This window comes from Rhamphochromis sp. 'chilingali' (assembly GCF_963969265.1).
Source record: "Rhamphochromis sp. 'chilingali' genome assembly, chromosome: 7".
In the NCBI taxonomy this organism is placed as follows: Eukaryota; Metazoa; Chordata; class Actinopteri; order Cichliformes; family Cichlidae; genus Rhamphochromis; species Rhamphochromis sp. 'chilingali'.
In genome coordinates, this window is record NC_137934.1 from 8,032,263 (window position 1) to 8,320,620 (window position 288,358).

At 39.9% G+C, this 288,358-nt stretch overlaps 10 protein-coding genes across 51 annotated transcripts in view; 7 read left to right on the plus strand and 3 right to left on the minus strand.

Moving 5' to 3' along the window:
• Positions 1-3,421, plus strand: part of LOC308399736 (uncharacterized protein) — a 14,173-nt gene extending 10,752 nt beyond the window's left edge. For 23 of the 31 annotated variants that reach the window (XM_080887139.1, XM_080887167.1, XM_080887166.1 and 20 more), the window contains 5 exons: positions 1-45; positions 841-885; positions 1,818-1,947; positions 2,147-2,241; positions 2,444-3,421. In XM_080887139.1, the coding sequence (XP_080743265.1) occupies positions 1-45; positions 841-885; positions 1,818-1,947; positions 2,147-2,241; positions 2,444-2,455 (327 nt within the window). In that variant the 3' untranslated portion in view covers positions 2,456-3,421. The remainder of the gene's footprint in view (positions 46-840; positions 886-1,817; positions 1,948-2,146; positions 2,242-2,443) is intronic. The other 8 variants (XM_080887169.1, XM_080887149.1, XM_080887159.1 and 5 more) reach the window with 4 other exon arrangements.
• A 13,972-nt stretch (positions 3,422-17,393) lies between these two features.
• tfec (transcription factor EC) lies at positions 17,394-28,979 on the minus strand. 4 transcript variants are annotated; one of them, XM_080886423.1, is made up of 8 exons: positions 28,842-28,979; positions 24,905-25,159; positions 24,049-24,150; positions 21,908-22,028; positions 20,977-21,033; positions 20,770-20,845; positions 19,707-19,854; positions 17,394-18,609 (listed from the first exon to the last, which is right to left on the minus strand). In XM_080886423.1, the coding sequence occupies exons 1-8, from the start codon at positions 28,896-28,898 to the stop codon at positions 18,124-18,126; spliced, it is 1,302 nt and encodes a 433-aa protein (XP_080742549.1). In that variant the 5' UTR covers positions 28,899-28,979; the 3' UTR covers positions 17,394-18,123. The 4 variants fall into 4 exon arrangements, with proteins under 4 accessions (XP_080742549.1, XP_080742551.1, XP_080742548.1 ...); XM_080886425.1 differs by lacking the exon at positions 28,842-28,979 and adding an exon at positions 28,207-28,256; XM_080886422.1 differs by lacking the exon at positions 28,842-28,979 and adding an exon at positions 25,734-26,353.
• Positions 28,980-66,392: 37,413 nt separating this feature from the next.
• Positions 66,393-71,934, plus strand: LOC308400305 (aldo-keto reductase family 1 member B1-like). 3 transcript variants are annotated; one of them, XM_080887938.1, is made up of 10 exons: positions 66,393-66,553; positions 67,556-67,723; positions 67,831-67,947; positions 68,040-68,117; positions 68,986-69,108; positions 69,828-69,934; positions 70,244-70,325; positions 70,494-70,577; positions 70,671-70,753; positions 70,862-71,934. In XM_080887938.1, exons 1-10 carry the CDS (start codon positions 66,488-66,490, stop codon positions 70,902-70,904), a joined length of 951 nt encoding a protein of 316 aa, XP_080744064.1. In that variant the 5' UTR covers positions 66,393-66,487; the 3' UTR covers positions 70,905-71,934. The 3 variants fall into 3 exon arrangements, with proteins under 3 accessions (XP_080744064.1, XP_080744065.1, XP_080744066.1); XM_080887939.1 differs by lacking the exon at positions 67,556-67,723; XM_080887940.1 differs by lacking the exon at positions 66,393-66,553 and having other exon boundaries at positions 67,585-67,723; positions 67,805-67,947.
• A 1,606-nt stretch (positions 71,935-73,540) lies between these two features.
• On the minus strand, positions 73,541-77,820 carry LOC308399902 (aldo-keto reductase family 1 member B1-like). The gene is made up of 10 exons (XM_080887318.1): positions 77,708-77,820; positions 77,071-77,238; positions 76,543-76,659; positions 75,473-75,550; positions 75,250-75,372; positions 75,028-75,134; positions 74,833-74,914; positions 74,371-74,454; positions 74,023-74,105; positions 73,541-73,903 (listed from the first exon to the last, which is right to left on the minus strand). The coding sequence occupies exons 1-10, from the start codon at positions 77,771-77,773 to the stop codon at positions 73,861-73,863; spliced, it is 951 nt and encodes a 316-aa protein (XP_080743444.1). The 5' UTR covers positions 77,774-77,820; the 3' UTR covers positions 73,541-73,860.
• A 6,151-nt stretch (positions 77,821-83,971) lies between these two features.
• Positions 83,972-86,483, minus strand: LOC308399900 (dnaJ homolog subfamily B member 9-like). The gene is made up of 3 exons (XM_080887317.1): positions 86,358-86,483; positions 85,827-86,068; positions 83,972-85,534 (listed from the first exon to the last, which is right to left on the minus strand). Exons 2-3 carry the CDS (start codon positions 86,041-86,043, stop codon positions 85,065-85,067), a joined length of 687 nt encoding a protein of 228 aa, XP_080743443.1. The 5' UTR covers positions 86,044-86,068; positions 86,358-86,483; the 3' UTR covers positions 83,972-85,064.
• Positions 86,484-86,621: 138 nt separating this feature from the next.
• On the plus strand, positions 86,622-89,681 carry LOC308399875 (THAP domain-containing protein 5-like). The gene is made up of 3 exons (XM_080887284.1): positions 86,622-87,217; positions 87,423-87,609; positions 87,958-89,681. Exons 1-3 carry the CDS (start codon positions 87,132-87,134, stop codon positions 88,660-88,662), a joined length of 978 nt encoding a protein of 325 aa, XP_080743410.1. The 5' UTR covers positions 86,622-87,131; the 3' UTR covers positions 88,663-89,681.
• Positions 89,682-92,625: 2,944 nt separating this feature from the next.
• pnpla8 (patatin-like phospholipase domain containing 8) lies at positions 92,626-103,265 on the plus strand. Of its 2 annotated transcripts, none has more exons than XM_080886674.1 (10): positions 92,626-93,712; positions 94,998-96,021; positions 97,050-97,199; positions 97,297-97,448; positions 97,630-97,724; positions 97,838-98,009; positions 98,186-98,243; positions 98,414-98,608; positions 101,701-101,896; positions 102,033-103,265. In XM_080886674.1, exons 2-10 carry the CDS (start codon positions 95,140-95,142, stop codon positions 102,305-102,307), a joined length of 2,175 nt encoding a protein of 724 aa, XP_080742800.1. In that variant the 5' UTR covers positions 92,626-93,712; positions 94,998-95,139; the 3' UTR covers positions 102,308-103,265. The 2 variants fall into 2 exon arrangements, with proteins under 2 accessions (XP_080742800.1, XP_080742801.1); XM_080886675.1 differs by having other exon boundaries at positions 92,626-93,664.
• A 6,656-nt stretch (positions 103,266-109,921) lies between these two features.
• nrcama (neuronal cell adhesion molecule a) lies at positions 109,922-175,151 on the plus strand. 4 transcript variants are annotated; one of them, XM_080886762.1, is made up of 32 exons: positions 109,922-110,127; positions 138,752-138,801; positions 155,164-155,349; positions 155,813-155,830; positions 156,107-156,212; positions 156,355-156,548; positions 156,680-156,802; positions 156,988-157,158; positions 158,750-158,861; positions 158,993-159,177; positions 159,433-159,564; positions 159,698-159,841; positions 159,965-160,076; positions 160,169-160,335; positions 160,444-160,591; positions 160,672-160,796; positions 162,759-162,788; positions 164,301-164,402; positions 164,552-164,749; positions 164,836-164,906; positions 165,003-165,228; positions 165,524-165,639; positions 166,770-166,977; positions 167,341-167,463; positions 167,588-167,764; positions 167,955-167,987; positions 168,513-168,578; positions 169,794-169,916; positions 170,057-170,212; positions 171,741-171,872; positions 171,964-172,042; positions 173,397-175,151. In XM_080886762.1, the coding sequence occupies exons 3-32, from the start codon at positions 155,256-155,258 to the stop codon at positions 173,629-173,631; spliced, it is 3,906 nt and encodes a 1,301-aa protein (XP_080742888.1). In that variant the 5' UTR covers positions 109,922-110,127; positions 138,752-138,801; positions 155,164-155,255; the 3' UTR covers positions 173,632-175,151. The 4 variants fall into 4 exon arrangements, with proteins under 4 accessions (XP_080742888.1, XP_080742889.1, XP_080742891.1 ...); XM_080886763.1 differs by lacking the exon at positions 162,759-162,788; XM_080886765.1 differs by lacking the exons at positions 155,813-155,830; positions 162,759-162,788.
• A 6,824-nt stretch (positions 175,152-181,975) lies between these two features.
• On the plus strand, positions 181,976-195,834 carry cntn1b (contactin 1b). Its single transcript, XM_080886837.1, has 24 exons — positions 181,976-182,095; positions 186,793-186,925; positions 187,037-187,072; positions 187,171-187,297; positions 187,382-187,563; positions 188,656-188,751; positions 188,872-189,084; positions 189,168-189,267; positions 190,820-191,004; positions 191,086-191,210; positions 191,331-191,448; positions 191,555-191,705; positions 191,791-191,918; positions 192,011-192,183; positions 192,338-192,461; positions 192,877-193,044; positions 193,239-193,388; positions 193,475-193,545; positions 193,634-193,886; positions 193,984-194,105; positions 194,195-194,384; positions 194,467-194,588; positions 194,698-194,854; positions 194,961-195,834. The coding sequence occupies exons 2-24, from the start codon at positions 186,871-186,873 to the stop codon at positions 195,041-195,043; spliced, it is 3,129 nt and encodes a 1,042-aa protein (XP_080742963.1). The 5' UTR covers positions 181,976-182,095; positions 186,793-186,870; the 3' UTR covers positions 195,044-195,834.
• A 42,042-nt stretch (positions 195,835-237,876) lies between these two features.
• pdzrn4 (PDZ domain containing ring finger 4) lies at positions 237,877-281,991 on the plus strand. Of its 3 annotated transcripts, XM_080886953.1 has the most exons (10): positions 237,890-238,020; positions 238,159-238,388; positions 264,647-264,912; positions 265,696-265,798; positions 272,754-272,852; positions 274,383-274,445; positions 277,232-277,333; positions 277,521-277,628; positions 279,142-280,200; positions 280,292-281,991. In XM_080886953.1, the coding sequence occupies exons 2-10, from the start codon at positions 238,320-238,322 to the stop codon at positions 280,862-280,864; spliced, it is 2,442 nt and encodes an 813-aa protein (XP_080743079.1). In that variant the 5' UTR covers positions 237,890-238,020; positions 238,159-238,319; the 3' UTR covers positions 280,865-281,991. The 3 variants fall into 3 exon arrangements, with proteins under 3 accessions (XP_080743077.1, XP_080743078.1, XP_080743079.1); XM_080886951.1 differs by lacking the exon at positions 238,159-238,388 and having other exon boundaries at positions 237,877-238,020; XM_080886952.1 differs by having other exon boundaries at positions 237,879-238,388.
• Positions 281,992-288,358: the final 6,367 nt, after the last annotated feature.

Below are 288,358 nucleotides of genomic sequence, written 5' to 3' on the forward strand. Positions count from 1 at the left end.
ACACCAGGTGCCGAGGTCCTGCCTCAACCTCCTTCAGACCAATTGGTGAGTGACACACCCACTTCATTCTTCCAACAGGTTACACATTATTTTTTTGTATTTGGCATCAAGTATATGTGTCAGTTGGGCCTAGTGCATAAATGAAATGCACTTTAATTGTACTAAAACAATCAGTTTTAGTCGAAGTTAACCAAAACCAACATTAGCATTAGGATAAAGTAATTGTCTATACCATTTGTTAGTCCAAACTTTCCCTTAAAGCATCAGCTTGATCTTTATTCTGACAAAATTTGATATTTTTGTCGTTTTACACATGTTTTTGTCAAAATAAGCTCCCGCTGATCAGTTTACATGATTTAATTTCTGGGGAAATAGATGGCTGTACATCAGTGTTGGGTTTAGAGCTTTTATTGACAACAGCAGGAGAAGTTAGAAGTCAGGAATGTGAACTCTACATGTGTTCAGTCGTCATGTCCTCATATTGTTTTAAGCTGTGAAGGACAGGAGTGTGTTTAAGTAGAAGTCCTCATATGGTAGGACCAGTGATTGTAGTGTGTGTGTTACACTGTCCTCATATTGTTTTAAGCTGTGAAGGACAGGAGTGTGTTTCAGTTGCCTTCCTCATGTGGTAGGACCAACAACTCTAGTGTGTGTTACACTGTCCTCATATCGTTGGGTAGCAGAACCGTACAGTGTTAAGTTTCTATAGAATCTGGTATAAGGAAGTCAGATCCTTCTGTAATAATATTCACTGATACAAATATGATCTGTAGTTAATTAAATAGTCGGGATTTATACTAGAGAATGTTTCTGACGTTATATTGTTGTCTTTTGTTGCAGACACCAGGTGCCGAGGTCCTGTCTCAACCTCCTTCAGACCAATTGGTGAGTGACACACCCACTTCATTCTTCCAACAGGTTACACATTATTTTTTTGTATTTGGCATCAAGTATATGTGTCAGTTGGGCCTAGTGCATAAATTAAGTGCCCTTTGATTATATTAAAATAATCAGTTTGATTGAAAGTTTCCCATATTCAACATTAGCATTACTTGTTTGTGAACATCTTAGGAGAAAGAAATTGGCATATCATTTGTTAGTCCTAACTTTCCCTTTAAAGCATCAGCTTGATCTTTATTCCTACTAAATTTGATATTTCTGTGTTACATTGTCCTCAGATTGTTTTAAGCTGTGAAGGACATGAATTTGGTTTTTTTTTAGCCTTTCTCAATTGGTAGAACCAACAACTCTAGTTTGTGTTACATTGAAACTGAACAGCAGGGATGTTTGTCATGAAGATAATAACACTCTATCCGATTTCAAACAATCACACTGTGATGAGTATTATTAGTAGATTATGTTCACATGTAAAATATTCATATCAAATGGTAAATATCCTATATTTATATAGCGCTTTACTAGTCCCTAAGGACCCCAAAGCGCTTTACACATCCAGTCATCCACCCATTCACACAGACATTCACACACTGGTGATGGCAGCTACATTGTAGCCACAGCCACCCTGGGGCGCACTGACAGAGGCGAGGCTGCCGGACACTTGCGCCACCGGGCCCTCTGACCACCACCAGTAGGCAACAGGTGAAGTGTCTTTCCCAAGGACACAACGACCGAGACTGTCGGAGCTGGGGCTCGAACCGGCAACCTTCTGATTACAACTCTTGAGCCACGACCGCCCCTTAGCCCCTTAATGTAGAATTACACACTGCCCAACGCTGACTTTGCCTACAATGCAGAGAAAAAAGCAAACAGACCTATTGCATGCATTGATTCTCATATTTCACTGTTACTTTTCAAAGGCTCAAGGACCAAGTATTCCGGGGGTTCCAAGCCACACGCTTTACTCAGCTGCCCTGGACAACATGAAGGGCACCTCTGCCTCAATCACCCTGGACAACAAAAACATTAGCAACACTTCACCAAGAAGGGGTAAAGGCACCAAAATACAAAATGTTTTAGGTTAATATACTTGTGATCAAAGAACAAGTTTGTTTTCAGACATGACACTATTCAGAGCTTTTATCATAAATCATTTCATCTTATTTAATTCCCAGCAGAACACAGCACTTCAAATGGTTCATTCCAAGCATCCTTAAAGGAGCAATAAGCAATATCTTTTCACTGCTAGGTGTGCTGTTTTGCACTGCCTGTGAACCAAACCAAAGTCTATGGCTGGAGATCAACACAGAGAGAGGGATTGTGACTTCATGCTGTACTCCAGATGTAATTACACCTCTAGTTCTTCACATAGTCATTTTTAATTCCTTCAACCTAAGTATGATGAATTGTGCTTATTGCTCCTTTAAAGTGCTCCAGTAGAAAGCAAGGTTTAAGAACATTTTGTATTCACATTATAAACTAGAATATTTTCTATCTTTTCTTGCATTCACATTAAGATATTTTCTTTTGTTTCCATTTATGACAGCTGGGACGGTGAGAAGCAAGTGGACAAATGATGAAGTGAAGGTTGCTGAGCGGCATGTTTCACTTCATAAAAAGCTGCAAAGTACCAGGTAAAAAGGAATGTGACTGCTGCCTCCAAGCAGAGCCGGCAGCTCTGAAAGGCAGAGACTGGGTTGTCATAAGGTACTACAGCCACAACAGGATCATAGCATTAAAAGAAAGATGCAAGAAAAAAAGAAACAAGCAAGAGAGATACTTTGTTACTTCCACAGTTATGTCAGTATTGCAGTTTTCTGTATTGCATTGTTCTTACTCATAAATCTGTGGTTTATGCTGGGTGCTTTTTGCAATTAAATGATAAAAAAGGCAGATAATGTTCCACGTTTTTATTCACATGAACATTCACTACAAAATGAATTAATGCATTACAATATCAAGACTTAAAAAGTAGACTGACCACATTTGACCCATGTCTTTTTTTTTTTTTAAAGTCTTTACACAGCTCAGATTTACTGTTTTATTAACACATAAATGTCTGATATTTCTGTCAGAAGTTACCCAACTGATGAGCATTACTATTGTGCATCCATGTCTATTATATTGTAATCTCAAAAGGAGCCAAGCTAAAAATGCAGAACCTACCGTTACCTGGTCCTTATAAGTCATGTATACTTGAAAATTATGTGTTTCCATGGGCTTCACAATTCACCTAAACATGAAATATCTGTGTGTGACCTTATGGTACTCATAAGTCACATAAACCTGACAGTGTCCTCACAAGTAGCATTAAATTCAGGTTTGACCAAAATTTAGCCCTAGCCAAAATCTCAACAGATGGGTGTGTTCCTGGAAGCATGGGTCAAATTTTTTGAGATTCCCATGCCTCTAGGACCTTCGGAAAGGCACGTTCCCATTTGTCACATTTTTGTCATACGTACTGATATATCACGAAAACACGTATGTGTGTGTGTGTGTGTGTGTGTGTGTGTGTGTGTGTGTGTGTGTGCCAAGCCTGACTAAAGGTTAGGAGGGCATGTAAATAAAAGAGCAGTACATGGCAGGCTCTGATAGTTTGCTTATGTATCTGTGCATTCTCACTTGCCTGTTAAAGCACCCCGTTGTGTTTGATTAGTCTGAGGTAAGGCAGGTTATTTCTTCACACACACACACACACACACACTGCACTTTCTTTCTTTTTTACTCTGTCGCTCTCCACGTCCCTTCCTGACGTTCCTTCGCTCCCTCCAACTCTATCCCTCGTTTGTTTTCATTAGTGTGATTGCCTCAATGTCTTCCTGACCTTCAGCCATCTTCAGGTCTCTCTCATTTGCTCTCTCTCTTTTGCTCTCACACACACACACCCACCCACGCACACACACACACACACACACACACACACACACACACACACACACACACACACACACACACACACACACACACACACACACATATATAAACATTCCTCTGGATGATCACTTCTGATTTTAGGCCTCATATCTTCATCCTATCGCTCATTTGGCTCTGTCGCTCTCTTTTTTCCCTCTTTCCCAGACCTGCTGGTAATAGCAACACTGTAAATGTTTCCAAGCTGATAACTGATAACTTTTCCTTTTGAACGAAGGTCTTTGTTACATTTTGACTCCCATTTTTCTTTCTTTCTTTCTTTCTTTTGAAGATCTCTAATGGACTATTGGTTCAAGTGGCAGCTGCTGTTGGAAAAAAAGGGGGGAGGGGGCTGGAAAAAAAGAAAAGAGGAGAAGGACAGGTCAGAGGAAGGGAGATGTGTTGCTGAGTAGCCATGACCTTCAGCGGTGATTAGGGACAATTATGTCTTCAACAGCAGCTTGAACCATAAAGCTACTCAGACAGAAAGATAAAGGGGGAACAGACATGAGGATTTACCAAGGTGTGGTCATTAGCAGATGTCCATAAAATGACTGTAAACGCTTTATTTGATGCCTTTTTCACCCCCACATCTGTATTTAACACAGCAGCAACGAGATGGAGGGCTTGTTGTGTGTGGGGGGTGGGGGGGTGGAGAAATGATTAATATTAATTCAAGGGCTGATTGAAGGCAACACTCGAGTGAAGTGGCTCATGATGATGTCTCCTGAGCAACTCCCACGCACTGCTCCCGCCATGAGTGGAAAGAGGAGAGAGGAGAAGAGAGGAAAGGCGACAGGAAAGGCAGGAAAGAGATGATGCCAGATGTGACAGCGAGAGGAAGATGTTAGATGAGCCACCATCCAACATCTCCCCACCCACTCTTCCATCACCATGTTATGGATTTTAAAAAAATCCACAAGCAAAACAGAGTTCACACAAAGAACTTTCGGGCGGGTTAGTTCAAGTTTTTTTTAATTAGCATGTGCTAGAAAATTAAGTAGTTGCTTTCATTGCCTTGGCATTTAGGGATTGGCATTAGCATTAGCAGACAAAACCAAAGACTAAATATTAACTTTTATTTTGTTTTGTTTTTAAATAATATATTCTCTGTGGTAGAAGCAGTCTTTGTATGTTTAATTAGCACATTCAGAAGTATGGAAGCTTTTTTAGAGGTCCAAACAAGTAGTGTGTGGTACAGTAACACACAGTTTCCAAACTTTGGAAGCTCACAATAGTAATCTTTCAAAATAAATGACCAGAACTCTGTGTATGTGTATCTGACTGGCCAGTGCAGTGTGTTGGCAGCAATGTTGTGTTGTGCTGCGCCAGAACTTTTTCTTTTTCTTGATCGCTCCGCATGTTTTTGTCAGATCTTTTTGGATCTGGATCCTATAAAAACAGAAAAATGTTTGCTAAGACCTTCCTTTTTTCTGCAGTCTTTATTTCTTGCTTTCTGTTGGAAGGCTGTTTTTGGCCTCAGTGCCTCATCGATCTAAGGCTAGTGAAGGTGGTGAAATGTGAAGTTTAGCTTAGTGTTTAGGCTGTATACGCCCTTGGCCTCAGATTCTATTCCCCTTGTGTCTTCCTCAATTTCCTGCTTTCATCCGCGGTCAAAAAAGGCTTAAAATGCTAAAAGTAAATAAAATTGTTTTCCTTTATTTGCAGATCTCTCTCAAGTGTGACTATTTAGAAGAGTGCGCCAGATTCTTCCAAATGTCTAAGCTTTCTCTCTCTCTCTCTCTCTCTCTCTGTACTAACCCATATAGGTTGACCAGAGGTGCCGGGTTAAGTTATGTTAATGTTACAGGGATCATCAGAGTGTAAAAGGAGATAACAACATGTTTTAAAGTCCACATTGCTGGGAGGTTGAATGGTGTTGAGGCTTGGGTTTGGATTGGCACTGGCGGCCTTTCGAAGTGTGTATGTGTGTGTGGAGCTAAGGCATAATGACTTGGGCCAAGGGAGGGGAGGCCAGAGGGGCTGGATTGGTGAAAGCAGAGGCAAGGCAGGGCACCCTTAGGTGCCATGTGAAATTAGGAATGATTAAGAAGTAAGAAAGACCAGGAGCAGCGCTTTGCAGTAAGGCGTACTTAATGAATAATGCAGTAAAAAGTCACATGCATGTACCCGGACGGACACATTGAAAGAAAGACGGACAAAAATATACTGAACTAGGTCCTTCGAGCTTTCTGCTTTACAAAGAGGCACAAAATAACTTTCATGCAAACATGCCCGGTTTGAGACACAAGTGCCTATACGTATTTCTGTGAGTCGACAGATACTACATCGACGTGAATCGAGGTCATTTGTGCTCAAATATCTAACTCAAAGCAGGTGGAGTGCCTGCTGAGAGGCAAACAAGAGTCGAGGAGGTGTTGCAGCGTCCATCAGGGGCTGACATTTATTTTGGCTCGAACAACTGATGTAATTAACTTTTAGACCTTCCTGTTCATGGCTGCTTCTCCGGGCAGGTGCGCCAAGGAAAACATGCCAAAATTACCCACCCTCCCGTTCTCCCTTTCAAACACATCCACATTAATTTGCGCGCACACACTTCTTCCCTCGTTCCATCTCTTCTCTAACGGTACGTCTCTTCCAACCCCTCTTTTTCTCCCACCCCCGTTCTTTACCTTACAATCTGCCCTCACTCTTGTTTTCTTGCTCTCTTTCTTCCCGTCTCCTCCTGGCAGTACAGCGAGGTCTCTTCAAGCTTCGAGTTTTCGTAACCAACCGCAGCGGCGTTCAGTTTCCCCTCCATCGACGTGAAAAAGAGAAAAAAAAGCCACTTCCTTACTTTGTAACAATTTTGTACTCCGGGGAGAAGTACTCAGTAGGCCTACGAGTTAACTTCAACCGCCGTGACACTCCACAGTTGCTTAACGCAGCACTTTTTTTTTTTTCATCAGCCTGGCAGTTTTGTATTGGAATGACTGACAACATACAGCCATCAGCTTCATGTTTGTACCTTGTATGTGTCTGGAAGACTACAAGAGTTTCCCATAAGTTGGAGTTTTCACAGGTTTTTTTGCTCGTCTTAGACTGACTTTCAGTTAGGCTTTTGCGTTTGATGACAAGATGAATAAATGAATAAAAATGAATGAATTCTATATGAGGTAATAGCATATCCTAAAGACATGACTCCTAACCTCCTTGTCAGTTAGCATGAATAACCCATATCACCTGTGAGGAGCATTTGGCATCTCCCTTGGGTCACTTTAGAATTCTGTGGGTGGTGCAGGTGTACTTTGTACACTGCCCCCAACTCTGCCGTATCATCTTTAATAAAGAATAATGATGCCTGTGGTCTTGTCGGGTTTATTTGTCGGACTGGAAGCAGAATCTGGATTATTTTGCGAGACGAGTGATATGAGGCAGATATGAGGTTATAATGGCTGGCAGATGCGCTGGCCTGCACCGGGCCCGCAGAGCAAGCAAGGTGTTTGTTTGTACAAGCTGATTTCCCAGACTAAACGGGCTCTGTGTCCTACCAGCTGCTTTGGATCTAGACAGTCAGTTTGGAGCGGGAAGGAAAGGGCCCTCAGATTCACCTGGCAAAACAAGATGGGACCTCAGCATGACAGAGAGGATAACATCTCTGCTAGCAAAGCGAGCTGCTTACTGAGATGACACATCTGAACGGCCCGCACGTACGCCTGCTCTGTCTTCAGACTGGGCTCAGACAGAAATACAGGATCTTACAAAGTCATAGGTTGTTCTTATGCACAGATCAGGTGGTCGCAATGATAGCACTCTGGCCTCACAAATCCCACCTCAATCTGCATCAGTACTCATGTAGGCATTTGGTTTACATTAAACCGGGCCCCAATGCGTCGCTGTTTTTGCTGTCATGCGCTGTTGGCCACAGCCAGACGCCATCAATTCAGCGTCTTTGGGTCTGAAAGAAACTGTAAATCACATTAGTTACTCAGGTAAACAACCTCAGCAACTACACCCCAGAGAACATTTGATTTCACGAGCAAAGGCGCGCCGCTGAAGAAAAAAAATAAAACACAGGAAAAAGTGTTCAGATGTAAATTTTAATGACCGGTTGAGTAGCGGCACAGGTGCGTCGAAGCAGAGGTCGCCTGCAAAGGAGAAAGAGGACGGGGAGACGAGTGTTTGAATGAGTTCTGTGTGTTCTAACAGGTTTCTGCATCTCCGGGAAACCTTGCTGGTCTTGTTGGCCAGCAGGCTGCTGCCTTCTGGGAATACTGAGGAAATGTCCTCATTTTCTGTTTTTAGAGGCCCAATTCTGTTCATGTGCAGGTGCAGGTCAAGAAAATAATTCTCTCTCTTAAAAAAAGGAATACAATTTGTGTCTTTTTCAAGCCTGTTGAGTTGTTTTGTGCTAATAAGAGCTAAATGTTTTTAGGAATTTTAGGGATTTTGTGTTCTGGTTTCTGGTGAAAACAGTGCTTTTATAGTGTGGATTAAAGGTTGAGACATTATGGACTTAGCATGCATTTATTACAGCAATAAGACAGACTTGCAGTCTTTGGCTTAGAGCCTGTATTTATAGAAAAACAGTAGGCAAAAATCCTTTGCAAAAATCCATCATATGAAAATTGGGCCATTGCATTATGTTGCAAAAGAGCAGAATGAGTCGGTTTAGAGAGGGTAATTGAAGTAATGAGCCATTCTGGCTTCTTCCCTTTGATTTCCAGATATAGATGATTCACAGCAGTCGAGGTAAACTTCCCTCAGTTAGAGAATTATTGCCTCCTTGTCGTTCCTTAAAAGCCATGGGGATAACATGGCTGCAGATCGTGGTATCTCCTTTATCACCTGCCTGTTACAGCTGAAGCCACTTCATAAATAAAGCCATTGCACTTCAGATCCAGGGTGGGAGGAATTGGGGGGGCACATACACACATAAACAGGCTGACATTCACACTGCGGGCAGGTACTCAGGCTGCTGTCGCTGGGGAGCTTTAACCCTGAAACCCTGACCAGCTTAGTTCAGAGGCGAGAGGCTTTATGGGACATCGGGGAGCTGCTTGCAAGGAGTAAATAGAATCTCCAACAGTATCTGTCCCAATCTCAGATTAAGCCACCAAATCTCAGCAGTTTTTCTCTCTGACAGAGATGTGTACATATGTTTCTACAACATGCTTTCAACACGCACGTGAAAATCAGCCCATACAGAAAACAGTGTCTACGAGTGGGTCCCAGTGCAGCTAGGGGTTTATGCTGACACTAAAGAATGTGTTCATCTATGAGTGAAGGGCCTCTCTCTGCCTGTCTGTTACCTGCTTCCCTGCTTTACCGACAGACCGACTTACTGACTGATTGACTGACTGAATGAAGTGCAGTGCAGCGGAGATCTGACAGGGATCTCGACGTCATCCGATGCAGCTCCCAAAGGACCCCGAGCTAAAGCTTTCCCTGAGCGTGCTGGCAAAACAGTGCTCCATCTGAGCAGAGCCAACTTGCAGGGTGGCCCAGCTTTTTAGTCAAGCTTTCGCTGAAAAACTCCCAAGAACTGATGTCTTTTGTCAAAATGTACTCCCAAAAACAGAATCTCTATTATTTTGTGGGGCTTCTGGGGTCACCGGAGGTTTTTCTGGGTAAGTTAACTAAATGTTGCCAGGAGCCAGGAGGCTAATGGTTCAAAGGTGAGCAAAAGTTAGCAAGCTGTTTGGAGTGGATGGCCTTTTCTTCGAATCTGTGGAAAGTGTGAGGTTAAATCTGTGCCACTCTCTCCTTGTTTTCTGGTACCCTGTCCTGGAGACCGTGTGGTAGAACGTTAAAGATGGAGGAACATAATTTATAAGGCAAGCAAAAGGAGTTCATGAGCTGATGTTGCTTGGGAAAGAAAAAGCATGATAGGGAGTAACAAATCACCACAGGAGGGAAAAAAGAGTTCAGAAAAGAGTGGAAATTTAGCTAGTGGGGGGAGGTTAAAGTAGGGTATGTGTAAGCTTGAAAAATAAGAAATTTAATTTGAAGAAAATATGATTTTGAATGAAAAGTGTGAGATCTAAATATTTACGTCTCTGCCTCCCTGTTAGCTCAGACGGTATACTTGAACCGGTCATTGATGGTGTTCATAATTTTTACATATGTGTTTGTAACACATCCAGGAGCAGCTGAGGTTTCTCCACGACGTGGCTTTCACACAGCGCGGGCTTGATTGAATTCCAGTCTGCACGTAAGTGTTTTTTGATCTAGCAGGCTTGATCCTTGTGCACCAAAGCAGCGCCACACACACGCACGCACTCACACGTGCAGACGCGAGCACACGCATCCCATTATACGACATCAGGCGGGCTCAAAGTGGATCATTATTTACTAAACAGGTTGCCTAACAAGAAAAGACGGATTCCCCTGCAGGCTTGTATAAAAACCCTGGAAGCATGGCGGTGGAGCAATATCCATCATAATTGATGTGTTGCAAAGCAGATTACACACATTAGCGCACACTGTTCTAGCTATGACAGCTCCAACTGAACATGACAAATTCCATAATATGGAAAAGAAAGGTAAAAAAGCTTCTTTTTTTTTTACTCTCTCTGGGTATTAAAAAAAACCGGCACAGCAACTAACAAAGAACCATTTGCATGTGGCAGGAGTAAATGTGTGTTTGTGCGCTCAAATGTTAGCGCGTGAGCATCCGTGTCTAACTGCACCTCCTCCGTGCTCTCATCTCTCCTTAACTACATTCTATTTGTTCCACTTGGGGCGGAGGGGTCCTGTAAACTGTTTGGCACAGCTCTCCCCCTGCTCTGACACAAGACTTCATTCAGCACAGCTAATCCCAGCGTAGCACTAGCTACATGGGATGATGCGTTTGAGGCCAGCTGACAGCTGCAGCATTATTTACAGCACGCGGTACAACAGATAAGCCCATTGAAACGGCAGCCGGCAGTTCATTGTGGGGAAGTGTTAAATGCGTATGTGGCCGGCTAATCAGTGGGCCGGATGCTAGAGGAATAAATAAACCTCAGAGGGGAAAGAGGGGCGGCTCGGCACGCTCACTCCCTCCTCTCTTCTTACTTGCCCGCTCGCTCTCCGTCATTCGCCTCTCACACTTCTAATCAACTCAACAGCATTAGGGCAAATCTGCCAGCAGAATTCCTATTTCTGTACGAGTGCTATTAAATTAGAAAAAGGCTGCAAATAACGTGTCACTGATTTGCACTTATCAATGTTATTATTATTATTATTATTATTATTTGATTCTGTTTATGGTTCATTCGCTTGAAAACCTGCATATTTTCTCCTCTTTTTTTCATCATCTTTCCCAGCAATTTAATGAAAATATTCTCACCATGATAATTTTATTAGAAATTATCATTTTTATTAAGTAAGAGGCTAAAAAGTCATATCACAGTCATACCTTCTGTTCTGCTGTAGATGCTAAGTAATTGGATGTAATTAAAAGAGAGCCTGGAATGACTTACAGTTGTTTTTATACATTAATAATAAAAAAAGGGTTTTATTTAGAATTTATTTTCCTTACACATCCTAAAGATATCCTTTCATTTTGTTTGATGGCATAAAAAATATAATTTTATTTCCCTTTGATTAAAGCTAACATATTAAAGTATTTTGCTCAGCACTAATTGTCAAATTCATTTTAATTGTAAAAGAAGGCCGAAGCTCAACACTGTGTGTGTGTGTGTGTGTGTGTGTGTGTGTGTGTGTGTGTGTGTGTGTGTGTGTGTGTGTGTGTGTGTGTGTGTGTGTGTGAGTGAGACCGAGCTGTTTCGGAGCCGTGTCGTTAGCCGCACACTCACTCCTGACGACCCACTAATTAACACCCCATGTTAATCACTCTCAACCCAGCCAATAACCAGTGACATGCCATCATGCAGATCACTTTATCATACCGCAGCACAGCAGCACATCCGAGCTGGGCGATATCCCCCCCAACCCCACCCCTCGATCCTCGCTGTTTTTGTTGTACGAAACTCTCCGTCGGTATTTTGACTTCTTTCACAGGACGAGAGAAAAATATTTCATCTGTGTTACCAAACCAGTGAGTTGCCATTTAACGTGGGAAGTGAAACTGATATATTATAAACACTTCAACAGTGACAAAGAAACATGTCGTCCCCACCTTTCAATCAATCCTTTTTGTTTCCGCACATTCATTTATGTCACCATACCGAGTGCCACATGCATTAGATCTGATCCATTAGCTTGATCCCACTTCACATAGACTGGTTTAAGTGCATGCTGGCTAAAATATCTTCTCAGTGAATCTGCCATTCTGGATGAAATAATAATTTTGATATAAGTTAAGCTGATTTGCCTAAGCTACCGAGTAATTAACTGGACTTAATCATTTCATTTCAATTCATTTCCATTACCTGAATTATTTTTCCCAGTCTCTCCTGTCTTTTGTAATGTCTGCTTTAAGCGTGCTGTTGTTTGCTACCGAAGACCGGTGTCCGAACTCTGTTACAACACTGACCTCTAGTGTCGGTTCGCCCCAGCTGTGGCTCGCTGTGTGAGGGTTTTCTTTTTCTTTTTTTAAATGTGACATTTTAGCAGGCACATTGGTAGTCCTATCTAAGGTAATGAATCCGCTTTGGCCAAACTGCCTCGAAGCTTTAGCCTCCAAACGCCTGCAGCGGGGATTGCCCACGATAGGGTAAAGGTAGATTAGGAGCCAGTGTAATGAGAGGCAAAGCATCTCTTTAGCTTACCCTTTGTCTTTGCCTCCATCCACCGAGCCTTCGAGGAGAAGGAGAGACTTACTTCTTTAGCCAGTGGCATCCACACAAGCTTTAGCTTTATTTTTCATCATCCTTTGCTCCTCTCCTCCCTGCCAACTTCCTCCTATTTTCCCATCTCTACCTACTTTTTTTTCTCCTGTATTTTCTACATCCTGAGCTGTGCTGACACTTACTCATGCCAAAGCAGTCTCACGTCCTTGAAAGGGGATTGTCAGATCTTCTAGAATATGGAAAAAACACAGTCGCTTGCCAGCCACACTGGTGTGCGGCACTTGGGTAATAGGCATAATAGGGTCATGCCTGCATTTAATAAACAATTACCCATCTATAATAGATGAGTCCAGCTCCTAAGGCCCAGTGCCTGGCCTGGGTTGGAGAGAGGGAAGAGAGAGAGCGGGAAGGTGAATGAATAATGCAGCGGAGTTGCCCATCAGAGCGCCCAAAACGCAGTGCCAATTATCTTCGACTGCTAATGATGATCATCTTGATGCTCTCCCCTTTTACACCCCCTAACACTGCCATGCCTAAATCTGACATTTACCCAGCTGCTCCCACACCTCACCTCACCTCACCCAACTTGCACAACACGAGCCAGGAGGCGCGTTAACCAGCATTTATTTTATTTTGGAGGGGCATCCAAAATGTATTTATTTTTCTTCCTGTTGGTGGTCAGTGGTCATACCTGCTCTTTGTGAATTTCAAATCAATCAGGGACTTCTCTTCAGCTGCTTCGCATTCAGTCCAAGGTCACCCAGATTACACAAGGTTAAAGTGTGCACGTGCAGGAAGACTTAGGGTGGTGGTGGTGTAGAGAGGAGGGGGGCTTGCAAGTTGGATTAGCATACAGCACTGGCAGAGCAAGGGAATTAAAGGCAGCACAGAGGTACGATGGCCAAGCAAAATGGTCCCCGCTCGCTGCTGTATTTGAATAGAAAGCCTAAGATACGTGAAAACAGAGTGAGGAAGCGAGGAGAAGCTCCGTGGCCCCGAGGATCAGAGGGGGGAGGACCTGTGGTGCTCAACTCAGACTGCTAGTGAAGTCGATAGGGCCCCAGCAGACAGCTCCACTGTGGGCTCTGGGAAAAATACATAGCCATTTTGGCTCCCTCGGGGCCCCGAGTCTGTGGTAATAATGGGATCAGAGCCATGACCCTCCCAGGACACCGTACCGCTGTTGGATATTCTATTAGTTTTCTCTGCAGTGAAAAGAACTCCGTGCTCAGCTACTTTCCTCACTCCGGATCACATTTGTTTTACTTTTATGTCGGTTTTAACAGCGACTAATCGAATTACTTCAAGTTTCCAGGAAGAGACTTTATTAACAACAGAGCAGAGTGCAGCGTTTCTTATGGCTGCCGTAAAACCCTCCTAGTATATAAACTGTGGATATCTTCTAATCATATCTAATGTTCTTTATGTATGCAAGGATATTGTAAGCTATTAACATATGCGGCAAAAAAAAAGAAAGAAAAAAGAAAGAAAGCCCCATAATTGTTCCTTTTTACCATTTAATCCCAGGCACTGGAAGATACAGCAGAGATCACATTAACATTTACATTTCTGAATCCCTCCACCTCCTTGATACAGTTCCAGCTTTCAGCCCCGGCATCTCATCTGCCTTTACATAATATCAGGGCGTATTAATGCTACATATGGCACTGTCTGTGCTGTGCCGATTTACATTTTTCCTAATGATGTGCTTTCATTTTTCCTCCTCTTATCCCCCGTGTCCTTCCCTTCACCTCCAGCCCACAGCCCACTGTGATTTAAAATGCATACAACTGTGCCGCTGTTTTTTACTGCGGAATAACAAAAAAAACACACACACAAAAAAAAGAGCGGGCCGAGACACCTTCGGTTGCCCCGGCTCCATCTGTTGCACATCTGGAAGTGGAGTGCGGCACCAATAATTGGAAGTCAATTTGTTTGAAGTTATGTATTTGGCATCTGGTGCGATTCATAAAAACTCTGGAAATCGCATTAATTTTATAGCATCTTGAGAAGGGCCTTTTTAAAAAAAATTCAATTCTCTGTCTCTCGTGTTCCTTTGTTAATGCACGTGGGGGCCTCGGCGGTCCATTGACGTGGGAGTTTGTCGAGCGTTGGTCAGGGTGTGGTCCCTAATAAAATCAGCCCTTAGAGAATCATGGGAAGTATTACTCTGGTGCAATGGAAGAACACAGTCAATGGTATGAGCATTAAAATGTGATGCTCAGACTTTGGCGAAGTTTTATATATTTTTTTTCACCTTTAACTTTGACCTTAGCTTCAGATCGCTTCTTATTTTCCTGAAGGGGGGAAAAAAACTCATGGGGAGGGGGGGGCGGGGTAGTTTGCCACATTTCCAGTAGATGGGTTGACTGATTGAGAAGCAGCATGGTGTTGTTTGTCACACAGCTCTGAGTCATGGCTGAAAATAGATATGACACTTGATGTTTGGTTCCTCACTGCCGGCTGTCATATTGTTATTCCCACTCAAATTTCACCTAATTTGTGCACAAGTCTTGTCACAGTCCAGATCCTGATGAGGGCTTTTACGTGGATTTCTCTCTCTCTGTCTCTCTCTCTCTCTCTTTTTTCACCTTCTCTTCCACCTATGTGTGGCAACGAAGCTCAGTGATACACACACCTGCGCGTGCATTTGTGCGGCGAGTGTGTGTTTGTGTTTACACACGAGCACATTTGATTAGGCTTGTTTGTGTGCACGAGCGAGCGCGCGGCCCCCCGTGCATATGTCTCCGAGCTTGCCATGCCTCCAAAGTGAGTCACCTCAGCGGGAGGTGATTAAGAGTTGCCAATGGCAGGCTCGACAGGTGAGCGCATTGTAGCATGCTGGCAGCTCTGGCATCTGTGCAGGTGACAGCTTCTCCTGCTCGGCGGTGGCGTCAGTGTTGGTGGGTGGCAGGAGGTCTGACAACGTTGTTTTGGTGACAGAACGACTGCGCTGTGAGGTTCACGACATCACTTGCCTTCTTTAGATTTGTCAGTTTATGCTGGGAAGTATATGGAGTACCCTGGACTTTAGCATATACTGCCAAGGCACAGTTCCATATGGGAAAGTAGTGTTTTCCAGCCATTGTTACACAGTAAAGGTTTTTTTTATTCTTCTTTTATTGGCTTTTCTTAAATAATCCACCACAAACGTTCCCTATTGGCACCACAGTCCTGCATTGAGTTTCTTTTCATTACTGCACAGTGTGATAACAACACACAGCCAGCTGCTGCCACCTGCTGTTGCAATCAGGATACAGCAGCAGCCTTTTCTTTTCTTTCCTCCTTTTTTTTGCAGTCGTGGAAGTGAGGTGATTCACCGAAGGGGACCATGTTCCTGTGGGTGCTTGTAGTATAACAGAAGGGAGGTGAAGTATTATTTTACTAGGTGCACTTTTTTTTTCTTTGCAGATTCTGTAAGAAGCTAGAATCCCATCTGTTTCTCTACGACGGAAATTAGGCAAGGACTATAGCGAGTGAGACAAAGATTGAGAGAGTTGCGCAATTGGAAATATACCCAAATTTGTTTTACATGTTCAAGTTTAACTCCTTACACATGCAGCTAATGCCTCTAACATGCAGGCAGACATGTTTTCTCCATCCAGCACAGACACAAACCCTCCGAGTTTTTCAAACCTGGGCTTGATGAGCTGTGATATTCCTAATAAAAAGTCACTTGTTCTGATGTCACTGTTGCCTCATCCGACCACATTTCCTTTTGAAGCATGTGCACAACGGACCTTGAACTTTGCCTGTGATAGCTTTTTGATATGGAGGAAATGAATTAGTTAGGAAGTGTGTTTTGTCTATAGAGTGTGAATGTTTTGGTTTTCTTTTTAATTAACACCTTTTTAAAATGTTCTTGCTTCATATCCTTCCAATACTTTAACTACAACAGAGAGTGCTGCTTTGTTTTGTTTAGCATAACAGAAATCTGTATTTGCCTTCTATAACTGATTTGGAAAGTTACTCGTAAACATCACTAATCACTTTGTAGTTTGAAGTGGCTCTGCTCCAAACCAATTGATTGGATCTTCTCTTTATTTGCAGCTGAAGAGGAGATGCGAGTGGGATACGTTTCGATTTCAGTACACACTAATAAGACTCTGAAACATTAATTTGAAGAGGCTTTGATGAGAAATCCATTTGGGAAGTATTGGCGTGTTTGTTGTATTATTAATGCATGACCTCATGATTAGAAAACCGCTTGTTGATGTATGATTTTTGTCAATGACACAGCTACTTTTTTTTTTGTCAATATGAGATCAAAGAGTTTTTATTTCTGTGTCACACAGAAAGTTTCTGCGGCTAACTTGGATACAGATTGTTTATAATCGTATTCCGAAAAGGACACCATCTCCACAACCTCTTACCTCAAAGGAAACTTTCTCGGCTCTCGGCTAACAGCTCTCAGAGCAACTCTTTATCCGTCGCCATTATTCATCCTCAAGGGCTCATCAGCTCACAGTGGGCTCATCAGAATTATTACTCCTCCTCCACTTGTCTTTATTATCTAATTTCCCTCCTCTCTCTTCCTTTCGGCCTCTCGTTGCCAATCAGCCACCTTGTAAGGCTCCTCGCCTTTCACTATGAATCTTTCCAGGCTTTTTTATTCACTCCTGTTGTCATCCAGAATGTGCTTTTCTTTTCTTTTTCTTCTTTTTTATTGCCCCCAGTTTACAACTAGTCACTTTGTATCAAGTTTTTACCTGCAGGTTTGTGGGTGTTGAGTTAGAAGTAAAAGTTTTTGTAGCAAAGTGAGAAATGTGTTGCTTGGATGTGACAGATTGCTAACTGAAATTCCTGACGGTGGCTACAACAGGTGTGACACTCAGGAACAACTGTTTGAGGAAGGGTGCACCAATGAATCCAGCATGACAAGAAATAAGAAATACAAAAAAAGGGGTTTATTACGTCGTTCCCACCCCTACAAAGAAGTTTTTAAAAAAGGTGTTAGATAATAATATATATACTTTTTATGAATAAATGGAATAAAACATATAAATACACCAACATTTCAAACAAAAACATTTCAAAGACACTGATGAGGACGTGTTAGGCATTGGGGTGAGTACATCAGTACTGGTCAAATAAGGCACATCAAATAATGCAACCATCTGCAACGTATTAACATGATCTTTTGTAAAGAATTAATGCTTTCATGAAAGGAAACACCTTTGGTATGTTTTTAGTGGTTATTTTGCATATGTTACAGTGTGTGGCCACCACAGTGTGTTTAAAAAACAGTAGTCATTAACATTATGTACTTATAATTGTCTCCCTTTTTCTTATAAGTCTTTTTCAGCTGTGTCTGGGAGGCAGAGAATAGTTGAAACTGTCTGTAGTAAAGTTAAAAAGAGCAGCCGGTCCGTGGTGTGCTCACAGGATGTTTCTGTTCCCGCTCAGCTTTGGCGAACGTCAGTGTTCTGTAGCTTCAACACTCAACTGATCGACAAGAACTACACGCTTAATGCACAGGTGGCACTTTAAAGGAGTGCTGTCAGCTGTCGTTTAAATTACTTGCAACCCTAGTAGGAGTCTTAAATGTATACTCGGAGCCATCACTCAGTCATTTAAAGGCCACGTGGATGCCCTTTACCGACAGGGATTATAGGTGATAACGAGACTGAGGGCACCCTTATAGGTCATCACCCTCGGCAGAGCTGAAGCTGCTCCTGCGGCTGCTGTCCTTGGATGCAGCTCCGGGGGAGCCGGCCGAGAGGAGCGGATCGGTGCCAAACGGCGACAGTGGGTCATCCATCAGGATCTCATCCAGCTGGTGTTCCTCCTTAAGCGTGGTGGTGAAGAAGTCTGTGAAATGGGACAGCGGGTCGGAGAAGGTGGTGCAGGCGTCAGTGCCACTAATGTGATCCTGCGGCCCGCTGACGGTGGCAGTGGATGGCACGCCAGATGCCGCAGCTATCCTCTGGAGGTAGTCGTTGTTGATGTCCTCTTGGTAGAGAGTTGGCTGCTGAGGTTGCTGGGCCTGGGGAGATGATTGCTGCTGCTGCTGCTGCTGTTGTTGTTGTTGTTGTTGTTTGAGTAGGTGGGAGGAAAGTTCGACCGTCCCCAAGGCTGTGGCCATGTTTGGTAGCCCGTGAGCTCGTGCTTGAATCTCAAGCTCCTGGAAAGCAAAGAAAAGAAACCTTTTAAAAAATAATAGGTTTAGAAAATGTGTGCATGGCGAGAGCAGGCATAGGTTCAAAGGTGCTGGGGCTGGGTTGCAAAGCAGTTTGCAGCTGTAGGTGAAGCTGCCAACTGGATGCACAGATGGATGTAAGCTGAGACGTCAACTTTTTTTTGAAAAAAAAAAGCTATGTGTAGTATCTGAATAACTATCTAAAACTGTGTGAAATTCATCAGTTATGAGCTGACGTCTTTAACTAATATGGGAGTAGCTCTGACACAATCACAGTCACACCCTGGCTCCTCCACATTCTGAGGTTGGATTGGGAGGTTCACTGCGTAATCTTCTCACACTTTTACAGAGTACATTATCTGCGCTTATCACCCATCACTGACACCACAAAGCCCTGCTGTTGCATTAAGCCCTTTGTTTGCTGCCCTTTTGTCGGGGTTGGTTATTGTTTCACACATACTTTTATCATCATTTCTGATTACACATACTTTTCTTTTCTTTTTTTTAGCATTCCCATCATTGATATCTACTCTGGTTAACCACAGTGAATGAGTGTGAAAGTCTGCATGTGCATAGTGCAATCCTATCAGCACACATTTATCAGTAAGCATCTCTTCTATTAGTGCTCTTCATCTATTTATGCCCCTGCTGCATTCCCTGAGGTCGCAGAGCTGAGGTCATTGTGTTTATTTATCAAGTAATTAGCACTGACCTCTATAAGAAAAGATTATGGGATGTGAGGGATCTTTTGTAAAAGAGAGTGGTGGTGAAGGTGGCGGGGACTGTGGGAGTCCCTAAGTTTGCGTTGTGGTGTCGTAAAGCATTCAGGTGGAAATTAGCGTGAAGTACCTGGGGATGATGGATGTGGGACTGGCAGTTACCAGCTGATCTTTGGCAGGAAGAACTCAGTATTGTAAAATAGAATTAAAATATTATGCTGTGTGCTGATTGGCTTGTAAAAATGTATATGAAATATAAGTTCCTTCTTTTTCTCTCTGTGTTTATCAAATGTGTCAAGCACTTTATCTGCATTTATACCACAGATATAAAGTAAACCCACTGAGACATTCACATCTTATTACCTGGATCCTCAGGAGCAGCCTCCTATTGGCTTGCTCCAGCTTCTTCTGACGGCTTTCCAGCTCCCGGGCGTGCTGCTGCTCCTTCTGCAGCCATCTTATGTACTCCACCGAGGCCTTGAGGATGGTGCCTTTGTTCCACCGCATGTCGCTGCAGAAAGGAGAAACGTAAAAGATAACCTTTTACACAGAACCCCCTTATGTCGGCAGAATATCCTTTGCAATAAAAAAAAAATGCAGGGAAAAGTTTTAACAGAGGTTTTTTTTCTCCCCCTTTTTTATGATATGAATAAGAAATGGTGATTTACACGGGGCAATTATTCATCCTTGGACATTACATGGGGACACTGAATGGGAATTTTAATAGAATAGTTAAGTAGGTATGTGGAAAGTCCATTCTTGTACCTCCTTGTACGGTAAAATTAATCCTCGAATAAAAATAGGTGAAGGGAAAATGAGCTAAGCAGGAAGGCAAGGAGAAAAATGGAGAAATGGACTTAAGGTGCTAGAGTGCAAGTCATTCTTTTGGAGATATTATTACTTTTTTAAAAGAGGACAGGGAAGCTGTAGTAAAATTGTCCTTTTCCACACGAGTGAGACGTTGGCCTGATCAGCGCTAATAATCTCTTTTATCCCGCGTTAATGGCACGACGACAACGCTAACCTTCCATTTAAATTTGAAGCAAAGTTCAACTGCGAAAGATGGCCGCGGGATTTCAATTCAGTTCCACGCTCCGTCTCGGTGTTCCAATTGTGCTTCAAACTTTGATTCAAATGCCGTGGCCCGCTTCTTTGCATTTGACCCTTTCCTCATCATTCATGCTTTGAGCTGAACTGCCGGGACCCGGCGAGGAGACGTACAGCTCGGAGAGCGTCGACTACAATGAGAGTTCAAGTGCACCCTTGAAATATGACTGAAATGTGCTCGAGCACTCATTTGAATTCAATGAACGACTTTTCGAGTGTCTTTGTGCTGTGAATTTAATACCCAACACACAGGTTCTTGCAGTTGTTTCAGTGGCGTGAAGTGAAGCGAAGTAAATATATTTAGGATTTTGCAACTTACGGATCATTCGACTTTGGTATGAGTGTTCCAAGCTCCTTAATCCTGTAGTTAATGTTGTATCGTCGCCTTCTTTCAACTGTGCAAGCAGAAAGAAAAAAAAGGGAGCAAAAGTTGATGAGAGCAGTGTCAGATGCTGCACCAAAGGTTATCCCAGATGTTAAGGTATTATGGAGCTGAACGGCGTGGGTTGGAGGGGGTGACACTTACTCAAATTATGGTTGTCTTTTTTCTGCCTCTCTTTGGCCATCACCCTTGTGTCGTGTTCTGTCCAAAAAAAAGCAAAAAAACCATAAAAATACACGAATAAATAAATCACGCAGGAGAACGAATGGATTAGCAATGCACACAGATTTAGAAACTGAAAGACAACAAATACAAAAAGCCACAGAAGGTCCAGTCAGGAGACGCACAATCAGCCGTTTTGAGGGGAGTTCAGCGCCGGGGTCAGAATGAGGAGTGTCTGTGCAGCGAGTCTACACTACGGACATAAATTTGACCTCCTTACACACACGCTGACCCCGGTTCATCCCCCTTCAGCATGTATGAAGCTCATTGTAAAGAAAAAGAAAAATGGTAACCCCATTTTTTTTTTTTACCGCAAAACATTCTATAATTAAGAAGATTTAGCGAATTGACTCATCCGTCCGAGAAGGACAAAAATTCCAGTGTATCCATATTTGTAGTCACGTTCTCCTAAATTACATAATTGGGGACCTGAGATTGGATTTCCCAATTTGTCTCTTGTTGATTTAATCAGGACAATTTGAACTCTGTGCAACAGCCCATTGTCCCCTCTGCCTACTCTCAAATGAAACAGATGGCAATGTTCTTAGTTGCCCATTGAGACTGAAGGATTTCATTTATTTATTTATTTTTGGTCAGGCATCCTTTCTGTTTCCTAATCAGCTTTCGTCTGGGTGTTTGTAATTAATATGAACAAAAAAACCTAAAAGGATCTCTTTTTTGTTGTTGTTGTTGTTGTTGTTGTTGTTGTTGTTGTTGTTGCCTTGAGATGAAAAGTCTCCACTAGTGTCTAACAAAGGGAACTTTGTTTTAGCTTCTATTTTTTTAGGTTTCACAATGTGAGCAACTCTTTAATGGTTTAGCTGTTTGGTCAGATTATGGTATGAGTTCATACCTGTGTATTCCCTTTTTACAGTGAGCTTTGTAGGGTTAGATGTAGGACTCAGTCCACCATTAGGGGCGTTCATACCTTGTTCACCCCCATAGACGTCCAACATGCTGCTGCTGAGAGACACCTAGGCAGGAGAGAGGGGAGATGCAGAGGAAGAAAGGGGAGTGAGTTAAGTGAATGGGAAGTGCATTTACATTTCACACATTCACACGCACATAAACAAACAGGGCTTTCACACTTTGACACAAAAGCCGCCAAACAAACAGTTGTTTTTAACTGCTGTGTGGCTTTGTTTGGCAAAACTGACAAGAGACATGTGGAGTGATCAGAGCGTTGAAGAAAAGATTGTTAGCATCTCCTCCACTCTACCCGGGAATGTGGCAATGGAGTAAAAACAACTTAACAGAAACGCAACCTAATTGTAAGACGTTTTACCCCTGACCTCGAACCCAGGCTTGCTGCTCGCCAAGGGGGCGATTTGACCAAACATAGCGCCTTGATTTGCTAATGGTACCATTTTCAGAACCCCTCCAGATGAAAGTGCTCCTAACACTGATTCGCTCTGTGTTGAAAATAGCATCCCATTAGATGAAAAGGCTAGCTAGGTCAACTGCATGAACAGAGGCAAAACTGTTTTCCTACGGGTGTCTTCTTGTCTGAGAACACATGTATCCCCCTCTGCAATAATACGGCCTTTTCATGGAGTGGAGGGACAGAGATGTCTGGATCTTTAGCATGATGGCACACGTGTGTGTCTAATTCGCATTTGTGTATTTATGTCGAAAAAAAAGCATGCCAGAAGCCACCACGGATTCCAACTAATTTTATCTCCAACGTGTGTTAGATTTAACAACCACGCTCTTATATGTGGAAAAAGGAAGTCAAGAGAAAATGAGTGTTAGCTGGTTTTAAAAACATGTACGTGTGTATATATATATATATATATATATATATATATATATATATATATATATATATATATAGGAGGAGGGGACAAAATTGCATATCAAAATAAAAGATAGGAACAATTCCCCTACTACTAAAATTGTAATCACTTCAATTCCTCTCCCGTCTGCGTTCCTGAGTGTGTTGACACAGCAAAACGATGTGATGCATCGTACTGTATGACTAATTAGGATGAATTGATCCATTTAAGCACGGTATCATTTCTGAACAAGCCCATGGGGACTATGTGCATTAGGCCAATCCACTGGCTCAGTAACTCTCTCTGGCAAAATCTCTCACTCTTCGCTCCTGGCTGTTGCATTCCTGTCTACATTTGAAACCCACTGACTCGCCCTCATTCTTCCTCCTCCATTACAATGTCTGTTGTGTTTTACTCTGTTTTGCTTTATCTGTGTGTGTGCCTCTTTTTATTTATGGAGTTAGGCCTGATTCCCATTGTGTAGCTATGTTCTCTGGCCAAACTGACCTCTTGTCCCAGAGTTTTTGAATTCTTCCCTGTCTGTGAATCCTACTGGTGCATCAGTGCATCCACTTCATTTTTGCTAAAGAGTTAAAAAGTGTGCATTTTATGTGTTTTTTTTAGACTGATTTAAAGTTTTCCTTTATGTTACTAAATGCTTTAATGCACTAATCTAAATGTCAGGTTTAGATTTGATTACTTTGAGAGCATTTATTTGATTTTTTTTGTTATGCGCACATCATTACAGACTAGTATAAAAAGACCTTTCTCACATGTGATTTTCCTATGAATTTATGAATTTACTATACATTTAGCTTTAGTTGTTAAACGCATGTCATCACTTTTCCTTTAAAAAAAAAGTTCTTAATCTGCTTTGTTAAACTTCTTTAGTAATGTTGCTAATCTCAAGTGAACTTTGACTCGTTTCTAGACTTAAGCTGACCTCAAACTGAGTCGGGTCCCCTTTTTCCCAAGCGAGTCAAACCAGCACCTAAGGGTTTGGGTAAAGAAACCTCACTTTCAAGTCCCCATTCAACTTTAAAAACAGAGAAGTGATTAGTTAAGGGGACTGTCACAAATCTAGGCTCACCTAGTCTAACCCACAGAGGCAGCCATGCAGAAATGCAGAAATCAGCACAAAGCATTATTTAAAAAAAAAAAAGGGGGGGGGGGGGTAATGAGTAGCTATTAGAGCAAAGTTGATGTGATTCATACTTACATTGTTTTGCATTATGATGTTAGGCTCCATGCAATCCAAGCCTCCATCATTGAAACCGGATTCAAGACTAATTAGGTCATCAATAACTTCATCCATTGGAAACTAAAAGAAAACAGTGATTTCAGTGTACTCAAGGACAGACTGATGATGTTTGTACCAGAATTTCAATGCTGTCCAATTCGTTTGAAATCTCAACATTCAAACCAGAATAGACAAGGGAAAAAGAGGGAGGAACTGTGGAGAGATTAATTCAATAACAGACGAGCTCTTCGCCGCCATGTTCTCAGATTTGTTAGTGGTGCTGGCGGGAAAAAACAGGCATCTGTTACCAACCTAGTTTCCTCCTTTGAAAGGGGTTCTCTCATCAGAGACTGCATGTCTGAAGTTATTGATGAGCACATCAGAGAGAGAGGGCGATCAATAATGGCATCACTTTGTTTAGATGATTAGTTGGACCTGCTCCCTGCATTAAGATTCAGACCCAATCCAGATAGTACATTTAGTCATAATTGATGCTTCTGAAGTATGCACCGTGTCAGCTATCCATCTCAACAAAGTGTCAGCCATTATTTATCACCCTTAGAAAGAAATTAGAGGGGCAGCAACAAATCTTTCACAAGTGCTTATTAAAAATCAACAGAGAAGAAAAGCTTTGCTTTAAAGTAATAGGCTGTGCTGAAAGGAAAACCTTGTAAGGATGTTGTGTAATCTACAAAAACCATGAACCACAGTTCATCCGTAAGTGACCCAGTCTGTGGTTCAAAACTTCTGTTTCAATTTCACGGTCGGAGTTCTCTGAATTTCAGTTCCACAAAGTCATGACTGAGATTCTTTCCTTTTCCATGCGTCCACTCACCTCACTGTCATGATTGGCCATCGTAAGCAGGGTAACAGGGCTGTTGGGGTTACTGCTGTCACTGACAGGGGGCATGTGTCCGTTCCTCATGATCGGCACGGTGGCGAGTGCCTGGCCAGGGGTGTGCGGATGTGTCACGGCGTGGCCTGATGCGGCCGAGGAGGCCAGCTTGGAGCCCAGCGTCAGGTACTGCTTCACGGGCTGATTCTGGCTCTGGTGGAGATGGAACTTGGAGTTCTCCAGGTGGCTCTGTACCTGTAGCAGAACAGATCATTCAACAGTTCAGCAAGCTGACTAAGTTAGTCCAGGAAGCGCAAGGTTGGGCACTGTTTCCCATACCGCTGAAACAGCGCTGACTCAGAGTATTTGCACAGGGGTTGTCCAAAACAGCTGTTGACTTTATGAAAAGAATATCTAAAGTAACACACATAACTAGTTTGCCGTGATTAGTCACTTATGCGCAGTAAATTTACAGACTTGCAAACTGTAAGTTAGAACTCATAATAAAGTGAATCATGTACAGAAATAAAAATGTTGAAAGTGTCTTTATGGGAATTTGATCTCATTCTCTGAACTCATTTTCACAGTCTAAAAGTTAAAAAAACAAACCTAAAAGCAAAAAGCTTTTCTTCCCCCCTGAGACTTCAGCTGAATTTAACCAACTAAGCTGACTATTTTTACAATCAATCTTAATATTTAATCTTCAGTTGATCTTGAATTACATGTCAGTACAGCAATAGTCAAGATAACCTTAAAAAACATTATGAAAGCAGTGTTAAATAAACTTTACCAAGCCGCTCACAATGTTTCTAAAAGTTGGTATTCTTACATTTGAAGCTCTGGTTGCATCCCGCATTGTGTAGTAACTGCAGTCACTTAAGTGTGGCATTCTCAGAAAAGCAGATAATCTTCAAATTGATTTGTTCTGGTGTGGCAGCAGGTCAACTTTAGGGATCCACGGCTGCTGCTGCTGCTGCTGCTGCTGCTGCTATCCTGTTGATCTGGTGACTTCTCAGTGAGTGTCTGTCCCTTCCAGTCTCCCTACCAGCTCTTTATAAAGGGCCCTAAGTGAACTAATTAGGCCCAAAGCTGGGTGTAAGCCTTTATGTTGCGTAGCAATGATAATCACTTCAAACACTGGACTGTTAGATCATCCAAGGTTTGATCACTGCAGGGTATCTGCCTTTAGCATCTATCACTAACTCCCTCAGACCGCCCTTTTCTTTCTGGTTGACCAATCAGTGGTGATCTCCCAAAGTCCTCTGCAACCCTCTGTAGGGGTTGTGGCAGCACAATTGACCCTTGTTCCCCAGTGAAGTTTTTAAATAACTCCTCCAATGCCATTTTTAACCAAGCCTTTCAATTCATTCAAGGCTTTTAAAGTAAATAGTTTAGTATTATGCGTTCCCCATACAATAACTGCAGTAAATCTGTTTTGAAGTCTCCTTTGGTGTAAGTTGAGGGCAAATTTAGGAAAGAACATCCCTCCTAAAATATCAAATTTTCATGCTTGTTGGTGCTCACAAAGACGGTTGCTGTCGTGACTTGCTTTATTAGTTTAGGGGCTGCAGAGTATTTAGGGGAGTACATGAAGTGCTATGATTTAAGAATGGTAGTCTTGTTGACTGTAATAGGTTGGTCAGTTTGCCTGTGTCTCACGTACTTCCTCCCAAATCTGTTTTATGTACTGGTCAAAACAGCAAGCTCTCAGTTATTTTAAACCATGGAATAGATGCTCTTTCAGGGACTGACGGAATCAGGACCCACCAAAAACTGAGCAACAACAAGCTCAAGAAGCTTCGATTGGCCAGACCAGTATTACTCGAACATGATTTGAAAATGCCGATATTTAATGTGTTCCTAATTTCATGGTAACACATTTAGATCACAGTACTCAGCCTTAAAAACAGGCGACAGGTGTCGTTTATGTGAGATGAGGAAAGCAGCTAGCTTATTTAAAATGCCAAAAAAAAAAGTATCATCAGCTGTTGGTTAGAACAGTCCAAGTGTTACTTCTTCTTTTACGCTGCCTCAGAAAAAAAAAATAGTCAGAACTGATTTGTTATGCAGCTATCCTTTATATCGTCATGCTTTCAGACCAAACTTCTTATTCTTCAAATGCTGTCTGGCACAAAGCTGCTGAACTGTAGGGAGTTTTTAGCTTTGACAGCTTTAGAATTGGTCTTTATGCTAAAAGTCAGCATTAAATTCCCCCTTGTCAGCTAGACTAGCTGACCTTATTCACAACTCAGCCACCTAACTAAGACCAGGCTCATCACAATACTCATCTTGTCAGTAGTGACTAAGAGTTGTTATCTGAGTTCTCCAGGCTAAACAAGATGCCAGTTGTTAGCCAATCAACATTTTTTTCCACTTTGGATAGCAGGAGGGATGCCAGGACCGCTGCACACCACATCTGCTTTGTGTGACAGCGGATTGTCCTGGTTTCACTTCAGCTTTCTCACTACTGTAAATGCCGGAGACACGCTTGTTATCCACTTAAGGAAATCTGATTAGATTTGAGGAGTAATGGTGCTTCAGTCACCAAGGCCAGCCTCGACAATGGCAGGCCTGTGCATGTGTGAAGCGGGCATGCAGGAAAATTATCAGTGCCCGCCATACACATGGGTCAGGAGAGAATATAAGAATGTAATCAATCAGGAGTTTGGGCATGTTGTAGCTATTCAGATGCTTCAGTTTTGTTTTGTTTTGGTTGTTTTCCTCTTTTTCGGCACGGCTACCAGCACCTGCTACAACAATCGAGGCAGTGTTTGAGATTATTGGCACAGAGGAGGTCATGGGTTCAGTTTTCTATTTACACACATTTGTACAGTTATTCCTAACATGCAAACCTACATTAAACTATGAAAGCTTTTTGCCTTTTGACTTAATGCACATAGTTTAACTTTAGAACACACCTTCTTGTCAGCATATTTCAGAGTGTTTGAATAAAATAATATATATCTGTATCTTCCTCACTTTTCGTCATTAGAGATATTAGACCACTAAAATAAAAATGCCAAAACCCAGAACATGCCTTTGTCCCTACATATGTCCTAATCAAATCTAAAGCACTCTACAGTACACGCCCAAGAAATCCCATCACAAGTGAATACAACTGCAGCTCTTCAACATATCAATTCAAAGCTCTGTCAGGCTTAAAATAAAGCAACATCCCAAACCTCAGCTTCTACTTACAGATAGCAGCAGGCCCGAAATTACAGTAACACCTTCACAGCTAAACGTAAGCCCAGTTCTTTAGCCTCTATTTGTGAGATCCATTTAACAGTGGTGTCATTTACCTCGCAGTTAAGAGGCGTATTTCTTTAGTGGCCCTCTCCCCCCGAAATGCTGCACTCACAAAGCCATTGTACTAGACAACCTTGCAGGTTTTACATTGAAATGCACAAAGCTCTTGCCTAATCCAGTTTCAGTCTTGCCCAAGTTCTCCTTTCACTTCAGAAAAATCCAACAACTTATGAAACACTGGGTGATGGTGACATTAGCTAGCTGTACAAATTATGGGCAAAACCTACTAGGAGTTTTGGATTCATTTCTGCAAAATGCCGCACTTTGCGACATATTGATGCAGATTATTAACATCTAACATCTTGTTTTCCCATCTCAAATGGATGGAGATGAGTTGAAAGTGGAACAAAACTCTTCCTCGGTCATGCTTACTGTATTTTGCTGAGCCTGCTAACCAGTAAATAGCTGTAACCACCCACTAGATTGTGCAATGTGAGGAAAGATAAGACTGGGATAGCGAACTGATAGCAAAAGTCCCATTCCACGGTGCCTCCATGGTTAGTCTGGCTGTAACTGCAAATGTGTCTTGCGTGCAAACAAATGCACACATAGAATTTAACACAATGTTTTCTTCAGTGTGTGTCATTGCCTCAAAATTCCTGGGCTGTAAATAAGTCATTTCCCCTACCTGTAAAAGTTGGATCTCTGTCAAGGTGATTACTTTGACCACACAACAGCGGCTCATGGCTCTCCAGAGTGGCAGCGTCTCCCACCACAGGAGCTGCAAATCCTTACAGAAGAAGAACAACTGTCACAGCCACAGCTTCGTCTCACACCGTGACAGGAGGAGAAGAAGAGGAAGAAAAAGAGAGGTGCTGCAGCCTCCTTCCTGAATTTTTTTTTTTTTTTCAGAAATATCAGAAAGGAAGCCATGACACATCAGCTTATTTGGGAGCAGCACGAGCCGTTTCCCCTCTGTAGCTGTGTGTCTGTGTGTGTGTTTGGTCAAGGAAAAGGCCTGACAGAGGCAGAAATACAGATGGCATTTACAGTAGGGGGTTGAAGTAAGTGTGTGAATGTGTGTGTGCGAAGCCATAATAAGTTGACAGAATGTGAATTCCTGCTTGCTTGTGGATCACTACACTTTCCTGCTTTTCCCACATAACATCCAGCCTAGCTCAGCGCAGTTTCCTGTCTTCATGACACCAACTTCCCAGTGGAAGTCATTTTATCCACAAAACTGTAGTCACTTTTCCAACACAGGGAAACAGGAATCTTGAGAATGTGTGCAAACATGCTAAAACACACATTTTTATTATGTTCTAGTTATTATTAGGCCAAAAATCCCTGAAAAGTCCTCCCTTTAATCCCAAGATTTACAAGTTTTTATATTAGCAGGTGAATAAATCTGAATCAGAGTTGCTCCGATACATGTTCTGGGGTGAACTCCACACTGGTCCTGACAATTTAAGAACTCAAATTTCATATAGTAATTATTTTTGATTCACTGTAATAAACACATCAGGATTAATTTGAGGACATTGAACATAATGGCTTAAACTGAATCAATTAAATCAATCCTGTGCAGACTTTGGGTTTTAAAAGTCTTCTTTCAGCAGTTTAAATGCAGCCTGCCCCACACGTGTCTATGGTCAATGTTTTCATTACGCAAAGAATGCCCTTCTTGATGCTACTGTGCACAGTAATCTTCTGTGTATATAGCGGATCTAGATCATTAGGTAATATTTATGCTGCACTATCTGGATTCTGTTGCTGCTGTTTGACCATCAACACGAGGCATGCCCATCTCTCCAGCTTATCTGTTGCTGTGTTTTCCTGCACTCGTTTTTGTACTGTTCTAACCATTACCCATGTGTATATTTGTCCACTATTTTGTTTATTTGATGTCTGCTGTATGTACGCTCCATCAGATCTAGGCAAAAATTCCTGGCTGGCCATTTTTGGCTCATCTTGGGGCAAGCCACAAGTGCTCACCTTTGTTAGTCCCCCGTCATAGCATGTTTTAAACATCAGGGACTTCCTGTAAGAGTTGGCCTGCTTCTGAGACAACACTTCAAAGTGCAGCGCCCACATCTGAGGACTGTTTTATCCTGCTAGAAAAGGAATGCATAATGGACACAGCACCACTGCACTTTTAATGATTCTCATATGAATTAAATATTACAGCTATTTTAACTGGATTACACATGAAACTGTGTGCGAGAGCATGCGCTTGTTACCTTGATGAAATATTGAATTTAAGAAAATGGTTCACCTCAGCAGTGCTGCGAAAATAATTAAAATTCATACTTAAAGTAAAGACATCTCACTGTAAAATGATTTAAAGGTGCCCTGTGGAGGTTTGATTGTAAACAAACTTCTTTTCTTTTTTTTAAATGCCATCATTAATTACAAAAACACGGGTAATATTTTGAAGCCTGAGAGAAAATGAAATGTAAATTCGTACAGCGCCATTAGCGGTACATAACTACAGCTGTGGTTAAAAAAGAAAAACTGATTCCTGTAAGTACACAAACAAAACCTATTTAACTATATTTGACTGATATAGCAAGCAGAGGACTTAGTTGTGAAACTATTTTCTCTGGTTTTAACACCAAGTCATATATAGAAAAATATTTTCATAATCATTTTACTTAACAGTTCACTTTCCACTGAATTTTGGTTTAAAAATGTAGTGAACTAAAAATGTGAGCTACTGTAGCAAAGTGCAAATACCTGACATAACACACTAATAGACTAACAAAGTATACATTTGTGGCTGACTCATTTACCTTTAATTTTACAAATGAGTATTACATAAATAGCTACAGTCAGCTGAAGGTCTTCAGAAAGCTGAGAGAGGAGTAGGAGAAAGAGCGACGCAGTGCAGCCTGTCCTCTCTGTCAGTACAGGGTAGATGTAATTAGTCAAAATGCAATAATACAATTTTTGCTGCTAAATCAGTTAGAGCGCATTATTCTTTCTGTGAGCAGTGAAAAAGGAGCCTGTTCACAGGAACACCTGAGAGGTCGCAGACCCTCATGCACACATGCATGCACACTACTTCACAGACACGCGCTAGTTAAGAACATGAAGAAATAGCACAGAATAAATCCAGGTTTGTAGACTATGTTTTTTGGTTTATATATTTTTTTTTACTTCACAAGTGGTCTACACAAACTGTATATTTGTGAATAAAACCTTTTGCTGTTAATGACACTGTATTGTTTACATTGGTTGGTTTTAGTTTTTTAATGATAAGACTATAAGACATATAATAACTAAACATTATTTAAAAAAATGTTAAAGTGCACTGTCCTGTTGTTGTTAAGCCACCTAACACTGACCTGTATATTTTTCACACATAAAATGGCCATTTAACTCAGGGGATTAACCAATGATGCGTTTACACAGAACTCATTTTAAATTGTATTTTTAGCCACTTTGTTACTAGCAGCCTGCTGCAAATACATTTCATTTGTTCTAATTTCTTTAGTCAAATATAAGTAAAATGGTAACAGAATAACATAAAATTTGACATAAGTTGGTGCTATTGCACCAACAGGGTGATTCCCAAAGAGCTAGTAACTGAAATATTGGCATATTGCGATATAATGTGCAGTCTGTCCGTAAAAAATTGTGGGAATGGAACCCATGGAGGATAAAAGAAGAAGTTGTAGGCCTAAAATATATAACAGCAGATGAACCGTTTCTAAAAGTCCTTAAGAAATAGGGGAAAAAATCCAGCAAAGACCTGACACAGGACCTGACTGTTGCATATGGCCCTACAGTTGAGCCCTATACTGTTCACTGAAACCTCATCAGAAATGGTCTAATAAAAGGAACCAGGAAGAAATGACTGAAATATGCCACATTACACAAGAACCTGACAATCAGTCATTTGTACAACATAGGCTCTGTCTGCGACTGCATGCATTTCAGCCAGTAGCGTTGTGCAATCTTGTCAAACCTGATGGAAATATTGTATGGAAAAGTATGATCAGGTTTTAATACCATCTCAAACGTATCGAATTGTCAACTGCTTCATTTCTCATCATGACAGTGATGAAAAATTCAACTTCCAATGCAGTAAAAGCATACCCGGGCAGAAAAACACATTTCTATGACACACTGTCAGTCATGGATTGGCCTCCCCAGAACCTCTCAAAATTATTGAAGCAGTGTGGGATCATCTCGACAAAGAACAGAAAAAAATGCAGCATAAGAGGAGCTTTGAATGTTCTTCAAGAAGGTTGGAGAATCTTTCCTTAAGAAAACATGAGAAAGTTTTTCTAAGAGAGTTCGGACTGTATTAAAGGATAACAGTAGTCATACCAAATATTGACTCTAAAGCTTGTTACAATGATCCAAACTTTGATTTTGTTATTATATACTACATTTTTAGGCATGTTTGCATATAATTAAATTAGTGCAGTCAGCATTAATCTCCTTAAAATGACATTAACACCACAACTGCATTAATCTGGCAAATCTCTGTTAGTGAGTTAGCACGGATCGCCCGATGCGTGCGTGGGGCTGCATGGCATCAACGTGTTAGCGAGGTTAGCTCGTTAACATGTTAGCGCCATCCAATGCGGTTATGGTGTTAACGTCAATTTAACGAGATTAACACTGACCGCACTAATTTACCGCACCAGGCCACCTGGTGGATTTGAGCAAGAAACACAGGACAAGTTTTCCTCAAAAGAAGTTTAAACAGAAGCTGTTGAGCAGTACAGAACAGGATTATGGGTAAACTACTGTGTAGTAGTTCTGAAAGGGGAATCTCAGCCTTGACCCTCACTGTCCAGTGAGCTAGAACAGGATAGAGCGATGTTTAGTATTGCTTCTTTGGATGATGTCAGAAAGCTGCACCATAGACAAACTTTAATCTCTCGCTTTGGCAGACGGTGAAAAGAAGCCCCAGTGAGCCCCAGCTATAACTATTAAGATGAAGTCTTATTAAAATTATGCACATGATTGATTGCAAGACAATCCCAGCTTACCAAACTAAAGACTTTTCAAGACTGGATAAAGGATTATAGACAAAATAGTTACAATACAGACAATGAATTAGATTTCCTTAAAAGAAAGATGCGGTTAAGTACGACTGTGCTACCCTACTTTTTTGTAAAGGACAGATATATTTATCTATTTATCTCAAAAGATTTGACTCACTGTGCCTTTTGTACAAATGCTGCATGTCAAACTGAGTCTAAATACACTTAGTCTAATCGATTAGGAATCTATTCTCTCTCACTAATTCAATCTGTTCTGAAGTTATACATCCTGGTGGGAAACCACAGTAAGAGACATGAGTGTAAGTAGGATTTTATTGAAGCGTTTGATCTGTTCAGTTCACAGAGACTCTGACCTCTCAGTCCTCAGTACCAGCTGTCTGCGTGTCTACACCAGGCTGACTGACAGCTTAAATTTGCTACTGGTTTTATTATAGGCATAGATTTTTATGTATCAATTCACCAATTTCAGTCATTTCTATCTGATTTGTTTAGCAGACAAGCTGAAAATAAAATCAGAAACTACAATGGTTGTCAATAATCGGTGATTGGTAATCCTGCTTTGAAGACTTGTCATTTCATAGCATGGAGGCTGGTCTTTTACCCACCTCCAACAAAACTTATACTGAAATAACACTTACAGACATAAAACTAGAACCTTTTACATCTGCACTGATGGGAGTTTAAGTTTTAATCTGGATTCTTTGACATTTCTAGCTAGATAGTTGCAATTAGTATTAATATTTAGAACAGCAAAAATAACACTCAAAGATCATCTACTGGAATATGTTTAAATCCATTATTTAATTACTTAAACACAGCCCAGCTCATATCTATATATCCGCAGTCCACTCACAATGAGTCTGCATCTATCAGTTACTAAGAAAACATAACAATTTTTAAGAATTCAATGAAACTGTCTACTGGCAATTCTTGTAAAATTACACTCTTAGATAAACACCCTGAATGAAACTATTCATATGACATGAAGGTATAGTCATGGATGAAGCACAGACTATTGAATTTAATAGTCAGGAAAGAATCGGTAGAGCTGGCCAAAAAAGATTTAATAATCTAACAGCATCAAGACTTGTAATTAAGTCTTGGGTAACCTATTACAGAATGATCAACTTAGTCTGTAGTATTCTGAATCAATATAAAAACATTAGACAACATGATGTAACATATAAGTGGAACATTAGACGTGCTTTTTGTGTCTGAAGATAATGGAAAATACAAAAACTAGATTGTAACTTTTTCCAACAAGGGTGCACAACATTACTTTGAATGATGCAAGCCAAATCTCTGAAGTCACATGCATAGTGTTTGGCGGTTTGTATTTCCTGTCTGGATTTAGCTGTTCGGGGAGTTGCACCTTGTCGGCCCTTTGTCATTTCATCTGGTAATAAAAAAAAACGTATTAGCTGAGATGCTACTGTGAACAGAACATGATGATTTTCCACTTATCAATCCACCTACGTTCTTCCACTTATTCAATTCGGGGTCGTGAGGGGGCTGGAGCCTATCTAGTCGGTCATGAGGCAAGAGGCAGGTTATACCTTGGACAAGCTGCCAGTCTGTTGTAGGGGTAATGGAGAGGATCAATTAATCTGACGTGCATGTCTTTGGACACTATTGGATCTATGTAAACCAGTCTAGTGGCCAAGATCCGCTGTTTGATCCTGGGAGGAGACACAAATCCCTTTGGTGTTGCGTCACAAAGTCCACCCGGTTTTAAAAGACACTTTAAAATCAAATATGTGGGCCTACCAAATGTGGTGACTCCTTGTAAATAAGGGAGCAGCTGGAAGAAGCATCTTTGTGGGAGTAAGCTGGAGTACCTGGATAGAACCCATACAGGCTTGGGGAGAACATGCCACACAGAAAGGCCCTAACCAGGTGGTGGATTCAAATCCAGGACCTTCTTACTGTGAGGTAACAGCGCTGACCACTGTCCCCTCTGATATATTGTTTTTTTTTGGGGCAAAATCATGGATTCAATTGGACCAGTTACCTGCACCCCACATTTAGCAATTTGTTTAAACACTCTTTCAAGCGTTTAATTTATTCTGTGAGCTACTTTTCATTTCAGCTTACTATTTCAGACATCTATCTATTAGTTTTTATATAGTAGTGCGCTTCAGGTGGACTGTAGTGCATTGGTTGCAGACTTCAGCATGCATTACAGAATTGTTCGTTAATTTAGCAAGCTGTTTATCCCATTTATCTGTTATTTTAAGTTATTTCATCTGTGTTTTTAACTTATCATCAATCAGTGTTTTTAACCAGTTATCTAACTAGCTGTCGCAGGAGTATGGAGTCTTTCCAAGTCTTTCCACCTTGGAAAGATCCCTTTTAACTTACTCTGTTTATTTAAGTATTTAAACCATTTCTCCAGTGCTTCTCTGTTCATTCATTCTCATGAGCAATTTATAGTTCATGTTTATATTTGCCACATTTTTTTAATTAGTTGGGATACTCAAAAATCTTTACATATATCACTTAGTAACTTCCACTGTATCCCACAGGGTAAACAGGACAGGCCATCAGGGTTTGATGAGTGTTTATTCTAAGTCCTCATAAACATTCAAAAACTTTTGATGAACTAAAGTCTTTGGCCAGAAAATCAGAATCGGAAATATTTCAATATTTCAATATAGTGCTGACCTTTAAAGCTTAATATGGCATCAAAAAGAGGATCGTACTGTTCCTAACTAGTATAAAGCTTTGTGGGCTAAATTTGTAATCTACTGTTCAAAAGCTTTTGGTGGACATATATTGATTAGTCAACCCCTACTCTTCTTCCTTAACTTGATTGTGGGAAATTAAATAATGCAATAGCTGTTTAATGAGAACTAAGCAGAAAATTAAATCAGCTTTGACCTTACCCGAACTAATAATATATAGTGGAGCTGTGGACAAAGAGCTGTTTGTTTGCTCCGTCTGGCTATCTTTGTGCTTTTGCTGTTTGAACGAGCGAGCTGCTGTGAAGTGAAAAGCAATCACAAGCAGGATGCAGCTCTGATCAGACGCTGATCTGCATTTAGATCGTATCACATCACCTTCCTACATAACATAATGTGTTTCCATATATGCGCACTGACCAAAATGAAAGTATTTTTTTCTCAAGACTTCAAAAGCAGGCTTTCTCTTTTCTTTTCTTTTTAAATATCCTTCTTGCGTAGATACTACTGGATCATGCTACACTGCGAGCCACACTCTCCCACCACTCCAACTCCTAGTCTGGGGTAAATTGTGTAATTAGCTTTGCCTGAGTTCAATTTATTATTATTTATTTCATCATTTGGGTACTGCCAGTTCCAAGTGTGTTACAGAATTTCTGCCAGTGCCAACTTTTTCATTGTAGGCTACGATGCACTCCCCTGCCGCTCAAAATAAAGTTCAAATCAACTACAGGTTCACCAGTTTTAAACCTTAAATTTAACATGAATGTTTTGATTTCTGTTACCAACAAAATGAGCTGCTGCACATCACATCGATGTTCATAATGGCATTTGTTAATCTTTCTTGCGTCTTCGCCATATTTTAAAAGTAAACTGGCGCTTTTATTTGTTTTTCTATAACAGACTAGAATACCAAAGGGTTACCAGAATACCAAAGATTGTCTGCTTGCAATTGACATCCATTTTCAACATTTAGTGCCAGGAGTAGAGGGAATCTGCACCACACATTAAGGTTTGGGGGTGAAGTTTGGGGTGTTAGTGCAGTAGTGTCAGGGATATGAGTTACATGTAGAAGACCAGATTTTGGTCCAAGCCTTAACCAAGTGTTATAGCTGCCAAAGATGTCTTTCAAAGGGAAATGCAACAATTCCCTATTGACCAATCCTGTGCTTTATATTCCCAAATATCTTCCCAAAGCTCCCACCTCAATATCAGGAAGCCTTCATTTATTATTAATTGTAGAATGCAGTTAGAGCGTGTTGTTTTACTCTTAAAGATCCTTCTCAGACATTTTTACAGAATTTTTATATTTAAAAAAATCCAAATACAAAGTTAAAAATGCTTAAAACCAAACTTTCTTGTCATTGAAATGAATATTAACTTGCTGTATTTTATTTTAACTGTTGGATGTCCAACACCAGTTCTTATACTTACATTCAGTAACTAAGCATAAACACATTTTCACTCATTTTTGTAATTATAATGTTGTAAGGGATGGGCGGTTTATTTATTTCTTCCTCAAAACCCTGCTGACACTCCCTGAATACTACTTGCTCATTTCTGCATGCTTCCATTGTCTGTGTTCAAGCATGTGTTGTTGCATTTACTCTACTCCATGGTATTACTCTGTGTGTGAACCAAAATGATTGGTGCTTTACAATTTTCTGCTTCTGTGTGTGAAACGTTTGCGATGTCAGTGAACCAGAAATGACCATGAACCGTTGCTGTTTTACATAATTTATAATCATATATAATCCTTTTCATATCTTTATATACAGTATGAGCAACATAATTCAAACTGGTCATGTAGAAAGGTGCACAGTACAAAGAAATGATGGATTAAAGGATCTTGCTGGTGGTTATGCATGTTTTAACGTGTGAAATAAAAACTTTGTATACGTATAATTATAGCTAAACATTTTCTGGAGCATTTTAGCTTCATCTTTGTCTGTTTAAACAGCCATATGCCTCATATTATCCCAGAATGTTTTAGAAAATATAACTTTCTTCCACAAATCTTTGGCTATTTTATATTTTATAGGACCCTGAAAGTATGTTTCTCTTTCCATCTCAACTTATGGTAATTATCAGATGTGCTGGCGGAGAATGCGCTTGTGCGAGGATAACAAGACACGACACCAGTCTTTTCACAATTGGGAGGTCCACAGACCAAAAGACTCACTTAAAAGGCGTTTTTCAGGGTATTAATTGCTTGACATGGCTTACCCAGGTATGGTAAATCTTTGGTTTCACAGTTAAAAGACTAAAAGAGGGGAAAAGACCGTTCTGCAATAGCTAAGAGGATGGCAGAAGTATTTCACGGTGTGTAACACGCAGCTATGTTTTCCAACAAAATCACGTGTTGTGAACAGACAAAGTTCTGGCAATTGAAGTAACTCTCCTGTTATCCTTTGCTCCTTCACATCTCCTTTGGTTATGTATGCAAGCACAAGCATTTCAAGAAGGGTTTTTCAGCCCAAAGCCACACTAGCTGGTTTTGACATGTGTAAATAAAATGAAGTTTGTCAGAAAAAAAATGACAAAGATACATTTTTTAAAAACCCAGGAAATTCTCTCATTTAATGATTAACAATATCAATTAATGATATTCATTAAACACATCAGAAAATCTGTGAAGTACAATTACGTTGTTTAGTACTATGATGAAAATACTTACACTGACTTAACAGATAACGAAGTGTGCTAAACAGTTCCTGTGACATTATGACATAGAACAGCATGTAACTACTAAAGAAACAAATTGAATTACTTATTGTCAACATGCTTTATTGTCCAAAACCTATTTACTGTGTTTTTTACTATAACGTAATTCTACCTTGCACGTGTTTACATCACTTCAAAGAAAGCTAGTCGGGATTTGTGAATATTAGCGACCACTAAAGCCAGGGGCAACACTACCGTAGCCCTCATAGTTGCTGTGACAACAAATAGTGTTCATAACAAGTGAATGAAACAGAAGTAAAGTTAAGCTCCTTTAAGGAGATTATCTTTTAATGAGTCTGCAGTGTTTTGCTATGTCACTGATGAGGTAATACTGTCGGCCTTGTTAATTTAAACAGAATTTGACGGAGTCTGATGCCATTTAAATGCACATTATTTACTCTAACTATGCCCTGTACAAACTTCATTTTATTTAACATTTAATAGAGTCATCAAGTTCTTTTTTTGTGCTATGTGAAACCAGGCTGTTCTTTATGCTAAGCATTTAAGCAGTCACACAATACAATTATATTATTTTAAAGTTAGTGATATGAAGTTATGTAAATGTATAGAGTAAGAGTCCAAATAATTGCTTTGATTTTATTGAGCATGTAGTATAGAACGAGGGTAGACTTGGTCTGATTGTCTACAGTCTGAATGTTAAACAATAAATGGCGTTTAACATTGTTAAACAATGTAAGCAGTCAATGCACAGCAGTATAGTAATTCAACATTAGCAATTCTGAAAGCTTTGCAGACTCACGCAGATACATCAGCAGAGGTTTACATCAGTATACTTTTGAAAGCATCAATGCAGGGATTGGTGCGTCAGCTTCACTTACCTGTCCGTACCAGTTATATTCCAGCATCGCTACAGGACTTGTAGGACTCACAAACATAAACAGTAAAAGTTGTATGTCTACGTTCTTGCACAACTATTTAAAAATAAAAAAATTAAGTTAAAAAGTGCAGTCTATTGCTCTTTGCTCTCAACCTGCCTGTACAACTCTTAGTTTTCCTGTGTGGAATTGATGTTGTCAAGACTTGGAGGGGGGGCAGGCAAAAATCTAAGCCATTACACACGTTTTTGTACACATGGACTGGCAAGCATATGCACGCTCACTCACACACCCCTGACTCTCCAGTTGAATTTTGGCACTCCCAGGGCTTACAACCTGTTGATAATGAACCTGAACCCATTATTTTGAGTCAATGAATTGAAAGAAATAGGGCAAAGAATGAAAGCCACAGGGCCAATTAACGGCATTCTTTGATGTATTACCCTCGCTCACCACTCAACCAGACCGCTCTGCGCCTTTTGTCTTTATCCTCTCTGTTATTCATTAATTATTCTGAGCGGGGTCAGAGTTCGACTGGCTAATTGTGCAGACTGTCTCTCTTTGAGGATGGCAAAAGATTCGCCCAACACTGACACTCCCCCTGACTGTGCCCAGCCACCTTGAATTATGCCAATTATTCCAATTCTTTGATTTTTTTTCCCTCCTACTCTCTGTTCCATCATTGTACTCAGCTATATTACTCTTTCTCCCTCCCTCCTGCCTTTTCGTAGTTTAGTCTACATCACTGGACTCTTATCTCTCTCTCTCACACACACATACACGTACACACACACTCAAACCAGTACATAATATTTTGGCAATGATGGCATTTGAGCTGGACAATTAGGGTCTTCTAAGGATAAAATCTGACTCATAATTGAATTATACACTCAGCAGATCTACACTACAAAATGTGTCACACAATCTACTCACAAGAAGAGCACCATTCTGATGTATTAACCCATTATAACACATAAAAGGAAAAGTTTTGTGCTCTTTTAAGTGCACATTTGTTAAGTGTAGATCTAGTGTTCTTGCCAAGAATGAGATGACATGATTAATAATGCCACTTTCATAACTGAATCACCAGATTAATAGTAGATAAACACGCAATCTTCCATAACAACAATAGAATTAGTAAGCTTAAAAAAAAATAGCTGTATTCTAAAGAAAACAAGGCTCATTTTCCCCCATGTTTCTATTTTTTAGGCTAAGCTAAGCTTACTAGCTGACCACTGAACTAATATGGAACTATAATATTGAGCAAATCACAGGAATAGGTCTTGTTGGTTTATACACAATTTATAAAATATAATTACTTGTTTTTCCCCCCCAAGCTTCTTAGACTACCTTCACCTGGAAGACTGAGAACCTACATAGACTTAATTTATAACAGTATGTAGAGACTCTACAGACCCCATTTAGCATGAAAGCTCATAACAGTGCAATCAGAAACAGTGTCTACAACACAGGTGGAGATGTTTGGTCATAATGCACAGGGCCACATTCAGAGAAATCCAGACACAGCATATCAACCAAAAGCAGCCACGGGACCTGGGCACCTAGTATTCAATGAGTTGAAAATGCACTCCTCTGTATTCAAAGTATTCTAGAGTCCTATATTGGGCCATTTATCTGACAACTAAAGTTTGGCTGAAATTGCATCATGCAACAGAATGGCTGAAATGAACAAAGACTCAAGGTGTTTAAACTTATTTGCAGTCATTGCTACACCCAATCCCAGACTTCATTCTGATTAAAATGCTGTGCCAGGACCTGAAGACAACTGTTATAAATGAAAATCTGCAAAACCTAATGAACTGAAACAACTTGTAAAGAATAGTGAACCAAAATAATGTGAAGCACTTCAAAGTGTTGCTGCTAAAAGTGGTTCTACAAACTACTGAAATGTGCCCTTCACAGGATTGCATACAGTCCTGTAGAAATATCACTCTATTCTCTTGTGTTACCCTTGTTTCTGTATTTTCATTATATGGATGGAAGCATCCCGAAAATAAAGACTTTTTGACAACTAAGGATAAAAAACGGTAACAAAGGTAAAGCAAATGAAGAAGCAAAGGAAAGATGTAATCAGGTTAGGTAACATGGCCCCTCTTTAACACCATTATAAGAATAGACAGCATATAATGGTTTAATTATCTGTCTGGCAAGTTCTACTTCTATTCATCTGAACTGAGGATGCAGTGTTTTTGTATCACAAATTTATATATATGTCCCAGATTCACAAATCATTGTATTCCATTTTTGACTGACATTTTAAACAGCATTCAACGTTTTGGGGGAAACAGGGTTGTAATAATAAAACAGTTATTATTCTATTAACTCAGTGCTATTACTTTAAAAGCCTACGTTAAATAAGCTTTAGTACTTGCAGTTAATGTCAAGTATCTCTTCAGAGTCTTTGTTCCTTGTTTGTTTTTCAAGACATGAGACTATGTAAGATGAATGAAATCCTGTGCTAACCTTTTGTCTCTCAAGTCCTTTTGGATTTGTTTTCTTCAAAGGGAATCCCATTTAGCACCTCTGGCTATGGTCCGTCCTGAAAGGATAAATCCTCAGGGTATATCTGTGTCACTGATACCATTGGCTAAACACTGTGTCCTCTTCTGACCTCCTTAATTTGGTGTGCGTGAGTATGTGCTGCTTTGCCTATCACAAGTGCTCATCTTGTCTTTTGGCAGGCACAAAAGGACAGAGGGGGCGGTTAACAAAGGGTCTTGATAATATGTTGTAGCTACAAACCCAAAATAGAAAGGAATCAATGAGGTGACAAAGTTTTTGATTGTTTAAGGCCAAGAGTGGTGTTTCCTACTGTCTTTTGACTCGAGGACCCCTCAATTTAGATTGCATCTTGGGATTTCATTCTTACCAGGAAGTTTTTGGTACAAGTGAAATTCTAATTGTGATGCTAAACGCAATTTTTTGGTTTATTTTATTTTATTTTATATGAATGTTATGTACCCTTTTGTCTTGTTTGTTGTCTGCATCTGTGTCCCTTATATTACAGTGATTTATTTGTTGAAAAGAAAATAACATGGCCCTTGTGACATGCATTATGACACATAATGTAATATGTCTCACTACAAAATCCACTTCATGTGCTGACATTCAGATGAATGTTTGAAAGATTAAGATAAATTTATCACATTCTCTAAACCACATATTTTGTCTTCATTTCCCTTTTCACTTGGCAGAACATTGATCTATTACAGCTTGCAGCAATGAGCAGCAAGTAGTTAAATCATGTATGTATATATACAGATCACATACATGCAGATAAATGTGATAATCTTCCTCCAATCATCTTTCATCAATTAAACTGTTCACTTATAAATCACACCATTTATTATCCATGGAGCGCATACATACACAAACATGCAAGAGAGAGACGCCAGCTGTTCTTGCTTGTCCACCTTGAGGGAGACCTCTGGCTTGTTTCCTCGCTCCCACATATCCCCAAACTCAGCAGGAAGCCCCTACTGGTCCCAATACTGTCCACTTCCCCAGCCACACACTAACACTGCTGCTCTCTTCGTTGTACCTTTTTTGCCCCCTTTTGAATCCTATTAGTGCATGAACTTAGTTTAACTGAAAAAGACTGTGGACTTCACTCAATTGGGCCTAATAGGATTAGGCTGTGGGTATGGGCTGGAAGGTTTAAATGGGAATGGAATTTTGGCAGACACCTGCTCAATCCATTGCATTAATCTTATAAAGGTTATAGACTATGTGGGGGCCCCACTGATGCCCAGAGTTGAATGGTTGGATGAATGGCTGTATTAGGTACGTAGGTTTCAACTAGGATGGCATCAGTATTAGAGGAAGTGCAGCCCAGTGATAAAAGAGGGCATACGTGGACCCAGTGGTTGCAGGTATAGAGATCATTATTCATGTAACAGTTATGATTCCATTAATTTAAATGAGATCATAAGAATTAAGAACTGTACTTTTATATACCAAATATACCATTAAGTCTTTCTGTTTATACTTAAAAAAAGTTATTTGAAATTGTTTTCCAGTTTTTATGAAAGCCTATAGAGTCATCTGAATTCCTAGAAACAAGAAGAAAGCACATGGATCCAAGGAAATGATGACTGAAGCTTGGGAACATTCTTTATTGTAAGATGTAAACATTGATCAATAATGTAAAACTGACTAAAGCTCAGAAGAAACGTCACAAGTAAATTTTAAATTTCACATGTCCAATGGTTTCCTACTGAATTTTCTCACCGCAGATACATTTTTTGAGGTTATTTTAGTATGTTGCAGTTCAATCCTGTTGGATGCTGCTATGATAACCTTTATGTTTTGAAAGCTTGAAATATGAAGTAATGTTATAGATATGATTACAAAAATAGTTTCTTGAGAGTTCCAATTCTACATCAGAAGTAGCCAATAATAGATTAAGCATTAAGCATTACTCTGTTTAAATCTTTTACACTGAACATTACATTACTGAATGTAATTACGTTGCAGAATGATTTAGAACTTTGATCATTTTAAAAATATGCTGAGAAGTCTTATTCTATTATAAACCCAGACATTCCCTATTTTATTTTTAGATCTGATTAAAGATTACATGTTAATGTTTTCAGTTATGTTGAACATCCATCCATCCATCCATCCATCCATCTATCCATCTATCTATCCTTCCTTCCTTCCTTCCCTGGACTTTCCAGTATCACACCAGGAATGTCCAGACCTGCCACTCATTTACAACATTTTAAAATGCTTTTAAAGAGCTCAAACTCATATCAACAAATAATGCTAAACATCTTGGGTGTTCAAAATTACATAAATAAGTCTCTTCATATCCCAAATAATTACAGAGTGTTAGCCAAAGTACTCAGCCCTATCAAAAGGGACTTTTTCACTTTATGACAATATTGGTATCATATTATTCTAATGGAACAACAATTACAATTAGTTGTTAGAAAGTTATATGAACATATACTAATCAAAAAAAAATCTAGCTTAGGCTTCAATTCACAAATTCACTTCATTAGGTCAGAAATGCCTGAAGGACTGCAGTCACAGAGACTGCCAGAGGACATGAACCCACTCATTGTCACGGGAAACAACACCATAAAAGTAAAGAAATGGAGATAGATAAGAGTGGCACAGGGGAGAAAATGGCTTGATGTGGTTCATGCTCTTAAGATAATTACTAGCAGTTACTGTCTCTTAATACACTGAAAACAGTGGCTTTTTACCATGTCACTGATCACTTTACTGCTTGATTCACACAATACCTAATCACTTCAACACAAACCGTTCAAATATGTGAGGCTTAAAGAAAAAATTTTGAATTAAATTATATTTTTTAATCTTTGTGTGAAACAGATATGTAAATCAATATGATTATGCATGCAGACTCAATGGGTTTGATTAATGAAATAAATTAGTGAGTAACTCACAGCACTTCAAAACCTACAATCAAACTAAAACCACTAGATAAAGATCAAGATTGCTAAAGTAAATTCACAATTTAAAACTTTAAAATTGAAAAAAGTTGTGAACAAAACAAATAATTTTCAAAAATGTTGAATTTTTCTTGAAGCTCTTGTCATTCTGCCCTTTGAACTTTGGGTTGTCGACACTGGAATGCTTACAGGTTTGCTGGCACAGATTTACAGGGAGCACAAGACATTTCTCCTCAAGTGCAACATCTTCACGTACTTGCTAGTATTCTTGCAGCATCATTAACACATTAGTCGGTATTTTAACACCTAATAACAGGTTGTAAAAGTCTTAGAGTGCAGTTGATCCTCTTCATTTTTAATCACCATTCTTCCCAGGGGTGTCATACCAAGTCTCAACCAACACCTCATAATGTCTTTCCCGGAGGTCTCTACATGTTTCTGGATGCTATGAATAGCTTTCTTGGTGGCCTTAAAACTCCCCTCCCACCCCACCTAGAGGGATTATGATATGTTTTAACCAGAAGTGGTCTGTGCTTTCTTCTTTGTGTCAATTATTGGGACAGTCTAATGAATGGCTTGATCTGTGGTGTTGTAAGAACAGTTGGTGCAGGAGGAGATCAGGGGCAAGCTGGACAGGTGGTGGTGGTGGTGGTGGTGGTGGTGGTGGTGGTGTGTGTGTGTGTGTGTGTGTGTGTGTGTGTGTGTGTGTGTGTGTGTGTGTGTGTGTGTGTGTGTTGCACAAGCTGGAGTTAGTTAGTTATTTTCAGTGTGAAACACTGAAGAAATGAATGTGAAGCATTTAGAGGGTCATTCTTGTCTAATCCTATTAGTGTCTTAGAGCTCTTTTATATCAGAAAGGGTCAGGGAAAATACCTCTGTGGGAAAAATATCACAAAGATAGCAATTTCATCACTAAATAATGCAGAAAAAAGAAGAAGAAAAAATACTTTTACTCATAAGCAATTTGAAAGAAACAACAACTATATTCTATTTTGGTTTATAAAAATAATTATATGTCAATTTGAGCTCATCTGTATCTGTGAGTATGCATTAAACCAGGTTTGTAATTACAAGGAAACTTTTAATATTGACTCTGTGCTAGCGTTGTAATAGCATCACTGTTACATATTTAAAATTTTGACAGTTTTTTTTCATTGTCATTAAACTGTGTGTCTCAGTTTGGGTGTAAGGAGAACTTCTCCCTTTCACTCATAGCTTTGTTAGTGAGTAGAAAATCCAATTTCAGTTTAGTATTTGCGGTCATGAAATGTACAAAAAAAAGATAAAATTACAGTACTTTACCTGTGTGTAGTCCTGCTTTGGACGGACTGATTTAAATATGAGAGACAAGGAAACTGTTGTCTCTGTGAGGATAACTGTCTTAGAGAAAACAGGATTTAAAACCGAGGCTTTATTTGATTAGCTAATTTTATTTACAGTATACTGTGTAAATCTGACTCTGTTGAGCATAATGAAGAAGCCAAAAAGCTGCACAATTGGTCTGGCCATAAAAAAGCCTGAATTAGTTGATATTTGATAATTAGAATTTTTATGCACAGATCTAATCAGGAAATGCACATATAAAACTTTAGTCTTTACCCTCAGCCTGTGTTTGACTCAACGTAACAACTTTTAAATGATGAATTCGAAGTCTATACTCACATCATAAACAGAAAATGTGTTCTAATTATGTACATGACTCTTTAATGAACCATTTTATGGTGTACAAAAATGACAGAAATGGTAAAATAAACTGTTACTTTTCTTTCCCCCAGTGCAAAAAATACACAATTTTTTCTTTCTTTTATGCCTGCTAACTGAAAGATGATTCAACTACATGCTTACTATTATTTTATTTCATAGTTGTGAAGTTTAATTCTAGTTTAAGGGACTCTCGGTTATTCCAGGTTCACAGAGTCAATGCAGGAAATATGTCTGTTTTCATTTATATGTTTAATATTTCCGATGCCTTGATTCATCTCTTTGAATTATTGCATAGGACCTCTGTTTCTTCACTCATGCATACATCCAGTCCTGTGGGCTAACCCGGGCCAGCCCAGGCGCTGAGCCAGTCCAGATGGGTGGTCTACACCCATCACTGCTGCTCTCTCATGCTTTGGCCTGTTAATGTCCTTGTTGCCCTGATACATTTTTTCTATCTTTCTTCTTCTGATTCTTCTCCTTTCAGCCCTCACTTCAATCTTAACTAAGTCCTTATTTCTTTTCTACCTTAAATGCTTTGTTAGTTCGTTTCATTTCATTCAGTCACAAAGACAGCGTTGCACTAAAAACCTCCTTGTGATTGCTTCGGTCACAAGCAGATTGCCACATTCTGCCTTTGTTTTGCATGGAAGAAAGTGAATTGTCTGTATATACTCACGAAGGAATCATGGAGCGGTAGTGAAACTTATAAAAGTGCAGCACAAACCAGAAATGAAGAACATTCACCTTCAAAGGAAACGTTACCTTAAAACCAACACATTTCAAAAGGTGCAACTTATGCATTGAAGGCAAAGGGTCTCTACTTCCAGTTTGTGTCACACATTTCAGTTTCACTACTGCTAAGCCAGTTTTAGGCCAATGTTTGCAAATAAGTCTTTGTCCTTTATACAAACTAGGAGCAACTGCTAGGGACCAAAGCAATCACAAGGAGGTTTTGTTGCAGCGCTGTATGTCAACCTCCAGCAACCACTCACCAACCAGTTGGAGGATACACATTTTTCCATATTAACTCTTTTTTAGCAATGGTTTACTGACCGGTTTCTAGACATGGCTGAGGCAGCTGGCAGTAACCTTCAGTAACCACTTACCACTGGTCAAAGAATAACACTTTTTCCATACCTACACTTCACCTATATTTTCATTATATTTTCTGGTTACCAAATAATCTCTCAGCCTGTGTGACTGGGATTTAGAGCCGATAATCACTGATGGTCTGCTAGGTGTAGTGGAGTTGTAGCTGACCTTCTAGGTGGAACAAGAAATACTTTTCCAGTGTGGAATCGATCTGATTTAGAAATCTGCAACGTTTGCAAATTGAGGAGTCTTCATTTAATTTTATCCATTAATTCAGTGGTCCCCAACCTTTTTTGCGCCACAGACCGGTTTATGCCCAACAATATTTTCACGGACCGGCCTTTAAGGTGTCGCGGATAAATACAACAAAATAAAACCAGTACGGGTACCGAAAAAAAGAAGATTTATTCATAACACACGTGAAAAGACCAAGGAAAACCGAGTTAACGATAAAAACGATAACAAAATAACGCTGAAAACCCTGAAAACCATACATTTCACACCCGAGCCTCAACTCTCGCGGCCCGGTACCAAACGACTCACGGACCGATACTGGTCCGAGGCCCCGGGGTTGGGGACTGCTGCATTAAATCATTACACACCCAGCAACACACTGAAGGTTTTTTTGTGTTTCCTCACTGACTCAAATGCCCTGCTGTGAATATTAGACAAACAATGTTTGTGTTGTTGGTTGTATAGTGAGATTCACTTGCAGTAGACAATATGGGCTAGCTATTTGACTGAAATTATATAGAGTTTTAATGCCAATATAATTAGTGTAGAGAGAAATTCAGTGTGTAAGTAAAAAACATTAATTCAGTTTGGTATTTGCCTAATTAACAATATACATTTATATAGATAGATAGATAGATAGATAGCTAGATAGATAGATAGATAGATAGATAGATAGATAGATAGATAGATAGATAGATAGATAGATAGATAGACTCAACTAAGTAGTTCTTTTAATTAGGAGAAGGAAGTTACCTGACTCTACCTAGCCACTAGTGAAAGGGCTAGCTTTTACCTTGAGGCAGACATCAACTCACAAACACCCGCAAGTATTTGTGCATGTACACAAACACACACATCACACATCAGAGAAACTTTAGCACATGAAAGGCCTCCCACTGAAGTGAAAAACATGCTCCAACAATGCTTTGAAGTCTACTAGTCATCCATCTGATGTTTTCCGTTCCTCCTCCTCTAAAAGTCTGATTCATGCATCCCTTGCAGAACTTACCTCCCCAAAGCCAAGAGACGACTCCAGCCGATCTGGGAGTCATTTGACTCTTTTCACAATACCCCCCTAACACATCCCAAACATCCAAAATTCAGCCTTACTTTTTGCATCAAAGCAAAGCAGGAAAATAAATGGTCCTAGACGACGCATGCAATCTTTGTGCAATCTAAGAAAATACACACATATGCAACAGTACATGATATGAATACCCAAATTATGCATACTTTCAGTGGCATACAGTAATTGCAGAAGCCAGTTATGGCTCAGTGAGCTGTCAGCACATTGTGTGTGTGGTTTTTGGAGTTCCTTGGACAATCTGGCAACAATATCCAGAGACAAAATATCAAGGAAGTGACCCCTAAAACTTGGATCATTCAAATGGTTCTTGCCATGTGTGAACAACAGCCACAAATAGGCTAGTATATATTATATATTATATATATATATATATATATATATATATATATATATATATATATATATATATATATTAGATCTTATTAGCAAATACTAAGAAAAGATTATTAACAGTAAAAAAAAATATCCAACAAATGAGCATTTCTTCCACAGTCACCTTTACTGTGAGACACAGTTTTGTTGACCTTTTCAAAGGCCTCTAAATAGCTTTGATGAAAAGAGAGTAACGTTTCATTGGTATTTACATGTGGCAGGCAAGAGGAGGTTCACCAGGAGAGTCCCCTCTGTGTTTACGACCTGATTGCATGCTATATTTATGTCAGTTGATGCATTACATAGAGCTTCGTAATTATACATGTGACAACATTTTTTTTAACCTGACAGTTCAGTAATTAAATACCTGTGGTGATATATGGGCTATTAGCACAGTGTGTGAATAAGAAAAAACACACATTGTTAGTCTTTTTAGCTACAGGTGTTAATTGTTTATGCTCAGGTCACAGTTTTATTTCCTCACCATTAGTGTAATGTAATGTAAAGTGACAGAGAAAAACAAAGGGAGAGGAATGCACCAAAAAACCCCAAAACAAACAAGGATATGGCAGATACCATAGATAGATAGATAAATTTAATTAATTTAATTAATTTTGAATTTGATGGTAGCATCACATCTTTAAAAGTTGGGACAGGGCCTCTTGAGTCCAGAGGACATGGTAGCCATGATTTCCAAAAACAAATTCCAAAAACTGATTTGTCTGAACACAAAGCATTTAAGCCATTTACCTCCATCCATTTGAAATGAGCTTTGGCCCAGAGAAGATAAGGAATGCCACTAATGCATTTCAGTGGGCACAGAAATGCCACTAAAACTCTGTCATACGTCTTCTCTGCATGGTAAAGCTTTAACCTTTATTTCTGGATGTCACGGGGAACTGAGTTCACGCAGTGATTTCCGTGATAGAATCATGCCTGTTTTTAATGAAGTGCTGCTTGAGGGCCCAAAGATCATGAAGCATCTTATTTTGATTTTATTTACCAATTGTCTGCACACAGAGATTTCTCCAGATTCTCAGAATCTTTTGACAATATTAGGTATGTTATATGATGAGATCATCAAAGTCTTTAAATTCTAAGTTAAGAAAATTCATCTTAAATTATTCGACAAATTGTAGACACAGTTTTTTACAAATTAGTGAACCTACTAAGACGCTCGCATCAACCTAATGAGTTCCAAAATGTTCTTTTGGCTTTTCTAACTGTGTATTTACTCCATCCCGACTTTTTTTAGAGATGATTTTTGACATCAAATTCAAAATAAATTTTTATGGGACATTCCTAAGTTTAAACATTTGAGATTAATGTTCTATTGTGAATATAATTGTGATTTTTTTTCATTGATTGTACTCATTTGTATTTTTGTATTTCCTTCTGATATCTGTACCTAAACCCCATATAACGGGATTCTGATTGCTAACAGATACCGATCATGCCTATCATTGGTTGCTAGTGTACATTGTAGGTTCTGGTCATGAAGGTAAACCTCCGCCATATTACAATCAATAACATTCACTCTCATTAGCAAGTCGTTTCAGTGGCACAGCACTGAGTTGAAATTAATTAAACTCTGCCACATCACCTTTTTCAAATAATTCTCTGTATTTTATTGACAGTCCTTGATATCTGTTCAGCAAAGCGCCACAAATCTCTTCTTTCAGTCAGTTGTATTTATCATATTTAATAATGTTTCAGTGGTATTTGATGATCTCATAACCTCATAACTCATAACCTACCTTCCACATGTTTTTGGACTGCCTCCAAAATGGAGCTGGTGGCCTGGTGTAGACTTCACCATAGGGACACTGGGAGCGAGCATTACGGATGGCGCCACTGGGATGAGAGGGGCAGAACTGAGGCCAATGTGGATGTGGCTCAGAATCATATAAACCCTGTCCATTAATCATGCACTGGTTGTCTGGACTGGAGCCCGACTGGAACATTTTCGAACAACCCAAAACTGGATCTAAGGAAAAAAAGGAAATAACAATTAGTCAGCAAATTAACCAATTCTTGTAATGAAATTGTTACATTATCCTTATTAAATCATGATTTATACTTTAATTTCTCAGCAAATATCTTGTTAAAGAAAGGGAAGCAAGAGGGCAGAAAGTGGCTGCACTGTTGGATTTGGGGCCTGTGTTTGCATGAGTTTATATTCGTTACTAAATCAGCAGGGTTTTTTTAGACAGCTATAGACTCCAGCTGATTAGTTACCAAAGTCTAACATGCTGTTAATCTTGAAAGTAGGGCGTTTTCCCTAAAGACATTAGAGGAATAATTTCCAACTACATTAGCACACATCAGTCACAGTGGGATGTATCTATCACGTGGAAACAACTTGTAGGAGACTTTAGGCATTTAGCAGAACAGCTGTCCTTCACAATTCACTTGCCTCATTCACATAAGTGGTTATGCAAAAAGGTCACTAACTTTACTACTACAACTGCTAATACTACTACTTCCTTAGTGTCTTTTTTTGTTTGTTTCTGTCTGGGAGCCTTGCTGTCTCCCATCAGATTTGAGAACTTGATTGCATCCACTTACAGGATTCCCTCAAATGTATTGAGTTCAGGAACAATAGTAACTTACTTGAGTTTATTTGTGAAATGACTAAATGGCTCAACATTTGATTTACTAAAGGTTTAATTCCATAAAACGTTTAGTATTTCCATTAACGAGTGAATAGACGAGCAAACGTGATTACTTGTACGACTGAAATAACAACAAGCAGCATGCCCCAGATGAAAGCATCTCTGAGGCTGTGGCCTAAGCAGAATCAGTTGATGTATAAAATCAAAAGCAAGTTTGATTGGAATAAAACATTTATGTCAACCAGCCTTTTATATTTAATTGTTAATATTATCAGCCATTGAAATGGCAAGGGCCTATTAGGCAAATAGCAGGCCTATTGTATTTTCTTTTATTATTATATTTATTATTTTACTTGCTGGAAACCAAGACATTAAAGATCTATTAGCAGTGCCAGACAGGGGCAAACACATTTGATTTTTCTAACTTAACTCTATTTATCACTTAATACATTACTGTGCACCTCTTCATTTCTTTATATTTTGCTAGGAAGATGGAAACACATGTAGCAGTTTATCAAAACACGCAAACGTATATGCAAATACAGTATACAAGACAAAAACAGTTTTACACGTCAATATTTGCTGTGACCACATTTATTCTTCAACACAGCCTGAACTCTCTTAGGCACTTTAACTTTCTTCTCATTTCTTTACGGAGTGTTCAGGAATGCTTCTCCAGGCTTCTTGAAGGACATTTAAAGACCTTCTTACCTTTTGGTCTCTTCGCTGCTAAGAAGTTCCACACACAGCTTCAATAATGCTGAGGTCTGGGTTTTAGGGAGGCCAATCCACGACTGATAGTCAATTTCTATCCAGGTATGCTTTTACTGGATTGGCAGTAAAAAAAAAATGCTGAAAAATGAAGTTTTTGCCAATCAAATCCTTTCCAGACTGTATTGCACTGTGGATCAAAATCTAATGCTGATGAGTTCGTGATTCCATCAGTTTTGACAAGATCTCCAATGCTGCAGGCTGAAATGCAGTCCCAAACCATGAGAGAGTCTCCAGTGTGTTTTACAGATAGCCCTCTTGCCACAAGTGTCCAGTGCAGTTCTTGTTTAATTTGGAAAACCTAAGAATTTTCTCCTTAAGAATGTCTTCTTCACAGCCACCTTTCCACAGGGACCACTTCTAATGAAGCTTCAGTTAACAATAGTTGGACAAACAGAAAGCCAGATGCATCTCTTGGGACCTGTGTCAGGTCTTTATTGGATTTTTTTCCCCCCAATTTCTTAAAGACATGACTTTCAGATTTAGTTCATCAGCTGTCAGTTGTTTTATGGGACTGACACTTCATCTTTTGTCCTCCACTTGTTCAATTTCCTCAGATTTTTTAAAGACACATTTCCCACCATGCTGAGATATGCCAAGTTCTCAGCTAATAGCTGTTTGTGAATTACCTTGTTGGTGCAAAAATGCTGTTTTATGCCTGTCAACTGTGTAATCCTTGGCATTTCAACTAAAGAAATTGGAAGAAATTATGTGTTTTTGAGACAGGCTGCTGGTAACAAAATGAATAAAGATACAGTGTGATACAGTTCTTTGCTAAGTTGTCTGTTTTGTGTTGACACAACACTGGCTCATCACTTGAGTGAGCGGCCTTTTTATGCTTGAATGATTCACGGGACAGTGCTAAGTGGCTTGACCATTCCCCTAAAAATGGTCGGACTGGAAATGAACTATTTCTCAAAACCACTTTAAAATTATTATAAGAAAGTCTGACTCCTAGAAAGTAAAATATAGATGAAAAGAGGGGTTATTCAAGACTTTTACAGAGTGCTGTGCTTAAAAAGTCTGAAACTATGTTTTAACTGGTTGGGAAAAGAAATCTCACTTTCTTGGAGTTATTTTTATTTTTTGCCTTCAAAAGATTCAAGAAGATGTCTAACATGGAGAATCACTGGTGACATGAAAGGAATTAAAATGTTCCACTCTAAAATAAAGGTGATTGGTCCTCGCGGAAACAGACTGGGGAGACAAGCCCAGAAGTAGGTTAGATGGGGAGAAGTCGACAATAGCCGATGATCCTGAGGGGGAGCCAAGCAAGGGTGCAAATGTGGAGGTAAGTAAGCACTTCATATCAAAATTACAATATCTGAGTGCAAATTAGCTGTCATAGAGGAGTAGTAACACAGAATACATGCAAAATAAGAGAGCATTTATTACAGCAGAACAGCAAGCAGAACTGATTGAACACAAAGAGGGGGAAGGGTGAGAGACTCGAAGGATGTGCGCGATTATAATCTTGCAGTGTCTTCTTCCTTCCCTCCTTATTATGTGGGAGGTTAATTAGCTAGGCATATGGCTGTCTAAGCACAGTGCAAACAGTGCTTAATTGCCTTTTATTCTGAAGCCAACATCGCAGAATCTGCCAGGCACTTCTATGCACCGTGTAAAACCGTGTAGATGACGTAGGCCTGCCATGAGAAAACAGGTTTTTGTAAATGTAGAGAAAGGGTTTTGTCCACCTAGCTGCATTCCTGCAAAAATGGTCATCTGGAACAAGTGGTTTGTTTGTGTGGGTTTAGTGTGAGTCTTTGTCTGTGGTTTGTGGGCCTCTCTGTTAGGCCATGAGCAAGGCATCTTTCTTAATTAACAATTAACTAAGTGTTTTGTGGGGATGGCAATGCCACTCAACAAACCTTTTGTCACCCAGTTATCCCTACTCCATTACTAATTCATAAAGTGCACATTTAGATCAAATGGATGGCTGGAAGTGAAACACAGTATCACTGCCTGTCTTCTTAAGTGAATGTTTAATGCCAGTTTTCACAGTTTCAAGACATTATAAAACCAAATCCCAAAATATTGGAATGCTGTGTAAAATGTAGATTCAAAAAATGCAACATCTGCAAATCTCATAAATCCATAATTTGCAACAGAACATGTATCAAATGTTTATACTGTGAAATATTACTATTTCTTGAAAAAACAATCTCCAAAAAGCTGTGTCAAATTTTTAAAAATGTGATTCTGCAATCAAATTCAACATGTTTTTCTTTAAGTGATACATTTTCTCAGTTTAAACAGTTTTTCTATGTTATATTGTGAATAAAATCTGGGTATATGAGATTTGCAATCTTGTTTTTATTTATATTTTACACAACAGCCCAACTTTTTCCCAAATGTGTGAAAGCACTGTGTGTGAGAAACTGCAGCTGCCTTTAAATTGCCATACAGTTACTACAGTCATATGTGGCTAGATGCATGTCATATCAACAGGGGTACAGTTTGTGCCTGTAATAACCATTTTATCATTTACTCTAATATTCCCCTTACATTACAATAGAATGAATCAGTTGGAGAAAGGGACGATAATTATTTAATTGATTTCTTTTAAAAATGTATATTTTAAAAGCACAGCCTGAATGTGTTTTTTGTCTTCCTTCCTTTGAATCCAGGTTGCGTCTCATTCTTGCACTATTATAGACCAACATGGATTATTTGAATGAATTTACCTTATTCATTCATTTTCCTTTTTATTCATTTACCTTAATCTGAGATTTCTAAGACAAAACGCAACCACATAGCATCCTGTGTTCGCTCAGTCTCTTTAATTACGTTACCCTAGTTAACATGGCTCATTAAAAGTTACACGTTGAATGACCATGCAACACTCTAAACAGTGTGACTGTGATGTCCCGATCTCATGAGACCACCATCTTATGACCCCTTGCTTGTTTAACAAGTGTTACCCCTAATTGAGCCTTTTGATTTGCTTTTGTTGCAACTGAGAACTAACACCAGTATTAAAGGTCTCCTGCTGCTCTGAAGACACCGACTACAGTTAAACTAAGCCACGGGGGTCACTGAAAAACAACAAGCAGCAGCACTACAGGGGTTACATCTCTTTTCATTAGGTTACAGGCCTGGTGCCATTCTCTGTAGATGATAGATGACCTTTTTATCTGTCATGAGTGACTAGTTTTTATCTTGATCTTGACAAATTTAGTTATGTTTTTGTGCTCTCCTGCTATGCCCTTCCAGTCCATCCACAGATGGCTGCCACTTCCTGAACCTGGGCTGTGTCTGTGGTTGCTTCCTGTCAAAAGGGAGTTTTATCCTTACCACTTTAGCCAAGGCCTTGCTCATAGGGAATTGCTGAATTGTTGGGGTTTTCCCTCCAATATTGAAGGGATTTGTAGTATAAAGCACCTTGACTGTTGATGTGAACTGCACCGTTTGAAAAACTAACTTGAACTGAATTGAACTGCATCAGAGTTTTAGTAATCAAACACAGTCTGTATATAAAAGATGGCCATAGCCATTGTGATGCTATCATTAGTTTGTGGACTCACCCTCAGAGTGAGGAGAGAAACCAAGTACACTCGACATTCTTTCATTTCATTTCATTTCTTTATTTATTTCACACATGGTTCAACAGTGTTTCATTTCCTACATACAGATCCTCCTTCCCATTAACGGCACTGTCTTACCATTCGCAGTGTGTCCAGTTAAGCACTCCTTTACAATCTTTTTTTTCCTAAATTTACAAAACATACATCACACTGTATTGGAGAAAGCTTCTAGTCTATGAGCGAGGTAGTTTCCACAGAGAATTTGATATACTGAAAGTGGACTTGTTTTTTACGCAGGGGAAATTATAAAGAATGCATATTTAATGCATGACCTTTTTCTACAGTCATTCCATCTATCAACCAAACCAAGCTCAACCATCTCCAATTTACATAAAAAATTTTATGTTAGAAAACTTTCATAATGGTTGTTGTGAAATTTTTCCTTCATATATCACATACATTTTGGGGGAAAGGGTCAGTCTGCCCACTTTAAGGCCTTTTTCCACACACTGTGTTAACTATTCTAGTTATAACTGAGAAGATAATTTTGTTAAATATATAATTTTTTTTGTCCTCTCAGTATATTTTACTCTGATTTATCAGACTTTCTCGGGGCAGTTGGTCTCAAGATTATAGGTAGGTAGAGTAGGTCTTAAAAAATAAAGATTCCATAATGTTCTTCTATTTGGGATAGACTATGTTCTGATATTTTCGTTTTTCTGGTACGGCTTCTGATATTTGCACAATCCTATCTAAGCATGAGAATTACATGCAAATAGCATTTTCTTCATTTTTGTGACTAAGAATTTCCGTTAAAAAGTATTCTACATCCTACATTTTTCAGCATTGTGTAATTCAACTACATCCCATTCAGATATCGTCACTAGTCTTTTGCAATTTGACGTTTTTCATTAATGTGTGATCAAATACGGGACTTTGAAGGAATGGGGGACTTTTTTTTTTCATATTTTAACAAGCCAGTAATCTGACATTACATTGATGGCTCGGTCTCAAATGTTAGATCCCGATTAATGGTAAGAAAGACCAGTGAAAGCTTCTGGCTTTTATCTTTAATAGTTTTAAGATGTTTTTCCTGAAGACAATCTGATATTTGAAGCTAATATCAGATTGTTTCCAAGCTAAAATATGACAGCACTCATTATATGTTCAAACTTTGTACCATAAAAAATGATACAACTTGAAGATGCTCAGGTAGGAACTGTTCTAAAAGTTGAAACCCTTGTCCATCTTTTATATTCAGTCTACGTTATTAATTGACTACTTTGATCATGACCCCGATAATCAAATAATCTATTTTAAATCATAACTGTCTCTGTGTCCATGTTGCACACACAAACCTTTACCCACCCATGTTGAGGCAGGAAGTTAGGAGTATCATTGCTGAGGATTTTCTGAGTGTCTGTGTCACAGATGAGAAAACATACACACACATACACACACACGGACGTCTGCCTCATTAAAACCTATCCCATAGATGTACTACTTTGTGCAGCTCTTCACTCATCATCACCTCCAATCCGCTCAAGCCTTGCCTCCCTTTGAGCTTCGCTACTTATTTTCATCAAGGCTTCTCTCCCCACCTTCTGCCTCTCTCTCGCTCGCCGTCTTATCCACAGTGGGCTTTGTCACTGGGCTGCCATGTATTTAGGAACCTATTTACTTGCTTTTTCCACCCCTAATTCTCTCTTATTGTCACTCCCAGCATCCCACTGCGTCAGGAACAAGGCCTCCACAAGAGTTTTGTTCTCTGTGCCCAAGACATGAATCACTGAACCAAGATAATGATGAAGAGCTCAGACACACTGCAGATCAAGCCTCTATCACCGATCGTGCCAGCAAACACACACCGCTCGTAGGAGGTCATTATTACAGAGGGCTTTCAGTTTGTCTGAAGAGCCGAGGTATTACAAACCTGTGCGTTTTAACTGGTCATCAAATTTTGGGTTAGATTGCAGTCACTTAAATAGGGTTTTGAGATCCATGCAACAATATTTATTCCAATGTCACTTTATTATGATTCTGTTTTCATTCCATTAAAGAAAAAAAATTAATAAGCTGCACTGGGTGATGAGGTCCGCCTATAAAACATTAAGCTCCGAGAATTCATTAAACCTCACAGCATGTCTCTCAGATGATGATAATAACATTACATTTAGCTAATCTCATATAATATGATCTTTGAGGCCTAAACAAAATTGTGACTGAAAACTGTTTGCCACATGTTAAGAAGCCCCAGATATGCTTGTCTGTATTAGTCCCACTAGCTGACAACGTGACATATAGAAGCTCAAAAATGATGATAGCGAAATCAATTTAACTAAAATAAACTTAAAACCAGAGGGGTCAATGCAAGGTCAACGGAGAGACTTGACGGTTGTTCTGTGGGTACATTTAATAATAGTTATGAAACAGATTAGGTTTTGTGAAAAAGAAAAAGGGGAATCGGCTTTTATTGTCTAACAAATATGAAACTGCTGGGAATTTTTGTCACATAAATAAACCAAAACAACACTCACCTGGGGCTAACCCTTAACCACAGAATCATGAAGTTGATACTTGTGCAAACTCATCCCTGTGGTTGTTATGTGTCTGCAAAATAACTGCCAGGATGTGCGTTAATTATGAGATCTCCAGTTAAAAGTATACATTTTTAAAACTAAAGCACTTTCTCTTCTCTAACGCTTGCTAAACTGAATGCTAAAAGATGAAAATGATAATTCTGATGAAGGAACAACAACAGAAAAGGGGATGAAACACATGCTAAAGCATGCTCGTGCATTGCCGAAAACAACCCCTCTCCAGAGATGGGAAACAGAGAGGTTCTGTATGTGTCAATCAGATCCATTTAGTGACATCAAAGAGCGGATTCAGGAAGAAGCTGTTGAGAGTGGATGAGCATTCACCTTCCCTTTTCATCGGTCAAGGGCCACAGCTGAGAGGAGGTTGCCACAGGCTCACTTTGAAGTCAGTCCTCAGAGCAGACAATGTTTACATTCTTCCAGCACATTACCCCATTAGCCCATCATTTCTTACATACATCTGTCTACCGCCTGCAGAAATGGCACCTAGAACCTACTACTTGAAGCCACATGATACTGGGCTTGGTCTTCCAGGTTTCTTATTCTTATTTTTGTTGTTTCTCAAAGCCGAGATTATATTTTTTTCACAAAGTCTTAACAACCATGTGTAAACAAATATGTGCTTCTGAGGAGGTGAAACAGACCAAATTGTCATTTTCATATTATCCACAAGGTGGTGCTGTGGTGCTCTCACTTACTCACTTCAGAAGCTTTAAAAAGAAAGAACAAAAAACCCCAACTTTTATTTCCTTCTTGAAACTGTTTTGCCCCCACAAACAGAAGAAACAAATCCTAGAATATTTGAAAGGCAGAATGAGTGTCAGTTTTCAAATGTCATTACTGACAAGTCATGACTCAGAGAAGAATGATTTCTCAAAATTGCAAAACATATGGAGGGCAATGAGTGCAGTCAGTCATGTCAAAGTACCACTTCCACAAAGCTGCACGCTACTCCATATTTGCACTCCACCCTTTGAAGATAGACTGGAATTGCAGCGCTGCACACATCTGTGGTGCTGCACACTGCACCCCTGCACACACCACTGACACAATTTCTTTCACCTTCTCATATTTTTGATTAAAAGCCATACTGAATTCTGTCATTGACCTTTTAATAACAGCTAAAAGCCCCCAAACATAACTGGATGCAATCTCGTAATTATACCTTTTATGATCATTTCTGTTCATCATACTGCTCTACCACTGATCTTCATTGTGACTCACTGTCCCATTAGTCTTTTACACACATCCCCACTCTTTGCCACACCGCTCAGTCTCTCCACGCTTTTTTTTCTCTTCCCCAAGCCCCCACGCTGCACACGCACTCCAAAAACAACATTCCCGTGATGCAAGATTAGAGAAGTTTTTCTTAAAATATTGTAAATAATATCAGATGACTGAAAACGAGGAAGTCCCCCATGAGGAACTTTTCCCGCTGTGTCATTCTGATTTCTAAAAGCGGCACCCAGACAAACATACACAAACAGACCACATGCCCACGCGATAATAACTTGTTGTTAGGTTGCAACTGGAAACAAAGGATGCAGTGGGGCTTGATGCAGCATGGTTATCTTGTCCAAATATTAACTTTACTTTTAAAATATGAATATAAAAATGAATATAATGAAGAATCAAATTATTTTAGTGTATAGCAGCAAACTAAAATATCCTCATTGTGTTACATAACCATCTCTGAGATGTCCCGTCTCAGAAATATGAGAAATGTGAGCCTTGCGTAAGAAAAAGTTGAGCATTCGAGTTATCGTAAAATGATTATGCTGACACCACTCAATAATCTTAAAATATGAGCAACATGTTTATATCTCAATAATGTCTATCCAAATTGCTTACATTTCTCAGCACTATGCTCACACGTGAGCACAAAATCTATTTATTTAAGAACCCAATAAAACATACCTGCCTACCGGGAAGTATCAAACTTCCTGTTAAACAGGATGTTACTTGTGGAGAAGTGAAGGACAATTCTTCCTCTTCATCACACATGACAGCAAGAACAGGTGATACGCATTATACATATAGAAGTAAAATTATAGCCTGCACAATATTAATTGCATTCTAGTGTGTCTGTCAAAGAAAACATTCTCATTTACCTGTTTGTTTGGACTCTTTGTTGAAAGTCTCGTTGGTATATTTTATGTAGCTTTTCTATATCCAAGTGCAGCTTCAGTTTATCCAAGTCAAAGTGCTTGTTGACGTGTGACACATGGAAGCCCGAGCCAGTGAAAGGGCCCCAGATTTAAACCAAATTCTATTTCCTCTTTTCAAGCGGGGTGCAAAGGGAAGCTTTTACGTCAACTGCCCCTCTGCCACTCTAACAGGAAAAAAAAATCACAGATTCTTGCAAGTCATTGTGTGACATAATGATGGTTACTTTAATCTTAGCGTCTTAAAGTTTTATGTGAAAAGTGTAAAGTGGTGAACAGAACTTACTTTATACCTGACTTTGAGGGGTTTTTTACTGGAAATTCTCAACAAAACCACAGTACTTACCAGGTAAATTACACTCCAGCTGATAATGCAGCATGCTGCCTCACTTTGATATTGTTGTCAAGGTCGACACTAAAAATAAAGGCTTGACTTTCAAGTGTAGACAGAATACTGTTAATTTCATATTCTTGAGACAGTTTGTTCATAACTGATCAGGACTACTTGAAATATAAGAACAAAACACACAAGTGTTTTCGGTCAGCTTTATGAAATTGTGGCATTTGGTTCCAGATGGAAAGGGCTTCAACACTGCATTCACGGTCACACTGTAATCTGCATGATAACAATGATGAACAACCCATCAGGGACGATTTAAGAGAAAAAGCCTTCAAATTCCCCTTCAGATGCATGTTGATTGTGTTTATTCATGGCAGTTAGGTTGATGAGGGAGCAATATGGAGGAGGCTGGATGGACACTTGTTACGCGTTACCGTTAAAATAGCAGACATCTCTTGACAAAGAACAAACAGCAAAGGCAGACTGAAATCAAGGCGTCTGTGAAAGCTCTCAGGAATGCAAATTCAAAAGCACTTCATTACTTGCTTTTTCCCTGCAATCTTGTGTCTGAGAGACTGAACTAAGTGATTAATCAAGCCAAAAACCAAACCTCGTCTGAGGGGCCAGAGAGGAGGCACCTCTGCTCGCAGACAAGGCCAAAGCTGTGAGTATGTCAGCACATGTGAAAATACACAACTATGTGTTTTTAGAAACTCATAAGAAAAGGATAACACTCAAAAATAATTATTATGAGATATCTGTGACTTGTTTTTGATTTTGATACTCTGTGGGTAATTTCCTTGTTAGAATTACGGGAAAAGTACTGGCATCTAGATTTACCAGCATTTAACTGTTATTTTGTATTATATCAACAATAACTGTATTTGTTTTTAATAAGTCTCTGTCGAGAGTACAAGCTTTCTAATACTGTCAGCTTGTCATTCTATGGTTATTTCAGTGTTCCTACTGTTCTCCCTATGAACAGTTTAATGTTCTTGCCCATGTACCATGCAGTAAGTATCTTGTCTTCCTCGAACTAGCACATGATGTTAGCTTTTTCGCAACTCCCATAGGTTACAGGAATGTTGCTGTGGTAAATTTTCCAACAAAAACCCCCAAAGATGAAGTGATTAATCACTAAATATGATTAATCACATATGGAGGAGGGTGTATGGACATTAGGAAACTATTAAAAACCTACAAAGTCTTAACGCAACACATCATCTTAAACTACATTGTCCCTATCAAATTAAAAACTGTAAGCGTGTTGTGATAATGGCCCATTATAATGGAACGCACATAGCACATTCACCACAATTAAAGTCAACACACTGATTATTAATTAGAAGGAAAAAGATGCTGAATTATACCATAAGACAGTGGTTTTCTCATCAACATCAGCATTTACAGTATTCAACTGTATTCAAAACACACAAAAAATGGTAGATTACTTTATTATTACTGTATTTTTATTTATTTTACATTTTTAAAGCAATTTGTTACAGTGTACAACTCTTCTACTCTTAGAATGAGTAAGTTGGATTATTTCTATGACATGTACTGTATGACAGAAAAACAAACAAATACTGTAATGAATCCAAAGGGAATTTAGGCATTCAGTCAAAACGTCAGAGATGCTGTTGGGTTATGTTAGTACATAGTCCTTTTCACACACACACATTCCCTAACATTATTTAAGAAAGAAAAATAGTCTGAACTATTCTGGTAGAGATAGATTCTTCTCTTTCTCGCTTAATCAGGGTCTTAACACAATTTTAAGGCTATGTGAGCCTTCACACACCAACAGAGAGGGCACAAGTCCTCTGTTGTCTGAAGTTAGATGCATTAACACGATATCTCAGGATGGAACTGGAGCACTGATGTTCCCCTTCAAACTGTCTTAACTGATTTAGTACCATAAAAGCGTTCGATTCGTTTTTACATATCTCTGTAAAATATGATAGAAAAAACAGTCGTGAATCTGTGACTGCGTGCGTGAAGTGCACGCTCACATTAATATGGTAATTTTATACATACTGTATATCACAAGACATGCCCCTGCATTAGTCAGTAGAAACTATCCAGCAACATCCTGTAGACTAAGTGCCAAAATATGTTCAACTTGCTGCTCTATAATACGGATAAAAGCTAATAAACAGTATTTATTTTTGTAGTTGATTAAAAATTACCAGCAATCGCCAATCAACTAATCAGCCGATTAAGTAAAAGCTTTAGATCTAAATCTATTTAGACTGTCTGCTGAATTTAAATATCAGCTGGATTATTCTAAGTTTATTCTTCCTTGATGTCTGCAGGGCTCGAATCAGCCCAAATTATCTCCCGTGCCTCCAAGAACATGTAATGCACCTGACAAATGACCATGATTTACTTATGACGTAGGGATTTCTCTCCCTGATCTTGTTATTGTTCAACAGGCGGAATGTGCGGAATGCCAGTGTGTGAGTGAACTCAGCGAGAGCCGACACTCGACATTAGATTTATGGGTGAAGATTATGACCCAGGGCGCTCTGGCAGAAACAGAGAAAAAGACAGCAAAGCCAAGGCCAATGGTACAGACGAGAGGAGGAGAGAAAAGGCAGGGAGAACGGAGCAAATGCCAAGAAATGAAATGAGGTGTTTGATCTCTCCAGGACAGGCCAGGTCTTACCCGTGGAGTGTCTGATCTGATGTAGAACCACTGAAAGCACCTCCAGCTGCACAAGGCATTCATTACAGCCACACGTACTGGAAGAGGAGAAATACATTGGAATCTATGTATTTATTTGTGACGCCCCTCTCTGCCCGTTCCACTTCACCATCCTATAAAAATCTATCTGTTCTCTGCAGATTCTTTGAGAATATACTCCTCCAACACAAACCTACCCTCTTTGTCCAAAAGTTTCCTTGAGAGACACTCGGTTTAACTCGAAGCCTCTGTTGTCTCTTCAAATGCCCGCTCGTTTTTCTTTTCTTTTATTCTAATCGATGCACTTGGCAAAGTGAAACGGTGTCTGCCTGCAGACGCAAAATAAGAAGCTCTGAAATGAAAACCTCCCTTTTAGGTGGCAATTGTATGTGGCTGTATCTTCGTCTGGTTTACCTGCGGGTCTTTGATCCTGACAGTGTGCGACTGCGTTTGATTCCTGGGGTACTTTGACAGTTTGCAGGCTGGCAAAAGGCCCTCCAGTGTCTGAAGTTAGATCAGAGGAGAGAGGGCCTGAAAAGCAGGCGTCCAGCTGGGAGAAGATCAGAAGAGACACAAACTTTAGCGAGAGCCATTGTGAGGTACACAGTAGCTGCTGGCTCCCGTAACTTTTCTCTTTGTGTGTGTGTGTTTTTCTTTTTTTCATATGGCTATCTTCTCCCTCTCTTATCTTCGTCGCAGAAGTTGAATGGCTCAGTTAAAGGTCTGCGAGGTTTTATCTGATTTCGCCAAAACAAGTCACCTTGTATTTGTTCCCTCTTTCAACTGTCTCTGAAGGTTTAAGGCCGGTGTGTGCTGAACAATGCTACACATCCTCTTTAAGAATTTAGTGTAAGAATATAATGAAGATCTCCTAAAAAAAATAATCCTAGAAACATAAAACAAAAGTCTTTAAATATCACATCCTATGTCCAGTCAGTGTGCTTAGAATAATTATTGTAAATTGAAATTAAAATGTAAATGTGAGCATGAGTTTTTGGGAGCCTCAAGTTAAAATATCAATCATTTCATTTACTGTAATTACTGCGTACACTGACAAATGTCTAAAATTATGGAACTGTATTTCCTTTGAGCCTCAGTTGGGTGATTTGAGGAGACTGTTTCACAGATTTGTAAAGCGTAACGGTGCCCTCTAGTGGTGCAATGGTAGACTCGAACAAAATTGAAGATAAAAGCAAAGAGGTTTTATTTTGCCAGTTAGTTCTGGAGTTTGGTTAGGTGAAATCATATAAATGCCACACTGCAAGACAGAAAACAAAACTGTGCAGGTATCGTACTATGCAAAGGTCTTGACCTGTCCCTCAATGTCTTTATATTTTTCTTCCAATGAGTCACACTCGGTTGTATTTTTTAGGTGGCCTTGGACAATAGTTCTCCAGATTTTTCTGAATTGTTCCATATTATTTCTTTGGATTTTGGCTCCCTTTTCACTTATTTGTCAGACATGTCCTTTTACCTCATCATAATAATTATTCAAGCATAAAAAAGGCACCTAACTCAAGAGATGAACCAGTATTGTTCCTGCACATAACAGTCAACTTGGCAAAAAAACAAACAAACAAAAAACCTAGCTAAATGTTGTGTTTTTATGCTATTTGTTATTGGCAGCCTGTCAAAAACTTTGTTGCAGATTCTTTAGTTAAATCTATTAAAAAATACCCCAAAAATTAGTTTTATTAGTCCCACCTGTGGGACTAATAAAGGTCATCTTAAAATGTATTTCTGCAGAAACAAGGTGATTCGTGTTACCCAAAAACTCTACATATCTTGGTGTGGTGTGCAGTGTGTCCTTTATTGAGCACAAGTTGCAGGCCTAAAAACTAAATTCTCCGGCTATTGGAGACTAACTGAAATAATTTCTGAAGACTACTTAAAAAAACTACCAGAAACGCTTGCTTGAAAAAGTTCAGTCTGCATTAAAAAAAATAAAGGTGGTGATACCACATGCTGACTGTTAGAATTGTACAAACTGTCTTTTTGTTTCATTTTCATCTATGCTTGTTCCCATTTTCCTAGCAAAATATAAAGAAATGAGGGGTAGTATGAGATTTTTGCACTGTACTACATGTTTTATTGTTTGTTTGTTTTTAGGTCAGTATTTTCTGGAGCATTATCCATAGTCCTTCAGTATTTTATTAATATTTATTTCTAAGTTACTTACGATTGTAAAGGTACTTGAGCTTCCCTTTAAAAAAAATGTCAATCAATGTAAAATGATGCTGCTTATCAGTAAATACACTGGAAGGTGCGTGCGACTGCCGCCTGTAGCACATCCTGCAGAAAAGAATTAAAAGACATCATTAATCGATCGATCGACGATGCTAGCGATCTACTAGCTCTCTGCGGTGCACTTGGCATTTGCTCTCGCTCGTCGTCTGCTTTCAACCACATTCAGGTTCTGCTCGTTCACTACAGAAATGGCAACTTCAGTGAAACTCAACACCGGTGCACAAATGCCCATTTTGGGACTGGGGACGTGGAAGGTGCGTCTGCTTTCATTTATTATGCCGTCCGACTTTGCACAAGTTTGTAGTTAGCCTTTTATGTAGGCTAACATGCCAACAGAAAATATGGTTGGAGGACGAATAATGGCCGTTTAAAACAAGTTTCTATCGTATTATCTTTCGACATTTCGAGGTAAATTGCATATACCGTCTACAGAAATTACTGCTCGACATTATTTTCACTTTAGGACCCCACCTTTGGGAGTGGAGCCAACCTTGGCCGAGTTTCTAGAACCATGACAAAGTCTGTGCGAAGCTGGGGCAGTCCTCTAATGCCCCACGTTTGCTTCACTGTTATTCAGTGCGCAGAATCAAGAGTAGTTTAAGGATTTGTTACAAGTCGTGCTACGTAACTGCTGCTGAAACACAGCTGATACATTTACCCTGCTTGTGTAAACAGTAAGGGCAGCAAGTTTAGTGTACTTGAAAGCTGAGATCGCTGTATTCTCCTTTTAGATATATATATCCATCCATCCATCCATCCATCCATTCGCTACCGCTTCTCCTTTTCAGGGTCGCGGGGGGCGCTGGAGCCTATCCCAGCTGTCATAGGGCGAAAGGCGGGGTACATTTAATGAATATTAAATGTATTGACCTTTCCTTCTTAAATAAAGGATGGAAATTGAATTTGTCCCCCAGATGTTGCTTTTAGCTAAGTGGGTATAATGGAAAAAGTAGCAATTAACATTAGGAAAACAGTTAGACTATAGCATCACTGGACGAAAGGTATATGTGAAGAGGACACGAGACAAGGGCAGTGTAGATGTAACCTATTTAGTGGTCCTTTCCCAACAAGACAAAATCAGGAACTGGAACTCGTGTTTTCTAAGTTACATTTTGTGAAGTGTGCAAAATGTTATCTGCATAGAGACAACAGGTCCATGTATAAGTCTACCATGATGTTTTGGTACAGCAGTCTAAATGATTCTTTTAACTGCCAGGGTGAAGTACCACAACAGCTAACCATCTCTTGTTTGTTAGTCTCCACCTGGCAAAGTTGCCGAGGCAGTGAAAGCAGCCATTTCTGCAGGTTACAGGCACATCGATGGTGCCTACGTCTACCAGAATGAGGTAGAGGTGGGTGAAGGTATCCACACTATAATCAAGGATGGTGTGGTCAAAAGAGAGGATCTTTTTATTGTAAGCAAGGTGAGCTATTGGTGCAAAAAGTACCTTTTTTTGTTTGTTTGTTTGTTTGTTTTTAAGATTTTATACTAAATTGATGAGCAGTGCTTATGTGTGCTTTCATTTCCCAGCTGTGGTGTACTTTTCATGAAAAGTCCTTGGTTCGGAAGGGTTGTGAGAAGACTCTCAGTGATCTTAAACTGGACTACCTAGATCTCTATTTAGTGCACTGGCCCATGGGTTTTAAGGTAGGACCACTTTTGTTTTAAACATAAAAATATTTTAACTCTTTGCTGCCCTCATCTTGTTTAGTGGCATATAATCCTTTGTCATGTTACAGGCAGGTGATGAGCTTTTTCCTTTGGACAGTACAGGACAAAGCATCAGTGATAACACCAGCTTCCTGGAGACATGGGAGGTAAGTTAATAAGACTGTGTGGGATAGATTACACTTTGCCATACTTATAGTGCTGTGCTAATAATTTTGTGTATGGTGTGAGGATTACAGAGGTCAAAGTATATCACTTTAGTGACAATGGCAGACTTCATTTTGTTTTGTGGAGGTAAGAAATTGCGTTGCGTGTCAAACCAGGAAAAACTGCACCGAGAATGTGTGACAGGGTCAGTCATTTTGGATCAGGAAGGATCGTGGTTTAAGGGAAAAGATGGTCATGTTATACAGATACACGGCACTAACATTTATCAGAAATGTCTTCATTGGCACATTATTTCCTCAGTCCCATCTGCTTCCAATCAGTCAGCATTTTTTATGCAAGACAGTTCTCCTTGTCACGCTGCACAATGGGTAAACCACTTCCTTGACGTTGACAAAAATGAAATAATGAAATGACTAGTCCAGAGTCCTGAAATGAACCCAACTGAGAACTTGTGGGATTTTCATTGAGGACAAAGTTATGGCCGAGGAAACCACCACAGTTATCAAACAGTGAAAAAATATGGGAAGAGAGAAAAAAAAACAATTCTGCAGATATACTGAGGTAATTACAAGAAATAGGCCTCCACTACTTCCAACTTTCTTTTTTTTCTGTAGCCATTAATAATTTCATTATTAATGAAAATATCTTTTCTGCTTCAGTGGTTACTTGTCTGTAATTCTGATTAGTTACTTTTATTTATTTTTTTAATCTGTTTTTAATTTTTCAGACAAAATCATCATCTTGAAGGAAAAAAGGGTTTTATATCATTGCATATCATGCGTGCTCACACCAAAAGTCCTTGTGCACCAAAGTCCTTGTGTTTATTTTTTTTATCCCAAATGTTCTCAGGGAATGGAAGAGCTGGTAGATGCTGGTTTGGTCAAAGCTATTGGGATCTCCAATTTCAAAAAGGAGCAGATTGAAGCCATTCTCAACAAGCCGGGCCTCAAATACAAGCCTGCCAACAACCAGGTATGCTAAATGATTTGTATTGTATAAAATAACCGTTTCTGTTTGTTGTTGGAGTTAGCTGTTGTGAAAGTTAAATACTCAGGGCTATGAAGGAACAAGAAAACATTAATGTTTCATGCTTGCTGTTCTTAAAGGGCAAGAGGCCGTAATAGCATTATCTGTCTCCTCCTGTGAGGCCTGAGAAATAAATGTCTTGTTAGTTCATGATGGGCCGCAGCAGTTTCCCCTCAGGCTGGGCCAATTAGTTGAGGTGACCTTATATTTTTGTTTGTTCTCAGAATCATGGTTTACCATCAACGTCACGTTGTGTCTTATATTAGATTAAAGCACAATTCTTTTCCTTTTTGTCATCAGAGCACAGCAGTGCTATAGCTGCTTATCAGGAAATTTATCACTGAAAATGATGCCAAATGGATCCAGCAGACTCTGAAGGCTTATGGTCTTGTATCTTCTTCTAGGCCAGTACTAAAATACTTCATTTAACCATGCTAAGAGTCTTTATATACAAATATTAGTCCTTTGACAAGACATTCAATGCAGAATTTTTAAGTGAAGCTGTTTTTCCTTCTCTTTTCTTCAGTCATTTAATGGAAATACTAAAGTGGTAATAATAATAAATAATAATAATAATAATAATATGTGCCTGTTTTGAAGGGGTTCAGTGAAATGATACATGCATAGATTTATCACTCTTATTTGCTTCTCATTTTTCCCACTAGGTGGAGTGCCACCCATACTTGACCCAGGACAAGCTGATCAACTACTGCCACTCCCAGGGTATCTCTGTGACAGCTTACAGCCCCCTGGGATCCCCTGACAGACCATGGTCAGTAGGCATGGCAAATATGTTTGCCTCAAAATGACTTCAACAGGCCTTGAAAAGTGACCAAATACTCCACACTCACATTGGTTGATTCCCTTTATAATATTTATCAATACTGTTCAGCGTATTATATCCCTTTAGCGAGTTTCAACTCATGACTCTTGTTCCTCTTTCTCTCTGTGGCATATGTTGTCACGAGTTTGATATTAAGTAACAAGCCAATGAGACCAGGGTCTCATTTATTTATTTTTTTACAGAATACACTATTTTGTACACAGAGAAAATCTTATTGAACATGTATTGAAAATGCAGGGCTAAACCAGAAGATCCCTCACTCCTGGAGGATCCCAACATTAAAGTCATTGCTGAGAAACACAAGAAGACACCTGCTCAGGTACAGCTGTCCTTCTGGGCAGAACATGCCACTGATATATTCTATTTTATTTTGAGTAACTTCTATCCAAGAGAAAAAAGTAAAATCAATCTGCCTGTTGTACTCTGGAACATTATATTGAGCGTAATCACCTTATCACGTTAATAGCCTGAATTCTTTTATTTCCAGGTTCTGATCCGCTTCCACGTCCAGAGAAATGTGATTGTGATCCCTAAGTCAATCACACCGCAGCGCATTCAAGAGAATTTCCAGGTCTTTAGCTGGGGAGATTGATTATCCTTCCATTTTGTTACTTAAACTTCTTTTGATTGGGTCATTATTCTTATATTTTATACACATTTGCAGGTGTTTGACTTTGAATTAACTGAGGAGGAAATGAAGACTATACTGGGATTTAATAGGAACTGGAGAGTCTGTCCAATGCAATGGTGAGACAGGATAATTGTGTGCGCTTTAAACAAAGAGTTGTGAGTTGGATAACAGGGAGTCATGACTTGAATTTCATTTTTTTCTTTTCTCCCTCTCTCTCTTTGTAGTGCCACAAAGCACAAGGACTTTCCATTCAACGCTGAATTCTGAGAGGAAAACTGGAAAGTTTCCACATGTTAACGCTGGGTCTTTGTTATTGCTTACTTTCCTCTTCTTTATGTGTTTATGCTGTTGGGTTATTGCATATAAAATCAATCAAATCTGGAAAAAAGTTCCCACTTCACACTCAAGCACGTGAAAGTTATTGTACAAAAGAAGTCAGTTGACATGAGGGGTTAGGTGGAAACACTGATTTTTATTTTTTTTTATTTATTTTATTTTTTTCATGGAATGACCCTGCTGTAGCTTTGACTCCTTTTACATTTCTCAGGTAAAAAAACACCTGCTTCCTGTGTTACCACTAAAGTTTATACACACACTCCAAAGACAACTTGATGCTTAATTTGATCTTTGGGTTATTATAACATATAATTGTGTTTTGGATTTTGCACTCCTGTAGTGGCATATTGGCATTGAGCCTTGGGGTGAAGTAAATGTATTTGTTAAGTTACTGAAGAGAATAAAACATAGACTTTACAATGTCATTTAGTTTGTAGTTTTTCATGTCTAGTAGTGTCACATGCAAGAGCAATCTTAACTACCTTTAAGCTTTCATGTCCAACAATTTTTAAAAATGTATTTCATTTATATAGAAAATTTGATTTAATTTGCATTAAACGTGAAACCTGCAGTCCCTGACAGAGGCAAAAAAATGGCGAATTTATAAACTTATCTCTGTGAAGCACATGTTGCCTTAGAGTCATGCCATACAGTATTTGGTGCTTTGTATTACTGTGTATTACTGTGTTATAATGGTGTGGCTTTTGCTTCTCATGCTCGTTTTATTGTCGAGCAAAGCGAGCGCGTTCACTCCACACTAGGGTCTGCCCATCTATCTGCAGTGAAATCTATTGTCAGATGGAGGCAGTGTACAAGTTATGTGCTACAACCGGTCTGTAGGCCACTCTTTCTTGTGTTGTTGCTGTTCTGCGAGCCGGCCGTAGAAAAGAGCGAAGTTGTAGGATACAAAGAGCTGACGTTAAACTGAGTGTTTAAAAACAATTAAAAGTCTTACTCCTGCCATTGTCTGTGCTTTTCATGCTTTGTTTTATGATCTTTGAAGTTTATTTACTGTTCTCCGTTTCCCATGAACCCCTGTGTTCCGTATTCCGGCGCACTTGTCAACCAGCTGTCAATAGCCAGTCACATAAGTCATCCACTTCCAGCGACATACAGTCAGGATCTTCGAAGACTACCCTGCAGCACGCTTGTTAGAGCTCTTCTCCCCCTGTGTGACTGAAAATTGTACACGGATAGGTACATTTGTGGGACTAGAAATCCTGCTTCAGTTGTTGCTAGTTTAATAAAGTCCCGTGGAAGAGAATAAAATAATTATATTTAAAAATAAGAAGGAAGGACCAGCCCAAGCAGAGATTTATTGTATTCAATTCAGGTTTATTTAACGTTAACGGAGATTTGCCGTGTTAATGCGGTTATGGCGTTAACGTCATGTTAGTGAGATTAACGCTGGCAGCACTAGTATAAATAAAAAGAAGCACAATGAGGAACTGTAAAATGTACAGCTCAAATTGGATCTACAAAAAGAATAAAAACTTCATAAAAGAGTTTATGAAAGTTGGCTACACTATTGTATTTCGTGAATCTGTTCACTCCCATAAAGTGATGCTATCATTGCATCACCACACAGAAGTAGCAGTACCTTTTTGGTCTTTTAAAAAATAGTTTGTCTTATGAATGATTTATGAATTAAACACTCTTGGCCCACAGGCAACATGTTTAACATTCAGGGCATATAGTTGTAGAGGTTTCTGTCATGTCAGCAGGGTGCTGTCATCTTGTTGCTCTTGGGCAGCAAACTGCATATTTTCTTATTACACTGTCTTTTCATTTTTTTTAAATTATGTATTTATTTTAAAATGCAGTAACACAAAAGACATCAATGTCTGATAAAATAAGGAATAGAAGGGGATTTGACCTTTCACCCAAGGGTGAAGCAATCCTTTCAGGAACCAAAGCACCAGCAACTGGTAAAATTAAAACAAGTTTATTTATTCCCTCAGAGCAACGGTATACAGTTAGGATTCTCTTCTTAGGGCACGTGATTTAAATTTTCATCTTATTATCAGGCAACTTCAGCATTTAATGCCAGCTGATCATTTAATCATTAGTGCCTCTAATGTTTCGAGATGACTGAGTTATGGGATATACACGTAGTCAAACTATGCACCACAATGAACTTGTACTAACTTACAGAAAATGGACACTATATATTTTAATGGGAGAAAAGACTGATTGGACAGTTATGATCATCCCTTCTGGCAGTGAGGATGAGTGCACCCCAGGATTAGGTCAGGGGTCAGGCATCCAATGTGATATGTGCTTTTAGATCTTATTAAGGTACCCACATGTAAAAGCCACACCTGCCAGTGGTTTCCTCCCAAAGTCCTACATAAGGTAGTAGTGTCTGACACAATAAGAGATGATGATGATTGATTTACCAACAAAGTCCCCCAAGCTCCCAAAAGTAAGGTGCTTTTTTTCCCCCTTTCTCCTAAGAAAAAAAAATTAATACCATATAGGTATGAAAGGACAAATGTTTGTTGTTGTTTTTTTTTAATCATGTCAACAAGAAGATGCTGGGTTTTTTGTACTGGTAGATCTACAGTTTAATTACTGGCTTATTTTGTGCCTTTTCATCCATAATTTTAATTACATGGATTACAACATGATGCATTTACAAACTGTAAATTAGTTCTGGCAGAACTATTTGACATTTTCACTGAAATGCCTCTCTCATTCCAAAACCCTCACTGTGGCTTAAAAAGCAGCTGAACTCACATTCATCCAATGCAAACACAAATGTCCTAACAGGATTTTTAACAAAGCCACACAAGTTGCATTGTTCATTTTATTGATTTATTTTTAAATTCTGGAGGAAACATTCAAGCAAAACTGATATAAACAAGGCATGGTGAACCATATTAACTTAGTATTCTGCATTAAGGGGAAAGTCTTTGTGTTTTGAAGCCCTGGAAAGAGAAGACAAGAAATAGCCATTAATTGATAGCACAGTTTATTTTAGAATAATGCCACGTCTTTATTTTTTCTGTATCCCCTTTACCCTTAATCTTCCTTTATTTTTACTCACCACTGTAATGTGAAGCCTCTCCAGTCCTTATTCAAGCTGAGGATGTCCTTCATGTCATCTTTGCTCAACTTGAAGTCAAACAGCTGAAAAAGAAAGAACCGAAAATAACTTATAACCTGCACAAACTATATGAGCTGCTCTATGGAACCCAACACGTATAATGAAAATCCAAATGAGAACATAGAAAAACACAAATTTTTGCATAAGTCCATGACCTAAATTCCCCCCAACAATGCAGATTTCTACACAAATAAATCTAAATATGATAACTGCTCAGTGTGAATACACTATATTAGCTAAAAAAGACTAAAAACAAAATCTGCTCATGAATATTTATGATTACTGTACCTGGAAGTTCTCCTTGACACGATGGGGTGTTACTGACTTTGGAATGACAACCACATTTCTTTCGATGTGGAACCTAATCAGAACCTGGGGATATGGTTCAAACGAGCAGTGGTCATTCAGTTCAGTATTATTTAACTTTCCCATGATTTAAATATTTTTTTAATAAGCCTTCTAATCCACCACATGACAGTATTGATTTTCTTCTTGCTGACGTCAGTAATTTAACTTTTGAAATGTTGCATTGCATAACTGTAAGCACACAGGTTTTGGTTTTCCATGGGAGACAACATGCAGCCAATAACTAAGATATTCAATATTAGTTAAATACTGCATCTCGTTGTTCTCTGGTTGTGCTGCACACTCGTGATCCTACTGTCTGATATCTGACCTTTTACCCAACATGAGATGTCTCATTTAGAAAATCAAATTTCAAAATTCCTGACTTGTGTAATTCCTCAGTACCTGTGCTGGAGTTTTCTTGTACTTTTGAGCAATGGCCTTGATCTTAGGTTCCTCCAGCAGCGAGGGTTCATCAGATGAAGCCCTTTAGTAGAAGAGGACAAGAAAAACAATGTGACACTGTTAATATCCTCGAGAAGTAAAGCTGATTATACTCCTACATTAGCTTTGTTTACAATAGATTGTACATCCTCTTACCAGGGTCTGTCAGGGGAGCCTAGAGGACTGTATGCTGTCACTGTGATGCCTTTTGAGTGGCAGTAGTTGATCATCTTCTCTTGAGTCAGATATGGGTGGCACTCAATCTAAGAAAACAACCACATTTCGGGGACTTTGTTTTATTTTTATTTTCATTTCATCTTTTAACAGTGCATGCCTCCAGAATTCAAAATAAATAAAAAACAATTTTGCAAAATCTACCTGGTGGTTGGCAGGCTTGTGCTTGAGGCCAGGCTTGTTAAGTATGGCTTCAATCTGGTCTTTGTTGAAGTTGGAAATGCCGATAGCTTTGACCAAACCAGCATCCACCAGCTTTTCCATGGCCTTTAAGATAAATCATAAACTGGTTTTAGCACAGCATATTTTAATTTGGTTGTCAGCAAGTCCACGGGATTATCACTGTGCAATAAGTCATTTATATTACCTCCCAAGTGTCCAAGAAGTTGCTGTTGTCAGAAATAACCTGCCCATTCTCATCCACAGGAAAAAGATCATCTCCTGGCTGCAGTGGCCAAAAGATGTGTTCAAGACAGTATTAAATTTAGACTGCATAGTTCAGTCTGATAATACAATTCAATTTTATTTTATTTATATAGCGCCAAATCACAACAAAAGTCGCCTCAAGGCGCTTCGTATGAGAAAAACCCAACAATCATATGACCCCCTATGAGCAAGCACTTTGGCGACAGTGGGAAGGAAAAACTCCCTTTTAACAGGAAGAAACCTCCGGCAGAACCAGGCTCAGGGAGGGGCGGCCATCTGCTGCGACCGGTTGGGGTGAGAGAAGGAAGACAGGATAAAAGACATGCTGTGGAAGAGAGACAGAGGTTAACAACAGATATGATTCAATGCAGAGAGGTCTATTAACACATAGTGAGTGAGAAAGGTGACTGGAAAGGAAAAACTCAATGCATCATGGGAATCCCCGGCAGCCTACGTCTATTGCAGCATAACTAAGGGAGGATTCAGGGTCACCTGGTCCAGCCCTAACTATATGCTTTAGCAAAAAGGAAAGTTTTAAGCCTAATCTTGAAAGTAGAGATAGTGTCTGTCTGGAAGCTGGTTCCACAGAAGAGGGGCCTGAAAACTGAAGGCTCTGCCTCCCATTCTACTTTTAAATACTCTAGGAACAACAAGTAGTTCTGCAGAGCGAGAGCAAAGTGCTCTAATAGGGTGATATGGTACTACAAGGTCATTAAGATAAGATGGGGCCTGATTATTTAAGACCTTGTATGTGAGGAGCAGGATTTTGAATTCAATTCTGGATTTAACAGGAAGCCAATGAAGGGAAGCCAAAACAGGAGAAATATGCTCTCTCGTTCTAGTCCCTGTCAGGACTCTTGCGGCAGCATTTTGGATTAGCTGAAGGCTTTTCAGCGAGTGTTTTGGACATCCTGATAATAATGAATTGCAGTTCATTATAAACACTATTATATCACAGAGATTTTAGAGAAAGTTAACTGTATTGTAAGGACTGGACAGAAGTTTCCAGACCTTGGTCCCCATTGGGAAATGCATGAGGTAAAGATCCAGGTAGTCCAGCTTCAGGTCCTTGAGAGTCTTCTCACAAGCTGTTCTCACCAGAGATGGAAGGTGAAAGGTGCACCATAACTAGGAAAAATAAGCAGGAGTTTTACAAACAAGGTGTCTCATTTCCCCCAACGCTGTAAACATGTTATAGTATGACCATTGTACCCTCATTATTTCCTTATGCAACTAACAACATAACTACTATAAAGGTACTGCTGCTTAGCTGCTCCTTTATTTCCAGAGTGGTTGCTTTTGATTCAGCTTAGATACCCTTCCTGACACAACCCTTCCACCGACCCTTGGAACCAGCACTAGGAATTCACTAGCTTGTGTCTTTATCCCATCTCAGCTGGGGATCTTTCATGTAAAGGGATCACCATGGTGTGGAAAGCCACATGCCTCAGGTTGTCTTCCAAAGCCACTGCTTTGGAAGACAACCTGAGATAATAAAATGGTTTATACACATTTTTATTGGCTCTCTCTAAAGCTCACCTTGCTCACAATGAATAGGTCTTCCCTCTTTACCACTCCTTGATCAATCATTGCATGGATTCCAGCTCCAACTTCTTCTTCATTCTGATACACATAAGCGCCATCTATGTGTCTGTAGCCACAACTTATGGCGACTTTCACGGCCTCAGTCACTTTTCCTGGTTCTGACTGCACAGGTAAGGTGATAGAAAAACATGGAATGAATAAAGCAAGTGTGAATCGCAAGAAGGCAAGCAGTTTGTGACCGCTGCGCTGTTATGGTAAAATGATGTTGGAATAAAGACCAAAAAGGACAAGATAAGTACTGCTGGAGTTATTGGACTGTTTAATTCATTCATGCATACCAGTGACATCGCGTCACGTAGGATTAGCCTCTACAATCCAGTTTATTTTACTTTAGTTGCACTATGTAAATAACATGTTACTTTGGTTTCTTTTGTAACCAGACTCTATCAGCAAGATAGGGAATTTGTTATATAAAAACAAATTAAATATAAATAGTACAGATAACATAGACGAGTGAAACCAGTGAAAAATAATGAGAGTAGCAGAAATATTCATTGAAAAGTAGGGTGAGCATGGACAGATTAGCAGTCTCCCACAGAGCTAGTTTAAAACAAAAAAATCTAAGACTTACCCTCCAGGTGCCCAGACCCACTATTGGCATCTTTGCTCCATTGTTAAGTGTAACAGCAGGTATCATCTTAGTAGCTTTGAAGTAACGTTCTCAACCTAGTCGGAACACTCACTGTTTGAATGTGCTGACTCATGCTACTATATACTCTCTCTAGTAGTAGGAGGAGACCGTCTCTTACATAATCATAATATCAGTGAAATAGGAAGGCTTTCAATGGGCCCCGCTTTTCTTACACACAGTGCAGAAATATTCTGTTAGGTGTACATAAAATTTTTTAACGGGTAGTTCTATAATTTCCACAATTTGGATAATGTGGAAAATTTGAAAGTAATGTCTTTATTCAGTCTGAGCATAATTCTGAAAAGCTGCAAACAAAATTATTGTGTTACTGAAACTGACATTTGACTGCATCTCACTTTAAATTGGTAACCTCTTATATGTGTAAACATAAATCCGCAGACAAAGTAAAATGAAATTTTTTAATTGACACTTACCATTGATACCTCTTACAACGATGCAGCAATAGATGACTCCTCTAGAGTTTACAAAAAACATGTCTGTGACATCAATTAGTGTATAGTCACTATAACGTTCACAACCATATACAGTGCTGTAAACTTGTCAGAATCGAGGCAGTAAGCAGTCTCAGTTGTGTCAAGAGTTTACAGGAAAGTGAAAAGTTAGTATACAACCATCACAGGAACGCAAAGTATTGTAAATAAGATTATGCAATTTGATAAAGTTTCTATTAGCACGGCTTGCGATTTTAGGTCAGTCTGAATGAATTAATCCCCCCTCAAAAATAATCTTTGAACACAGGACGCGGAGGAGAAGAGACAGCAACGTGTGTTAATTAAAAAGCTTCAGCGGAAGATTGCTGCAGGGTTTATTCAGCAAACCAAGGTTAGGAAAGCCTTTCAAAATATATGCTCCCAAGACCAAAAATCTGTCAGAACTCACTTACTATAAACTAGTGGGAAACACACACAAAAGAAAAATTTTCTTTTTCTGACTGAGTTGGGTTTACAGCAGTAGGATAGTGAAGCAGTAACTTTTTGTTGACTAAAGGCCTGTTCTGTCAAGGTGAAGACGTTGTAAATATAAGTGCGTTTATTGAGATGTTGGTGCATGTTATCTTCAGAAGGCAAAAGATAACATGTGATTCAGCACTCTGTTCTCAGAACAAAATGCTGAATCATGCAGTGAATATTACTTCAGCAACACACTGAAAACTACAGCTGCAGATTCAATGATATGTTAAACGTGACATGTCAAAATGGAAATATGTCTAAATGCAGATGTTCTCACAAAGATCACAACGTTAATGATAAAAACTTTAAAAACGTTTCTCTGCTCATTAGAGTTAATATAGATATACAGTCCTCCTCTTTGTCAGGAACAGTTTGTTCTTATGCATAAGAACAAACTGTTCCTAATGGGTGCTTGACCCTGTTTAGCTGAATTCCAAAAGAATAACTATGTTATGTAACCGGAAGGTCACCGGTTCGATCCCTGGGCTCTTTGTTCTGGTCGTTGTGTCCTTGGGCAAGACACTTCACCTACCGCCTACTGGTGTTGGCCAGAAGCGCCGATGGCACGATATGGCAGCCTCGCTTCTGTCAGTCTGCTCCAGGGCAGCTGTGGCTACAACTGTAGCTGCCTCCAGCAGTGTGTGAGAGTGAATGAATAGTGGAAGGATATATATAAATGCAATCCATTATTATCCTGATAATATGTATGTTTTTATCAGTTGCGTTAAAAATGTAGACACAATCTATGTATATATATTTTCACAATTTTTTGTTTTCAAACTGATTTTGATTATGACTTCTCTTTTACACCAAACTTCCTTCAAGGAGATAAAAGTTAGGCCCAAGGTTTTCTTTCCAAAGCACCAGATCGAAATCTACTCGATTACCTTTTGAATGTGGTGGAACAAGACAAATCGCACAGACAAATCTGCAGCAATTGTGCGATGATATCATGTCAATATGGACCAAAATTTCTGAGGAATGTTTTCAGGACATTGCTGAAATTGATGCCATAAAGAATACCAGAAAAATATGTGTGTGTCCTCAGCGGCCACACCGAAGATGTGAGCAAGTGGGTGAAAATTTTATCTGACAGACAACTCACCCAAGCAAAGCAAAAGGGTTGAACTTTGCTGTGACACCAAGACAAATCCCGCTAGTGGAACTGATCACAGTCACAGAAACAGCAATTCAAAATAACAACATTGCAGATGTGGAAGCAGAGCAACTACAGATGAAGGTTTCGGCCTGTCCCAGCAATGCAAAGGTTGCGGTGATGATACAGCAATGCAGGAGGAGGAGAAGAAAGCATTCACATCGCTTAATAATGAGAACAGCAATACCATCCGTCCAGCAGACAAGGGTAAGTGCACAGTTTTGCTAAACCAGAAAGATTATTGTGAGAAAATTTTGTCACTGCTCAGTGACCCTTTGCATTAGTACCTACTTGAATTGACTCACCACGGACGGATGGTGAGGCAAGAATATACCTGCTGCTCAGTCTGTGGCTTTTCGTCAGACGCTGGGAGCACGGAGTTTGGTGGGGTTTTTCTCCCGTTTCCGGATTTCAAAAAAGGTGGTTTTGATTTCCATGAACAAGCCGAGTTGGCAAAACTACAGATATTCTGTGCTTATGTAGAAGTACAGATACTACTGTTAAAAACTACTCCAGTAAAAGTTGAAGTACTGAGTCAAATTCTTTACTTAAGTAAAAATAGAACTGTACAAGCTCTGAAATGCACTCAAAGTAAGAAAGTAAAAAGTAGCTCTTTGGAGGATGTTTCTATTTGTGTGCAAAGCTATATGAACCTTGTGTTATATTATTGTGTTATATTAACATAATGATAAAATAATATTAATAGATGGGAATACAAACGTTCAGTCTAACTTTTTTAAAATTCTAATTATACTCAGCTTGAATCTGAAGGGAAAAAAAGGAAAATATATCTATTTTCTGTTGCCTACATTGTAGAGGATGACTTTGCCTCAAAACAGGAAAATGTGTACAGTAAAGTGGGATTCAGCAGGTGGGGGAACCCTAAAATTGGTTGTAATCGCTGAGTGTGGAGGGGGAAAAAAATCATAACTGACAATAATTTCTATTGAGAACTTCAGGAGACTTTCAGACTAGTGTACAGGCTGTGATCAGCTGACCTGCTGCTCTTTGTGGATTTACACAACGTAATTAAACCAGATGTCAGCAGATATTTCATGAGTTGTCCTGCTGATTCCATCCTCCACTGACAGCAAGCATTGTTTCTGCTGCCTTTTTTCTAGATGGTATAAATTTGGTATGAAGGTGCAATTCAGTCAATGAATCTAAGCATCATCAGCTGAGGTTCATATGAATGTCTGCTACACTTGATGCAACCTTACTCTGACCATGAACGACAGTCACTGGGCACCAGTCACACATTGTTCTTTACTTTAGAACCATCACAGTACAGCGAATTAACCTGTTTATCCTGCACTAACCTGTTTATTTTCATGCAGCTTTTAAATAGCAGTTAGTCTACCTCGATTTGTTTTACAGCACATTTCACAATATGAAAAAAACATAATGTTGAATGTACAGACCGAATATCTGATTTAAAAACATGAGGAATTACATGTAAGCTTTACATTTACAGTTTATCAAATACCACTAAACAGTCCTTACATTTAAATCCAATCTCTCTTCTTTCTCTCATGTCTTTCTTATCTTTCTCCATCTCTGAGTAAAGTTAGCCCTCTTTCTTTTCTCTCCTGTGAAATACAGCAACTGGACCTTTAGCTAGCAACACACTGTGTGACAAACTGCCCACAAACAGTTTGTGTTTGCTGATGTTTGTTAGGCTGATAGATACCTTGCATTTGAAACTACCTGCCACTTTTTTTAAGCCACTCCCTTTATGTTTGCTCCTCTTCAGTAAGGCTAGCTAGATCCTGAAGTACCGCAACTTATAGACACCTGCAGTCATTCTGGTGTTGTGTCAAGCAAGCAAGAAAGAAGGAAAGGAAGAAAGAAAGAAAGAAAGAAAGAAAGAAAGAAAGAAAGAAAGAAAGAAAGAAAGAAAGAAAGAAAGAAAGAAAGAAAGAAAGAAAGAAAGAAAGAAAGAAAGAAAGAAAGAAAGAAGATTAATACACGAACAGGACTGCCTTTCATGTTACAGTTTAGTCTCAAATCGCTTTGATGCCTGAAAGCTGGCACTGACAAAACTTCCCTCAAATGCATTAAAGCTAAAGTAATGAGTCTGTTTTGAAAATGTAAGGAGAAGAAAGCACAGATATTTGTTAAAACATGTAGGGAGTAAAAGTGGTCGGGAAAAACAACTACCTTTACCGGAAATTTGTACCTAAGTATAGTAAGGAAGTATTTGTAGGAGTCAAGGAGGCCACTTACATCGAAAGGGAAATACCATCTCTGAAATAGATATTAAACGCTTGAGTATTTTGCATAAAAAAATAATATGTATTTAATGTGAGATGGCTTCATGCCCAACTAGCAGAGCCTGCCCTACAATTTAACCAAACCAGTTACCTCATTTGTATCACAGTGTTATATGTGTGTTGTCATAAAAGACAAGATAACAAATGCTTTATTAGAGCTTTATAAAGAAATCTGCAGTGTCATGCTAGCTCTGTGACGCTGCAGATTTGCAAGACCATGGTGTGCTGGATCTCTAACCTTATTCAAATTTATGAAAAATATGATGGCCATCAGGATTACTTGTTAACCAGTGTTTATTACTTATTAGCCAACCTTATCACCACAGAGCTCTCTGCTAATACACATGCTCACTTCATTCTTTTTTTTCAAATGGAGACGTTAAGGGGATTGCTATGCCACAGTCTTTTTTCTTCTACTTTCTCTCTTGTTGTTTTTAATATTTTATTTTATTATCTTGTGGTTGGATCTCATGAGCATTCGGTTTTAATGCTTTAACCCTCCTGCTATGTTTGTTTCTCAGGTACAGCAATTAAGTTAAGCTTTTGCTTTGTACTTGAGGAAAACCCACTAAATGACATAGAGAAATTGTAGGAAAATGGTTTGCCATTTCATGAAATGAAATAATTATGTTATTTATTGCTGTGCTGGATAAACAGTGGGTAAAAATATGTAATTAAGCCAACTTTAGATTTCAAGATTGAAAGATAAAACAGGGAGGGGATTTAAGGAGAGGAGATGCAGTTAGAGTCATAAGTATTTTGACAACAGCAGATTTTTTTGAAAATATAGTCTCTCAGTGGATTATGAGAGAAATTCAAACTTTGACTTTATTTAAAAGTGTTTAATAAAAGTATTGTATTGAGTGTATAGGTGTTACAGATACCCCTCTGTGAATCGCTGCCTTATCGTGGTGGAGGGGTTTGTGTGTCCCAGAGATCCCAGGAGCTATGCTGTCAGAGAGATTTTGCACCCTGGTAGGGTCTCCCATGGAAAATTAGAACTGGGTGAGGGAGCAGACAAAGAGTGTTTCAAAAGACCCCTATGAGTATACGATCAAAGGAACGGTTCACCCTTCTTGTAATGCATTATAGCCCGAATTTTAATAAAAAGCATTACCTAGGTTTCTAACCCACCATGTTGTTATTTTTGTCAAGGTTGCCTCTGTGTCACCTGATAAGCCAATGAATGTTGCAGATTGCGCTCAAAACACTTTTCCTGCTTTAAGAAAGTATGACCTCTACTGGAAGTAGGCAAGAATTGCTTATCAGGTAAAATGCTGGCAAAACTGAAAGTGGGTTACTTGTGTATTTTGGTAACTGGGTGACCCAAATAAGTAAAATTGGGGGGTGGGTTATGATCCATGCATTTGAACCCTTAAAAAGAGCGTGAAAAACTGTCTTTCAGTCAAATCAACTATTAAGTTTCACATAAGAATCATCCAATGTGCAGTTGTGTTGTGTTATGTAAATATCCTTGAGTGGATCTCTCACTTACTGTACAAAACTGATACAGTCTGTTTATCTGAGACTGTATAACACGTATGCATGTAAAACAGTGTGCAGAAGCCAGTGCAGCAACTTGCACTTTGTGGCTTCACACATCAAGCAGCTTCTCCTTTTAGTTGCATCTCATCTCATGAGACCACATGACACGGAACTTATTCTACATTTGCATTGGTGTGTGCTTCACATGCAAATATAATTCATATTTTATAATCAGAATACAATCATAAACAATAAAGCACATTAATAACAAAGACCAATTACACAAGTGCATTACTGCCTCCCTCCTTTCCCAATTCAGTTAAACACAAGCACAAACTTTCCTCTAATATATATTTTTTTATTCATTCTCCAAACATTTTGCAACCAATTGATATTCAAGACACTCACGCACGCATTCAAAGTGCAGACATTAGACAATGACATTTACACAGCACGGTCTATAGAAGATAGGCAACATGAAGAGCAAAGGTGCTAAATATTGCACATTATGATCAGTTTAGGGAATCTTAACTTGTCAGACCACTCAGTTTGACTGGCAGATGAGCCTGGGTGGTTTTTGTGATAGCTGGTCCAAATGAAAAAACAAAACAACAAACAAACAAAAAACAAACAAACAAACAGCCAAGCAATCACGCATGCAAACACCTCCGCCGACTTTGCCTGTGGCCAAGTCTGCCAGTTTTTGTCATAGGACTGATGTTAATTTCCAACCCTGACTGAGTAAAAGGTAGATGCCACTCTGTTGGAAGAGGAAAAAAAACAACAACAACCAAAAAAAAACCTAAACGAGGTAACAGTTGATAATGGCCAAACTGTACACATTCCAGGTGAATGTAGTGCATCCACAAATGCAGTTAGAAGAATTTATTGTTAATGTATCCTTTCACCAAAATAAAGAAAAAAAAAGGGGGTTGTCAGGAAACCAAATGTGCAAAACCTGCAAGTCTTGGTTTTGGATGAGAAAAAGGTTTCTATTGATGAGATAAAATAAAATATGGCCTATATAGCTGCAGAGTTATGGTTTCCCATTTTCACAAATGTGAATTCTAACGCATCTAATTGCTTCACTGCTCAAGAGAAAAGTACTCTTTTTAAACTAAGCATAGGCCATGCCTGAGAATCAGATTGTAAACATAACGAACCTGGAAAGCGAGGTGATAGGGAGGTATCTGACTGATCTTAAGACTTATTACTATGCTATAATAATAATAATATGAATGAGTTATTGCTTGGAAGCAGCCATTTTTCAGGCTAGCTTAGATATTTGTTCATACAGGAAATTACATGCAATTACAAAAAGCCACACAAAGCCACTCTGTTTCACCAAGTGATAAATTAGCTTTCAATTTCAAAAACCACAAAGAACCCCCCCCCCCACTATCCAGCCTGTCTTAAGAGCAGTCAGTGAAGGTGGTCACCATGTTCCCCCTACGCTGCGTCACTGTCCTGCAGTGTTGCTTCCCTGAGCCCTGAAATCTGTTCTCAGTCCTGGAGCTGTGCGTGTGAAAGGAAAACATCTTCTCCAAGTCCTCAAACATATCATCAAATAGTCCTCCGCCAAAGCTGCCCTGCTGAAACTGCCTCCTGTGCCCATTCATGGCCTCTCGATGAGCCTGGAAGTGGCTGTCAAAGTGTCTCTTGTGGTGGGAATTAGAGTGGGAGTGAAAGTGGTGTTGGTGGTGTTGTTGTTGTTGATGTTGACCAAAAGAGTCAAAGTCTTTGAAAATGTCATCAAAGTTGAATGACTTGAAGTGCTGGTTAAAGTCGTAGTCTCCTCCTCTCTGGCCCTCCCCTGATGAAGCACTATGTCCAAACTGGTCATACTCTTGCCTCTTCTTATCATCCGATAAGGTTTCATATGCTGGAGGACACAAATATATATATAAGATTAAATTCATTAGGAAATAAGTTACAAAAAGCACAGAATGGGGCGTGTAACCCTTTAGCCGTTACCATAGTGTGCAATTACGTCAACAAAAACAAGGAAAGGTGCGACTGCTGGGGCAGATCCTCCCCTTTAAGTCCACTCTAACATCAGAATCCTTAAAAAAAAAAAAAACTTTTAAGTAGCAACTATTTTGCTTTTAGGTCTCTAGATCAACTGTATGAGGACTCTTTCCCAACAATACAGACTGACATAATGTGTAACTTACCCTCTGCTATTTCTCTGAACTTGGCTTCAGCGTCTGGCCCCTTGTTTCGGTCAGGATGGTACTTCAGGGCCAGCTTGTGGAAGGCCTTCTTGATCTGCCGCTCGGTAGCATCTCTCGGCACCCCTAGTATGTCGTAGTAGTCCCTTTTGGCCAGAATGAACTCTGAGATGAGCAGAATATGCACTGCTAGCAGCAACGTCGACTGCGCTGTGGCCATACTGGTGGTTTAGACACCTTTCCGTCTGTGAGAACAGCATTTAGACAACTGTGTTAAAAATGTTTCACACAATTCTGAAACACTTCTGAAGCCTTAAAAGGATAAAATTGTTACCGTTTTGTCAAACGATACAAGCAGTTATTAACTTTCGAGCGAGTCTGAAGGCAGAAGGCGTCGCAAACAAGAAAAATGACAACTTTTACTGGAAAAGAGGAGTAACTAGTTTGACCTTTTAAAAGCTTGTAAATTATACCCTATAAAGAGCCACCGGCGGCAGCTAAGTTAAAGTAGCTAAGTTAAAACTGAGAGCTTACCTGTATACAAGGTAACAAACAACCTGGGGATACTGGTGTTAATCGCCGGAGGTTCCAGCTCAGCTGATGTGAAACGAAAGCTAACAGTTGTTGTCTAGCTGCATTCCTGAGCCGTAACACCACGACTCGCAACGCCATTGGTGGGTTTCCGAACACAGTGATTCAGACCGTTGTGATTGGTGGAAAATATGCGCACGTGGAAGATTTAAGGCCAGGGCGGAACGTAGGTATAGGTAACGCAAGAAAATAATCTGCTTATCTTTTCCGCCTTTGCTTTTCTATTCAATTTTGACGTAATCGATTTAGCAGAATTAGAATACTTAAATAATCCGAGGGTTGGGGAAAACGGAAGCATTGAAAGTCAATAGTAAATTTAAATGAAAGATTTCAAAGATTAAAACGTCGATTGTACTTTATAGACAAATGCCGTAAGACCTATACAGGTTTTGCCATCGGTACATTTTTTATTTAGCGCGTGCGTTATTATTTTGTAGGTTTTTATTTAATACAAATAATGAAAATAATAATTTTATTTAAAAAAGTTATATCCTCATAGGGAATCTTAATTTCGATGCAAATATGTCTAATAAGTGATGACGTGAAAGAGCCAGTAAAAAAGAAAATAAATGCTGTACACGTCACTTCCGTTACGAGGGCCACAAACCGGATATAATCATCTACGAGCTGGTGTGTGGGTTTTTTTTTTTTCTTTTTTTCTAATTGTATCCTCGAACGGGTCTCGCCGATGTGTTTTCATGTAGTCTGTCTACAGATATGCCACGCTACTGCGCTGTGAGAGTTTGCAGAAACCGTGGGGGGACTGCATCAAGACAAGACAGCAAGAGAATCAGCTTCTACCCGTATGTTTTTGTTGTTTTAGTTAATCTGTAACGTGTTGCTTGGCTTAATTGGTGAAAGATGTCACTTGCAGGAGGTGCAAAAAGGATGTCATCTAAGTATATCATAGTGCTTGCTTGTAATGACACGAGGGTAGTGTTGGGCTGATCCAAATCACACTCCAGTGCTTAGAGTTAAAGCTCTCTATTATCGGTCTATCTCTCAAAGGTTTCCTTTGCAAGACAAGTCCAGGCTTCAGAAATGGGTGAGCAACATGAAGAGGGAGCAGTGGACCCCTAGTCGACATCAGTATCTGTGCAGTGAGCACTTTACAGCGGACTGCTTCGATATTCGATGGGGAATCCGGTACCTGAAGAATACAGCCATCCCCACCATTTTTCCTTCTAGTGAAGATGTATGTATCTAGAAAACATCAAGCTCAGAATACAATTTTAGCTTCTTAATAACTTCTTAAACTTTGAGTATAAAGCGTAGTCTTGTGGAGTTAAGCCTGTATTTATATATATATTTGTATATATTAGTACTATGTTATAACAGTGACTGCAAGGAAAAGAGGTAGTGAAGGCAGGTGAGTTTAAATACCTGGGGTCAACCAATCAAAACAAGAGACAGGGTACAAGAGTGGTGACGAAGAGAGTGCAGGCAAGGATTTAAGCAGTTTCTTACCACGCGTTTGTTGCGCCAAAACTTGTTGATTTTCTGTTAATTCCCATTAATGAAGACCTTTTATCTTTTATTCCAGGACGATGAGAAGAAAACGACAAACCTGAAAAGAAGCCTCAAGGCTAAAACCAACATTTCACTCGGTGATCCTGAGCTTGCAACATTCGACTCTCCTGCCAGTAAAAAAAGGCCACTCATTTTGAGCAAAACAGGCAGAAAGTCCCAGTCAGCAGTGATAAACAATATGTCTGGGGAACGCACAGAGATGGTATTTGAACCTGCAGTGTTGGACTCTCATTTAGAACGTTCTGAGATACAGACTGGTGCTTGTGAGAAACCACTTGATGGTGAAACGGCAGCACAGTCTCCAAGCAGGGAACTCTGTTCTGAAGAGCAGGCCGAGTCCACTGTGACTGTATTGTGCTGTGAGCCAGGTTCATTCTCTGATGCAGGGGCAAACATGGATGGAGATGCATTCCAGGCAGTGCTGGGTCAGGCTTTTAGCTTTGTCCCCATGGAACTGGTCAAGGACAAAACCACAGGCTGTTTTTTAGCAGAGAGTGGACTCACTGATGAAGAGAAGGTTTCTGTTTTTGAGCATTCGTACTGCAGACCGGATACTGACAAAGATGAGCTCTGGAGGAAGATCTTGAGTTTGCATGCAAAGATCTTAGAACTGGATCGCAGGGAGGAGAGCACGGTGGCTAAGATCCGTGCCCTGGAGAACGAGGTAGCCCTCCTGAAGAGGGATGGTGCTGTTTTTAAAGAGAAGCAGAAAGTTTAAAAGAGTGTATATCATCTGTGCTGGTCTGAATTTTTACAAGATGGAACGAGATGTTAATATATTCTTACAGTTAATTTGCTTTTGTAGAAATGTTGCAAATGCTTTCATACAAACCTTACACAAAGCACACCAGAAGACGCTGCGCTTCAGTCATATGTCTGCTGGATTCCTTAATGCTGACCTGAATTTATGCGTACACACATAATAAAGTCAGACCAGCCTCAGACCATGCATATCCTCAAAGGATGAAGCCATGGCTGTTTTAGACAATTTAAACACAATTTCTAACAAAATAATATAGCAAATACCTAAAAAAAAAGAAATGACAATAATAACAATGTAATATATATTCATGTATTCATTTACAGTTTTAAAAATGTATAAAACTATAACACAGAAATAAGTGTAATGCATTCTAATGAAGAAAACACAAAATATGTTTTACATAACACAAAAATGGGGATACCTTATCACACCTGTGATCATATCCCAGCTTTAAGTGGTTAAAATGGGGGACAGATAACAATAATAATAATAATAATAGTAAATAAGCATGGCATTGATGTGCTTTCATCATTGGTCCATTTATTGCGTCTTTAACATCAAACCTTTGTACTTCTGTCTGAACAGAAGCTTATATGATGTGGGTTTTTTCTCCTCTTTTTTAACCATTACGACTGCTGTGCAAACACAGAATTCATGTTCAGTAAGCTCACAGCTTTCTCCACCATACACATCACCGTCTCTCCACGCATTCCTATATAGAGAAATGTGGGGTGGAACAATGTGGCACATGCCTGTTGGGTTATTATCAGTATAGTGATGAGGAAAACTGGCTGGTGTCCATGTTTGATTGAATGAATGAAAGAAGGCCATTGTGCCTCATTTTATCCAGCTCAGTGTTCTACAAAACGGTTCCCTGCTTCTGTTATTACACACGTGTATCAGATCATCTTTAAGGTTCCACCTGCTGGAGCTGGATTACAGCTTCTCAGTGCTTTGTTACAGTGCATAATTATTATTATTATTATTACGGGATGCAGTGCAGAAGTTTTAGGAACCTTAGATGTGGTATCTGAACGGACGCAAATTCTGCAACATGACTGCAATCCAGAGACATAAAGAACAAGAGCCCTGCAGCAGATGCGTCTGAGGTGCTGCAAAAGAGCTGGGGCAACTTCTCTGAGATGCTTGGAACGGCCTTTCTGCTGAGAAGCTTGAAAAACTGTGAAAGTTTTCCTGTTCTTGCTGTTTCAAAGTTGGCCACGCCAAAAATGCATTACTGCACTTTATATAAGTTATATTTGCGAGAATGTTTAGTGCCTAAGACTTGTGCACAGTAATTTTCTACTCTATCTTGTGATCAGTTTTAACTTCCTAACTTATTAATGGTTATTTGACTGCTGCCCTGTGCAGCGTTGTTGCATTTCACTGTGTGGTCTGTCGGCAGCTTCCTTTGTTATACTCAGTTTGTTTGCTGCACGATGTCACTGTTATCACTTATGCATTTCATATGTTTTCTTTTAACAAGATTTAAGTGGTTTACATTTAATGTACTGGTGTGCTGCTTAAGTGCTACATGTTATACAATTAGTCATTTAATTGTGTTTTGTTTTAAGACTGAATTAATATAAATAGAACTGGACAAACTGTGATACCTTGATGTGCTGCTGGTAAATTCTCTCCATTTTAACTCTGTTGTATCAGTGCATTCATTCATTTTTTTTTTTTCTTCAAACATTTAGTCTGCAAAAAGAGTATTGAGTGAACATTGATGCAGGTGTATTGTGATGATGGCAAACTAAGCATATGATTCAGTTTTCATGCAGGGGCATTTTTTGTGCAGTGTAGATTCAAGTGACAAGGGTCAGGTGACCACAAGTCTAGATTTTCTGGGTTTGAAATTGAGCTGAAGACTACTGACAATGTGTTCATTTGTTTTTCTCCTCATGCTTTGAAAATGATGGTGAGCTTAAGTATATCTCTTTGTGCTTCAGCTCCACCTGCTGGAGAAAGAAAATCATCATCGCTGTCTTTACACGATGCTTTACACAATAGCTGGCACCTATTTAAGCACAAATTGCTGTTGTTGCCTTTATGCCTCTCAAACTGGAATTGAAATAATGCTGCTGTGCATTTTCAGTATTGGGATACTGCTATATATCTCAGAGATATCTCAGCTTTCTTCTTCTTTGGTGGATCACAGTAAAAAGTGTTTTAAGTCATTCTTACAGCCTGCTTTAGCCTAAACTAGTAAAAGTCTGAAGAGGTACTTCAAGCCAGGTGTTTTACTTTCATCCAGCCATCCATCAATCCATTATTTTAATACCTATCCAGATTCAGGTACCACGGGCAGCAGTCTAAGCAAAGACATTACCACCCAGGCATTCCCAGGTCAGTCTAGAGACACTGACGCATTCCCAAGTCAGTTTAGAGACATTTAGGCGTTTCCAAGTCAGTTTAGAGACACCCAGGCGTTTCCAGTCCAGTCTATAGACAGCTAGGTGTTACCAAGCCAGAAATTCCTCACCTAGGAGTCGTCCAGGAGGCATTCTAGTCAGATGCCTGAATCACCTAAGCTGTCTCCTTTCTATATGGAGGAGTGGCAGCTCTACTCTGAGCCCGTCCCAGGTGACCAAGCTCCTCATGCTGTCTTTAAGTGAGACTCCAGACACCCTTTGGAGGAAGCACATTTCCAACACTCGTGGGCTTTCTCTTTTTTTGAAAAACGAAAAACACTCAAAAAGAAACAAAGGCAGACAGAGAGAGTTGTCTATAACTCTACAAAAGCTGTGCAAAAACAACAGTTACACATCTTTTGAGATATTATATATGTTGTCAATATTCTTTTTTTAAACATCAGGATTATCCACAGCATCATGACAAGTGAACTCTGTCCACGCTGTTCTTTTGAGATTAAAATGATAAAAGATTATAAAAGATATATCTAAAACTTATATCTAAGTTTATTTGAACACTGACTTTTTAAGTGTCAGCGAACCTGTGTGTGAAGTTCTTAAAACTTCTGTTTTAAGATGAAAATAATCATTTAAAAATGTCAGAGTCTCTTTAAAATGTGCAGGTCGATTGTTTTGTGTTTGACCTTGTAATATCTGCTATGACTAGGGAGATTTTAAAGGTTGTGCCCATATCCTTCGCAGACCTTGGAAACTCAGCGTACAGATAAGCGTCTCTCATAGGTCCAGACTTTTTGCATTTGTGATTTAGATGAGCAACAACTAGACAAATAGGATAAGCTATTGCTTTTTGGCTGTCCTGCTACTCAAACGGCATCTTGTAAATTTGTTGTTGCTTAAAACAACCGTTTACTGTATGCCAAAATGACCTTCAAGCTACTGAAAAAAAGTACTAAATACCACGTATCTTTGTCTTAAAAAGGTTAGGTTTTGATGCAGTGACTTGTACTAAGAGCTACTGAAGTAGTCATGCATATGGCTTGGTGGTAGTTTCCCTGGTATAATCAAAAAACAGCTGACATATAGACTGAGGATAATAGAAAAGTGAGATTGAATAAGAATAGCAGTAGATTATTGCCCCAAAATTAATGAATATAGATGCCTTATTGTCAAATAGACCCCCCAAAAAATCCTGCGAACAGAGTTTTTTTCCTGCTTATGTTTTAACAGAAGGGGTTCTTCAGTCTAAAAGTTATAAGTCTAAAAGTGTTTACTGTGAAACCATCCATATTGGAATGAGCAATAGTGCCATGTCGTGACCAGATCAGTAACATTACCTCAATTTGGAAAGATAATTTAAACCAAGCATTAATAAGAGCATGAGATAACACAACCTTAATGACTTAACAGAGATTCATCACATTGACTGAACCAAACATATTAAGTGAAAAAAATATTAACTGTAGAAAAAGAATTAATTGTTAAAGAACACAAAAAACCGTTTATTTGAAATTTCTTGTGAGACATTTAAAGAGACATCACTTATATCTCAGTCAAAGGGCAGGGGGGCTGTCAAGAAGCCATTCTTAATGAAGGGAAACAGAGACATAAGGCTGATGTATGCCAAATTACACAAGAAGCTTCATATGGGGTTGCCACAGCAGATGGATCCATAGATTTTTATACCAGGTGTCTTTAATGATGCAGTCCACCCTGACATTGTGCTCAGTCTTGTACCAAAGTGTTATATGTCATGTGTTAAATATATTTGTTAACTACTAGGCTATTGATCCACTATCCTACACATAAAAAACCCAACAAATGTGACATTTTTGGTTCAAATCTTTGTCTGTATGTACAGAAGAGATGGTGGAGGCTATGTCATAGTTTAGAGACACACGGGTGTTCCATTAGTTTTACCAAAATGAATGAAATAATGGACACAGAAAAGTAAAGATCATCAAAAGATTTTGATCCACCGTGCAATACCACCTGGAAAGTATCTGACTTTTTTCAACAAGACAATGATCCCAAACCTGTTTCCCTGTGCTCTCTTTTTCTTTCCTCTTTTCTTTCTTCTTTTCTCTTTCCCCCACTTCCCAATTGTGCATGACAGACCCTACCTGAGCCTGATTCTGTCAGGAAGACGTCTCTTCTTGTTAAAATGGAGTTCTTCCCTCCACATTCGCAAAGTGCTTGATTATTGGATTTTTTTCTCTAATACTGCAGGGCCTTTACCTTACAATATAAAGAGATGACTCTTGTTGTGTTTTGCCACCATAGCACAGTAAAGAGGGTTTTGTTGAAAAGGAACTTCCCCCTTACTCTTTGTTGTCATTTTAGAAATGAAAACCTGTGGCTCTCAAAGGATTTCAAGATTTTAACTGATGTTGTAACGCTCCTCTTATCTCCTTATTCCTAATGTGTTTTTACTGACCTCTAGTGGCACACCTAAACCACTGCAGGGGAAACGGTCCGCTGAACTATGCCCACATGCGTAACTTCCTCTCCTCTTCCTGTTTATTTTTTTCTAAGGTACCATCCTCATACTAATGAAACACTCCAGGAGCTCTGGGTTCCAGAAGGTGAGGAGACGATCTGCTCATGTTGCTATCACCAATAGTGTTAGAAAGGTAGGTGTTTTATGTTCACTAGTATTGCTGTCAGGTACCAGCGAGGTCACATGTTTACGTTTAGACGTCTGTTTAGTAAGCTAGCTTTCAGAAATCATGGGTCAGGTGCTTATTCCTTCACATAAGCGTGTTATATAAAATAAGAAGCTTTCTAGTCACTAATACGTTTGAATTGGTTCTGCTAACGCCTAGCGCCAAAACAAACTGTACAAAGCGGACCCAGAGAACAGATAATGGTCGTTATTTAGCCTTTTTTGTGTTTCGAAGTATGTGTGGTGGGGTGCTAATGAAGTTTAAAAGCACCCTCACAGTGCAGAGCTAACACCCAGGAACTTAAGGAGCGATATTTTTATCTGCTGGGTTTAAAGGTCTACCATTCGTTGGAGCAAAGTCTTGTTCTCTATAACGTCCACCAGCCACTTCTCTCTAAACCTGGTCCTCCCCGGTGTGTGCACCAGTTTGTTTGACTCCACTATGAAGCTGACTTCCACTGGTAGAGTTTGAGGTTTAACCTTCGATACATCCACGACGAAGTAGACGCTAGCTGTCCCCCGAATTGGCTTCCTCGGTGTTGGGGTGCTGAATCGGGCCCGGTAGTGGTGGAAGGTCCGGTGCTCCTCCTCGGTTGAGCAGACAAAGTCCACACTGTACAACCAGCAAGAGGGGAGCTCCCACGTTTTAATGTAAGCCCCAATCTGCTTTTCCCCGACATTCACTGTGAAGTCCTTGCAGGCAGCCCATGGGATATCATCCATCTCAGCCTTCTCAGTGCGGTGGTGTCGGTCCAGCAGGGTTTTTACAAGCTGAGCTGACTCTGTTGTTAGGTTCATTGTTGTCCCCCTTTTTAACAGTATCTTGATGAAAGTTGCGGTCATTTGTATTGTTTGTTGGACTGTTTCTATAGTTACCGGTCAGACGGCGGCCTCTGTTGGCCAAATTTACAATGGCAAGCAAGTTAACCAATATCGCCCTGAGCTTCTGTTTGGGATGTTTTTGTTTGTTTTCTGATTTCACCTAGCTGTTCGGAATTAGTTTGAACTGATAAATAAAAGAAAAGCACTATATCTGAACTGAGAACATTTTTTTAAAGTATTTCCTCATATCCATCCTATAAGGTATATTTTAGCATAAAACAAAGTCACTGATTTACAGTGTTTAAAACACTTTATTAAGTGCAAAAAAGCCCAAATTTAAGGTTTCCATATGAGGACACTGGGTTTCCGGCTGATATACAAGTGTTCCTCTTTATATAATTTCCTTTTTATCTCTGTTTTTATCTTTACAGGTAGTGTGTTGCAAGCAGCGAACAATAAACTCATGGCAGAAAGCCTCCCAGAATGCTGCTGAATTTGCCAGAAGTTATCGCCTCATCTGTTTGCTTGAGGAAAGTATTTCTCTCCTGCCATCCCCAGTGAAACAGGAGACGTATGTCACGGATTAGGATCACACTTGACAGTGTTACCAAGGCAGTAGGTGGCACAGACTTCATCTCCAAGTTCTCCCGGCTCAAGGCGGGGGGCGGCGGTGGCACAGCTGAGAGCACCCACGCAGAAAAGTCTCGGGTAAAAGCCGAGACAGTAGCCTCAAAGGCTTCACTACCTGAAACTACAATGAAAGTAGAAGATGAAGGTGAGGAGACAGATAAGGAGCAGCAGCAGATTACAGAGAAGCCCTTTGTTTCCACAAAGAAGTCCATGTCCACTTTGGATTCAGCAGCAAGTGTTTCTGCCCCGTCCTCTAATGTGGCAAAACAAACTATGCAGCTGCTCCAGCCAGCAGCTCTGTCTACCAACATGGATGAGACCTACAAAACGCTGGCCAACCACATTGACGCTTATTTCGGACCCAGCACAGAAGGAGAGAGCAGGCAGCAGCAGCACATAGAAGGGGGCGATCATGTTGCTGGACCAGTTCCTCAGTTTTCCTCTCAGAAGAAGGGGGACCACATTCCTGTTTTGTCCCCAGTAGGAAAAAGTGTTGAGGCGCCAGCTAAAATTCCTGCCTCTTCCTCTTCGCCTAGTCCTCCAGTAGAGGCTCCTTCTGCCGAAAGCAAAGCTGTGGCGACGGCCTCCCCTAGAAAAGGCTTCACTCATTATCTGTCCTACCCTCGGCCCAGTGTTCAGGCTTTTGTCGGCAGCTACATCGCACCACTGGTCCCCAAATTTAGAAGCGATTCCAAAAAAATGGCAGACACGTCTTCAGATGTTGCCGTGGATGATGCCACTCCAGAGAAGGAAGAAGTAAAGACGGAGAGTGAGGAAGAGAAAGCCGACAAAGCAAAGCAAGAGCTGCTAACTCAAAGGGAAAAGGTGAGGTGTTAAATGTGATGCTAATGACCGATCCATGCTTCAGAGCTTTGATTCGCATTCACAAGCAAAACAGAACAGGAGAGGAGAAGCAGTACAATGAAAAATTTTAATAAAAGCTAATGCCAAAAACATAGATGAAATGTATTTACACTTTCTTCAGTAAATTAAAATAAGATGGAATTATTCTGGAGAGACGAGATCCTGTCAGAACTAAATAAGTCACGTAGAAAAATTAAGTTTGGAAGTGATCCAATCAGAAGGAATCTTCTTACTTTCCTTTGTGCACATTTGATTTGTCCATCGTAATTTTTTTTTGAGAACAGGACAAAACATCAACACTTGTGAGGAAGAGAAGAGCAGGTATATGGTCACATTTCTAATTTTATGTCAAGGGAAATTAAAATGCTTTATGAACTGTGTATGAACTAAAATTAGACTAAATCTAAAAGAATCCCAATGACTAAGCTATGACCTTTTAGACTATGACTAAAAGATTATGACTAAAACTAAATCTATATTAACACTAGTTCTAAGAAATGAAGATTACACCATGTGGGAAATATGCATCGGTGTGTACTGCTCCCTTTACTGTCTAATGAAGCTGGCAGTTAAGGACACGTGAGGCAACTGTTTCTCAAACTAGAGATCTCTCATAGTCACGTGACTGGATCTTCCTCTTCTCCTCCTCCTGTTCTCCTTTCATACCGGTTACAATTAGATCACCTCGTTGTGTGAAGGGAGTAGAATGAACTCATCCTTTCCTGCATGTAATAACCTTTTATTTCAAACCCACAAAGGCTGCCCCTCCACATGTCGAACTACCCATAATTATTGCTTCAGCTCCCAGATATATAAAAATGTATGACGTAGCGCAGCGTGTCTTTGGGCATGGAAGGGATGGTTGATAATCCCCCAAAAATGTTATAAATGATGAGCTCTACTATTTGTCATTGTCATTTAACACATATCCAAACAGTTTCCACATTATTTTTGACCTTTGCTTTATTTTGTCTGCGTTTGTCACCTAGATAATAGCCAGGGTGAGCGTAGACAACAGGACCAGAGCTCTGGTGAAAGGGCTGCAGGCCGTCACCGACGTCAAACTCCTCACTGCTCGAGTGGAGGAGCTTAGCAGACATCTCCTGGAATTCCCAGAGACTCGAGTTGTGGCCATCAAGGTTAGTGCTGTTTGTAATTTCAACTTGTTCTTGTAACATGTGGGTTACATGGTCATTAAAGTCATTCATTTTCTGTGTTTACTATTGTGACTGATAGGAGAAAGTGCTGCCCTGCCTTCTACGACTGAGCCAGGCCAGAGATCTTCCTCTTCAGGCTGCTGTGAGAGAAGCGTTGGCCCTGACTGGCTACACTGAACCAGTCAAAGGCAGAGGAATTAGAGTCCTGTCCATAGATGGAGGGGGAACAAGGTGCGGCTTTTGGAAAAAAAGACAGACACCCAGATTATATTAAACTAGTACAGAGTACAAATCTACTGCACATGAATGTAAATGAAACAAACTTTTTAAACACGGTGATCAGCAGACATCAGTCTGTCTAAAGTAAAAGTGTTGCGGACACAGACTGAAATATATTGTTAAACTGTTCCAGGGGATTGCTGGCCCTGCAGACTCTCCATAAGTTGCAGGACCTCACAGGGAAACCAGTCCACCAGCTCTTTGATTACATCTGCGGGGTCAGCACAGGTATGGTGTTGCCACCTCTCTCTTGTCGGTCTGTTATAAGCTTAATCCATCATTTATCTAATCGATTAAAGGATTTTAGGTGTCAGCTGTCCTCACTTGTTCCTTTCCATTAGGTGCCATTCTGGCTTTCATGCTGGGGATTTTCCAGGTCCCCCTGGAAGAGTGCGAGAAGATGTACCGGGAGCTGGGCTCGGATGTGTTCAAACAGAATGTGATCGTTGGAACAATGAAGATGGGCTGGAGTCATGCTTTCTATGACAGTGAAATGTGGGAGAACATCCTCAAGTTAGTCTGCAACACTCTTTCATTGCTTATTTAAAAAAAAAAAAGGTCTGTTTTTTCTTTCTTTTTCTTCTTTTTTTGTACACTTTTTGCATTCTTTCTTTCCTCTCTTCAGTCCTCAGCTTCAAAGACACCAGGATAGTCTAGAGTATTTGTATGTAATTTTGTGTTTTCTTTAGAGAACGGATGGGTGATGGACGTATGATCGAGAGTGCCAGGGATCCCCACTGCCCAAAAGTAAGTGTTTGAGTGCACACCCATGGGATTTTGTTTAACATCTTAATATTTCTGATGTGCCTGTTTAGTTTCATTTTCTTTTCTCATTGTTTATACCGCAGAGGACTTAGGACTTGAAGGGTTTCATGAAACTGATTTCAAAATTAAAAAGTTCTTTTCATGCCCACTAGGTGTCAGCAGTGAGCACTATTGTGAATAGAGGTCTTCCTCTGAAGGCATATGTGTTCAGGAACTATCGACTCATGCCAGGAGTGAGATCTCACTACCTTGGAGACTGCAAACACAAGATGTGGCAGGCTATCAGGGCCTCGTCTGCCGCTCCGGGCTACTTTCAGGAATTTGTTCTGGGAAAAGACCTTCATCAGGTACAACATGAATGTGAGACAACTGGGAGATGTTTGACTGTTCAGTTTATTCAGTTTATTTATTTTTAACTTAAATTTAAGTCTGAACTGAACTCATCTGTCCATCCACTCATGCTGCTAACTGCTTATCCACTTCACTAACTAAATCGCAATATATTAATTTAGTTATTGTGTCTTGGTTTCAGTTGACCTTCACATTTTCAAAACCATAAAAATAATTATCTGTCACAAATTAAGCCTAGAATTAAGCCAGTGTTATGGAAGTAACAGGGATTGAGATTGGCATGTGAAAGTGCACGTCTCTAAGAGGTTTGCTTTACAGGAAATCTACCAATGCGCTTCTGCCACGATGCTGCTTTTTTAAGGGACCAGTGCCAAGGACACAGGCACTGCGTGCAACAGCAGTGGCAGTTTTATTTATATAGAGCATTTTATTACACATAAACTAAGCTGCAGTGCATCGTGTGTGTTTGTGCATCAAGGATATATGTGCAGATTTGTTCCACTATTTCAAACTCACAACCTTGGAACAGCCCCATAATTGGCTCTTCCTCTTTTCTGGCTGTCAAGAGCCTGAAGGACAGAGGGGAAAGTCAACAGAATGGGGTCGCGGTACAGAGAGAGAGAGAGAGAGTCCTCAGACCTGGTCTGTGACCTTAAACATCAATGGTATCCTCCTTTTTACACCCCGAGAGGCCTTCCTCGAGGGAAATTGCAAAAGTTTCTGATTCCCTATGAAAGAGAATATTTTAAAGGAACCGTGTCTGTGTGGAGCCTATTCCAGTTGTCACAGAGCGAAAGGAAGGGTAACACCCGGGACAACCCGACAAGCATGTGGGAGGCGAACCCATACGAGCAAAGTGAGAACATGCAGACTCTACAGAGATCATCAGTCAGCCCGTAATATTGCCCAATATGTCATTTAGGTTCTAGTTTGGATTCTTGTCAGATGTATTGTTTTTTTTTTCTCATTTTAAAAACTGATTGCTTTTAATGTATTAGGTGGGGCTTAGACGGTGGCCCTGAGAGTTCAAATGTGCTGCAATTTAAGAAAACACACTGGTATTTTGCTGTACTCTAATAAATCTGGAAGTTGCCCAGAAAGACTAATATTAAAGTGTTATTTTGAAGTGGTATTATTAGGGCAGGATATCTTTAGATGATCTTACAGGCAGCAATTCTCCTCAAGGCTTAGCTTCATTTTGATAACCTACTTAAGCAAAATTAGCCTTGTCCCTTCTTCTCTCCCCTGCCATTTTCTAATACAGTAGTCCTTGTAGACCCCCCTTTTGTGTTTCCTTTTTTTTTTTTGCCAATAACAGGTCATAATCTACACCTCTGGTCTACATAAGCCTTGATACTTGTAGACGTTATTGGTTTAGAACCAAAGGCCTGCTCATTCTTTGCCCGGAGAGCTTCTTTTGTGGCACTATCCCAGGAAAAGTGCTCTAATCTTTAGTTAACAAAAGCTAAGCTGTCTGCTGCTTTCTCTCCATTTATTAACAAGGCAAATATGACATGGCTGTAATCTCCCTTTCTATCCAACACAATTACAGTTACATTTCTGTTTGCATGTATAACGTGTGTGTGTGTGTGTGTGTGTGTGTGTGTGTGTGTGTGTGTGTGTGTGTGTGTGTGTGTGTGTGTGTGTGTGTTTCTGCACATTTCTCTCCTCACTTACACCTCTGCAAAAAGTATCTGTTTCCCATGCACTGGGCTGACAGCAGGGATGGAAAGACAGAGACTGAGAGAGTTATGTGCGTTGTTCTCCAAATTCCTCTTGGAGCCAAATAGTGTTTCATCAACATTTTGAGCTACCCTCGCCACCCACTGATCTCACTCCTACTCTAGTTTTCAGCACTTGCAGCGGTATTTCTCAGGAGAGTTCTGCCACTGCAAGGGATTAAAAAAAACACACGAACACATTCAAGTCCATTGTTTTCATCATACAGCATTACTAAGGAGTTTCTTGCAGTCACTGAGATCAGAGGGGTTCTGAATGTCATTTAGTGTCAGAGTCAAGAGGAATCTGTGTGGTTTGTCTCAGCAGTGCAGCTTATAGTATACGAATATATATGAATTGCTTACACCTTTGTCTTAACAGTCACACAATCAGGCTTAAAATGACACTTTTAATGTTTTATTGTACCATAAGAACGCCTTGAGAGCAGAGCAGACCCATTAAGATCAACATTTACTGTGGTCTAATGTAATGTGGGATAAGTGAAGAGCAGAAGAAAAGATTTTTGTTACCAGGAGCTTTCTGCTTTTGTTTGTTGTCCTGGTGCTACTGACCCGTTACAGCCTACGGTCACTGAAGAGTGAAACAGGGAACTCTCATCAGATGACACTTTGAGTCTGATATAAATGTGCATCCTAAAATGATTTCTAAGTCTTTTATGCTGGTTCTGTATCCTTACAAACTAAACTACTGCATTAGTTTCATTGCTTTTCTGTTGCCCCACCACCTGTAGAAGAGTGGAAATAACCTTTTCCCACTTCTCTGTGGGGCAAGATGGAGTGCCACACTCTCACACTATTTAATCTCAGCCAAAAGAACTTCAGTGCTTGGATTAAATTCAGAACTGAACTTGGTGAAAGGCTGACAAAGAGCAGAAGCAGCAAAACGGTTCAGACAGCCATTGAGCTGGATTATTCTTTTTTCTTTTCTTTTTTTTTTCTCTGTTCATGATTCTGTCAAGAATCTGTTAACACTATTTAGTAAAAATGCACACCAAATGGGTAGTGCAAAAGCAATGGGATAATACAAGAAAGTTGTAAGATTAAAATCCTGAAACGCACTGTGATTTACCAGTGAAGCTACATTTGTACTGTAGGTAGTTTCTGTCCAAATGATCCAAATGCAACTTATTTTTGAGGGCAGATAAAACCACTGTTTTCCGGGCTTGTTTACTTCGTTTTCCAGCACAGCACATCTCTCGCCCAAAGCTGTGTAGCTCCAGGACAGCCTGTCCACTTCACCTCATTTGTCCTCAACATGCTGTCACAACAGATATATTTAAGCTAAAGGACACATACCAAAAAATCTTTCTCTGCACAATAAAAACATGGCAGCCTTTCTTCCTCTCTAGGATGGAGGACTCCTAATCAACAACCCCACAGCTCTGGCCATTCATGAGTGTAAGTGTCTGTGGCCAAACACACCCCTGCAGTGCGTGCTGTCTCTGGGCACCGGGCGATACGAGACAGCGGGCAAGAATAGCACAACCTACACAAGCCTCAAGACCAAACTGGCTCACGTCATCAGCAGTGCCACAGATACAGAGGGTAGGACCACACAAAATGTTGTTTATCAGTGTTTGACATCCCACAAGCAGTTATTTCTAAACGAAAGGTTAGAGGTGGTGTGATGAAAACCAGTATTGGACAAAACAAAAAACATGTCCCTCCATCCTTATTTCAGAAGTACACACCATGCTGGATGCTCTCCTGCCCCCGGACACCTACTTCCGTTTCAACGCCTACATGAGTGAGGACATCCAGTTGAATGAGAACCGTGTAGAGAAGCTGAACTTCCTCAAGAGCGAGGGCGAGCGCTACCTCGAGCGCAACGAGGCCAAGCTGAGGAAGGCGGCTAGCATCCTGGGCCAGGAGAAGAGCGCCATGCAGCGACTGGCCGAGTGGGCCAAGCTCAAGGCCGACATGTACGAAGGTTTCCCCTTCGTCTCCAAGCTCTAGCCTGGTAGCAGTGTGACCCTAGGGGTTTGTTTTTTAAGGTACAAAGACACAGAGAGGGAGGCAAATAGACCCCCAATGGAATCAATGTTGTGGAAAAGATGCATACTAGGAGACAGTTTGAAGTTAAATTACAAATGTTTACACTGTTTTACCGCAGCTACCTAACACTAAAAGAAAAGATCCTTTGGTCATATTGATGTTTAATAATTAACAAGTGTAATACAATTTGCTGTTGGTGGGGAAGGATGTGTCTATAGTGGAGACGGAATGTTCTATTAGAACTGAGCAGGTTTTGACATTACAGCGGAAACCTTTACATGACTGAGGGAGGAGGAAAATGTAAGAAAATGCTGGTTTACTGGTTTTTGGGACGCACAAAGATGGGCATGTGATACCTGTTATACACAACAGTTTACCTATGGTTATTGGGTAAAGGAAGTGAGCTTTGTTTTCTTTTTCAGTAACTTGAATACATAAAGATGTAATTAATACATGATTGCACCGTGAGAACATGAGCGTGACTACCTATCTGTAACACTGTACACAAGTTAACACCTCACGCACTTTTTAAAGGGTAATTCTTAGCCTCTCTGTTGAGAATGATGTAAATACATTTTGTGGTAATTATGACATAAGTAATTATGAAGTGTTAGAATTTAACAATTTAAAAAAGTGTGCACATACCGCTACTTTGAAGACTGATACTAAAGTAAAAGAAAATGTTGTAATCTGGTAAAAAGCATGTCTATCCCGCTTTAAGCAGCTAGTTGTGGCCCCATGGTTAATATAAAGCTTTTACCTTGAACCTCAATCAAGCCTGATTTCTGTTTCTGCACAATTTATAAACTAAATAGACTTGACATTGTGAGAATCCTTCCTGCCCCGACCCCTTCCTTCATTACTTAGTGGAATGCCAAAAATGAACAAAATGTAATGATATAATAAAATTATACTGTCAAACCACTCTTCCTTCTTCCTTCTTGCACAAAGTGTTCTTCACTCACTCAGTCTTTGTGTGTTTACACACTACTTTGAATTTAATCCTTAGTTATTATTAAACCTGACCCTGGTTCTGCCAGAAGTTTCTTGTTGTTTAGAGGGGAGTTTTTCCTTCCCACTGTTGCCACTGTGGGCTCATCTGATAGTTTTGATTTTCTGTATTATTTTAGCATCTTTACCTGTCACTCATTTATAACATTTGGGGTGTTAGGAAACAAACCAACAGACAAAGTAACACCCAGTGTATTGAGGATTGCGTTGAAATCCTATACCATCCAAGAATGGAAAATCATTTTGTTTTCAAAACTGCAGAAATGTCTCTCCTTAGTTCCTAAACACCTAAAGAGCAAATAGAAGTGATTTTGTTTCTCTTTGTGTTTGTGTGTGCGTGTGTGATGTATATCTGCTTTCTGCAGTTTCTGCTGCCTCAGTGTCATTTAAAATAAGGACACACACAAATCACAACGCGCCACACAAAAGACATGTCAATGAAGAATGCCAAGTGTCGTCTTATGATGAATTGCTTTTCTTTTTCCAGTTGCGCGCATTAGGTTTTTGCTTTGTTGTTTTGATCTCATTGATTGTCACTTGAAATTCCACGGGATCATTCCTCCCAGTCATGCTGCCGTTACCCCATCAACATAAACGGCATGCCACTAAAAGCTGCACCTGCAAACACTCAAAAGCTACAGATATCAGAGTAGTGCAAGTATTTCCCTGCATTGATGTCTCACTCCTGCATTCAGTGTGTCAACATCACAGTTTGACATGCGGATTGATGGACCTTTTATTTTTTTTCTCTCTTCAGTACCAGCTTGAGATTGACCGTGGCCTCAGCCAAACGTCAGATCCTGATTTACGATCGTGCTGCCTACTCTCGTCCTTGCTCTAGAGTGATTTTTTTCATTAAGTGAACACTGATAACGGGGTGAGAGATCCTGCAGGGGTGTGTACAGCTACCAGTGTGGCTGAAAGTGTCTGTGATAAACATGGCTCAAAATACTCTTCGAGTCAGGAATTCCCTGACTGTTTCAAAGTAAAAGTTCCACCCTTTTCGATATATTAACATGATTGATAGAGCGCTGACTTTTTGTTTTTATGTTATTTGTCCAAAATTTGATAGATGGCAGAGAATTCACTCTTCACTACTGTGGAATACACTCACAGCCCACTTTGTTTGGCATACCGGTTCAACAGCTTGCTAACACAAATAACTAACAGCCAATCACATGGCAGGATCTCAGTACAGTTAGGTTGCATGCTAAAATGTTTGAACTGAGCATTTACCCCTTAGTACCAACTGGCATTATTTAAACACCACAGCCTACCTGTGTATTTTCTAACCGTGTCCACCCCTTAATGACTACAGTGTAATCAATCTTCTGATGGCTGCTTCCAGGAGGATAACACACCTTGTGACAAATCTCAAATCATCTCAAACCGGTTTCTTCAACAGGAAAATGAGTTTACTGTACTCAAATGAACTCCACAGTCACCTGGTCTGAATCCAGTAGAGCACCTTTGTACAGCAGCACTGTGTGCAGGAAATCTGCAGCAACTGTGTGATGCTGTCATGTCAATATGCACCACAATCTCAGAGGAATATTTCCAGCCCCAGTTTGTATAATTAAGGCGCTTTTGAAGGCAAATAAGGGTCCAATGAGTTCCTGGTAAACTGGCCAGTGAGTTTGTATAAGAAGTAAAACTTTCATGCTGAAGGTGCTGCAATTTATATCTCAAGGTTTAAGACAGAGAGTGGGTCAGGGTTGGCTGCATTTCTACGTTTTCTGTTTATGTAGCAAATTAAAAATGTTGAAATAATTGCTGTTGCTCTTTGCTGTTCTTACATATGTTTATTTACAGATAGATAGATGGGGAGATAGAGATGGAGATATAGAGACTTGGGTGTCTTTGACAAGGGTGGTCAAGAGAGACAAATGAGGTGAATGTGACATTAACACTCACACGCAATTTTCATTCTGTTCTCTTCGGTGTTAAAGGCCAAAATGCCAGGGTAGAGTGAAGTCCGCCAAGCACTGTTTACATGAAGCATCTATATAAATAGTTCATACCACCGCACTATAGCAAGAGCTGTCTGTCTCTATGCCTCCTGTTCCTGGTGTTCCCTAGCAACTGCTTTGGTTCCCATTGACAATCTTCTCAATGTATGTGTGCCCACGTTTGCTTAAAATTGCCTCAGATTTTGGCAAAAATGTGTTACACAGCAGACCTGCTTTATTTCACTGCTATAGAAAGTCATTTGGAACTTAATAAATGTGTCTCTTTGTTTTTTGCTCAGTGTTTGAAGCATGTGCCAAGTTTCTCCTCTTGTTTTCAAGTTCACGCTCTTGGCTTATGTGATTATCAGATCAACGTCTGCCAGGATCTGCCATCTTCTTATACAAACAAAAGTGTAGCATGTGACCAGATGTTGTTACAAGGTGACTGACTTCTCTTTTATCGTGGCTCTACTCTGTATTGAGATTCACAGCCGCCACCCCCTAAATGCGAGATTGCAATCTCTCAGTCTAAAGTAGTTCCAATTGTGTGAGTGCACCCACGGGAAAAGGGGTTACAGGTTTCGAATTCCCTCATATGAATATGAATAAGGAAGAAAGGAGAAAAAAAATGGCCCAGCACTCACTCAGTTTTTTTAAGTGTATTTCCTTCTCACGATTCCCTGGGTTGACGCAGTCCGAGTACTCTGAACAAGTTCATATTCATGCTATCCCAAATTACATATGAACTGAACTGAAAAATCCAATATGAAATATTATTTAAATCTTTGTCAGTATATATGGGAGAGGTAAGGAAAGAAGTACAATAGTGAGTATATGCAGCTATTTGTAAAGCACTGTGGAGGCTCTATCATGGTTTGGGGCTGCATTTCAGCCAGTAGTGCTTGGGATCTTGCTAATACAGGCCCAGTATTGCAGATACCAATACCAGCACTGATATGTTTAACTTATGCAGGGCTGAGCAGTCTGAAAAATACTTATGAGATGAATAATCACCAATTTTCACATTCTGAACACATTTTAATGGCCACTATATCACTGTGATATTTTTTTTACTTTCCACTATAATGAGTTAACACAACAAAACAAACAAACATGTATTTCAAAACTGGGTTTTTCAGAGTATCATATAAATGTGCCTGGAATGTAAAGAAGCCTGTCTCCAAACCACTTTAGATCAATTTCTGTTATTAAAGGTATATTTTTTCATTTCCAAAGAAATAATTTATGCAACACAATTCAGTGGGCTACATACTGAACCTAAAGGAAAGAAACAAAGTATCGATCCAATACCAATACCAGCATTAGTATCGATACTATCAATATTTGCCCACCTCTAGCTCATACTGATGAGTGAGAAGAAGACTCTAGCTGCTTCTCTTCAGTGTAAACATTAACAGTGTGGAAATATATATCTGGTGAATGTTAAACATACACTGTCTTGCCATAATATATCCTGTCCTGTATAAACTGTTTTTAAATCATACAGTGGCACAGAGAAGCTCTGGTGTAGACCCCACTCCAAGTCCGACATATTTTGGCCTTAAAAGATGCTTGGTGATAGGAATACGATGGCTTTCCAGGACACAGAGAAAGCCTCTGATGCATGAAAATATGTTAAAGTACTGCTGCAGGAGTGTTTTTCCACTTAGTGGTGTGTCTGCCAGTAATGTCGCACTCTTAAAAAAATTAAATAAATAAATAATCTTGTCTCGCCATGTCTTTCACTGAGCGAAAACTGAGTTTGCACAGTGCCATTGCTCTCTGCAGGTCTCTGTCAGCCAGTTAATATGGAGACACACCTGCGCACACACACACACAAACATCCTACTTGCCCTGTGGAAATGTCAGACATCAGTGCCTGTGCCCACCGTTTCAACGTCTGCACGTCTTTAAAAGGATAATATCAGTCACACCCATGAGCTGGTGCACAACATTCTCTCTGAGGTTTGAACGTACATGTACAGACACAGCAGCATATTTTTCATCTCACATTAAGTTGTGTTTGTTTTGGTGGTGGCCTTCCCTCAGGCCTTGTCACCATTACTGCACGTTACAGCACTCTGCACAGTGGTGAAGGCTAATGTCCCTCGGCCCAGATGAGTGTTACTTCATGCACATATCGTGGACAAACTGTACGTATATCCTTTTTCCCCCTAAACAGTGTTGATGATCTGAGCCTGCCCTGTGGGAAGCTACATATGATTAAGCCACAGCTGCAAACTCCAAGCTCACTGTTTTTCTTTTTGCTGACATATAATGGTGAAAATACACTTCTCAGAATAATTAAAGGAACACTCTAAAAACATCAGATCTTTATGGGAGAAAAACCTCATGCTGGATATTATACTGATATGGACTGGATAATATGTTGGGAACAAAAAGGATGCTACAACATTTGATAGAAATTAAAATGATCAACGTATAGAGGGCTTAATTAAAAGAGACTCCAACCATCAAATTGCAAAGTTGCATTGCAGCAACTCAAAATGGTATTCAGTAGTTTGTTTGGCAATAGATGGTGTCCCAAGGAATCCCCGATCCCAGATATGAACCAGGGCATCACTGAGTTTCTGGTCAGATTGAGGTGCATACTATTGCCACGGCTTCTCCAGACTCTTTCATGTCTGGACATGCTAATTCTGGTATTCTATGGCAAAACACACGGTGCTGGGTAGTGAGCACAGCGTCCTAGAGTAGCGGTCCCCGAGTTGAGGCTCAGGTGTGAAATGTATAGTTTTCACGGTTTTTATCTTTTTTTAAAAAAATAGTTTTTATTGTTAAATGGGTTTCCCTGGGTCTTTTCCCATTTGTTATGAATAAATCTTCTTTTTTGGTACTGGTACAGCTTTTATTTTGTTGTATTTATCCGTGACACCTTAAAGGCCTTGAAAATATCGTTGGACATAAACCGGTCTGTGGCGCAAAAAGGTTGGGGGCTGCTGTCCTAGAGGACGTCGGGCCCCCAAGCCACCCTCAGGAAGTCTGTTTTTGATTCTGACACTGACTCTAGACCAGGGGTGGACAACTCCAGGCCTCAAGGGCCGGTGTCCTGCAGGTTTTAGATCTCACCCTGGGTCAACCCACCTGAATCAAATGATTAGTTCATTACCAGGCCTCTGGAGAACTTCAAGATATGCTGAGGAGGTAATTTAGCCATTTAAATCAGCTGTGTTTGATCAAGGATATATCTAAAACCTGCAGGACACCGGGCCTTGAGGCCTGGAGTTGCCCACCCCTACTCTAGACAAATGCAAAGCTGGTGAAAAAAATAAAAGTGGCATCCACCTGTAGCCTAAAGCTATTTCTGTTATAGGAGTTGTGTCATTGTTGCTCCTTTTTCAGTAACAGCAAAGCAACTGAAACTGATTAGCACCCCCCTGCTACTTAACTGTTCACTTCATTATACCATAAGTTTAACTGCTTACTCTGATTGAAAAGTGTTCCTTTTTTTTAGTAGTGTATGTAGTGATGGTGAGTGAGAGAGAGATAGTGAGTCTGTAGATTACTGGTGTTGATGGCTGCAGTCTATAGAAGACATACTTCCTGTGTCCCTGACATGACACGACCTGAGTTATGTGGGATAGGTGAGGAGTGTTCACGCATACAGCTGTCATGTGAGAAGAAGGATCTGCAGTTTAAAATATGTAGTGGGATGGCGGGCCAGTAATGAAAATGTAATGTGCAGTGGAGTGTTTGACACCAGCAAGGCCTTGTTCATATCTGTATAGGCCATCTGTCCAGTCCAGGCACGTGACATTGGGAAACATCTATTAGCAGCACACTGTGTTAATTTTATACTGAATGGAGACTTTTGAAGGTGCCAGTGAAAAACACTGGCAGCAAAGCCAACGTAAGTGCCAATGACTAAACTGCTCAATGTCTCAACATCTAAATCTTGCAAATGTAAGGTCTTTAAAAACAAGAGCCAAAACTATAAAGCAAACAAAGCTTAATGATGATTTACTAAAGTAATGGTTTCAACGTTTTAGAAATAAAGCCTTTACATCCCGGCAGGACTGTTTGTTTCACGCACCTTCGCCCGCAGGCCCCTCTGCTGCGCTCATTAAAGAGGGGTCGCTGTAGTTGGGTGGTTTTTTTGTTGTTGTTTTTGTTGTTGTTTTTGTTTTTTTTAATCTGCGTCACATTGGTAACGACTGAAAACATTAAAGCAAAGGAGTCTCACTCTGGTTTAAAAGAAAATAGTCTTCTTTTTGTGAGGTTTTAGATTACTACTAGTTTATATTAGACTAAAATCAATAGATTAATAATATTAGTTAAGTACCTGACAGAGTATTTACCTGCCTTAGAAATATAATCATATAGGGAGTCTGTGTTACCTTATTTGACAGAAATCTTAGCTTTTACTGTTGTTTCTCCATTACGATGAAAACATGCTGATGAGCTTCTTTTCCTGCTGGGGTAAATGGCATAAAAGTTTTCATGGCATGTAGGCCTTGTTTATACAATGTTTAAAGCACAAAGTCAAATGTTGGGCTAAAGCTTGGTCCCTTTTTTGTGAGAGGAGTGCGTCATCCTCTCTGAGCGTAGACGATCTCTGTCGCTGCTGGTTTTGACAGCGGTAGGGGAGCTGCTGGGGAGAGCGGAGGACCCGTGTGGACCACAGCTTGCTGTAGCAGCGGCTGAGAGGGGGGGGGGCGGACACGCACCAGCCGGACACAGACTCTGAAACACACACACCTACCCACAGCACACACGCGCGCCTCTCTCAGCCTTTTCAGCAGCATCAACACACATTTCACTGACGGGGTGGAGGAAACAACAGTCGGGTTGTAGAAAACGGTGAGTGTTTCTCATCTCTTTTGGTTCTTTAAAGATGGAGTGGGGGTGTGTGAAGGAGGGGGGTGTCTTTATTCTTTCATCCCCCCCCACGACATAAGGGTTAGGGTAATGGTGCAGCGAGTGTGTCAAGTCTTGTCATCTGCCGCGATGTCCCTGTGATGCTGGCTGGTCCAGGATGCCCAGGTTTGCGGTAACACAGCAATATGGACGCCCGGTATTATTTTGGATGCCGCCGAGTATGAGGCAGACGTTGCAGTGCGTGCACTAGCCGCACTGCATCTTGAGGAGCAGTAGCATCAAAGCCACAGGAGGGGAGGGAAAGCGGTTTGTCGGTGGGCCCTGGCGTTGAATGAAGCTGCTGGTGCAGCAGGGTCGGTGCTGCCGGCCGGTGCGGGCAGGCCCGTGAAAGCGCTGAGCGGATTACTTGATGTCTGCTGGTGATGCTGCCAGCTGTAGCTCAGCTCCCCCCTCCATCCTCCCGGTGTCATTTCAAGTGTTTTGACTTAAAGGGAAGCTTAAGCCGCCCTTGATTTCATATCAGAGATTTTGAGATGTAGGGTAAGAGCTCGACTGATTATAGTCGATAAAACGAAACCATTATACATGAGTTTGGAGGACAAAGGCACAGAGACGAGGACAGCCTTTAATATTTTTCAAGATTTGCTTGAAATATACATCAGCAGTCATATTAAACCCAATCTTATTATTATTACTACATCAGCTAAAAAAATGTTGTTCACCTTGCCATATAATTGTAATAGTAGCATTTAGCAGTCCTTTGTCATTAATGATTAGTGAATATTACTGAGCAAATGTTGGCCATGTTCTAATGAACTTGTGAGTTGGAAGTTTGTTAAAGTGTAGACAGTTTAAGACAAAATGCTGTAAAATGTAGAAATCTATGATTCTCAGTGAGTGCACCTGAATACTGCAAAATGTGCATTTAGAAATAAAGAATACTGCAGTCACCGAAGGATTAGACAGCACTCCAACATCAGTAGGAATGTGAGCGTTTCTGCCATTCATCTAGACGTATTACAATGGTTATGTGAGTGCTTTGTGTGTTTGCACTTTGTTAGAATGGTGTGATGCAGTGTTAAGGGTTAATTAGCGATGGGCCATGATGGTGTAGATGCTGTAGTGATCATCTGCATGGAAGGAAATGTGCAATACAGCATCGAGTTGTGACAAAGCTGATGTCCTGCCGCAGTCCAAGAAAGACAAGAAACTGAGTTTAGGGCACACTGGGGACGACGTGTGATTTTACTGTGGGGATTATGGTGGGCATACTAAAAAAATAGTATAATGCATCCAAACAGCTGTCAGTATTATACATTAAAGCGTAGAATCAATACAGAACATTTCTGCTGTTGTATAGATGTAGGCAGGATGAAAAGTAAATAATTGTTTAAATTCTACTAGTTCTGACTGTAATTTAACAGACAAGTTGCTTACAGTGTGGGATTGCAGATGTGAATGTGCTGGAAACTGTTCTGAAGCTACAGTGTGGTCTGTGTCTGTGGATGAGATGAAGGTGGAGCTGAATAAACAGAACGTATTTGCTATAACAGCACAAGTGTGGGAGAAAAGTTGATATAGCATAGTATCGCAGTATTTTGCATGACGGTGTATCGATACAGGAACACCAAATAGCAGTATTTTTTAAAATAAATTTGATTTCTCTGTGAATATTATGAACAAGAGGGCTCATCTCATGCACCGCTATCCTGGGATAATGTTAGTTGAGCAAATTTACTTTAAATCTGCTCAGCCGAAAAACCGTCCCACTGCTGCCTCCTAATTCAGAGCAAGCTAATAGTTCAGTCACAAGTACCAGTTTTGGTTGTAATTGCACAGGTTGCTTGATAGGAGGCAACATTTCTGCAAACAGATGCAGTTTGACATAATTGTAACAGTTAAATGTGAATATCTGTCTATGTAGATATGATAGACAGAAATGTAGATAAGAAATATATGTAGATAGAAAATATGGGATTTTTTGACAATTTATCACAGTTAATTGTTGTATTATCAGGAAGAAATTGCATGAAATTGCTAACGTGATCCCATTCGATTGCAGACTGATATCTGATTGATATCAGATATCACCAAATGTTGATATTTTATTAAATAAAATATCATATCATATCATGAATGAACTATTGTGATAGTGTTCTGTTGTGGGATTTCCACCGCTACATAATATAGACTCAAATGTAAATGCAATGTAATGTAAATGACTGCAACCCTGATTTGCTTATTCATTGTGATTTCAAGGAACTGAGCCCAGTGTCCCTGTTATGCAGTGAAAAACAAACAAACAAGCACTGCTCTTTGCGTAGTGTTTAATTAAATGCATACATGCTTGTTCTATATGCTGCAGAAAGTCACCAGTGACTTCCACGCCTGGCTGCAAAACAGTCCATGAGTGGGTAGAATCTTTTTGGAGGCAATAAGAATGGCACTGTGTGTCACTGCAGAATTTAAAGTGTGAGTTTTGTGGGGTTTTTTCCTTGGGGTACTAACATTTACAGCGTGATTCAATATGACTTGATGCCGTGCGCCCACTCTGACCCAGGGGCACCACCAAGGGGGGGCCAAGGGGGGCACTGGCCACACCCAAAATTTGCTAGCGCCCCCTGGCATGACTATCCAAAGATGGTAATAATTTTAGTAAACATGAGCACAAGCGAGAGGAAGACAGCCTACAATGAGTTGAAACATTAACTTGTTATTTATTACTACATATGCAGTTTTTGTCATTCGTATTGTGTCACTTTGTACATCCCTCACGATCTTCTGTTTTTGGTGTGCCACCCCAATATTTTTGTAGCCTCCATATGGTCACCCCTATGAAAAAATTCTGAAAAAATTGACCCTGCATAGGAAAGTACTTTAGAGCACAGAAAATATTTGCAGGTTTAATAATTGTTGCAGTGAACAGGAAGCCTATAATTGTGCTGTGCGAGGCGGCACCAGAATGCTAATATCAACCTGCTAACCTACATTTCGAAAGCTCCAGTCAGCATTTAACTCTCTGTTCTTTTATAATCTCCAGGAAAACACAGCGAGAGCTAAGACTGCAAGAAAACATATCTAACTTTAACTGCCTTTAAGGTTTTAATTTCTTCTAAAACGTACGTGACGAAGCTCTCTGCAGTTATACGATCTCCTGCCAAAGCCAGCCCATGTTAGGCCACTGAAAAAAATACACAGCACAGGTGAGAATTAATAGAGAAAAAAAAAAGATTGTACACAGTTGTAACTGACAGGTACCGAATTATATTAAAGCTTTTCACTGAAAACATTTTGACAAGTCACAGCAAGGAAAAGCACAGGTTTGAAAAATGAAATGAAAAGTCTGAACTACATCAAGACACTTGAATATAACAGTACCGCTATTACATATCACCTCAGCTTTTATATGACGAGTCAACAATTCCTTCAGGTCCTTTTCTCTTTATTTAAAAATGTTACCTAAAATAATCTTCTCTTTTAAAAGTAGCGAACACCGGGTTTGTTTAAATGTTCTTGCAGCTGTAAATAGTGTTATAATAGTACCGGTAGTACTATAATTGTTATCCCATGGCATGGCAGGTGTTGCATGTTGGCACTGTGGGCATGACTGCTGTTGGTGAGCTTTTCCCCCATGAGACATCAGACGACATACCTCCAGTCTCCTGTGAAAACTCCCCGGCCTGTCAGAGCAGTGCCAGCACTGAGCCATTACTCATGGCAGATGCACTGTCACCATCACTCTCCTGCTCTCCCATTTATCCACAGCCCATTAGACGAGAAGTCAGGCGATGGAGCTCGAAGTTTTGGTTTCGGTGTATTCTCATTCTAACCGCTGTCGACTTAAATGATCGAACGATCTATAAACCAGAGACAGGTATGATGTTGTTTTCAGACTGATTGGGGATCAGGGTTCAGGTCAGCTTCCTTATATAAGACCAAGGATTTAAATTAGTTTCATTCTCTGAAAAGGTTTTCTTTTCCATAGTATAGCTGTGATTAGAGCTTGAGGTTATTACAGTGGAAAATAACCTCAAGGAAGAATTACAAGCATAATTAGGTCAACTTTTAAAACCAGAAAAATTAATGAAGAAAGAATATATGCGCATGAAGCGAATGGCCACTTTGTTAGATACACCTGTTCAACTGCTCATTAACTAAATTATCCAAACAGGAAATCACACAGCGGCAGCTTAGTATATTTAGGTATGTAGACATGATAAATGTGACCTGTTGAAGTTCAAATTGGGATTCAGAATGGGGAAGAAAGGTCACTTAATTTACTTTGACAGTAGCATAGGTGTTGGTGGCAGACTGGCTGTTCTGAGTATTGCAGAAACTGCTTATTTACTGCGATTTCCCCCACACAGTCAACTCTATGGTTTACAAAGAATGGTCAGAAAAAGAGAAAAAAATGCATGAATGCACCTCATGTTAAACCTTGAAGCAGGTGGGCTATAGCAGCAGAAGACCACAACTAGTACCACTCAAGTCAGCTAAGAAGCTGAATCTGAGGCCATGGTTTGCACAGCCTCACACACACAGCCTACCCGAGTGTTGTTGCTGACCATGTTCATTCTATCTGAAGCCTTCAACCATCTTCTGATGGCGACTTCCAGCAGGATAGCACACCATGTCACAAAGCTCAAATCATCGCAAAATGGTGCCCTGAAAATGAAATCAACTCACTGCACTCAAATGGCCTCGACACTCACCAGATATGAATCCAATAGAGCACCTTTGGAGAGATGGAGGAGATGCATACTGTGGATGTGCAGCCAACAAATCTGCTGCGCCTGTGGGATGTTGTCATGTCAGTATGGACCAAAATGTGCGAGGAATGTTTCCAGCACCTTGTTGAATTTGTGCAATTAAGAATTAATATTGAAGGCAAACGAGATCCAACCTGTAAAGCAAAGTGCAACTAATAGTAATGATGAATTAATATAGTACATTTAATTTAATTTTTTTTTTACTTTGCCATTTTTTAGGTTAATGTGATTTAATTAGTGACAAAATAATATGTTAGCATTATTAATACATTTGCAATTTTTTTCATAAACTTAATAGAATCCCATTGAAAACAATTACATTTACCGTGTCCTAATTTCAAATGTCTTTGAATTCCTGTTCTTGTTCTAACAGATCAAATTATTCCATGTAAAAATAAAGAAACACATTGTAAAAATTACATTTTATAATCATAAACTTTGAAAAATAAACTTCTCTGTTGATTAGTTGTTAAATTCAACTGGAAAAACATACAAGTATCCTACTTTAACTATTATGAGGCTCCCATAGGAGAGCTTGTACATTATTACCTCCAGTATGTATTTGATATGTCATTTTTCTTTCAGAATTGGTGTTTAATATATTGAAATTGGAAACAACAAGGAAACATTGCTTCTTTTGTTAAATTCGTCTACAGAGATTGTTTTTTTTCTTGCCAGTACTATATAAGAACAATAAAGTATTCAGGTGCACATACTAATGAAGTCACAACAGGAGCATCTTGGGGTTTTGTCTTCATACCAGATTTACTCATTCGTGCTGTGGAAGCTGCAGCCGAATGAACACAATTAGCATCATAGTACATCATAGATCCTTCGGTACTCTGTGGGTTAATAGCACCCTGCGGCGATGGTGGGGTGGGGGAACATAAACATCACCCCTCATCTTTGCTGTACCGCTTGGCTCATGGCTGAATGTGTCTGGGTGGCTGTTTTCATTAACGAATTGGAACACATGAAAATTAGCATCAGTGGTTGAAGATTGATGAATTAGAGAATGGGGACAAGTTAAAGCCAGGGCGGGAGGGTGACACGTAGCTTCTGCTGGAAGGTCTCTGATAGAGCAGATGCTAGTGTTCTCCTCTCCTTTTTTTATACAAGACAGATGGTTTTGTAATTGAGTGTGTGTGTGTGTGTGTGTGTGTGTTTTCCATTTTTGGAATATGATGTTGTTTCGGGAAGATGGAAGAGACCCAGTTTTGCTCAGTGAGGGGCTTTGAGGACTACAGCAAATAAGCTGTATTGTGTCAAGCAGATCTGATTTTCTGCAAGACTAAATTCAAGTATTTGATGTCTTTGCTAACATAAACACCAAGCTAGAGCTTAAATTAAAAACTGAATCTCCAGCTAAGGCAGGGCGATATCTCGATTCGCCTTGATATCTTCGATTGTGTCTTGTTTTGTGATCAACTCAATAAGTTGCATCGTTCCAACTGTCATAGGGTAGACAGTGAGCTAGAACCAGATTTTCATTTAAACAAGTCAGTCCTTCAAGCTAGACATATGAAAATGGTGTCTATTTGCAGCTACCAGTAGGCACCCCCCTCCTAAACCTACTTGACCCCTTTGAAAATGAGATGTTATATCTCAAGAGGCTTAATGCATTTTTAACTGCTCAGCAGACTGCATTCAGTGATAAACATTCAGGTTATGAAGGAGACATCTCATGGTTTTCTTAAAGAACTTCTAAATCTCCAGTGTTGAATGCCATGGATAAGCTGCTCATGCAGGTTTGAAGCATGTTCTTTATGTTGTACAAAAATTGTATTTTAAACCAAACTGTGATATTTTTCCAACTTTAATCAAGTGGTTTTAATTCAGAAAAAAACGACGATCTAACAGCGAGTTAGATCAAAATACAAAATACTAAAGTCCAAAAGACAAGTCTTGAACTTATGTACAGCTTTGAGAGTTGGTTAATTTACTCCTTTTCCACATATGCAGTCTAATTTTATGAACTTTGTTGCCATAGAAAAACAATGGCTAACTTTTGATTACCTGAGAGAATGAAACCAGGTCTTATTATGCAGAGACAGCCACCTACTGGCACTATGAGACTGATAATACTAGATAACGTCTATTCACTGGGCTGACAACATCCAAACCAAGTGGCAGGGACTGTGTACTGAGTTACACACAGAAAACAATATTGTCCTAACTGATTTATGGGCAGGCTGATATTATTGGCTAATATTAAATATTTGCCAATTTGTTGGTGTTTTTTAATGTAAATAATTTAATGTAAAGAAGAGCAAGGAGAAACACCATTCAACCATGTTATAAGGGTGGATGTTGCATACTTTGTCCACAAGACAATACATGTTTGGAATGTCACAAAGACAACAACCAGTAAATCCAAGCAGAGTCAGGCAAAGCATATATCTCTATCTCTATATATATCAGATTTTTTACATCACCAATTATCAGTATTGGTATCGTTCATAAAAAACCTAAATTGATATCGCTCTGCAAAAAAAACCACAGCTACAGTGCAGAGAGCTTAGAAATCCTTTTGTGGAATTTGAAAAAAAAAAGTTAAAAATATTTATTAATTGAATTATGAAAGGAAATGAAAGGTAAGGAAAGAGAAATGGGAAGGCACAATGCTGGAGAATAGAGTGAAGGAACACAACAAGACTAAGATTAATAAAAGGATGCATGGCATAGCAATCTTGAACTCCTGGCTCACATGTATACACACATATTGAATCCTGCATGTGTCCACTAATATAGTAACACAACAATCAAGGCTAAATGATAATCAATAATGACTGTAACTATCTGCCCCTCAATATTATTTCAGGCCCTTTTGAATAGAAAGCAATCAGTAAGTGTGACCCTGCTTGTAGACTGCAGGTGAGTTGCTTGTGGGGATCAGGTGGGCAACAGATGGTAGAGTGGGTGAGAGCAGATGAGTTGCCAGACTGGTGGTAGATGTCACTTGCTGAGTGTAAAAAAAAAAAAAAAAGTCCAACATGTATTTCTGAAGGGCTGATTTGATTTCATATACTGAGACATATGCACAGTTTGTTTAGATATGATTATCTTCACAACATAGCAGATGTCTCCAGATCTCTTAAAACCACATAGATTTCCACTTCTGACAAACTGCAAATTCTTCCAGTTCCTCTTATCCCTGAAGTTTTTAAAATATACTGTTAAGGAAACAAAGGAAGCATGCTCAAATCCCGGTGGTGTGATCTTAATTCATTGTATAGGCAGCTTAAAAATAAAATTACCCCCAGGCAGCCGAATCTTTGTCACAGCTTTAAAATGATTAGTAAGGATTTAAGTCAAAGAAGCCATTAAAGAACCTCTTTTATCGCACCAGACATCCAATTGGTTCAAGGCACCAGCATCACATGACAATTGTGAACCAACCAGCCTTAACAATGACTATTAAGGCTGTATTTATAGGGTATAATTGAATCTGGCAGCTTTTCACTACATATGCAGCTGCAAATAACTGCATCATCACTTTATATACAGTGGGGCAAAAAGTATTTAGTCAGCCACCGATTGTGCAAGTTCCCCCACTTAAAATGATGACAGAGGTCAGTAATTTGCACCAGAGGTACACTTCAACTGTGAGAGACAGAATTTGAAAAAAAAATCCATGAATCCACATGGTAGGATTTGTAAAGAATTTATTCGTAAATTAGGGTGGAAAATAAGTATTTGGCCACCTCAAACAAGGAAAATCTCTGGCTCTCACAGACCTGTAACGTCTTCTGTAAGAAGCTTTTCTGTCCCCCACTCGTTACCTGTATGAATGGCACCTGTTTGAACTCATCATCTGTATAAAAGACACCTGTCCACAGCCTCAAACAGTCAGACTCCAAACTCCGCCATGGCCAAGACCAAAGAGCTTTCGAAGGACACCAGGAAAAGTATTGTAGACCTGCACCAGACTGGGAAGAGTGAATCTACAATAGGCAAGCAGCTTGGTGTGAAAAAATCAACTGTGGGAGCAATCATCAGAAAATGGAAGACATACAAGACCACTGATAATCTCCCTCGATCTGGGGCTCCACGCAAGATCTCATCCCGTGAGGTCAAAATGATCATGAGAACGGTGAGCAAAGATCCCAGAACCACACGGGGGGACCTGGTGAATGACCTGCAGAGAGCTGGGACCAAAGTAACAAAGGTCACACCATCAGTAACACACTACAACGGCAGGGAATCAAATCCCGCAGTGCCAGACGTGTTCTGCTGCTGAAGCCAGTGCATGTCCAGGCCCGTCTGAAGTTTGCCAGAGAGCACATGGATGATACAGCAGAGGATTGGGAGAATGTCATGTGGTCAGATGAAACCAAAGTAGAACTTTTTGGTATAAACTCAACTCGTCGTGTTTGGAGGAAGAAGAATACTGAGTTGCATCCCAAGAACACCATACCTACTGTGAAGCATGGGGGTGGAAACATCATGCTATGGGGCTGTTTTTCTGCCAAGGGGACAGGACGACTGATCCGTGTTAAGGACAGAATGAATGGGGCCGTGTATCGTGAGATTTTAAGCCAAAACCTCCTTCCATCAGTGAGAACTTTGAAGATGAAACGAGGCTGGGTCTTCCAACATGACAATGATCCAAAACACACCGCCCGGGCAACAAAGGAGTGGCTCCGTAAGAAGCATTTGAAAGTCCTGGAGTGGCCTAGCCAGTCTCCAGACCTCAACCCCATAGAAAATCTGTGGCGGGAGTTGAAAGTCCGTGTTGCTCGGCGACAGCCCCAAAACATCACTGCTCTCGAGAAGATCTACATGGAGGAATGGGCCAAAATACCAGCTACTGTGTGTGCAAACCTGGTAAAGACCTATAGTAAACGTTTGACCTCTGTTATTGCCAACAAAGGTTATGTTACAAAGTATTGAGTTGTATTTTTGTTATTGACCAAATACTTATTTTCCACCCTGATTTACGAATAAATCCTTTACAAATCCTACCATGTGGATTCATGGATTTTTTTTTTCACATTCTGTCTCTCACAGTTGAAGTGTACCTCTGGTGCAAATTACTGACCTCTGTCATCATTTTAAGTGGGGGAACTTGCACAATCGGTGGCTGACTAAATACTTTTTTGCCCCACTGTAGGAGTGGAGGAATTTTATCCTAAAGTTTTCATACTTGATTTGCAGAGTGTGTAATTATGCATTGCTTTTTAAGCCCGTTCACTGACCTGAATCAGACAGTGCTCTTACCACACCTACACCAGCCCGAGTAGCCTACACCTGCATGGAAGACTGGAGTCGTTTCCTCAGGAGAAAGTGAGCCCGGTCCCAGTTGCTCGTGGGGGTTACTCTGAAATGAGCGTCTGCTAATCGTCAGTATAGGAGTGGTAGAAGTGCTTCAGTTCAATGGAGCCCGCATATGTCCTCAACCTTGCTTGTCTGACCTCGGAGAAAGTCTCTTCTGAGCACTCCCTCAGTAAGAGTCCTCGGCTTGCACTCAAAGAATGGCTTTGTGGAGAAAAATAAACTGTGCAGTGAGCAGATGAGCAGGATCGAGAAGACAAGCGGTTCTCAGGGTGGAAAAGCTATCCATCAGCAGACTGATAAACCTATTAAAGACCCTCAAGTTTGTCGGCCTTGATGATAAGAGATAAAAAGAAAGGCATCTGTCATGTTAATATATATATATATATATATATATATATATATATATATATATATATATATATATATATCTTTTAATACTTGTTTATTCAAACTTTAATTTTGTTTGAACCGGATGAGTTATATGCTCAGATGCTTAAACTGCACTATGGAGAGACTGGAAATCCCCATGCTGTTTGAACCAACACAGATCTTCCATTGTCACCACAATAACACATATAAGGTACCAAGTTGCATTTAATCTGCTAATGCAAAATTACATACTCTATTACAATTGCTAGAAAAATTACAACAAATATACAATTTTACCTAAAAATATGCTTTTATGATAATGCTTTTTTGTGCACCAATCCATTTAAATGTACTTCCAGCATATTTTTTTTGTTAGCTGACTTGATGAAAACCAGGCTGCAGAGTCTGACTTGCCGGAAAAGAAGAAGTCTTGTCCCTTTTTTCTTACTCAGCATTATTTTTATGCATTTGTGTGACTGCATTTATACGTCAGTAGCATTTCCCATCAGCGAGAAGGCTGCAGACTGTGACTCTAGCTGCTCTGACCTCTCTGTCTCCTTCACCTTCATAGCTGCTGAGCTGGTGTGTTTTGGGACTGCCAGTTACTCTGTACTGTCCTTTCAGTGCCAGGTTGTGTTACTCACCTTGGCTGACAAATGCATCATTGGCTATTGTCATAGCACTTTATCTTATTGGAGCTTCACAGACAGAAGAGAAGAACACTTTAATAGAATATGTCTCTAATGTATTGATTTTATATTTTGCTTTATTCTGCCTTAGTTGCTTCTGATAATGCTCATCTGTTCAGCAAGAAGCAATTTTGTGAATCTCAGTGGCTGATACTGATCAAAGGATTAAACAGATTACAATCAGGCAGTTTCCTACTAAGTGAGCTACTAGATCTTCTGCAGTCTTTTGATCTTTTGTATCTCTCTTCTGTGGGAAAGAGATAACCATGAGGCCTCTGCTGCAGATATAGTCTGCAGATACTCACAGGAAGATTGAGATCAGACAAGCTACCTCCACGTAAGCAAACTGTATGATATGCTAACTATATATACTATAGTATATATCTATAAGCAAACTTCCTGTCCTATAACAAAATAATAGTGTTGGTGGTACTGGAAAGAGCTACAAAAATTAAATGAAAATGAGCTGCTGTACATCCACCTTTACCTGACATATTATACCAAATAAAAGAAGGTGCAACAGATTTATATCAATATAAATTAAATTTGTATATTAAACATGTTAGTGACTTGCACCATATTCCAGTATAATTTTTACTTCATCAGATAACAGGACATCAATCCTTTACTCTTTTCCAATCACTCCCATAATTTTCCTTGAAACTGCTTTGATCGTTTGCTAATACCGAGGCTGCTGGCTTGTGGCTGGCTGTGAACCCTGGGTAGCTTAAGCCTTAGCCACTTTGTGTCTCTTAACTTCTTTAAAATTTTGCTTTTCAGCTGGGTGAAGGTGATTAGGTTTGCTGTTACAAACTCTGTGTCTTCTCTCACAGTGAGGAGCTTCCATGGTAACGACATTTCTCTGTGACTGTGCACTCTGCTAGTTGTATCATTGTACAAGCCTTACGACATCATCACCAGTCTGGGCTAAGAACACTGGAAATCATCCGATTGCGTTCTCTGCTCGGTCTGTCAGTGCATCTCTATGTACCAGAATTTTTTAAGTTGAAAAAATAATAATTTTAATTTAAGTTATGTAAAGCTTTTTTCCTACAGCTGATATACGTCATATATTGTTACATATCTTCCTTTGGTAATTCTCTCAACAGAAGAAAAGTAACGTTATGAATTATGGGATTTGAATGCATCCACATTATTTAAACTATAACTACTTCCATGACTGGAGGGACTGCATACATCTCTGCACTTCTCAGTTTGCCGAGCATTCTTTTCCCCCTTGTGTCCTTCCAAGCGTTTTCCCACCGTATGCACACTGCTGGTATTGACCCACAACCCACTCCATCTCTCCTCCACTTTCAGCTGTGATCTGTGACTCACAAAGCCTATTTAACCTTTATTCACTGGCTGCAGGCTGTTTTTTTTTTTTTTACTTGTTTGTTTCTTTGCTTCTAGTTTTTATGGAAATGTTGTAGAATGTGGCTTTTGGCAGAGTCCAAGTGTGTGTGCTGTATATCATGTGGGGCATTTAACCATAAAGACCTTCTTCCCCTTTAAGCTATTAAATGACAGCATAAAAGACCCCAGGTTGTGATAAATGCAAAGGCACAGGAAACCACTGTTGCTTTGTTATATATTATTTCAAGCCAGGCATCCGTTACAGCTATGTGATATACCAGCTGCAAGATAGTCAATCCACAAAAGGACCCTCAATAAGTGGAAGACCAGCTACATTTCTAAAGCCGGTATCATGTACTTTTCCCATGGTAAGCTCGTCTGGGTTCACATTCATATAGGCAGGTAACACAAGCTATCAGGTGACAAGGGAGTGTCCTGTCAGGGTTGGATCACATTAACCGTCACTTTTTCGGTCAACAATGATAGCAGCCACTAGTGCCATATCAGTGGTGTTATTATGGCCTTAATACCATACTCATGGATTTTGTTATATTCCCTTATCCATTTGCCAGTGTTTATAATTTCTTTCAAAGCTGGTTATTTGAAAGAAGGCATGACTAAAAGAGTGTGTACCTTACATTAAGATGTAGCTCATTATGATTAAAAGACAGGATACAACACTCTTTGTGACATCACGCTCCTACCATTGTGGATCCTGTGTTTCATAAATATTGCAGCATTGCCTGTGCTCCTCCATCTTTACCTTTGTCTTTGCCTCTGGGCATAAAAAGTGAGAGAAATGTCTTTTACATAGTGTATATAAAAAAATACACTACACCATATATATATATATATATATATATATATATATATATATATATATATATATATACATATATATAGCCATTAAAATAACCCATACTGATTTCATACTGAGTCTTTATGGAACTCCTCAGTTCATCTGTCTGAAACAAGCCCCCCTTTCCCGCTTCCTTTCAGCCAACTTTCTTTTCATTGGCTGCCTTTCACAAACCAAAGATTTGAACGGCAGGTGGATGGGGCTTCAAATAGGTAGGCCCCTTATCTATGATATCATACAGGGGATAGGTTGGAAAAAATTCCGAAACAGAGCACTTAGAGATGGACAGGATCCCACCTGCGATTGCAAGACCACCAGGCACTCCGTGGGTTATTGTTGGGACCTGCAATTGATATACATGGCGCGGGGGAGAGGGACCAAAAGCAGGGATGCAGAGCTGGCTATCGCGTCCAGCTGTGAAGATAACAACAGAAACCACCATCATGGCTCCATCCAAACATCCCCAATGGCTCAGTGGAGTTACCGTGCTGGACCCTACACAGCCAGGGCTGCATCAAAGACTCGCGTAAGGGAAGAGGTTGTTGGCTCTGTGCTTATGTGCTTCAGGACTGGTGCCATGACAGTAGAATTATAGACAGTCACTGCTCACCAGACCTAAAGGCCTGGTCATTCAATGCAGGCCCTTCTATCTACCTCGCAAGCTGACAGTAGCCATAGTTATCATTATTTACATTCCCCCCCCCCCCCCCAATGCTAACGTTAACTCAGCACTCAACCACACACCCGGAGGATGTTCATATTGTTGCTGGGGACAAGGTATGTTTTACAGGACACTGGGCCATGTGTACAGTAACAACGAGCAGGTCTACAGAGCAACATGGCTCCCGCCCTAGGACAATCTGAACACCACTCTCTGGTCCTCATCCCTGCCTACACCCCCCTCAGGAAACAAACCCCTCCAAGTACCCAGGTCATTAAAACGTGACCAGATGATGCTCTCCTCCAGCTACAGGACTGTTTTGATCTGACAGACTGGAGACCTTCACTCAGTCTGTACTTTTCTACAGTTAGTGCTGTGTAGATAATATGACAGTGACCAAAACCATCTGGGCTTTTCCTAACCGAAATCCTTGGATGAAGAGTGATGTACAGGCTCTGATTAGAACTCGTAACGCAGCCTTCAGGCGGAGGGACAGTTCTCTGTACAGCACTGCCAGAGCCAACATGAGGCTGGGCATCAAACAGGCCATGGAGGTCATCAGGACGAGGATAGAGGCTTCTTCACAGACAACAACCCCTGTGAGGAGAGCCAACCAGGCCCTCATCTACTACAAATCAACTACAAATGCCAGAGCCCCCCCAACCCCTGACAGCAGCCTCAAACGCAGAGCAGTTAAACACCCTCTTTACTCAACCTGAGTAAAGAGGGTTCTTCTAGAAACATGAGGTCAGGAGGATGGTGAGAGGCTGGGGCTGTGGTTAAAGCCTGCGCAGACCAACTGGCAGGGATCCTCACCAGGCTATTCCACCGTTTCCACCTATATGAATGCCTCCACTATCATTCCCATCACCAAAACGACAGCCTTGATGAGACCTATAGCCCTCATGTCTGTAGTCATGAAGTGTTTTGAGTGGATAGTGTCTCAGCACATCAGAGACGGTCTACTTCCTCTGTGTCCTGAGGAAGAATAACCTGGATCAGAAGCTGTTGCTGGCCTTCTACCGCTCCTCAGTGGAGAGCATGCTCAGGGGTGGTTGGTACTCAGGGCCCACTACTGAGAACAGGAAGGCTGCGCAGAGGGTAATTAACACAGCCCAAAAAAACCATTGGCTGCCCTCTGCCATCCCTGGAGGCTGTCACCAGATCCTCCTGTGTACATTTGACATGAATTTTCATAAGTGCAATTTCCAGTTATATCTAAATAAAAATTATTTTGTGCCTCAGAGAGCAGCTTCTGAGGAGAAGAGGCAGTAGCTCATGCCATGCGTTTTTAGTAGGCTCAGGTTTATGATGATGTAGCCTGTAATGTTCCTGACTTCAACATAGGGGTTTATGCTGCAGACAGCCTAGGAGCTATGACTGTAGCATCCAGGAAATGCAAAAACATGCAAATATGTATCTTATCTCCTTGCTTAGGAGCATTGCTTCTTGGTGAATCAAAGCCAGGCTAAAAGACACTGAACTGAATAATGAATTATTGAGTGCTTTTCCCCTCTTGTCACTTGCACTTGCAATCGTCCATGTTATAGAGGCACATTTTGAAGTGGTGGCGATATACTGTTGTTTGCCTCTCTGTGAAATGGTAGCTGGATACAGGCTCACATTAGGGTAGTGGTTCTGCTATTCTCTGTCTGAGAATATGTTTGTTTTGTTTTTAGTTTTTAATACTTCAAAATATAATCACATACTAGTATGTAGACATTTTCATTAACACCCTTCTGTTTGATGATGTGGACCTGGCATCACAAATCCATAAGTATCAGGACATCTAGTTGCGGATGCATTCAAATCACATCTAGACATGAAGAGTATTGATTCTGGGATTAGGGTTAGGGACCAGGAGTGCATCAGTGCAGCTGAACACTTTGCCCCATGTTTCCTTCACAACCTCATTAACACTGCATTGAGTAGAGTGGGTTAACTCAGTGTGTCTTTGATTGCCCAAATCTTTCCTGCTGTTATTATCATTGTCAACCATATTGCAATGAGCAAGAGAAAGCAGGACTTTCCTGCACAACACACTGTTTTAGTTATTTCTCTTTTGAACAAAGTATTATATCAGGATTACAAACAACTAGTAAATAGAAGGCATTCTGTTGTGGACTGTCCCAATGTAAACCCTGAGCTGCAATGCTGCGAGCTACACTCATTAGTTCTGACAGCATCTGTTTTTAGTAGTACTAAACTGCTGACTAGGGTCATTCTATAGAGATAGCTACAGCCTCTCTTTTACAGCTGGGTCCATGCTGTCTCGCCTACCATGGGCTCAGCTCCACTCTCCAACAAGGCAGTGAAGCCCGTGGGCAGAACTGAATAATCTCTGCTTCTTTGTGTGTGTGTTATGTGAGATGTGCTGACAGCATGCTGCTGGGGTCTGCTACTTTGCTAAGTCCAGTAGTCCTAGTTTTCCCTGGTGTTATTGATCTCGGCCAAACAAGTGACTAAGCCCATAAACTCATCAGGAAAGTGTTTTCACAGGACAACACAGACTTCTATAGCTCCTTTTCTTCCGACAAGGAAGCTAGGTCCATGTTTTATTCTGTCTATTGGCAAAGTATGATATTTAAAAGATGTTCAGTTGGTACTAACAGGCCCAAACTGTTACAATAAAATTATAGTATTCTGCATACCTTGGTTGTAATGAGGGGTTATTTGAATTACTGCAGTGTGGCAGTATTATTTAAGTAATTGTGCTCAAATAGTACTAATACTTTTTAAAGTTTTCATCAACTGTTTCACACAAATTTTCCAATGTAAATCCAAAGCAGTGTGCTCAAAGATGCTAAAATGCTTAACAGACTAAGTGCACTTTGCTTGCGTGGATTCATCACTATGTAAAAACTGGCATCTTTACATAAATGTCAGTAAACCATTTGCTACTTTATTGATATAACTACTTTTTTGTGGCATAGTATCCAGTCTGAAGTTACTTAATTTAACAGCCCTAAAATGTCACCCTAACCAGTCAGCCGTGATGTGTGGCCATGGTGAAATACAAAAACAAACTACACTATAGAATACTGAGAATACAAGTCATGAATATTATTAAACCATGCCTAGCTCGACACAGTTCAACAATGGTGTTAATCGTGCTTGTGACTTGTCATTACTCCTGCTATGCCCATGTTTCCATTTTACTGGACCATTTGCTTTTTTTTAGCAGCACAGCTGCCTTTTATAGTCACAGTGCTGATGATTTGCTGGAATGGACAGATTTGTAGACCTGGCCCAAAACGAGGTTTTTGCTAGTCTTATGAGGAATGATAAGAGGTTTGGAGAAGTGAAAGAAACAACACATGAAATCTTTAAATCTCCTCCATAAGCCATGGAAAGGTGTTAAAAGATAGATATAGCAAGTCCCCAATAGTACTGAGATTGGTGTCAAAGAATGAGGCTACTGGGACACAGACACAGTCTATTATCTACAGTGTCACAAATGTATCAAAATACCTTAACAGCTTTATCCAAATGATGGCAGAAGTGTGATATTAGCCTGTTTCAAACCTGCCAATCTTTGATAGGTTTGTAGGTCTCAGACTGATGTTTGCTGTCTGGTTTATTTTGTGTGCTAGAATTTGACTTTAGATCAATGTTGTTTGATTAAGAATTTGTTTAATCAAAATCAAGGCAAAGGTAGGAACCAAATAAAGGAGGTTTGCGGTGTGTGTGAGCCAAGTGTATGCACTGTATGGAATCATCTGTGTCCAGTTCATGCAACAGTGGTCCTGCACACTGCAGCAAGGAAACAACAGCATCACTGTATCACTGAACCATGAAAGCATCCAAATAAGTTATACCAAGCGTCATAATTTTCTGCACAGGTGAGGGCATGACTCATGGCTGTCAGATAATAGGAAGGCGTCAGGCAAATTTGCACATTAGCCTTCCTTTGTTATCCCAGACAACGTTGTCACATTAACAAAGCCGAGAGCCACAGAACTGAAAGCCTTGCGAGCAGCAACTGAGATTTATTTGACCCCATGGCCAATAAACAAATATAGCACTTCAAAATGCAGAAGAAAAACAGACAAACATGTTAATGCATTTATGGCAAAGCTCTGCTGCTGCTTAGATATCCCCCTGCTTTGTTCTTGTTCAGTGAGAGTGATATGGAGCTCAAGTACACATTTTAGAGCTTTCCCCGGAAAGAGGGGTTCACAGAAAGACAAACCTAAATCTGATTGGTAGCCAGTGTAGCGACTTTAAAACAGGGGTCTTGTGAGCTCCCTTGTTCAAACGGGTCAGTAGCCTCACTGCAGACTTTTGAACAACCTTTAGATGAGCTAGCCCTTTCTTGTTTAGACAAGTGAACAGACTGTTACAGTAGTCGAGTCTTGTAGAGATAAAAGCATGGATTATCATCTCAAGTTCACTTGTTGACACGATGGATCTAAGTTTTGAAATGTTCCTCAATTGAGAAAAACAGGTTCTTAATATCTGATTTAAATGTTCCTCCAAAGAAAAAGCTTCATCAAAAATAACACCTAGATTTCTAAGGTTATGCTTCTGTGAGGAACCTAAATCACCCAGTCACTGTTTAATATCAGGTATTGTGCTGTCTGGTGCAATAATCAAAGTTTCTGTTTTGTCTGGGTTTAGCTGTAAGCAATTGTTGTTCAACCATTGTTTAATGTTGGTTAAACAGTCAATCAGAGCGGAGAGCTTATTAACTTCAGAAGGCTTAAATGAATGGTTTAGCTGAATGTTGTCAGCAAAAAGATGATAAGATAAATCTTTTTACATCAGGAAACTGCTGTATTATCTTAAAGGAAAAATATATATTAAAAACAGAATAGGTTCCAGCACGGAGCCCTGAGGAACTCCACATATGAGTTGATTACCTTTACAAAAATATTGAAGGTTCATTTAAAATAAAATGCCTGTCACATACTTTTTAAATGTACCTAACATAAAATATGTTCTATATTGCATTAAAAAATGTAAAAATTGTAAACAAACATGCAAAAAAAATCCGCATAGAATTCTCTTTGTGAGTATTTCACAAACGTTCATGAGGCCTGGCTGGCATATCGACTTTTTAAAGGACATTATCGTTCCAATAAGATATAGGCTGGGCTGATATCTTAAATAAACAATTAATTAATAGCTAAGCCACAGCTTGATTGAGTGTTTTCAAATCTTATTTAGTCACTGTTCAGATCCCTGAAGTGGCCTTTTAAAGCACTTAGCCACGGGTATTTAGTCCCTGAACATAATCCTTTTTAACATTGCCTCATTACACTGACTATGTAACATAAATGGAAAAGAATAGGTTAAAAAATAGATGCTTAATATTTTTATTTTTAACTAGAAAAATCATTCATAACATAATGCTAGGGCACATGTATGAATACCACACCTGCTGTGCTTTCAGTAAGCACATCCTAATAAACACACTAATAAACAGGAGCTAGAGTCTCCTGTGCAGGATGGCTGTTCCTCCAAGGTGTTCGTTTGTCTGGAGTAAGACTGACAGGAGAGGGAGAAATGTGCTTCTTAGTCTGATAAAGCTACAATCAAGCATCAGTCTTCATGCGGTGCCTGTCTTAAACCAAAGGGAAAAAGTGATATCCCATTTGCTTTAATCTCTTGGTTACAGCACACTGCCAGGCAGATCTGCACTTCGCTGACACAGAAAGCCTTTGTATGAGCTTCTCACTTCCTCATCACAGCTTTAAGCCTGAGAACTTTTTTTTTTGTATTTGAGGAGTTCTAAATTAATGAGATCACTTAGAGAAATCCCTCTCCACTTCTGTTACTAATATTAGGAGGCCTCAATCCTCATCTGTTCTTCTTCTGCCTTTTTCTGTGTGAGGTGGAAGACGTGCAGTCAATATTAGATGTCTCCAAGGCGTCCTATAGGGCCATATACCTCTGCTGTTTGCTCACCCTTTTTTAAACAAGCCTTTTGTTCCTCACACTCTCATTTCCACCGTTCTGTTTCTCAGTGTCCTCCACTCGTTTTCACTCTCATTGCTTAGTTCTACATCTGTCTCCATCTTTGCTTTTCCTTACATCCCTTTTGTGTTGTTGCTTTCGTTAAGAGGGTCTCCGGGGTTCTGGCTGTATGGACTTTTTTCAGCATGTTTCTGACGTGTTGCATCCTACTCTGTTAAGTTTTCATATGCTACTCTGTTTGACACTCTCTATGGCGACACTAGTTAAAGCTCTGTGCGGCCTAGTTTTTTATAGCAGTCATACTGTAATGCATATTCAAGATATTTTGAAACCAAATTGTTCTCACAATGTCCAATACTGGTTTAGACCTGTGCCTCATTCACCAGAAAGGGTGACTAAAAGGTCTCTTTCAATACAAATGTGCAGCTCTTTTACTGCGCTGCTTTACTTGTGATGAAGGCTGTGTTTGTGTAGTGGGGCCTACCCCAAGAACTATATAACCTTCAATATATCATTATATATTAGCTCTAATGTATGCTGAATTGATTAAAGCTGGTCATTTGTTGGTATGCCAGTGAAAATGGTGTTCTATTTCTTTAGTTGCATGCAGGCTTAATAGCCCCAACTTCACTGTCAACCCAGTACTCTTGTGTTTGTGTGTTTTTTAAGCCCTACATTAAGAGCTGTTGTTCAAATTTTCAGCCTTTTGTTAACGTTTACACAAGTTTTTTTAAATGGTGGTTTAAGGTTATTTATACATGTGTGTGACCCATATACTGTAAAAGATATAAAAGATGGGTGTGGAGTGCTGTTTTGAAGCTCTAATATTGCAATTTGTTGAGTGTGAACTAACCGTATTTGGAGTGGATATAACCAACTTGGTTAGCAAGATGCGCAGATAAAGATACTTGCTAATTAGTGCAGACGTGGATAAAATAATACAAAAATTTTACTGACCAGAAAGCGGAGCACTGACTTCTTAAATAGTATTTTTGATACAATGAATGAAACAGCAGATCCAAAATGCTCCAGAAAGTAACAGCACAGAAGGATTTGGTGTGGAATTTGTTTTAAATATAAAAGTAACAAAATCCGGTACTAGTACTTTCAAAGGAAACTGCCTGAAAAAGGTCTGTGATGTTGACATGACTCTTACAGTGATAATATGTTATAATTTTACATGGTATTTGATTACCGATTAGAGTTAAATGTTAAGGTTTCAGACATACTATCTGACATAACATGTTTGTTTATAATAGGGGCTCAGCTTGATCTATGCTAGAGAACAGGGCCCTGTGCTTCGTACGTCGCTCACTACATCCAAGATCAAATGAAACATCCAAGACCAAACTATCGCGCTAACCGTGAGCTCGCTAATCCGGTTCCCCGAACACACCTGCTGTTGACGATTAGTACAGCTGGATGAAGTAATGTGCGATCACTGGGTGTCGTAAAAGGGGATACGCATCGATAGCAGAAACAGTGATCGGCAACCCTCTGATTGGTCGGCGAAAATGTCGAAGGGGCGTGCTCGGTATTTTCCGGCAGCAGAGCAAGAACTCATGAGTGAGGGATGTCAGGAGTTTCAGAGTTTAATTAAAACGCAAGAGAACACTGCAAAGGCTGCAAAAGCAAGGAGCGAGGGCTGGCAGAAAGTTGCTGACAAATCAGACTCGTAGGTAATTTAATAATAATAATAATAATAATGGATTGGGTTTATATAGCGCTTTCCAAGGCACCCAAAGCGCTTTACGATACCACTATTCATTCACTCTCACATTCACACACTGGTGGAGGCAGCTACGGTTGTAGCCAGGCTGCCATATCGCGCCATCGGCCCCTCTGGCCAACACCAGTAGGCGGTAGGGTAGATCTATCATATGACACGATATTATCCAATATTATATGGCATTACATTACATTATAATACGTTATATTATATCCCCTTTCACATTAGAGCCACAACAGGACCCACAAGAACATGGGAACAAGTAAAAGTGGAATACAGGAGTATTCTACAGAATGGTAATATTTATCTCTTAGGTTGCTTTTCGTCTCTTGGCAAGGTAATACTGGCCTGTAATACTCTGTTAGTTTGTTCATCACAGCAACCAAGAAAAGGGCAGAGCAAAAAAAGACAGGTGGTGGTCCTGCACCCCCTCGTCAACAAGTTGGTTAAGTAAATAATACCCTCACGGGAATATCGATATCTCTCAATGAGCACACTGTCGCGCTGAGCTAAAGGATCCTGTCTATCCCGCAACATACGCTGTATTCTGAGGACTCTCCTTATCAATCTTGCACCTTCCGCAATGGGTTGGTCGCGTATACGGACAGGACATGGCTGCGACAGGCTTCCCAAATCCACCTTCGCTTTTATAGCCGTGGTCTCTCATCTTGATTACACGAAGTAATTTACAATTACTACTCTGAAATATGAATTACATCTGTAATAATCACATACATGTAATAGAATGTTAATAGTACATTTCCCTTTTTTAGGGACTGACCTGTATGTATCTGTGTGACATCAATAAAAGGATCAAGTGCTGCATTATCTTTAGTTACATTGATGTTATTTATTTATGGTGAAACAGTGGTGGAATATCGCTGTTGCTTTCGTATAAATGAAGCGGACATACCTGCGTGGCCGCGATCTAATCCTGTTTACATAAAGTAAACCTGCTCCCGAGCAGGTTTACGCTTACGGCTCTGTTGCTATGAGAGCAAGTCCCGGATGGGCTTCGGGGAACCGAACGATCCAGGATCACGCGAAATCGTCAACAATCTAATCCAGCTAACTCACTTAGCGAGGTACGAAGAACAGGCCCCAGGTAGACTGAAGTTAGCATGCGTGTCAATGAATTTAGCTTCAAATCCAGTACACTCAGCTTTTAGTTGTATTTTGGGTTTTACCAGGGTTTTCTTCAGGTTGGATGCGTTGCCATACCCAGCTTTACATTCTGCAATAAAGATGTTAAAGAAAGCATTTTCTGCACTGAGTTTTGAAAAGTGTAACCACACCTGACATATCAGTTTTTGGTTTGCCACCGCCACCATTGACCCACGTGTTTGTTTGGTTTCAACATGTCACAGGAGTGACCACACATCCCCTCGCTGTCTTTATTCCTCTAACCCCGGTGTGCTCTGAGGTTTGGAACCAGCTGATTTAGTGTGAAACGGTACTTTAGGAATGGCAGTGGATCATCTACCAAGGTTGGTAGATCGATCCATCGACTTCTTCCATCTACATGTTGAAGTATTCTTACTGAATGTTCAATGCATCCATGTGTGAGTCTGTGCAAATGAGACTTTTATTAGGAAGTGCTTTTTTGGTCTCAATTTGAGAACAAAGGTGTTATATAAGTACCAGCCCATTTACCATTTAAGTTGGTACTCAAACCTACGGCTCATTGACAGATCAGTTTGATTGAATGGACACCTACTGTAGTAGACAAACAGTGGTCAGCACAGACATGCCCATCAAAAATAATGCATAACTTATATAAGACATATGTAGCTGAAAAATAAAAAGTTGTTATGAAAGGAAATTTAGATTGAGAGATGAAAACTATATTTTGTACAACGCTATAACCACATTTATTTTTCATAAATATTCTGATCTATGCTATGTTTGGGCCTTTTAACAGAAAAGATTAGTTTATGTGAAGTCAGTTTTAAGTGACAAATAAACAAACCACCATGTTGGTTTCATTCAGCCCCGATGTTGCCGCTTGGTTAGAACACTTAGTGTAAGCACTTAAGTGTCGACCGTGCTGGGAGAGCACTTAGCCTGCTAGACCATAAAAGACCACAACAAATGTAGTTCTTCAGTTTCACACCAAAAAAGGCAAATCCCTCAGCAATAACATGGATTATGAAAAAAGTCCTGCAGTCTAAAAACTCCTGTAGATAAAGATTTTTGCAGTGTGGTCTTTGCTTTCATGTTCTAAGTTTGTTATTGAAATCTGTAATAATAGTTAATTTAGGACATCATAAGATTCTTGTCAGATTGATAGAGCAGCTGTTATCTCTTGTGGAGTGTCACTGAATAGTAAACTCAAACAAGGTGCTTAATTGCATAGATCTGTGGCCTGTGAAGGAAGTAAAATGTTAAAGCTTTAGGGGTAGGAGTGCATGTTTATGTTAAATTAAGTTTTACAGCCCAAATGAGCATTTCCATATAAAGCCTGCAGGAATCCAGACACTCACAACCCTCTTACTGTGACTTGACTGTTAAATCAGAGTCAGAGTATTTCATCTACACCAGTTTTGGCTCATTGGCTCATCTTGCACATCATTTCTTTCCCTACAGTCGGCCTGTTTCTTCTTCTGCTGCTCCAAACACGTTTTTACTCCCTCCCTGCTTCACTCGTGCTTTCATCCTTCTGCTGGGACTTTGAGATGAGTTTGTTGATTGGATCAATCCCCAGAGAGCTCATACCTGGATTTCTTTTTTTACAGTATGCATCACCCAGCTGCAGAAAGCTCAGTAGAGAATCAGCCAATGAAACTAAAAAGCTGCTTCCTGCTGTTCTTTAATCTTGATTTATCTTTCTTTCTCCTCCGTCTCTGTGTGTATGTTTGACATTCTTGATGACTCCATTGAGTGCGCTGTGCGGTGTCGAGTGGGAAAAGCACAGATTGGAGAACTGCCTCTTTAACCTCTGAAGGAAGAAATAAACTTGCGGGAGGTTATAAATCTCTCTGATTAAAACCAGCTCCTCTTTGGCGGCCCTTTTCTGTGTGGGACTGGACTATGTGTGCTGTCTGTCATCTGAAGGATGCTCACAGACTGTTAAAATTAAAAACCCCTTAGAACAGTCATGGTAACCAACCCTCCCTTTCAGTCTGTGTCTCTAGCACACACACAACCATTACAAGGGAATGTATGGGTTTAAATTGTTGTGGGGGAGGCTTCAAAAGCAGTCTGAAAGGTCAAACTGACACTGACTTGTGGCCTTTTTTAATGTAGCCGGATCATAAGAAATACCATTATATAATTTCCATCTGTCTGGACTGCATAAGCTGTAAACTGAAAGAGGTTCAGCCTGACAGGAACTGGTGGTATCTTCAACATTTAAACTGCAGTACTTGTATTAATGGTGGGATTTGCTTAAAAAAAAAAAATCTAATACAGTTTTAATTTCTCTTTGCCCAAGGGAGCTATACATCTATACAACACTATGAATCGGTCCACTGAACCCAACCAGGCTAGCATCTTAATAAGGTCATTTGTCATTTTCTGTCTCTAAAGGAACATGTAGACTGATGTGCATGGGCACAATCACGGTAGTAAACAATCACAGCAAAATGTCATTACGCACAGATGGTATGTCTGAAAAAGTGCACAAAAAAAGCATCTGTAGATAGACATTTGTCACTGTTCGGGTGCTACATCCAATGGAAGCACTCGTTTTTTGTTGTTTTTTTTTCTTCTCATTTCACAATGAAACCAAAACATGGTCGCAAATACCTGCAACTCTTTCTTATTGTTGTTGTGGGACCGAAAGCCTGTATTTGCTGCTCCCACTCTGGCTTCAAGTCAGATGGTGTGTGGAGATCAAATGCAAGCGAGTAAGACTTGATGGCACACTTGTCTGGACACAATATTTCACTACTTTAAAGGTAGGGAGTGAAGAGGCCAGGCAGTCAGGGCATGTGTTAAGTGTGCTTTTCAGGCAGCTGCCACCATCGCTGATTGCTCTGGCCCTCTTGGCCTAAGGGATTACAGCCCACACTCACAATTTCTATTCATGCCTGGGGTCAGTTATTCTATCACAGGATGAAAAATCCACACACCGATACATTTAGATGCTTGCAGTTTACTGGCTCCCGGTGGATTCATAAACTCAGAAGGCTAATTGAAACAGGAGCTAGATAATAAATCAAAGCGGTATTTCACCAGGCCTTGGCACATATATGACTTTAATAATCCAGAATGATGATCACAGTTTAGTTGGTGTAAGCACATACGTAGAGAAACAGTGGCCTTCATCATCGGAGCTTACAGTTCACATACATACTGTTGTCACAGAGTTATTTTAGTTTCTTTGAGATCAGATCTGTTTCTACTTCATGAATTCTTCTCAAGGTGAAGTGAAAATGTTTACTTAAGACTTTGTTCTGTGTGTGAGGTAACTTGTCTCTTGTCCTGGGTTTTAAAATAATTCCCATTTGTTTAAAATGAAGTCAGTGAAGCACCTGGAGAAAACAAATTTTGGCAAATCACAGAAATTAAAAGATAAACAACAATGTGAATGTGAAAAATACAGATTTTTCTTACAGGAGTAAGGAAAAGGGAATTTGGTCAATAACCTCAAACAAAGCATAGTACATTTCAAAATATTCAAGAAAACTGCTAAAGGTGGAAACAACAAACTTGTTACACCACTTGAGGTAAAATCACTCTGTTGAGTAAAACCAGGCTACAAAGGTATGCGAGGATGAGATGTTAGCAGCTGGTGATGTGTTTAAGAAAACAAAAAACTCAACCCAGCATCGTGGGATCGCTCATTCATGTGAAAGGAAAAGCAAATGGTGCATTGAAATTACTGATGCGGTTATATATTCTTTGGCTATGGATTTTGGTGGAAACGATGGAAAAGGAAGACTGCAAGCAGCTGGTTAAACATTTGAAAATTTAGAAATCCCTGTTTTATGTATTGAGATGTTAATTTAACTTTTTTGTCTTAATTCTGTTCAAATATTTCTAACTAGTACATCTGCTGCTCTGACAAGGATCTTCTAGTTTCTGCTTTTTGGGGGGTTTTCTTTTCTTGTTGACAGGTGATATTGAAACCTCTTTTAACAAATTATTCTAAATTACAGGTTCTGATTTATTTAATGTTCTATTGAATTTTCTATTTCTATTTTTTTCTTTCTTTTGTTTGTTTTTTTTACCTTTACAAGCAATCGTGTTTCTGTTTGAGCCAAGTTGATCTTATGTTTTGGCTATGTATGTCAGCTGGCTCCACACTGAAAGGAGCCATCCATCTATCCATCCATCTCCTTAACCCAGGTCTCACAAATAATCACTATTTTTACACCTAATTTATGAAGCTATTGAAACCAGATTTACTTTATGCTAAGTTGACTGTTTGAACACAAACCTACATGCACCCCCAAAGTTTTACTATAGTTTGGTTTGATCCCCATATGTTTAAGTGTTTTCTTGAAAGGGAAACTGTATTCTTTATTCTTCTCTGCATGTCTCTTTTTTGTCTCCATGGCAACCTGCTAGAGCATGGGGTCAGCTCTGCTAGCTTTGCTCTTGTAGCACCTCCCAGCTCTCCTCTCCTCTCCTTTTATACTATATGTGTATCTCTCTCCATCCCCCTCCTTGCGCTAAGATGATGAAGCGCTTTTAGATTTGCCGATTAAAAATGGATGCTTCTGATTCCCGCTCTCTCTTCATTTTTTAATGTTTGTTCTTCTTCTCTTTCTCTTAAAGCACTCTTTCCCCCTCATCGTCCTCGCTCTGCCTTTTTTTTTATAAGTCTTGCTACATTCCTGCCTCCATTCATTAACATCTCACACTGTTTCTTCCTCTTTCCCTGATCTGTGCCCCCTTTTGTCTCAGTTCAATTTGTTTCAACTCAGCTGAGATAAGATCAATGCAGCTCAGTTCAAATCGGATCAGATCAGTTCACAATGAAAAATTCATTCAGCTTATCCTGACACATTTAAATCAATGCACTTTCAGTCGTCTTCATTAAGATGAAATCGATGCAGGGTTTGTTTAATTATAAGGTGAGGTTATACAACAACAAACTGCCTTCCTTTTTTTATTGTTGACTTCCTTCAGATCACATTTTGGGCTTAGGCTGGAACATCCAGGTTCTTCCTCTAAGTGATAGCATCTAAGTAATAGATCAAGAACCCTTTCTCATCTTTTTACATCATCTAGTAAATTCAAACAGCTCAACCTCGCTTTATTGCATGACTCACCATCTTTCCCATCTGAGCTAACTACAGTTTTAATGGCTTCACGTCCAAATGTGCCACCGTCCTTTGTCTGTCACATTTGTTTTGCTAATATGAGATGAATGGAGTATCTCTCAGGAGATTATGATAATGCATTCACGGTCACGAAGGGACGCCCGTTTGGGGGAAGCAGAGGTCGCTGCGTGCAAGTGCGTGTATGGTGGTGGGTAACCTTTCATTGTGCGTGTGTCCCTACTGGAGATAAAAGTAATAAAAATGACAGGAGAGATTTTGGTTATTGATTGAGGTCCTTGTGTTCAGCAATATGCAGTCATTTACTGGGTTTTCCCTGGAGAGATAAGTGGAGGTGCCCACGTATTTATGTAGTGCTGGTGGGTAACACTGGCCTTGTGCAATGAATGAATCAAAGAGGTCTAAATAAGCGTTTGCCAAGTGTATTTAGTTAATTGAAGCTTCTGAGTCTTTTTGAAATCCAAGGTCTTTTTTGAGAGCAGTGAACACGTCTTTTAACTCCAAATCCTTCCCTCTAACATGATGCTGATTAGGTTTCTGGTCTGAGTTGGCATAAATGGAAGCTGTGATAGACTTTAAATAGACTTATAATTTCTTTGCCAAATATTATGCAGTAAAAGCACCCTTGCTACATAATGTCAAAGGAGTCAGCGTCATTCCCCATGAATGCTTAGACGTTAATTATTTATAGTATTTCTAATCTGAGGTAAACTCCTTATTTATAGTCATTTTCGTCTTGTTTTTTCAGGTTGAAATATCCGTTGAAGACAAACAGCAGCTGAGAATAAATCCTCGGAGGTGAGTCAGAGATTGCTTCTGAGTATATTTTGACTGCTTGACTACATTTTCTCCACGATGTGCCAATTTACATTGTTCTCTCTTTAATGAGTGATATATTATTGAATTTAAAAGTAGCATAGAGATGTAAAAAATCATTATATAGGGAGAGGTTTAAGCCATTAATGGGTAGCTAAGATTATGTCATTATGTAGTTGATGATATGGCAGCATGAGAGGAGACAGCAGTCTGAACGAGTTCTATATATATGATGAAATTGTGAGTCTGAATGATGGTTGGTTCCGGTTATTCCAATGTGAGTGACATGTGACATTCTCGGGATGCTGACCCATTCTTCTTCTGTAAATGTGATTCAAAAATCTGTTTGTGTTACTCTTCTCTGAGAACAGGTTGAGCAAGTGGCTGCTTGTTCACATCATTTTCTTAACAATTGTGAAACATCTTTTGAAATGTTGATTTTAAATTTCCTCAGTTATTCTAATTGTCTATGTGTATAACTGAGAGAATAATGCTTCTACCTATAGAGTAGAACAGGGGTGGCCAACCCGCGGCTCTCGAGCCGCATGCGGCTCTTTGCCTGGTTTCATGCGGCTCTTACGTTCATATCAAAGTTTATGTTTGTGTTTTGATTTTTTTTTATGTTGTTGTTTTAAAATGTGCGCGTTCGCTTCGCTTGAGTTCAATACGGTATTTTCATCAAATGCGCATGTGTGTGAGATGAAAATACCGCAAAGTTTCCCAGTAGGAGCAAGTTCGCCCTTAAAATGGCAGGAAAAAAATGCACAGCAAAAAGAAAATATGAAGATGAACACAGGACGTTTTTAACAGAGTGGGAGAGTTTATATTTTTTTGTTGAACGCAATGGTAAGCCATTCTGCCTTATATGTCAGACGTCATTAGCGCATTTCAAAGCTTCAAATCTTCAGCGCCACTTCAGCTCACTCCATGCTAACATCGACCAGGAATTTCCAAAAGGGACTGAACTTCGCAAGCACGAGTTGGCCACTTTGAAAAGTCAGGCAGAAAAGCAGATACAGTTTTTCCAAAAATTTACGAAGCGGTCAGAGACCATAACGCTCGCATCCTATCAGCTGGCTTGGAACATTGCACGGGCTAAAAAGCCATACAATGAAGGGGAGTTCGTTAAAAAATGCCTCAGTGATGTTGTTGAAATCTTGTCTCCTGAAAACGACAAATTAAAACGCATGGTATCAGACGTCCAACTGTCCCGCCACACTGTTGAACACAGAATATCGGACATTAACACGGCTATTGAATCACAGTTGCACTCTGACCTTCAAGCATGTGAGTATTTTAGTGTCGCATTGGATGAGAGTTGTGATATACAAGACAAGCCTCAGTTGGCAATATTTGCACGGTCTGTTTCAAACGATTGTGTGATCAAAGAAGAACTCCTGGATATTGTGCCATTAAAAGACAGAACCCGTGGCATAGATGTGAAAGAAACCATGATGGCTGCATTTGAAAAAGCAAATCTGCCCATAACGAAATTAACTGCAATAGCCACGGATGGAGCACCAGCCATGATGGGATCTGTGAACGGGCTTGTGGGGCTGTGCAAAGCTGACCAAACTATTCCTGACTTTTGGAATTTCCACTGGACAGACTGAACCTGACCCTGCAGGGTAAGTTAAAAATGCTCCCTGACCTAGTGCAAAGTGTGTTTGCGTTTGTCAACAAACTGAAGCTGTTCAAGACACATATTCAAAAGGGAGATTTAACGCATTTTCCCACTCTGCTAAAAGCCAGCGGGCAAGTCGCCAGTGCTGCCCTGAGTAAGCAAAGAGCCAGATATGCAACGCTGATTGAAAACTTGCACGAAAGCAAAAGTAAATGCTATTGTAGATTATTATATTCTTGTTTGTGGACTTGGTTGAACTGAGAGTTTGTGTGTGTGAGACAGTGCACACAATGTTCATTGTTGAAAATGACTGGCCTGTGGTTTTAGTACTGTAGGAGTCCATTTCTGTCATTATCATGTTGGTGTGTGACATTTACAATAAATCTGGCTGAGCAGAGGTGTGTGTGTGTGTGTGTGTGTGAGAGAGAGAGAGAGAGAGAGAGAGAGAGAGAGAGAGAGGGAGGAAAGGATGGGTGATGTTCATGTGTGCCCATGCGTATGATGTGGCTCTTTGCGGTAACACAGTAAAAAAAAAGTGGCTCTTGGTCTCTGACTGGTTGGCCACCCCTGGAGTAGAAGAAGAGGGTCACCCAGGTTCAGTGACTATAAAACGTGCTTATGCTTTGCTCTTATTCACTTGTAATGCTACTGCAGCTACATGCTACGTGTGCACAATGATGTTACTGAATGTGTCAGCCAGCTTCTTCTTCGAATACCCCAGCCCCAGTTTTTGCTGATGGCATGTCTGTTCTAGTGCTTTTTTTCAGTTGGCATTTCTTTTTATATTTTCGTCTTAGTAATATGCTCCCATTGTGTTACGGTTAGTATCACTTCAAGGAGCTACTGCAGTTTTTGCAAAGCCATAAACTCCACTTGGTTGCAATTATACGCTAAATACATATTTTTTTCCTTTCTGACAGACGTATATATTACTCGAATGTATGACTCTAACAGACCTACAAGTATAATTTGTACATACACATGACAGATCATTTTATGAACTTTATAAGCGGCTCAATCCCTGGCTGTACTTCAAATAAAAAGGTCAGTTAGCATAGATGAAAAGTGCTGAGTGTTGAGCATGACTCACAGCTGGCAGTGACTGATACCCTTTGCAGTCTTGGCTCTGCCCTGTTTGTATCTGCAGTGTATACAGGGAGTGCAGAATTATTAAAGCTGAATGTTTTTGGAAGTAGTTTTTAGTTTGTTTTTAGTTTTAGCTATTTTAGGGGGATATCTGTGTGTGCAGGTGACTATTACTGTGCATAATTATTAGGCAACTTAACAAAAAACAAATATATACCCATTTCAATTATTTATTTTTACCAGTGAAACCAATATAACATCTCCACATTCACAAATATACATTTCTGACATTCAAAAACAAAACAAAAACAAATCAGCGACCAATATAGCCACCTTTCTTTGCAAGGACACTCAAAAGCCTGCCATCCATGGATTCTGTCAGTGTTTTGATCTGTTCACCATCAACATTGCGTGCAGCAGCAACCACAGCCTCCCAGACACTGTTCAGAGAGGTGTACTGTTTTCCCTCCTTGTAAATCTCACATTTGATGATGGACCACAGGTTCTCAATGGGTTTCAGATCAGGTGAACAAGGAGGCCATGTCATTAGTTTTTCTTCTTTTATACCCTTTCTTGCCAGCCACGCTGTGGAGTACTTGGACGCGTGTGATGGAGCATTGTCCTGCATGAAAATCATGTTTTTCTTGAAGGATGCAGACTTCTTCCTGTACCACTGCTTGAAGAAGGTGTCTTCCAGAAACTGGCAGTAGGACTGGGAGTTGAGCTTGACTCCATCCTCAACCTGAAAAGGCCCCACAAGCTCATCTTTGATGATACCAGCCCAAACCAGTACTCCACCTCCACCTTGCTGGCGTCTGAGTCGGACTGGAGCTCTCTGCCCTTTACCAATCCAGCCACGGGCCCATCCATCTGGCCCATCAAGACTCACTCTCATTTCATCAGTCCATAAAACCTTAGAAAAACCAGTCTTGAGATATTTCTTGGCCCAGTCTTGATGTTTCAGCTTGTGTGTCTTGTTCAGTGGTGGTCGTCTTTCAGCCTTTCTTACCTTGGCCATGTCTCTGAGTATTGCACACCTTGTGCTTTTGGGCACTCCAGTGATGTTGCAACTCTGAAATATGGCCAAACTGGTGGCAAGTGGCATCTTGGCAGCTGCACGCTTGACTTTTCTCAGTTCATGGGCAGTTATTTTGCGCCTTGGTTTTTCCACACGCTTCTTGCAACCCTGTTGACTATTTTGAATGAAACGCTTGATTGTTCGATGATCACGCTTCAGAAGCTTTGCAATTTTGAGACTGCTGCATCCCTCTGCAAGATATCTCACTATTTTTGACTTTTCTGAGCCTGTCAAGTCCTTCTTTTGACCCATTTTGCCAAAGGAAAGGATGTTGCCTAATAATTATGCACACCTGATATAGGGTGTTGATGTCATTAGACCACACCCCTTCTCATTACAGCGATGCACATCACCTAATATGCTTAATTGGTAGTAGGCTTTCGAGCCTATACAGCTTGGAGTGAGACAACATGCATGAAGAGGATGATGTGGACAAAATACTCATTTGCCTAATAATTCTGCACTCCCTGTACACTCAGCAAGTACAAGTAAGAAAACCTAGAACACTAGAATAAACCTTGTGGATGCTGTAACCTCTGAATAGCTACGACAACCCCATTAGCCTATGTGCGAGTAAACTCTATGGGCCAAAAGCTCAAGCTCGAAACGCTCAGTTTTAGACTGTTTTTTCTACTCTTGGCTCTGTATGCTGTCAGTAAGAGTAGATATCCCTAATATGGTTATCTCTGGGACACAGCACCACCCATAACCCTGGTCAACCCTTTTGTTTACAATGGGGAAGCCAATCAGAAGACAGCTGGTTTAAAAGGAGTGTGAAAGTAGCTGAAGTGCCCTATTTTCGACAATTGTTTTGAACTGTGAAACTGTGAATCATGTAAAGCTACTCGAGTGCAAGACATGAAAATTATTATAACAGATCATTTAAGTTTGATTTTGTTTAGAGTAGTATGGTTATCTGAGACATTCACAGGTCAGACACATGCTATAAAAGTTTTTTTGGGAACAGATTCAAGTGTAAACATGGAAAATCCTTAAGGTCACATAATAAAAACAGCCAAAGTCCCCATAAATCCACAGCCTAAAAGGCCAGCACGGGTTAGTGTAATTACTCAGCAACTGTTTGAACACAGGGGATTGTTTATGACTGGATAAATAGCAGCCACATGTCCTGGCATCATCTGCTGCTCACCTGATAATCAGCACACTCCAGTGCACATGCAGAGGACACACAAACAGACAGGAGCGTGGTGCATTGATGCGAATTAACACATTCAGATTAACAGTGCAGGGAGTTTTACAGTCATTATCAAGTAGTAATGTATAAATGTTAGAAGGCTGGAAAGAATGTGATTGCTTTTGTAATACTGAGCAAATACTGAGGTCCACTTAGGAACGTAAATCTGCATTGCAAGACAGGAAAAAAATAAATAAATACAAAAAATAATAAATACTGAGCAGCAAATATAATGGCTTGTGAGTGGCACAGCATTCTGGGGAGCGATAGTCTTAGTAAGTAGAGCACACTCAGCAATTACATAACACATCACTACAGTGTTTCCACCTTCCGGCACTATCATTGTTACCTCAATAGTCCCATGAGAGCCCTCTACTATATTGCAGTGAGCCATAATTTTAACAGTGAGTCATTATCGCAGCAGTTTATTTAACTGAAAAGAAGTCATGGAAAAGTGGTTTGAATTCAGTTATCGCAGGTTGCGATGATGGATCTCCTCTCCTCCCTGCCCTCTTCCTCCAGCTTCCTCTCTCCTCCTGTCCACCCGTCTCTATGAGTAATCCTTGCGAACAGATGGGTGGAGGAGAAAAAAAAGGGGCATGCCAGCTTGTTGTGCAGCTATAACACTGTCAATCAGTCCCCTCCCCCGTCCCATCCTGTCAACATTTCAGCCCGTTCCGCCTTAAAAATTTCCCACTTTCTTCTTTCTCCCTAATCATTTCATTCTCCCCTCCTGCCCCGATCGGACTGTCAGTTAGCCTGCCATCGGTTTGACAATGTGACTATTTTTGTTATGTCACCACTGCAAGAGCCATATGTGGGAATAAGTTAAAGGTGTAACAGTCTTGCCCCAAAGGATAAAAACAGCCACATGCTGGAAACAAAATAAATTATAGGACCCCACACAGTAAGTCATGTCAGAGTCACGTACCAAGGCCATGTGCATCTATTGATATCTTTTACCTAGCAGTAACCCCAGAGGAATACCAATGAATCTTGGCTCGGTTACAAGCCCAGCTGGGTTCATGCCCTGTCACATTGTAGCACTGTATTAGAATGAGACTGCCCATTGATTTTAGGGTCTGTTTTTTTAATGTCTAGTCTTTGCTTTTCAGTAAACACACTTTTTCACACTTTATACAGCCCCACCTTGAAGCAGAAGCCTCTGCAGTGCAGTGCCTTAATTGGTGTCAACTTATCTTTATTTTAAAACACTTTAAGATACATGATTTTAATGGTTTTCTGTGTAGTCGGAACCACTGTTTACTCTTCATTTTGCTAAATAAAACATTGCTTTTCATTTCATAGCTGAGAGATGGTGCAGATGATTTCTTTCCCATTTTACAAACTTAATCATTGATGGCAAAGACCTTGGCAATTATAGTAAATGCTTTGTGAAAGATCATTTTAGAATAAGAATACAGTGATTAGATGAAATGTTTTGGATTAACTGCAAAAAAGATGGATATTCATTACTAAAAATAAAGCAATTAAATGAGGCATTCATTGCATTTCATGCAGATCTTTCTGTAAATTATTGCAGCTCAAACTGACATTTATTGCAGTGAATGAACGAGTAAAATAATATGGCTATACAGGCTGTAAAATCTTTTGTTACATGATATCAACATATTTTTCAGGGTTATCGAGTTTTCCTCACACCACCTGTCACCCACACAAACACAAAAAAAATCACTTATGGATTGAGCCAGCACGGCCCCCGGCTCTGACTGAGCCCATGGCTTTTGACGAGATGACCTTAGACAGGCGAGACACTCGCAACTGATGCCTGCACAGACCCAACCAGGCTGCCGGCAGCCAGCAGCAAGCATGTCCCTATGCACACAATATTCCAGATATCACAGCCGTAAAATGTGACATCAGATGAAGCGAATTTTAATGACAGCCATCGTTAATAGCTTCTGATGAGTTATGCACGGATGAGAACCCCCCGTCCTTGTTTTAAGGCAATTATCATTTACAAAGCCTGTATAGTTTAAGTATATAAACTTGGTTTGATGGTACAACTAATATCGTCTGATGTGGGTTTTTTTTTTCATGTTTCGATCTAAAAACAATCCCATTCTTAGTGCCATTAATCTTTTTGTCACAAAATGAACGTTGCAGTTTGTTTCCTTTGTTAGGCAGTGTGAATGATACCTTCAAAGTCCTCCCTAGCTATTTTCTCACTCTTTTACACAAATATGCCGGGAGCAAAGCTGTTAGCATTCACGTCTTGCAAAGGCAGGGCTCTTCTCTTTCCCTCAATAGGAAAAAAAAGGAAAGACAATAAGATACTCTTTTGCTTTGTTACAGTCAAGCTTTTATATCATGGGATTATGAGGGGTTGGATATGCATGGGAATTTACTTCAACAGGGTTGAATTTGAAAGTGGTTACAGGGTGGGGGGGTCAAGCAGATTTACAGCTTATGTCCCCTTTTATGCAAGACAGATGTACAAACTGGCCAGTAAAACAGTACAGAATGACATTACATAAGCCTAGTTTCACTTTGACTGCTCATTCATAAATAGACCTGTTGTCGACAGCTTTAAAGGCTTGTAAGGCATGATGTTTTAATCCTCAGGCAAACAGCGACCAACCAGTGATAATCCCAGTATGAAATACGGGGGGGCTCAGGTGACACTCACCAACCCATTCAGATATATAGCTGCTATGAGTTCGATCACTTCATGTCACCTGCGTGCTCCTGCACACTAGCACAAAAATCACAATTTTAAACAGCACAAAGCTAAAAAAAGAAAGCCAAGACCATCAGTCAGTGTGCCATGCCTTTCAATGACATGAATATTCAGATACCTCAGAGGCAAATAACGAAAAATCTAGTTGTGCGTGTTTATGACTAAAAACATACAACTAGTTCTGTAACTCGAGTGTTACCTTTTCTTTTATTTGACTTTAGCTTGCAGGGGCAACCATGGTTCAGGGGGTTGGGAAGCTCATCTTCTGACCGGAAGGTTGCCAGTTCGATCCCCTATTCTGTCTGTCTCGGTTGTTGTGTCTTTGTACAAGACACTTCACCTACCGCCTACTGGTGTTGGCCAGAGGGGCCGATGGTGCGATATGGCAGCTTCGCTGCTGTCAGTCTGCCCCAGGGCAGCTTTGGCTACAACTGTAGCTTGTCTCCACCAGTGTGTGAATGAATAGTGGAACTGTAAAGCGCTTTGAGCGTCGCTATATAAATGCAATCTATTAATAATAATAATAATAATAATGGATACTTTATTGATCCCCATGGGGAAATTACTTGTTTTTCTCTGCATTTGACCCATTCACTCAGTGAAGCAGTGGGCAGCCCACTAAGCAGGCGCCCGGGGAGCAGTGTGTAGGGACGGTACCTTGCTCAGGGGTACCTCAGGGTAGCCGTTAAGTGGATTCGAACCGCCGACCTTCCGATCATGGGGCGACCACTTTACCTACTGAGCTATCCCTGCCCCCATATTATTATTATTAAACTCAGTGAAAATATTTCAAAATGTGTGTTTGGTTTAAGGAAACACAACTGTGTCTATGTGACCATATAATGATCATACAGTCACACAGCCTGCATATGTATCATTTATGGTTATGCAGATGACACCATCCCTTATAAATTGCGTCATTTCTTGGACCAAGCAAAATTGATTATAAATCCATTTCCAAATTAATATTGAGTATCAAAACCAGGTCTACTTGTACCGACGTGTATTAGTTTCTGTCATCACAACAATACTGGGTGGCACTGTGGCTAGATCTTTTATTTCTGGAGGTGTGACCTTGTCCCCTGCCATTTCAGCATTATCCCTTTAGTAAACAACAGGAAGCACAATGGACATGGCGTGGCGCATGCTGACCATCAGCACTTCACAAAGCCTCAGAGAAAAGCAGGCGCTGGGGCATTCTGCGGATGGTGCTAGAATAACTGATCCTAAAAGGGAAGACCCACACTGTGTGTATGTGTGTCCGCATGCAAAAGAGCATTAGATAGTTTGCTTTGATTAGTTATCTGCGTGTGATCCGGTTTGGGGGCTATTGAGGACAATGGGCCTGCCAGGTCTGTATTTTGACTGTAAAGAAGTGGTGTTAGTGTAATGAAAGCTCCCTCTACATCAACTTCCAAATAGCAGATAGACTCATAGATAGTCAGCAGTTAAATGATGAGGCTTTGATGGTGAAATCAGGGTAAACAAAGCTGGGTAAATCCTGCTGAAATGCTCTTTGGCAACAGACAAACTGCTCACTGCTTAAAAGTATAAAAATTATATATATGTATGTATATGTATACTTACTTATACTCCCTATCTTCCAAGTATACGACTGTGTGCATCTTAAAAATAGTGCATGTTAAGCAAGGTGAGGTGAGGAAATCACTGATGTGGCCTACTCAAGATAGTCTTGGTTGGTAACCTTCAGCAGTGTCAACAGCATTTCACCCCTTAACCTGTACGCCTCACCTGAAGATGAGGAATAGTACCTCTTCACTTGCACATCTGCCATTTTGGTTTTAAGATGATCTCATGAAGAAAACAGGAGAGTTTCTTGGGAACTGTTTCCTTCCTTTTGTGATCTAATAACTTTGAGTGGGTAGGTTGGGGTGGTATTTATTAGCTTTGACTTTATGGATGTCCATTTGGCCATTTCTTTTAGCTTCCTTCTTCCAGTGCTTTGGAATAGGCAGTCAAGATGTGGTTCAGAGTGCATGGGCCTGCACTGCTTGCAGAATGGATAAGGCCCTAGGTTGGCAAGAGGTCAACCACAGCACAAAGGATTGAGGTCAAATTGGCCATGCCAGTGGTTCATCCCTGTGCAACTACTGCCCCTGGACGGAAACTGCTCCCTCTCAGATTCTCCGCACCACAACAAGCCTCCTGATTTCTTTCCTATAAAAAATTTACACGCACACACACATCAATAATATCTCATAGTAGGGGTGCAACGATACACAAAATTCACGGTTTGGTTCAGTTCGATACTTTGGTGTCACGGTTCGATATTTTTTCGATACAAAACAATGTTCATGCTTTTTTAATTTGTCATTTATTAAAATTATAAATATATTTTTTAACTCAAACGTACAGTTTTTAAATTTAATGTTGCTGAAACAACAAAGGGATAAAATAATAAATCTATCTGATTGAGAAATCACTCATCTTTGGAAAAGAGAGTTTATTACAGAGTAATGGCTCTTTCCAAAATAAAAGCTATACTATACGCTTCTTCTGGGCTATATTCTCAGCAGCATATTAAACATATCAGGTCCCCATAAGGAGAATCCTGTGCTAACGGCTGTCTAAATGACTCGGGTAAAGTTTGTATCATTTGTAGCATGCGTGCTTGTTGTTTTTGTCTGCTTCCACTTGTCTTTGCACTAGGATGCTGTCGGTGTAAATGTGCACTCATATTCATTGTGTTCCCACTAGTGCTGTCAGCGTTAATCTGAAATGACGTTAACGCCACAACACAGCAAATCTCCACTGCGCTCAGTGGATCTGCACTCGACAGTGCAGCCTAGGTGGAGTAGTCGAACGCAGATCCACTGAGCTCTCAACACAGACAGCATCGTCAGAAGAAAAGTTGATAAAATAAATTTAAAATTTTGTATTGTTCGATACATATGCTTACCAAACCGAAAGCACTGTATCGAACAGTTCAAAATCGATACGAGTATCGTTGCACCCCTATCTCATAGGTATTTCATCAAATCCGTACCAGTTTGAATTTTTGTGCTTTTCTTCATTAAAACCTGCAATTGCATTGCATAGCTTCCCATTTGTGATGGGATGGGATTATGACCGGGACCGAGTACCGAGTACTGCTTCACCTTACAGTCCAAGCAAAGAGAACTACAGTGAAGCATAGATAAGTAAAGTAAATAATTCTAGGTTCTGTAAAAAGATATGAGAGCGTGCATGAATAGCACCTCATCTATCAAAGCTGATTAGTAAGGCAGTGCTACCAGTTATTTTTCTTCCACTCACAGTCGAGGCCTTGCCCCAAAGAACAGGCAGTTCATTGTCATAGATCGGCTAGAGAGAGAGAGAAATAGAGAACATGAGTCGAGCAGTCAGCCAATAAGATTATGAAAGTGACAGATACAGCACTAGGAGTAGGTTGGTGTTTTTAACACGAGCCCTTTACTCAGAAGACTTAATAGGTAAGTGTCTCTTTCATGGTGTATCATTACATCTCTGGCTTATTTCCAATACCGTAACTTTCCTCTGGCGTTAGTGTAGAATAGTCTGTAGGATTTATCTATCTGAAGGAGCTGATGGAGACCAAAGCTGAGCTACAAGGATAATGATCATTGATCTTTTTCTTTAAGATGGTATCATTTACCTCAGGGACAGAAGAGCCTCTATTGTTTGTCACTGTTTGGTCTAAAAATTTGGGTTCACAGGCTGTTTATGTTTTAGTAGCTAAAAGGTTACAAAAAAAGGTTGTTAAAGTCTAACAGTATCACTGGATTATGTTTCCTATATTATAAATTAAAAAGATACTATTCCCTGATAGACTGACACCAGCACTTGCTTTTCATCAATGAATGCAGCATCAGTTGTGAAGCTACTGCAAACCACTGAGGTAAAGTTCTATCCTCAGGCACTGGTAGCACAAAAGCAGTTGTTTGGTATCAGCCTGCACTGTTTTTGTATTTAGTTACAGGAAGCTGTCTCTGTCTTCCTTTTTCTTTTCTGGAACTTGGAGTAATATATTTCAGCTGCTGGTATTATTTCAGTATCATTTTTTATACGTTCATTGATGTTTCTAAAGGATTTCACTCATATAATTATTGTACATCTGGGTACCCACATTGAAATGACAGTATAAACTCTGCTTTCACTGACTGGAAGAAACGCAGAAATCAAAGAAAATGTATCTGATGTCCATTCTGATTACATGGTGAACTGTGGCTTTTACTCTACAAACTGAACGTATGTTATTGTGATGTCAGCTATGTAAAAAGAGTGAACTATCTGAGTGCTGAGCTACAGTACAGATGAGAGAGCATCCAGTCTAGTCCAGTCTAGCTGAAAGCAGTCTGACTCAGTCTATTGTTCACAAATATCTCTGTCACTATGATTTGATGCGACTACAGATGATTGTGTTTTCTGTCCCTCCCTCTAATTCTCTTCCCGCTTCCCTTTTCTGCCTCGCTCATCTCTCTAGTCGGGCTGTCATCTCTCAGTGTCTCTCAGTGTGACTGAGGGCTGCGTAGTGACCAACTTAGCAAGTTGCTTCAGGGTTTACGAACTAAGAAGACTGTTGGGTTTCTGTCAGCTGCCCTCACATCATGAAATGTTGACTCTGGCTATGATGACTTCTTTTGTCGAGGGTAATTTGAGTGAAAGTAACCAGGAGTTCAGTATCAATCAGCAAGTCCTCCAACTGTATGTTGCAAGTATTCATATAGGTCATTTGTTGCTACTTCCGTTGGGGTAGAGGAGTGACACCAAACCCTCAACCTGGAGACTGAACTTTCATTTGAGATCATTTGTAGGTTATACTTTCTCCCATTTTTACTTGTTTTATTAGATTTACATATAATAATTGCTTAGTTAAACACTTATTTACCTTCGGATACCATTCCATCCATCCATCCATCCATCCATCCAGTCTCTTCCACTTATCCTTGTCTGTCGCAGAGATAACACATGGAGACAAACAACCATTCGCACTCACATTCACACCTATGGGGAATTTAGAATTACCATTACTATTATAAATTATAATTACAACACCAATGCATATTTACTCTTACATCACTACACCCGGAGGATCTTCTTCTTCTCCTTTATGAGTTGCCACAGTGGTTCCATCACACTTCTTCTGTCACACTAAACCTCTGCATGTCCTTCTTCACCACATTCATAAATCATTTCTGTGGTCTTCCTCTTTTCCTTCTGCCCAGCAGCTCCATATGCAACATCCTTTGTCATTTGTCCTAACAGTTAAAATAACAATCCACATAAAATACTTATAGTGTGGTTTTTCAGTGGGAGAATGTCACTAATCAGTACAAATGGGTAAACTTGAAGGAGTGAACTTGATATCATATAATATACCTCATAAGTTAGCTTGGCCACTATTTGATTCTCCCAAGTCCAGAATCATCTTTTTTTTGTTTTTTGTTCTCTGAATCAGGTGTGTTCTCACTACTGGTAACATTCCCTTTAGTTTTGGTTAGAGGCACCACATGACACGCCCTGGTTCGCTCTCAATTCTATGCTAAATAATACGCTAACTCTCAAAGCTGGGTAGTTTACCAAAGCACAGAGATAAGAAGCTGTGTGCTCATAGTGAGAGCACTTTCAGTCCTCTTGACTCTGGCAAGAAGGCAAGCAAAAAGTTGTCAAAATCAAACTATTTTCAGGTTGCTAACGGTCAGTGTTTTGTGTACATGGATACAAGGATCTGTGTTTTGTTTTATTATATACACGGAACACTCTTTTCATTCACTCTGAAGAAAAAAAGGAGTACCTTTTGCTTGAAATGCTTCAAATATCGAGTATTCTACAGTAAAACTAAACCGATGAGATAGTGAAACTATATCTTGCTCGTGGGCTTGGTTTAAGAAAGAATTGGAGAACACAGTGACGATCAGGCTGAAAGAAAAGAGGAAAGGATAGAGTGACCAAGAAGGAAAAGGCAGAGCCTTAGGGTGACTTTTTTGACCTGTGGACTTCGACCTTTGAGTCAGTAAGAAGAGAAAAAAAGAAGGATGAGAGATGACTTGCCTACTAGCCAGTCATCCCACTCATCCTCCATTGAGTCCTCTTTGTTTTCATCATCTTTGGCTTTTTTGTTTGGAGCCTCTGAAAAAATGAGCAACGAGAAACTATTTTTTTCCCATCTAGTTTCAGGAAGAATGTCCAGCTCTCTACATGTATGTGTGTAATTACACTTTTATAAGCATCTTTGTGTGGATGAGTCTCCTGCCAGAGAAATATCTTCCGCCACGCTGCACAGTACAGCCTCGTGGCTTTAATTATGACAAATTCAATCAACAGGAGTCATAAACACATTCGGTGTTGACTGTGCAACAAATAGGTTTGAAGGACTTTTTGTCCTTGTCATGCAAAGATTGAGAGTTCAGTTTTGTTGTACATGATCACGCAAGTTAAAGTTTCTGTATTTACAATGTCTAAGCACTGTGCCAGTTAGACCCAAGTGAGTTCTAGCAGTAGAAATATGCAGATGCTGACATTTGTACATGCAGCTAATTTTACGCATCTGTGTGTTTGTGTCTATGCTTCACTATGTCATCTGTGTTGTCTACCTTTTTTTTTTTTTACCCTGCAGGCAATCTTCACTCTGGAGATGTGACTTAGGTCAGATATAAAAGCTGATTTTTCTACACATGTAAAAATCAGTTGTAAAGCTTGTAACACTCATTTATTAACTAACATGCTCTTTTGTCATCTTATATATGTAGAAGAGTTAAAGTGTAATAATCTTAGAGCCAATGCAAACTGGGCTTTCCCATAAAAAAGTACTGTTTTAAATATTCTAATCAAATGCACAAACTGATTAACTGATGTTTCATTTGTTTTTTAGGTAATATCAAGTGAGAAAACATATTAATAAACTGAGAATTTATTTGAAGGCAGCTGATATTTAATTATACACTACATGTATACTGCAGAGCTTCATTTGCTGATTTAGTTGTGTTGTGTTGTTAGCTTAATTAAGCTACGGTAAGCTAAGGTACTTTTGTTAAATACATTTTTACCAATTTAGCAAGCAACTGAATCTTGTTTCCTCACATTTCTCAAATGGTTACATGGTTTAAGGGTCATTGTTTAAGGCTATTTTTTGTTCTATGCTAAAGAATTCTCTTTCAATTCTTCAGCATAGAAAACAGTAGCCTAGCGTAATCCGTAGCCTAGCTTAATGACAGATCTAAAGAGTGTGCTATTGAATGCCTAGTGAATTAAATCTGCTATGCTTAAAATGTTTCTTAAAATTTGTCTCTCCATATTAAAGGAGAGGAATAGGATGGTAAAATGGATGATTTAGCGTATTTCAGTCTTCACTCATGCTATAGGTATCTTAATTTCAAACCCACGTTGAACATTCTCTTCATTCTTGGTGATTGATTGATTGATTGATTGATTGATAATACTTTATTCATCTCGAGGGAAATTGGGTTAAGGCTGCCAGCCGTTCCAGCGCCATCCTTTCTCTTTTTTAATCATTACCTTTTAGACCAAACTACTTCTTAAAAGCTTCAATCACTTTTGAATGAACTCAGGCTCAATGTGTCTCTGTGGGAAAATGCTCCAAGGTCCAGCACAGCTCAGCATGGCTAGTGACACTGTGTGGGAGGCCATTACTGTTATAGCTGCATGGACTATGATCGTAATTAATCTGAAGATAGCCCATTACATTTGCATGATCATATTGCCTCTCTCCACAATGAGTTTCAAAGGTTTTGTTGTGTGCTTCTTTCTCCCTGGTGTCTCTCCTCTCGACTAATTTGTGAGAGGAATATCCAATAGGACGTGTCAGCGTAATTAGCTGTGTCCTGAGGTTGTATTAGCTCACACTCTCTGCCCTGTCACAATAGTGCACAACACTTGTGTCAGAGTCATTACCATACTTTTTCATATCATCAGACATGCTTCCTGTCCCGCAGAGTAGAGATAGCCTGAAGCTATATATAGCAATGAAAATTTCACCTTCAAATGCCTCTGAGGACCTTAACCCCCTTCTGTCAAAATAATATACTGATGTGTTTGTGCGCACTGCTCATAGAATAGTGTGTATACAGAGATGCATGTATAGTGACTGCAGCTAGCGCCAAATAAGTCAACACAAACTGCCCAAGCATATTAGTCTGTGTCTGCTTTTTGGAATATAACACCCAGATGATTAATTCTGACAGCACCTACACTCGGAAGCTCATTGTGCCGGGCCAGTCTGTCTCGCTGGCATTTTCATCAGAAGAGAAAGTAAACGAAATGAAGAAGGACAGATGCATGCACACTGCTAAAGTTGTTTAAGTTGCAAGGATGGGAATCCGGTTTGTTTGGACTTCTCCTGCCAGTGTCTTTACATTGAACGAATGATAGCCTATGCATGACTATGAGTCACTTGCCAAGCATGACTCTAGATACCCAACTTTGGAAATAACCTCACAGAAAAACTAAAGTAAACTTTCCATTGTAGTACAGAGTAAATATTCAGCTCTATTTACCTGTAGTTCATTTGAATGGATGGACTCACATTATTTAACCATATTTGTATACATCTGAGGATAGTGCGTGTGCACTTGTTTTTTGATTCTGAAATCTTTTTTTGCCATTAAAATTGCTGAGACAAATCTCAGTAAGTTTTTCTTAGTATTTTTTATTCCTCTGTGTAGTGCAGATTCAGACTTCTTCACGCTGTCTACAACCTTCACCTCTGTTGGACCTAGGGGAAAAGGTTTGCACCGTGCCACTGACACACCTGAGCATGGACAGGAATAGGAAGTGGGTGCCAGGCTTCGGAGCTGTGCTGCTGACACTCCTAAGTCACATGACTTCAGCACTTGAAGTGCCTCTTGATCGTAAGCGTTGCCCTTTACATGCTCTGTGATTGTAAGACTTGATGTTACGCTTGCATAATTCTTTTCAAACTAATGGAATTTCAGTGAAATACTTTCATATTGTGGGATAAAGTGAAGATATTTTACCTCATGAAAATGTAGCAATAATCTATTTCTATTCTATCTATTCTATTTCAACTTTGCATGTTTCAGCATGGTGTTTTGCAATGAGATTTTAAGGATTTCTGTTTATCTTGATATCACACAATCTGTTTGAACCGTTGAACGTCTTCATCTACTTTTCTAGCATTTATTGCACCTGCCTTTCTAAACATCCTCCCCTCAAAAAGTGTGCAGGCTCAGTCAAATGCTTAAAAGTACCTGAATCTATTTCACCTGAACCTGTTGTTTAGTCCTTGCAAAAACTAACACCTTTCCTCAATATTCTATTACTGTGGTGTGGCATGTCATGGTGGACAAAAAGCTAAAGTACTGGAAGGATGTAAGTTTCCCCAAACACTGGTGTGGTTTCTGGTGTGGAGTTTTTTAATATTTTGGCGAATGATGTGCATGCACTTATTTCAACACTGTAAAAAGTGGTGCTTTGTAGATGTGATGGTAAGCTGCATGGAGTGTTTCATCTATAAATGTCTTGATTGTCGCTGCTTGTTGCATGCTGCTTGTACATCCTCTGTTTGAACACATTCAGCATTATTCAGCACATTCGGGTTTTGTTGTGCTGTGTATCTAAACTACGCTTCTTTTGGGGTTTCTTCAGTGCCACAGCCCCCTACTATAATATTACAGTCCCCAAAGGATTACATCTTTGATCCACGCGAGAACATTGTCATCCACTGTGAAGCCAAGGGGAAGCCTCATCCCAGGTGAGAGAGTCCCTGCAATGCCTAATGAATGATTTAGTGTCAAATTAGTAATTCAAATTTGCCTGACACATGAATAAATGTGCCATAACATCTTCTTCTGCTCCATGTGTTTCCTTCATGGCTCTATACTTCTTGGTTCTAGCTTCTCCTGGACAAGAAATGGGACTCACTTTGATGTGGAGAAAGACTCCAAAGTTTTAATGAAGCCCGGTTCAGGAACTCTGGTCATTGATATCAGCAGCGAAAGGGCTGAAGCTTATGAGGGAACTTACCAATGCATAGCTAACAATGAGCATGGCACTGCCGTATCTGACAGCATTGTCATCAGGCAGTCCAGTAAGTCTTCTCTTTGTATTTAAATGCATAAGCTCTAAAATCTTGGGCTTTAAAAGTGACGACTAGTTGAGTACAAATAAATATTATCCACTCTGCATTAACCTCTTGGTGTTGATGTTTGTGACTCACAGGGTCCCCCTTATGGTCAAAGGAGAGAAATGAGGCCATCATGGTGCAGAAGGGGGTCTCCCTTGTGCTGCAATGTCGACCCCCTGCTGGGCTGCCCCCTCCTGTCATCTTCTGGATGGATAATAGTGAGTCGTGTGTACATATTTGCAGACATATAAGGTGCAATGACTAAAGAATTTCACCTTCACCAACAAAAGATTGGGTCAATCCTTTCTGACCCATCTCATTTCTGAATGTAGTTGATAAAACAATCTTGTGAGCTAATGGAAGCTTTTTGCATTGTTAAGTTGCTTGTCTCTCACCCTCCCAGACTTTCAGAAGCTACCACTGGATAAACGAGTGTCCCAGGCCCTGAATGGAGACTTGTACTTTTCCAATGTTCTCCCAGAAGACACCAGGAGTGACTACATTTGTTACGCTCGCTTTCCTCATACACAAACCATCCAGCAGAAACAGCCGATTTCAGTCACTGTCCTGGACAGTAAGTCAAAACTGGTTTAAATAAGCAATGGATTTCTCCTTAAAGAAGCCAAAAACTCAATTACTTAAATTAAAAAAGTACCTTTTTCTGAATTTCTCACAATATTTTCTACTGAGCCAAGCTTAAGTCAGCTCAGCATAGATTTCCTTATATGGTCATCTCACATGAAAAGGCAAAGTTTACAAGCACTTTCTGTTTGTGGAAGCCAGATTAGGGGCATCCAATCAGAAAAACGTAGGCTTTTTAATAGGAAGGAACTAAAACGACTTGTTTCAAATAGAAGAGGAACTGAAGGGTTTTTAAAACCATGCAAAGCATCTCAAATGGAATCCTAAACTATGAAGCTGTGCAGCTAGAAATAACTATGGAGCTAAAAAGGTCTGGTCTAAGCTTGCACAAGTCATTTCCAGCATTTCACATTTGAAAACTTTCAGTTTTTATTGTAAACTGAATATTAGTATTTTCTCCTTTGTCAGACACCCTTTTACTTTACAACTTCCTTACTTCACTCTTGCAAAACTGTTGTAGATAAATGTTAGTTTAAGTTTGTCTCCCCTGAGCTCTGTAAGGGCTTTGATTTTATAATGTCCTTATCTCAGTCTCACTAATAATAATTGTGTAATTATTTTTATTTTATTTTATTTATTTGTTGTTGTTGTTGTTTTTTTCAATTATGGCTTTGGGTGACACACATACTTTGCTTTACAATGTAAACTAGGAAATGCATTGCATTTCCTAGTTTTGCATGCTTATGATTCTCTGTTATATTACAGTGGAAACAATGAATGAGACTCTGGCTGCTTTATACAATATCACTGATTTCTATAGTGGTGAGTGCTGGTTTATACCCATTCAGCCCCCTTCAGTGTGAACCCGGCCCTGTTTTTACTGCCCTGCATAACCATATCTGACTTACACACTCACTCACCTTTAACTTGGCCTCAATCCCCTCCTCTGTAAGTAACACTTGCCCTTCCTCAGGTTTCTCCTACTTCATTCAAATTAAACGTTAATCAGTACAAACAAGATACAAAGTGTGATACGAGGTAAAATGCAACTCTATCAATTAATTGTTACTGACAGTTTGTGGCCTTTAAGTAATTATCTATAGTCACAAATGAAAGAACATTATTATGTTAACATTATTTTTTATGTAACATTGTTCATCTCCACCTTGTGAAACTTGATATGGATAATTTGCCATTTTCTGACCTTTCCTGCAAATTCTGGTCCTTTGGTATTTGAACCCTGTATCAAAACATGCTGGCACTGTTCTCTTGACCAAGGCTGGAGTCAGTCCAGCTGTGCATTTATATGCATGGGTTGTTTACTTAAACAAATGCTCAGGTCTTTCAAAGACATCCCCTTTGCTCTGGTATTGTCTTTATGCTGTAAATAAAGACTTTCTTTTACATTCTACTGAACCATCTCTCCTATCCACAATTAGTTTTTCATCAACACTACATTTTCCTCTTCCCTTTGAAAATGTAAATCATCCCTGAGGTTTCTGCTCTGTTTTATAAGAAGAGCAGTGTTAAAGTATAATGTTTTGGTCTGTTGCTGATATGGTCTTGTGCTCTGACCTGTTCAGGCAGCCCAGAGGGCGAGCGTCGTCCTGGTTTTATGCTGCCTCTCGGCACCACCAGCACCAAGATGGTTCTGAGAGGGCAGACTCTGGAGCTAGAATGCATCGCTGAGGGCTTGTAAGTTGGCATATGCAGTAACTACTCTAAGGGTTTATGTTTACTCAAATTAGTGCCGCAGTGTCTGAAAGAGAAGAAAAACTAACTGACTGGAAGAGTTGTTTGCTGTAATCTCTTTTCTTCTGTGATAGGCCGACTCCAGATATCTCGTGGCAGAAAGAAGGAGGAGAGCTACCAAGCAACAGAGTGTCCTACCAGAACTTCAAGAAAACACTGAAGATTTCTGATGTGAATGAAAATGATGCTGGCAACTTCCGCTGCGTAGCCACAAATAACTTGGGCACTGTACACCATACCATCAAGGTCACTGTCAAAGGTAGGCAGATCAGCTCAGTCATGTTACTGATGCCCTTAAATTTGTTTTACAGTATTACCATATTTTATTCTGAACCCCAATTTTTATTCATAAATGCATTCTAATGCAAGCAGATAAATACACATTTGAATCTTCCATTTATAGAAACAACCAGTGTCTTCTCTCCTATATTACGTTGAAAGCTAAAGAAAGATTTATAGTGATAGCTTGTCAAGAATTTCACTGAGCATTTTCAGTCTTGTTCATTATCCCCAGCGGCTCCTTTCTGGGTCAGCATTCCCAGGAACCTGATCCTCGCCCCTAATGAAACTGGCGTGTTGACTTGTCGAGTCAATGGAGAACCCAAACCAAGGATAGACTGGTTTGTCAATGGAATTCCCATAGAGAGTAAGAAAAATTAGATCACTTCTAATTTAAAGCAGACAAAATAGTAAACTTGATTAGCTGGGGACTGAATTCTCAGTTCCAGCTCATTTTCAATTAAAGATGATGATGTAGAGATCATCTTGCCCTGTGCTAGACACTCCTGAGGACCCCAGCCGCAAGGTGGAAGACGACACTGTGATTCTCAGCAACGTGCAGTCAGGGTCCAGCTCTGTCTACCAGTGTAATGCTTCCAATGAATTCGGCTACCTCCTGGCGAATGCTTTTGTCAGTGTTCTTGGTGAGTTAAAACATATTTATTTCATATTAGAACTGCCCCATACAAATCTTTAGTTAGAAACGATTTGGAAAATGGCCATATTAATGAGTTTTACCAAGCATCTTCTCTTTTTTTCCTTTAAAGCTGAACCACCAAGGGTCCTCACTCCACCTAACCAAGTGTACCAGGTCATCACCAACAGCCCTGCATTACTACACTGTGCTTCCTTTGGCTCACCTATTCCAACCATCACATGGTAACTGTCAGCTCATTTGAAATATTATTAGATTTCAAAGCTAAGATGCACTGTACTGTACTTGAGCTGCCTTGGTTGCCATTTCTATGCAGGTTCAAAGACAGTCAGATCAGCATTAAGAATACTGACCCATATGTAATCCATGAGAATGGTACTCTGGAAATAAATGTAGCCCAGCCGCTAAATAGCGGAAAGTACACCTGCATTGCCACAAACAACCTTGGGATCAAGGAGAACCATGTCTTTTTGGAGGTTAAAGGTCAGTATAGTCTAATCAGAACTCAGACAGTGACATTGGTGGTTCAATTCTTCTTTGTCAGTGGGTATTAGGTTATCAGCGGTGACATAATGGTTATCCATTTTGCAGAGCCCACTCGTATCCTGAAGCAGCCAGAGTACAAGGTGGTGCAGAGAGGAATGAGCGCTGTCTTTGAGTGTAAAGTCAAGCATGACGCTTCCCTAATCCCCACCATGACCTGGCTCAAAGACAGAGGAGAGTTGCCTGATGATGAGAGGTACGCCCAACCATTGAGACTGCACTTATTCTGTTGACTCTGTAGAAATACCTGATGTTATTTCTCGTTAATACTTTCAGGTTCGAGGTGGACACTGATAGTCTGACCATCAGAGACGTGACTGATGATGATAAGGGGACTTATACTTGCATCATGAACACCACCCTCGATCAGGACTCAGCCAGTGCCATGCTGACTGTTGTCGGTACGTTCTCACCTTAATTTATTAACGTAGTTATCATTTAGCTCTAACACAGATCCAGAGGCTTTTTTGCTTTCCTGCTGCTATTGTTTGATTCCCCCCCCCCCCCCCCCCCCCCCAATTACCAATTATAACCCCTTTTGGTTCCTTAATTGCAAGGCAAGGCAAGGCAAATTTATTTGTATAGCACAATTCAACAACAAGGTGATTCAAAGTGCTTTACAGAGACATTAGAAACAAAAACAAATAAAAAGTATGATTTAAAATTGATTAAAACAAGCAAACAAACAAACTAACTAAACACACACATTTCACACCTGTTCGCGCGATCTGAACCCTTATCGTAAGGGGAGCTACCAGTCCTTCTGTGGACGAGCTACTTTCTATTTTAAATTCCCTGAATTTAAAATACTCTCTAGACCCAGTCTAGACCCAGCTGGGGAGCTACCCAGAGCTCTAACCCACTTAACAAACAAACAAACAAACAAACAAACAAACAAACAAACAAACAAACAAACAAACAAACAAAACAGTATGTAAAATCAAAACAGATAAAATCAGAACAGTAGATAAAATCAGTAGTTAATGTAAGTTTTGAAATTTAAGCTTAAAAGTGTGGATTTGGTGCTTTATTTAAATGCAGCTGAGAACAGGTGAGTCTTCAACCTGGATTTAAATAAACTGAGTGTTTCAGCTGATCTGAGGCTTTCTGGGAGTTTGTTCCAGATATAAGGAGCATAAAAGCTGAATGCAGCTTCTCCGTGTCTGGTTCTGACTCTGGGAACTGATAAAAGACCGGATCCAGATGACCTGAGGGATCTGGAAGGTTCATACTGGGTCAGAACTTTAAAGTCTATCCTCTGACGGACAGGCAGCCAGTGTAAGGACCTCAGAGCTGGACTGATGTGGTCCACTTTTTTGGTCTTAGTGAGGACTCGAGCAGCAGAGTTCTGAATGAGCTGTAGTTGTCTGACTGATTTTTTAGGTAGACCTGTAAAGATGCTGTTACAGTAATCAAGCCTACTAAAAATGAATGCATGGACTAGTTTTTCCAGGTCCTGTTGAGACATCAGATCTTTTATCCTTGATATATTCTTGAGGTGATAGTAAGCTGACTTTGTTATTGTCTTAATGTGTTTCTCTAAGTTTAGGTCTGCATCCATCACTACACCCAGATTTCTCGCCTGGTTTGTGGTTTTTAGATGTATAGATTGAAGTTCTCTGGTGACCTGTAATCGTTTTTCTTTGGCGCCAAAGACTATTACTTCAGTTTTGTTTTTGTTTAGTTGGAGAAAATTGTGGCACAACCAGTCATTAATTTCCTCAATGCATTTACCAAGAGCCTGTACAGGGCCTCGGTCTCCTGGTGACATTGTGATATATATTTGTGTGTCATCTGCATAGCTGTGGTAGTTTATTTTGTTGTTCTTTATAATCTGTGCCAGTGGGAGCATGTAAATGTTAAACAGAGGGGGTCCCAAGATGGAACCTTGGGGAACTCCACATGTGATACTAGTCTGCTCAGATGTGAAGTTACCTATTGATACAAAGTATTTCCTGTTTTCTAAGTATGTTTTGAACCAGTTTAGTACAGTTCCTGAAAGACCTGCCCAGTTCTCCAGTCGTTTGAGTAATATGTTGTGGTCAACTGTATCAAATGCTGCACTGAGATCCAGTAAAACTAAGACTGACATTTTTCCACTGTCTGTGTTAAGACATATGTCATTAAACACTTTTGTCAGAGCGGTTTCAGTGCTGTGGTTCTGTCTAAAACCTGACTGGAAGGCATCGTAGCAGTTATTCTGTTTTGCAGAATAACTGCACTGAAACATTAGTTTTTACTCCTCAAGCTTTAGTTACATTCCTAAAATAACATTACCATTGAGATCTTTCTGCTGTTTCTTAAATGTCTGTCCCTAACTTCTAACCCTCTTCTTGCACTTTGCTCCTGCTTTTCGCTGTCAGAGGCGACTCCTACTCCTGCAATTGTCTACGGTAAACAATGTCCACATTGTCGCAATTTGTAGCTTCCATTAGCTTAACTCATTGTGTGTGTCCTTTGGCTACTTCCTTTCATGGTGTACATTACTTTTATACTACTTGAATTTTGGCAGTCTGCTGTCTCAAATCAAACACACAAGTAATTAAAGTTGCCTTTGCAGTGTTTCACCTGCTGCTGTCATGCTAGCTACTGCATTTTATGTACTTTTGCAAAGTGTAGTGCGTTTAACAATATGGAAGACATCATTTTAACACACACGAACACTAAATTCTGATGACACATCGTATGTAATGTGAGGTTTTACCTGCAACACCTGAACAAATCTGGTGCTGTTCGCTAACTAGCAGTAGTATCATCATCAGTGTTGTCAGGTTGGTCACAGTCAACTGCTAAAACTGTACAAAATTCTACAAAATAATACTATTTTCAAGTTAATTAAGTAATTAAACTGTAACAATCATAGCTTAACGGGTGGGCCAGTCTGAACAAAACTTTGCAAAAACTTTTGTCACACATACAGCGCTGCTTAACATCTATTTGGTTTGTTTTTTTGTTTTTTAAAGATTTATTAAAAATCCCAGTTCTTGATTATTTTTATTTATTTATTTATTTTATTCAGCGTATGTTGCCCGTGTACAGAACCACCCATAGGGCAGGCTTTTGCTAGTAACTTTTGATGAGCTGGTGTTGATGATATAAAGCTAGTCCTGGTGATGAAGATCACACAGGTTTTGGTCAAGATCATTAATTAAAAGCTGTTTTTTATTTAATATATGAATGGAAATGCCCTCTTTTTTATGATATTACACAGTTTCATTTGGTCTAGTAGTTAGTTTTTAAATATATGTTTAATGTTTTTTCAGTTTGTACATACATACATCACAGAGCTTATATGCAACATACATATTTGCATAAATGAGACACATTTTGACATGTTTTACTCAATTATATAAAAATGCATTATTTTAAAAGTGTCTGTCATAAAAAATGATAAAGTTGCAAAAACTGTCACAAAAAATTGGATATAACAGTCCTAACTTTTGCCAATAATGTGCAGCGTTCGGCTATTTGACTGTGATTGACCCATTAACCTTTTGACCCTGCAGTCTGATTATTTCTGGTCAATTTTGTCTTAAAACTTGCCATAAACTTTAAATCCCACCATACTTGCATAGAATGCATGTGAGCGTTTTAAAAGTTTTTCGTCTCTGTTAATGATGGGTACATTTGCACCCACGTTTTCAATATTTGGACCTCTCCTCAGGACTGTGTGAGTGCATACAAACTGTTGACTGACATTCATGTTTTTTAAATAAGAAAAACACAGTTAATGATGTAATCCGGCTAACAAATGTTGGTGTTAACCTCACTAGCTACCCATCAAAATACCTGCTGTACATTTCATTTACTGCTGTTATGTTTTTAATTGTGGAAAGGTGTTGTATTGGTGCCAAATTTTATATGGAAACAGAAGCAAGGTACTAAATTTCTTATTGCATTCACAGAGAAACCTGACCCTCCGACTGACCTGGAGCTGACAGACCAAACAGAGAGGAGTGTCCAGCTCACCTGGACCCCAGGAGATGAAAACAACAGTCCTATAGAGAGTATGAAATTCTCAGTGCTGGAGCAGTTTGCTCAGATTGTACTATCGGCAGACATGATTTAACCTACAGTAATTATGACCTGTACAAATGAAAACAAAGTTTCTGCTGTTAAAAACATTCATGACATCTGAATCTTTTATCTTCTCCAGAATTTCTGATCCAGTATGAGGATCTTCTCCACCAGCCAGGAGTTTGGACAAACCTGACAGAGGTTCCTGGTACTAGCACCACAGCACAGCTGCACCTCTCTCCATACGTTTACTACTCCTTCAGAGCGCTGGCTAAAAATCGTATCGGCTATAGTGAGCCGAGCCAGTCCTCACGTCAATATAGGACCAACCCTGCAGGTAAAAGTCACTGAAAATAGAAATATGTTAATCATCTTAACACAAAAATAAGTTCAGACCGAACCAGGATTCTTTGGTTTTCTCAGCTCCTGATGAAAACCCATCAGGTGTTCAGGGAGTAGGAACCGAGCCAGGCAACTTGGTCATCTCCTGGACAGTGAGATGGTTTTAATTATATTTCAGATTGATTTGAGCCTAAATGTATTGTATAGATGAAATATGCAAGTACTAATTAACATTACTCTCTGTGTAGCCACTCACAGGACTCCAGTCCAATGGGCCCGGTCTGGAATATAAAGTGCAGTGGAGACAGAAGGATGTTGAGAAGGAGTGGTCAGCACAGAATGTGGCCAATGTATCCCAGTGGGTTGTGTCTGGAACTCCAACATATGTGCCCTATGAAATCAAAGTTCAAGCTTTCAACGATTATGGTGTTGGGCCTGAACCTGAAGTGGCGTTTGGATACTCTGGAGAAGACTGTAAGTGAATTCTGTGGAAATACGTTTCTTTTCGGTATTAGATCAGAACTATGGAAGATAGAAAAAGATAAAGCAGACTGGGAAGTTTGAGAATGAGCATCTGTTGTTTAAGGTTTCAATAACAGGCGCTGTAACCCTTGTCATTTTGTTTTATAGTATTGGTCAAGTCATAAATAAGTCTAGTTATGTGACATACTATAAAACCTTACTGTGTTTACTATTACAAGACCACGATCCATCACCACAGTGTTTTCAAACTGGTTCAACTTAATATTTCATATTCTCTGTTTTGCAGTGCCTTTGTCTGCTCCAGAGAGTGTGCAGGTCATGATTCATAACAGCACACTGGCAGAAGTACACTGGGAGCCCATATCACCGCCCTCTGTCAGAGGAAAACTACAGGGATACAAGGTATTGTCTTATGCCACATTTCCCCCTCCATCACAGAGATGTCAAAGTAGATGTCCCAATCTTATGACATTAATGTCACTTATAAATACAACCAACTCTATAGATACTATGAAAATAGTCCTTCTTGAGTAGTTGGGTCCCAGTTTCCCTTGAGAAGTACCTTAATTTTTTTGTGGCATAGATTCAACAAGGTGCTGGAAACATTCGTCTGCTGCCCATTTTTCAGCTGCACAACCAGCTCAAAGTATGCCAAGAACATTTTCCCTACAACACTACACCACCTCTAACAGCCTGAACCTTTTATACAAGCCAAGATGGAGTCATGCTTTCATGTTGTTCACACCAAATTTTGACCTCAACATTTCAATGTTTCAGCAGAAAACAAGATTCATCAGGGCAGGCAACATTTTTCCGATCTTCTGTTGTTCAACTTTAGTCAGACCATGTGAATTGTAGCTTCAGGGTTCTGTTTTAGCTGAGAGGACTGGCACCAATTGTGGTCTTCTGCTGCTGTGCTTTCAGAAATGGTCTTCTGCAAACCTTGGTTGTAACAAGTGGTTATTTTTAAGTTCTTGTTGCTCTCCCACCAAAGCAAAACCAAAACAGTCTGGCTATTCTTCTTTGACCTCTAGAATCAACAGGCATTTTTCCCCGAGAACTGCCGCTTACTGGATATTTTCTTGTTTTCCTTTTATTGCTATATGATTTTTTTTTTTAAATCATTTTTTGTATATTCTAAGAAGTAGTTGATCCCAGCAGATTAGCAGCATCTGGCACCAACATCCATTCTGATGCTAGGTTTGAACTTCAGCAGGTCATCTTGACCATGTCTACATGGCTAACCCTACGAAGGTGCTGGCATGTGATTGGCTGCTTAGATATTTGCATTAACAAGCAGTTGAAAAGGTGTATCTAACAAAGTGACTGGTGAGTGTATGTCTGAATGAGTGTAGTATAGGAAGTAAGGAAAAAGAAAGAAAAAAGTTACTTTGAGCTTTGAAGGAGAGCCAAAAAGCTTTTCTGTTTTTTTTTTTTTTACTGAGCATCACTTTAATTCTCCTGTTTTGTGTTGGGGAACCTGGTTACAACATCACAATGATTCATTTAACTCTTGGTGTGTTTTTCTCCAGGTATACTACAGGCGAAAGCATGGTTTGCATGAGACAGAAGAGGAGACTGATCAGGAAATGCAAGTTTTGACTTTCAGTGGAAACCGAAGTGAGGGACGATTGCCAGGCCTCCAGCCTTACAGTGTCTATAGTCTCTCTATCAGAGTCCTTAATAACAAAGGAGAAGGGCCTTCTAGCCAAAGCAAGACATTTGAGACACCTGAGGGAGGTGTGTATGTCTTTCGGTCCAAAGAAGAATAAAAAAAAAACTTGTACTGTAATAGGATGCCAAGTTCCTCCAAATTTTAAATGGATCACCACACTTTGAATGTTGCTATACTACAATATCTTAAATGTACATATTAATACAAAATATATATTTTACCTGCTGCTAGTAGCACTGTTTGTACTAGTAAGACAGCCTACCAAATACAAGGGCACACAGAACCAACATCCAATTAAAGCCTTAACAGTCATACAGGTTCATGTACTCCTTAGCCACTATTATATGACCTTCAAATATAAAATATTTGTATCCTACAAATGCTCATGTAGCCAACAGACTCAGAGTTAATTCTGGTTTTGTTTTCAGTCCCAGGGCCTCCTTCTTTTCTCAGTGTAATCAACCCTGGTTTGGACTCTCTCACTCTGGAATGGGGCCCACCAATTAACAACAATGGACGTCTCACTGGATACATTCTGAAATACCAACCAGGTAGGATTTGCAGTCCCCTTCAACTTTAAGTATCGCCACAGTATTATGCAGCATTTTTGCTTTTTCCTTTCAACTTTCATCTTTGCATTTTCCAATTGTTGGCTGTTTCTTGCCGTGTCTGCAGTCAACAATACCAGCGAACTGGGACCAGTCCAGGTCATGACCTTTCTAGCCAACGAGACCACCATTACTCTGAGTAACCTGAACTCCAGCATGCTCTACAAGTTTTACTTAAGCGCAAAGACAAACAAGGGCTCTGGCCCCATCATCACAGAGGAGGCTTTCACAGTCATGCATACAAGTGAGTCCTGTGTCCAAGAACTTGAAGTTTAAGCATTTAACTTAAGGTGAACCAAATAAAAGCTCAATAGGAAGAAAACGTTTTAAAGCAGCCTAACCATAGCCACAGTGCAGTGACAGATGTCAGGAATTCTGTAAAAATGACAACCCTGAGGAGGTTCTGTCTCTTTCTCTTTCTCTCTTCCTTGAAGCTCGTACTCGGCCCACTGTAGAGGCAGGCAAAGGTAACCCAAGTTTGCCACTGGAAGTATCTGCATGCTAATTACATTAATAGATATTAGAAACGAAAACAGCCCTAGCATAGATGTCATGTTTATTGCACTTTTCCCTGCATGTTAAGGTAATCCAACAATTGTGAGAAACCATGCTTGTGTCCTGTTCTGTAAGAATAGGTCGTTTTTACACAGTCACACGGTGTGAAATATAGGATTTCTATGTTGTAAAATGATATTTTCTTTCATCTTTTAGTATGTCTCTTCTTTAAATGAGCAGATTCCTTTTGCATGATGGTTTGAATTCCAGCGCTAACATTTATGCTATAAACTGACTGTTTTTATAAACAAAGTAGAAATTTATTTGCTGCAGAGTTGCTCATTTTTCTTTGTGTAGATACAGAGCTGGATCAGGTGCTTCATTTTAGCTTTCAGTATTAAGAAGCGTTGCCACGTTTTAACTCTCCGTGTCAGTACTGTATGCTCTTTGTTGTGATGCTTATGTATTTTGTCTCACTCTTTTCCGTGTTCTTTCAGGCCCCACAGAGCCCCCTCACCCAACTTCCCCCATCACTCAGTCTCTGCATTCCCCGTTTCACAAGGGTACAAGCACTCCCTGTGTCCCTTACTCCCTCCCCCACTATCTCCCCATGAACTCAGTCCTGCAGAAATGATCCATCTTAGTAATTTTAGCTTAGCGACTTCTCGTGATTTCGTGATGGTAATGAACTAGCTTATCACTGATACAATTTTTGTCATTTTGCCTCTGTGCACCACTACAGTGGATTTTAAATCAAACAATCAAGATGTTATTGAAATGCAGTTTTAATTTATGGGGTTTAACAAAAGTATTGTAATTACTGTTTAGGAATAACTGCAATTTTTATACAGACTGACTTAGTCATCGATTTCTTGCCTCTGAGAAAGTCTTCAGCTTCAGTGAAATGTTTTACTGGCTTTTCAGACTACTGATGGCCTCCTTTATTTGCATCGACAGTCCGCATACTGAGACCTCCAGTGAAGAGATATCAAATGCAAGTTCAGCACTTTGGCACCTAAGTCCAGATTTTTCATTAGCTAAATTTCTCATAGAATAATGAGCAAAACAGGTCTCACATGGCAATGAAACTGCTTATGAGTCAATTGCGTCTCAGAAAACAGCTGTAATTCCTAAACAGTTAATACAATATTGAAATTCTGAACTTTAATCATATCTTGAATGATTGGTTTAATATCCACTGTGGTGGTGTACAGAGGCAAAACTGCCACAAGGTCACAAAAAAGTAATTAAAAAAAAAGCTCAGAAAATATTGCTAGTAATATTAACCACCTGATTGGTGTTTTATTGAGATGGACATTTTTGTAGCAGCTAACCTGACCTGTTTTTAATAATGTAACAGGAGCTTAGAATTGCACAGCGTTGTTACTTATTTTGTAATTCTTTTCTTGATTTTATTTTGTAACGTTAAAGCTACAGTACTTTGTAGACTTAACTTTAAGTTTCCAAAGATAAATGTTCACTTTATATATTGAGCCAAAACATAACAACAATGGCCTTTTTAAAAGCTTGCCTGTGGTCCACTTTACCACATGTGGTGGAAAAAACTACCAAAGACACCAGCTGTTTAATACACGCTGGCAAATTGTTCTGGAGATGTTCATAGATGTAAACATTGATATAATTTTACTTGTTTTACTGGATTTATTCTAGATTAATGTAATTTAGTAAGTTGAAAATGTAGGTGTCTTCAAAAAATGTGTACTTTTTATGTTTTATATTAGCAAAAAACACATTTTCTCTCTCTCTTCGGTGCCCAGCGCCTCCTGTGGGTCGTGCTTTTGGCACAGTTAACACTTCTGTATCAGAGGACAGTGCAGTGATCAGTTGGGAATACTTTGGACACCATAAGAATGTATATGTGGAGTATATTGTTGAGAACAGTAAGGCTTTCTCTTGTATTTCAAAGCATCAGTGCATGTCTTGACTTGCTTACAACTGACTAGATCTGATTTTTCAAAATTAGCATTTATCCCAGTATCAGATTCCTGAATCTAATTCCTTTCCACTGCCTCGATTCCAGGTAAAGAGGAGTGGAAAAAGGAGTTTGCAAACGGTTCACACTCACATACAATAAAAGGTTTAAAGCCGGGAACTTCCTATAGGGTGAAAGTGATAGCTAAAGATGCAGCCGACCCGACAGTCCACAGCACAGACGAAATGTTGGTTACGGTGCCAGGTGAGGCAGCATGCCTCGACATAGATGGTTTTTGTTTTCAGTGCCTGCTTCATCTTTTTTTTTCCTTCATCATCAGATTTAGTTTGTTACACTCAGACATGAATGTACGGTAGTTAGTTAGCGTACAAGCATGTCAGAAGTTGCCATCAGTAGCCTCTGGTCTAATGCATGTCATTTAAAGTCGCCACCGCAATGCCCATTATTACCCATTATTACCATTATTACTCTTTTAATTTTGTTGTGTTAGTGCCTACATGCATTGAGGATCAGAACTGCTGAAATAAAAAATTAACAAAGACAGAAACACGTGACTCTGTAAAACAAAATAATACCCCCCACACCCATATTTCTTTGCCCTTTTTCAGGCACTTTTAGCTTCTTCGACTTATCCAGTTTAACTGAACACCTCATTTTTCCAGTAATCTGGAAACATAAAAAATTAGACTTCTACGGTGCACACTTTGCACACAACGACAGCAACCTAGTTTCAATACTAAAACAACAATGTAATCGAAAAACAGAAATAATTTAGTCTGGCTAAATAAATAGGAAAATGGAAAGGTAAGTATATATGAAATTAATACAATTGAAAGTAGACAGAAGCAGAAAATTTATAGAAAAGTAAATACATACAGAAGTAAACACATCTTACTGTGATCCACAAGGTCTCTGCTTGTGGATTATATGGTCACGCTGTCTGACAACCACCCAGCAACAGAAAAAAACATCACAGACCAAACAATATTGTTGCAAGAGCATGCATTAATATTGTGTGCATTTTTGTTTTGCATTCTTTTTCATGCATTAAAGACAATTTTGATAAGGAGAGATCATTTGGAAGAACTGAATGTGATTTACTGAGATACAGAATTCAATTAAGCTACTTGGTGATTAGACTCTGATAACCTGTCATAGCAGGACAGAATCTCAGCGGTGATAAGAATTAGGACAAGACCCACCGTAGTGTAAATGCTGGTGGTGATGAAGATGAAGATGAAGGCTTGGATGAGACGGATTGCACGAAAGCAGATTGAAAGAAAAGTGCTGAGATTTTAAGTATGCAAAATAGAGGCCAATTGGCTCTGTTCTGTGGGGTGGGGAAAGAAAATGATTGGACTAGAGTAATGATGTCAGCGTTGTCAGTTTGACACCGTAGGAAAGTGGAAGTGATATAAAGAATAGCAGTTTGAGCACTGACAGCAGTAGTGATTACAGATCTTCCTTATTGAACATCACCATAAGCGTCATAATAATTTATTTAAAGTCATTTATTTATTCCCCAATTCTTTTTTTTTAATTTTGGCTGTTTTGGTCCTCCATATAAATCGTCATATTAACCCATTTCACAGTTCCATCCTGTGTTTACAGCTTCTGTTAATCTCAGTGTTGCTCAGCATGAAGAGGACAGTTTCACTGTTATAGGAGCCTAGAAGTACATTTTGAGCTGACACTTAATGTTTATCTTATTTCTGTGAACTTCTCCCCACCCGTTTTTCTTTCTTTCTTTCCTCTTTCTTTCTTTCTCCAGCTGTAGCCAGCCGGCAGGTAGACATCGCTACCCAGGGCTGGTTTATTGGACTGATGTGTGCCATCGCTCTCCTCATCTTGGTGCTTCTAATAGTGTGTTTCATCAAGAGAAACAAGGGTGGCAAATATCCAGGTAAACCACACATTATCTGTGTGCATTATGAGTCCAAGCCTGTAGTCGGGAATGCGCAGAAATTTAAATTAATTGCTGTTGAAACTGACAGTGAAAGAAAAAGAAGACGCTCACCAAGACCCAGAGATCCAACCCATGAAGGAGGATGATGGGACATTTGGAGAGTACAGGTGAGAGACGTTCTTCAGTCAGAGAAGCATGGTTAAAATAGGACCAGAGCAGTGTATGAGCGTTCTCTTTGTGTTGGTCCATTGTGTCCTGACTGGGCTGTTTGTATATGTAGAACATTTTACCAGGCTGCAGAAACACTCCCCACTCAAGACTCGATTACCAAACACTCCACAGAGGCAAGGCGATATCCAAACTACTCTGCTTTGACTCTTACATTTACCAACTCACCTGCACATTGCCCATCTAATATAAAAGAAGCTTTTTCATATTATACAATATGTAAATTTTAACAAGTTGTTTCATCTCTGACCTCTTAAATTGTATACTAACTGCTCTTAAAACAAATGAGATCTTGCATGCTTCGACTAGGAGAGCTGAAAGCGCTGTCTGTTTCCAAAAAAAGCTCACAAAAAATAGACACTCACCGTGGCTCATGAATTGCTTTTCATGTGTCCTTCCACTTTTATCTTTCTGTTTTGTTTTTCGGGGGGAGGGGTTTAGGTCGATGGAGAGGTAAGACAAGATGCGATAAAAGCAGCATGCAATTCAAGCAACCTATAAAACCTCCTTGAGTTTCTGATTAAAGAGAAAATGAAGGCAGAGACTACTGTGTCATGATGCTCATTATAGTACCAGCATTAACACTCCAGATTTACCATTTAATATTACTGCTTTAACTGCTTCTAGCTCCCTTCATTTTATTGTTTTAATAATGATAATGTCTTTAATATCTCCATTAAGTGCTAAAGTACTTGTATGATCCTCACTGTAGCTGCCATAGTATTGAATAAAACTCAATGTGTTAATACAGGTGGAGCGTGACAAAATGGTTTAAATGATGCTGTTTGCATTTTGGATTCCTGCATGTAAAGCAAAAGCATATTGACTGAAAGCGTTTCAGAAATTGCATTCGGATGCAGGTACATTGCAAAGGACTTGAACGGCACGTATTTGCAAACTCCTCTTGCAGCGCTGCACCCGGACTTGAACCACCACAGCACTAACACCCTAAATGATATTTAACTGAGCTGCTCCACTGTACAATAACAGTACCACAACGTGTAATGTATCACTTACCCCATGATTTTGCTCATTTTAAGTTTTTAGTTTAAAAAAGTAATCACTTGTGGATGTATTTGCACACTTGAAGTGAGCTTCATCAAAATGTGTACCAAAGATGGCATAAAGTTGCAGTGATATTGTCACTGTGGTAAGCTATGCTTGTGCAGTGGAAAAGCCAGACTGCTTATGTGCTTGAAGAGCCTGTTTTCTTTCTAAAAGGTTATGAGAAGTGCAGAAGACGTTCTGCAAGCTGCACGAGTTCTTTCTCAGCCATCTTCCTACTCCTTACAGTGACACTGAGGACCACAAGCCGCTGAAGGGTAGCCGGACGCCGTCCAATGGGACGGTGCGGCGTGACGAGAGCGACGACAGTCTGGTGGATTATGGTGAAGGTGGGGACGGGCAGTTCAACGAGGACGGCTCCTTCATCGGCCAGTACAGCGGCAAGAAAGAAAAAGACACGCATGAAGGCAACGAGAGCTCGGAGGCCCCGTCGCCTGTCAACGCCATGAATTCATTTGTCTAACAAAGGGCCACAGCCTGGCTGCAACGCTTGCTTCAGCCACTCCCTTGTCACCCTGGCAAATGTGACCATCTCTGTGGTGACAGCTGCTAAGGTGACAGTTGTTGTGGACACCTACCTTAACCCCTTGGTGGTTCTCACTCCGGTGGCCATGGCTAACTGTCACCAAGACTGCTGACACGACCTCATCCCCACACCTGCCAGCCCCGGTCACACTGTGACCTCCACTCATCAAGACGCACTCAACATGGCAAAGACCGGCTCCACATCATCCATAACCATTGAAAGAAGGTGTGAAATGAGGAAAGGAGAGAGCAAACAATACAGAAAAGCAAAAGGAATGTACCCGAAGGGGTTTTTACCACTCAGACTGAGCACGAATCTTTTAAGTGTGTTAGTGCCATTTGATATCCTTTGCAAAATATACAAGATATGAAATATCAAAAAAGATATATTTTATCAAGCTACAGTACATAACCAGAAGGCAGGCAAAAAAAAAATGCATCCAATCCCATTCATAAACATGTGCATGGAGTAAATTGTGATCCTAATAAGCGTTTTACCACACTCGTGTCAGTTGTTGCAGAGGTAAGCTGCGTGTTGAAACTGTATACCATGCACGCCTACAAGCAGCTGGGTATGTCTTTTATTGTTTCCTTTTTTTATCAGTCAGAAAGTGTCAAATCACGTATGATATATAGAGGGAAAAAAAGACAGCAGTGTCTTTGCAGAGACTGCTGTGAAATGTGTGACTCCAAGTAGAAGCTAGCATAGGTTTTTGACCTTTTTTGTACATATGTGGTAGAAGAAGAAGAAAGCTATATTTTAAGGACAGGTATGTCTATTTGCGGTCATTAAAAACCTGGCTAGACATTAGATAAGCTCAGCTTTCAGCCACTTATCACACCAGCCAGCTAGCCAGACCTCCCACACTTAACTGCAGTCGGCCTCCCATTCTTTTCTTTTTTGCAGTCTTTTGTGTTTTTCCCAAGCCTGCGCTTCTTCTCACTGATCTCTTAAGTGGTGATTGATCCAGTGTCATTGCCAGGTGCTTCCACCTCGAGTTGTGGCCCCTGCGCAGGCCTCTGTTTTACGTGGACAGAGCTAACCGCTACCCCAGCACTGCTTCCAATAGCATTCCTTCTTGCATATGTGCTGTGCGTACTGTGCTGCAAATATGTCGCATTTAGAGAAAGGTTCACTGAGAGATGGTGCAGCGGTGTCTGGATGTTTGGATGTTAATGATTGAGAAGCTCTCAGCACGGTTTCTAGTGCCTTTGTAGTGAACGGCAACCTGATTCATAGTTACATACATGAGACAGACCAGAGCTCAGAGCAGTTCAAGAAGTCTACAGCTGCGATGCATTCAGAATACCACCCGACCTTACCTTAATAACAGCTTTAAAAGCTACGCGAGTGTTCAACACCGCAAAAAAATGCGCTTCAGGATTTCGCTGATAATAAAGTTGTTCATAGGGGAACATTAAAACTAAGACCATTTTATCAGCTGTAATGCCACTAAATATTGTATGTGGGCTAGTTATTTAAAAAAAATAGCCTCTTTCATTTTGGAGTCCAGGGTTCCTACACAGTGCTATAAACGTGACTTGATTTGAACAATTTTGATGTTACACAGTGGCGTTTGTTGTGAGGGATCGCTTCCACCTATAGATTGCTATGCCCTTGTTGACAATCATATTATCCAGCTACCATCAGCTCACAGTGTATACGCATCATATAATCATACCATCCAGCTATGAACACTCGATAATAAAATGGGAAAAATGTGTCATGTGTACATTTCAAACTTCTCCCAACCTGTTGGGAGCACTAAACAACTGCCAACCTTCTCACCAGGTAACCGCCAGTGGGAACCAGACTCAACATCTGGAATAGACTTACATTTGCTGGTAGCGCTTAGAAACGACGCGGTCATAAAAATGATACTGAATGTGAAAACAGGTGTATCTGTTCATGTGAAAATATTGCTTGTTTCACTCCAAATGGTAAAACACACTGGTGACTTCGGTTTATGCATTCAACCCTTATGCTGTATGTTGTCTCAGTCTGAGCGCAGTGAGTTTTATATTACTGTAAAATGAATGAAGCTTAAGTGTGAATGTCCGGGTGCACGAGAGTGAGCGTGTGCACCACATGCATGCTACCGCGTTGCAGCGTGCCCAATGTATGCCGTTGCTTTCTGTTTCCATTGGTACCAGTCTATAATTCCAATGTGCGTCAAGCAGTCTGCTCCCACTCTCAACAGGACATGCAAAACTTTCTTTCCTTTCCTTTTCTTTTTCAGAGAACATTTCCATGTGTTGGGTTTATCATAACTTGCATCAAGTTTTTAGGTTGCAACGTGTCAGCTTTCCACGTGTAGATATTTCTGTTGCATTTTTGTAAATAATACTTTGAATTGAGCACGTTGAGGTCGAAGGTGAGAGCTAGACCTCAGTCAGTTCAGTGTGAGATGGGACTATTTACAGTTATCATTCTTTTTCATTTGGTGTGAAGTTATTTTATATTTTAACCCGTCAGGTGACTTTGCAAATGTTTAGCCGATCAGGTATCAAAGGAGATTATTTAACTTGTGACTGAGCTCTTGTGACACCTGTATTGTTTCTGTTTTAGACAGTTCATGCACATTTTCTGTATTTTTTACAAATAAATTAAAAAAAAAAAAAGGCACACAGTTAAATAGGCTATATCATTTAAAATAAACACATGCATCTATTTTGGGACAACACCGTGTGGGTGGATGTAGCTTGCACAAGAACTATTGTCCTAAACTAGACATCAGTTAAAAATGATATCCTTTTAAAGCGTGTGCATCCAAAAAGAAGACAAAAACCCCCACAATTAATATTAATTGGGAGCATATGGAAATATGGTCAGCATGGATTTATAACCGAACTGGCAAATTGGAGTGTGAATACACCAGACATGATGTTCTAGTTACTGGTTAACATACAGTAGGCTACACAGTATATGATATGACATTCTGGTTAATGTTAACGCTACACGGGAAGCATGAAAGGCTGTCAAAATGGTTTACTCTACGATATAATATTGCAAAATATTTTGTATTTTAAATGAAGTTTAAAAAAATGAAATAAATGTTGGTTTCAGGATTCCACAACTCCTATGTTTTTCTTTGACTTTGTACAAGGGGTAAAACATAAAGTGTGTATGTGCGTGTGTGTGGCGCCACCTAGTGCATGATTTGTCTTTTCTCCAGCTAATGACCAGCAGAGATTAACAACTGAAAGTTAATCCTCACAAGATTAACATACATCTGGGGCACCGCATGTGTGGTGTGTGTGTGCTTTATTCAAATTCCTCTGTAACACTGGTTTCCATTGAAAAGGAAATCCGTGTAAATATGACAGCTATCAGAGAAGATGACTACAAAATTCAAAACCCAGCATATAGGCATACACAGTATTAAGGCAAAAAAGACTGGAAATCCAAATTTGAAAAAATGTATACAAATGATGACAACACACATTAACAATTTTATTAGACCTTCATCCAGTGTAAGGTTTATCCCACAGCCTAAATTGACAGTATTATTAATCACCAGAATAATTTTTGATTCACCAGTATGTGCAAGCGCTTTAATCTGAATTATATTTTTAATGCTAAAATATAATTATTGTCATCACCCATGGCTTTTCAAATGTGCTCTTTTATTTATTTAAAAAAAAAAAAAAAAGTAAAACACTATATTATTGTTTGATTATGATGCCAAACTACAGTTATTCACTTGTACTTGTAATCAAAAATATTTGTGTTTTCTTGCTTTTAAGACAGGTGGTCTGATAAATTTGTTAAACACTGTAAGTGCATGCAGTGGACTAGACAACATATTTATTTTTAGGCTAATGTGTTAGCTATTCTTTAATCACACTGTGGATCAACACTTAGAGTCCCCCGAGAGCAGCCATTTGGCTTTTCTACCTTTAAAACTCGCCTTCCAGCCAAATGGCTGGTAGGTGTTTAGCTAGGCTTTAGCTTCAGCCAAGTGGAAGCTAAATTGGCTAGTCATTCATATGTAAATTGTAAATTAGGTTGTTACCTGAGAATTCTGGAGGGGAGTGGGGGGGTGTGAATGAGGGGGTGGGGGAGCTGCTAAAAGCTGTGAACTTCCTTTTGTGTTCGTCTTAATGCATTCTCAATCATCCAGGGAAATAAATCTCCAAAAGTCACCAACTTGGAGTGGTTAGTTTCCTGAGCCACAAGGAAACTTGGAGTGTTTCAGTTTGCCATCTTAGGGAGAAATCAACACACATTGGGAGAGCAGCACAGCAAAGAAGGACTCATCCAGGCTGGAGAAACTGATCAGGAGGGCTAGCTCTGTGGTCGGCATGAAGCTGGACACTCTGGTGACAGTGGCAGAGAAAAGGACATTAAAGAAACTGATGGACATTATGGACAATGCCAGACATCCTCTGCACACGGCCATTAACAACCAGAAGAGTCTGTTCAGTGACAGGTTGCTTCTCCCAAAGACAAGAACTAACAGACTTAAAAACTCCTTTGTCCCACACGCCATCAGACTGTTTAACTCCTCCCTGGAGGGGAGAGGGAGGGGAAACAGGAGGACAAAGGAGGGGGGAACAACTAAGCTGTAGTGCCTCTTCACCTCACTGTGCAATACCTTTTGTGCAATACTTTTGTAAATAGTCAACGGTGCAATAGACTCAATACTTGAAATGTGCAATTCATTCACTTGTATTTTTATTTTTATTCCTATTTATTCTATTTATCCCCTTCGTATATTTTATTTATATTGTCTCTGTATTTATATATATATATATATATATATATATATATATGTGTGTGTGTGTGTGTGTGTGTGTGTGTGTGTGTGTGTGTGTGTGTGTGTGTGTATTTTATATATATATATATATATATATATATATATATATATATATATATATATATATATATATATATATATATATATATATATATATATATATATATATATATATATATATATATATATATATATATATATATATATATATATATATAATATTCTGTCGGTGCTGTGCTTTTTTGGAAATCGAATTTCCCAGAGGAACCCACCCGAGGGATTAATAAAGTTCTATCTAATCTAATCTAACATGGGTGTATGTCCTTTGTTGCTGAGATTTATTGATAAAAACAGTACAAAAAACCAACCATTTGTACACATATTTACAAATAATAATAAAAAGTGAGTGAGTACATTTCAACATTTTCAGCAATCACTCACAATCCTGGCACTGCCATGGTATCTGTAGTCTGCATTTACCACATGTGTATCTGTAGCAGTCAATCATGTTGTAAAACACGGCAACTGGCCAGCGCCGTGTTCCTCTGCAGACAGTGTACTCCCGAACCATCTGGTCCATCACATCCACGCCACACTTTGTTTTGTTGTAAAGGGTGACAGTGTTTGGCTTCCTTTTGGTAGTGTTGGGAAGCTGGGAAGAAGGCAAGAAGGCAAGAAAAGAACAGTTGCTTTGGACACAACCCTCCACACCTAGCCCTGGAAAAAGAGCCATGTGTCAGGTCAAACACAAATGCAAGAACAATCATGCCACTGTGCGATGTGTTCACTGCTACAGATACACATGTGGTAAATGCAGACTACAGATACCATGGCAGTGCCAGGATTGTGAGTGATTGCTGAAAATGTTGAAATGTACTCACTCACTTTTTATTATTTGTAAATATGTGTACAAATGGTTGGGTTTTTGTACTGTTTTTATCAATAAATCCCAGCAACAAAGGACATACACCCATGTGTGTTGATTTCTCCCTAAGATGGCAAACTGAAACACTCCAAGTTTCCTTGTGGCTCAGGAAACTAACCACTCCAAGTTGGTGACTTTTGGAGATTTATTTCCCTGGATGATTGAGAATGCATTAAGACGAACACAAAAGGAAGTTCACAGCTTTTAGCAGCTCCCCCACCCCCTCATTCACACCCCCCCACTCCCCTCCAGAATTCTCAGGTAACAACCTAATTTACATATGAATGACTAGCCAATTTAGCTTCCACTTGGCTGAAGCTAAAGCCTAGCTAAAAGCCTACCAGCCATTTGGCTGGAAGGCGGGTTTTAAAGGTAGAAAGGTAGAAGGCTGGGCACTGCTGCTCTCGGGGGACTCTAAGTGTCAAATCATTTTCTCCCATAAGTCTCATCCTGTAAATCCTGTGAGGAGGACTGTCTGGAGGACCCTCAGTGTGTAAAAGTGCAGTAACTGCAGTAGGGGAGACCGGGGATAGTTGTAACGTGGGTCAGTTGTAACACTTCCAATTTCTCCAATCAGGGCTAAGTTTCAAATGATGCGACTCATCCTGTGCATGCCCAATTCAGGTCTGCTATCACATGTGAAAAATCAGCACATTTTGTCAAACACAGACAATTTAACACGAAAAAAAGTAATTTGTATGCCAAAAAGTAAGTTTTTCTACTTTATTTCAATTTCTAATAGCATTATCTGCTTTGCAGTTAAACTCATCAAACTTAAATTGTGTTATTTGTATGTCTATGGGGATATATTCTGTGTAGGTCTTTAGTGCTAATGTTTTAGCCGTTGGCTGTAATGTTAGCTAGTTCATGGCTATAGGAGTCTGGGTCAGTTGTAACAGCAACAGTCTGGGTTAGTTGTAACAATATTAATAATTAACTTATATTAAACAAGTTGGGGCAACGACATCAGCAGAGAGAGGTTCACTGGTCGCATTTGTATATGTGGTTAATGCCATTGGCAACACAATTCCTCCACTGTTTGTGTTCCCACACATACATTATGCAGACCACTGTGTCAGAGATGGACCAGTAGGAAGTACTGGTAGTGGAAATAAATCAGGATGGGTGCAAGAAACAGATTTCCTCATCTTTCTGAAGCACTTTGCAAACCACACCAAGGTAAGCCATGATAAAAAGTAATGGAATTGCGATGCTGGTGAACAACTACATTTTTTCAGCTTCATTGTTATGTTCAAAATTGGTGCAAGAGTTGTAGGTTATAATGCCCACTGAGCCAATGAGGCCAAACTCAAGGAAGACCAATCAAAATTAATGAAATATTCAGTTGCAGAAAATTCCAGAATTTGTCTTTTTTGGGGGGTTGGAATATGTTCAAAAGCTAGATTTCTGCATTCTGTCACACACACACACAGCTACATAAATGGCTCTAAGTGCATTCATGTGTTGAATAAACAAAGATTACATGTTAATATTTTGTTAGTACCCTTATTTCATTGTGTTACATTTCACCCCGGGATATGTTACAACTAACCCAGACTATGGGGTTAATTGTAACATTTCACTCTTTGTGTTTGAGACCATACCATGCAATGGGTAATTGTGCTGCAGAGAAAATAGCTGCACTATTTAATAGCAGAGACATGTAAATACTTTGCATTACATTTTGAATCCACTACCTTAAAAGAGCTTCAATTTACAGACAGAAATGTCAAAAATGTTACAACTATCCCCGGTCTCCCCTACTGATACAAACATCTGATATACTTCAGTTTTTCTGTTGTGCTCCTTTCTACTTCTACATTTGTATTAAAGACAGATTATCAACAAAAATGTGTAACTAAATCACTTCTTTTCATTGTAAAATTAGCTAGTCATAGAGTAAGAACTTACTTGAGATACTTTAAGTAGTTTACTTTAATAGTTTTGTACTTTTACTTAAAAAAAGTACAAAACTTGTAGGATTGGTAAAAAAAAAACAAAACCTAAAACTGTAGGATTAATTATGTTTACTAAGTTTAGGATGACCCCCCCGCAAAAAAATAAAATAAAATAAAATCTTGCCCCCACCCTGGAACCACAACTTATTTTATTGTATTGTAAGGAATCCTTGTACCTCGCCTGGTCTGCAATCCACCATTAATAATTAATCTGCAGGTCATTTAAGATGCACAGCACATGGCCGCATCAGCTATAGGAAGCTTTCCTTTATGTCTTTTTTCAAATTTCCCAAATCCCTTTGTATTATAATAAATTTCCAAATTCCTGCGAAATCTTTAGTGCGTTGGAGTGCCAAGTTATAGCCTGCCCTTGTACTTGTACTTTATTTTCAATCAGATGACAGCAATTCAATAACTCGCCTTAATATATTTCCTCCTTTAATTTTATTGATTTATTTTTAATACTTATTATGACTTAACCAATTATCTTTTTTCCCCACTGTGACTTTATTTCCCTCGTCTGGGATGCGCACAAGCATGATGCTCGCATCCCTCCCATCCTCATCCTCCCTCTCTCGAAAGCCAATCGCAGCCGCCTCCTCCCCGCTAACCATGACCTGCCACTCAGCCTCTCTCATCCAATAGAAAAGTTCATCTGAACGGGACGCTCCGGCGGGGTGGGCTCTGTGGCACGTTGCGGTTCGGGTCCAGGTGTGCCATGAAGACAGTGCGCTGAAATTTCTCATTCCGCCTCAAAAGGTAAGAACGACACCGCAGACGAGCGCGTGCATGACACAATTGTCTCTTCGTGTCCGGAGATGTGAGAATAAACCGGGGGTGCTTTGAGAGCTGCAGTGTGGAAATGGACCGGCTCTGGAGTACCGCAATGCAGAGCAGTGAATTACCGGTGCCGCTCAATCGTCATAGGGGTGAAGTGATGTAAGGAACTGCGCAGTTACTTTAAAAGACTGAAGACTGCGACAAAGTCAGCGCTGTCTGGCTTTGCATTTCACTCTGCAGGTTTAGTTCAGAGTGAATCGACTGCAGCACATGCTTTTTAAAAAAGTGCATCAGTGGATGCAGGGAGGAGACTCAAGGTGAAAGTGTCTCATACTGGATGCGTCAAGGGCGCAGAGTGCAGTGGATCCATTATGGCATCTGCTTGGGAAAGTATTAGACAGGGCTACTCCCTTATTGGCCCAAACTGCTGTATATATGCGCTGGAACATCTATCCTCTTAAAACATTAATTCTGAATTATTGTTAAATTAAATGTGTATTGCTATAGAGCCACATCCTGCATACCCTTTGAATATGAACTTAACAGTCAGCCAGATTAGTGCCGCAAACGGCCTGCACTGTAGTGTTCAGTGTATTTGTTGCATAGTGTGAAAGAAATGGAAGTAGCTGTAGGAGTCAGTATAACCAAGGTAACTTCAAATGTGTTTGCTCACATCGCAGGATTGTGTCCCTCCCCTACACTTTCTCTCTTTTCCCCTTGTCTGCTGGGATTTAACAGATTGTAAAAGATGTGACGAGTGTAACGCCTCCTTTCAGATGCTGAAAAGTCCTTCACCAAATGGATTTGGCTGCAAGATTCAGATTATTCCTTATTCAGCCTCGTGTGTCTTTATTCTGTCATTTACATCACTTGTGATCCAAATGCCCGTGCATAAGTAACCCAGCAAACTCAAGATTAAAGCAGCATTACTCGAGTGCCCTGTTGCTGAATTCTAACATTACTATGAATGTGATTTCTGGCAGCCACAAAAGCCACATGCAAACATGGTTATCCAGTCAGCCCCCGAGAGAGACTTGAGGCTTAATACGTGTGCTGACCTAAATTTTTTTCTGGTCTGTCCAAAGAGGATGGTGGTGGGATTATTGCCAGCTGGGAATCGCATGAAAACAAACTCAGATGAATTGATCAGAATTTCCATTATGACAGATTGCAACTTTAATCTGCAAAGCTGTATGAAAGTACTATATATAAAAGTGATTTCTGAATGTGTTTGCACACTTTCAATGTAGCCTGTGTACAGATCTGTGTACCCATATCTAGATGCAAGAGGTGTACTTTCATCTTAGGACAAGATGCACAGACACATAGCTGTGCAGCTATGGTGACATTAGTGCTGAGTCATCATGAGGGCCTTTGAGAAGTCACTGCTGCAGTCTCTGCATGTGGATAAGCTACTGGGTGTATGCCTCTGCTCTCTCACTCCCTCTTTCTGCTTGTTTGAGACAGATGCTGCTAACTGAGAATGATGGCTGTTTGGCCCTTTCTAGGTCTATTTTTTGCCACATTTTTTTTACCATTCAGCTTCAATTTGCCTTTTAAAGTTTGCATTACTAAAGTGAAGTGCATGTTAATTTTAGTTTTCGTGCATACAGTATATGCCTTTAACTATATAAATGTAATGTTTAATATGTTCAGTTTAATACGGCCTCATTCCATGTGACAGTGTATGAAGATTATCCATTGTAAGCCTGAGTTGATGATGGTTTAGAGCAAATTGAAAGATTTCCGATGCATTTTGAACCAGCAGCAGACACAAAAGAGAAATCTGCAGCTCTTGTATCCTCAACAAGTCAGCAGAGACTTCAAGGAAATTTATAAATAGTATTTGGCTATGTAAAGTGAAGTAACTTGCATACATAGCTGTAGTAGTTGTCTATTCTGTGCCGAACCAGTGCACTTTGCAACACTAATACAAAAATGAGAAGCTGCCAAAATGTAGCATTTACACCCACTAATCCCACAAGATTCGTCACAATTACAGAGTCAGGCTTTTCCTTCATTCCTTTTTTAACCTCCTGAGACCCGAACTCTTCCACAGCATGCATTTTCAATTTCTCTTTCATATTTGGGCATATTGGGACCTGATGAATGTAAAAACAAAGATCGGGGGGCGATCGTGGCTCAAGAGTTGGGCGTTCACCTTGTAATCGGAAGGTTGCCGGTTTGAGCCCCGGCTTGGACAGTCTCGGTCGTTGTGTCCTTGGGCAAGACACTTCACCCGTTGCCTACTGGTGGTGGTCAGAGGGCCCGGTGGCGCCAGTGTCCGGCAGCCTCGCCTCTGTCAGTGTGCCCCAGGGTGGCTGTGGCTACAATGTAGCTTGCCATCACCAGTGTGTGAATGGGTGGATGACTGGATATGTAAAGCGCTTTAGGGTCCTTAGGGACTAGTAAAAGCGGTATATAAATACAGGCCATTTACCAATTAGCAGATTTTTTTTTTAATCTCATTTTGGTTTTTAAGAAAAATGAGAGCCACATATGAGTATATTCATTTAAAATTTCGATAGAACAGTAGCAGTATAATGTCCTTGTAAGTGGATATCAGGCCCTTGTAGAGCAAAATTGAGTATTTTGGTCTAAATAACCCAAAATGTGATGTCCACATATGTGGACGAAAGGTCCTAGGAGGTTAAATATTGAAACCTGAAATGTAAATGTCATATAAGCAACAACAAGGTCAGCTTACAGTTTATAACAGAGTTGCTTAAAATACAACTAAAGATTTTAGTTGTCATTCTTATGCAAATTTTTTTCCATATTTCCATCTATATTTACAGTAAACTGAAATCACAAAGGGGAAGAAGCCTTTAGTTAGCTATCAGTGGGCTTACACAAAGGGTGCTAACTAAAGCAGCCTTCCATAAAACAGTATAACTAAAATGACCTCTGAGATGGCTTGTTTGCTTATTAAAACCAAATTCTATCTATATACTAGGTTGTAGATGTGGCTTTGCTGATTTAAAACCTTAACTTTAACTTACTGTTGTTGCCATCTTGCTTTTTTGGAGCATGAATTGATCGTAGTTAAAGGTAACAATTGAGGGCGAGTAAGCTTATTTAGCTAGGAGCATCCATAGACTGAATGGGTGCTACAATAATGCTAAATAACACACAAATAAAATGGTAAAGTTGATGACAAAAAATAGACTTATTGGAAGAACAAAACAGAATATATTATCTTTTAGATAACTGATAGAAATTCAGTGACCCTAATTAGCGATGGTGAGATCAAATAGATAGCTAGCATGTGCAAAGCTGTAAACCTTAAATGGGTTATATTAATCTCTACCCCTACAGTTGTTATGAAGAGATAAATTACCCATTAATACTAAAAAAGAACCTATCTGCACAGGGCTGTAAACCTGTGTATTTCTGTTGTAAATAACAGTATTTTAAAATGGGAGTTATGGTCAGGAGTGCACATAAGTGGTCCGCAGGTGCACATTCGCTGTCAAAATAAAAGACGCGCACCAGATAAGAAGCTGCAACGCACATTTGCGTACATAAGATTTTCTGGAAGAGGACAGACATTTGTTTAGAACTCTTAAAGATGTCGAAGAAATAAGCTACTTTAAGCAATTACTCTGGTGTTCCTCCACTTCCAAAGAAATGTCCGAAGGAGTCCGAACCGCAAAAGAAGCGCGTATTCTCGGAAAAGTGGTTGCAGGAGGTGAGCTGGCTTCAAACAAATGATGAATGCACAGAGATGTGGTGCAGAATATGCCGTGAAAATCCCACTCTAGCGGACAAAAACAGTGATTTTTATATGTACGCAAACGTGCGTTGCAACTTCTTATCTGGTGCGAATGTGCACCTGCGGACCACTTATGTGCACCCCTGGTTATGGTAACTAATTGGCTCTTGGAGTCAGCCTCAAGTGGCCAGTCCTGGAACTGCATTTACTGGTTGCCACTTGGTCCCCAGCACAGCTGCAAAGTAGCAAACACTGCCAAGACAGGGGAAAAACAGACAATCATAAAGGGATTCCTCAATTTCTTTATGAGATAATGATATAAAATGTGTTCTCCACAAGAGATTTTAAAACTTTACACAGAGATATCCAATTTCCAGCTTAACCCATCCTGTTAACCAATCCAAGGTCATACTTAACATATCCATGCCTCTGTGAGTCATTCCTTCTGTTTTTCACACTGTCATGTTTGACATAGTTTTCTGCTGTTGCAAACACACACACCAACACACAGCAGCAGTACTGTCATTTCATCCTGTAGGAGTGATGCGTAAGCATGTTTCATGGCACTGCGGGAGCCCTTAAGTAATGCTGAGCTACAATGTGTTTTGTTCATATGCAGGCAGTTGTGGGGTTTCAGTGTTTGAGCATGCACTCAGACAGTGCAGGTATGTGTGTTTGTGCAGGTGCACTTTCTTGTGGTTGTGCACCCACCCAGCTCACACTGCATTGTACTGCTGAGTCACTGACATCCTGAATCATTTATATTCACAGGGAGGATTCCAGCTTGCTCTGCACTGACTGCTTCTGGTCTGCAAAGTCCAGTAAATAGCATGTAGTGTCATTAGCCTGTTTTGAGTGACATAAGTGTTTTGAAGAAATAAAATAAATTGCACTGAATAATGAAACAAATGATGACATAGATCCTGAAGGAAAAGCTCTCCTTCCTCTCTGTCTCTTTCAGCCCTTCCCGGTTCATGTCCTGTCCATCGACTTTTCTCTCCATCCACCTCCATCCCTCTGAGTCAGTCTGCTGACTGCCATGGCTTCCACTGCTTTATTGCTGCTGGCTCTCTCCTCCTTCCCCTCGCTCACAGGTAAGAAAACTAATGATGCCTAAAAATAACACATGCTCTCTCAAAATGATGTTGAGGGGAAAAAAGATATTATTGTGCAGCCTTTAATGTTTAATGTTTCTACTCTTCTAGTGGCAGTTTTGTTTGGTGAGCCCAGAATATATGGTGGTGAGTTGGTTTTGTCATAATAAAAGGACTCTAAAAGAGCTAATTCAGGATTATTTTTGATCTAATATGTATGAACGAACTAATTTGTTCTGTATCAGAGGATGCTACTGGTTACGGCCCCATATTTGAAGAGGAGCCTGTGGATGTGGTTTACATCGAAGACTCACCTGATGGGAGAATCTCCATGAACTGCAGAGCACGTGCTAACCCCCCAGCTACATACAGGTTACAAGCCGGTGCATGATAGTTTTCCTAAATAAGAAATACATTAAATTACATTACAGGATGTCACATTTGAATTGCTGCTAGGTGGCGTCGGGATAACTGGGAAATCAAGCTCAAGGAGCAGCCGGATGAACACTACAGCCTGGTGGGGGGGAATTTGGTAATCACCAATCCAATCCAGAAGAAACATGCTGGGACGTACGTCTGTGTGGCCAGGAATATTTACGGCACCGTTATCAGCAAAGAGGCCAGAGTCAAGTTTGGATGTGAGTATAATGTTAATATAGTTAAAACTGAACTAAAAACTAAAATTATATGTAAAAAAAACCAAAACATTTTAGGTCACTCAAATAAAACTTTAAACTAGACATTTGAAAAAGCGAAATAAAACTAACTCAAAAAATATACAGGAAAGATTCTTAGTTTTTGTGTTTGTTAATTTAGTAAAGAGTTGTTATTAAAACTTGTCTTTTAAGGCTTTGATGGTCATATTTATTGACATTTTGGATGCCTACAAGAATGTGAGTCAAGTTGTGTGTTTTTATTCTATTAACTGTATTGACTTTCCTAAGTCTTGCCTCTGACGTATGCCTTCCATACAATAAAAACTAATAAAGACCAAAGTTGCTTTTTAAACTAAACTGAAACTGAACTAAATTAAAAGCAAAAAGTCAAAGAAATAAAGTTAAAAATGTATTTGAAAGTGAATACCACCAAGCACGGCATTCCTGCTTAGGTTCAGTGTTGACATCTTGAGCTGAATATGTTCTTGGCTTTAGCTTCAGGTTCGACAGCGTGTCTGCTCACATTATCTCCAACTCATTAAGGTTGTGACGATTGAGTTCCTTGACTGGTCCAGATTATTTTAGTGTTGATATTTATGTATTAATTTCAACTGTAACGTCCTCAGACTGGCATACAGATAAAGACTAAGTGGAGATCAAATGGAAAAAACCTAAGCCAGGTATGGCAGTTCCAAATCACTAAGGCTGAGGCTCAGGTGGTAGAACGGGTCTTCTACCAATCGAACAAATAAAAGCTACCAGTAAATCTACCAGTACAAGAGCGGTACAAATGTGTGTGTGATTGCGTGATAGAGTCTTGTAGGAAAAGCAAATTGAACGTTTAACTACGTAGAAAGGCACTATGTAAGTACCATTTACAGAAGAGAGGACAACACAGACTAAAATCTAGAAAGCAACACAGCAAGTTTTCATCTTTGAGGGAATGCTCTTTGAATCATAATACTTATCAAACACTGTGTTGACTCATTGAGCTCCTTAATGACTAAAGCTTATTCACACCTTTGAGCAGTTTTGCAGTGGCTGAACTTTGACCCCCGTGTACTTTCTGTGTAGTTCTGGGTGAGTTTCCTGATGAAGAGAGAGAGCCAGTTTATGTCAAAGAAGGACAGGGAGCAGTTCTGTTGTGTGTACCTCCAAAAGCCTGGCCACGTATGTACATGTCTTCAAGAATTACACCTAAAATTCATCATTCAAACAGTGTGTAGATTTCAGAGGTGCAAACAAGAAAACGTGGCCTATGCATCTCTCCCTCTTTCTGTTCCCTTTCAGAGGAGGTTACCTACCGCTGGATCTACAATGAGTTCCCAGTGTTCCTGAACACAGACCGTCGTAGGTTTGTCTCCCAGAAGACTGGGAACCTCTACATTGCCAAGGTGGAAGCTCAGGATGCGGGAAACTACTCTTGCTTTGTTTCTAGTCCCGTCTTAGGAAAGAGTGTTTTCTCCAAATTCATCCCTCTCATCCCCTTACCCCCTGACGATGGTTAGTCACCGTGCTGCAACGATACCGGAAAAGGATTTTTGCATGCTTTATTATTGTATATATAATGAAGCCTTTTCTCTTAGGTGAGGAGAGAAAATACCCAGCAGACATCAGGGTGAAGTTCCCAGATACGACTGCCATGCTGGCCTCTAATATTACATTAGAATGCTTTGCTCTTGGAAAGTAAGTTTTTCTTAGTATAATTCATGTACACATGCAAGCATTGCATAACACTGATGCATTCAAATACCATAGGAAAGAGTTTATGTGGAAACAATAATGGAAATAGTTGACTTTTTTTTAGAAAACTAGGCAAGGTAACAAGAGCACACATTTGATTCCCTTTTACTGATAATTAATTGGTATAAATGCGAGCAGATGCCACGTAAAAACAACTTTTTGCAGTCATTTGTAAGTCATTTACAGAAACTGGACTTTCAATAGAAATACAATCACATGCAGAAAAATGCAAAGAAGAATGGCTCAAAAAGAAAAAAATGTTTGGATTGTTAAATGACTGAGTCAAAATCCATATTTAAAAACCACTGAAATATTATAGTCCTGTTTCAAACTCAAGAAAACCTGGAAACAGTCTGTAACTAAAGGGGTTGTATACTTACGTGTTCCAAATAGGAACGTTATATCTTTTGAATATCTTGTGTTATATCGTTTAAATTATTCTTAAGTTTGCATTCATGTACAGTGCCTAACCAATTTATTCGACTAACTGTCATAAAAACAAGAAAATAAAACTATTCGAGTGATCTGTCAAAAACCTGTGTAAAACTAAAAACTGTATTGGCAAATTACAAACTCAATTCACATTCTTATGTTCAAATTCAGCCTGTTCTCACTCCCGAGGTGTAATACAGTGATGATTTTGTCAAGTCCTGAGGTGTTCCTTCTGCGTTCTTATGCTACGCCTGGGTTATGGATAAAATCCAGTAGAATGACTCTCCCAGGGTAATACACGTCCCAGCCATGTATTCCAGCCCTAACCCTAACTTTATTCCTAAACTAGTGCTGTCAGCACGGCGTCGATGCATCAGCGCGGTTAGCTCATTAATGCGTTAGCGCAGTCCAGCTCCACACGCGGGGAGATCCGCGTTAACTCACTAAAGGAGATTTGTCGCATTAATGCGGTTATGGTGTTAACGTCATTTTAACAAGATTAATGCTGACAGCACTACCTTAAACCTAACCATAACCTTATCCCTAACCATAACCAGGACTTTAGACATTAGATAGTGTTTTCCAAAGCGATTTAAGTAAAACGAATGCAGATTAATTCCAAACGGTTCCCATGTTTCCTCATTTCCTCATCTCGTAAAATAGGGAGATCTCATTAAAACAAATTTTTCTGTTCAAGTATGCAAGTAAAAAACTGTAATTTTGCTTCTTAATCCAAAAATAATAATGAGTCTTTTCTTTTTTTGCTTTTTTACAACAGTAAAATTGAAAATTTATTGAGAACAATTATATTTTACATTAAGATTACTTTGTACAAAGAGTTTGTGAATATTCTTGGATTGCCTATTACAGAAATAGAAAAATGATTTGGGTAATGAACAGTTCTGTTAATTTAAACTGGCTGGTGGTCTAAGACATTTTTTTATACTTTTTAAAATACTTTTATTTTTTGTATACCTTTATCTGTAGGGACTGCATCAAAGAAGAGCCTCTGGTTAGTTTGCTTTACTATCACATCAACAAACTAACTGTATTTTCTGCACAGTCCCATCCCACATATTGTATGGAGGAAGGTTGATGCTACAGACCTCCCGGCTAATCATGAAATCAGTGAATCGGGGGCCGTGCTTCATCTGTTTAATGTACAGTACGAAGATGTGGGATTTTATGACTGTGAAGCCATCAACACTAAAGGAAAGGACTGGCACAAGGCCTGGCTCTATGTGGAGTGTAAGTCATTTGTCAGAGCTCAGTGACTTGCCTGTCTGTGTTATCCAGTAATGTATAGTGATTCCCATTATATTTTTCCAGCTGCTCCGGAGTGGGCAGAGACCATCAATAACACGATGAAAGACATTGGCTCAGAGCACACCATGCGCTGTGTGGCATCAGGGAAACCCTTCCCTTTCATCCGCTGGTATAAAGATGGATATATGGTAAAAACTCTTTGACATGTTGTGTGAAACTGGGCAATATGATATCTCAGCTTGGCTTTACAGTTGCTTTGTGTAAGTCTTCTTTGGCTCAAGTACACGTTTGGGTTGTGTTTTTACTAGTATGGTAAAGGTGAGCTGAAGTTTTCCAGCCTGACTTTTGCTGACTCCGGGATGTATCAGTGCATCGCTGAGAACTACTGGGGCATCAAATACGCCAACGCTGAGCTGCGAGTCATCGGTACTCTGATTTAGTGAATTTTGACATTTAAAAGCACAACTGAACTGCTATATTATGGTTTAAGACAGGTATTAAACACAAAATGACACTTCTAACCTCCCTCCAGCCTGTGCGCCAACATTCGAGTTCAACCCTGTGAAGAAGCAGCTTCTCGGAGCTAAAGACGGACGTGTGGTGATTGAGTGTAAACCCAGAGCGGCTCCTAGACCTCGATTCACCTGGACAAAGGGCAAAGAGCTCCTCTACAACAGCTCACGGTCAGCCTAATACCTCAGCTTTACTCTTTTGCTTGTTGAAAAAAGGCACATCAGGAAGCTTAACTGCTTATGTCCATATTCACAGCATTTCAATCATGTTTGACGGGAGTCTGGAGATCTTGAATGCCACCAAAAACGATGAAGGGGTTTACACCTGCTTTGCGGAGAATGACAGAGGAAAGGCCAACAGCTCTGGCTATCTCACCATCACAGGTCAGCGCATGTATATGTGTGCATCTAAACAGAGTAAAGATCCCACAATCTAGAATGATTTTTAAGTGTATCTATAATATTCTTTTGCTTAGAGGCTACCAGCATCACAGTAGCACCTGAGGACACTGAGGTTAGAGTTGGTGACGAGGTGATTCTGAAGTGTCAAGCTTCATACGACCCCATGCTGGACATCACATTTATCTGGGCTATAGACTTCAGAGTCATCGACTTTAATGCAGAGTGGCAACAATATGAACGTGTCATGGTAGGGTTGGTGATTTATTACAGCCATATTTATGTTAAACCTTCTTCGAAGATGCAGACTAAAGATCCTCTGTATACTTCACCCACTTTTCTCATTATCCTTTTCTCCTTTGGGTTTCCTTCCTTCTATTATGCTGTTGTTTCCTGTCATTTAGAACGAAGATGGTGTTGGCGACCTGAGAATATTGAACGCTCAAATTTGGCACGAAGGTCGCTACACCTGCACGGCTCAGACTGTTGTGGACAGTGACACTGCCTACTGTGATCTCAAGATTGTAGGTCAGTCTGAGCATGAGGTGAACACAGATGTAAAGAGTCAAGTATAGTCTTAGAAAGTTATGAAGGAAAGTTCTCAGTGCCAGCCCACATCAGCAAGTGATGGCAAAGCTGTAACATTTTCATGGATCCAATGAGGAAATCTCATATAAAAGTATGCTATGTAAGCTGCTGTAGCCTGCCTAGTGTTGCTGCAGATCTGCAAGCTACTTGGGAACCCACCCCCAGCTCAATATTTTTCCATGCTAGCAAATAGGCATGACATCTTTTGCCATTAAAGTCTGTTCTGAGGTGCTAGAACAAAGCAACACTGCTGAATATAAGTGACTACAGAAAAACTGGAATTATTTTTATCCCCCTTATACTCATTTTTCCATGTGTTTTCATTCTCCTCCCTCATGTGATCCCCAAACCCCAGGTGTTCCTGGTCCTCCTGGTGTGATTCGGGTGGAAGAGATTGGGGACACGTGGGTGAAGCTGTGGTGGACTAAAGGAGCTGAGCATAATAGCCCTATTCTCTACTATACCATTCAGACCAGACACTACTGGGCTCTATATGAAGATGACTGGAGGAATGCCAGCACTTGTGAGTACTGCTCGCTGCCAGCAGGGGGCCAACTCACGCCACAGATATGATAAACTAAAGCATCCTTTACTATTTTTAGGCTCTGAAACAAATGAGTATGATCTGTGATTCTTTTGGATATAAATTACTTAAAAAATAATAGATATATTTATTATTATTATTTTCATCATTTAAATGTTCCTTGTGTCCTTCAGCTCCAACTGTTCTTGATGGCAGTATGGAGAAAGCAGAGGTGACAGACTTGTATCCTTGGATGGAATATCAGTTTAGGATCATTGCTACTAATGAGCATGGCTCTGGAGAGGCCAGTATCCCCTCCCTCAAGATCAAAACCTGGGACGCTCGTAAGGATAAAAAAGAAATTGAAGTTGTGATATGTTAGATATGCTATTTTAAAAATACTAATGATAAACTATTTTCTTGCCCTCAGCACCAGTTGTGTCTCCCACCAATCTGGCCGGTTATGGAGGTCGAAATGGTGAGATAATCATCACGTGGACAGTAGGTGTCTCTGCTTGACTTCCTCATTCGCAAGTTCCATTTTAACAGTTGAATTTTACTGGAAACTGTTTCAACTTGTGACCTTTAGCCCGTGGAGCCTTGGTACTTCTATGGTAAGAAGTTTGGCTACATCGTCGCGTTTAAGCCTCACGATGCTTACGACTGGTGGTACGAGACCATCTCGGACCCTGAGACAAGACGACACGTTCACAGAGACACCTATTTCATCCCCACTGAGGAAGACTTCCAGGTGCGAGAGTTTCAGGTGAAGATCAAGTCATTTAATGTGAAAGGAGACGGACCCTACACCCTCACAAAGGTCATCTACTATCCACGAGATGGTAAGACCTTTGCTTTGGGCTTGATCACATTCCTGTTTTTATTACCGTGGAAACTATGAGCACCTTTTTCAATTTCATTTTTCTCCATCTTCTTCAGTACCTACAGAATCTCCAACAGATATCTACGCTAGGCCTGTGTCCTCCACTGAAGCTCTGGTTTGGTGGTTGCCAGTGGTTGACACTGGAACAGGCCTACAACAGTATATTGAGGGATACCAGGTACAGAACCGCAGAGAGATTAGATAGTTGCATTAACAATCAGTTGAACAGGGGTCCATTCCATAACAATCCCATATCCTGTCATCTAGGTCAGATACTGGAGAAAATATGATGATCCGGAACCAGGTGCCAATCGTATTTTTGTCTCAGCCTCAGTCAATCAGACAAGGCTGGAAAATATGCTGCCAGATTCACACTACCTCATCGAGGTCCGTGCCTACAATGGAGCAGGCCTCGGACCCCCTGGAGAAATGTGTGAGATGTTCACCAAGAGGCCACGTAAGACAGAGCATAACTATAATAAGATTTATAATAAGGAGCAAATCTGCATTTGGAGACTCAATAAATGATCTCTTTACAGCACCACCAGATCCTCCCAGGATGTGGCGATACATCAGTTGGACAGGGAAATGGCTGTATGTGTGGTGGGATCATATCCAGTACGACTGGTTCGGTAATATTTCCTTCCCGCTGTACTACAAGGTTTGTAAAGTGTTTCTCTTTTAATTAGAGTTAAAACAAGTTTCTCACGTCTGTCGTATAGCGATAACAGGATTGCTGAAGACCTTCCATGTTTCTCATCATCTGCCAGGTCATGTTCAGAAAGTCAGGCTACATCTATGGGAAGGTCTACATCACTGGCTGGCACTTCATGGACTTCCCCATGCCTCAGGTTGGAGATTATGAACTGATGGTGCGTGGCCGTTATGAAGGAGGAGATGGCCCAATCAGGAGGATTAAGATTCTGGGTAAAGCTCAGAAAAATCATTAAATAAAAATGAAAGTCTTCACCCATTTTACCTACTTTTCAATCACTTTTTTGTGTGTTTGATGTTGTTTCTTCTTCTTCCTCAGGTCATGCATCCACAATCACGCCCACCTTAAGCCTGGTGTCTTTGGTGCTGCTGGCACTGTGCGTTGTGGGACTGGAAATTTAAGCCTGCCTCAAGCAACATGTATATAACAGACTCTGGGAAGCAAATACACGGACCATATTGAGGATCTAGTCTTTATTATCAAACAGTCTTCACATTGATGCTCACTAAGATGCCACATCCTGCATCCTTCTAGCTTTTGTTCAGGTGTAACACAATACTGGAAAAAGAAAATTGTTTCTCAAAAATAAGATTTGTTGTTAATCCAAATGCTTTTCTAGACCAATTACCAACCATATTTGTATACCATCATATGACAAGATCTAAAATGTCTTGAATGGATTATATGACAAGGCACATGATTCTCCAAACACTGTGTAGATAGAAATAAATGCACAAGGAAAAGAAAGTTTAAGTTGTTTGTCAAGCGAAAAGTGCGATTTTCCAGTCTCTTAAGTTATTTTCTATTAATTCTTTTTGTTGGAAAAATTATGATTTCTTTTTACACAGACAGTCTCCATCTCTCTGTTAAATCAGTCATTAGTATGTACACAAAAATATAATAAGAAATGCTTTTGGTTATTTTTAAAAAGTGTTTATGAAAACTATGTAAGTTATTTGTGAATAGCGTTTTTTCTTCTTCTTTTTTAAATTTATTTATTGAAACAGGAGTAATGCTACCAACGATGGGGACAGAATGTTGGTGGGGGAGCTGTGGGTTTCGCAATGACTCTAAATTGTTATTCGGAGTTATTAACAATGAAAGACATATCGCTTTGACATCTACTACTGTATATCACCTGGATCTGTACGCTAACTTCTTTTGTGTCAAGCTGCAAAACCATTAAACCGAATGCAACAAACAAATGACAACTGTGTACTTGTGAAATTTTCTCAATGCGTCCCAACTGAGTCCCAACAAATGACACAACTTAATTATTTTTGGAGGATTTGTGGAAATGTGATGTGTGTTTTCAGTCAACAGATGGCAGTACAGCCACATGTTGTTAGCCACTGTTTTAGTTACCCATCACTGTACTTGCTAAGTGTTTTGTTCTTAACCTGAGTAAAACTTAATAACAGTCACTGCTTGTAGAGAAAACAGGGAGAGAGCTTGGCGGGTATGTAGGCACACATACTGCTTATGCTGCTTTGCTTATACTGGGTTAAGACCTTTGTTGCTTTAATTCTTCATGCCATAGATTCAACAAGGTGCTGGACACATTCCTCTGTGATTTAGTTCCATATTAACATGACATCATTATACAGTCACTGCAGTTTGCCTAAAATCTCCTTTCCACCACATCCCAAAAGTGCTCTACTGAATGAAGATCTGGTGACTGTGGAGGCCAGTGAGCTCATTATTATATTTATAAAAACACAGTTTGAGATGACTTTAGCGACATGGCGCGTTATCCTGTGGTCATAAAGGAATGGGCATGGTCAGCAGAAATACTCAGGTTTGTTGTGACGTTTAAAGGATGCTTATTTGGTATGCCATGCAATCATACAACCACTGTGGCCTAAACCACTGATAATGGGCAGCAGAAGTAAACAGTTATCACACTAGGCAATGTTTTCGGGATCTGTGGTCTTCCACAATCTTCTGGTGAACCTTTGTGAGTTGTAGCTTCATTTTTCTATTCTTAGCTGATAGGAGCGGGACCCAGTGTGGTCGTCTGCTGCAGCAGAATCTCTGCTGGCTATGTTGTGCACTTAGAAATGCTCTTCTGAATACTTTATTTGAGCAGCTATTTGAGCTATATTAGTTACTTTTGCCTTCCTATCCACTAAAAGGAGTCTGGGCATGCTGCTCTAAATTTTGTCACCAACAAGTCATTTCTCTCATCTTCAGACCATTCTCTCCAAAGCCTCTACGGATGGATGTGTAGAAAATCCCAGTGGGTCAGGATTTTCTGGAATAATGATACCACCCTGAGAACCACGCTAGATTCAGAGTCACTTTTCTTAAATCAACATTTTGATGCTCAGTTTGAACCACAGCAGATTGTCTTTCCATGTCTAAATCCCTAAATGCACTGAGTTGCTGCTATGTGATTGGCTCATGAGATATTTGCAGGTGAACAGGTGTACCTAAAAACAACTGGCTAATGGCACTGGAAACATATAGGTCAACCAGGTGAGTAGAAATTGTTGTTATGTGGTTAAAAATGTTGATTGTCTCTGTTTTAAGTACTATGGAGGGATTTTTTGCTGTTGTTGTTGTGACTGATGTTGTGCAGTTTTGAGTTCTCCCCTCCCCAAAGCCTGTCAGCAGACAGCTGACCCACTGCATGACCCTTTCCAAAACAGCCCCCACACCTAAAGTAGGGAGTCTGTTTGTGATGTAGTGACTTTGATGTGTGTAGTCAAGAAAATGGAAACAGTGACCTGTTGACCCGTGCTGCCCACCCCTGTGCACCAGAACATTCTGTATCCGTAAATCCTAGACAGCAAGACAAGGGTGGAAATAAATGAAGAACTTAAATAAAATCCATAGTTTTCTATATTTATGTTATTTATAGTATAGATTTTATGGTATTTCCAAGCTAATAGAGAGACGAAGAAGGAGGGATTCACTGCATCCCAGAGGGACTTTTGTCATACAGCATATTGCTTTGCTTAGTCCAAAGCAGTGGCTACAGCATGACCATAATATCTGTGATGTTGTTGGAGAGCAAAAGGAGGCTTTTGTAAGTCCATGCTTTTTACTTGTGCTCTTGCTTGTATATAGTACAGTAGTCTCTGTGGGTGGCTTTTATCTCTCCTGCAGCCACCTTCATTACCACCAGTTTTTCTCCCATTTTACCTCCTTCCATTCAAACAAATTACACAAACACTGAAAATCCCATGCGAGGCTGAAATCAGTGCTGCAGTCATTTACAAACAATCACAGCAGATGTGCAAAGGTGAGTCTTCCATGGCAGGGGAACGAGTCGTCCTCCAGAGAAGGATATTGAAAAGCCTGTTGTGATTCATGGTTCCTTCAGCTTTTATTAGCATTCTTGGTATAGATCTCCTCTGGACAATGAACACAAATATATTGTTTGTGGCAGGGACAGCAGTAGCTCTGCAAAATGGTATTTTTGTTGGAGTTTGTTGCAGTGAAATTGTGTTTAGTTTGTCAGCAGAACTTGAAGTTGTGTTGATAAATGAGACTGATTTCCAACATGTATATTCAGAAAATTACATATAGCAGCTGAACACTGTCACTTTGAGGATGTGTTATACTGAACATCGATATGTGCAGGAAGCACAAAAATCCTCTGGATCATTACTGTAAATGAGAAAGGCGATTGGGTTACATCACCTGATGAATAATACATATGCAGACTGAAGTCCAGCTCTGATATCTGTGAATATGCTTTCAATGAATTCATTTGAGCAATTGATTCCATTTATTTTACTTGAACAATTATTTAAAGCAGTCTATGACAAACATTGGACTTCGGAGTTTATTTATTTATTTTTTTATGATAGGAAACCTGCCACACACACACACACACACACACACACACACACACACACACACACACACACACACACACACACACACACACAAAGTAGACAATTTAGGAGTCAAGCCAGGAAATTACATTTCTTCCTTTTGAAAGGAAATTAATAAATGAATTATTGTTATAACCGGTGAGGGGAACTAAATTTACTTACTGAAGCACTGCAGAAACGTTTTGATGTATGTCTATTTCAAAAACAACAGCAAAAAATTATTGTAGAAGAAATCGTCCAGAAAATAAAATGAGTTTAATCTTAATGAGCCAATTTTAAAGTTCTGTATAATATATTAGGGATATTAATGATCCATTGATGAAGCACTACTGTGGACAATCAACATAACAGTTTAATATTTCTTTCATTTTGTAGCCAATGCATTGCTTAAAGCAACATCCCACCTCCATGAGATAATTTTAAGAATGGGATGAAGTGATGATGAACAGGTGGAGGACCAGACACGGGTGAAACTGATTAACATCAGCACAACAGAGACAATGAGGGTGGGAAGTATAACTAATACAGGACACCACTGAATATTAACCTACAAAGTACAATGGAAATAACCTGAGAGAAACTGTTGTAGTCTGAATACTAACACTTAACAAGATGAACAGAGAATGGAAACACAAAGGGAAATTAATACAGACTGAGATGGAGGAAGGATGATAAAAGCAAGACTCCAAAAATCACAACAACAAAGCTCAAACATGAATGAAAACCAAGAGCAAAAGGAACGATGAAAACCAACAAACAATAAGAAGCCAGAAAAACTACAAGAAAATCAAAAGCCCTTTATCCAAGACCCAGGACTATGACAACAATTAATAATTTAACATAGCAGGTTAGGAACCACCAACCTAAGGTGTCCACAGATCACCGCAAACTTACAGATCACTGAAAGAAAGGAAAACTAACTGCATATGATAGATACAGTAAATAAACTCGCACTGAATTCTTTGGGATGCTGCTGATTATTTATATATTAGATATTCCCTTTGCTGCTTTCCATTTGATCCGTTTGCTGTCAGATTGAACCTGTGATGGTGTGAAGTACATAAATAGACTAAGTAATAGAGCTGGAGCCCTCAGTGCTCAAAGCAGGTTCAGCATGTGTGACTTCCTGCCTCCAGCATGTGATTGTTGCATTTTTATTGACTTTTCTCAACCCTTTTAGTCCTATTTCCCTTCTCTAAGCTATCCCTATCCTTATCCATAAACCAGAGACTGTACTTTGTGCAGCAGCAATCTATAAATGTAAGCAGGGTTTTTCTCAACTAGTAGTTTGATTGCACACAAGGTAATACTATGAAAGCTATGAACACTAGGTAAGGCTTAAAATAAAGAGCCAAACCAGGACATATGCAAAGTAGCCTGCACTGGCCCATAAATCACATGCGTTTGGCAGGACTCCCTGGCTTTTTAGCTAGCTATCCCTGACTAGAGAAGTCCCTACTACTGGTCCCACAGAGCAGAGAGGACTACTGAGCAACATCAGATGGCTTCCCAGGATTGGAAGGAGCCACACTAAATCTCCCCATCCAATTTAGTGTGACAGATTTAGCCTGAGTTAGCAGCACAGCTAACCTGGTTAGCAGCCTGTAACACCATGGATGCTGGTCCCTACCGCTGTTTGATTGGCTGAAATGGGTTGTTGTGTCAGGTCAAGAAGTAATTGCCTCATCTATGGATAGTTTATGACCCTGTTTAGTCTGTGAGGAATAGCTACTTCACATATGGCTCTTTTTGATGGTGGTACTTTATCAGGCTAATGGTTTATGTTGGTGCTGTCTCACTATTAGTGAACAAAGAATGTGCACCTTGAGGCTGAGGGGAACCATTTTAGCTGTACTGTGTGGCATTGAAGGGGAACTGATTGCTTACTGCGCTTCGTATTCCCTCACAGAAAGCACATTGCCTAAATTGTGAAACTTACACATCTAACACCCAACAGTGCAGTCTGTATTCTGAAATAACAACCCACAGGTTTTACTACTGTGTGACTTGGTTTTGTGTAGCTCATCAGTTCCTTGCCAGATTTGTGCTCACTCTGCACCAGGACCCCCTAGTCTGCTTTGGCAGACGCACAAAATCCTCTCTGTTTTCGTCTCTGTCTTGTGCTGGCAGACCTGATGCTTGCCGATGCTGATGCCAGAAAAACTGCTTCCAATCCTTTTTTAGTCCAATTAAAGATTAACACAGAGCCAGGAACCTTTCTCGGTATAAATACCTTTTCAGGTTTGTTTTGAAAATGTTCATTCGGCGTGATTGCTGAAATGGCAAAACAGGCAGTACGTACATAATAAACAATTAAATGGGTCATAGTTTGACATCTGTAGCAGCACTTTTAAACAGAAAGTATATGTTGAGCTCCTGGGTGATATTTAATCTAAGGTATATAGCAGTGTGCATATAAGCCTCCACCTCAACCAGTCATGTTAAAGGAAAGTATTCAGGTACACAGTAGCTACAATAGGTTGTAGAACCAATGTCAGAAGCAAAAACATGAAGTAATCATTTTCCATAGGACTGTATCAGTCTCTCGCATCACTGGCGAGGAATTTTTTCCTCATTCATTTAGATTGTTTCTTCAGTTCCTTGAGGTTTGTGGGAATTTTTTATGCGCAGTCTCTTAACGTTCTGCCACAGCATTTCATGTACGTTGCTTCTTTTGTTTTACAGCTGTTCTGTTTTGTATTTCCTATTTTAGTGTTTAGCTCAAAGCTGTCCCCACGAAGCACAACCTTACAAAGCTTCAAGTCTAATTCATTTATTATTTAGCACAAACTAAGGCGCTTATATAGGATATGAACTGTCTGCTATTAACATAATGATTACGAGGGAGGAGGAGAGCAAAGTGTTGAAATTACTCACCACTTAATGTTTTTTTATTACTTCTAACAATGCATTTATTAAATTATTTCCTTATCTTCTGGTAACTAAAGTAAGTAAATTTTTTATTTCTTTTTGTGGTTGAAAGGGAAGTGGAACACTTTGATATCTAACATGTAAAACAGCTATTTAAATTACTTGATATCAACTTGAGGGAAATGACACAAACAAGATTTAATCATTTGATAGAGCTTGTTATCAAACCTCTTTGAGGTTGTACAATATCTGGATTTCCAAATGAATATAAGTAGAAACTCACCTATTAAATGTCTGATATTTATTTTATCTTTGTTATATATCAGTGCAATCTTGTCTTGTTTGTGCTGTGGACAGGGGAGACAGGCTCTCAGCTGCCGCACAGGAATAAAGGATGAATGAGCGGTTGATAAAGGAGGAATGTGATACCTGTGTTGTTTGGAAGGACAAGCTGGAGGGATGCAAGCAGGGAGGGTCAGAAAAAAAGAGAGAAATAGAACGAGGGAAGGGGAAGGAAAGTCAAAATGACGTTGGGCTCTATCAGTCCCCGTGAGGCAGGATGATCACCTCCATCCTCCCCTTTACACACCCACTGTATAATGGCAGGATTTATCACACAGTCCCTGTTCACCGGGTAGCTTTCTCCAGCAGTGAGGAGATGATATGAAAGTGCAAATGTAGTTATAGTTTAAAAGCAGTGCCTAGGTACAACCTCCAAAAATATCCTGCCCGTGTGCTCCAAGATGTCTGTCTGTCTGGAAGCTGTGATGAAAATGTCGTCTTGAAAAGTCTAAAATGACTTCATCCAAATCTGAAGTGGGAACAGATGCACAGCAAGATGGGACCTGTGCGGTGTCTTTTATTGTCTGCATATTTTGTTTGTGCATGTAAATTTCCTTTGTCTCTGTTTTAAAAGCAGCTCTTTGGGGGATTTTGCCTTTTTTTCCTCCCTGACAGGAAGCCAAATGAAATCCTTTTTCCTCGCATACACACTCACTTCATCTTAGACTCGTGTTTGCAAGGCAAGCAGATTGCACCAGGTGTTATGGGCACAAACAAGCTCAGGTTCAGCCCCCGTGACAAGCTCTATTGTCAAAAGAGTTGTTACGTAAAGAGTGATTAGTGATATTGCATTAAATGGAAGATGCAGCCTGTCACCTGTACACAGTGGAGGCTGTCCACCTCAGTGAGAAGTGTTCTCTGCCCTCAGCCATAAAATTTTTATCTCTACAGAAAAAAAACAACAACACAACAGTAAATATGTCACTTCCTATGAATGATGACTTCCCTTTCTGGGCCAAACAGTAGCAAACATGTTTCATTGTCAGGTTTAACAATGGTACCCCGTTCTTTATCTGAGTATGTGACACTGATCTCAAACAGCTGTAATGGTAATGTCCTGCTTGGGTATATAAGTAGAACACGGCTACAGATATGACAATCGTGTCCTAAAGCCAAGCTCTTTGCCTTTCGAAAGGGACGCTTTCACTCTCACTTTGACACTAGAATCAGGGATTTCTGTGACAGACATGCAAATGGATAGATGCATACATTTATTTCCAAATTACTATGTAGTTTTTGTTAAACCTGCAGTTATTTCCTGTAGAAAGCAATGGCAACATCAAGTGTCTGCTGAGTCTTTCAGAGCTGGCAGCATGCATGTTGAGTTCTGGTTCTTGTGAGTGGTTTTTGGTCTTCAGATTACAGATTTAAAGTACTCTAATTACTTTTTTTTATTACGATGGAGTCCAGGGAATTAGTTATTTAGTTACTGCTAAGGAGGTCCACGTTTATAATTTGAAAAGCACCTTCAAGCTAACCGGCGCTTCACAGCGAGGGTAGTGAGAACTGCTGAGGGGGAAAATTATGCTGATGTTATGGCTACAAAACAGCAAGCTTTAATTTGGTTGAAGCTGCTGCTCTGAAGGGAAATGAACAAACTTGTTGTTCCTAATGCGATGGAGGAAGTGCTACCAATATCAGCCTTCCATGCAGAGAAGTATTTACTGGTTGGAGACCAACACTGAAAATGTGATATCGCAAATTATCTGATCGGTCAAATACAAATGCAACTCAGGCCTGTAGACATGGTGAAGATGACCTGCTGAAGTTCAAACCAAGCATCAGAATGAGGAGGACAGGAGGGGATTTGTGTGATTTTCAATGTGTCATTGTTGTTGGCTGGTGTGAGAATTTCAGAAACTCCTGATCTACTGTTATTTCTTCCCACACAATCATCTCTAGGGCTCATATAGAAAATGGTCTGAAAAAGAGAAAATATCCAGTGAGAACCAGTCTCTTTCAGAAAATGCTTTGTCAGAGATCAGAGAAAAGATCCAGAATGCTTTGAGCTGATAGGCAACAGAAACTCAAATAACCACCGAGGTGAGCAGAAGAGCATCTCAGAATGTTGAACTTTCAATCCCTTTAACTCTAAAGAAGACAACACCAAGGTGCCACTTCTATCAGCTAAAAACAGGAAACTAAAGCTACATTTCAAGCAGGCTCACCAAAAGCGGACAACGCATCTCAAGCTAGTTTCTTGAAAATGACAGTGAGTTCACACACACTGTCAACACATGTCATGAGAGCACTTTTGGGATGTGATGAAGCAGGTGATTTGCCTCATGGGTGTGGATTCGACAAATTTGCAGCAACTGTGTGATGCTGTCATGTCAATATGAACCAAAATCTCTTCTATCTGCTTCTAGCACCTTTGCTGAATGTATTAAGGTAGTTCTGAAGGCACAAAGGAGTTTCAAATCAGCAAATAATAAACTTTTAAGTGTCTTTTGAGTGTATAAAAGTTTTTTATATCCTAACAAATTGCTTGTCACAGGAGGTAGTTCTTTAATATAGCAGTTTACTTGTTAATGGCAGAAAATTAACAGTTGCTAAAAAATTAGGATTCTTTTTTAAAAATAATTATTAATCCACAGAAGGGAGTGTTGTGCCAAATATTAAAAAAAACAATATATGCTTGTATATTAGAGAGAGAGAATTTCCAAAGCAGGTCTGTGGTAAATAGCAATCACATATGGTTTCTGACAGATACAGAAATGTGTCTATAGCTTTATCAAACATTTGTTAATTAGAGGAAACATCTGGACCTGCCACGCAGTTTTGCCAAAACTCATTAGAATGCCATGCAGATATTTGTTCATACATGCCACAAAACAAACTACTGGACAACCACAAAAGTCTGCACCAAATATTATGATTCTTCAATAAATAGCAGACACCAGCACCCAAAAGTCAACAGCAAATCAGAAAGAGTCAACCTCTGGGAACCCTGTTTGTTTAGTTTGGGCCAAAGGGTCGACCAACCAAACAACAGAGAAACTCCCCTTCCCTTCTGATTGCACTCCACCACCCCAACCCTCCAGAAAAAAGCTAAAATTCAGACAGACAGACTGTGACCATTAGTTTGTAAGTGAAAATCTCCAAAACCTATATGCATTCTCATAACAACCCGGAGATACTCCTAGGCTGTTGCCAAATCTCCACATGAGCAACAGAAGATAAGGTACATTTACAGACTTTGTAAATGTACCTGTGCTTAGTAAATACAAAAAACAAAAGGTGAAAGTGTGCCTTGTGAGCGAATGAGTTCATGCGGTACTGCCTTAATTGAGACAGATGCATTTTTAATGACCAGTCCTAGCTCAAAGCAAGAGAGGCATCAAATTATGCTAAGTTAGTAAAAAATGCTAATAGCTCAGCCATGATTCTGGCTTACTGCTGAAAGATGATACTTACTCGTAGCAGTCCTTTCCCCCAGGTGAAATCTTTTAACTTGCATTTGGTGTATTCCTGAAAAGCTGAAAGGGTTGGTATGCAATTTAGAGGCTCCTTGTGCAGACTAGAATTACTCCCAAGACATAATTGTTTAATTCACATTCAAACATAAACATTTGTATGACATGCACAGACGTCAGCTCATGGTTATACAAATACATTTAATGTTCACTGCTTTTCTGTCCAGACACATTTTCAGTTTCCCTCCCTAGTTCAGTGGGATTCATCTCCAAGTTCTGGCGACACTCAAGATGTGGCATTTTAACTCAGTTGTGACACCTGGAGAGAATCGTGCAATATCAAAGAGAAGGCGTTGCTATGTCGCAGGGACCACTTGTCAGATACAGACAGACACAAACTGATGTTAAGATGAGTGCACATTTCTTTTTTTCCCCCCTTTGGATATGTGATGCAGAGAAATCTGCACATACGCATACATGCATAGACAGGTACATAGACACGCATGCATCCACAGCCTGATTTCCCTTTGCTGCCATCTGTCAGTTGTTGAAACCTCAAGGGAGGTACGGTTGGCTGCAGCCTGTGCCACAGTTGGGTGCTAAAATGAACAGCACAGCAGATGTTTGAGTTGCTTTTTTGAAAGTTCCTAAACCCATCTTTCCAAGAAGACTGCCAGTTTCATTCCACATGAGGCTGCTTAACGTTCTCTTGTCATGAAATAATGTCATTTATTTAATGATGCCCCAGCAAAATGGTTGGAGAAGCATCTGTGTTCTGTTTATGATTGTCTTTGTGAAGGATGACCCGTGTAAGCTGAAAAAAGTTAACTCAAGACCTTTGGAAGACAGCCCAGCAGGACTGTCTGCTCAATTCATTTCAGGATTATTTATATTACACCCAATCACAACACTCGCCTCAAGGTGCGTAATACTGCACGATAAAGATCCTACAGTATTTCAGTGAAAAACCCCAATAATAAGAAGTTGTCCATCAGATGGATAGGCGACAGTGGGAAGGAAAAACTCCCTTTTATGAGGAAGAAACGCCCAGCAGTACCAGGCTCAGTTAGGTAGATGTCTGCCCCTTGGTATGGGATTGAGGTAAAAGAAAAAGTAGATCTGTAACATCTGCAAATAAACAAATAAACAAAAAAAGGAGCTGAAAACACTAAAATGCACTGTAGGCCTGGAAAGCAAGATGTCTGTGATGTCACTGTAACATCACGCTTCCTGCAATGGTATCATTTCCCCCTATGAAGGACTGCACAAATAACCCACAAGAGCCTTTTCTATACCAGCAGCCCATCAGGGTGGTGAAGACTGATGAGAAGAGGAAAAGGTTTCACTCGTTTCACATTCACACGCCCGGTATGACATCACTACCTCATTGTAAAGAACCCCTCAAACAATAAGAGGCATGTCCCGTTAATTCCCAGCTGAGGTGATTCTACAGCCTTGCATTAGTCATTGATGGATGACACAGTGAATCCTCTCTTTCCATTGTTCCTGAACATTAAACAAATTAGCTGTGTCATAAGCCTTAGCCCTGCTGATGTCACAAGAGCTCTTCTGTGGAAGTAGATTAGTTGCTTATATGATCTGGTGGAAGGAGCAAGCCTTCATAAGCCGTTTCTTTGAAAAGAGATATCGAATTCTTCTTTTGGATTGTTCTATTTGGATAAAAGATTGCATGAAGCTCAAAGTCAAACAGCAGGGGTCTCTTTCTTTTTAGATATAAAAGAAATGTGAGCAAGTAGGGATTTAACGCCTTAACAAGAGTATTTTATTATTTTGCATGTCTTCCACATGTGCCCTGGAAAAGGACTAAAAGTCATACTGGCTGCTTGCTGAGTAAAAACTGAGTTATAACGCCCTCCACCACCGTCTGCTACAAGAAAGTGGACTGCCTGTTTTGTCTCGGAAACAGAGTAAATCTACATATAAATGTGTGTTCCATGGAGTTCACTGACTAATAAACATCATCCAGCATTGACTGCCTGTGTACTGTCACTTTAACTACTAAATATGCCATGTGTGAGGGTGGCAGGGTGAAAATGGGAAAGTGCCATAATGAAAGCATGCTAACATACCTGCATGTTGACTGTAGAAATGTTTACTGTACAGTGATCATCAACCTACTTTTTATGTAAACACTCACAGAAGGTACATCAGCAAACTGCTGGTGATCGCGACAAGTATCACCCATCTTTGGGATTGATTTTGCTCTGCTGCTTCCAGCAACCTTTAGCAACCACTTGCCAACTAGTTGGGGAATACACATTTTTCCATAGCACCCAGAGGTTATCAGGGGGTCCCCGAACGATTACTAAGCATGTGTGACTTTGGCCTACATTAAATTGAAAAATAACATTTATTTATTTATGCTCTCAGCAGTGAAACGAAAATGGCTTCAATAAAATAGCTAATGTTTAATTTTCATCTAAAGTTATCCAGCAAAGCCAGGTCATTCATAGATCAGCTCACAGAGAGACAGCATATTTCACTTCAGACTTAAGTCTGGTCTATGATTGTGTTCACATGCAAATCCTAAAAAGCAGACCTTTCTCAACAAGCCATTAACCATCTGCACAGTAAGCCCTCATCTATTGATTTCAGGCTACCTTTTGTCAGATGTGATTTCTAAACCAATTTCTTACATTACTTAAATGTAGAGAGGATAGCTTGCTGATCACTACACGTGAGCCTATTCAATTTAAAGACAAAGAAACCCCACATATCAACAAATGGGGTAAAACAAAAGGTTACGTGAGGATGAACAAGTAAACTTTCTGGCCTTAATTCTGTGTAATGGTTAAGGTTTTGTACTTATTCTCCCACTAGGTTTAAAACTGGGACTCCCCACCATTTGACCTTAGAACTGAAGAAGCTTCTCGGATGAAAGGTGAAACATCTTCAAGCAACTTAAAGAAGTCCAGACGCTTTTCTTTGCAAGCTCCTTTGACTACGATGACCTGGATGACTGAGAACCTTCACAGACAATGGTTGAAGTAGTGAGAATAGTGAACAAGGGGTATGATCCTAGAGTGTACGGAAATGTCAGGATGGGGTTAAAGGTCAGAGGGCAGGGCCTTTGGGGTAATGAGGTCAGGCAGTGATACATCACTGTACTCTTAATGCAAACAACTTTCAATGAGCTGAAAAAACAAAAAAGCATGCTTATTATGTGCATGTTCATTTGCTTACATCAACTTTTGGTTTGGGATCAGTTCTGCAGCATCTAACTTAAAAAATATTAAAAGAATAAATATAGCGTCACTATGTCGATACCATTTGTTGAATTATCTTTCTTAATATTTAACACTATTGCTCATCTGAACTCAATCAAGCATCTTGCAGTCTTACACAGCTGCTTTATGCTTTCATGCAAGCATGCAATCACGTTCCAATCAGTTCTTCCATGCATTTTAACACAGTGTGGCTTGAAAGATGCTCTTATGGTATGAAAAAAAAAATGATTAAGATTATTTCTTGACCTTTCAACTTTCAGAATGAACCCAATGACAGCTGAGTTGAAGATGCAGCTACCAATGATGAGTAATTATAGTTATTAACCGTTGTTAGGAAAGACAGGGGAAAGAGGGGAGAGGGACGTGCTGCTGTGAATCCATTCTTCATCAATACGTTTGACAGGTAAAAGCAGGCTGCACAAAGTCATTATTTTGCTGCAAATTCTAGCCTAGCAAAATCAGTCTGACACCTTCAATGACTGCTTTATTTTACTGCGTTTTCTCAGCACATTGTCACACATACTTTGGAAACATTTGCTTTCATATAACAAAACAATCTGCCAAATTCAGGAGCAAGAGCTTGTCACTGAAAATCTGACATGGCACGTAGCTGATGAATCGCATTTGTCTGTTGAGAGGTACAAAGCTGTTGTGGTGCGTCTGGAGCTTTTTGAAACGGTTCCTAATTACAGGTAGCACCTGGACAAACCGGCCCAGAAAGACATTAAACGTCAGGAGACTGTGACACGTTTTAAAAAGGCTTCTTGTTCAACAGAGAGTTTGGATAGATCAGAGTTTCGGGTGCTGAGAAGTGCACTGATGATGTTGAACAGTTTCAAATGATTTTTTTTTTGTGAGCAGCACAGTCCAACCTTTTATTCTATAATGAGTGATATCTAAAACCTCTGCGAGAACTAAAGATAGAAACCATTGTTCTGAGGAGCATATTTGCATGTGCAGTGCAGAACGAAACTGTGACCTGAAGACCCCGAGACTGATGAAAGAGGCTCTGTATGAGAACCTGTTCTTGAGACAACAAGACTTGCAATTATCTCCACCGCGGGCCAATCAGACATGCTGCACTGAGGTAAGAAAACCACAATCAATCTCCAATGCTTGTAATGAGAAACATATTTTTGTCTGCCAGTGAAAAGATAATCAGCAGCTGAACAAAGGGGTCAACGGGTTCCTGCTACAAGGATGTAGCGAAACAAATAACACAAATCTCTATCAGCCTCTGTGGCTTCAGTTCTGAATCCTCAAACAAGGTTACCTTAAGACCAGCAAAACCTTAACACAGCTACTTGCTGTGGTATTGATCAGTGAGTATGTGTGTGCGAGCTATCTGTACTTCCAGCAGTTTTCCTGTGTATGCTATGTGAAGCATCCATTGATTTAAACACGTGATATACAGTAAGACTGTGTGATAATTGCTTACTCCAGTACTTTTTAACAGTACAAGAAACATCTAACTGCAACTGGGAGAAGAGTTAACATTACTAAAAAAAAAAAGTGTAAGATGTTCTCATTTAATTAGTAATTTAATTAATTCTCCAAATTTCCTGTATCTGCACATTGTGCTGCAAAAACGCATTTCAAGATTAACCAGAGGAAAAATCTTTCTTGAAAATCAGTGTTTTGTTTCACTCATTATTCATTTGAGTACCTTTTGAAGTTACATGTTGGCACTGTACTTGCCTACATTAATTTTTGCTTTAGGCTATGAAACAAAGGGAATGTGCAGTACAGTGATCTTAAATCTCTCAATAAGGCCTATTTCCTTTTAAAATAGGCTTTTCAATCTTACAAACAATACAAAGACCATTCTGGTTAAAGCAACTTTTTTAAAACATTTTTTTTTTGGTAATAGAACTACTCGCTCATAGTTTTTAAGAATATGAAGCTAGCATTAGCTTGCTAGCTTAAGGTTAGCAAATACCCCCCTCTGCTTTTCTTTGTGCTAAACTAAATAAGCTATCCCACTCACAAGCTAATCTGTGAAACAGAAAAGTATCGTGCTATTTCGTTAACACACACAAGAAGCTGACTCATCTGCTTCTTCTATTACAACAACAGTGAAGGAAAAGAAAGGGTTGAGCTGGTTTCGTTCTCTGTGCTAATCTAATCACAGGAAAGGGGCGGTTTCATCTGCAGAATTGAAAGTGCTAACAGTCGATTTGTTCAACTCTTAACAAGAACACATACATATTTCTAGAAATGTTGAATTATTTCTATACCACACTTTGACATGATCTTGTCTATTATACTGTAATTACTGCATATACGCAGCCATACACTCAACAGGCATTTTTAGTAGGTACAACTTTCTAGTAGGTTGGACCATCTGTTCCTTTGAAAACCATCTATAGATTCAACAAGGTGCTGGCGAAACTTTGATCCACATTGACGCTGTTTCTTGATTTGTTGGCTGTGCATCCATGAGATGGAACTGTCCCACCACATCCCAAAGGTCTTCTGTTGGATTGGGATCTAGTGGCTGTGGAGGCATTTGAGTACAGGGAACTCATTGTCTTGTTCAATAAACATGTTTGGGATTATATGAGTTGTATGGCATAAGATGTTATCCTGTTGAAAACAGCTATCAGAAGATAAGTTAGCAAGCACCAGGTAGACTCTGACATTTAAACATAGCTCACTTGGCATTAAGAGGCCCAAAAAGTGCCAAGAAAATATCAACCACACCATTACACCACATTATGCAATCACCATCCTGACACATTCATACAAGCAGGTTACTGTAGATTCATCTGTTCCATATTGTTTATGCCAAATTGCGACCTTACCATCTGAATGTTGGAGCAGAAATCAAAGCTTATCAGACCAGGCAATTTTTTTCCAGTCTTCTCATTGACAACATTTGTGAAGCCTAAATAGCGATTTTTTGTTCTCAGCCAACATGAATGGCACCTTAGTGTGGTCTTGTGCTGCTTTAGCCCATTTGCGTCAAGGTTTGCCCTGTTTTGTGTTTAGTGGTGTCTTTCTGCTAGCACGGAATGATTATTTGAGTCATTGTTGCATTCCTATCAACTCAAAGCAGTTTGCACAGCCTCCTCCGACCTTTGTAATCAACAAGACATTTTCACCAAGAGAGTTGCAGCTTACTGAATATTTTCTCTTTTTCATACCATTCTCTGTAAACCATAGAGATGCCCAGTAGATCAACAGCTTTTTTTTCAGACCAGCCCATCTAACACCAACAACCATGTTATGTTCACCCGAGTCACCTCTCTGCCTCATTCTGATGCTTAGTTTGAACTTAAGCAGGTCTCAAACATGTCTACATGCCTAAAAGCATTTGCCATGCTGCCATGTGCCATTGGCTGATTAGATAATTGCATTAATGAGTAGCTGAACTAGTAATCTTTATAAAGTGCCATTTGAATGTATGTATAATTTGTCATCTTCAAAGATGATGAAAAATATATGCAACATTTAATTACCCCGTGTTTAACTGCTATAAGCATCTCACGATTGTGCCAAAAATTGAACTCCATCAGTTGATCTGTATTAATTATTTTCATTTGTGAGGCTCTCTCTTTGTAATCTTTCTCACCATGCGCGTGGACTGTGTATGCCTGTGTCTGTCTTTGTGGGTGTGTGCCAATTTGTGGCAGTTAATGGATCTTGTTTTAGTTTGTCACTGTTTGTGAGTTCAATTTCATATAATTTGAATCAGCTCTTGAAATCGATGTTGCCACTTAAATTTCTTTCTGTGGGTTTTATTTGGGTAATTAGAGGAATAAATCGGTTTGAAAGTTTAAAAAAAAAAGAAATCCTTCATTCCTGAAAAGTAGAGAAGAAAAACACACTAAATAATACATTCACCATGCTCTTCTCTTTTATATCGGGTTAAAATTCAATATCTCATTTTTCATTCCCTGCTACAAAGCCTTTGAAGCTTATATAGGTTTTTGTAATTTGAAAGCAGCCTAATTATTTCACAGTTTTCTACAAAGCTGCAGAATATACTGTTAAAGATTTTCCTTATGAGCTGCAATCATTTTTTATTGATTCACTTAACTCATAAACACAAATAACAAAGAAAATGTTGATATTAATACTATAGTAATACTATTACTGTAAGAAACTCACAGAATTTCTCAATATTTTCAATCACTTTATGTGGGCTTGATGCATGCTGATGATGATAAATACAAAAGGATGTGCTCTGATGTGACCTCTGTCCCCATCTGACCTTATGTGACTCATGAAGTATATGACCTGTGACACTGCTAAAAGGACACAAAGGCTTCTGACATAAAGAGACATAAATCCATATTACAGAGTGTTGTGGGGGATAATTGGACATCGTGTTTTGAGTTACATTTGACACTTGCTACATGCACATGATTGGTATCTTTTGCATGAAAATGCAAACTGATGGGGATTAAATACCTGAAACCCTAAACTGCATTGGTTATATTTAAGTTTTTACTTTTCATTATCTTAGTGGTTTGCAATCTTGTTTTTTCTTTTTTCTTTTTTTTCTTCGTGTTTTCAGACACAAATATCCAAATTTTATTTTTGTGTCCCTGAACATGACTTTTTTTCTGACTGGCTTCTCCTGGTGTTTATGAACACAAAATTAATCTTTACTCTTTTTAAAGAGCTTTAAATCTGGAGGTTGGAGGTGTAGGCAGTGGGGTGCTTTATTCACTTGTTTACACTGGAGACCATATTTTGAATCCCACATATTACAGAATTTTACACTGTATTTACTTTGTATTTTTTTTTAAATGGATTATTAACACAACCCTATTTGAATTCTCATCCACTGTCAGCACTCACTTCCTCACACACAGACTTCTTTCACACTGATAAAATAGCACATACAGCAACAGACAGCCTCTCATACAATTTTACTCAAGTGTGTAACAGCTTTTATAAAGTTTTGATAGCCCAGTCTCACTCCCAACTTGTTACATTTAGACAGGATCCCTAGTGTCATGTTACATGCTATTTAAACATATTTTTCAGTATGCAGGGTCAGTATTGCAGACAAGTGTTTTGCACCTAAATCATAATTTTGTCCCCCTAAAGCTTAAGTGGTTTTGATGGTTTCCATACATTACAGCCACACTATTACAAGACGTTTTCCAGCCACAGTGTACTTGTCCAAAGCTGAAGTTTTTTGCTGGCAGGTTGTCATTTCGTGGAGCTGTGTGTTTTATTGTTTTCACAGTCTGGAGCAGGATAATTGCCATGCATTGGAAGCAGCGTAGCATGACAGGCACCGATAGATGGGGAGACAAACTACATATATATACAATGTACTATATACTGACTCAACACTGCCATTTGTCTTATATAGGGCAGGGCGAGAACAAAGCTGTACTTTTTGGGTTTTTTGTCATTCTGTCCCTCACCCTTTACCCCTTTGCTTCTAGTCTATAAATTTCCCGTTCCACCACATCCCAAAGGTGCTCTGTTGGATTAATATCTGGTGACTGTGTAGACTATTTATTCAAGAAACCAGTTTGAATACTGTGTCTATACTAAAGGGACCAAAAGTCTGCCAAGAAAATACCCCCACACCATTACACCACCAACTGACCCAATGACACAAGGTAGGATGTTTTCATAAATAATCCAAATTCTGACCTTCCCATGTCCACACCAAACCAGACAATATTTTTACATCTTCTACTGACCAGTTTTGGTAAGTTCACGAAGGTTTTGCTTTAGTTTTGTGTTATTAGCTGCCAGGAGTGACATCAGGTGTGGTCTTCTGCTGCTTTAGCCCATGTGATTCAAGATCAGATGTGTTTTGCATTCAGAGATAATCTGCTGCATACCTTGGTGTACCAAGTTGTTAATGTTTTGGTTATTCCTGTTTTCCTAAATTGGAACCTAGAGGCCTAAAGTGTGCCAAAAAATATCCACCACAGCAATACACCACTAGGTTTTTATGTAAGAAGTGATTGTTTTTACTGATACCCTACCTACTGTAGCTTTTCTGTTAACTTAAAGCAGTCTGACATAAAGCATTTTCACCCAAAGAACTCCTGCACAATCTATGTTTTCTCTTTTTAAAAACATTCACTGTGAACCCTAGAGATGGCAAAGTGGGAAATTCCCAGTAGAACAGTTTCTGAAACACTCAGGCCAGCCCATCTAGCACCAAATTGACTGATCAGATATTTGCTTTAATGAGCAGTTGAACAGGTGCATACAAATTCTGTCTCTGTAGTTTTCTAGAAATGCTGGGAGCAAAATACATGGATGACTGGTTTGAATGGTGTATTCAAAAATAGCCAGTGTAGGAAAAGAAATAGTGATGAAATGTTAAGAGCTGGCGAAGCATGTGAGCTGACATAGAAATGGCCTAATAAATGGACCTAATGCTCTGCCATTAAGACCTATTACATTGAGCTGTGACTATGTTTGGTATGATTAGATGCTGGGACCTCTAATAGACCTCTTTGTATTTTTATCCCTCAATGCTCTAAAAGCTTTGAGTGGTCTTGCTCGCCATGGTAGCACTTGAAGATACTTATGGGCGCTGCAAGCCCAGACCAAGTTGAAATTATCATAAAACAAAAATGTTGCCTCTGAGGTCAAGCAACCTCACAGATAACCCAGATACTTAGCAGTGAGGTCGGAGCAAGCTTCTCACTTTTAATCTTGGAGCGTTTTATTTTTTTTATTGGTTACATCATATTTTCACACACTTAATTTTTTTCTCATGTAAAAAGCTTAAGAATCAGGCAAAAAAGCAATTTCATCATGCACTGTATAGTGGCAATATCTGGTGTGAAAAGGGTGAGATTCCTATACACAGACATATTTTGCACAGCTGCCTGCATGTTTTAGCACCACACTTGTAGTTCCTGTACCCTGTATAGAAAACATAGCAGAAAAATTACTGCATTGCACCACTGCTCCAACGCAGTAGAGTTTTTAAAAAAAGAAAAACAGCAATAAATCCATGAAGTGAGATGTTTCTGCCTTGAGAATGCTGAAGAATCAGACCAGGAGGAATGCAGCATGTTGATGGTTTTACCCTCATACTGTGTATGTGACAACCTCAGTTCTAACCTTCAAGTATTTTGTCTCTCTGACTGTAACAAAAGTCCTTCTCTACATCATCTCACCTGGTGAGTTTGTTTTGATAGAACTTACCACCAGAAGATGAAAGCTAGAAAGGAAGCAAGAAGGTTGAGTGGTGCTTTCTGATCTCTGACACTTCACCGGACCTGTCTTGGAGGAGCTTCACCCTCATGAGATTAAACCTCTTGAACATTTTGATCTTTGTGACCAAAGAAGACACCTCCCCACTGGGACACAGGGTGACCCCAACACGCCCTAATGATCTGTTCAAACACACTGACCACTAAAGGTCAAACAATGAAAGTGCTTCCATCAAGACTTAAGTGACAAATCTCAAAACACTCATTAAACACACAGTTCTGTTCACATGTTCCAACAGTGTGTTTTTGAGGTGGACAGCCAGAGGGGATACAGTCCTAAAGTATTTTAGAAAGTGCTATAAATAAGACAAATATCTGGCAATATTTTAATTTGTGAACTTTTTGTGAAACTTTAATTGGTGAAACAGTTCCACAATGTCCACTCAGCTCCACACTACTGTGCAAAACTCTTGAGTCAGGGAACTAGGTGCAGCAGTTTATCGAACGTGCAAACATAACGATAAATTGAATTACAGCATGTCAGGCAAAATTAGAGCCTGTACAAATCTAACAAACTTGAAAATCAATACTTAGTATGACCACATTTATTCTTCTTTCTATATTTTCTTCAGGAATAGTTCTCCAGGTTTCTTGGAGGACATTCCTCACTCTTTTATAATCGTAATGTTGAGGACTAATAATGTTCCATTCCATGTTTTTATTACCCAGGTATGCTTTTACTGCATAGACAGTATGTTTGGAATCACTGTCATCAGGTGGCTTCCAGATGATATTGCATGGTGAATTAAAATCTGATGGTACTCCTCCACTTATATAATTCCATCAATTTTCTTTTTTTGTGACTGCAAAGATACAGTTCAAAACAGGTTCTTTGTTGAACTGTTATCCTTTGAGTTAGGCGCCTTTTTGTGCTTAAGTGATTAATAGGTCAGTGTTTAACTGGCTTAACAAACAAACAACAACAACAACAACAAATGAGTGGACTGAAAATGGGTATAAAGCTGCAAACGTCCAAAGAGAAATTTTGAAAGACCTTCAGAAAACCCTGGAAAATGACTGTTCAAGACCAAAAAATAAAATAAAATAAAACATTTATGCCACTTGTAAAAATCCTGCCTCGTTCTATATTATAGGGTGGGTTATTTGTAGTAGCCTGTAATTGTGCTCTTTTAATATAAGCAGCTACACAATATTATTTTGTGGCTTGTTAACAAAGATGACTTTGCCACCAATTGCTGAATTTTTTTGGATTTGTTTGGTTATTGAAAAAAAAACCCATTTGAAAGTACCAGAAGCAAAATTTTGCTATGTTCATAAAGGATATCATTGGCACTACTTTAACTTTTGCATTGCTTTTTTGAATGGATGTTTGAGAATCTTTTAATCAAGACAAGGTCCCATCATGTATTTAATTGTGAATGTGAAAAGCCAAAAATTGAAAAGATGTAATTTTAATTTCCTTATTGTTGAAAGTAGTTTAACTTCAAGTAAAATGTGACAGCCATAAACTAGAGGGACTGTCAGTTCCAGTACTTGAACACCACACGCAGGCCTTACAGCACAAAAAGGGGACTCAGTCAACACATCACAACTGAAATGTTCATCCCCGGTGTAAATGCGTCACCTCATACCGCCTCCACCTGAAACACCTAAGACCTGAAAAATAAAACGTACTCTGCTTTTTGTAAAGACTGTTTGCCAGACAGGTTTTATTGTAGCACGAGGTCTTTCTGCAGGTTGCTCATAACCTTGACTTTCAGTGAAGTGAAGAAACAGAAAAGCCTTATTAGTTTTTGTCTGCTATCAGTAGATGACACACCAGCAAAGCACACTTGACACCGCTCCTTTGTCATCTTTCTGGTGACAGGAGAACTCTCAGGTCAAATCAAAGGAAAAATGCTCAGGCTTTTTCTGTGGACACAGCAGAACAAGAAACAAGAAGTAATGACACGTGTGCGCACATACGCAGGCTGACAGGTATACACATCCATATGAGGCTATTTCAGTGACAGATCTCCGCTTAGCTCTCCTCTGTCATCAGCTCTGTCATATTGCATGGTTGCTATGACAACCACAGCATGATGTCAAGAAAGGGAGGGGGGGGAGAAAAAGGTGTTGGTCCCCGGCACCCTGTTAGTTTTAAACAAGACTGATTTGATAAACATATGGCGCATATTGCACATGCAGGTGATCTGCATTAAGCCGTGAATATATGACAAATCCAATCATATCTGACTGAGAATTGTCTTTAACAAGCAGTCAAAGTGCTGTAAAATGCTTCTGACAGCACCATGACTTACACCATTGGTATGTGCCAATAAAAACCTACACACTGACTGTCTGTGCTTTTTTTCTCCCTCTGTCCACGTTGCTAGTAAAAACAAAAATGCTCGATATTGGACCATAAACAACTGACAAGGCTGCTGTCGGATTAGAAAAACAAGTGATTTTTATAAGGTAAAAGGGAGCTGTAAACATCCAGTGGGTGGATATTTTTTTTATTGCTTACCTTGTGAGAAGCGGTGTTAAATCCAGGTCACGCTAGTATCAAAACATATTCACATTCAGAATATTTGACTTTTGTTTTCATTTAAATGCAATTCCTGCACTTTGCAAATTCAGTAAAGGCCACCCAAAGCAGTTTTATGTGTTTATTTAAACTTTGAACTTTAATCAACTTTATTTTTATTTTTTGTCAATGACTAATTAACAAGGGCAGATGCTAGATTGGATCAGCTGGAGGGATGCGACAGAGAGGAGCTGTGATGATTAACTGGGTCAGGGTAGATTAGGTCAGACATCAGAGCTGAGAGGATCTAGCACCAATTATTAGCAGGCCATGGCAATTAATACTGAGAGAACTAGAATTAAAAAAAAAAGAAAGTCAATGCTCTTGTGAAATAAAATAGTGTAGATGTAACAGCGTTACAGAGAAATTAATAGTGTATCTTTTTATGTGATGGTCACACTAGGAAACCAGTAGTTGACCAACTTTCCTAAAGATTATTATGAATTTGAAATGACTGCTCCAAAGTTGGGTCCGGATCTGTGACCACTCGCAAATCAAGTGTGTTGGGTCAAGATGGAGATAACAGTGTAATTAGTCTGCTATTAATTAACGACTGAATGGAGGTCAGGTTTGCAATTTGCAATAATATGGCAATTGACTTTAAGGTCTTCACCTTATTGTATAAAGCTCCTTGAGATCTGACTTTTTTTGTTTTGGTGATAAATAAACCTGAGCTCAATAGAATAAATGGACTAAAAATTACAAATTGTTACCAACCTCAGATATGACAGAGAGATTCCTCCACAAAAAAGTGATGTTGATAATGCTGGATGCATGCAAAATAACAGGTATTCAGTAACCTTACTTTTATATATGAATATAACCAAAACATAACGAGTTGGCAACTAGCTGAGTCAAGTCTCCTTTTGTGAAAAGACGCACTGGAGACTAATCATGGTCATCATCAACAGACCCATACTGATTACAACATGTTGGCAGCCTTTCTGTGTTCATAATTTACAGCGCACTTATTTGCAATCCTTTGCCAGTTAGCCTGAGAGTGATTTCAGTCAGATGGTGATTGTCTAGAGAAAAGTTGCTACTCTCACCAGGTGACCTATTGCTTGCTGTATCTACTTATAATCGATCAACAATAGCAACAAAATTTTAATCCAATTACAGGGTGCTTTTTTCTAATTGTAAAGAGGTTGCAGTGTATTTTATTAAATAAAATAGTGTGACTAAGCCATAAAAAACCAAACAAGCTAAAGAGTTTGCTAGCTATACATTTATAAGTACAAACATAAATTTATTTCCTTAGTTTTCATTAAATATATTGTCTTACACAAGTGAAAAAATTCTCTGTGGAGTATAAAAAAACACAAGTGCCAGCTCATGCTCTCGATACTTCCAGACTAGCTGGCTAGCAAAGCCAGCTGTCTTCTAGCTAGCTAACCTTTCATTTATTGCCACCAAGCTTCAAAACCAAATATTACACAAACACCAGCTGTGTCACACTCCGGTGTGTTATGACTTTAGTGGTGAATAAAATAATATTAGCTTAAAAGTAAAATTTTTGAGATATAATTTAGGTTAAAGGTCAGTAATATATAGTCAATGTAAAATCCTCTTTTAGCTAGGCTACTTTAAAAATAGATGCATCCTTGTGTATAGCGGGTCTTTAGACACAATCCTCATTAGCATTCTAAAGACGGAGGCCATCTGATCCTTCCATCTCTTTGACCTCTGGGGTCATAACAGAGCTGGTGACAAAGCTTTGTTCATATACCAAACCATCTGTGTTCAAGCTGCTTTTTACTGTCTGTAATACACAGAATGACCCACAGTAGCTCTATACATCAGTGCTAAATAAATCTGGCGCACAATGTTATTTTAGAAACATTCTTCCTGAAATTCCTCCTAAAGTTTTTCTTTTTCTTTTACTTTTTATTGAACATAAAAATGTGTACCATTTATCATTTTATACATATTGTGTACCACCTACACCACAATAAGTAAGTAAAATTTTTACTGTTCCTATTTCATGTTAGTGATTTCGGCTTTTTGTTGTTGTTGTTGCTGCTGCTTTTTTTCTTCAGATAAATCTTGGAATTGCTGTAGAATAAAATGAAACTGTTCCTTTCAACTTTGATTGGTCATCTTCTTCTCGTAAAGCAATATTTCACTCTCGTATGGGTGTCAAGGGGACAGTAAATTTTTTATTAGTCAGTTTGGAAAAAGACAAAGACAAGCATGGTGCTACTCGCGTGCCCACTCAATCAAGCGATCAGTCAAATTTATTTGTGTGTAGATCATTTTGAAGACCAAGAAAGAAAAAAAAAAGATTTAAGTGGCCGTATTGTGAGAAGGCACAATTGGGATATTTGTAGACGTAGACCTCCTGCGGCTGTCCAGCAGATTCAAACAAAACAAAATAAAATCCACAATGTGGAATAAATTGAAAAACATTTCACCATGGTTTTATTAGAGTCATTTTCTAGAAACAGCAACTATTGCTTTGCCTGAAACAGTCTTCAAAAACATATCCCCTTAAAGCTAAAATGTACAATAGATTTTACCTTGAGGAGTATTTTTATTTAATTGCGGCATTCAAAATGTGTGTTTCTGTGGGAGGTCATCCTTCTTCATAAAACAACCACATTAGTTGGTTTTGCACGCTAGACTTTTAGCCAGACACATTTTGACATGATGTATTGAAGTCCCAAACAACATCCTTTTCAAAACCTATTCAGGCTCAGGTGCCCAAATGTCACCAAAAATAATGTGACAACAAAACTTGAAATTCTTCTTCTCTGCATTTATTAATTTTCTTTCTAAATTAAATTCAGAGTTCATATTGGAAATAAAACATCTGTTTAAGGAAGTATCTTTTTAATTTTGCATCTCCTTTAAGGCACAAGCTTTAAAGCTTGTGCCTTAAAGCTTTAGTTTCATTACACCTTGCAGAGTAGTTTGGCCAGTGTTTGTAGACAAGGCTGTCTCTTCCATTTAATTTCATGTTCCTTGCGAATGCCATCCACTTAGGGCAACTACTCCTAACTAGCTGATGAATACTAATTTTTTCCCCTCCTGGTTGGTGGCAGCCAGATGGTTGCCTATCACTCTCTAAGCTTTTGTGACTGGGGCTTTATACACTTGATCTTACACTGTCACCATGACTGGCACAAATCTAAAACGGCACACAAGTTAATGTCACATGGTTAGTGGTCACATGTCTGTAGAACCGCAACTGTCAACTTTTGGCAATGTCTTCGAGGAGTTATGATAAATGATATTATGATCAATCTGGAACTAACATTTTTTCTATCAATATCATATCATGTGTCACTTAGAGCACATAGTATTTTCAGAGAGAAACCTTGCTTTATATTTGCAGAAGGTGTCGTGTATGTGACCCTTCACACGATTGCAAGACTGTAATGACTTTGCAGTTTAACATGAATCATGTAGAAAAGTGGTATTGAGGTCATTTGCTCTAAGTTACACTATGATTAAGAAAACAAGTAATTAAAGGATAGACATTTACATTTGTACTACAGAAATTCCCAGCTGACCTGTTATATGGATTTGCCCACTATAGATCTGTGTTCCTTGGGATTTGCCAAATTACTCTATGTTCTATAGTGTGTATCTTATTGAGCATATTGACTGTAAGGATAACCCATTGCCAGTTAGACCAGCAAACCCGTAGACTGAGATCAATACACTGTGCTTATTCACTACATGGGCTCAGGCCCCTGTTGTAATGGATGCAGTGTGGCAAACACAAAGCCTTCATGTGTGATCTCAGTGAATGTTTCTCCTGGCTTGTAAAGGAATTAATATGCACTAAGCATTGGTCTGGTGTCTGTGATTGATCATGTATATGGCCCCAATTTTCTCCAACTGCTAAGAAAGGTCTGATTATAAGTACAAAATCAAACTCAAGCTACATGACTGAAGGATATTACCTTAACAGGTGTACTTTTGTGTCCTTCTCTTCCAGATGGAGCTATTGTGGCCTGTTGGGTTTTTCCCCCCTGTTCTTACTACCCCACACCGTTAGCACGTTTGCATAAGCAGCACCTTAATATACAGACATAAGGATGATCACGGTGACAAAAGACACTTTTTATCTTCCTGACAGGCAAAGGTTTAGTCCCACAGTCAGGATTAGACAAGAAAGGGGGCACCAGCAGCTGGTATCAAGAAGTGAGACGGCAGGCAACACTGCAGACCCCACTTCGGGCTCAGTGGCGTATGACTAATCTTGTGTCCTCTGACCGAACATGCTCTGTCTCTTACACTGCTTTATCACCATGTGTGGGGCGCCAGATTAAGGCCACATTAATTCACAACAGGGAAGCCCTTTTAAACCAGAGCGGGGCACAGATAAAAATCAAAAGTGCTGTGCTCGGCAAAGGGAGGAAGTGCATGCACAAGAGGTAAAAGTAAAAGGGAGGACCTGCAAGTTTCTGAACTAAAAGTTTCAAAATTAACATTTCAGTGTATTCAGCAAGGGAAAATGACATGTGGGTAACGTAAACAATGAGCAAGGAAAAACTTGTTAAAATTGCAAATCTTAAAATTAGAATTTCGATTACCTATAAGCGTGCAATCACATAAACTAGCAAAGTAAGCAAAGAATTGAATTAATCGTTTTCTGCATTACTATCTGTATTTCACATCATTGATGAGGAATTCTGGCCTGCTCCTCTTTACAGCATTGCTTCAGTTTATTCTTTGCAGTTTTTTTATGCACTGCTTTTTTTGGGTCCCACCAAACCATTTGAGTCAGGTTGACTGGGCCATTGCAGCACCTTGATTCTTTTCTTTTTCTGCCATTCTATTGTAGATTTTCTGCTGTGACTGAAATCACTATTCAGCTGCATGGCCAAATTTCAGCTTTAGTTGTCGGACATAAAGCCTCATAGCTGACTCTATTATACCTTGGCATACAGAGTTCCTCATCAGCTCAGTGACTGCAAGGTGAGAGGTGTGTGCTACCAAACAAGCCCAAATCATGACCCCGCCACCACCGTGCTTAGTATTGGTATAAGATGTTTGTGCCGATATGTGTTGTGTTTGGTTTTTACTAAATGTGATTCTTTGCATTATGGCCAAACATCTTCACCTTGGTCTCATCTGTCCAAAAAAAACTTTATTCCAGACATCTAGGTGTTCAGATACAACTTTGGAAACCTAAGTTGTGTTACCGTGCTATTTTTCAAGAACAGCTCTTCCAAACAAGCCATAGTTGTTCATCTATCCATCCATCTATACATTTTCTTCCATCTATACATTTTCTTCCACTTATCTGGGGCTCGGTCGCGGGAGTAGCATCCTAAGCAGAGAAGCCGAGACCTCCCTCTCCCCATCCACCACCTCCTCCTATGAGGGAATACTGAGATGTTCTCAAGATAAAAGATATATAAGACATAAACGATATAATGTCTCCATTGTGTCCTGGGTCTGCCAGCAGGGCAGCAGGACATACCTGAACTTGTTCCAACTAGAGTTGAGTGATCAATCTCTGATGAAAGAAAAGGTAACTGTTAGACAAACTGCTGAAATTGTTTGGGAGTATAATGATCAAAGTTTAATTTAATGGAATTGGATTAATGTTGGAAAATTTGGTATTGTTTGTGACGATTGATCATAAATAGTTTGTGTTGATTTAACATACGCTACTGCCAAAGCAAACAATCTGTGTGCCATCGGTGTCCACTGCTCAAATGAGTAGATTTAATGTGTAACTCTTTTAAAAATACACAGGAGTGAGAGAAAAAAAGAGAGTGAGACGCTAAAAAAGTATTCTTCAGAAAGGAAATGGAGCATGATTAATAGCAATTGCTGATTATACTAAGAGTTATTTTGATATAACAAGTTACTCAAGGTCATGGTTGCCATAATGACAGAACTCTATTTGCACAATAAATTCCTTGAAAAGGTTGGGTTTTAATCAGAATCACCAAAATGTTCTAATTTTGAAAATTACCATCTCCATCTGTTGATACTTCTGCGAGTATATTGTGTAATTGTCCAGTTTAAAGGTCACATAAAATATTTCTTTTCAATTCCAGACTGAACGAGAATAGGCTACATATCAAAAGCGCTCCAGACTGGAAAAAAGTAAAAAAAAAATTCCACACTGACAAAAATAAATGAGAAAAAAGGGAAAGTAAAGGGTTTCATATATTCATGTCAGATGGAACCACAAGAGACCTGATTATAGAAGATGAGCAAAACTGTAAAGCGTTAGCAAATTCATTAAAGGTTTAATTAGTGACAAATTATGCTTCTCATAGTATCTCACACGGTTGATGTGAGTATATTTATCTATGTGTTATTATTATTTTAAGGAAGCATGAAGCAAAAATAAAGTACAAAAAATGAATAATGTTAGTTTGTGTTAGATTATTATAATTTGTTTTAATAAATATCACAACAACTGTAGATTGTCTGGGGTTGTTCTGCTGTAGCATATTTCTGCTGGTTGTTTACACCTTTGGGTAATATTGAACAACCCAGTAACACAGTATGTGCATGCTTGGCCAAGCATGGCTCTAGTCCTTATCCATAAAGCTGAGGGATGATGTGTCCTTGAGCTTCTCAGTCTGCCTTTGAAGTTTTAGCTAAAATCTGTGCATGGGAGTGCCTGGATGGGTATGAGTATGTGTGTGTGTGTGCCTAGCCTTGTGGACCTCTGTAATCCTTTTAAGCACCTGGACAATAGAAGAACAGCTGGCTTGGCCTTCCTGTGCTCTACAGCATGGAGAAAAGTAGGACATTAATAAAGTGGCCAAATCTAAGAATATCTAGTCATCTATTTTTGTTGTATCAACTATGTTTAACTCTGCCCATTGTTCTATATTTGAGTTTGTCTTATGTGGCTTCCTCCCTTCATACCTCATGGCCCTGGTGCTCAATCCATCCTTACGGTTCAATACTGGCACAGATGTTGTGGAAAGTTTAAGGGGCCCACTTGTGCCATTAGTCCAGCAGCAGGGTCTGGGAGCAGCAGGGGAAGACTTCTCTAATCAGTTTTATTGCAGCTATTGGGTTAACACAACAGGGTCAGGCCCAGCAGCACTCCAGTGCAAATGTGTGTGTGTGTGTGCGTGTACACAGGGGGAATCTTTGTATGCTTATACCCTAAGGCAATAGCATAGATAGTAATGCCTTCCTATCCATTCTCTTTTGTGCTCTCTCTCTTTATCTCACACACACACACACACACACACACACACACACACACACACACACACACACACACACACACACACACACACACACACACACACACACTGGTCAGAGTGAAATGTGAGATTCACATGTGTAAGGGCTCCATTTGGTTTACATTCTGTGATCAAATAACTGCATGAAATCAGAATGTATATTATTAAAATATGATTAATTAAAATAACCGTAGCATGAAAAATAACAAAATGCAGCAACGCAGCAAGTTGAGCAAGATGAGGTCTTTGAAGCTCTGCTTAACCAGATCATCCACATGCTAATGTTAACATGCTCAACACATACAGTGTTTAGTTATAGACTGTGTGTGAAAGACAGACAGTTCATGATTTGCTTAACTGACTGATTTGTGCATTAGCTAACTTGCAATAATGTAATATTAATATCATCTTAACAAGATTGAACCTATTTTACACAATCATTTTACAAGAGAATGAAAACATCTAAAAATCTTTTTAAAAAATACATAAAAAACACAAAGCCAATAACCATTATGGTATCTCAATCATCGCAGGTTAGGGTTAAAGTTGTTTTTCTAGCCATTTAGTTTTAGATTTAGTTGAGTGACGACTAACTTTTAAAACGGCATATTTTCTTTGTTGTCATTTTACTACCACTTCAACTGAACTGAACTGCTAAAATTTTAATTTGAAAAAAAAATCTCCTTTCATACTGTTTAAAATTTTGCTGAGTGGTACACACCTACTGCAGTATCTTACCATAACCCAAAATATTGTACCGTCATTTAACTTTATTTTGAATCTCAGCTTAAGTATTTTGTCTGTTGTTCAAATCAATTCAATTTAATTCAATTTTGTTTATGCAGCGCTAAATCACAACAGTTGCTTATGTTAAACATTGTAGCCTTTGAACATTTCTGAAGGATCCAGGTAGCTGTCCTGCTATACCGAACTTTGGATCTTACTTTGGTTATAGAACTTTAATGTAAAAAACCCCCAGAAATAATTCAGAGCTTAACCAAGAAGTAGTTATTGTTTTCAGATGATGCTTTGTGTTCTTCCAATCATAGCTGAATAGGGCACTTAACAAACAGCTAGTCGGCAGCACTCAAAGTACCCATGGCCCTTAAAGCAGCGGTCCCCAACCTTTTTTGCTCCACGGACCGGTTAATGTCCGACACTATTTTCACGGACCAGCCTTTAAGGTGTCGCGGATAAATGCAACAAAATAAAACCAGTACTGGTACCAAAAAAAAGAAGATCTATTCATAACACATGGGAAAAAACCCAGGGAAACCGAGTTAACGATAAAAACAATTAAAAACCCTGAAAACCATAAATTTCACACCCGAGCCTCAACTCTCGTGGCCAGGTACCAAACAACTCACAGACCAGTAACGGTCTGTGGCCTGGGGGTTGCCTAAAAGAACAAAATAACAACAAGTGATTACATTTGCTGTAAATTTGGGCCTTTTAACAAGGGAGTTGAGTTTATTTTTGGAATGCATGGTCAAGAAATCATTTCAAGAACTCCATGTTTTTGCTCCTTCTGCCTTGTCTTCATTTTTCAGCTCGGGAGGTTTCCACTTCGTTTCTTAAAACCTGCTCATGGTCAAAATATTTTATGTCAAAGAGAAAAGGATCATCAAAATTCTTCTAAAGGCAAATATGAATATCTTGGCAAATTTCAAGGCATTGTATTCAGTTTAAAAATGTTCAACCACATAATTCTGCAGGTCTGCAAGACAATGAATATGGAAGGTTAACAGGATTCAATCTCAAGGATTAATGTACAAAGGTAGACTGACACACCAGTGAGCAGTGGAAACCAGTGTGCAAACCAGCATGGATGAGTGTATAAAACATACTTGAGCTATCATTTTGTCAGAGCAAGTACCTTCTACGTGTTGTAGGTTGTTTCAGAGCCCTATTTATCCCTCCATGCTGCTCAGTTGTTAGAAAAAAGGCTGCTGAAGGAAACCTGAACCTGTGTCCCAGTGCCTGAGGACAACTCCACCCTTATGGGCTACTTGAACCTACTTGGTGTGAGGTCAGCCGGTCAGACGCCAGTTTGGCTGCTGGCTTACAGAGTAAAGGACGCTGTCACCATCACAAGAGCAGACTGGGAGGAATATGAGACCATAAACTGTTGTATATACTAAATAATGAAATTAGCCAAGCAGAGAGTAAAACAGCATCGGGGTGTCTGGTCAAGAGGAAGAAGAAGCTTTTCTGAATAGCTTTGTTTAATGGAGCACTGAAAAAGAAGTCAGTGACTGATTTAGCAACAATTTAACTTCTTCATATGGTTCCATTGCTTTTCTGTATTTTCTGAATTTCTGTGTATGTGCTGGCCTCGTTTTGCCTGGCTGCTCAAAAGGGACACAGTTTCTACAACAACTCATTAATGAATGATTTTTGCCCCACTGGCAGTCTGCAAATTATGAACAAACGGCTCCTCTGTGTTTTGCTGAATACATCCCAGTTAAGCTATTTAGTGTTTTTCTCACTTTTGTCGATTGACTGCCTTTTGTTCCTATTATAACTATGATCATAATTTGATAATTAAATCACTAGAATCACTTTTTTTTTTTTTACAGAGTCAGTAATTTTGCTTTAACAATCAGGATCGGGAGACAATGAGCAGAAAAGAGACAGTCATTATGAGGATTGGATCTGAGCGCTGGCCTCTTGCAAGCTAATTAGATAATAATGAATAGTTACAATGTAATTACAAGAACAAAAAAAAGAAGAAAAGAAAGCCACTTTTCAATTACTACAGTGCACCATTATTTGCTCTCATCTTCCAGTTCCCTGCTATAAGTAGCAAGCTAATCATATTTTTACCTAGATGAATGGTTCACATTGTTGAATAATGTATTGGTTATGGCTATTGAGAGCTATGTGTGGGTCGCCCCCAGGCTTTTCTCACGCCGTTGGCTTTGAGACGCCCAGTTGTCTGTACTGGCAAAAATGCCGCTGTTTAGTCTTTTAGTCTTTCCGTACATGCTGTGGCATTTAAAAGCTTTATCACTACAGGTGGCCATTACTGAATTTAGAAAATGGTCAGGTTAACTGACATTAGAACCTATTAGCATACTTTCCACTTTGGTCATAAGAAACATGGTGCAAATATCACTGCTGGAGAACACCGATCACGGTTGTCATTCTAAGGATTAATAAATGACACTTCATGAAGGACATTCTCCCAGGTTATAAAATGATTTACAAGTCCTGGAGGTGTTACCTAGTTTTAAAGATGTGCCTTTGCCTTGTCTGACTGTTGATTTGCTCCAATCAGCTGTATAGGAAAAGAAAGGAATGCTTGCACTGGTAAGTTATTTAACAGTTTCTTGGTATTCTGCTGCACAAAATGACTGTGTGATTATTATTTTTGACTAGTTCAGTTCTAATGCCCCACTACTGCACTACTCTGTCTGTTGTTCAATTCAATTCAATTCATGTTTTTTCTCAATGTATAGTGCCAAATTAATGTTGTTGTGATTTGAACATCTCAGTAATGGACCCAGGTAGCTGTCCTGCTATATCTAAGAACTCCAAACTTTCCTAATAGAACTGAATATGTAGATGTAGATCATCAATTTAAAGCTGTTAAGAGCTTAACTAAGAAGTAGTTACTATTTTCAGGTGGAGATGTGCAAAGTGCTCGATTTTCTTCTAATCATAGCTGCACAGGACATTATGTTAATGTGGTGTTAGGCTTTCTTTGAAGTGCAACACTTTCCCTGTGCCAGAGAGCTATTTTTGGTTAACCTTTGACTGGCGGACAGATCTCACTGACCGACTTTACTAATGAATATAAAGTTGCTCAAAGCCACCTCAGCCCTTCTAACCTTAAAGTGAGCTGCCGGTCAAATACTTTACTGGGTATACAAACGGAAGGGTAAGACACCACTCTACTACTTTATTGGAAGTCCAATTCTCAGATAGTGGAATCTTTTGTTTGAGGATAGCTATATTATTCTATACATAATTTCTTAATATTTGATTATAAATTCCATGGTTCTTAAAGTTATACAAGTCTTTGCAACTTTAAATGAGCACATGAGCTACAAGTTTGTCATACACCTCATCTACAAAAAAGCTATAATTCAGAATGATGAAACTGCTGAGCTGAGTTAAAGTGGTTAATATGAACTATAAAAAGGACAGGTGAATGAGGCGAATGACGCCTTGCATCTCAGATTTGCCTTAATATCAGTCCAAAGATAAAAACTGAAAAGTCTAAGATCATAAATGAAGCACTTTCTATTTTGAATTTATTGCAAAGTTTCTTGTTACTGCCAGCTCAACTGTTTGGGCCGACAATGTTAATGCTGAGAAATATACATGAGGATTAGGATATCGTAGCATTTAAAATGTTTAAGTATGAGCTGGAGATAACATGGAGTCTACAGTCTTCTAAACCATGTTGTTCCAAGGAGTTTTTTTGTGAGCTTTGTCCAATGTGGTCGAGTTCAGCCGACTATCTGCCAAGTCAGATAAAGTTAGCACTGCCTGATCTTTGGTTGTTAAATAATTCTTGTAAAGCTTTTGGGCGCGTTTGGGTTTTTTCCTCTATAGATTGTAAATAACAGATGGGATGGATGTAGCAACCATGATGTCGCAGCCCACTCTGGATTTTTATTCACAAAATTAACATATTAGCTGCTGCCTGTCCTTACTAATGCTGACAGGTAAAACACTAAAAGTTCACTAACCAAAACTGGAGGACAAAAGGTCCAGGTTACTGGTTTTTTTAATTAGCGTAGCAGAGGCAAGGCCTAGCAAGGGGCTAGCTACAGCTGGTGGTGTTTACAGTGCAAATCAAGGCAGTGATGTTATAACAAAATGCAAAAGGGTGTTGTTTTGTTTTTGTTTTTTAAAATGTTTCTTTTCTTTTCTTTTCCATGCTGTGATCACATTGATATCATAGCTCATTTGGGGCATTTTAACATACAAGTCTGTTGGGACTGACTTGCTTGCAGACCAACTTGAGGAAATTAAGTTTTTGGCACTGCTGTATTGGCTCGTTTTTCAGCTTTTCAAGTTGTATTATCATGCTGCAGTATGAATCCTTCTCTGGAAAGATACAAACCCGAGGCAGCATGTTTCTGTAGAGTTGTATTTCTCCTTGGACATCGATGCTGATTTACCAGAGTGTCCAACTCCATAGTGGCAATGACTTGCTCTACTGCTGGCTTGATACATTACAATCTCATCTGCTCGTTCGTCTCCTTATATACAGTCAGAATACTGATATGTCCAGTCCACTCCAACAACTTGTCCCCTGAGACCACTACTAGACAGCCTAAGACAGTAATGGCGTGTTACAGTCTTTATTTAGAAAAATTTGTAATGAAGTAGCTTTTCTCATGTGACCCAAGCCTGATGTATTGATCGTCTGATGGTGTGGTCACTTTTGGTCTGCCTGATCGCGCTTTAGATACAACTGATGTAGTTTCTGGGAAACGTTTTAGAGTGCCATTAGAGGCCTTCAATGCTGGAGGCACGTTTAGCTCCCTAGTCATTTATGTGTTTGTCAGCAAATCTCGGATTATGGATGAACCACAGTGGCAGTTTAACCAGAGTCTGGTAATATTGGTAATCCTTTGGTTAGACTGCAAACGTCAGCACTAAAAGAGATTTCGAGGCACTTGAAAAAAGTAAAAAAGCTAAAAGAAAATCTGAAAGTTCATTATTTGGTGATATCATCCTGAAAAGTCACCTTCAGAGATTAACAGGAAACACAATGACCTCATCAGAATGGGACAAAAGTGGTCGGAGGGAAAGGGTTAAGTGTTATCTGGGGGGATGTATCTGGATTTGCTCTGACACCCTTGACTGAACAAGTATGGTCCCTGTACCTGCATGACTAGTGATAAGGACTATGACACATCTGCGCTCTCTGCTCATAGTCTTAGCGGTGACAGCTATTCGTCATGCAGGCATGCTATATCTGCTTCTTGACTAGAAGTTCTTGTTTTTCCATGACACAGCCACTGCAGTAGATTATGTGGCAGTATAAACTGTCTGTTGCAGAGGAAATAAACTGCATACCATGTTTGCTTAGAGACAAAGGGTTTTCTTGCAAATCCTTACAAATGATCAACGAAGAATATGTTATAGTGTTCCAGTTTACTTGAAAAAATGTTATTTTTTTTATTTGTGTTGAGCTGACGTGAAAGAAATGTGTCTATACATGTATTCATTCAAAAAGAAATTACATATTTTTTATTATGCTAGTGGCTCAGGCTCACACTGAGCATCCTCTTCTTGACTGTTCTGTCCATATTTTGGTCCTGACTTACAGTGCTGCACGGAAGTCACTAAAATATTCAGCTTGTAAGAAGCCAGACTTTCTTGTCTTTTTTAAATTGGTCTGGAACAGTAGTTTGAAGCTTTCTGAATGCCTTTCAATGCTTTTCTTTAAACATTAGCTTCTTTTTCCCTTATTTGCAGTCCAGTCCTTGAGTTTAATCATTTTCAGACGAGTTTTTAAGCCACTTAACTCTGACCTATGAATCATTCAAAAATTTAAAAAAAGTTGTTCTGCAAAGGATAAACAAATGTTGTGATCAATCTATATTAAAATATAACACAGATTGGCAGGCATAAAGTGGTGTTTTTTCACAAACAAGGTGGTTTTCAAAGAGATTTTAGCCCAAAACACTGAGCAGGGCATGTATTGTGTTCTTAAGAATTCAAGGAACTAAGCAAACGGAGGACAAAAGAAGCAGCAGACCTAAAGCCATATCTTTAAGAAATAGGAATAGATCCGGCAAAGACTTGACACAGGACCCAAGCAATCTATCTGCCCCTCTATTTGAGCCATCTTCACTGAAGCCTCATCAGATATGGTCTCAGAAGAAGTGCGGTAGTCTTCCTTAAGGAAGTGAAGCAAGGAGAAAAAATTGCAGTGGCAATAAGTCTTATACAGTGATGAATCCAGATTGAAACTTTTTGGTCAAATATTGTAATATGTCTGGAGAAGGTCAGGAGAGAGGTACAACAGTGAGCCTATAGCCATCTGCAAAACACTCTGTAGGCTGTGTCATGGTTGTGGGCTGCATTTTAGCCAGTGGTGTTGAGATTAAGAACATAGAACAGTACCACCAGATTTCTATCTGCAGGACTATCTGGAAAATGTCATGATTGGGAATGGCTTCAGTTTTCAGCATGACAATCACCCCACACACTCCCAACACAGTAAAACCAAACCTCGATAGAAAAACAAGTCAGTCATGGATTGGCTTCCCCAGAGCTCGGTACTCAACATTACTGAAGCAGTGTGGGATCATCTTGACCGAGAAGGGAACAAAAGGCAGCCAACATCCAAAGAATCCAACATCCAAAGACATTCATTGTCTTTCAAGAAGGCTGGAGAACTATTTCTGAAGACTACTTGAAGAAATTACATGAAAGCTTGACTAAGAGAATTCAGGCTTTTGCAGAATAAAGGTAGTCATTCCAAATACTGACTTTCAAACTTGTTAGAATTATTTAAACTCAGTCTTTTATAAATATAAAGAACCTCAAGACGTTTGCACAGTCCTGTAAATATCTTACTAACTAAGTCACTTAGCTGCTAAATATGATATAGACATGAAACGTTCTCAGAGGACAAGTCCTGCTGTTCACTCAGTGTTCACTATACTTTTCTGCGTTCACTGCGTTTTAAAATATCACACATCAAATTACACTAAAATAAAAGGGTGACCACAGTGAGTATTTTATCTGCTAAACACCAGCATGTTGGTAATGGCACTGTGAGTGTGATAGCTCATAGCAATCCAACCTGCACTTGGCATCCCATCTGGTTTGGACCCAGGAACTGCCAAACCATTTCAGGCCCCCCCTTTTCTTTTTACCTGTTTTATGGTCAAAGTCCCAAGGGAATGTGCCAAGTGTAGCATGGAGGGGGAAATTTGGCTGATATTTGCAAGATGCTCTGATATATATATATATATATATATATATATATATATATATATATATATATATATATATCCGTCGCCCGGATCAACAAGGTCCGCGTCAGGTGTTGAGGAACCAGGGCACCCTGACGAAAAGTGGGCTACTGGAACTGGAAGGCATCGGTGGGCAAGAGACGAAAACAGGGCGTTGTTGGAATGCTACTACACAAGTAACCCCGGCGGAAGGGGCTACATGAATAGGATGAGGGACCTATGGATTCTTCGATACCCAACATCCACAATGACGGCGAAACAACTAGTAGCTCAGTGTTCCAACATTCGAAAGAAGGGACTGCTCTCACAGCTAGAGATTGACGAGGTACAACACAAATGCTACGGCAATGAGGAGTCAGGACGCCAGGTCAGGGGGGCGATATCATCACCCCCACCCGAGATTGGGTACATAGCCCCAAGTGCGATAGGAGAAGGATCGTTGAGTGTGAGAGGAACTGACCTGAAAAATAGGATCATGGCCAAGCTTGAAACCTGGATCCCCCGTAGCCGGTTACCAAGATTACGTGAAGTACCCTCAGAAGGTCTGCTAGATGATGTTAATGCAGCACTACGGGCAATACCTACAACCACGATTACCGACACTAACAAGCTGATCTACAATACGGCAGCAGTGATCAGTGAGATGCTTGGCTACAAGTTGAACAGCGACAAGGGGCAGTACCCTCCATGGAGAAGGAGGCTAGAGGGCAAGATCAAAGTAGCACGGAGGGAGGTTAGCCAACTAACGGAGTTGCAGAAAGGTAAGACAAATAAGGTGCCTAAGAAATACAGCAAGCTGTCCATACCTGAGGCCTTGGAAACTGCCAAGCAAAGACTCACAGCCTTGGCCAGCCGCTTGAGGAGGTACACCAGAGCGATAGAAGGCAGGAGAATAAACCAGCTGTTCTCCACAGAACCAGCAAAGGTGTACTCTCAGTGGCAAGGGAACAATAAGAGAACAGCACCACCAAGGCTGGAGACGGAGCAATACTGGAAGAGCATATGGGAGAAGGATGCAACCCATAACGGCAATGCTCAGTGGCTAGAGGATCTGAGGGCAGACCACAGCGACCTCCCTGAACAGGGTCCAGTAACCATCACAGTGGCAGATATCCAAGAAAGGGTCTCCAGTATGAAGAGTTGGACAGCACCAGGGCCCGACATGGTTCACGCCTACTGGCTGAAGAAGCTGACTGCACTCCACGAGCGTCTGGCAGCACAAATGAACCAGCTGCTAGTTAACGAGAGACACCCGGAATGGCTAACCGAAGGTCGGACGGTCCTGATCCCCAAGGACCCCAAGAAGGGACCGGTCCCCTCCAACTACCGACCAATAACCTGCCTCAGTACTACATGGAAGCTCCTGTCAGGCATCATATCGGCTAAGATGAACAGGCACATGGGTCAATACATGAGCGGGACACAGAAAGGAATTGGCAAGAATACCAGAGGCGCAAAACACCAGCTACTGGTAGACAGAACAGTCAGCCGAGACTGCAAGACCAGACTGACCAACCTGTGCACTGCCTGGATTGATTACAAGAAGGCCTATGACTCAATGCCCCACAGCTGGATACTGGAATGCCTAGAATTGTACAAGATCAATGGGACCCTAAGAGCCTTCATCAGGAACTCAATGGGGATGTGGCGTACAACACTAGAGGCCAACTCCAAGCCCATAGCACAAGTCACCATCAAGTGCTCTGTCCCCACTGCTGTTCTGCATAGGCCTGAACCCCCTCAGTGAGATCATTAACAAGACTGGCTACGGATACCGACTACGGAACGGAGCAGTTGTCAGCCACCTCCTGTACACGGATGACATCAAGCTGTATGCCAAGAGTGAACGAGACATCGATTCACTGATCCACACTACCAGGCTATACAGCAATGACATTGGAATGTCGTTCGGACTGGAGAAGTGTAGCCGGATGGTAACAAAGAGAGGGAAGGTAGTCAGAACTGAGGGGATTGAACTACCAGAAGGCAACATTGCAGACATAGAGGACAGTTACAAGTACATGGGGATCCCGCAGGCGAATGGGAACCATGAAGAGGCCGCTAGAAAAGCTGCAACCACCAAGTACCTGCAGAGGGTCAGGCAAGTCCTGAGGAGTCAGCTGAATGGTAAGAACAAGATCCGGGCCATCAACACGTACGCCCTACCCGTGATCAGGTACCCTGCTGGGGTAATAGGCTGGCCAAAGGAGGAGATAGAAGCCACTGACATAAAGACAAGAAAGCTCCTTACCATGCATGGAGGGTTTCACCCCAAGTCCAGCACCCTGAGGCTGTACGCTAAGCGGAAGGAAGGGGGCCGGGGACTGGTGAGTGTCAGCACCACAGTCCAGGATGAGACAACGAACATCCAAGAATACATTGGGAAGATGGCCCCAACTGACCGAGTGCTCAGTGAATACCTCAGGCAGCAGAAACCCAAGAAAGAGGAGGGAGACGAGGAACCATCATGGAAGGACAGGCCCCTGCACGGTATGTACCACCGGCAGATAGAGGAGGTGGCTGATATCCAGAAATCCTACCAGTGGCTGGACAAAGCTGGACTGAAAGACAGCACAGAGGCACTAATCATGGCAGCACAAGAACAAGCTCTGAGCACAAGATCCATAGAGGCTGGGGTCTATCACACCAGGCAAGACCCCAGGTGCAGGCTGTGTAAAGATGCCCCAGAGACAATCCAGCACATAACAGCAGGGTGCAAGATGCTAGCAGGCAAGGCATACATGGAACGCCATAACCAAGTGGCCGGCATAGTGTACAGGAACATCTGTGCCGAGTATAACCTGGAAGTCCCGAGGTCAAAATGGGAGATGCCCCCAAGGGTGGTGGAGAATGACCGAGCTAAGATCCTGTGGGACTTCCAGATACAGACGGACAAAATGGTGGTGGCTAACCAACCGGACATAGTGGTGGTAGACAAACAGAAGAAGACGGCTGTAGTGATCGATGTAGCGGTTCCGAACGACAGCAATATCAGGAAGAAGGAACACGAGAAGCTGGAGAAATACCAAGGGCTCAGAGAAGAGCTCGAGAGGATGTGGAGGGTGAAGGTAACGGTGGTCCCCGTGGTAATCGGAGCACTAGGTGCGGTGACTCCCAAGCTAGGCGAGTGGCTCCAGCAGATCCCGGGAATAACATCGGAGATCTCTGTCCAGAAGAGCGCAGTCCTGGGAACAGCTAAGATACTGCGCAGGACCCTCAAGCTCCCAGGCCTCTGGTAGAGGACCCGAGCTTGAAGGATAAACCGCCCGCAGGGGCGTGCTGGGTGTTTTATATATATATATATATATATATATATATATATATATATATATATATATATATATATATATTATATATATATATATATATATATATATATATATATATATATATATATATATATTTAAATATATCGATATATATAGATATATATAGATATGAGCATTATCAACAGTTTACAATTTGCTGGATGAGTTGAGCAATAACCATTTATCATTATGCTACTAGAAGGATATTTAGGGCATACTTGCTACTGTATAAACAAAATTGCTAGTAGAGGCTTGTAATGCCATTGCTGGACTCTCAGTTTATCTTAGCAGCATCTCTGAGTTTTCCATCCTCCGTTTTTCTTCCTCTTTCCTCTCATCCATTCTCTCTCCTTTTTGTTTCCTCACCCCTGTAGAGATGGATCAGTTGGGCTGGAAGCTAATTTGAAGCCAATCAATACTAGTCTGTGTTTCTTCCTGTGTATCAACCCAGTCCAGTGCCCTTGTCTAACTGCCGGCAGAGAGAGAGGGAGAGAGGAGGGGAGCATCTGTTTTGTGACTAACGCCCTCTGACTGTAAATCTATGGCAGCCGCTAAACACCACTCCTCCAACCATTGTGCTAAGTGCAAAAGACTATCTGATTGAATCCAAATTAGATTGATTTCAATGCCAAATCCAGTTGTTAAATGTGTGGACTGACAAAAAGCCCTCTTAGGAACTTGATTAACTGCCTTCATGGCATTTTAACTGATGTCTGAGGGTTTTTTTAATTATGGATTGAATGTTTGGTTGAGTATGTACACACAGAAAACTAACAAATGTACTTTACGGCATACAAACACAGATGCTAGTGCAGTCTGCACACTAGCGCTGTGCAATACTGCAAATTTTGATATTGGTCCGATACCAAATAAATGCAGGGCCAATATTACTGATACCAATACTGATACTGATACTTTTTAACATGTAAATAAGAGGGGGGGGGAGTTGTAAATGTATATGTCTCTAAAGCAGTTTGGGTCACCTTCTGTTATTTAAAGTAATTTAACCCAATTTACTGGACTACATATCTAACTTAGAGCATAGATAATCGATCCAATCATGCAAGTATCAATACTATGGATATTGGGATCTGTCTGCCCACCTTTACTACACACACACGCACGCATGCATGCAGCCTGTCCTTTCCTTTGCTTACACGCAACAGCACTGATGTTCAGAATCTGACTCTTCCCAAGATAAGAGCAGTCCCCTCCTCTCTTTTTCTCCCAGCCCCCTTCTCCTTAAACAGCCAATGAGGATGCCATCTATTCATGAGGTGGAGTAGGAGCAGCCATGTGTAGGCAGCCTGCCACAGGAGGAGGTGTGACTCCATGAGCCAAAAGTGTGTGTATGCACAAGAGTGTGCTCACACTGAGAGAGGAGGTGGTGGAGTATAGAGAGTGGAGGGAGAGAGTGTATGTAGGCATGCAAGTGAGACTCCAGGGAAGGAGTGACAGGCAAAGAGGGGAAGAAAGCCAGGTGCGTTTCACTCATCTAATTACTGCTTCACACAACACAAAAACACTTACAAACACACACTCACTTCACAAACTGAAGGTAGTACTTCCAGAGCCTGCGTTGAAACAGTGAATTGAAACACGTGTGTGGTGCGCTCAGAGCGACAGAGGGGATCTCTGAGGATACACGGATGAGAAAGAGGTGTGGGGGAGCCAAGGAAGAGGAGCCCGAGTGTGTATCGCCCAAGGGGGAGTTCATACACACCGCAGACAGCACACACACTCCAGCGGGCACTCGGCACTGTTTCCCTGACAACTAGAATGGGCTGCAATTTGTGCACCTTGCAGAAACGGGAGGAACACTACAAACTGCTCTACGAGATCGCACAGGTAAGTGAGACTTGAAGGAGAGTGCGCTGGCGGCAGCGGAATAATCATTGCCATAAAGTTAATGACAAGCAAAGGTGACATTGTTAATGACGGTGTTTTAAAGGGATCGGGGTCAGGGTGAAACAAAAAAAACCTCAACAACGAGGATAAACTCAGAAAATTGAGAGCAAATCTAAGAAGGGGGGTATAGGAAAGAAGCCGGGTTGAGTGGGAAACCCGGAGGAGAAGAAAAAAGACAGGGTGCATGAGAGAGATGCACAAAAATGAGTTTCTTTCAAGCAAACAGGCAAAGAGCCAGTGGGTATATGTGTGTGTGTCTGTGTCTGTGTGTGTATTTCTTTACTCCATCAAAGTGAGTGAAGCTAGTTATTTCTCCTCAGTAGCAGGAGATGTGAGAACAAGTTCAGCTCTTCTTCCCGAGCTGGCTCCGGGGGAATTCATCACATCTCCTCTGACTGTGACTGTCTAGAAGCAATACAGTTCAAAGCACAGCCAGCAAATGTGTTCTGCTGTTTTCCTTTGTGTTGTTTGTCAGAAATGGACTTCTGTGACCTAACATATGATGGGATTTTTTCCTGTCTGCTGTCATGTTAAAAAAAAAAGGAATTGTTCCAATTTAATGCTCAAGTGAAAGTCCTAAAATATAGAGTGAGAAATAAAACACATGATTAAGAAATTTTAGATACTAATGATGACGGAAACCCTGCATTACTGTAAAATGTGGTGAATGAGTAACTTGTTATATTGTACAGTGCTTGGCTGGTGGGGTGAATCTGCTGAGGAAAAACATATAGCCAAAAATAAATATTTTCTTTGACTCATTTCAGCAGGTTTCAGGTGTTTAAGACAACTTTAAACAGCAAGTGAAGGTTGGATAACCTTGTAATTTTCAGTTGCACACTTTACATCACTGGGAGGAAACACATGTTCTGGATCATCTCTTTTGTCGGGAACAGTGCTGGCAAACATCGGGCCAAAATTCATTCATCATTTAGTATCTTATACTGTTACAGACAGCAGCGAAACTAGATACAGCATGATGAGACTGAGCAGTGTTGTTGCACGCCAGTTCCTTTTGCTATGTAAAATATACTGTAATCATATACTATCATCCAAAGTGTCAATCTGGAAAATAAATAAATAAATAAATAAATAAAATAAAATATATATATATATATATATATATATATATATATATATATATATATATATATATATATATATATATATATACATATATATACATGTACATGTGGGGTTCATACTTTAAATGTCAGCTTGTTGTCACTTAGTTGATGTTAATGATGTTTAATGACGACAAGGCAGCCGTAGGCGTCTTTGTTATGACCTCTCTAAAATGGAACAAATATACTGTCATTAACGTAACTTTCCACCACCGCATGATGCTGCTTTTATGAGCCTTATTCACAGCGCTGCAATCTCAAGCTCGTTATGCTTTCAAACTAAATGCCCCCATGCTTTTAATGAGGCGGTGGATGTTTGCGTTGTCTGCCTGGGTGGAGTGCAAAAAAATTGGTCACGTCAATTTAAGAGAAACTCTAGGAGGTTGCGGCTGCTTTTGTAGGAAACTGTTAATGGACTTGCACATACTTGCCAAAACAAAAGGCGTAGCTGTGATATGTTGGAACACTGAATGCAGTCAGTGCAGTCAGGATGTAGTCAGCAAAATTATAAGATTATGAGTATACAAGCATTTAAATCATACCCAGTTGCTGTCTTAAAAGTGTTTATATTTTTAGATTAGAGGATTGATGTCACTCTAATGTGACAATGTGGTGAGCGGAGCCCATATAAAGCAGCGGTCCCAAACCCCCGAGTTGTTTGGTACCGGTCCGTGAGAGTTGAGGCTCAGGTGTGAAATTCATGGTTTTCAGGGTTTTTATTGGTTTTTAGCATTATTTTTTTAAATAATTTTTAGCGTTAACTTGGTTTCCCTGGGTCTTTTCCCGTGTGTTATGAATAAATCTTCTTTTTTTTTATACCGGTACTGGTTTTATTTTGTTATATTTATCACCTTAAAGGCTGGTCTGTGAAAATATTGTCGGACATAAACCGGTCCATGGCGCAAAAAGGTTGGGGACCCCTGATATAAAGTAAATCAGGTGACTAGGGATTAAATTGCAATGGGTGGGACTAAAGCAACTACCAATGAGAGTGCAGGATACCGCTGATTGACATGTGACCTGATAGTACATATGTTACAGAGTTACCCAGGTTAGCCCTGCGACAGACCTGGAAGGATAGATGGATACTTAGGCAACCAGATACTGAAATGTCCACAAGCAACTCCTTTCAAGGCAACGCAGGATGAGCGTGGACGTAGCATAATGCTTTCATAAAAAATCTAGCTGGAGTCTGGTTCCATGCACAGATAACACCATCATCTCTAAAACTCTAAATTCATGTACACAACAAATAAGAGCAATATTATTTGTTTCCATGTGCTTCCACTGCTCTTTGCTGCTAGCAAAATAGCTGCGGTCTTAAAAACCTGTAAGAACAGTAAATTGCCAATAAAAGATGGACATCAACATCGTGACATCATGGTTTATGGAGAACCATTTAACCCTTTAATGCCCGAATGATGAAATAATTGCCAAAAGATTTCTGGGGGTTGAAGGGGGGAAAAAAATCACACTGATGATATAGAAGTTTTAAAAACCAAAAATCCTTGAAGCCACAAAAAGCCCTGAAGTTGAAGTTTAGTATGAGGTACAGAATGTTACTCCTCTTTGCAGTCAGAAGGTAACCATGTCTGGCCATTAAAAAACTATCAGGTTTAAAGCCCAATGTAGGCTTGTTGTACACCTCACGATCTTTAAATTTCTTTTCAGAAGAAATTTCAAAAAGGAAAACTCCACAATTTCTTTTCTTCCTGTTTCAAATTCTTCTCCTGCAGTATTAATCCTGATATGGAGGGCTTTTTTCTGAGTGGCGACACCTATTGTTCATAAGATGACTGCAGTAAGTCTGGTGTGCCATCAAGTACCAACATAAATGATGAAGGGCTATGGTGACCATACGCCGATGATTTAACCAAGCCTGGTTTAGACCACCTTTCCTTCACTTTTAGGCCCAAAAGCTATATCTATCTTTATACGTCTACATTATAGACATGACATCATTCTGTTTGGCATAAGAGCAAATGCAACTCACTGATTATTACTGTTTTATATGACACAGATGCATTCATCCAAATGTCAGCAAGAGAACAAAAATGCATGTCTCCCAACCCTTTTTTTTTCGATTTGCAGTCTAGGACTGCACCACTTTCACTTTTCAAAAGGTTGGCATTGCTATGAATTAGCTTTCGAATGGCACCAAAAGTAAAATAAAAGAGAATAAGCCCACAGAACAGATAAATAAAGCATTTTTTAAAGTTAGAGCAAATGTAATATAAATCACGCAATTTGCATGGGGATTGGCTGGAACTAACACAAAAAGAAACCCCCATGCTTCCCTCCTATTTCAGCATCACACTATTGCCTAGGTCCTGGCACCATGGCAGATGTCCAAGAGTAATATAAGCCCCCCCCACCCCCTTACTGTTAAACGCTCGGTGGTGTGCATGTGACAGTCGGCGGACACCTACAGTCCTCATTACCAGTGTGAAAGAAAGTGGAGGAAGAGAAAGATAGAGGGCTCACCAGGCAGTAAGTGTGTCAGTATGACTTTGTACCAAAACTTGAGGCTGAGGGGATTCTGCAAATCCAGAGAGACTCCTCAACAATCCCACTGTCTCTCCTCCTTTTATCATTCCAGACTCATTTCTTCTCCTTCCTATTTCATACTTCTCCTCTTCTGTAACCTTCATTAGTCCCGCTCTCCCTCTGACTGGCTCCCTCTCAGCAATCTGTTGCTCCCCTCTCTCATTTTACTTTGGCACATGCACAGCGCTGCAGACTTTAAATGTGTTTCTGTTCTGTTTTACTTCCAACAGTGCTACCCAACAGGACACCACCTGCTCATTAAACAAGTGAAAAACTGAAGGATGCTTATAAGGTAGCTAAAGTGGGGCTTGGAACAGGTTCATAGTGTTACTGGACTCGTGTTTTGCATGAGTATTTTTGAAGATGTTGCGGTGCTATGTGTGTTGCACTTTTCATATTTAGTGGCCCTCTAGGTGGCTTTTGATTTTATTATTCAATTCAACTCGGTGTTTTTACATATATGCTCAAAATCACAAAAACAGTGATCTCTGGGTGTTTTATTTTGTAAGGTAACAGTGGGAAGGAAAAACACCCTTTTAAGAGGAAGAAACCTCTGGCAGAAACAAGCTTGGGGAGGGGCAGGGAGTGTGGGGAGGAAGACAGGACAAACAAAACACTGTGGAAGAGAGCCAGAGATCAATTATAGCTAATTTTTATTATGGAATAATGCTGTATAAACACATAGTCATTGAAAAAAGGCAACATTACTCCTACTGCAGTGTAATTAATAAAGGATTTTAGGGTCACCCGATCCAGCTCCAACTAATTTCTTTTGTCGTAGGATGTGTGAGTAACTATTAGTTTTGTTCATTAACTTTCTCTTAATTCAGATCCGGAAAGATGCTTACAAATCTTAGTGGACCAGCTCAAAAAAAAAAAAGGTATTTGATGCTATGACTTCAACCTTAGGGAGATAAGTATGATCAGTTAAAGAACTGGTTATGCTAGTTTTAACTCTCTCTACTCCTTGAAAGTCTACTAGTAGTATTTAAGTTGTATTTCAAGCCTGTGCATTAGAAGTTAGTGAGGGTGGGCTCTGGCTACACAACTACACTACAAAAAAGCCCCAGAAACTATTCTAAGGTTGTCAAACCACATCTTTACTGATATACACTGATGTGTAAAAATTATCCATTAAGAGTACAGGGGAGACTGTGAAATGTCATCTTTATGGGGGAAAGAGTTAAAGGTCTAATAATAACTTCCTTTCTTATAAGAAGTTAGGAGTTAGATTGCCAGCTAGGTCACCAATTATGTCTGTTACTACAACACCAAGCCCATACAACCACAATCTCCTGGTGTGACAGAGCCTTTAGGGACTATGCGGACGAAACACTTACAAAATAGATTGTAGCTATTTTGAAGTTATGGTAATGGCTTGCCCCTGAAAATGGTCATATTGTATAGTACATGGGAACAGAGGACTTCAGAACATTTCATTTAAAAAAAAATACATAATAGAGCATTTTAAAGGCCAATTCCAGATTTCAGCCTGCAGGCTTTGCTGCTGTGTGCTACACCAGTGGCTATCTGTGTTCAGACAGCTGCACTTTTCTGACAGGACTGCTGGCTGCTCGACCCCAGCTGCCCAGCGGCCGTTGGGAGATTTATGACTTTCGTCAGACAATTTACAATTCAGTGTTTCATTTGTAATTTTGTGCATGAGTGTGTCTGCACTCTCCCGCCACAGGACTCCATTCACTATGTTGCAAATGCCATTCTGCGAATTTTGCTTGTGGCTGTGTTAAATCGTTCTAAAGCCTCTGGCCTTCAGACTCTCATAGGGCCTGTGCGCTTTGTGCTTTTAGTTGTAGCAAAGTCAGCACTATTTTACCAGACAATACTGACTGTGTGTGTGTGTGTGTATATATATATATATATATATATATATATATATATATATATATATATATATATATATATATATATAATATACACACACACACACATATATGATGCAACAGCCATTTGCAACCTAGTGCATTATTCCCTCATCTACATAATCCAAGGGTGTTTGCAGATACACTCCTGCTGTGTAAACCCTCTAAATAGATGTACATATTGTACATAGTCCTGCAAATTTAACTAACCTGCCTTTTTTTGTTTTGCTTTCTTTGTCCCACCCTGTGATTGTGTATTCCACCCTAATTTCCACCTGTATTTTTATCACTCAGTCTTCCTTGTGTGTATTTATAGCCTCACGTCTTCCTCCGGCCTTTGTCAGCTTGCCTGGTGTTCCTGCCTTTTTCCTTGCCTGGCTTTGTTGATCTCACTGTTTGTCACTGTTCTTTGTGCTTACTTTTTGTTTTCATTTTGGATTTTGCCGTACCTTATCCCAGCTTTTGTGTTTTCCTGGATTCTTGATCAGGCCCTACTAAAGACTCCTTTTATTTTCTCAACATGCCTGTCTGCGTGTTTACATTTTGAGCCTTTTTTGAACTGTAAAGCACAAACCAAGTAGTTTGTATTGTTTTCAATTGTATTTGCACACAGAGATGACGTACAGACATGAGCAGGATACAAAACTCAAAAAGTCACCTGTGATTTCATTCAATGAAGAACATTCAGCCCATTATTTTATTTCAGTCCAGTGTAATGAGACACTTAACTTCTGTCAGTGCGCCCCAGGGCAGCTGTGGCTACAATGTAGCTTGCCATTGCCAGTGTGTGAATGTGTGTGTGAATGGGTGAATGACTGAATGTAGTGTAAAGCGCTATGAGGTCCTTAGAGACTGAGTAAAGCGCTATACAAATGCAGGCCATTTACCATTTACCATTCTAATGGCTGATACACATGTATTTCTATTTGCCACTAAACAAGAAAATCTATAAGAGTGCATTCTGGCAAGAAAATAGTAAAGGTTAATTAAAATTACAGTTAAAACAGCTAAGTATAGTTAAAGTGCGGTTTGGATTAGTTAAAAACAAAGAAAAAACAGTCTTGTAGATTAGATGCTATTTTGTGAACTGTGCATGCCATTGTTTTTCCTTTATTGATACTGCACTCTTGAACCTGTAAAATAACATGGGGCAGTTACTCTGCATGAGTGCCTTCATTTAAAATAATTACACCCAGCAAACACCCCTGAACTGAAGGTTCTGTGGTGCAAAAGCAAGCCTGCAACAAACGTAGTCAGAAGGTCACTTTGCTTCAAAGAGTGATCCAGACAAACCCACTTTTACAAAGCAAGAAATATTGTTCATATTATTGTAATAAACAAAGCAAAATGTATTTTCTCATATAACACATCTCTGACTGACAACTCATGAGGTCATGAGATGGTTGTAATCAGACAACCAGTCGGGGAATACTCATTTTTTCCAGTAACCAGTAATTACTAGTTGGTAACTGGTACCAGTGGGCTTATGTAAAAGGAGCCTTAGGTAAAATTCTGAATATTAAAGGTCACAAGCACAAGTCCAGTACACAGTGAGCAAGATGTTTTCTTTGTTTTCTTTTGCCTGAACTGATAAAAAGAACTACTACTAAAAATAATACTAGAAAGTCCAGTCAGGCAGTGATGGAGAATCACAGATATTGGCACTTTTTTTCTTTTGGGAACCTAAATGTTTGCTGAGCACTGGTATAATAAATAAGCTAGAAAAACAGATGATGCCACTGAGCAGTAAATAGTCATTCAGAAAAGCCTTTTAACAACAGAGAGAAGCAGTACAGTATGTGAGGCTTCCATACCGTTCACACCCTTGTTATCGCACTTCATCGTCTCGGTTATAGCACCTTGAAGTTACATTTGTCCATTTCCCCTATTTTTTAACTAGGGCAGCCTTTTTTGCAGGCACACCCTCCAGAGACAGATGCTGTGCCTCATGTCCAGCCTGTTAGACAGCATGAAGGGGGCTACATATTCACCCCTTTCCTCCTGCCACCACCTATGGTATCCAGCGAGTGCCACAGAGCAAGCGAGGGTGTGGTCAGACCCACACAGCCGTCACCTCCATATGGCCAAATCCGACCTCAACCGTGACTTCATCCCGCCGGTGTTGCCTGCGAGGTCGGAGCTTCTTCTCAACCAGTGTAGCGATGTTCATAGGTGAACATGATCAATGAAGTTGCACTAGGTGGAATACACATAACATAGAGGTCTGGGATTTACTAAAAGGTGGCATCGGTGATGAATGTAATCTTCTGCTGCCAGGCTTCAACTTTTATTGATGTGTTTGGGCCAATAAATGAGTCCCAGAGGAAGAAAACAGTTTCCTTATCAGAGGAGCACAACACACATGCTTCTTTTGTCTATATCTGTCTCCTTGATGGGATTTCGAGCTTTCGCAGGAAAGTATCGGCTGAACTGACCTTTCCATTTTTTTTCTTGCATTTTTTGGGCCCAACAAGTTGTCTGTCTGACTGTGTGGGTCACTGAGTTTGACCTTTCCACCTGTGACTGTAATTCCACTTGACAAGTCTTTCTCTCTCTCAAACACACACACACATGCACAGTTATGTGCACTTGCTGTGTGTAGTCAGAAAAAGAGAGGTCTCTGTGCTGAATCAGTGTGTACCTGCAGGATTGACAGCTTTTATGATCTGTCAAATTAATTAGCATGACTTGTATTTCCAAAAAAACAAACAAAAAAACACGTTAATCTAGTATTATGGAAATGAACTCTGCTGCTAAAGACAGATCATCTGGTGTCTTCCATCATGGTTATAGTTGCTCATTGGTGCACAGCATGGTGATAATACCACATGATTTAGAGGTGCATATGGCCTCGTCGCTGGCGCTGTGGGTAGCACGTCTTCTGGTCGCCGGCCAAAAGTGGAAACAGGAAACGGGCGATCATTCAGTGCCAGTTTAATACAGTAAACAGCGTCCTTGTGTCGCACGAGAAACAAATGAAATAGGTGGGATATCTTTGATAATAAATACAAGTATGTGTGTCTGTGTGTGAAGCTTAGCAGATTGTGGTGGACTGAAGCATAAGCGCATTTAATGTTCCTTTTTCTTTCTTTGTGCATCTGTGAGCAAACATGCTTTTGTCCCTGTGTTTGTGTCTGAGGGGGAGTCACAAAGTCAGGGGAAGACAGGTCCAGTGTGTGTGGTGGGGGAGGTTGCGGGGGCAGTAAGAGTTGTCGTTTCGCACCACCGGCCAACAATCTCCCCCTGTGTTGGCTCTGATAAGCCCAGGATGAAAGCCCTTTCTGTGGGCAGAGTGACACTCCTCGCCTCCCTCCCCCTGCAGCCCCTCCAGACGAGGCAAAGAACGCACACATGACGCGCGTACACCCAACTACACAGCACGGAGGTAGATATGCCTATTTGCGTATCACACAAGCAGAATCGCAGAGGCCATCCATTCACCAGCTTTACTGCGCTTGTTCCCCTCCATTTTCACGACTGTGTAAAAATGTCATTCAAGCCCTCAGCATCTGACAAGAGGACTTATCAGTTGTTATCAGCCTTTCCCTGATTACCATACTCACTGATCAGCCAAGTGGCCTGGACAAGATAGAGGGAAAAAAGGGTGAGGTGGAGGTAAAATTGGAAGGGGAAAGCCAGCATGAGAGAGAATGAGGCAATTGAAAGCAAGGAAATGTGAGTTGTCCATCAATAAGTCTCCAAATTCTCCTGATTTTTTTCCCTTGTTAACCTCGCCCTCTCCAAAACACAAAGTGTCACCCTCGTCCTCCCCCCATCACTTATCAGTCACCAGACACTGTTTCAAGTCCGTTCCGTTTGGCTGCTCCTGTCTGTCTTTTTGCCTGTTTGTCGCTGTCTTTCTATCCGACTCATTAATACACTCTGGCATAACCCCACCGTCGGAGGTGGCATGGATTTTCTGTAGACCCTGGAAGGAAGAAGATAGCAGTGGAAGACACAGAGGCAGCCTGTCATTCACGTGTGGCACAGAGAGCCAGTAATTTTGTCTAGTCTCAGTGTGTGTGTGTGTGTGTGTGTGTGTGTGTGTGTGTGTGTGTGTGTGTGTGCTGTCAGCCAATGACTGTTATACAGTCTGAAGTCAACCTTGTGCCAGAATAACCCAATAATACACCTTATGGCCACACGCTGCAGGCTATGTTTTGTCAGGTTAGACAGATGTTATGACGAACCATCTGGAGCTGTTATGGATATGTTGCAGGCGTTTGCTCCTACACACTGCTGAGAAAAATGCACACATACGCGTGAAATATGCAGAAAATACTCCTCCAGACACTCGGCTGTCACAGCAAGGGGGGGGCACTGAAACACAACTTCTGAGACATAAAAACCTCACAACCTCCATGTTAGTGTAAAATCTCTCTCGGTCTTTGGAGAAGTTCATTGGCAGAGAAGGTGTGATTCTCATCTGAGACCAAATTTAAGTCATACTTTTAATAGTCAAACATCCTCTTTTTTCCCCTTTAATTTCATTGCCGGGAATTTCTCAAGCTTGCGGGATCATAATATCCACTGCAATGTTTTTCTTTCACGGCCTCCGTGTCGTCTGCTTGGCAGCATGGTGTCTGCATGTGTCTCGAAGACGCTGTTAGCGGTGTGCTTAAAAATGCAAATGGACTGTTATTGTTTCACAGTCAAGTGTGTTTTGAACCCACGGGGTGTATCCAAGGTCCAGGTGGTCTAGAGGGAGATTAGGTTACAGCTGGGAGATGGTGTTGAATTCCCACTTAACCAACTCGGGTTTAGGAGTCATTAGGCCCACTCAGAGCCTGGCATCGAGTCCAGTTACAGATAGAATAACACTAAACCATCTGCATAGTGGGGGGGTGTAACCATAAGCCTTATGCTGAGATGGGAAATGCCCTCTGGATGGCAGAGTGGCTGAAGCTCTGCTGTTGTTGTTGTTGTTGTTGTTTGTTTGTGCGAATATATATTAAGAGGTGCTTGTTGTGATTAGGGAATGCATGTCAACCAGTCTCACCAGCTTTTGTGCTGTAATACAAACCAACTCTCTGTACAGTTAAAGGCTTGTGAAAAAAGTGAAAAACAGTTCACTACATCTGCTGTTATTGCAATGACAGATAGAAACCTGAGGATGTTACGATCTGACGTTTCTCTGTGCTTGCAAGTGTCTTCATGAAAAATTAACAAATGCCCAAAGTAAAAAAAGACTTATACGTATGTTTACACACCCGCCCGCGTTTATGGTCTGGACTTTGATAAGCGTAAGACTAGAAATCCTTCTTTTGGAAAATTTGTGAAGAGACAGGAATCCCTATTTGATAAAACTGCCACACTGGTGTGTGTCTATCTTTGTGAGGGCACTGATCAGTGTAATGTATTCCCTAGCGTCTTAGCTTAACCTCAACAACCCCAGCTGTGTCTAACCCCAACCTTATTCCAAGCTTCACCCTAACACCAAATCAGTGTGAAAACATGACCTTTTTCCCAAGACGTCCAGTGATATGAAACAGAAACTTGTACCTGTAGAAACTGTGATAGCTAGGCATGACTAGGCACCCAAAGCCCACTTGACTGTTAACTCCGGATCTTTCAGTCGTATCACTTGGTCTTAATCAGTTGAAAGCTTGTTTTTATTGTCATTGAGAGTAAATAAACTTAAGTAGAGACTGTCTTGTAAAAGGATGTTACCAAGATCTTTGAAAAGATGTTGATTATTTTTGGAAAAATACAGCACTGTGGAAAAGTCTTGAGCCACCCCTCATTTCTTCATATTGTACTTGAGGGGGTGGGATATAGTTGTACATAGGAAATACACCAGGAAAAATGAAGATACATTATATAAGGCCAAAACAAAATTTAAACAGTTCTAATAAATTTGAAAGTCAATATTTGGTATGACCACCTCGTTTCTTCAACACAGCCCGAGTTCTCTTAGGCAGCTGTCTTCTTCAAATGAATCTATGATTGATAAATGGTAAATGATAAACGCTGGTTTTTATATATAGCACCTTTCTACTCTTCCTGAGCCCTCAAAATACTTTATACAAAATGCCTCATTTACACGAGCATTTTATTCAGTGCTTCATAAGTTTTACACTCCAATGGATGCATTGAGGAGAAACTTGGGGTTAGTGTTCACCACCCGAGTATATTTGGCATGCAAACTGGAGCAGGCAGGAATTGAACCACCAGCCTTGCAAATTGCAGATGATCTGTTCTACCTCCTTACTACATCCACCCTGAAAGTGAGTTGCATTGTGTGCTTTTCTATCCATGATGCTTTTATTGCATTGAGATCACTGTCATGCTGGAAACTGAAGCCTTCATGAATCAGATGCTTTCCAGGTGGTATGACATGGTGAATTGTAGTCTGATGGTACTTATCTTCCTAATTCCATCAATATTGACAAGTTCCCCACTACCCCTTGGAGAAATGTAGCATCACAGTGTTTTCTAATTTTTTTTAAGTACACAGCATGTCGAAATATGCATGCTAATAGCTAATAGCTCTTTGGCACCTTGCTGGTACAGAAATACTATTTTACGCTGTCAAACTGTGTTAGCGTTAGCATTTTTTATAGATTTAACAAAAGAAATGTGAACAACTGGTGTTTTTGCAGCAGGCTTCTAATGACAAGGTGTCTAAAGATCTAAAGATACACAGAAAACTGGGTTGTTTTTTTTTGTTAAGTTGTTCATTATAGACACAACACTAATTCATCTCTTATTCATAGATCAGCATTAAGTGGCTTAACAAACAAAAAGCCTTTTGAAAGTGGTCAAGTACAAGGACTGGACTGAAAATCAATGAAAAAGCTGAAGTCAATGAAAGACCCGTTTAAAAATTCCAATAAAATTGTTCTTTTTGAAAGGAAAAAATACAAGAAAGTGAAAGGTGAGTCAAGCTTTTTTCACAGTACTGTATAGGTCCACAAACTACACCAGGGGTGTCAAACGTATGGGCCACAGGCCGGAAATAGGCCACCAAAGGTTCCAATCCAGCGTGCTGGAGAAGGAAGGCATCAATTTTGGATTTTTACACCAGGACGCTCATCATGATAGAGGCTGTCCTAGTGCTTAATTTCATCCGAGCATTAGCCACCGTTTAACCACTTAGAGACAACATATGCATGAATTTTAGCATTAGGTTAAAGGAACTGTGTTTCCAGTGTGTTTAGTTCAGCTCCTCTAAAGCTGATGATCAAGGCTCATGTTGTGGATGCACTTCTTCATGCAGGATACTAGAAAGCAACCCTATAAGTAATAACAGCTTTCACAACAGACCCCTTGTTGGGGAGAGCGGCCTTAAAAAACATTTTTCACTCTCTGTAGGAAAAATAACACAAAGCAACCCAGTTTGTGCCAAGAGCTGCATTGTTCAAACAACTGCTTTTGTACCTTTGAAACAAATATAATATTTCACACAGCTACAGCAAGCCCTTTTCAGGCCACGTCATAGATCATTTAAGGCATGACCTGTGCTGTAGCCGTTCTTGTGAGGAGAGATAAACAACATGGAGCAAAAAGATGAGCGAATGTGTTCTTACTCAGTGAGCCATCATTGTTACAACATGCTTCACTGCCTTGTTATTTAGAAACTCATATGAATCAGATATGCAACACATTTTGAGAAACAATGATCTGATTTAGCGAGTCAGTTTGAAATTCGGCACAGCCCCGGCCACTAATCATCATCCGCCTTATATTATGTTGGTGGCAAACGTGATTAGATATTCACTCAGTCATATTGCAGACGTACACTCTACTGCCTGAAATGGTGAATACAGTTTAAGCCTTGATTAAGCTGGGTCGAATGAGGGGTAAATTGCACCACAGTGCGTCTCTCACTTAACTAACCAGCCATGCTTTTGGATGGAAGTATTTTTCATTGCTGGAAGGAGCTCTTCTCGCCCGCTCACAGCTAGTGAAGTGTGAAGTCGTTTTTCTTCCCCACCAAAGGGCGGACCGAGCGAGCTTCATGTGATGAATAATGCTAATGTGTTAGGTGCTTCCAGTGTGCATAAACATGCATCACTTTAAAATGAAATAGGCTAAAATTCGGTAGGAGGAGGGAAAATGTTAAGTTCACACTCTAGGCTTCTTTAGAGGAAAGAAAAAGACTTAATTTTATGCAAAAAGCAGCACATAAATCTTTGATTTTTACTGCTCCCCAGTAAAATGTTTTTACTTCCCAAGCTTTAACACTTTTGCTAATTATGCCCTCTGCATCCAGCTTCCTTCTTTTTGGGCTTTTTTTTTTTTTTTTTTGCCTTCAACCACATTTTTGCCCATGTGAATAACTAAGACTCACAGCAAGTCTGCTTCAGTAATGATGCCTACTTCCTGAACATCTCATATTTTATTCAAACATACATACATCACAAACGTCATGGCAAAACAAATATTAAATATCTTGTTGTTAATCGCCAATCAATTAACAAATGATGTTGATATTTTCTTCTGCAAAATCCTGCAGAAAAATCTATGTTAGTTGGGTAGATGTTTGTCACTACTTGCTTCAGTTCAACAAGAGGCTAATTTCCGACAGATGTCACAGTCAGCCTTGGATTTCTCTGTGTCTCTTAGCTGATAATGAATATGGTGTCAGTTCCTTGAACCTGTTAAAACCCTAACAATGTTTCTGTATGGCTAACCCATAGCTATGGGGTTGAGTACACACAAGACAATAAAAACAAAAGGGTCCTCGAATGGAACGTGGCCACACTTAAAGGTATGAGGCTGGACAAGTTCTAATTATTTCTTATCCCACATCATTTTTTGAATACTATACATTACATCCTTTAATCCTTAAAAACAAATAATAACACTCATAATACTTAGAAGACTTAATATTTACTAGTTTCCCTAGTAAAAGTGAGAATCATAACAAAAACAGTGGTTATTGTTCAGTTTATAGAAGAAATGAGTCGACATTGGTTTAGGAGAAATGATTTGCCTGGTTTATGATTAATGCCATAAATATTAAAGTAGAAATGCTGTAATCTGATGACTTGTTTTGCTATTTGAAAAGGGCTTTCAAGGATAAAATTGTGCAAGAAAACGAGGCCATCTTCTTCTTTCCAGCTGCTTCTTTCATGGGTTGCTCCAGCAGATCATCTGCCAGCATCTCACCCTAGCCCCTGCATCTTGTTTTGTCTCACCAACCCCTCTGCTTGTCCTCCTTCACTACATCCACAAACCTTTTCTGTGATCTTCCTCGTTTCCTTCAAAATCTTCAAAATGTGGCTGGGTTTGCATGGTATTTAGTAACTAAGTGAAATCCAGACTCAACCTTTTCTAAATTTCAAAATTATGCACATACAGGAGTGTTGTTACATTTTCTCATACAGAAGTGTTACATGTAACCTCTTTGTGAACTCAACCGTCTGGATGAATTATTAGGGTCTAATCGGTGACCCCGAGAGCCTAATTCAAACTCATTGCTAGTACGTATCAAGGGGCTGGAGGAAGGGGCGCTCTATTGTTAAGCTCGGCTCGCTGGCTGTTGTTTTAATGGCAGATGAGAGATTAATGGCGATCTAATGGCTGTGGGGAGGACTCAGAGCAACAATAGAGTCCTGCTACAGTGCAGCCCCGAGTACATTAGCCAGTCAGAACAGCTATCTGCTATAAACACACACGCGTGAAATGCACACATGAAACTATTCACTTATTCTCCAGGCACCCAGACACATTCATATGTACAGATACACGAGTGAAAAGGATTCACACCGCATTTATTGATTTGTCAGTAAAGAAGTTTTGCAGTCATCCATCATCAGCGCATCCCATCTCATCACGAGCAAAACAAACAGAGCTAATTCTCAACCCGGCAACCCCCCAGTGTGACAAAAGGAGGCTAATTTATGCATTGGCGACATGGTGTGCGGGGAATAGGAGCGTGGCAGTGGGGTTGGATGCTCACTCTTGGATCGTGGTAATTGTGATTTGGTTGCTAGGATGTTGAGGGTAATGAATGTCTTGTTGATGCAGTTTGTAATAACCCGTGCCATCCCTGGCTGCTTGAGGACACAGAGCCTATTAGTTAAACACAGACACATTGGCCCTGCCATGATGTATGAGCCCACCATCTAGAAGGCATTAGTCATTTTATGAGAGAAAATAAAGCAAACTGCCAGGTTAGAGTAGGTGCTGAATAAGAAGCAAACCTCGACTCTTGCCACTAGCTTTTTTTAATCATCAGGTAGAAACTGAATGAAAGTATCTTTTAATTGAAGCTGAAATAGCTTGGATTGTCTCAGGGATGATACAGCAGGAGGCTGTTTTTTGAAACTGTAGCTCACACTCTGTCTTATGAATAAAATATTTTTTCCCCCAAAACGCACAAAATAAGGCAAATCATGTTTCATTCTAAGGCTGAACCAGTAAGAAGGATCTGTATTCATGAAGCCTAATTGAAAGGAAGCCCGTCTTGCATATAGAAGTGGTACAAAGAGCAGGAAATGAGATGGTTCTTAATGCATTCCCTGACAGATGATAACCTCTGATTTCCCCCCACTTACATCAGAAAACTGCTGCTTGGGATGACAGTCACAAGTCAACACTCTCTGATGTCTGCGTGCATGTTTTACTGCTGGTGTTGGTACACCGGGGTAGGAAAAGATAGACGTGTGGAGCGAGAGAGGAGAAAACCCTTGAAATACTCGAAAAAAGAACAAAAACAGAAACACAGAGATATGCGGCATCTGTTTATAGCAACTTCGGCTATATAGAATCTATTTTTAACCTTTTAAATCAAATTGAAATGGGTTATATGTCGACAAAAAGACGGGAAAAATACCTAGACTACAAGATAAAGAAAATCAGTCCACTGAAAAGAATTTAACAAATAAAAGTACTGATTATATCATATCAGCCATTATAAATAAAACAGAAGCAAACAACTGCTGTCAGTATTGTATTAACAGTAGGGAGAAATTGTGTGAAACCATCAACAAGTACAATCAAAAGAATATAGAGTACCATACAAATTGTGTACGAGACGACTGATGACAAAAGTTTGTAGGATTTTTTTCTTAAAGCTGAATATGATATAAACACAATCCTTTTGTAAGTGGATTTTCTGAACTATTTCTTTATATTCATCCTCCATAGCTGCTCGTCAGTGGTCAAGTGCTATTCGTGACAGTGGGGCTGTAAAAAGATGTCCGCTAATGCTCATGTTGACAGATTTGTGACCCTGTTATTTTTTTGTTTTTTGTTTTTTTTTTGTGAGCAGCATTAAACTTGAAATCCTCTCTAAATGACAGTAAATCACAAAGGTATTCAACACCTTTAAAAACTAATTTAGCGTGCACTGATGAGATGCATATTTGAAAAAGGTAACACCCTATCCTTCAAAATGTATCTGTATATGTAAAATCTGTATGCGAGGATAAAGCTACTAACACACTGGAAGCGATTTCCTCTTCTCTTTGAAGTTGACGGCTTGTCGCTTGCGGACAGTCTATGTTTCAGTTGCCAAGGTAACCTTCTAATGTGTTTACTACAAGGTCATATGCTATTCTTCACAATCATTGGTAGTCACGTCAGTCGATCACCTGGAAGTAGAGAAAAGTTTATCTTAAGCCCCGCTCACTTCCTGTTGCCTGCGCTTTTTTGCCTATAGTTGCCTTAAAGCCTAATTTGTCTGTTCAGCAGGAAACGCACTCTACCTACAGAGAAAACTCCAATCATATGACCCCCTATGAGCAAGCACTTAGCGACAGTGGGAAGGAAAAACTCCCTTTTAACAGGAAGAAACCTCCAACAGAACCAGGCTCAGGGAGGGGCAGCCATGATCAGCTGGCGTTGAAGGGAGGGAGACAGAATTTTTGCTACAGAAAAAACGCCATATTTATTTACTGTTTGTTTTGATGCTTCTCCCCGTTCCCAGTGAACTCCACTCATGCTCCTTGTCCTATACTTGCCCATTTATCAACCAATCAGCATTCAGCAGATGCATATGGGAGGTGTACTTGGTGAAAACCCCACTCTGCTCAATGGCCAAATGAAAATGTATACGGGAGCGGACACATTTACGGAACCTTAAATTATGCTTCGCAGAATGTCATTCACTTCCTATGGTCACCACATCACTGTGAAATGCTTCCAGTTTGGATGTAGCTTAAGATTCTTGGTTTCTGTTTGTCAACTGAGCTGAATTAACCAATCTTATTGGAGCAGACTTTAGAGCAGAAAAAGATCCTGTCAAGAGAAGGTGGAAATGCAAAAACAAAACCATCAGAAAAAGAATACTTTGGAGAATCTCTGAGGAAGTTACGTAAAGAATTCGCAGCAGTGAACTAAATGGTTTTTTTGAGATTACAAGGGAAAGATGGACCAAACTCTATCTTCTGTACTTAAAACAGCTTCCCCCAACGTGGGGATCGAACCCACGACCCGGAGATTAAGAGTCTCATGCTCTATCGACTGAGCTAGCCAGGCTACACCTGCAAACCATTACCAACACTTTCCAAGCGCACTAAGATCCACATGGCTCCAAGTGATGTAAATTTGTGAGAGGGAAGGTCTGTGCAGACATCCCTGTGCCCATCAGTTTTTCTGAGTGTGCAGACTTGTCTGCGGAGACTTTACATTATACCCTTACAACTGTGCAAGTGCCCCAGGCAGCAGATATACACCAGGATTAACTACAACATCCTTCATGTCTCCAGTTGTCCTTGCCAGTGTCCACAACAGATTGTAATCAAAGGTTAAGTCATCAAGATATGGTTGAAGGATTCCTAGATTGTATAGTTTTTCACAAAATAAATATTACCACAGTTTGTGAAGTCTACAAACTCAGATATGTGCTGAGTTTTGATCCTTACTGGCTTCTTAATGTTTAAAAATGCTAATCAATGCATTTAAAAAAGAAAAAAAAACTTGGAACAGAAAAGGAAAAATAAGAAACTGTCTTTTAACTGTCCAAACAAACATGACAGCATATCTTCAGAGCAGAAAACGACATCTTGTTTAAGCACACTTGAGAGGTGACCATGACCCACGTTGAAGGGTTTTCAGTGCAGGATAAGTAGTTGAAGGACAAAAAAACAGCCTGTTACTTTCAGCGATTATCATTAAACAGAGACACACGGAAAACGCCAACTTCTGTAGTTTCAGACCATTTAAAGGACACTCCGCTGTAGCAACATTTCCACCATTTGCTCCCTGTGAGGCTAAGCTCCAGCAGCAACAAGCCAGCGTTGTGAAGAGTGTTTCCTTGAGGAAACACAGTCTAATCTTCAGCGCACAGGCACTGTGATGTGGAAGGGAGTGACCTGAGCGAGCTACTTAACATCCGTCCCCACAGCAGCTTTTTAATCTGTTTTTCATGTTGTCATGCCATCTTCCTCGAGCAGAACTAATTGGTTGTTTTCGCCTGTTATGCAGGAGCCAACATAGAAAAAAAAAATCACTGAAGGACACTTGTAACAACTTGAACGCACACTCACAGGACACGGATGCGATCGCAGGTGCAGACAAGTCCAAGTGGGAATTGCTTGACTCAGTTCGACAAGTAAGGGTCCTAATAAAAGCATTTAGTGAACTCTTAGCTTATCACACACACACACAAAATGCCCCCCGCCCCCTTCCCGGTCTGCCTCCCCGTCTGATTTGCATTTTGGTTAACACTCTAATTGCTTCTCATTAAATACCTTGTCACTTTGATTAATTGGTGTGATACAGAAATGTAAAACAGCAGAGCGGTACAATGCATAGTGAACAGTTTCTGATTGGAAAAGACGAACAAGCCCATCTAAAAAAAAAAAAAAAAAAAAAGCACCGGGACAATAAACAAAGTAAGTAAGTTTTTTTTAAAGAATCTGATTTATCCTGAGCTTCTCCTTCTGAAAAAAGGCCGTGCTCTAAATGTTTCAAACCTGAATTGTTTCTGGTTTGGATCAGTGCAACAATACACATTCATCTCTCCATGGACAGCTATTAAGGTGACTATAAGCATGTTAAGGTGCCCTTGAGCGCATCCCCAGCTGCTACAGTTGGTCACAAGCCAAAACAATTGGCCTGAGTTGATAGGAGTAAGCCATTAAAAACATGCTTGCCATTTCTAAACAATCAAACATAAAGTTTCCTTTTGTTAGTTGCTTAGACTGAATTAATGATAATAAAGATGGTGGAACAGTTGATAGTTGGGTGATAAGTTTGACTTTAACACACTCTGCAGTCACTCAGTGAGAAAGTGTGAGCCTGCTTTCATTACCTGACCACAAAGGCTAAGATCACTGAAAAAATTCCTGCTGTGACAGAGAAACAGAAAATACCTTGGAGCCAAAATATGAGGACCACTCATCCAAACGCCTTCACCCTCGCCAGCACACTTACCAAGTGTGAAGTAGATTGCATGAACAGTGCATGGTGAAGGACAGACACACAAACGCACAGGGACTTCCTCTCTTACATTTATTTTGCTAACAAAAGAGCTACGTGCTCAGACAATATTCTCTAATTAAAAATAGGTTAAAAATAATCACAGTAAAACTCATCTACTTCAGAGAGTCATCGCACTCGGCTTGAAGTTGGCTGTGACCGGGGTGCATTTGAACTTAAGCCGCTCTGTCACGTCTAAAAGCTATACAGATTCTCTAATGGCTTTAAAGTGGCAGCTTTTGCATGCTGTGTTTTTTCTTTTCTTACTTCAGGGCACTTTAAAAGTTTCAAGGAAACTAAACTTGACCATTTAAAGCTCAACTGCTTGGTTTTTCATATCACATAAAAAGGCACTCACGCTTTGAAAAAACTGAAGATCACTTGATCAACAAAAGATCGCTTGCGATTGGTTTTGAATTTGAGAGAAGATAGTATGTCTTATAGTCAGGCAAGAAAGCAGTGTTGTATTAACCATGTCTGTCAAGGAGAATCGTGAACAGCAAATCATAATCTCCATTTTTAAACTGATATTAATCATTGTAAGAATTGTGTTCTAGTTTAACCAAATTAAAACCTGAAGCAGTTTACAAATTCTACAGCTAAATGCAGTTAACTGTTAACAGGTTCACTTCCAGGCTAAACCTCCAAGTGTATCATATCTCATACATACATTTTTGAGTCCTCTACATTATTTATGTGAATTTTTCTATTCCTGAAAAATCCGATGTATGCATACAGACACATGTATTGCTACAATCATTAATTATGATTGCAATTAAATTAAAGTAAAGATACCAGCTTCCCAAAATTTGAATTTACAGGCAATTATTTCATGGTTCAGGCTTTACAGGGATAACTAACCATAGCCTGTATATAAAAGATGGATGTGGCTTGACTGGAAAAAGCTCCATGTGCTTAGTAAACTCTTCTTGAACGAGATCTTATTTAATACAGCATGGAATTTCTTTTTCAATTCATTAACCATTCAATCCCAACCAGTTGCAGCAAATGGCTGCCCCTTCCGAGCCTGGTTCTGACAGACGTTTCTTCCTGTTTAAATGGGTTTTTTCCATCCTACTTTCCCACAAGTGACAGTTCATCCCCAGATTGTTGGTCTTCAAAATATAAAGTGCTTTGAGGTTACTGTCGTTTTGATTTGGCCCTACATAAATAAAATTGGATTAAAAGGGTTAGGGTGCATAAGCAGTGGACTTGACTGAAAAGCTGTACGAGCGTGCAGGGATGCCGAGTTTCTCAGTAAAATGCGCTTGTAACATCTGATTTCAACAGATTAAAATAGCGAAACCAGTAAGTGGTCTAAGGTTGTTTATGAAAAATGGATGTAGCCAATCTATGTATCTGAGGCTTTGTGAAACAAGTCTATATAATGTAAACCTTTAGATGATAATATAAATCAAGGCTTTAGAAAGGCTGATTCAAATAAAGCTTTATTTAATCCCACTCAGATTTGTTCTCCTAGTTTTCCCTGGCTGCTTGTCATACATGCATCACATCTTATTCAGTTGGCCGAGCATATAGCTCACCAGTTGAACAGCCTGTCACTCAAATGTATGAAACCATGAGCTTCTTTGCTTCTGCAGCACTAGGAGATATTGCATGTGTTTTATTATTGACTTTTATTATTGAAATGAGACATTTGACAGTGGGCCCTCTCGAATCATCTCAATACAACAAAAGAAGAAAGAGAAATGAGATTTGGCAGATTACCAGGGCACACCACCTGCGTTTCCTTATTCATCACAATATGACAATTTCCATGAATGTAAAAGCAGTCTTGCATGCATTCAGCTTAGGTTCACAAAAATTGCGATTATGATCTGATCAAAAAAACAAAACAAAACAAAGCAAAAGAAAGAAAAAGAAAATACTGCTGGTGTTGAGCTTGCATCTCTTCAGGGGCAGATGAGGTCAGGGTTGAATAAATGGAGGGGGGTTCTGTTCAGGAGCTTATTGTTTCGTGGCCCATTGTGAACTTATTCAGTAGAAGATGCTGGTATTATTCAGTCAAACGTGCTTGCAGCAGCCATATCGTAGTGCTGTTTAAAGTCTGTCTGGAGCTAATGTAATGCTGGAATTGTGTGTGTGCATGTCTTCTCTGTGTGTTGGCTTCCATTTGCTCACAATGACACCATATCTGTCAGATTTAGCTGTGAGGCTGAGTGCTTTCCATCTTATCTCTGTGCAGCAAACACAACCATTCAAAAGTACAGCTAGACCCAAGCTCACCCATAGAAACATTTGCTGTTATCGCTTGGCTTTTCTTATCTCTCCTATTGGATTTCAAAAGAGGAAACAACATTTAACCATCTTAGTGGCTAACTGATAAAACCTTTTGACACATTTAAAGGGTGACCAGACATATAGAGAATATTAAATGCTTTAGGCCAGATGCTGTGCTACTTTCAGCCCGCTCTCAAGACATATAACAATCATTTCTTCATCATGGTCCACTAGTAACCCTTTATAGGCAATGGTGTGTGAAATGCCTGCATCAAAGGCAGCAAAATATTACAGAGAGCTTGGAAGTGAGGCTTGATAGTACCAAATTCTTTCTAGTCATTAAAGTAAAATATCAAAGCAAATTTTAACATTTCAGACTTGACAAAGAAAGGGACAGCTTACTTGGACTAAAGTAAGTCTAGGATAACACTGATATTCAATTCAATTCAGTTTTTGTTAATTAGCATCAAATCATAACAACTGAAAAGGCACTTTGTAATGTAAGGTAAAAACTACAATAACATGAGAGAAAAACCCCAAATGAGCAAGCACTTGGTGACAGCGGGAAGGAAAAACTTCCTTTTAAAAAGAAGAAACTTACAGCAAAACCAGGCTCGGGCCATGTGCCGTGACTGATTGAGGGTGATTGAAGGAAGACAGGAAGGGAGAAAATGCCTTGTTGGTGTTAGAAAAGAATGGCCAGACTACTTTCAGCTGATAGGAAGGTAACAGTTATTTAAATAACCACGCAAAAGATCATCATGCCTACGCCTAAAACAGCAGAACTCCACATTGGGTGCCACCCTTATCAGCTAAAAACAGGAAACTTGGACAAAAACAGAAAATAGAAAAATGTTGCCTGTTCTGATGATTCTTGATTTGGATGTTAGCATCAGAATTTAGTGTAAACAACATTAAAGCATGGATTCATCTTGCCTTTTATGGGCGTTTCAGGCTGCTACTGGTGGTGTAATGATGTGGCGGATATTTTCTTGGTATACTTTAGACCCCTTAGTACCAACTAGACGTATTTTTAGGCACCACACCATACCTTAGTATTGTTGCTAACCAGGTCCATTCCTTTGAGGTCAAAGTGTAGCTCTCCTGATGACTGCTTTTAGCAGGACCATATGCCATGTCACAAAGCTCAATTGGTTTCTTGCACTTTGCTGAATCTATGTCATCAAGAATTAAGACAGTTCTGGAGACAAAAGGGGACCCATTGATAGCGAGACGTATCTGCTGGTCCAACCTATCTGGGAAGACAGCACTAGCTAAAGATAAGCTAAGCTACATTTTCTTTACTAATTACAATTACTCAAAAATCTGTATTGATGCTGTAATGTGTTAAGACATCAGTTTGTTATAGCTACAGACAACAGATAATTTCAAGCATACTTTATATAAAAAGTACATATTAAAGATATCTTACTAATTACCTAACTATTGCAGAATTAGCAGCAGTAGCAGCATCTGCTACTCTATAGAATTTGTTTGGCACTGTTAAGCTCCCTTTAAATAAATAATTTAGATATTATATTAGAAATTAGATATACAGATATCTTGATATGTTATTTTAATTCAATTTTAAGTTTTGAAACTTTATTTTTTCTATTCATAAAATGAAGTTTGGAAAATGGTAAACCTTAAGTACAACTATAAAACGGTCAAACAGTAGGCTTTTGATACTTATTCGACTTACTGATCGTCTTATTGCCAACACTACGCTCGCTGAACACCTAAAGAAACACAACATGAACTACAGTATACAAAATTCATTCCACTCCAGGTGTAGCAGACCGCTTTGGACCTCGACCTTTCGGGAAGAATGTTTGGACAGAAAAGAAGCTTTAGTTTAAGTCTACTGGGAACGCTTTTTATTGGCAATGATAACCTTTAACTTCAGAAGTATATGAAGGCTCTGCTTAGATTGTTGGTTCATTACAGCTGTCCCCATGGGCCCCCTTGAACTGATGCTATTTTTAACACCCTCTTGGAGCTTCTGCGGGTCATATAGATGATGCAATGCTGTAATATTGTCTCTTTGTCACCTTGGTCACAGGAGCATGCTTCAGTAATGAGAAAGGGATCTTGTCATCAAAATGGAATTACTTCTTCATATTGATGGAATCTGCACGCCTATATATATGTCTTAATACACCTAGTGCTTATGGATGCACTGCTCCCATATATGTTTATTCACACCCCCACACACATACAGATAGAAAGGTAGATGCTGTGACTTAATTAAATTCACAAGTTAAAAACGCATCAACAGCAGGGAGCTGCAAACACGCAAGAAAAAGAAATACATAAATTTACTTTGTGACTCAGAAAATGTCTCCACAGTCCACATCTTAATTGTCTCAAAGCTTTAAAACATTTTTCGAACTTGTCTGCATCTCTTTATCTCCTCATTTGTGGCTTAATTATCCCAAAAGCCATAGATTTAATGCATATGATCTTCAAAATGCGCAATTCACAAGCACTTGCAGACAAACACACATGCACGTAAAACCTACACGTTCTGAGTCATTATCCCCGGTCTTTGTCACATCTGCTGGCTATTAATCTCGCCCATTTACCTCCTCAATAGTCAGGTTGAATAGAGGAACAACAGCAGGTAAACACGCCGGCAGGTGTACCCGAACAAACAGTTTCGGCCTTACAGAGCATTCCTACTGATTGGAGATTAATGTGCCCATCTGGACCTCATTAGAACTTAAATATGTGATGAAACTTTCTCGACACGTTCTTTAGGATGAGCATAAACAGAGTAAACTGGGACTTTTCAGTTACAGGTTTTGATTTCAAAGGTGTAGTTGCCAGGATTTGGTGTGTAATGATGAACTTGTGTTAGTCCTAAAAACAGCAACAAATGTCACATATGAGTGCAACATAATAGCAAAAACCAGTTGTACAAAACACAGATTTTGCTGCTAATGAGCACTTCCCAGAGGGTCGGTTGTTTGACCAATGCTAAATGTCAGCACAGGTCAAAATTCTGTAGGTCAATTCTGTAAAAGTGTTAAGGTGACATTGAGCTCATTAAAGAAATAGGTACATAAGAATATACAGAAACTGTAGTGACTTGACTGGATCAACTGGAGGACCATACGTTGTTTCTGTGTTTCATTTATTTAGGCTTATAACAATTCTCCAGATCCACAGATTGGTTCATGCTTTGGTTTATCTTTAAAGGAGATCTTTACACTGTTTACACTCCAAGTTAAAGCACAAACATGTCCACCCATAGGGTAGGAATCACGACACTTTGGTAATGAATTTTTACCAGCATATCTGTTCTCAGTTGCTTCTCCTGTGGCTCAACATTTTCTGATCTTGCGATTTAAGTAAGTGCTACTTGCTAAAACTGGTGCTCCCAGTGGGGTGAAGTCTACTCACTCCACTTTGCTCATTTCCCTAAATCATTATTATTATTCTGCATCTGCATCTAATGGGCCTAATGGTTGGGATTCAGAGTAAATAATGCATCTGAGTTAGACTGATTTGCAGAAGAACATGAGGCAAAACTGCTCATTAAAGCATGCTTAGGGAGTATTCTCAAAAGCATTCTCTGTATTTTCTAGTACAGTCTCTGTGGATTTACTACCAGTTGAAAGGTTAGCACATTTTTGAATAACTGGTCAACAGTTAAAATGTTTGAACCTGCTGGGAAAAGTGTGCTGCGTTGTTAAAACAAAACAAAACAGGAGAGTGCTATATGTAAGGTGCTCTCGGCATCAAGAATTACAGGCAAAGTGCCCTTTATAAAAGCACTTAACTAATGTGGTAGTTGCTTCATTGGAAGCTATTAGTGCTTAACTGTGGAGAGTTATAGCTGTACTGAGATTTCCAGGTGTGAATGTGGAACCAGTTGCTCCTGAAAAGAGCGTGGATGGCTGTCAGATGCATCCTGGATTAACAAAAAAACACTGGGATCTTAAATACAAGGCTTGTTTCCTTTGCTTTCTCACAGTGACACATTGCAAGACTCACTTCCTGAAACTATTTGCTTTCTGTTTCCCCCCAGGTAAATGGTTTGGCCAAGGTCGAACATGATGAAGCAGTGGTGGAGGCCATCAGGCGAGACCCTATCGTTGTCCAGGTTCTCCGACGTACCCCCACCAGAGCCGCGGCGGCTGTCGTACAAAACGGCACCAGCTCGCCGCAGGACGTGTGTGTGGTCGATGTGTGCACGCAAACAGACATCACCTTTGAACATATTATGGCACTGGCCAAGCTTCGGCCTGCTACCCCACCAGTCCCTGACATTTGTCCCTTCCTGCTGTCTGACAGGTGAGGGCAAGCATTTACGTAAAGGTAAATGAGTGTTAATGTTACACAGGATGGAGATCCTTCCTCTAAATGTTTTTAACCACAACTAGGGAATTATACTCTTCCTGGCCCAAATGAATCTGAAGCTTACCGGAGGTTTCAACGCCGTTTTCTTTCATTTCCTAGTAGCTATTAAGCAGCCGTATCATGGTTTGGAAACCCCCTGGAACGCTAAGTACTCTGATATCATTATGCAGAGCCAAACCCGCATGTAATAATTGCTTCGGTGTGCTACATCCATTTTCTGTAATGGGACCTTTTGCTGGGCGATTAAAAGCCAATGGGCTGATAGAGCAGGCATTTTGATGCTACATCCATTCTGTGGCTGTTTACAGGGCTTGGCTTGGCAACAAATGAAATCACTTTGTCCCATAAAACTACGAATATGCTAGTCGTGGTCAGTGATTACAGAGAGGCTGTTACATTGTGACAATTTTGCAGAGGTCATGGCTTTATGAGGGCAATAGTTGATTACCAAATTGCTTGTTTGGAGTTTTGTGGTGAAATGAGAATCATTATTAAGAAATGTGATATAAAATAATAACTTACAATAGCTGGCAACATAGCTGTCCTTTATATGAAATTATACAGCCCTTGTGTGGTGTCTGCAATATTGCTACATGGATTTGAACAACGTCTGTCTATTTAATGATCTGACTAAACTGAAATAAACTGCCATGAAGCAAAGAGATAACCAGCACATATTTTAATGATCTTTAACATTCTACTTTTTCTTCTTTCTAGCTGTCACTCAATCCACACTATGGAACATGAGTTTTATGAATGTCCAGAGTACCTGTCTAACACCACAGCAGATGTGGAGAGGATCGTAGAGTATGAGTATGAGGTACAGTCTTGCATCATCTTCTCAGTGATCACTCTTAAGAGTATGTGTTACATTTTTTCTAACCAGCCACCGTTAGGGACCTCTTCCTCGCACCTCGCATACACAAACGTCTTTGCTAAAAGAAAACAAAATCACCTTTTTGTTTGAACCTACACCAAATTTACAAATGAAAAGAACTTAGTGGAACAATAAGATAAAGAAAACCTTGCATCCTTTAGACAAACAAACATGGGGATAATATATGCTATGAAATGATCTGGATGGACAACCTATAATGAGATAATCTGGCAGCTAGCTAGGCTAGACTGTTTAGGTTAGGTTTTAATTTTACGCTACAATTCTAGGAGTCCATAGCACTAGCAATAACACAGCCCTAACATTTGCTTTTACAAGATCAAATTTCCATTATGAGTGTTTGTGTACAACACTGAATTCAGTTATAACAAAATGAAAGCAGTTGCCACCTTGCAGTGCAATAAAGTAATTGTTTAACTTAATAGCAAAAACTGTAGCAAAGTTGACAAAATTAGCTTAAAAAAAACTGCTGTGAACTCAGACATGTAGATTTATTTACACAAGTGGCCAATCCTGCTATACAAGTACACATGTACTTCTTCCATAGGAATTAGGTGGGTAAGTAAGCCAGGTTCTTTACTACTACAGACCTCTGAAACAATGCACTTTAAACATATGATATCAAAGTGGTAATGATTTGGGTTTGTTTTGCAGCCACAGGACATGGGCACTTTGCTGTCATTGAGTTGACCATGAACTACACTGTATGCCAAAATATTCTTATTCTGGAATCAAATGTGAGGCTGTCTGTCTAAAACTTGGTACTGCAACAGGGCAATAATCCCAACAGCAGACCTACGAGAGAATAGCTGAAAAAGAAATGAATCAAGGTGTTGCAATGGCTCCGTCCAGAGATCAACCTGACTGAAATACTGTGTATGGACCTTACAGAACAGTGCATAAACACGTCTGCAAACCTTAATGAACCGAAGCAGTGCTATAAAGAATAGTGGGCCAGAGTTCCTCCACAACAAAGTGAAAGACTGATAAAATCAGACAGAAAATGATTACTTCAAGATATTTCTGGTTCTACAAGCTCTTGGATTATTGGGTTGTCCTTAGTTTTTTACAGTAATGCAGAGAGTCCTGTGAAACCTTTTCACATAACGGCACATATTTCTGCATTCTTAAAGTTTTCTCCTGGCACCAGCAGTTTAAAATTCATAAATTAAAATACCAAAATCTGATATTTGATCACGACCAATGGCATTTCCAGTTTACATCCTTTGCTTTCTGCTATTTCTTTCTTGTTTCTGCAACTGACTTTCCAATAAAAGTCCTTCAGTACGCATCAAAACTCTATCTGTACCTAAAGACAGACATTGCACAATACCTGTGGAATAAAAACCTCATTTAGCTAATGATGTTATTTTAATAAGAACAGATAAAACTTATTTTCCATTGATGTAGGAGAACAGAGGACACCATGAGTCAGTTATACACAATCTAAGAGGATAATACAAGGTTGGTCAAGATGTACGATGCTCACAAATCTAACAATACAAGAAAAATTGCAGACTGCAGTAATAGAAGAAAATTGGCCACCCCTTGTCAAAGCAGCATCTGCTCTTTAGATTGTTTTGTATAGCATAGCAAAGTCCCTGGATTTAGTGCGGAAGGCCATTCTTCATATAATTGTACAAAAAGAAAATCCCTCTCTGAAAAGCCTCCCAGTTGAATTACCTGTATGTTTTATTCACAGGCAGTTAGTTTCCCTTTTATCACGAACTGTCTGTCAGAAATATTTGTGCGCCTTTTCAGTCAGTCACTTCAAGCTGAATAGAAATTGTGAATAGAGCAAGCACTCATTGTTTCAGTGAGAGGGAAAAAAACTTGTAGATGAAATCTGTGGCATTTTAATTAAAGTGGCTAATCATTTCAAACAGCATCTGTTGTATATCATAACAAGAGTCTTTAGCCGTGAAATTCAAGGCAAGTTCTTTGCTAATGCCAGAATGTTAACATGTTCACAGTATATACACAGCTATGCAATATTTAGCATGTCAATTATAATTCTAGCTTCTTATGACTGCCTAACTAGCTATTAGCTGAAGCTGAAGGGAATTTCAATTGTGAGGTCATTGTTTTAGACCAGTAATTAACTTGTTAAAGTTAGGTGTCAGGGGACCACTTAAAATACACTAATCATTCATCACGTTTAGCTGACAAGGCATTTAACAAACAAGCACAAATGTGGTGCTGCCTTATAGGTGCTATTGTAAACGTGACGGGATCATCATTAAGATGTGTTCTCTGGGCACCAATAATGACAAACCACAGCTGTGCATATTCCAAGGCAATGCGTCCCAGATCAGGACCATGTGTATTGAGCAAGGTTTTGTTAGCAAACTGCTAAAAGAATTTATCACAACCCACTTCGGTATGTACACCTGTTTAACTGCTTGTTAATGCTAATATCTAAATAGCTCATCAAATGACAGCAACTTGATGCATTTAGGCATGAAGACAAAGCCAACATGACTACTGCAGCTAAAGTTCAAACCGAGCAAGAAAGGAGAAAGAAAGATGATTTAAGTGACTTTGAACATGGCATGGTTGGTGATACCAGACAGGCTGGACTGAGTATGAAACTGCTGATCTACTGAGATTTTTCTGCACAATCATCTCTGGGTTTATAAAGAATGTTCTGAAAAAGAAAAAATCAATTCAGCGGCTTATCTTATCTTATCTTAATCAGACTGCTTATAGCTGATAGGAAAGCAGTAGGAACTCAAATAACAGTATCTCTGAATGCGCAACACATTCACCCTTGAAGTAGATGGGCTACTTCAAGGGTTCCATTTACCATTTACCATTTACAGCAGTAAAAACCAACACTGGGTGCCATTCCTGTCAGCTGACAACAGAAAACTGAAGCTATAATTCACACGGGTTCACCAAAATTCAATTTCTTCTATGAAAATGAAACAGGATCAGAATTTGGCATCAGATTTGTCATGAATCCATACTGCCTTGTTTTGGCCCTAACTATACATTGTTTAAAGCCACAGCCTATCTAAGTATTGCTACTGACTCTGTCCATTCACAGTTTACCGGCAGTATCTTCTGTTGGCTGCTTGCAGCAAGGTAGTGTGCCATGTCACAAAGATTAAATGATCTCAAACTGGTTTCTTGAACATAACAATGTACTCAATTGGCCTCCACATTCACCACATTTAAATCCAATAGAGCACCTCTGGGATGTGGTGGAGCAGGAGATTCACATTATGGATGTTCAGCTGACTAATCTGCAGCAGTTGTTTGCATATATATACTATCGTGCCAGTATGGACCAAGTATCTGAAGAAGAATTAAAAAAGTTCTCAAGGCAAAATGGGGTCCAACCTGATACTTGGTGTGCCTAATAAAGTGCCCATTGAGTGTATATCGTTTGGTTGAGTGGATGATTTATGCTTATTGTTCTTAAATTTGCTAATCTCTAAGTTTCTTTTTCCTTCTTACTAAAATCTTGTGATTAAAAGAGCACATTTACCACGTGCACTTGCAAGTGTCTCCATTGTGACAGATGAACCGTACCAATCAGCCAGTAGACCTCAATATCATGCCAGGTGACAGTGATGGGTGATATTTGCTACTCCCGAGGTGCCTTCGCTGGTTTAATAGGCACTTCCTGGTTCAGTGAACTGCATTGTGGGTCATTAGGGTATTGTCTGCTGCCAGCTGTGGTCTTACCTTTACAGTCGTCTGGATAAAAGATTCTCCTGTGTGGGTCTGGGGAAGGTTGAGGAGCGGAGGGCTTGTGTGTGGTAATAGCAGTAGTATCAGAACAAGGTCAGCACACACATCTATGCACAAGCACACACATCAAATCAGCTGTCTACACTTTCCTCTGTCCATTCATGTGTATCTAACTGAAACATGAATTGCTTTCCTGTTGGATGAAACAGAATAGGGCTGCAATTCCCAGGAACATTACTTCTGACTGACAGGTTTAGCTTCACTTCAGTTTGATCGTACACATGGGTACCCCTGCAGTCATAATACCCTGCCAAATGTACCATACCACAATATCGTCAAGTAGCAACAGACTTTCAAAGTAGTTTTTATGTGGATGCTTTGATTACTATTCTAAAAGATAAAGTTCACAGTTGAATAGCAAGCCATTGCAGTTAGGGTACCCAGTACCATGCGGGTATGGAAATGGGTATTTTCTTCAGACACATCTTTTATATCCACCTACCAGGCAAAGTAATATTGAGGAACAACGGATTTTAATGAAGACTCAGTGTGATCACTAGGTTGCATAGTGTGGTTAATAAAGTGGCAGCTGCCTGCCAGACAGCATTCAGTTATCTGTTTGCCAAATTAATCCTGTTCTAATGTCGTAATTATGGACTGTCAACAGGTGTCAAACTTCAAATGCTGAATTTTTAATCTTCCAAACCAAGATTGAAGCAAATACTGGTATGCAAACAGATGTGCAAGAACAAAGGGTCCTATTGAGCGCTGGGTTGTGGAAGTATAAAGCAAAATGAAAAAAATGCAAAAAGGCCTAGTACCACTTTCTCTGGATCAAAATGAAACAAATTTGAAAGAATTGAGAAAAAACAAACGTACGATGAAACTGCAATATTTCTGCAGTTATTTCGAGCTGTAACTAAACTCTCTGCAGCAGGTACATTTCTGTGTTTCAAAACCCACAGCCCCAAATTTATAGCTTGGTTTTTGGACACTCTGCCCCTAACAAACAGTATTTCCTTATAAAGCTGGTAAAGACTACTACTACTACAGTCACATCCGCTTAATTCCCTAATGCTTAATCAGTTGAATTCAACTAAGCTGAAATATCTCTAACATAACTAACAGTTAAAAGCTGAAAAGCTCAGTGAAGCTGAAGCAAAATGTGAACACTAAGCCTGAAAAACAAGTAAAATACAGAATGAACAAATGTACTATTACCTATTTACCGCAATAAATGGCAATCAGTGGGAAGCCTGTCATTTAAAACCATCCACAATCTTTTTCGGATTGACTGAATTATGATCAATATAAATTCAAAGACCGCTACTTCGAAACAGCTAAAGCTGAAAGGATATCATCAGCATCATCATCAGCCACAATGAGGACACAATGAGGCAGTGAACATTACACTTGGCAGCTATTTCTTTTAAAATGAAACATGAAGTAACAGTTAAGTGCATATAAAAGTGAAATGTTACTACCAGATGTTTAATGTGGTAATAAAATGCCACCCATTGTCAATGTGTCGTTATTTCTCCCATATATTTGTAACATGTGGTAAATGTGATCCTCCCTATTTAGGCTGGGAAACCACATCAGTTGTCATATGCATTGCAAGCCGGATGAAATGACTTTTTAAGTCATTGCTGTGCCATGCTCCAAACTCAGCGGCACAGATTATGATCCAATCATCACTAATCAAATCACTTCATAGCTTTAGCACCCGTGGATCCAGGCATCCAGTAATCCACTGAAACCTGGCGAACCACCCAATGTGCACTGACGTTAGGCATTAGTGCTGCCTGATCTCACTGCATGCAGTTGTTATTTCACTGCCAGGGGCTGTACAAATCAACCAGTGTACTAAACTGCTGAGGAGTGTGGCTTGTCAAAACCAGCACATGGTGTTGCAATATTGTAAACTCCTTTGCACGCCCCACCCAACCTCTGAAGGTCAGGGCTGCTTCCACAGGGGGATAACATGCCAAAGAAATTAATTTCTTCCCCCTGTCAATCTTTGCCATCGTTGCTTCCCATGACAGAAAAAAAGGGGGCTGGGGATTTTTAATTCTTGCCCCCTATGAACACCACACCCACCCTCAGCGTCTTTATACCCCACAATCTATCCCACACAATCCATCCCCCACCCCGCCTTTCATATCACAGCAGTGAAATGAATTTGGCACTGAGGGGTTAATAAAGATTACCGTTGGAGTTATCTTATGCATTACATTTAGACACAGCTGAGATCAAAAGGAACCAGTTGTGAGTCAGGCTAAATTGAGAGAAAATTCCAGTGGGAGGGTATCAGTGAATGAAATGGCATCAAAACAGCCATCAAAGATCTGCACAGTATGCTGCCACATGTTCGGTTTACGTTTGACAGACTTTCATGTTATTGATTGACAGATCGCTTGACAGGGCTCCATTTGAGCCTATATCTATATATATGATGTCATGCGATACTTGGACTATATAAATTATTGTGCTGTATGTGTTTCTGCTTGCTTATCGTGTTTGGTGATCACTGCAGTTATATGTCTCTTTAAAGCAATACCCGGTAAAACAACGTGGAACTGAAAAACCTGCTCGGCCTGTAGATTCTCAATGCTGAAAATACCCAAATTCAAAAGGCTTCCTTACAAATCTTCTGCTGATTAAAAATTCTGTTATCAGTACGACTGACTAGCACCCTGCTAATCTGGCAACAAGCTGCAAAGACTGATAGGTTTTTGTACACGATAACACAATGACTGACTGCACTATAAGTCTTTACTCAGAAAGTATATAAAGTCAAGTAAGAAAGAAAGTTTTCAACGGACTCTGAAGAATGTGCAGTCTCGTGAAAAACTGCCTTGTGGAATCACCTTTACCTGCAATAACTTGAAGGTCTTGATTCTCTTCTGTTTTTAAGCCATTCTGTTGAAGATTTGCAGGTGTTGTAGTAGTAATCATTGTCCTGTTGCATGACCCAGTTTGGGCCAAGCATTAGCTGTCAGACAGAGGACCTCACTCTAGAATACTCTGGTATACAGAGGAGTTTGTAGCTGACTCAATGACTGCAGTCTGTGTCCAGATCCCGCGGCTGCAAAACAATACCTTTCTTTTGAGTAAAATGGTCCCGATCAAAGAGTCCTTACTGTTTTTCTTTTTATGTGTGTGCGTGTTTCTGCAACAGGAAGTGGAGCTATGCAGGCAGAACAGCCAAGAAAAGCTGGGCCTGACACTGTGCTACAGGACTGATGATGAGGAGGACACTGGGATCTATGTGAGCCAGGTGGGGACAGAAACAACACTTCTCATAGAAAACTGTCCTGCAGTGAAGCCCTTAAAAATAAAAAATGATTAAATTCAATAAGAGACAAAGCTGCCTGATCACGTAATAAACCGGGGCCCCATGATCAGCTTTGTTTGGAGTGATAAAAAGTCAAAGAAAGGATGAAATCACAGAAGAATTCTTGTTTTTACATACGAAAGCAGAGCACATGTTTGCTAGTCAAATATAAACTCAGAATAAGACATGCATGAACAAAAAAGGAAGTCAGCTTTGAAATGTGATTCCCTTCCTGACTTTCTCATTCCCTCCTCTTAAACAAGTTTGAATTGAAGGTTTTAATAAGCTCTGAGCGACAACCCCCAACACACAATATATTAAATGGCACATTTAGTGGAATCCACCATCTGAATGCCAAACGCACAAATGAAAGAAGAAATGCATTACGGATGTTCTTTTTTTTTTATTCAAATGATTTGCGCTGCTTCCTGTTGAAAAAAACCCCTTAAATAACACAAAATGAAAACAAATTATTACATTTTTCCATGACAGAGCTGAATGAATGATAGAATTATAGGGGCTGTGAAAGGAATTCAATAATGTTCAATGTTTAGTTTGACTGCAGGTGCAATTTCAATCCCATTATGAACACAAAAGGCAAGGCTGGGAAAAGTAAGAGCTACAGTGAGGATTAGCTCAGCAACATAAGGAGATAAATGGCAGAAACACAAAGACATGCAGTGTGGTTAGCTCATTTTCAGTCTTTTCAGAAATAATTTCATACACACTGTAACTCTGCGAGATGTCACTTATTCCTCCGGTTTTTCACCTGTTAGTTTTCGAAAAGCATGAAAAGGAGAAAAAAAGGGAAAGAAAAAAAGCGCAGGCACCTGCTGAACCTCGGCAGATTGTGACGGCTCCAACCGGCATAACAGATCTATTTTTATACATTTGATAGAAGGATAGAAATGCTAATTCCCAGTATTATAATGCATGCGGTATTGGTGTAACTTCCAGAAAGGCATGCTTTTTTTTCTTCAACCCCACTCCACCAAGTTTCGCTTTTTCTGCATATCGCTAAATCTCTTGATCTTCAATGCAAGAACAACAAAGTTTATGAAGTAGTTGTTGAGGGCTTTGGGTGGTGCCGTAGCTTATATGCATATCCACTGAGATGCATTTTGAAAAATATGCACTGCTGCGTCATTCTGCTAAACACAACGATGTTTATGCCACAAACACATGTTTTTAGTTTCTTCTTTCCCTTCTTTCTCTCATTGCTTTTATTCACTGCTTCGTATGTATCTCCATTTCCTTTACATGACACAAGTACCTGAGAAAATCAACCTGCATCATATCAAAAATAGGAGGCAAGAAAAATGAGTGTCATTTCTATATCAAAAAACAGACTTTTCTCCAAACATGACATAAAAGAGCGGCGGTGCAAGTGTGGTGCATCGCTGCTGTCTTTTCGAGATACAGAGCTGCGTGGTGATTGGCTGTCAGCATTGATTTTCAACTTCTTTTGTGCAGGTTGAGCCGAACAGCATAGCGGCAAAAGACGGGCGCATAAAGGAAGGAGATCGTATTCTGCAGGTGGGTATTTTCATGTCAGTGCCCGAAGTACATGAACAGCAGGTTATGTTATGAACTGACTCTGTGTCTGTGCGCAAGTATTCTTCACAGTCACATCACTGGCAGCATGTGATCTTGTACAACTGAACAAGACAAAAAAAAAAGAAAAGAAAACAGCAATACTCTGTTTTTCTATGTTTAATCTGGACGTCCGCCAGCTTGTTTTCGAGGCGGTCCTTTTTACAGAATATCCAAGCGGCTGGTGTCTCCAGTCTTGGAAAGCTTATGTATTTTTAATCACCTCGTTTTACCAGGGAAATTAAAGTCCTTAGCTGCAGTTACACCAGGCATTACATCAATTCTAGGATCGCTGTCTTTCTCTGGCAATTTCTCACTGTTCCTCGTTATGCAGAAACAGCCATGGGGTCACAGTGCGTACAGTGTAAAGATGGCACAATTAGCTGTGTATAGACGAGACGGGCTGTCAGCACTTTATTTATTAACGGTGAGAAATGTCAGTATTTTCAGTAAATTGTTGTGAGGCCTAAGGGGTTTTAAACAACAAAACATGTGCAGTTCTTTACCTTCAATTCAATGTTATATATATAGCGCCACATCACAACATCAGACTGAGTTAAGGTACTTTATATTGACTGCACAAAATAAAAATAAAAAGCTGAGAAAACCCTACAATCATGTGACCTTCTATGACCAAGTGATTTGGCGGCAGTGGGAAAGAAAAACTTTTTTAACAAGAAGAAAACTCCAGCAGAACCAGGCTCAGGGAGGTGTGGCCATCTGCCACGACCAATTGGGAATGATCAGATGAAAACAGGACAAGACAAGACATGCTATGGAAGAGAGCCAGATATGAATAATAACTAATTACTATTTGATATTACATTTAAATGTCTTAAATAATTTTCCTACTGGTATGCAGGATAAACAGTGAAAGGGCTTGCAGGTGTGTGTGACCAAGGTCCCTCGTTGGGTCTTACGCTGAGCTGCTTGATGGATTTTATGTTTTTATTTTTTGATCTACAGCCTGTTATTTTGCATTTTCTTATATTCATACACATGTTCAGATAAAATATGAATTAATATGTCAGTGCATATCAGTAAGTGCATGTATTTCTACATTTATTTAAATACCCTCATAGTACTCATGCAACTAATTCACTGTAAATGTAAATGCTTTCTGCTTCATTGGCTTGCACCAATATGTTGCTGGGCTGTTTAAGCCTCTAGAGACGCACAGTCTGTGAGGTGTGCTGCTGGCTTATAGAACTGTTTGCCTCTGGCCTTTAAGTTCTTTAGAAGACAATTAAAAAATGAGGCTTCAAAGCAATCACTTATCTTTAGATTTTACTGTGTCTCAGGAACTCACAGTGATTCAGAGGGATAAAAACTCAAGAGTTCTCAAAGCATCTATCTTAAACACTTAACGCAGACTTAATATTATTTTTTTAGCATGTTACAGAACTGATCTCTTTCTGACGCAAAATCAGATCATTTCAATCTAACAATCACAACTTTGTTGTTTTTTAATATGTCTTTACCTGCACCTTTTTCTCCCTCCCAACATCCCATCCTCTGCTTCTTTTAAGCGTGTCTCAGTATAATCCTTCACATTTCGGTTTCTGTTGTTGTCTCCCCCAAAACACCAACACGTTTTTTGTATGAATTTCCTTTGATTTTTGTTTTTAATTCCATGTGTTGAATTTACCTTCTATTATTGTTGTTTCTTCTATTTCTTGTTTCTTTATTTCGTTCTTTGTGTTTTCTGAGCTTTTACAGTATTTTCTATTTGCTACTGTTTTCACAAGTTGCAATTGCATTTGACCTCTCTGGGCCCCCGTACTTCTGGACTTTTATTGGGACAGTATCTCACCGCAACCTTACGACATACCTTGCCTCTATCACTTTACCAAACTCTCTGATGGCAGTTTTTGCCTTTTCTTTGGCAGTGGCTTAAACAGTCCTAAAGAGTGGTTGTGGTTTGCACCACAAAACAAAGTGACCCACACTGTTCCTTTTTTTTTTTTATAACAAGTGGAAAATGACAGGTGGATCGTGTTACAGCCAGCAAGTGCAGTGTTAGATCCCACCACAGCAGCCTGGATCTCATTTTTCTGGTGGACACCCTGAATGTGTAGCCTATGACATTCACACAAAGGAGTTATTTATTCATATTGCATAAATCAGATAAGTCGTCTTATTATTGATGACCTCGGTAAGCAACATCTCAACTTGCTTCTAGTCTGAACAACAATATACCAACATTACTCCTCCTCCATATTTATTGCATTCAGCACTCCATTCTCTCTACACTGTTTCTGTTTCCCGGTACTATGAATGATTGTGGGGAGCAAGGCCTGCTGTACTCCTGGCCCTATTATCTTCTTCTGACAGGCCCATTACTCTAGTGAGGAAAAGATGAACGCCACCTGTCAAAGAACAGTTAATTGTATGTCTGGATGGTTTGGTGAGAGTAGACTCTTGTGAGGTCGGACTATGCACTCTCGAGTGAGTGTCTTTGCTATGAGTGCAACAGCGAAGACGTGGAGAGTGCCAAGAAAGAAATGTATTAAAAAAAGAGAGGAGGAATGGAGGAAGAAAAGGGTATAAAGGGGGATAAAGATCAAAAGACAGTGTGGTCAAGGTGGCTTGCTAAAACATTTGAATTCATTTTATTTGTGGTAGGTATATGGAGAAAAAGCATTTAATTTCTTTTGTAAGATATGCAGACTGTTGTGTATCAGTTCTTTCTCACTGACAGAACCATCTATTCTCATCTTGATGTACAGATAAATGGCTGTGAAGTACAAGACAGAGAGAAGGCTGTTGCCCTGTTGTCAAGTGAAGAAGCAAGGAGCATCACACTACTGGTGACAAGGCCAGAAATCCAGGTAAACACACATACACACCTACGCAGCCTTCCTGCCCTATCTTGACAGCCTGTGTCATGTCAAATAAAAGCACTTGCCTCCCGTTCCATTCCTGTCAGTGTGATTGGAGTTCCTGCTGACACACAAACACTTTCATTCAAAGCCAAAGAGAAAGAGGGAGGTTTCTGACAAGATGTTGTGATTTCAGTTAGATGAGGAGGCTGGATGGCTGGACGATGAGCAACAGGAGCTCATGGAGGAGATCCTCGAGGAGAGGAGGAAGCAGAAGGAACATGGCTTTGACAGGGGAGATGAGGTAAGATGGTACGCTAAGTGAAGCAACCAACAGACAAAGTGTCCATTAAAAGTACAGTGGTGAAGAGAGACTGTTTTGGCGTTGTTCTAGGCTAAGGAGGGGAGGAGGCGCGAAGGCCCCAAGACAGACCCAGGAAATGCTGGAGTGATTAGATGTCTGGGCTGTGTTGTGTGTCTGTTTCGGTGATTTTATATTGGGGTCAAAACGAACCAGACAAACAAACACAAAAAACCCCCCACAAAAAATGTTTACTGAAAAATATCAAAAACTAAGAAATACCGGGGCAAATGGGTGGTAAATAAGCTATTAAGTAATTATACAGATTGTACTTGAAAAAGCAGCAAGTTGTATAAAGTATTAATAAAATATTTTTTTAGAAAATATGCAAATTAATTGTAATTTTGAACAAATAATAATAATGTTTTTTTCTCTATATTAATTACATAACTAATTATGCTTTGAGATGAAATATGTTTTTCTATCATCATCATTATTAATATTATTATTATTTTGCTTCTCACTGTAAATTAATGTATGTTACATATTTAGGTAGATGAGGGTTAAGCTAAGGTTTTTTAGCATGAGAACCTGTTTGACCGAGAAAGTGAGGTCTGGACGTTCTTGACTAGTTATTTTCACCACCTGCTGTACTTGACTGACCCTCAACATGTACTTTGGAAAACAATTCAGACATTGCCTTTGCTGCTGTGCCGATATTATCCTAAAACAGCAGTTTAGGTATCTGCAGGCTTTTAAATCCTTATGCACCACCTAGCTTAACTTCATGTAGTTCATTGAAACCTTGATGGTGTTAGTTTTTTTAATCTTTGTTTATGTCCAAAGATAAAGCAGCCAAGTACATGTTTATCGTGGTAGTTACGTTCTGAAAATAACCCATGATAGGTGAAATCAGCGAAGTAGCCAACTTTATTTTTTACAATTATTACAGATGTTTTAAGGCTGTAAAACCCCTCACTACACAGTTTATACACTTTTCTCAGACAGGCATGAACATTTTCACACTTTTCTCTCGTTTAAACACTCTCAAAGTTCAAACCTTTGTAGAAAAATAAGTCCAGTATTGTAGAAACCAAAAGCACCCGCGGTTGCCTTTGACGGTGCAAAACGTTTTGTCGACAGTGTTGTGTTTGTTGGGGAGAAAACTTACAAACACAGTACAACACTTCAGAGTCACACTGCTAGCGATCGAAGATTTATTTAATTTGACAAGCTAAACACATTCTGTACTGTACAGGAGACACGGCACGAGATTGATTGACAATGGTCTATTGCCAATCAGGACGCAGAACACAATGCGCTGTAAGGAAACAAACAAAAAAATAAAAGCATGCAAAACTGCACCAAAAAAATCTGCGAAACAGCAAGGCCGCGAAAAGTCAACCACGTTATAGTGACGGACCACCGTAAATCATTGACAACAAAGAATTTATGGTCTTACAAATGATTGAAACATTCATAAACTAATACAACTGTTTCTCTTTTAATACTCCAGAATCAAGCTGAAGAAGGGATGACAACAGACACAGCTACATGTTCTTCCAACAATCAAGACAGTGGGTTTGGACGCAGTACGGACAGTCCGGAGCACCAACCACTGCTGGCTAAACTCCAAAGAAGGAGCCCAGCTCATTGCCTAAGGGAGCGGTGGCGGGCAGAGCATCCCCACACCAAGCGAGGAGCTGTTGTCCCACGGGAAAACCAGAGCACGAGAACACTGTCCACAGGCCAAGGCCACGAAGGGGTAGGGAGTGTTCGCAATAGTGGAGGTGGGATCTTAGGTTTGGAGAATCGCTTCCAGCAACTCTTGGAGCTCAAGTGTCAGATCCGAAACGGGGGTGAGTGTGGGGTGTACTCAATTCGACACAGTATAGAGTGTAGCCTTACTGAACAAGGGGGAGAGGATGCCGATTGCGTAGATGACATAGGGGGAGGGGTGGAGCAGGAGTTGAGGATGCTAAACGAGGAACTGCGCAGCATTGAGCTCGAATGCCAGAGCATTATGCAGGCCCATCAGCTTCGCCAGTCCCATCAGCAGGAGCACTCACAGCCGTCGCCCTGTTCACCAGGAAGGAGCACCAAAGATGGACACAAGCGGCACAGCAGGCTGGCTGACATTCACGAACACCCAGAGAGGTTGGAAGCCGATAAGATGCGCGAGAAGGATAGCTCCAGTGCCTACAACACAGCAGAAAGTGCACGCTCAACACCACTGGGTATGGAGAGATCTCCTGACCACTCTCTGCAGAGACACATCAGCATTACCAACCAGAAAAACCTCAGACTGGCTTCTTCAACACCCTCAAGCCCTATTCCTATCCCCAAGCCCCAGGGCACATCTAGTCGTAGCAGACAAGCAGATCCAGGTCCTGTAATCTCAAGCAGCCCTGATCAGAGCAACCCTTCCAGGTCTGAGTCGGACCCTGCTCTGCCTGCAGATGATGAGAGGTGTGAGAAGAAAGGGAGGACCAGAGAGTCAAGGAGAGGGCTTCCTTACGCTTCTTCATATCACACGACCCCTTATCATGGCCAGGGAGGATCTAAGCAACTTCAGGTATAATGCATGTGAACCTGATGCTGCTGTGGCTTTGAGTAAAGCGCATATGAAGAACACCTCGTTGTTAACCCTGTTTTCTTTGTTGCAGAGCTACATGCAACTGCTACAGCAGCATTCATCCGTGGAGTATTCGCAGAGCCAGCTGAGTCTCCTCAGTGTCTGCCGAGATCCCGTGCACCGTAACGGACGCCCTGGGGAACCACGACTAGAGTGGAAGGTCAAAGTTCGAGCTGACGGGACGCGATACGTTGCCCGGAGGCCTGCTCGTGATCGCATACTGAGGGAGAGGGCGCTAAGGATCAGAGAGGAGAGGAGTGGAGGCATGACCACAGATGATGACGCCATGAGTGAGATGAAGATGGGCCGCTACTGGAGCAAAGAGGAGAGGAAGCAGCACCTGGCACGTGCCAGGGAGCAAAGAAAGAGGAGGGAGTTTATGCAAAAGAGCCGCCTGGAGTGTTTAAAGGAGGGACCACTGAGTGGAGCTGAAGGCAGGAAGGAGATCAATATCTTGGAGCTCAGTCACAAAAAGATGATGAAGAAACGAAATAAAAAGATCCTGGATAACTGGATGACTATTCAGGAGCTGATGAGCCATGGGGCCAGAGTCCCAGAGGGCTCCAAAGTCCATAATGCCTTTCTTTCTGTCACAACTGTGTAATAAAAGATATTAAGTCAGGTAGACAGCAATCGAGGAACTACTGCTTGTTTTTTCTTCTTTTTTTTAAGTGTACATTTCTGAGATTAAATCAAATACGTTAACGCCGAAGACGTCTGTAGCATTCCCAAAGCAACTCTGGAACTAACACTTTAAGAATGTTTGAATAGTTCAACAATCAATTGCAAGACCTCGGCCATACAAACTGTTTTTTACGCTGGCATTTTGGTAATGCTCCCTGCTTCTGGTAGCGCGTTGGTTCAAACAGATTCACGTAACAGACTGAGGGACCAACACATTAACCTTGTGTATACCATGTACTGTGTCTCCATTACTCTCGTTTCTTTTGTGTCATTGCACATGAAGCGACTTCACTTGCCTCGATCGAGGTGTTTGGCTGTTTTTTTTATAATGGGGGAAATACGATATTTTTCACACAGCTTTTTGTAAAGAAATTTTTACACTGAATGTCAAAGTACTGTAAGCATTTTATTCTAATTTCTTATTTATGTTTATTACCACCAAATCGTCGATGTCAGAAGTGACACTAATTGATTGTATTGTAGCCCGCAGTGAGAGAGACCTCATTACATTGCTAAAGGACTACGACTCCACATCTAAAACCACTGCTTTTATTGTGTTGATAAAGTCACTTGAGTCAGACTTGTCTGATAAGCAGCACTGAATTTAAGGCACTGAAAGACTCAATTTTGCCATCTCAAAAGCTCATTTTGTTCATGAGCTGGGAGGGCTTTTTTGATACAGCTTTACCTCAACTTACAGAACAAACTGACCTGTCAAGTATTTGAATTTTGGGGCAAAAGGAATGGCTGACCTTCAACCCTCCCTTTGAAACATAATCGCGTGAATTGTGTTAAACATGTTAAACAGACTCTTATTTATATTGTTTACTGTCGTTTGTATTTATTGTAAATTCCTTTTTATAGTCTGTCTAAAATGTTTCGGTGCAGCTAGCCTTGAAAAGGCAACACTTTTCAAGGTGCTGTCAATGAAAATGTATAATATTTGCAGCCTTTCAACTCAGTCTGCTGTTTTCACTGTAAAGTTAATTGACGAGGCCTTGAGTTCAGTATTTGTTGATGGTGATATTTGTAATAAAAGAACAATAAGAAAAAAAATCTGTAGAAAGATATTTTTTCAGTGAGTAATCACCTCCTGTTCAACTGCATATCTACCCAAATATCTAGTAAGCCAGTCACATTCTTAGTTATCCTGCAATAGGGTTAATCTGCTGGAGACTTCCCATGATGAATTGAGCATTTCTTTTTCACTCATCATTAGCACTCATTAAAAACTCACTCTCACTACTATATATTGCTATTTGTCCTATTCTCTTGTCCTGCTCTCTTCTCTTTCCCCTCACATCCACCTGGTGGTGGATGACTGCCACTCCCTGAGCCTGCTTCTGCCAGAGGTTTCTTCTTGTTTAAAGTTATTCTTTCCCACTGTTGCTTGCTTACAGCGGGTTTTCTGATCATTGAGATTCTTCCTAATACCACGTGCTACTCCTGTCAGCTAAGAAAAGTAAACTGAGGCTACAATTTATACAGATTAATTCAGATAGTAGGATGAGAATGTGAAATAAACATGAAAGCATGGATGCATCTTGCCTTGTATTTACAGCTCACAGTGGTGGTGTAATGGAAATATGATCTCGGCACTTTTAAATCCCTTTCGTACTTACTGAATATTGTTTAACTGTCACACCCAACCTGAGTGTTTTTGCTGACCATATCGATCCCTTTATGACCATATTCTGATGGTTGTTTCCAGCAGGATAACACATCACGTCAGCTCAAATTGTCTCAAACTGGTGTCTTGTCCATGTCATTGAGTTCCTTTAGGATGTGGTGGAATACGTTGATTCATATCATGGATCTGCAGCCAGCAAATATCTCGCAAGTGTGTTATGCTGCTGTGAATTAAGGAGTTCTGAAGGTAAACGTTTTCTGGTGAGTGTATACTGGAGCAAATTTGCATTCAGTAAATTATTTCACACAGCCTTTAAAGCTGTTTTTCTAACATAATTGTTGATAATGAAACATGACTATAGCTCTGAGGATCCCAGTTGTTCTACATTCAGATAGTAAACACTATCTGACAGGTAATAAGCACTTTTTCAGTCGGAATATATCCTTACATATTCTTACACTAAACCTATTCAGTGGCATGCTCAAGAGTGGCCCTATGAAACATAAATATTAGTTCCTAAAATCAGAATACTTGACAAAATTCATATCAATCATAGGGTGTTTCTACTATGCATATCTCTCCTACGTGTCAAAGAACCCCGAACACAATTTTTAGTGATTCGCTTTGAATGTCTTCTTCAAACAAACCATGCATTATGCATGCCGAGGACAGAAGTTTACATGTTTGGATTTGAGAGAGATTCTTATAAAAGTGTACTCTTTGCAGACTGCATTGTCTCCTGCAGAGAGACAACACATTTGATGTGCGCGGATGTGCATCAGGAAGCATGAGAGGAGGCGGGCGTGCTGTTTATCTGAGACTCATAATAAAGGAATGCACTGTAGCTGGTGGAAAGTGAAGTGACTGATCGATACTGTGCAATCGGCTACACGCTCAAATCTTTGTGAAAGATCATAAAGAAATGATTGCTCAGTGAATTCATACAAGGTGAATAAATGCAGCACATGGAAAAACACCACACCTGCCTCAAGGCTTTACCAAGACTCATGATCTCCATATTCACAGGAATTCATAAAGCATTTTGATTATTTTTTTTTCCTTTGGTGTCTTCATTGCATGCATAGTAATTTAGCCTGTCGCTACAGTTTACAGTATTCATGTATTCATACCAGGATGACTGACTCACATTGTGGGGGGTGGGATATTGGTGCAAGGGATGGGTGTGTGTGTGATGGGGGTGCATGTCCATTTAGTGATAGGAGGCATCAAAGCTAAACTATACTCCCATTTCAAAGCATTAAAGAGACACCGGTGAAGTCTCCTCATTCCCTGTCAGTCTACTGTGTGTGTCCACAGCCCACTGAACTGAGGAATTAATGAGAGACATCCGAGTGACATCCCCATCACCAGGGCCTTTATGCATAACATTAAATCAGGTAAACACTGCACCTACTTTTCTCACAGCTCCCCATCTCCTCATATAATATCCAGCCAGTTTTATCTGTGTGACAGAAGTGGCACAGGAACTGAGGAATAATTCCCTGCAGTCAGCCTAGTATTATAAATGATTAATCCCAGTGTGCAAAGCAAAGATAATTGAATGTATTTGAATGTTGATCTATTACACACCAGTGGTGTTTGGTGGGCTAGGCATGAACAGGCTTGGATTTCCATACGTGTATGAAGCACAATAGCATGACCAAAAATACATAGCTTAATACTAAGCCTTGAAACTAAAGTTGCACACAAGCTTCAGGCTCTAGAGATAAGAGAATGACAAGCTTTGCCTTTTCTTCAGTGTTTCGTAAATAAGCTGTTATCACAGAAAATCCCCTCTTCAGAAGTAAACACGTCTAAAGTTTGAAGACTTTATTTTAAATGCACAGGCATGCAGACACTGAGGAAAGCTGGATGAATCAGATTCAGGTCACTGCTGATCAATATCTGGCTGTCCAACACAATCGGCACAAAGTCAGATCATATACAGATTCGGATAATGAGGGTAAATCCCACATTCAGCCCATAACACTTGAGCATATCTCCAAGAATTTCAACTTATGCCTTAAACAACTTTCTTGCTACAATTAGATTTGAATGTAAGCACTGCTTTAATACCAGTCCAAATATACAGACAAACATAACCCAAGTATTTCATTTATTATTATCCAAATTATTCAATTATCCATTTGTCCAATCTTAACTGGCCCTATGCAGAAACTCAAGCACAATGAGAAACACAGTCACTGACATATACCAGTATGGAAAGGGTTACAAAGCCATTTCTAGGATTTTAGGACTCCAGTGAGCCACGCTGAGAGCCATTATCCACAAATGGAGAAAACGTGGAACAGTGGTGAACCTTCCTAGTAGTGGCCAAAATTACTCCAAGAGTGCATCAACAACTCATCCAGGAGGTCAAGAAAAGAACCCAGAATAACATCTAAGGAACTGCAGGCCTCATTTACCTCAGTTAAGGTCAGAGTTCATGATTCAACAATAAGAAAGAGACTGGGCAAAAATTGCATCCATGGGAAAAGACACAGAAAATTGCAAAAGAAACATTTTGATGATCTCCAAGACTTTTGGGGAAATATTCTGTGCACTGACAGAAGATAAAAGGTGGACTTTTTTGGAAGGTTTGAGTCCTGCTATATCAGCATTTCATAAAAAGAACATCACACAAAAAGTAGTGTGATGGTTTGGGCCTGCTTCTTCTCTTAATTCTTCTCTTAAAGTTCTCTTAATTCATGGATCGATGAATTCTGCTCTCTACCAGAAACATCGGAGCATCAGTTCGTGCCCCGAAGCTTGAAGTCCCTTATGCAGCAGGACAATCCGAAACACACCAGCAAGTACACATCTGAACCGAATGGCTCAAAAAAGAACACAATTTTGGAGTGGCCTAGTCCAAATTCAGACTGAAGTCTGATTGAGATGCTTTGGCATAACCTTAAACTGACATAGCTGAAAACCCTGTAGTTATTTTCAACACATTTTTTTCTATCACCAGCTTTCTGAGCATGAAGATCATTAAATACACCTTAGTTTAAACAGCAAAACTGCACTGATTATTTGCCTATGACAGAGTAACAGAATAACCAGGATCTTTTGTGTATTCTGCCAGTTCACAGTAAAAAGCTTCAACAACAAAGTTTTGGGTAACTTTCAAGGGGTCATATCACCATGTGGGTGCCTGGTCAGAACAGGTTATGACATAAAAACCAACCAAGACAGTGTCAGAATAGTTTTCTCTCTCTAGCCTTTAATGTATTTGACCTATTTTTTGTTAATCTGTTAATTTCTTAATTAACAGATGTAATATGATATTCATTAATTGTCAATAATTCAAATAGAAACATGTACATAAAAGGGTTTAAACAAAAGGTTTCATCTATTGTTTTGCGTGCTTAAATGTGGGCTTCACTGTCCAAAGGTGCTATAGGAAAACCTGAGTATTGTTGGTTCGAGACACTGCGGTAGCAGTAATAAGTTACGCCCTGAACACAAACACACCCACATGTATTTCATCCTGGTTCGTCTTCCTTCATTCTTCTCATCTGTCTCATTCAAATTCCAGCGGGTGAAGTGAGCAGAGTGGGCCTGCTGCTGCAGCGTAGCTCATGAAAAAGCGCGGCATCCTGCCTCTCTTTAATCTAACGATGCCTTTGAAGGAGCAGCGAGTGAGAGAAACTAGAACAAAGTCAGGTGTTCTTTGCTGTGATGCTGGTTTAGACACTGTGACAGGGGATGGGTAGCACATTATGCATGTGTTTGGATGCTCACTGTGTGTGGGTCCTTGTGTGTGATTATAGTGTACAAATAACAGGAATAAAACAGAAAATTCTCAGTTGATGCTCTATTATAATAAAGAAAAAGATTATCTTGGGAGGGAAAGCATACTTCAAGACAGAACGTTAACCAGATATCATGCACAAAATAAAATAATCAAAAAAGTTATAAAAAATAAACATTTTTGTGAGTTGTTGTTGTATACTCTCTAAATTAATGTACTGTTTTTAAAATCAAGCAATTTTTACAGATGTTATTTTTTCATATTTTGAATCACTTATTGAATGATATCATTTACCATTCACTGAGATGCCCATAAGCTTTCTTTAAAAAAGTGGATAATGTACTGGCAGAAAATTACTAGGTCATTTTCTTTTCTTTTTTTTACACATTTACAGTGTTCATAATGTGTTTTTCTTTCGTATTTACATATACGCATATTGGGGGCACTTGCCTAATCTTTAATCCTAATACTAGTAAACTGAAAGAGCTGGAGATTGAACCAATGACCTTCCTATTAGTAGTGATCCACTCTATTCCTGAGCAGGAAACAGGTGCATAAGGTGGGTGTCAGAGAGAAGTCGGGGAACAATGGGAAAATGTGGGTGATAAAGAACGAAGCAAACAGTCACGCTACTCTGTTTTTGCAATTGCTAGCACAACTAGTACCTTTAATAATATCTATATACTACCACTAATAAAAACATCTATTAGAAATGTGAACTTAAATAATTCTGGGGCTTTTTTTTACTGTGAATTGTCTCTACTTTCATTCATTGTCATGGATAATAAGCTGTAGCTTTTTGCTGGTCCCTGATAAGAGAGTGTTAGGAGAAGAGATAATAATACATCCATAGCAAAAGTTGTAATTATCACTACAACAATAATAGGACAGTTGGACACATGTGTTTCATTTACACATGCTGTTTCAAGTAATTAAGGTGTTTGTAGCTGAAAGGTTGATTAACTGTGCTGCTGTGTGGTAATTTCAGCAGTTAGCACCCAGTTGTTCCAGTGAAATCGCTACAGGGCAAACAGTACAAGACTGTAGTTTACGGTCACATTAATATCTCACTATATTAATATGCCAAGCACATAACAGAGAAAAACAATTAACAACGTGAACTCAGTTTAAATCTTTGCGCGGTGTTGTATGCGTGACCTACAGATGACGGTTTGATCAATCAGCTTTGTTTCTCATGCCAACAAAATCAAAAAAAGTCTACCATACATTATAACACGCGGCACAATTAAGAGTTGTGTCTTATCATGGAATAAATGACTGATTAGAGTGGGGTAATGACTGATAATTTTCCATTCATTAAACTTCTATTCATAGCCCCAATTATGCGCTATTGGCTCATTCAGACGTCTAATTAACAAATGGATCGTTTTCGCCGTCTTTTCCCCATGAAGAAGGACAGCTGACTGTATTCTTCTGTAACTTCTGTAACGAACACAAATCGCAATCATCAGAATCCTTTCAAATATTTACAGGCCCAGGTCTTGATGCTTTCCAGGTCTGCCTGATACTCAAACAGGAATCGGTGTGTTATTACTGAGGTGGATTTCAAGACATGGAAGCCTTCACATCTATATTAAATACAGTTCTCCAAGCCAACAAACACTCAGTAGTGAAGAATAAATTGAGATTTCTTTAATCCTGACACTACAAAGTTTTTGTATGAACTTCACTGCATTGTGGGATTGTTTGGAGAAAGCAGTTGTTTTTGCTGCATTCACTTTTTTGTACATTTTTAGGCTTGAATGCAGCATAAATAAAGTTCACTAGGTAGTAAAAAAAAACACTGAGATCAATACCAGACAGGCTTGTTTTTCTCACACAGTGTTAGACGTGGGGCCTGTGCTTCGTACCGCGCTAAGTAGGTTAGCTGGATGAGATTGTTGACGATTTCGCGTGATCCTGGATCGTTCGGTTCCCCGAAGCCCATCCGGGACTTGCTGTCATAGCAACAGAGCCGTAAGCGTAAACCTGCTGGGGAGCAGGTTTACTTTATGTAAACAGGATTAGAT

Bases quoted from the DNA above. Each gene is read 5' to 3' on its own strand.
- tfec (XM_080886422.1), bottom strand. From the start codon at position 25,793: ATGCCACACTTAAGTGACTGCAGTTACTACACAATGCGGGATGCAACC. The intron at 21,034-21,907 runs GTATGAACTCAT...TTTTTTGGACAG, and splicing joins TGTAAAAAGGGAATACACAG to AACACGACACAAGGGTGATG. The intron at 18,610-19,706 runs GTAATAAGATGT...TTTGCTTTCCAG, and splicing joins GGCTGCTCCTGAGGATCCAG to GAGCTTGAGATTCAAGCACG.
- LOC308400305 (XM_080887938.1), top strand. From the start codon at position 66,488: ATGGCAACTTCAGTGAAACTCAACACCGGTGCACAAATGCCCATTTTG. The intron at 67,724-67,830 runs GTGAGCTATTGG...TTCATTTCCCAG, and splicing joins ATCTTTTTATTGTAAGCAAG to CTGTGGTGTACTTTTCATGA. The intron at 70,754-70,861 runs GTGAGACAGGAT...CTCTCTTTGTAG, and splicing joins AGAGTCTGTCCAATGCAATG to TGCCACAAAGCACAAGGACT.
- LOC308399902 (XM_080887318.1), bottom strand. From the start codon at position 77,773: ATGATACCTGCTGTTACACTTAACAATGGAGCAAAGATGCCAATAGTG. The intron at 75,551-76,542 runs GTCTGGAAACTT...TGGCCACTGCAG, and splicing joins ATTTCCCAATGGGGACCAAG to CCAGGAGATGATCTTTTTCC. The intron at 74,455-74,832 runs GTACTGAGGAAT...CCATATCCCCAG, and splicing joins ACAAGAAAACTCCAGCACAG to GTTCTGATTAGGTTCCACAT.
- LOC308399900 (XM_080887317.1), bottom strand. From the start codon at position 86,043: ATGGCCACAGCGCAGTCGACGTTGCTGCTAGCAGTGCATATTCTGCTC. The intron at 85,535-85,826 runs GTAAGTTACACA...TGTGTCCTCCAG, and splicing joins GTTCAGAGAAATAGCAGAGG to CATATGAAACCTTATCGGAT.
- LOC308399875 (XM_080887284.1), top strand. From the start codon at position 87,132: ATGCCACGCTACTGCGCTGTGAGAGTTTGCAGAAACCGTGGGGGGACT. The intron at 87,218-87,422 runs GTATGTTTTTGT...TATCTCTCAAAG, and splicing joins AAGAGAATCAGCTTCTACCC to GTTTCCTTTGCAAGACAAGT. The intron at 87,610-87,957 runs GTATGTATCTAG...CTTTTATTCCAG, and splicing joins TTTTTCCTTCTAGTGAAGAT to GACGATGAGAAGAAAACGAC.
- pnpla8 (XM_080886674.1), top strand. From the start codon at position 95,140: ATGTCACGGATTAGGATCACACTTGACAGTGTTACCAAGGCAGTAGGT. The intron at 97,200-97,296 runs GTTAGTGCTGTT...TGTGACTGATAG, and splicing joins CTCGAGTTGTGGCCATCAAG to GAGAAAGTGCTGCCCTGCCT. The intron at 98,609-101,700 runs GTACAACATGAA...CTTCCTCTCTAG, and splicing joins TGGGAAAAGACCTTCATCAG to GATGGAGGACTCCTAATCAA.
- nrcama (XM_080886762.1), top strand. From the start codon at position 155,256: ATGGACAGGAATAGGAAGTGGGTGCCAGGCTTCGGAGCTGTGCTGCTG. The intron at 156,549-156,679 runs GTAAGTCTTCTC...TGTGACTCACAG, and splicing joins CATTGTCATCAGGCAGTCCA to GGTCCCCCTTATGGTCAAAG. The intron at 157,159-158,749 runs GTAAGTCAAAAC...TGACCTGTTCAG, and splicing joins TTCAGTCACTGTCCTGGACA to GCAGCCCAGAGGGCGAGCGT.
- cntn1b (XM_080886837.1), top strand. From the start codon at position 186,871: ATGGCTTCCACTGCTTTATTGCTGCTGGCTCTCTCCTCCTTCCCCTCG. The intron at 191,211-191,330 runs GTAAAAACTCTT...TGTTTTTACTAG, and splicing joins GGTATAAAGATGGATATATG to TATGGTAAAGGTGAGCTGAA. The intron at 191,919-192,010 runs GTCAGCGCATGT...TCTTTTGCTTAG, and splicing joins TGGCTATCTCACCATCACAG to AGGCTACCAGCATCACAGTA.
- pdzrn4 (XM_080886951.1), top strand. From the start codon at position 237,892: ATGCACAAGAGTGTGCTCACACTGAGAGAGGAGGTGGTGGAGTATAGA. The intron at 265,799-272,753 runs GTACAGTCTTGC...TTTCTGCAACAG, and splicing joins TCGTAGAGTATGAGTATGAG to GAAGTGGAGCTATGCAGGCA. The intron at 277,629-279,141 runs GTAAGATGGTAC...TTAATACTCCAG, and splicing joins GCTTTGACAGGGGAGATGAG to AATCAAGCTGAAGAAGGGAT.